At 40.7% G+C, this 288358-nt stretch overlaps 2 protein-coding genes across 11 annotated transcripts; one reads left to right on the top strand and one right to left on the bottom strand.

Moving 5' to 3' along the window:
* Positions 1–48286: 48286 nt before the first annotated feature.
* On the top strand, positions 48287–85932 carry ESR2 (estrogen receptor 2). Of its 4 annotated transcripts, none has more exons than XM_074820962.1 (9): positions 48287–48299; positions 52372–52844; positions 59159–59334; positions 62081–62197; positions 72063–72362; positions 77318–77456; positions 79760–79893; positions 81574–81748; positions 83486–85932. In XM_074820962.1, exons 2-9 carry the CDS (start codon positions 52411–52413, stop codon positions 83673–83675), a joined length of 1665 nt encoding a protein of 554 aa, XP_074677063.1. In that variant the 5' UTR covers positions 48287–48299; positions 52372–52410; the 3' UTR covers positions 83676–85932. The 4 variants fall into 4 exon arrangements, with proteins under 4 accessions (XP_074677063.1, XP_074677061.1, XP_074677064.1 ...); XM_074820960.1 differs by lacking the exon at positions 48287–48299 and adding an exon at positions 48950–49097; XM_074820961.1 differs by lacking the exon at positions 48287–48299 and adding an exon at positions 51030–51140.
* Positions 85933–92251: 6319 nt separating this feature from the next.
* On the bottom strand, positions 92252–287721 carry SYNE2 (spectrin repeat containing nuclear envelope protein 2). Of its 7 annotated transcripts, XM_074820956.1 has the most exons (119): positions 287571–287721; positions 272742–272857; positions 260553–260614; positions 259517–259612; positions 259169–259246; positions 258986–259078; positions 257626–257807; positions 255776–255972; positions 255199–255299; positions 254334–254435; positions 253427–253564; positions 252378–252542; positions 250394–250506; positions 249545–249701; positions 247345–247441; positions 246997–247184; positions 246665–246829; positions 245226–245399; positions 243281–243439; positions 242838–243011; positions 241175–241309; positions 240875–241030; positions 239469–239680; positions 239116–239191; positions 237879–237997; positions 237124–237247; positions 236088–236245; positions 235480–235627; positions 234170–234275; positions 233677–234031; positions 232620–232799; positions 231488–231638; positions 228820–228978; positions 227961–228122; positions 225435–225536; positions 223941–224141; positions 222774–222939; positions 221903–222015; positions 220916–221118; positions 220434–220553; positions 220051–220336; positions 219076–219245; positions 216753–217065; positions 215861–216025; positions 214627–214983; positions 213992–214126; positions 213179–213340; positions 211664–211810; positions 204322–204477; positions 203655–203920; positions 200404–202513; positions 198545–198867; positions 197375–197519; positions 196442–196657; positions 195795–196060; positions 194840–194996; positions 191931–192086; positions 189118–189258; positions 188590–188772; positions 188016–188153; positions 186643–186828; positions 185038–185160; positions 182848–183030; positions 178877–179002; positions 176323–176517; positions 175660–175734; positions 174164–174283; positions 173264–173371; positions 169884–170117; positions 167878–168045; positions 166837–166962; positions 165779–165891; positions 164990–165131; positions 163905–164036; positions 163175–163327; positions 162711–162920; positions 161507–161608; positions 160345–160464; positions 159975–160175; positions 158071–158244; positions 157377–157508; positions 155214–155410; positions 154015–154147; positions 152941–153123; positions 152348–152494; positions 150549–150725; positions 147426–147581; positions 145643–145792; positions 143120–143290; positions 141563–141696; positions 141050–141254; positions 138832–139011; positions 137267–137395; positions 136553–136707; positions 136061–136208; positions 134738–134832; positions 133141–133375; positions 131843–132037; positions 130938–131063; positions 128760–128915; positions 124948–125106; positions 123798–123964; positions 111163–111325; positions 107381–107568; positions 107074–107224; positions 106402–106584; positions 104943–105080; positions 103855–104049; positions 102755–103037; positions 102309–102377; positions 101369–101505; positions 100316–100442; positions 98952–99163; positions 96429–96629; positions 95929–96057; positions 95240–95428; positions 94471–94560; positions 94196–94242; positions 92252–93430 (listed from the first exon to the last, which is right to left on the bottom strand). In XM_074820956.1, the coding sequence occupies exons 2-119, from the start codon at positions 272818–272820 to the stop codon at positions 93205–93207; spliced, it is 20907 nt and encodes a 6968-aa protein (XP_074677057.1). In that variant the 5' UTR covers positions 272821–272857; positions 287571–287721; the 3' UTR covers positions 92252–93204. The 7 variants fall into 7 exon arrangements, 6 of the variants coding, with proteins under 6 accessions (XP_074677057.1, XP_074677054.1, XP_074677055.1 ...); XM_074820953.1 differs by having other exon boundaries at positions 233677–234275; XM_074820954.1 differs by lacking the exon at positions 102309–102377 and having other exon boundaries at positions 233677–234275.
* Positions 287722–288358: the final 637 nt, after the last annotated feature.

Genomic DNA, 288358 nt, shown 5'->3' with positions numbered 1-288358 from the left:
AAAGAATTTCTAAGACAAACAGAATCATGGAAGTGGGGGAGAAATAGGGTAATGTTAGGGACAAACAGAATGGTTTGAAGCCACATGCCTCCTGTTCTCAGAGGTTCATGAGAGACACAGATCATTTCCTTATGATATATAATGTATAGAATGTCTTAATTTTTCTCAACACACACAATCTTTGTGTGCTTCCCCTTTTGCATAGCACCTCCTGGCCATGTGAGTCTGTTGGTTAGTTTTAATGGAAACCGTATTGATACGGTACCTTCACATGCTGTATGAATGATTTTTTCCCTTATTTAATATGTGCATATTTTTTTCTGTCTCTGAAATACAGATATATTTGCCCACTGTGCTTCATTATCTCCCTGTTGGGGTTGTTCATAATTAGACTTTAATTTCTTAGCATCAAAAATAAAAATCCATACTTATCCCCCATTGCACATGTTTAATGACTGCTGTTTGTAATTTGAATGGAACAATAAATAGGAGGAAGATGCCTAACAACTGCTCTAAAAAGCAGACATTTGTGCAATGTGCTGTTCATACGAGCACATGCCCACATATATATGAAACAAAAAGATTTTCCTTTCCTTGAAGGTCTCCTAATCTAACTCTTTGGAGCTGAGTTTCATCTTCTTGTGAGCACAGCTTGAAAGGGGTTAAAAAGTGGTGACCCACAGACTATTCAAGGATCTCATTCTTTTTCACTCTGAACAGTATGAATGTAAGCAAGTTCACTGTAGGCTTGTTCTACACTCATTTAGATCTGTACCTATATACATGTGCGTGTATTTCCCAGTTTATATGCCTTATATTACAAACCTTTGTATCCCAAAAGTTTGTCACTTCTAGTCAAAGCAATCACATTTCTGCCCTTTCCTTTTGCTTAAGAGCTGTGTGATTTGTCTGGTATTGAAAATAAGAACTGCTCCATTTATAAATGAGGCAGAGCCTGGTGGAGGCATCAGATTCAGAGGCACGTTGCTAATGTTTGCCCTGAAGCTGTGGAGTGTATCTGTTCCTGCATGCTCAGCTGCAACAGAGAAGAAAAGCAGTAAATTAACCTTGCAAGTCTGCAGAGCTGTAGTCTCAGTCCTGCACATCTCTGGGAGAAAGATTTCTCAGAAGAATGGCAAGGCTTGCTCATGTCTACTACTGTGAACTCTTTCTGAGCTTTCTGATTCATAAACCAGTTGAGATCTGATTAGAAAGTCTGTGCCATAAAATGGTCCGTCCTTTGCTGCTATCTCCGAGAGCTTTAAATAATCCAGCAGGGCAGTGTAATGTTTTGTCCTGTGGCCTGTGTCAGCTGTAGCTGGCAAAAAGCACATTAAGAGCCCTTCTGGTCCCCTCCAGCCATCCTTTTGAAGCAAAGCATTTTGACATCTCTAGCTTGTGCACCCTGGTGCAGTTGCTGAGGTTGCACATGGAGTAGTTTTGCTTTGGAGCTCTGCTGCTTTGCAGAGCAAACCATGAGCTTATAAACTGGGTCTAGGGAAGAGATGCTTGCCCAGGCCGTGGGAAGATTAAGTGCCTGTAGACTTGGTGTGGAACAGGAATATGGTGAGCTCAGTAGCAGGAAGTCTGCTAGGCCTGTAATTGCTCTTTATGGCCTAGAAGCCTGAAGAAGAAAATGAATAATCCTTCCAAGAGAGGCTGTGCCAAGCTCTGATGCTATTGGTGTCTCTTGTGCCCGCCATAGCAGCGTAGGACTGACAGGCAGATTCTGAAGGAGGCTGAGTCCCCGTACTAGTCATACAGGATCAGCAAAGAAGATACTGCAGCAACAGATCAACAAGACAGACAACAGATTTGGCCCTAAAGCCTTTCCTGCAGTATGACATTGACCCTAGTGTAGGCATTGACCCTGTGGACATATGTGGTGAGATGTCAGTATAGGACAAGATAAGCAGTATGGTCTGAGCTCCTGCCACGGGAACACACTTGGAGCCTGAGTCTTCCTTCCCGTTTTCTTTGAAGATTCAGTAGCACTCCTGGAGCCTTGTGAAAGGATCTGGTGAATGGGTCAAATAATTTTTCCCCTTCGTGGACAGTTTTTTATTCCCAGTCCCTCTTACTTTCTATCATTTTTACCAGTTACAAGATGATGGAAGTTTTGTTGCTACAGGCAGCCCATGTGGCTTTCATCTTTCATGGGAATGCTGAGAAGCTGCTTTCCTGGCTGTCCTAGGATCTGAAGAAGGGTGCCTTGACATTTTAAGCGGGAACATTTTCACACATGCACCATGGCAATTTGGATTTTTTCTTTGAAAAAGTCTGATTTTGAGACAGCACACATGGTGTCCTTCACTCAGGAAGGTGCCCTTCACTCAGGCACCACAAGCATGAGTGCTTATGACAGAGAAGCATTACGGCTTCACATGAGGGGTGATTTCTAAAGCCTGAAGAGTTGTCTTGTGTTCACTGATTGGGAAATAGAGTGACACATAGGCAAATAAATAAGCAAATTTCTTTTTCAAAGAGAAGAGTGTGACTGTTCTGCAGCATTTATATTGATCAGTATTCAACTGTCTTTACCTATTCTAGGGAGAAGAGAGGTTCAGATATCACCAGTTTACACACAGGCAAAGAGGAGGAACAATTGTTTGCTTGGGTTCCTCACCTCGCTTTATGCTTTTGATCTGTTACCGGGTGTTGGTGATCAAAAGAGTCTGAACTCCATGAACCACTCATATATGTATCAATGACAGTATGTATACACACAGACTTGCTCCTGGAACTAGGAGAACCCTGAGTATGAGTATGAAGGAAATAGTTTATGGAAAATCAGTGCTAATTCTTGGTATATTTCAGGGAACACTGTGCCTGTAAAATGAAGTGCTTGATGACATATAAATATGAGCTTGTTCCTAAATTTGCTTATTAACACTTGTGAGAGGACATTTCCTGGTTGAAATACTCAGATTAATGGCAAATTTATGGCAGTTTAATTTGAAATATGATTACTAGGTAGTGTTTCTGTACAGCGGGAATGCACAAAGCATGCTGAGACTTAGGACTCTGAAGAAAATTTCTTTTTCTTTAGCTCAGCCTTGGAAAAAGTTAACATACCAGAAAGCTGCATGCAGCCTGCATCCACAGTGATGCTGAGTGCCCAGAAATGGCTTTGAATTCAAAGGATCAGGCCTTGAGGATGGAGAGAAAGAAAGAAGCCTTTGCTGCTCCACCCATTTGTTGCCCCACCCATTTGTTGCCTGTGGCCCTGCCGTGGGGTGGTTTGGGCCTCCATTTCCCCCTCCGTGTTGTGTGACTGCAGTACTGTTCCATCTCCTGCTTTCCGGGGAGGTACACAGCTCTGCAGGAGGAAGAGGAGTATGCCAGAATGTGTCAGGTGGGACGGGGGTAGTTGTGTTTTTGTTGTTTGTGTAGGAATCCTTTTCTGGTTTGGGACAGCACTTTTTAATATGTTTTTTGACCAAAATCCCTCTCAAGCAATTCTTGCTTAGCTGAATCCAAGTGCTGTTGAAATCAGTGAGGTTTTTTCTATGCCTTTTGGTTCAGGAAATTTGTGTGTCAGGCATGTCTGCATCCCTTTACCAGTGGATTTCTCTTCAGGTGGACATCATTGTTCACCATCACTGACATTAGCAATATTAATGGCATTTTAAGAGTTATCCTATGAAGAGAACCACCATCCTCATCCGGGCTGAGGCCTTAGGTTTTGCTGAAAAAGTATGATGTCAATGGCATTATGAACATAAATATTTCAACTGGTTTTATATAGAGAACCTTTTATTTGCACCAATAACAAAGTTAAGCCTTTTAAACTCAGTGTATGCAACTGCTACTGCTGTACGTCAGGGCTGGCTTACTGGGAGTAAGGGAAAGCTGTCTCTGCGCACCTGGGAGCAGCCTCTCATGTAGCATTGGTGTCTCCCACAGCCGCAACTAAAGAAACATAATGCAAACCAAAAGTGACTCTACGCTAGAATTAAACTGACCAATCTGTCAATAATCTAAGGAGCTAGTAACAGGGGAAAGGATATATTTTGGGTGCTTTAAAATTCTATACTTCCTGTGTCCTTTTCACTTGATCTAAGCTAGATGCCAAGGGACACCTTGCTGAAGCTTTCCCCTTCACATCCAGGCACCATTTTGTAAGAGAGCTTGTCTTTGCCTGGAGGAGAATAACCTGACACAGGTGCTCATGATCCAGTTGTACAAACCAGATCTTTCTTTAGTTTAACACCAACATCTCTCCACAGATAGACCTTCCAGGAAAACTGAAATGAACTAAGATACACGGTTTCTGAAGGTGAAACAGCGGGGTCTGACAAGGTGGACAGGCAGGTGTCATGGCTGCCACTGAGAGGAAGGGAGGTGTGGTGGGCTCTGAGGACAGCCTCTCAGGAGAATGGCTCTTGATGTGGCTGCTGAAATGAAAACCGCCATGTGATAGATAATACAGATTCTTTATCTGCACATGGGGAAGCTGTAGGATGGAACAGCGGTGTGAATCCTGAGAGGTCACAGGTCTGTGTGGTTGCAGGCCTGAGTCTGGGCATGGGGAACTGCACGTACATCTGCATTGCCCTCGGCTTCTATCATCTCAGCAGCTTCAACTCCTTCCCCACCTTACTGCACCCTGTGTCAGACATTTCACAATTACCTTTTAAATGTAACAGCTGATGATGGTAGCTCTTAGTGTAATGTTTATTACATCTTATTTAAGTGGGATTGTTACAAGGGGAAAAACATCCATGTTATTAGCTAAAATTGCTTACAAACACAAACATACACTCACACTTTCCCTTAGTCTCTGTGATTTACCATTTTCAATTGCCCTAGCGCTGCTCAGTGAGCCGGGAAAGCAGTTGGGATATGGAGCTTGGCTTTTGTCCTGGCTGTTTCCCACCAGTACCCTTCTTACAGATTATGCAGGCTTAGACTCAGAAGATTTGTATCATGTTATAACAGAGGGCTTCTATGAAGGAGCCTGGCCAATTTGTCTGCTTGCCATTGGCCATACGACATCCCTTGAAGGCCCTGGGAAGTAGTGGATGGAAGATTCTGGTGGGCGGCTGGTGTCCTGCCAAACCGCACTGCGGGGTAGATGTGGCAGAGCCTGTGCTGAGCATCTGGACGAGCTCAGGCTTTCCTTCTAACTGTCCCAAATTGCTTCTGAGCTTGGACTCATAACCAGGCAGCTTGGCTGCAAGATGAATTTGGGCTTAAAACTGAACAGACCGACTTACTTAGAGTGAGTCAACAGCACTACACAGGTCCACCAAACCTCCCAGCTCATGGTCTTTTGTGTTAATCACTGCAGAGATAGTACACCCAGTCAGGGAAAAGGTGCCTTTTGTGACTCTGTCCATTATTGTACTCTTGGCAGCAAGATTTCCTGCAGAGACACCAACTTTCTACGTTTGTGTAATGGATGCAGTCAAATATATGTATGCAATCTCTAACTGCTGACATCCTCATGGGTGGATCAGTGTTCCCATGGGCAGAGCCAGTGTTAGGCCCATGGGTTCAAAGCATTAGGATGGGGGTCCCTCCTTCCTATCCATGTACATAATCGCACTTCTGTTTAGCTTATTTCACCCCTCCAGAGCTTGAGCTCCAGGTAAATGTGTAAAACTAGCATAACAAATACATTTAAATTTCTTTACAGTCATTTTCAGGTTGGAAGAATAAAAAAGCTGGGGGCAAATGGCCAGTCTTATGTTCAAGCTTTGTTGCATCTTTGGAGCCAAGGAAGTTGTGGCGAGGGAAGAAAGAAGAAAATTCATACAAGGTAGGAGACATTTAGGGAAAGTACTTTCTTCAGTGGCACTTTAAAATGTAACCAAGGGGAAAAAAAGCCATTTTTCCTCAGCTTTTGGGTTGCATTATGCTAGTTCTTGCAAAAGGTGACACTAATGAGGAGGACATGCTCTTCCGTGACTCAGTGATGAGTGTACTCTGGGTTAATGGAGGATGTGAGGACAATTTGCTCTAATAACTGCCACCTTTGGCATTGGGCTTTCTTTAATCTAAAATTTAAAGTGTTCAAAGCCTTGTTAGCTGGAGCATTTTCCAGGTTTTCATGGGAACAGATCTCCCAGCTACCTACTGCTTGCCCCTTCATTAATCAGACAGAATACTCCAGGGTGGAAGGACAAACGTATGAACATGAACCGGTATCCTGTTTCTACAGTGCTCCCTTTACTTGGTACTTTCTAAGAAAGACAGGGTGAACTCTGGAGCACTTCTTATGCAGAGTCGACTGTTACACATTAGGAATTTGATTGCACTGGTGGTCCCTTCAGAAACAGTCTATTCCCAGAAGCATTGGTTGAGAACATCTGAGACATTTCTGTCATAATCTCTCTGTAACAGTTGTTTCTGACCTTATTTTAGCAGGCATTGCTAGTGCCGCCTTCTCAGCCCTGACCTCTGGGTGCAGTTGTTCTGGACCCAGTTGCTCTGCTGCTGTGCCAATAGGTGAGGCTGGAGGGGACCTCTTGAGAACATCTGGTCAAACCATTCTACTCAAGCAGGCTCAGCTAGATCAGTTTTCCCAGGACTGCATCCACTTGGGTTTTGAAAATCTCCAAGGATGCAGAGTCAATAACCTCCCTGGGCAACCTATTCCAGTGTTCAGCCACCCTCACATCTCCCTTATTGTTGCTTTTTCCCCCTTGTCTCAGCTATTGCCTTCTTGAACTACTTCCTTATGCTGGACTGTGCACTCTGTGCTCTATCCATCTTTAACACTTGCACATCTCCCTCCTGAGGCCCACGTCATATTTAGGAAGCAAGGAAGCAGGGAGCCAAACCAGAACAGTTGGTAATACCACCACGGGATGATATTCCTAGAAAGCTTTTCTTCTTGACACCACTTGAATGTGTGCTTGGACTGGTCAAGAAACCATAACTTGTTTTATAAACCAAGAGCTTTGCCTATCAACTGAGAGTAACTTCTGTGCTTTTCATCCACAGGCAATCTTCTCAAATTCTTAAATACTTAAATTGAGTAGGTGCCCTTAATGTCATCAAGGCAAAAAGACACCTGAAGCTCACGAGTCCTTAAACAGAGGAAAGCCTTTCTGAGTCAGCCTTATAGAGATGAATGAGGAGTTTATTAGTACATTAAAAGGCCAGCATAACTTTATATCAGTTGCTTCTTGTAAAACTTCATACTGTTTCAGCACTGTATTTTAAGAAGTCCAGAGCATTCTTCTGTTTTCTTTTGCGGGCTTTGTTGCGGCAAAGTTGCTAACAGTGAGGAAGGAGTCTAAAATCAACCCAGCCTGATTATTTTTTAATCTAGAATTTACTGAAGACTTTATACACTCACGTTAAGTGCCCAGTGAGAGCTAACATTTCTGATGGGAGGAAGAGGGATTTTCCTGAAGATACAGGCACAAAACACTACAGTGCTGAAGTGACAAAATTATGTCCCATGTCCCAGAATTAGTAGATCTCAAATACTTCTTTACGGCAGGATTAAGAAGCAGACAAAAAGAGAGTTGAGTGACATGAAGAGTACCCATACCAAGATCCATACTTGGTCAGACCCATTCAAACTGGGTCTGTCCAAGATAACAGGCTAAGAAGTCCCTCCTTTGGTTTTGGGTGCCGCAGTGCTATGGTACCCCACACAGGGTCCTGGTGTAGTGCTCTTCCTGATGTGGTGTTGTGGTGGTACACACAATGTGAAATCCCAGCCCACTGAATTCAGTGGGATTCTTGCCATTTGTTCTATGTCAGTGACTTCTGTTATCACAGGTGATGCAATATCTGTGGTACCGTGATACAAACGTCACAATACAGGTGCTTGACCCTGTGGCAAAAAAGCAAACAAACAGTAAGAGTAGCAGCCAGCCAAGACAAATAAAGAACTGAATGAAGATAAGTTGCTCAGGATTTTTTTTAACTTTTCCAAAGTGTTCTGGATACACACAGAATTTCTGTTCTTATTGTTAATTAGCTCTGAAGAAGAGTTAGTCAACATTTCTTAAGTAGTGAGAAACATTTTGGCTATAGCAGAAGTCCTAAGTAAATGCTCCCCACACGCAAGAGTAGAAATCAGTGCTTCTTTCCTCAGTGCTGTAGAAATATGAATTTCACAAAGAACTTCTTTAATATTACTCTGTGAAGTCTAGACTGGGTTGTCCGTCAGCTATGTCCATAGGCATGCTGTTCCCTGTGGGCTGAGCCCTCTGAAAGCCAAGGGGCCAGCCAAAAGCAATCATTTCAGATGTGGGTTTAGATTTGCTGAATATGGCCCTGACTCTGCACAAGGTATGGCAGATGCTGCATCCGGTAATGGTGGAGGTGAGCACAAGATGAAAATGTGCACAGAGCGGAAGAGGCATTTTAAGCTGTATGAAATGAATGTCACAAGCTCACTCTCTCGGTGCTTTTCCACAAACCCCCAACAGCTGTATTCAGATAATCCTGGAGGACTGTCATGGTAAAAAGCAGTGCTGTCACTTCCTGTTCTGAGGGAGCAATGGATATGAACTGAACCTTTTCCCTCACCCTCTCATAACAAGCAGCAGTGACAGCACATGCTGAACCTATTCAGACAGTGGCAATGTTCCCAGTGAAGCACATGCTCCCCAGAGCTTCAGGAGTGGAGCTCGCTGGGCCAGACAGCATTTTGCCCAAGGCCTTTCCATGCTCCCAATTCTAGTTGGAGGGAACCAGTTATTTATAGAAAAGCAATGCAAGTTCTTCTATGTCAGTCTCTTCTCTGCAAACCATTGGCTTATCAAGAAATTTTTTGGCAGTGCCATGTCCTGCAAGTGGTAATATAGTCAGAAGTCTCTCTTGGAAGAGTCTAGATATCCTGCAGCTTTGTTGGAGAGTCCTCTGTACCATTCAAAAAAATGGGAAACATATTAGGTTGAATTCAACAGCCTATGAATTAAGCACAGTATTTCTTTAAATATGAAAACATATTTAGTTTTTATTAACTTGAACAAGAACTTTGTGGATCTGTGTATTCTGCAATTTCTCCTAGTACCAAAACTGTTCCTGGAATGAATCTGATAAAATCGAAAATGTTAAAACACAAAGCAGTTCCCCAGTGCCTGGTGTGAGATCAGTAGACTGAGGACAGATAGTAGAGTGATTTTCCTTGCTAAGTGATCTGTCTTTGGTTTTCTTCTCAGAACTCCTCCTACAGTGGTAAAACTGGAATAGGTTACACACATTTCCATCTGAATATTCGGTACTGCATTTTCACTCCAGCATGTGGTAAAAACGCTCTACGGTACGCTGAGTTTAGTGGCCATCTGGCTCTTGCGTGCCAGAATCTGGAAGGCTGGACCCAGCATAGACTAAATTGTGCCACTAAAGCTGTTATTCACACATTTGACACTAAGAGGAGCTCTTGTGAAAGAGAAGAGGAACATGCCGTACATCTTTTATGGACACTGAACAGGAAAAGATGGTGTAAGGCTGCTTGTAGCGTTAGGCTAGTCTTACGGCTTTATTTTGCAAAAGCTAAGTGTATTTATCTCATTTGTTAAAAAAAGAGCGCTTTTTATGCAGGCAGCTAAAGGTCATACAGCTAGTGAAATAATCACACATGCCTGTGTGCTGCCGAGCTCCTGCTTGTCTGGCTGAAGACAAAAGCTTTCTTTTTGTCTTTCTAATCTTTTAGGTTTCAGCTGCAGTTTTACTGGCTACAAATTAGTTCAGTCCCTATGACCCCTTGGTTTGTGCCTAGTCTAAAAAACAGGGTACATGCTTTACCTGGAGGCAAGATCCTCTGCTGTAAGATGATCTCATGCGTATTGCCCCCGTTATTATTAACAAAGGAAACAAAATGCTATCATTTTATTCATTCTTTTCCATTTTCTTATGGGCAGGATAAAGGCAGAACGAAAGTTAAGGCTAGCTTAAATTTTTTTGGGTTGCAAAATAATTGTCAGGGAGCAGTACGGGCTGGTTGCTCCCTAAGGGAAGGTGAGCCAGGAGCCAAGGGTGACCCCAGGCTGGACAGTGCCCTCGCTGACGGATGGCCATGTCCTGTCTGAACATGGTGGGCAGAGCTGGATGGTGGTAACAGGGTTCATCAACAGTCCCAGACCAGGCAAGTGGTGAATCAGATCCAGGGTCCAAACAGGGGGTCAGGAGCAAATGTAGACAGGGCCATAGTCAGGGCTACTGTATGGGTCCAAAGTCCATCCAGGAGCCAGAGACAAAGATAGGCTGGAGACAAGCTACAGCATACATGGCCCCGTGAGGCCCATTGAGAAGGCAGGGCCTGAGACAGGACTGGAGGCAGATTTGGGCAGGGACTGCAGTCCCTGCTGGGTCCAGTCAGGGCCATCAAGGCTCAGTGCACTGACAGCAGCCTCCCCTTACCTTGGGGGGAGCCGTGGGGACAGGGTCCTGCAGTCACTGCAGAACTGCCACCAGTACAGCAGGTAATGAATAGTCAGTCCTGCAGGTGACAACATACTGCCTTCACACTGAGATACAGAAAATAAATATTGTTATGCTGCATCATGGATTATAGATTCTTCAGAGACATGGTGAAGAGGGGAAAAAAATCATCAGTTGGGACTTCTGTAAGTTTAGTTCTAGTCATGATAGTGAAAACTCTGGTTATTAATCACAGCACACCTGGATTTTTGTCATAACAAAGGTTTTTAAAGCACTACAGCCTGCATTGCAGCTTTTCCCTGGCTGCAGCATGAACGGCAGGAATTGTTTCCTCATTTACACCCAAAAGATAACTTGCTTAATACTTCCCATTTGCTTTTAACCTAAACAGCACAATTCATGAGAAACAAACTCATATGCTTTTTGAAAGAGGAGCACTTAGTTCTTTTACAGAAGGCAGTTTATTTTAATTGCACCCTCCCTCCAGCATTTGGAGAAGTTTGTCTGAGCAAGATAATAACTGGTTTACCTCTTGGTATGACAGATCATTTGTTAGTTGCTCAGTTGCTATATATTTACATGATGGGCTGGCTCAAGCTTGAGAAAAAAAAAAAACAACAAAAACTTCTCTTGTTCTGGCTGTCTTTTCTGTCCAAATCTGATAAACAGCCCGGTTTGAATTTTGGCTGCAAACTTACACAATTTCTGTTATCTTTTATATTATGGTACCCCAGTTAGCCCAGTAGTACTTGTCTCTTCTGACTGTCCAGGTTGTTTAGGAAGATGCTGCTCAGTGTAAGGGTATCACCATTTTTGGTATCACCAAAGATTTTTATCTGTGAAAGACAAGTCAGGAGCCTGTAATCAACAACATGTGATGGTTTTTTGTTTAGTTAGTACTGTCTTCATCACAGCTAGGTCTCTGACATTTTCCTTGTGGGTCTTAGAATCGTCACATTTTGTCAGGTGGAACTGTGTGACTGGACAGGTATTGTGGTAGCAGGTAGGGACATAACGGTACCTGCATGAAAACCTGGATAGTTCTGGGAAATAAGAATTTTACCTTTGAATAAAGTTACTTGTGTCCTCCCTGTTTACATGTCCTGCATTTCCAGTAACATACCTCTTGTTTCTGATGCTAAGGCATGATTGCTTACTCCTGTTACATGTATTGCACCTGCCTACTTAGACAGTCAGATACTTCATTTCAGCTTATGATTTTGGCTCTTCTGCAGTCTAGTCATGCTCTTGATAGGTACATAGCTACATTAAGATCAGGTGGACAGTTTCAAGCCCCCAGTCTCGCAGATGAAATTTGTATATCATTGCTTATGTCAGAATTTCACTGGTTTTCTGTCTGGCTAGCTGGTTGGCTCCTCTGTTAGATCAGCTTATTTTAAAAGATCCCACAGAGTAGCAGATTTGGTTTTGAAACGAAGAGCCTTTGTAAGCTAAAGGACCAATATTGCTTTTTGGGCCAAAAAGATCCTGGATCATCTGCAGCTGCTTGCCTTTCCACTAGCAAGTTCTTCCAGAAAGATGTTACCAGACTGGCTAAGGCTAAAGCAACTCAGCCAGACCTGATACAAAAATAGTAATGACTTTAGGATACTTAGTAAATGATGAAAGCTACTCTGTTACAGTATGACACTGGTCAACTTTATCCAAAAAAGCAGCCAGGAAATAACTGGGAGTGACTGTTTGGATTTTGGATTCAGTAGTGTGCTAAAATAGATTAGAATTTCAAAATAATTGCAGTAGTGCTAGCAGATCCATACTACATCTGTTATAAAATAGATATGATAAGAACTGATACTTTGTTACCTGGAGACTGTACTGAGCACAGCAAACATGCACGGATTGAAACTCATTAGCTTTCACTCCAATGATTGCACCAAGAGAATAACAAATAATTGATGGCAAGGAAAACATCTACTAAGGATCATATTTAAAGAAAAGAAGAGGGGGGACACTCATGCCTATACTAATCATGGTTTCTCAAAGGACTCTTTTTTTTAAATGAAACTGTGATTAGTTTAAAGTACCTACTTCTGACACCTGTTTCCATGAGAACAGGAGCAGCAGCTAGGAATCACGTCACTGGAGTTCTTGTTGGTTGCACAGACGTAGGAAACTGCAGATATCGCATGTAGAGGCATTAGGACCAGTCAGCATAGTGTCAGGAGAAGAGGAAGGTTTTGTGGTATTTTAAAATCCCTTAATAAACTTATAGAAACTCTTACAGCTAATATTACTGTTATTTTTTACCAAAAAAAAATTTTTTAAAGCTAATTTTCAATTTAAAGCTAAAATATTAGTAAGAAGAAAATTTTGCTTTGAAAAACTCCATTGCTCAAGCAGCTAATAACATGAGGCTTGAAAAAGAGAAACTAAGTGTAATCACACTAATGTATTATTCTGTGTCTGCAAAACTGCCTGATAAGCAGTTATTTGCCTTATATCACATCCTTTCCTTAATGGTATTCCATTGCATCTAATTTTAATATGTGCTAGCAAAACATCTTTTTATGTGTTGCTGAATCATACATTTACTAGGAGTGCGTTACAAAGAACAGTCTTAGTTTTCTGTGTGATTTGCCTAAATATTTTCTTAGACCAGAAGTGCTTTGCAATGGAAAATTCAGGCATGAATTCCTACTTAGTTGGGCAATACTGTAAAATCTGGAAAGGAACATAACCAGCATGATGGAGTTTTATACTTCTGGGGAAGCTGTCATTCAGACGTCTTTCATGTAAAATGAAGGTGTGTCCATTTGTGCAGTCATTTAAAAAAATCTGTTTCAGTCATGGGCAAAGAAAAACATAAGCCTAAGATGAAGGCAGAACTTCAGTGACTGCAACTACAGGTATAGGTACTGCATCGAACCATCAAAATTCACCTGATTTCAACTTTGATTATGAACTGAAATATCTCTGAGTATTTGCAAAATTATAGATCTGAGCAGCCCTGGACTATGTATGACAGCTTCCTATTTCTTCCACAAATTGACTCTTTCTCATAAGAAATGCAGACCATTCCTTCATCCAGAAAGTGTATTAAAAACCATAATTTAGGATTCATAACACCTATGAATTAATACATAACTTAGAACAACGTTCTATTTTGAGCAATATCTCATTTCTAATACTGGTCAATAATTGATGTCCAGGGAAAAGTATAAGGAAAAACTGATGTATGGAGTTATCCTTCCTTGATATGACCACTCCTGGCAATCAGTAATCTAAGTTTAGTTTTTGTGTGACGGTATAAAAAATCCTTTTTCTATCTGGATACAGCTGCTTAATTATGCAATCTGTTTTCTTAAACTCTTTCTTCACTAAGCTGTTGCATGTTTGACAGTATTTAGTTAATTGTGCTGAGACTATGTAAAGGCAACTTTTTTTCTCAAAGGTAAAACCCACAAGAAAATGAGGAACAAAGCCTGAAGGCTGCAGGTAACTCGTGTGCATGTTGCTTTTGCAGGGAGAGGTTGGACAGCTTGTAATTGATGCAATTTCTTGCAATAACAAAATGTTCCTGACCTTTTGTTGATCACAAAGCAAATGTACTTTTAGTATGTCAAGTAAAATCAAATATCACTCCTATTCCTCTCCTGCTAGTTCTCAAGGCTGGTGTTATTGTGAGAGACAAAGTTATATACTAGGCCGCTTAATAAAAAATTTGAACTAAGTAGATTAGAACAAAATGTTATATTTGAACACCTTAATGGCCAACAAACAGCTACCTCAATTTTTCTATTTCAGTATTTTTCATATTTACAAGCGATTAGAACATATATGTATGTGTGTGAGAGCAAGGGAGCTGTCAGCATGACATTGAAAAACATAACATTTTAATGCAGGGAGATTTTTGCAAAATAAGGACATAGGAAATGGTTCACTGCCTATTCCTGATGTTAACTGCCAGTCAGATCTCACAACAAACACTAACAGCCCCATCAAGAAACAATACTGCCACTACAAGAATTAAGTACTTCATTCTGCTAATTGGCACCTGGGTATTCTAGTTAAGCAAAGCACAGCTTTGCAAGATATAAACCCAGGGACAAAGTCCTCACTTTCAGTAGAAGAGAGCTTGGCAAAGGGCAGAGGTCAGAGGAGCAAGAAGGACATGGTACCTCATGATGGCGGTCATTCCTACTCTGTGCTCCCTTTCCACCTGGGAGATCAACACAATGGTAAGTTTTATCAGACAATCCTGCTTTTCTGCTTTGACTGTGACACGTCTCCTGTGGACTCCTCACACCAAAAGGAGGAGATCGCTGCAAGCAAGCTAAAACAGCTGTATTCCAAACATAAATTCTTTAGCTTGAGCCACAGCCTGGGCAATAATTATGAGGAGAACTAAACAACTGATTAACTTGCATTTACAGTGTGCTCTAAAATAGTTGCTACTTACATTTGGGGATTTGTGGAGTACTACACTAATAGTGCTGTAGTGCTGGAGGGGCACTGAACACCTCAGTTTTGTCTAATTATTTTAGCCACTATAGAAGCTACTCTAAAAGTTACTGAGTTTTGTATCTGTCACATATAATTGGGGTGTAATTTTGCTGCTGTTGTTTCAGTTAGCATCACACAAACATAGCGATATCCAACAGAAGAATTTTATAATTTCTGAGCTGCCTTTTCTTTCCAGACTACAGATACTGTGTGAAGTTGACCATAAGATGGTGGAGCTCAGCATTCTGCAAGAAGGGAACAAGGCAAATAACAGGATCATAGCCCTGCACTTCAGAAGAGCAGATTTTGGCCTACTCAGGGGATTTGCTTGGAAGATTCCCATAGCATATGACCCTGGAAAGAAGAAGGGCCCAGGACAGCTGGCTGATTTTCAAAGATCGCCAGAAATGTTCCATGCACATGTGCAGGGAATCAAGCAAACGTGGCAGGAGGCCAGCATGGATGAACAAGGAGCTCCAGACTAAACTCAAACATGGAAAGGATGCATAAAGAGGTGGAAGCAGGGACAGGTGACTTAGGAGGGATATAGGGACACTGCCAAGTGTACAGAAGTGGGGTTAGGAAACCAAAGCCCACCTGGAATTGAATTTGATCGGGAAAGTGAAAGGCAACTAGAAGGACTTCTGCAGGTGTATCAACAGCAAAGGGCTGACCAACCTGATGATAGCCTTCTATGACGAAATGACAAGCTTGGTGAATAAGGGGAGAGCAGTGCAAGTTGTTTATGTGGACTTTAGCAAGGCTTCTGACACTGTCTCCATAACATCCTCATAGACAAACTGATGAACTACAGGTTAGATAAATAGACTGCAAAGTGCATTGAGGACTGAACTTCTGGTCTCAAAAGTTGTGAACAACGACACAAAGTCCAGCTGGACCAGTGACTACTGGTGTGTTCCAAGGGTCAATACTGGGTCCAGTACTGTGTAACATCTTCGTTAATGACCTGGATGATGGGACAGAGTGCACCCTCAGCAAATTTGCACATGTTAAAAACGGGGAGGTGGTTGTGCCACCACTCAGAGGGACCTCAACAGACTGGAGAAATGAGCAAACAGCAACCTCATGAAGTTCAACAAAGGACAGTGCAAAGTTCCGCACCTGGTGGGGAAAAACCCCATGTACCACTACAATCTGGGGGCTGACTGGCTGCAAAGCAGCTTTGCAGGAAAAGCCCCAGGGGTCCTGGCAGACAGCAAGCTGGCCACGAGCCAGAAATGTGCTTCTGCAGCAAAGAAGGGCAACAGCACTCTGGGCTGCCTTAGGAGAACTACTGCCAACAGGTCAAGGAAGGTGATCCTTCCGCTCTCCTCAGCACTGGTGAGGGAACATCTGGAGTGCTGGGCCAGTGCTGGGCACCCTCGCACAGGAGAGACATGGGCATACTGGAGTGAGTCCACTGACAGAACTGGAGCATCTGCCATATGAGGAAAGGCTGAGAGAGCTAGGATTGTTTAGCACTGTCAAGAAAAGTCTCAAAGGGGATCTTATCAATGTATATAAATACCTGATGGGAGGGTGTAAAGGCAGAGCCAGACTCTTCTCAGTGGTGCCCAGTGAAAAGACAAGAGACGATGGGCACATACTGAAATACAGGAAATTCCAGTTAAACATAAGAAGAATCTTTGTTACTGTGAGGATGGTCAAACACTGGGAAAGGTTGCTCAGAGAGGTGGTGAAATCACCATCCCTGGAGATACGCAAAAACCAACTGGCCATTGCTCTGAGCAACCTGTTCTAGCTGATCTTACTTTCAGCAGGGGAGCTGGATTAGGTGATCTCCAGAGGTCCCTTCCAGCATCAACCATTCTGTGATTCTGTCTGTTGCAAGTACAGGTACTTCTTTTCTATCATTTTGTTTCTGTGGTGTGGCTTCTCCAAAGCCAGCTGGTAACCGAAGAGTCACCTTTGCAAGGAATGAAGTCAGAATTAGGAATCTACAAAAAAAGATCATTCTTGGCAGTCATCTCACATTCAGTCCTTGAAGCTTATCCTTGAAAGCTCATGTCAAGTAGCTGAAAGAAATTGCTGCCTCTGTAACCACTGTAGAGTCACAGTCAAATATCAGTATTTATGTACTCAGTAGGGAGAACTAAGTGAAAGAGTCTGAGAACTGAAAAAGTGTCTGAAGTAGAATTCCAAATCCTTTTCAAAAGTGTCAGTTTTACAGCTATTACAGTTAACAATTTGACTGTAACAGCGGTGACACATGATGCCCTAAATGAAAGGGAACCATGATAGCCTGTCTGGATCCAGCACACCCATGATGTCTCTCTGCCAGGAGTTAGGAGAGAGTTCAGGCATCACTCACGCACATTGCATATGTTATGGGACTGCACAGAGAGGCTAAAGGATGTGCAGGGTGCTGGGATTTGGAGTATTGTTACCCCTGGAGTTACAAGATGTGGATCATCCAGGCTTTTCCAGTGATTACTGGCTTGAATGCCATGAGTAATCATTATAACCAGTGACATTTTCATTCTTTTATGATAGTCAGTGTCACCGTGCCACTAGGCAGGTTTCAGTGGGGTTTCAGAGCAGGTGATGGTGTGTTGGAGAGTCTCTTTCAGTAGGAGTCTGGGGACTTCATTCTGCATTGGAGATTGCACCATGAGGTAAGACTGGGGGCAGTGGAACTCTTCCATTCTCCTTGTGGTACAGAATTCTTTACCTGATCACAACTTCTCTTGCCCCCTTCCTTACTCCTGGAGTGGTGGGTCAACACAAATAATGCTGGTGTCCTCTGAACAGCAGAACTTGTGAAGAGACAGTATGACAAGGTAGTACTGATTAGAGTCAGTCTAAGCCATGGAAGGCAGCACAGGTGGTATACAAGAATATTTTTTCAAATACCCTCAGAGTATGGATACCTCATAATTTTTAGTACTGATTGCTATCATGTGCATTTAAGAAGCATGTTGCTACCAAAATATCAATTTTACTAGTAGCAATGACTGTGAGAACAGTATGTGGACAATGTAATTTACTGCTTCCTCTAAGAAAATACAGTTTGAACAACAATGTTAAAATCTTGACACTAAACTGAAGCTATGTCTTAGTGTGCATTTTCAAATATTTTAATAAAAAAATAACTATTACAGACTGTCATATATAGTCCTGTGTCCAATATATGAGTATTCATTGTCTTTGTGAAAATCTAACTGGAAAGATATTCTAGCCTTCACACATAGGCTATTATGCAGCTTGTTATGAACAAAAGTAACTATTCCTTGAAAAGTTTTCCTAACCTAAACCAGCTTTCTTACTCCTGAGAAGACAAGTGCTCACTCATACTTTATTCTGGATGTATCTAGAAAGTGAAAGAACAGCAACAGCTTAGAGAAGAGTCTGAGAGGCCAGAGACAGGTTATCCTCTTATATGATGTCAATGGCAAGAGGATCTACTGGGATTTCTACTAATAAAGGTGAGAGTGTTCAACTCCCTCTTTATTTGCAGAGATTATGAGGGGAATCATCTCAGTGACTTACTGTGGTACAGTTTTCATGACTAGGCTCCTCCATGCTGCCAAAGGAAAGAATCTTTTGTCTGTTATAAAACTCTTTCCAGAGGGGACACTTGCTTTTGTTGTTGTCTCTGGTCAGATCCACCAGCACTGATTTAATAGGAGAGGGTGAGGAAGCTTTTGAGCCCAGCTCAGAAACTCTGGCACATGTAGAACATATTTTTGTGTCATTGGATGCAATTGACTTTCAGCTGAAATAATAGTCCTCCAGGGTGGCAAAGACTGAGCACACATTCCCTGCTTTGTGGTTATGAAGTCTAGTGGCTTATCTATCAAGGAGGTAAGTTGTGATACCCAACTGTGAGTGACATTCAGGTAAAGTCAGAGGTGAATTTAAAGTTTCATGCTCCAGCTTTGTACTGATGCTCAATAAACATATCCATAGTCAGTAACAGCTGAATGGAAATGTAAAAAGACGCTTCTAATCACTCTCAACTATTAGTACCAACTCCCACCTGAGACCAGTACTTTCTAAAAGTGCAGACGTGGATTTATCTGTGGGCTAGCATACCACATCTTTTTGTACATGCAGTATATCAGCAGGCATGCTGTGTCTGGGACCAAGACCTCAGTGGATGTGATGAGAGTCAGCAGCATATCTAAGAGAAACCAGTAGTATGTCCTCTATAAATATGGAGCAGTTTGTCTCTCTCCATTCCTGCCTGAGGTGAGCTCTAGCTAAAAATGATAGTGATAGAGCAGTGCTGGCAGAGCATCCATGGTACATATTTTTGTGCTGAAAGAAAAGGTTCTAGGGAGATCTGGTGCTCTCTTTGAAGCGTTATGTACTTAGATTCCTCACCAACATGTTCCTATGCAGCAATTTCAAACTGGTGAAATGTCCCTAGAAGAAACATCCTTGCCAGCTGGTCCAGGTCAGAGTAATCAATGGCATCTCAGAGGTGCAAAATAACTCCTTTGTTGACTTGCCATTCACTTGGTATATCCACAAGTCCGTTAAAGGTTTGTGTAACTAATGAAAGGTGTTTGCTGTTGAATGACACTGGTGTTCCCATATTTCATTATATACTGCTCAATATTACTTTAATTCCCTGACTTGAGCCATAAGTAGGACAGCAAAATGTAGCACTTTCTTTGGGCATCTGTCTATATGATTCACAATACCTTGGAAGAACATGGGCTGGGGAAGACCAGCACTGCACTCTTGAAAAGACATTGACTGCTCAGGAAATTAAATTTAAAATTAGTAGGGAAGCTAAAGTGATTTTACTTTGAGAAATACAGTAGCAGCAGCAGCTGGCTTCATTGAACAAGTGGTACCAAGAAAAGGTAGGAAATTCTTCTTATTTACCTCTCCTGATAACTATCAGCTGGCTAGCATCATTGTGAAGAGCTATGTTATTTAGCAGAAAAGGAAAGCAAGATGCCCTTTTTACCTTGTGTAAAAAATAGCATTAATTTATGGTACCTTGAACTGCTGCTACCTGTTGATGCTCAAGGAAGTACTTATCTAGGGCACAGTACTTGCTGTTCTCAGGTTCAACAGTAGGTCACTTTCGCTTGTTGCTGGGCTTTAGTGCTCAGACACTTCCTGGTTAAAAAGTTATGGGGGTACTGGATGATGCAGGAGGGTCCTGAAACTAATTCTGCAGTAAAGAGCACGAAGTGGCACAAGGTGCCATCCTTATCTCAGGCATGAGCAAAGCATTTTGGTTTTGTCCTGTAAAACAAAATATCAAAGGATAGTTAAATATAAAAGGGTTTTTATCCTTTTTGGAGATGTACAACTTGCAAGGAAAGGGAGTACCTTCCTATGAAAGTTGCATTATGGGAATACTGGTGTATTTAGGAGTCATAAAAAGATTTAGCAAAAAATGCAACAAAGTCACAATCTTCCTCAGAAAACAGCAGTAACATACAGCATTTAATAGGCAGGAGAAAATGATTGCCGTTTTTCTGAGTGAAGCTGGTATTAGTTGATTGTGACCATCTTCATAGCCTGGGAAGTAATGCCTTGATGTAATTTGGTACTGTTGACAGAGATGAGGCTGTACTGACCATGAAAAATACTGAAAGGAACAATAATGTTTTGCTAGAGACAGGCAAAATATTTGGCAAGGTCTAATTCCACAAACTTCCACATAAAGAGGAAAAAAATCTACTAAGTTAAAACTCCATTTGCCTCCAGGGACAAGGCTAAAACTACACAGAGCCTACCTCGGTTGGCTGCACTCCTGAGCAACAGCTGCATGACTGATTGAGACAAAAACAGCCAAAAAAGGATATAATAGATCCGTGGCAATGAAGATTCCAGAAATGTGAAAGATGGATCTAATTTAAATTGCCATTTCCGTTAGGATTTATAGTAAGTCCTCAAACATAGAACTTCGTATCTCCCACTTTAATACTGGGTGCATCACTTTTCTGCAATTTTGCGGTATAAATTATTTCAAATAGAATGATTTTAAGTGTTGCAATTACATCATTTGGCAAAGTATGGCATACAGAACCACATGCATTTTTCTAAAAAAGTTTTTGTTTCTGTTTTCTGATTCACTTCAGCATCATGAAAATTGACAAACATTTGGGCAGATTTAGGCTGCTTTTTAGCCCTGTGCTTTTGAGAAAAACTAAAGGGAGGGTTTGAGTAGAATATGTCAGGTTTACTTCAGTGAAGCTTTCTTCCTTTTCAGGCTTCCCTTATACCTGCTAGAGTAGTTCTGTTATGTGCTTTTTCTCCACATGTGAGATTTGGATTGAACATAATGACTTTGCATAGATGTGGCAGACATCCCTGCTGCTTTTCAGCCTGATAAATCTGAAAGCAATATATCCTGCATGATATATGATTGTGTTGAAAAATGCTTAATCTCTAAATGTCTGCCCTGTTAGTTTTTGTAATAAACCACAGTGACAATGGACTAATTATTCTATAGAAACTTCACGAATTATGAAGAAAAGGTGAGATGGATGAATTTTCCCTGAAAGCTTTTGCTAAAATTATTACAGTAAATCAGTGTTACTTAGACGTATACTTTCACTATCTCTATTTTTACAATATCACAAAAAAAACAGACCAATGGAATTTATAGCAAAGTGTTAATTTATAGCCTTTACCATGTATTTTTGTGTAAGTTAGCTGTAAGTATGGGAAGAGGTCTTGTTTTAAAGATGTTCTCTTTTCATTGTTACATACTTCCAGCAGAGAGAGATGTGAGAGTGTTTTTCTGAGCACAAGTGTTTTTGGACTTGTACTGGAAGGAACTCAAACTAGAGAACTATAGAATCCCTTTGTACTGTCTTCCATAACTGAGCCCAAACCCAGCTATGGGTTCACAGAGTCAAATAGTTTGAGCCAGCTGTGTCCATTCTGTTCCTTGCCTCTGATAGCCACACTGTGTTTTGATAGGAGCACGTCACACAAGCCTGTTGTCCCACACAGTGACAGCACCACTTCTTGGCAGGCCCTTCTGCCATGCACACCCTTTGCATGGATAGTCCTTGCAAGCCTCGTAACTCTTCTCTAAATCTGCTGTACAAGCAAACTGCTTTGCCCTGATGGCAAAGACCAGCCTCAGAGGCACTCGTTCCTGGGGGGTGAGGAAGTAGTGGGCTGAAAATTTCCTTAGCCCTTACTCTAGCCTTCTTTCAACGGTACTACAGGTTTTCTGGCTGGAAGGATGCTTACTCTTTTTCCCAGCCTTATGTCACACATGCAATGGGCCTGTTTCCTGAGAAAGAATGGCAATCACTATGGCTGGTGTAGTAGCAAGATACACCACAAACACAAGTAATAATACATGTTTCTTTGCGGTCCCACACATGATCTGAATTTTCTCATTTTGCTCTTTCACAAGAAACCATTTTGTCTTCTTGTGTCTTCCTAGAAATCAGGAAATTTCCTTTCTCCCCCTTCCCACCATCAGTCTTTTCCCTTCTGTTGCTTTCCTGTAGTGTCCTCAAAAAAACCCCTTATTCCCTTCCCTTGTAGTTTTTGGACTAAAAACAGTTTGTGGAATGTGATCACAGGACCAATACAGATACTGTTTGCTTTCAGATAGCATATTCCTTACATAAGGAAAGGGAAAGACATAAGCATGTAATGGAATCACTTTGCTTTAAATTACAAATGTCTTTAAAAAAATATTTCACTTTGTGACTAGAATAATAAAGTTCATAGTTGGTGAAATGTCACTGATTTTATTTTCATTCTATCAGATTGTGAAAAGATCCCTTCATTAATTATACTGTTCCTGAAAGACTTAAATAATGTTTTTCTTAATGATTTTTTTGGAAGTTTTTTCCTCCTCTTCCCCATTGTATTATAAAAGATGACAATGAGTAATTATGTAATATAATTTTGATGAAACTATACTAGAGCTAATAAGACATTTAACAATATTTTTGCCATTTAATCTATTGCATTTACTCTTGTTCTCAAAAATTTCAAATTAAAAACAAACTCATGGCCAGTTTTTGGTGAAATTTTAAAATAAAATTCACTCCTACACAAATTAACATAGCATCTGCTGTCACTTAATTAAAAATAATTATGCACTCTTCAGAATTCACAATGTAAGTTGCTGATAACCAGGAAGATACTGGCAATACTGTTTAATATTGGACATCTAGGCTGAAACATTACAAATGGTTTTGTTTTCCTCATTGTTTGTCTGCATTGCAGATGGCAGCTTCATATCAACCTGCTGGAAGCCAACTAACCACAGCATCAGAGAGGTTAGAACTTCTTGGTAGAGAAATGAAGGCTGTGTGAAGCACCAAGTTGTCACAGTTAGATGCTCCTGGAACTTGCACTTAGTAGAGCTATCTTGACTACAGTACAGGCATATTATTTGATATAGTGATGACTGTTGTGACAGGACCCAGAACAACATGGGTAATTGATTTCCCTGGCTACTGCAGTCCACTACTCCTCAACTTCTTGACTTCTGGAGCTATATAAGAGTACTCTGGATATTCACTTCTTCACACTGCAAATGCAGATTAATAAAGGCAGAGACAGGTCTTTTATGCAGTGTTTTTGCAGGGCAGCATTCTCACTTCGCTGTTAATTGACAGTCTGGATGCAAACAGCTACTGAATTGCCTGATGAAATATGGTCTCAAGTGGGAAATTATTAGTTAACTGGCAAGCATTGCAGTCCCCTGGTCACTGAGCTGTCTAGGTTTGTAAGCAAAAACTGGATGCAGGCACACATGGGCATACCCTTCTGCAGAGCATCCTCTGCACTACCCTGTTGAAACATCATCTGTGGTGGAAAAAAGCTTCCATGGACAGCTCTTGCTGCCCTCCACTCTTCCTGCAAGAATTTGTTTACAGATGATAGTCTGTAAATGCTCTTAGATGTGAACCACCTGAAAGAGAGATGCAATGAAGGAACCAGTGTGTTCATGCAGGAATACAGGGGAAGATTGTCAAGGATGATTTTAAACACGCTCAAGTGGCTTGCAGCTGGGGTGTCAAAAAACACATATATCATACTAATTGTTGTTCAGCTTTGTGTGCTTGACTGCATTTAGATAACATAGGCTTGTGATAGACTCAGAGGCACCTTATCAAACATCCCTGAGATTCCTGCCCTGCTGCAGGAAAGATCAAAGCACAGTGTAAACCTATGTCTGTGAAAACGCCTAATATATACAGGCCAAAGCAGCAGGTTCATGATCTTTTCTTTCTTCTTCTCTTTCTAGATAGCAAGGACTGAGCTCTGGGGTGCCTGTGCCCCTATTTGCATGCCTCTGCCCAGGTGCTGCTGTGGAGATCCCCCTGGTCACGAGGTAATGAGAATAAATTTACTCTTTGCATTTCATCTGTGGTTTTGTGGTTGTTCCTGCATCCTGCCTGTGTTGGCTCACACAGTCCAGTACTAGAGAGAAACTGATGAATTGTAGCAGCCCTCTAGCCACCTTACGCTGAGCCCAGCAAATAGCCAACAAGATGATTAGAGGGATGGAGCAAATGATGCACAAGGAGAAGCCGACTGAGCAGATTTTTTTCAGCCTGAAGAAGAGAAAGGGATGATCTAATTAATCTAGTTCAAATACCTCTATAAACATCAACTAGAAAACACAGCCAGACTCTCCATTCATGTGAACAATGAAAGGGTAAGAAGCAACAGAAACAAATTGCAGCAAGGAAAAATCCAATCTGATACAAGAAAAAAAATTCTTCACTGTGAGTCTGAACCAGCACTGTTACAAGCAGCCCAGAGGGGATCTGGAACCTCAGTCCTTGGAGATACTCAGAATTTGACTGCCCTGAGCAACCTAATGTAACTACAGAGGACCCTGCTTTGAGCAGTGGAGTTGGACAAGATGTCCTAAATGATTTAGCTGTTCTAAAAAAATTCCATCACTAGCCTGCTTACAGGTTTGTTTACAAGTTGAAGACAACTTGTAAAGCCAGAGATGTACTTCAAAAATTTGAAATACTCAGAAAAGAAACCTTGCAGAGGAAAGTTTGCATACAGAGGGAAAAAGATTCAAAAGAAAAAATAGTGGAGCTTGTTAAAGCCACTGTCTAATTCTGGCAATAGCAGCTCTGACATCCCGCTGACTAATTTACCCTGTATTTAGCCTTGATGAGGCCGTGACACTGGGTATAAAGCAGGAGGGGACCAGCTGTTAAGGCACTGGCAACTCTCAAATTTCATAGGGGATTTAAAACACTCAACACTTCCAGGGAGAAGTGGTAGATTTTGACAAGGCAAAAGAAGAACCCAGTGAGCAAATGAACTGGGAACTGTTACACTTTCCTTTCACTATGTTTTTCCTATTAGTGCTTTTTTTCATCATTGTTTGTATCTGTTCTCATTTATCTTGACTATTACTTTCTCTGATGCTTCATCTAATTACATACGTCCATTTCTTCTAGGGTGTTACACATGGGTCTGTGAGAAGGTAAGGAGTAAATACATGTGACACTTCTGTTGATTTTGGGGTCCTCTGCTTGCACTCATCTTCTCTGTTCCCTTTGCTGCTGTGCAGAGTATAAAGGAACATCTGATGATATTCTTTATGCCTAGGTACATATCTTAACTCAATTTAACTGAATATTCAAATAGAATTGAGGTATTTCCATTTCTACTGTGATGCTTTGGGGTTATACAGCACGTGCTGTATAAAATAAATTCTCATAATATGGGTAGGGTTTCCAAAGGGGGGAATTCAATGTGCAGAACAGCAGATAAACAAATACAAGAGGACATTTAAGCAGCCCAAGAAAGATGAAGGGCAACAAAACTTACAATGGTGCTGAGAAACTTCAGGAATAGCTCAGTGAAAGGAAGATGGCAAATCAACAGCTACAGGCTCAATTTACAACCTGAACATTAAATACAGCAATCCTATTTTACTGACCAGAGAGAGGACATTGCTGCAGATTGCTAACACAGTAGCACCACAGCAGACAATTTTTGGGAGCTCTTTTTAAGTCAGATGACTGAGCACAACGTTACCCAAGTTACAGCAGTAAGCAAAAACAATCAGCCAATGCAGTTCTAACATTTTAACCCAAATCTGTATCAGCTGGAACAAGATGTCTCCATTTGGCCATAGGTGCTTCAAGAAAATCAGTAGGTACATCTGTTTCTTCTAGCACATATTTCTCAAATCTAGATAATAAATTGAAGATTTGCCTCACTCTTTTCACTTTAAACTGCTTATTGGATTAATTACACCAAAGATGTGGCTGACAAGGCCACTAGTTTGGGGAATTTATCTCCTTGTTCACAATTTGAATGTTTGAATACAATTTCTGGTTTATTTCTTGTCTTTATGAAATATATTTTGCAGAAAAAATCACAGCAGAACCCTAAATATTTTGGAAGGGTTTTAGAAGACTAGAGGAAAAAGAAGTATCTGGAAAGGTGGTCAGTTTGAAAACAGAACAAGTCTCCACAGACTATGAAATGGAGAAAGACGAAGACAGCATATGCTGGAAGCAGCCACTAATGAGCTGCACTCAGCCAAAAGAGCACTTGAAGAAATAGCAAGATGAAGAAAAAAAAGAGCCAGGTACTTTTTTTTTCTCTGTATTGCTATTAAAGCAAATCATTAATGTCTCTTAAGAGACTCTTTAAAAGCTTATTAAACAGGTTTTGGATGCTCTAGCTAATACAAGTTGACTCTCTGTTCATATGATGGTAGCTTAAAGAGTTTTTAAGAGACTTCTTCAGCAAACTGAAAGACTGATTTTTGTCACAAAGAGAGATACAATACACTGCAGAAGTAAAGTACTGTTTGTAAGAGGAGACACAAGAGCTCTAGTGTTCCTTTACAAGGTAATCAGAAGATGGTTTACCCAGAGTTTTAAAAAATGAACAAAGAACAATTTTAGAGGTTTAATTAAAACTAATCTTGATCTTTTATTAAAAATCATTCTAGTAACAGTCTTATTGCTTTCATATCACTACTATTAGCACACTGCTGTGAAAGTAACCACATTCACTGTTCACTAGAGCTTGCTGGCTTCACAGAATACGTTATGAAGATAATGTGCTTTAATATAAATATAATTGGTTGTATCAGATGTAAACATTAGGTAAATAGAGTAATCGTTGCAGTTACTTAAGGAGGGAATTAGAACTTTCAAACCATTGGGGGTTTTTTAGCGTCAGAGCAACCTGGATATATGATCAGTAGATATGTTCAGTAAAATCAGAATTGGGATAATATGGGCACTAGTTTCAAGGGATCAAAATATGAGACTGGATTCTATATCTGGCTTTGCTCTTATTTGCAATAGACAGATTAGCTCTCTTTCCCATTACTTTTCTATTTATTTGTATTGAGACTGCAGATGTTCAAAATATTGTGGATGTTTTAAGCTTAAAGACAAAACAGGTTCTTTTCCTGTGGAATGTAGAGAGATGAAGACTGACCCCAGATTCAGTAAGTAGCTACACCTTATGAGTAGGATTATTAGGATGTGTCATAATTATGTTAATCTTAAACAACTCTCTTCTCACTGTTCTGCCCCAGTTCAGTCTTTCTTACAATTTTTCTATACCCATTGCTATGACATCTTTCTAACATTCATCCTTCTCACAACATATAGGGGAATTTAAAATATCTTGTGAGCATGGTCAAGAAAGCAAACCTACAAAAAAAATAGTAAAATAAATAGGTAGTTGTGGATCTGGTCAGAGGAAATGTTCTAGGGGATAAAACACAGAGATGGGAATTCAAAACCCAGGAAATGAAGTAATTATGCTTTTTTTTTGCTAAATTTTTCCTTCTGTCTGACTGCTCAGGTCTAATTTTTGAGAGAGAGACCTCAAACTGCAGGTGCCACCAGCAGTGATATTATGGTCCACATCAATGTCTTCTCAAGGTCTACCAGCTTGTTTTAAAATTGCCAGGAAGTTAGTGAGGTTCATTCCTATTGCTGTTGAATCTGAATACCTTACAGAGGTAGAAAAAGGATGTATTCCAGAAGAACAGGTGCCAAACTGGAAAAAAAATCTCTTAAAATCTCTTAAAGTGGTTGATATTATCCCAAATGTTCTCATTGTTTAAAGCTGGTGAAGAATATACATAAGCCCTGAAGAGAGGAATTAACATCAGGAACTCCAAATTCTAATTACATTCCAATTAACTTTCTGACATTATCCTTCACTGACCAGTTGTCTTGTAGAAATCCTAGAATTCTGCTGCACTCCCATCTTAGAGACATATTTTATGTACACTCCATGCTACTTTCAGTTCTGTGGTCTCTGCCTTAAATATTTGGACCAAATTAGGCATTTCTGAGGCCTCAAGAATATGTATCTTTAATATCTGCAATGGTGGTTAACATAAATCATAGTACAGGAGCTATTTGTTAGTTCTTGTGTATTTTTGTGATTGGATTATGTTGATCCAGGGTAGTACAAGCAAGTGAATATCAAATTTCATGAGAGAACATATGTTTGGTAAGCTTTCCATCATATAGCTGTGAAGAACTACATGTATTTTTCTCATGCTTTAAATGTAATGAATGGATAGCCTTTGGACTTCTAGCAGTTCCTGGTAGACTTCAGTCCAGTAGCTCAGTTTAATGTAATGCATTCATTAATAATTGCATTCTTTCCATGTGTGACAAATTAAAAAGTATCTAATTCAAAGCATATTACAAAATCAGAATATTTATTTTCCTTAAGCCATTTAAAGTACAAAATGTGAGAGGAATGGTTGTTTGCTTGATAGCACTTCTAGAATTGCAATGCTAATCTCATCTAGATGTAGATTCAGAGAGTTATTTTGAAATATACTCCTTTTACTTACTTGCTTATTGCATTTGGTCCCCTAATTGAGTTCTTACACTGCCATCCTTCCTTTGGGAGGCTGGATGATAAAAAAGCAAGCGGTATTCAGAAAGAAGCCCTCCTCCTCTTGCCTATTTATCTGCACTTTTTCATGACTCCCACTCCATTGTGTCTGAACAGGAGGTAGAAGGAGAAGGAATTCTTACAAGGGACCAGTTGCTGATGCAAAAACTCGGAGGAACACCTAGGTGAATGTCTTTTGTTCTTGCAGAACTATACTTAGAATTATATATTGAACTATATGTAGAAGCAAGTAAAAAATACATATATGTGTGTATATATATGTGTGTGTGTATACATATATATGTTTAATTTTATGTTTCAAGCAGCCTTATTAAATTGGGTGCATCTTTAGGTGCAGCTGGATAATGATGATTGTAAGAGATGCAAAGTTGTTCCAAGTGTTCAGGAGCAAAATTTTCTTTCTCATTATAAGAAAATGTTCAGTATCTTTCTTATCTCTGCCTCACTGCTCTTCATGATACTTCTGGGAACATGACCTGTTGGATGAAAAACATCCAGTTACTGTTATTGTAAATGTACTAAAGAGCTTCAGATTTATTACTAGGAGAAGAAAGAAAAAACAGGAAATATTAGTCTATGGGCAGGTTCTCACTTATTATTGACAGCTATTATATTCTTATCCACAGGAAAGGCATTTGTATTAAGGAACACGCCTTAGGCTTTTTGTGAAAGAAACCTAGGGATTACAAACTGTAGAATATTTTATGATCACTTATAAGGCAATAAGCAAACACTCACAGTTTAGAAAGTCATTTAAACAAACTTGTATCTAGATTAAGCATCTCGTATTTCAGAACATGGAAAGCACTTACAGTGTGCTTTTCCAATTAAGATTGTATAAATTGTCCTAGCAGACTAATCCACTTTCACAGTATGGGAAATTGGAAGGAACTGTAATGAAGTAAAAATCAAAATGAGTGCAAGTTGGAGTCAGGAGATAATTAGGTGTATTACACGTACGTCTAATACATGTATTTCTTCTTCCTGAAAATGCAACTCAGGAAATAGTAGGCAAGTCCAGTCTTACTGCATGCTATGTCATGGTAAAACAGTCTGTTGCCCCAAAGCTATGAATTGTGACTTCTGGGGAAAAATATTTTTGCTACCTTTGGATCACCTTCAAGATGACATGTTTCTGATTATATGTGTTACTAGGGTATCCCAGCTCTGGAAGACATGTTTGATCAAGGCTGTTTCACTAATGAGAGTGGAGTTTGGGATGACAGTGCTCCACTCTTGAAGTACTCACCCTGTGACATGAGTGGACTTTGGCAAGTGGGTGCAGTCAAGAGAAAGAAAGTTGGCACTGCTGGGGCTGCTCTTAGCAGCCCTCTAGCATTCCAGAGGTGGTTGTAGTTTCCCTGGGGCATGGAAGTAGTCTACAAGCAGCCTTCAAATCAAAACCTCTTAGGGTGATATAAAATCTCATTTGTTTTGGTGAGCTCAGCTAACTGGTTTCAGGACATTTACGTTGTTTGTGCTTGCTCTTTGGTTATTTTTGGCACAGATGCAAATAAAGCCTAGTCAATGAAGTTTTGGGATTATTATGGATTTTGAAAGCTAATTGTCGTGCAGTTTAATCCCATATGGAAGTAGAGATCCTAGCCCTGATGAATTTAATGGCAAGACTTCCACTGACTTCAGCAAGGACAGAACTTCTCAGAGAGATCGTGCCCTTCCACCAGAGACAGTTTCACACAGCTAAGAATTTGGAGACAGGTCACAAAAATATCTAGAAAGGAGGTTCCTTTTGCAGAAAAAAAATCAGTGAAATAGTTTTGAAAATGATTTTCTAACACTAATAAAGAAAATGTAATAGACCATTTTATGCTCCTGTCCTTAGGCTGTGCCTTATACTGTGATCGATATAAAAGAAAATTATATTTCCTTGATTACTCATTCAAGCAGAAAATGAGTTCTGTTACCTGAAAATTTAGAAGTTTCCTGAGTAATTGGATAGCCTTTGTACATCTTCAATTTTTGATGTTATTGGGTAGTTTATGGTATTTACTAAGATGTTTTAGCCTAATCATTTTTTTGACAGGATAAAATATCACTATTACAGTGGGAACATTCTCCTGACAGAGGAAACCATTTAACAAATTAGATGCTCAATTCAATTTGCTGGTCAGCGATGCAGAATATACAATTCATGTGCACGAAATAGTTTAAATATAAACCAGAAACTAACTATGTAAATTACACAAAAGCATCCTTCATTGTGCTGGCTTTCTCTTTCTTCCAAGACTGCAAAAGGCATTGGCAGAAATAATTTGAACGTCGCAAACACGTTGTATAGAAATCTGCCTGCTTCAGAATTACAGGCTCTTCTTTCAGTGCTGAACACACTTTAAAAAAGTCTAGCTTAACATTTGGAGGAGAGCGGATTAACCAGCAGTATTCACTCACTTCCTCCTGATACTTCTACAATAGTCATCAGCCTTGAGGGGTAGCTACCAAAGATAGGTTCATACCTTTCAGAGCATTCATAGGAAAGGTCTGCTGCCTTGACCTGCGAGAGTCTCCCTGAGGCACACTAGCCCTAGTGTGGGTTTTTGTTTGGATTTGTGACTAGTGCATTACCCAGCAACTACAGCAATTCAGCAGGTGCCAAAGAAAGATCTCCTGGTTCTTGCACCTGCTGAAGTTTCAGTAGTGAGTCCAGAGGCAAAACAGAGATGGAATAAAACACTCTTGTATTTGCATCTCAGCAGCTGGCTAAATGCCATGATCTTCCAACAGATACAGTGTTTGCTTTAAGTAGAAATCAGCACAGTAAAGATGCAACATGACACAGACTACTGATACTTCTAGATTTGTGGTCCCAGGAGATGGGTGACTGTCACTTAGTCAGAGATATACAAGTAGCTGCATCTGCTTTTCAGTTCTACAACATGAAACATGTGCTGCAGAGTATTAGAGAGAATAATTTCCCTCCCGCCTCCTTCTCTATAAATCTATTCAGTTGTCCTAAATGCTGTCACTGTTTAAACTTTACAGCTCCCAAGATCTCTGTTTAGCCATTTTGAGCATATGTACTTCCAATAGTTAAGGGACCTAGTGTGTTCAAGTTTAACTTCTCACAAAAACTAATAAGTGCTTGTAAATATTGATCCTAATTCAGCTTTGCTAGATGGTGCCCCTCTAGTGTCATCCTGTGAGAGATGTGATGGGAAACTGAGGTGAAAGATCATGAAATGAAGATCCTTGCATGCCTTTTGCTTCTTGCTGGCAAGATAAAATTTTTCCTTTGCTCTTGTCTCACATGGACCACCCTTGCGAGAACTCGCTGAAGCTTTCTTCTACTTTGTAGTGGGCTCTGCAATTGCATGGAATCATGCTTTGTCAGTGGAGCAAAGAAGTGGGCTGAGCTCTGCAGAAGCTCAAAGGAATTTGCTAATATAAAACAAGCTGGAACTGTATGGTAAATTCTAAATATGTTTGGACAATTAATGGCTGTGGGGCTCTTTTAGGTGTGTTCAGTGCCCACTAGATTGAAATGTGGCCAGAAACAATTTAAAATCCATATATATATATAAAACTAGAGACTTTGGAATAAATTTCAGGATGCTGCAGATAAGGAGGGGGGAGGTGGGAGAAGTAAAGAGAGTTTTGTTCTCTAGTTCATGCACAGAATCACAAAAAAAATGCCACCTGATGAAAATCTGTGCCTTTTATCCCCATATTCCCCCCCCTAATCCATTTCTGATGTTTTACTTTCTTCTTTGGGCAGTGGACTCTGGTATTGTCTTCTTGGCAACTTCTCTGTTAGCCCTAGACTGGATGCATTTTTAGATCTTGTTTCTTTTGACTGTGTCTTCGTATATACACACTTCTGACTTTTTTCTCTAAATCTCTCAAGAGAGATGAGCTAGCCAGATGTCTTTAGTCTGCATGTTACAAAGGTTTCATCTATATGGAATAATTGAATAGAGTCATTATTTTATATGTTAAATTTGTTCAGACATGGGCCTCTATTGAGAGGCCTGTTCTATTCCTTCCTAATTCCTACCTAATACCTATCACTACATCTTCATAATGCTGCCCAGGCAGAGACTGACAAAATGGGAAATTAATTGGTGAAATGTCTCTAATGTTCATGAATTTTTTGGCTATTCAAGATAAAATAGCTTTGAGAGAAAAGTAGGAATGCTGTTTGCACTCAACTAGAGCCACTGTTGCTAGTCTCTAACACCCTCTTTATTACATTCATAACTGGTACAGCAGAAGTAAATGACTGCTGTCTCTGCTGTTTTCAGTGTTCACAATCCTGTGGATTTCGTGAATGTCCTTTTCTATCTTCTTCCTGCCTCCTGGTTTCATTTAAGGATCTCTCAGAGCTCTGTCCTTCATCTTGCAGATGAGTAAACTGACAGAAAGAGATTAAGGTTAAAATGTCAGGTTTCTCTCAATTTTGGGTGCTGATTTTATGTGTCCAGGCTCTGATTCTTTCAAGTGCACTCTGCGTTATTGGACTTTTCGATGGAAGCTGGCCTTTGAAAACTAACCATTGTTGCTTCTTGCTTTTCACATGCTTCAAGGCTGGGTAAAAATCTCCTCGAAGATGATGGGTGTGCTAGTGGCTTTCCATTCTGGCTGAAAGTGGGAACAATGATGTGCCCCTTTGTTTAACAATAATTGGAACATGGGAAGCTACTTCTGAGACCACTCTGAATGCAAGTACAAGCTGGGAAGTTTTGATCTGCTTATGAGTGTGTGTGTTTAAAAGTAAGCAAGGGAAGAGGCAACTAAAAAGACAAGTGCTTCTAGTACAAGCTTGAGAGAAAAACAAAAATTGCGTCGAGCTTTTTGTGCAGAATGTTGGAAGAGTAAAAAGAACTTCTGATTGATTGCTACCCTGACCAGAGAAGCAGTGTTTTTTATGTATTGGGTAAATAAACAATCAAAGAGAAATGACTGCAGACCCAACATAGTATAAAAGCATGGGCTTAGAACAGAGGTTGACCATAAACACTTACAACAAAATTGTTTAATGAGCACTTAGGCTAAAAACATTAGGTACGTGGTAGTTTAGAAGTCCTGCAACTGAGCTCACTAAGATAGTCTTCACTTAGGTGCTGTGTATCTTCGGTATTTAACTTCCTAATGCTGTACCGAGCACATAGTCCTCGCCCTGAACTGTGCTCCAGGATTGAATACAGGAGGACTGCTGAAAGATGCAGTTCCCTTGACTGTCTGGCACCATACCTTACTGAATTAACATGCTAAAGCATACGAAACAGGCTCCTTCTGGGAAAAAAAGGATGAAACAGTTAAGACAAATTACTCTGAAGACTGGATTTTATTCTGCCAATGTATTATGTAGCACTAGGCAATTTTTTAAAATGGAGTCGTCCAGTTGCTTATCTGCTGCTACTCTCTTTCCCCATTGCTCTCACTCTCTAGTAAGGAATCTAAGTCCAGTCCTTCCAGCTTTGAGAAACCAGGCAACAGACAGGGCAGAGTTCAACAGAGCAAGTGTGAAACCACAGCCAGTCACCCAGCTGATTATCCTTGTTGATCCCCTCAACTGGATAGCCAGACTTCTTTGAGATTATATCTTTTTTTTTTTTAATTGAAGGTTTATTTTTTCTACAGTTCAAGCAAATCAGATTCTGTACTTCCCTTTCCCCCATTACGTTTCTTTTAATAATGTAATATGTGAAAAGAACATGTTCTGTGCTAATACGCTGGCAGCAGATTTTCTCTAAACTTCTATTACATTTAAAGCCTATTTGCATTTAAGATGTTGCCTGAATTCCTAGTGATGCTGGATGAAGAGCAAACCTGATTAATCTTGGAATATACTAGGTCCTCTGTCCCTCAAGAGTTATCCTGGTTGAAAATCTGGAGCTGCTTTCCTGAGAGAATGCAGAAGTCATGTCCCCACTGTAGGAATTTAACCCCTTCCAAAATGTTCTGTCTCTGCGTCAGAGAACCTCAGCTCTAAAGTTTCTCAGTAAAACAGCAGTCTACCTAGCTGCTGTTGTTTCATGACTCCACTGAATATGATTTTACGTTTTATTATTACATTTATTATGGAGAACTGTTTTAGGTTAGAGTTCTTCTATTTGTTGGTTTCATTGAGAAAGTGATGGCTTTTTTTGTTTATTGGTTTTGATTTTTTCCCACCACATAAATTTTAATCTGTATCCCTTCTCTGTGCTATGAGGTAATGGGAATAGAAGGAGGAAGGCACTTCTTTTGGGAGGGTGGATGTTGGTTATGAATCAGCTGGCTAGAAAGGTAGGAAGGGATGTGGTTTGGGAAGTGGGAGAAGGCTGATGTAGAGTGTAACTGAAGTGAGCACAGGAGTGTGCTGTGGAAGAACAACACACCAGCACAGTGTGGCAACAGGACCTTCCAAGTGCCAGAGAATAGAATCATAGAATAGTTTGCATTGGAAGGGACATCTAAAGGTCATCCAGTCCAGTCCCCTGGCAATGAATACCTTAACGTTTTTTTGTGACACCTCGCGCTGGCTCCTGCTGCCTGTCAGCCTGCTCTCTTGCTGGACCGTATTTGTAGCTTTGCTTCCCTGGATGGCAAAGGAGGGTTTGCTTGGGGAGCGAGGGGAAGAGGGATACCCAATGGTTCTTAATGAGTTTGGGCAGGGGGCTGACTCCTCCAGAGTTTGGGATGGTGGGGGAAGAGGGGTGCATACAGGACATGTGGCCTGACTTGAATCTGATTTTATCCTCTAATTTTATCCAGTCACTGTCTCAGCTGTATCTAGAAGTCCTCCTTGCAGGAAGAAAGGAACTCGTCTGATCTAACAGTTTGCAGTAAGGCAAAGGAGCAGTTTTTCCTCCCCTACTTGTGTTTGTGCAGCCCTGCCTTTCTCTTGGTTTACCATTTGTCTGACCTCTTGAGGAGTAGATTCATTTTACTAGCCCAGCAGTGAGATGAAAAAAGAAAGGAAGAAAAAGAAAATGCCTCTCTCCCTCCTCCTTTTGCTGGGATAGCTTTCTGTGAAGTTCCCAAGCTGAAGTGACTTCTCTTGGGTCAGTGTTGTGGTTTAACCCCAGTCAGCAACTAAACACCATGCAGCTGCTTGCTCACTCCTCCCCCTCTCAGTGTGATGGGGGGCAGAATTGGAACAAAAGTAAAACTCATGGGTTGAGATAACGGTTTAGTAACTAAACTAAAATATAATAATAACAATAATAAAACATGTAATAATAATAGTAACAAAAAGGTATATAATAACAAAAGAGAGAAATAAAACCCCAGAAAAGACAGGTGATGCACAATTCAATTGCTCACCACCCGCTGACCAATGCCCAAGCAACGATCTGCCCCACAGCCAACTTGCCCCAATTTATATACTAGGCATGATGTTCTATGGTATGGTATGTCCCTTTGGCTAGTTCAGGTCAGCAGTCCTGGCCATGCTTCCTCCCAGTTCTTGTACACCTGTTTGCTGGTGGAGCACAAGAAACTGAAAAATCCGTGACTTGGGATAAGCACCACTTAGCAATAACTAAAACATCAGTGTGTTGTCAACATTATTATCACACTAAACCCAAACCACAGCACTGTACCAGCTACTAGGAAGAAAATTAACTCTATTCCAGCCAAAACCAGTACAGTCAGGTGAGCTCCAGGGCCAGCACAAGGGACAGGGAAGGACCACATTTTCCTGAGAAAGCGAGGGAGAGACACTGCTGCAGGTGATGGCAGTGAGCTGTCAGACAAGAGATGACCCAATTTGATGTCCACCAGTAGCTGCTGCCACTGAATACTGATTATTTTGGAAGGAGAAGTTGAACTAAACTTGCTGCAAAATGAGATCTGATTCAGAAAACTGAATTAAAAAGATACGTGGGAAGAATCACCATTTTTTTTCTATCTGCTTCTTTGTGGTGACATTGAAAAGAGAAACAGGAGTTTTTACCAGTGCAGTGTTTGTAGTGGTTTGATTTCTTTTTAAACAGACTCCTCAAAGGGCAAGTTGTTTTTAAGTATCTGTATTGATCAAAGAATAAAGCTCAGTTACTTCAATTGTAAATACTTTGGGAACCTTTCAGCCACTTCAGGTGGCTTTGTAACTCTCTCTTCTCTTGTTCTTCCGCTGGCATTATCTCCTGCAACTTGAACTTTGCTTTGCTAGTTAGATACAGGTTGTCTGCTGAGGAAAGAAAATATATTTCAGTTTGCTTGAGTATATTAGTTGTATTGTAAGAGAGACTCTGAATTAAGGACAGCTGTTCTTGATGTCTGTTGAAATACTATTGAAGGGCAGTGGGTGTGACCAATTACATTTCATACCCATACCAAAGCCACTTTGTTAGTGATTGGTTTGAGCTAGCAGGCCTTCTCTATCTTGCCCAAATATTCTTTCTCCTTCCATTGCCTACTTTCCCATAAAATCACAGCAAAAAAGGAGGCAGCAATCATTTGCAAGCTTAGGTAGAGTAAATCTAATAAACAGGTGTATGACATCAGTCATGCCCTTCATAGCAGTTGTTGTCATCTGTAATTGCATGGTTCACACTTCATATCACCTGCCCAATATATGTAAGGTAGTTAACGTTCTCTGCTAATTCTTTGTGGCTTTATGGAAAGCAGCCTTCTCTGAGGGCTCCTACACTGTAGTGATTATATGTCTCTTTTTTTTTTTTTTTTTCTGAACTTGCCTAGTATGTAACTAGATTAAATGAAGAGGAATTGCTAAGATCCTCCTGAAAAGAGAGTTGTGTCTAGTGTAACTGTAGGGTAGATGGGAAATTAATTCATTGCCTTTAGCCCTGCAGTGCATAGGGAGGAATTCTTTTAGGGAAAAAGTAGCAGGTTGAGGCCCTGGAGGGCATAGGAGGTAGGTGAAAAGGAGGAGAGGGAAATAGACATTTATTTCCAGGACAGCAAGAAACAAAATCTTCCTCTGTGACCTGACCATGGTTGTGTATTGGTAAAAAAGAGTTCATGCTATGGAAAGGGCTTTGTTTCTGTCATCTCTAGAGATCAATTTCTCTGAAAGCAGAAAGGCTAGAGAAACAAGGTCTAGTTTTGGTTTTGGGAGAGCAGGGTTGCCTCCTTCATAGCATCAATCAGTAAGCTATGATTTCAGAAAGAAATTAATATTTATTTATAATTAATTGCTACTTCAGGACATATGAGTCCTAACAGACATGTCCTACTATAGCAGTATATTCAAGGCCAAGAGGTCCAAGGGAAGATGCTGCAAGACCATGAGACATGGGTGGGAGCTATATCTGGAAAGACTTAAGTGAGGGCAGATGGGAGTTTGAGCTGTGGCAGTAGGGGAAATCCTTTGGACTCAGCAGACCAAACCTCCTATACTGGATGTGTGATACAGAGACTGTTTATTTTTTCATGTATGATTTATATAAGAGTTTTGGATCCATGTTGAGTATCTGGAAACCCAGATTTCCTACATTTAAAAACCAAGTTGAATTCAAAATCACCTATGTTGAACCCGTATCGGATGAGGTAAATTGGAGGAAGAGAGGCTTCTCGCTTGCACAGAATCAAGAAACACAAGTTCCACATGCTCAGCCTGTGACTTTCAGCCTTTAACCTTAGTTGTCTGCTGCCAAGACTGCAACTAACTGAAAAGAGAATAAAATACTACAGCAATTGTGGATCCTAATGTATGTTGCAATAATTTAATATTTAATATTTAAAACTTTAGACTTTTTTTTCTTCTCTCTCTAGAGGATGAACCTATTAGAAAGGGTTTTCTTTAATTCCAGCCTACTAGATAAGAGACCTGGATAAAACCAGAAAGACAGAGATTCCTTGGAATGCAAGCAAGAATGAATCCCTAGCAGTGTGGACTCCGTATGTTTATTGGCCTTTCCCTAAGGCAATGGTAGAGCTGCTTATCACTACAGCTGAGGTTCAAAAGAGTGAACCTTCAGAACCTGCAGCTAGCATTGGATGCAATCTGAATGTATTGCAGCATCCAGACATGTCCCTGCTCACCTTGAAGCTAGGAGCTCTGAACCAGGTGGCTGTATTAAAGACTGGTAATTTTTCACAAAAGCTTTTCTGTATGGAGTGGAAATAAGCCTTGCCTTGTGATACTGATTTTTTCATTTCTTTTGGTAATAGTTAGGGAATGAAGCATATGGTGCCAGGGTAGATGCTGTGGTAACAAAGCGAGGTATTCTCCCACTGGGTACTCACAGGTGATGAGGAGAATATACCTTTGCCCAAGACAGTACAGGGATGGGTAGTTTACTTCAAATTCTTTTAGGCATAATTGTGTTATTTACTTTTGCAAATTTAATATTGCATCCTTCTTTTCCTTAAAGTTTACTTCTTTTTATGGGTATGTGAGATACTGTGATGAAATTGCATAGCTTTTTTTTACAGCTATCAGTGGGTGTCCTTAAGGACATTGCCACAGTGATTTAATAATAGGCATGAAAGAACATGTAACCACTGATGAACATTGTCCAGAAAGATTCCCTCTGCAGTTCTGTTCTGGCCCTTTTTCTTCTCTCCTCCTTCAGTGTGATCCTTTTACTATAACACCTTTAAAACTTGTGGGAGGTGGTAAAAAGGTTCTTTGTTAGGTGAATCCTCAAGTCGAACCACTCTTCAAATTGCTTACATAGCGTGAATTTGCTAGAAAGCCAAGTTGTGACTGTGAGACCTGGGGTGCTAAATATAGTGGGAATGCTGAGAAGAAAGCTTGGTGCTTTATTTGGGGAGCATACAGACAGCACGCACCATATGATTGGCATGATGAATCCTGTGGTCCCAGAACCTGCTCAGCCTTGGATAATTTTAGGTGATAATGATGTAAGTAACTCTTTGTGTCTGGGACAAGGCAAAATTTATCCATTCATCAGTGATGGGCCTGGGTTATGAAGTAGGTAAATTTACCCAATTTATTCACTACAACACCTTTGTCTAAAGGAACTGCTTTTTGAATCATTGGCACTAATGTATTCTCCTTCACGCACTTGTACACACAGGGGAGCCTACCATCCTGAGCTACATCTTATTTGAATTATTTTTGTCTTGTGTATTGTCTCAAGGCTCCTCCTAGCTGCTCCATACGTCTGCTAGAAAGATACTGCTTCAGTTACAAACTGCTGTAGCTCAGATTCTAATCATCCCTTTCTATGCATGGAAACTCCTGTCTTGATGCTTACCGCCCAGAAAAACCTATTAGTAAAATACATTAATTAAAGGCTTTCTCATTTTATATTGTTTTAGGAAACATTAATATATATATAAAAGGAAGAGAAGAGAACTTGACTTATTTTTCTTTGTTTACTGCAAACCTGTTCCTGATCATTTATCTAGTTGTTCTTTATTCCATCTGGTTATCTAACATATAAAATCCTTAATACAATCTTAATTTGTCTTGATTGAAGGTTTTTGTTTATATTACCCAAAACAGCTGTGGCTCCTAACTGAGAGAAGGTCTGAATGTATATTCAACTCACAAGTAACCACTTAATGCTGCTCCTAAGCTTACTTGGTATCCATAGTCCTTGTTCCCCTTTCCCCTTTTAGATCTGCATTTTGTGGACACTTCTGCAGAGGTGCACATGTATTATTCTAATCTTAGTCAGGGCTGTCTGCCAGGCAGAACATGTATGCTAGCTCTTAGATATGCCTGTGGCAACACATCTTGAAGTTATCGAAGGTAGTCAAATACTGAACAGTTTTCTTCTGCAGAAACCTGGTGTGCTGTAATGTGACTGATGACAGGGACTGCTGTAGTTTCTGGCAGATTTACCCAAAAAAAGGCAGGTGTCTGTTTTACTAGTTGACTTTCCATGGATTTCATGGGTAGAAGGCAGTCATAAGGATCTCTTGACCCCACTTGGGTCTTGGCAAGGGTCAGGTATTTAGAGTTAAGCAACTTGCAGAATCAGGGCCTGATGTAGATGGTTTAGGGGCAATGCCAGGACGTGAGGGGAAAGCAGCCCTTGTATGTGCAAGCAAGTAAGGTGCACTTCTGTAGTAGTTAGCAGTAAACCTTTACATTCCTGTCCCATTAGTATTGAGGATGGTAGGGAACATGACCTTACCCTTAAACGGTGTTTAAGAGTTACCACAGGCATAAATAGGATTGAATAGACACAAGTCTGACTCCATATAAGAACTAATCATCAAAAAGTGCTGGCAATAGAGATTTAAATCCTCTGTAGCTTGCAAAAGTCTTTATCTGTTAAAAGGAATTTCAGATTAAATGCAGCTGTGTTTGGACCTGCAAAATAGTAAGGACAAGAGAAGGGGAGGCTCAAGGAAAAGAACATAGAAACAAGGTAGAAAGGCAAATCTGATGCTGAGAAAAATTACATTAGCATGAAGTAATTATGGGAATGGCTGAGTGGATAGTAATACTACATTGGTTTGGTAGAAGAACAAGGGAAGCTGTTGATAGCAAAGGGGGCAGGACTATTTCAGCTGCATGTGTTGACAACAGATGAATCTCTTAACTCAGACAAGACATTTCAGAAGGTTGCGTAGACTTGGAGGTATTTTGGGGTCTAAAATGCAAGAATGGATAATATGAGGCTTTATCTGAGCAAATTTACAAGCATGTCAGCTTCCCCAGAGTAAACCAGGTTAATGCTGTGCAACTAATCAAGCATTTTGAAAGCAATCCCATTGTATAATTGAGAACTGGACTTTGCTGCATGTCTTCAATTTTAATTTTTTTTAATAAATGTTAACTCGGTAAAATAAAGATATTACCTTAAATGGCTCCCAGTTAATTTGCTTTGTTTGAAAAAGAATGTAGTTAAATTAAAAAAAAAAAATAAAAATCCTTCCTTGTCTGTGTTTATGCATCTGGTGTTTAAAAACAATGTCAAAGTATTTTATTAGTTATGTTGCCCAAAATGTCTAAGATGAGTACATTGCTGGTTCAGAGCAAATGTTAATTATGTTTCAGGTTTTCCTGCAACAAAGATATAAAAAGTTTGATTTAGCTTTTTAAAATGTCAGTATTTGCTTCCAGAATCGCTGGTTAGTTAATCATTCATATTTCTGTGCTAAATATGAGAATGCTTGGCTTATAAAATGATTCAGTCATGTAAGAGCTTTAACTGCAGTGAACGACAAATTCAGAAGCTTGTTATGTCAGAAAGGAGGAGGAGGAACTTCTGTTTAGGTCTTGCCTTCACAGGGAAAGGAAACACTGATAGTATCTGTGTAATCTTGCACTGATGAGCGGGCATCATGTTGCTTTGAAAAGATTCATATTTGAGATCTGATGACTAAGTGGTGGTGGGCACAGCTGCTTTAGAATCAGAGATAAAGGAAAGAAGGAAAACAAATCCAGAATTGCTATGTGAAAACCTTGCTGACATGTAATGCTGTCAGAACATTTATAAAGAGCAGAAACCCTATTCAGTGTCAATCAGGTACGTGCTATATTGAATGAAATATTTATTATTTTAAATGTTGCCGAAGCTCTGCAATTGATAGCCTCTGGATTTATGAACAATAACCTCTATAAGTGAAATGGGATAGTGAAATTCTCAAGAGTTTTTGTTTTGGTTCCAGTGCACATTTTTCTTAAAGTTTAACAGTGTATTTAGATTAAATGATCTTTCAACAGGTTTGTGTTTTTAAAATTCTTTGAGGATTGAAAATTGGGGAAGTTTGCTGTATTTTAGGACTTTGGTTTAACAATCTGATTAGAATAGGATTGCTGCACTAAAAGCAGAAGGAGTATTTCTGAGCATACATTAGGTGTTTGTTTTATTAGCAGTTTGTTTATATTAGCAAATGAATATGCTAATAAAAGGTAAAAGCCACTTCTTAGCATCATAGTATTTTTCAGGACCTGATCCAAAGTAAATCAGGATTATCGGAAGTTTCCTCATTGACTTGACTGGGCTTTGGATCAGGCTTTTCAAATTCTAGGTCCCATACTGATAAATGTCTCAGGTTTTGTTCTTACAGTTGCTGTGTCTACCTAAGTAGTTTTCCTATATTAAAGTCGGTGATACAGGTTTACATTCTTTAAATGAGAACTTCAGTTTTGAAAAGGATCTTCCTAACTAGACAAGCCTGTTTCTTAAGTTTGCTTTTGGCAGTGCTAAAAGGTATATTTAACAATAATTAAAGATTGGACAGCACATGCATAAATCTTCAAACCCATCAGAACCTTTCCGTGAGCGCTAGTAAAGAGTTTTGGCTAGCAATGACAAGAATGATCTGATCCTTTTATCTTGGAGGTTTTATAAGTGAGGTTTTATTAGAGAAAATAAATTTCAATCTGGAAAGAGGATGGGATATTCAGCAAATTATGCAGTTTAGACCTTGGAATGGCTGGTAAATGTGCTATTTCTCTTTGGGAAAGGGTTCAGCCTTGTCATATGGAAAATGATGCACATATTACTATTAATGTGCAGAGAAAGTTTTGATATGAGTCGCATGAGAAACCGCTTTTGAACATAAAGTCATTTAGCATTTGATTCTGATGTACTGAGTATTACCAGCAATTTGTTTCCTCATCTGTATCCTTGAAATTCCTTGCTCACCTGTTGTCCCCCTCAAGAGGGGTAGAAATCTAAGAGCGAATGGTGCCTTTACTGAAGCAACAAATACATTTTGTATTTCTAATTTAAAGCTTTAGAACTTTTATTTGCTATTTCAGAACTTTATCAAAATTCCTCTTTATGTTTGTGAGCAAAGTTTAAACATAGAATCACCCCTCTGTTGCTATCCTCCTTTTTGCTTTCCTTTCTTAACTTTCCTGTATCTTTTTAAATAAGATGTAGCTTACATTTTACAGACACAGTGACTGTAACACAGTGTTACAGGAGGACAGCTGTAGTGTCTCCATTCTCAGACTGGTAACTGTGTGAGTGAACAGTTCAGCTTCCTTGGACTTTCAAAGGAGAAATAAGAATAGAAATCTTAGACCTGAAGAGATAGACGAAATCTTTACAGTTGATCTCTTAAGTGCTGTAAATTATGAGAATCAGCTGATGGAACTTCAAGTATTGCTGGAGAAAGTGGAATCACAAAAATTATTTTATATCCCAGTGAATTCAGTTGTTGGTAACCTGATAAACTTAAAATATCACAGGAAGAAAATACCCATAGTTTTAGAGATGATTTTAAAATGTTGCAATTGCAGGATTACCTTCAACAAGGGTCAGTCACTGTGAGTATCTGTGATTATATTCTGAAAAGAAGGGATTAGAATGTATTAATTAAAACCACTATGAAGCCATGTTAATATATGATCTCTTTAAATACACTTAGTTTTAGTTCTGGTTCTTGAATATTGATTTAAAGATGTAAGTAGCAAAGAACTTACAGTGAAAAGGGATGGTGATCCAGGGGGCTGAATAGATTTTTATATCTACTGAGTTATTGTGCTCTTCAGTTATCTGCTTTTGCTAGCAGCAAGAAATATTCACATAGAGTTTGCTGGTCCATTCCTCCAGAAACAGGAAATATGAAGCTCAGAGAACAGAAATCCCAGAATAATTTCTCTGATTTAATTTTAATAAGACTAAAAGAACATTCAAGTTTTTTCTTGATTAATATATTAGACAAATGTCCACCTGTGTGAATCAACAACAAAATTCTAACTCGGCTGAGACAGGATTTTACCCACAGTAAAAGTGAGGTTTTCATGTCCAGGTTAATGATGAGGCAAATCTAGAAAAGATTTTTTTTTTTTTGTTTAAGAGGCTAAAACATATACACAAACTTTTGTTACCTGTGGATGATGTTAAACACATCTGATCTGGGATTTCATGCAGCATTATAACTGTTTCATAGTTTGAAAGGCAAGAACAAGCAATACCTTGGTTTCTGTGTTATTTCAATGAATTAGTGATTATGAGGAAAAAGATATGGCATAATTACTAATTTGTCAGGCAGCTGTAAGTCTTAAGTCATCAAAATTGGGTATCAAATTACTACATTGCAAAACCTTTTTTTTTAAAAAAGAATAAAATTGCAGGGGCAAAAATATTTAGTCATGAATTTTATGTTAATGTGAGGATGCATAGGAAAATGAATACAAGTGAAATAGTATTTTACATAAATTCCACTAAGGAAACAAATTGATTTATAGCTAAAACCAGAAAACCGGCTAAAACTGTACTGCATTTTGTACATATTCATACATAGATTTCATTTCTATCCAATTATAGAAATGATTGTATATTCAAGTTTTATGACTAAAAAGACAAAAGTTTGCTTTGTACAGTAAAAGGTCAGGCAACCATGTATTAGGTAAGGCAGCAACATATTTATGAAGTGTGTTGTCTGGGTGCTGAGTAGAGCAAGATGTAAGCTGGACGCTCCTTGCTGTCACAGCCGCACAGATGAAGCAAGTCTCTCAGTGTCTCCCAAAGCACAGGTCAACTCCACAGCTTTAGTGGCTGCCTGAGTGGCAGTGATGGAAAAGGCATCTTGCATGTGGCATGTTTGTCTTGGACAGACAGAATGGCCTGTCTTGAAAACAATGCTGACAAGCGCTGTTCGTTGAAGAGGCTTTGGGCTTGTTGCTTAATAAAACCACTAGTGAAACAGACTCTTTCACTATGTAAATTAATCCTACAGCATAAATAATTTGCATAGTAAAGAGGCTGGCTGGAAAAAACACAGTAAATAAGATGGTTTTATATGGGGGAGGAGAGAGTGGAATAAGGGATATTGCACATTGTCTGACAGGAAAAAGTCTGCTGCTTTTTCTCCACTCCTCAGGTCACCTAGCACTGAAAAAAGGATTTCCTGACAGTGTGTTTGTAAGGAGGGTTTTCTTATGCCAAAGCCAGCTATGGTTATTACCATTCCTTCTCAGCCTCATAAAGAAGAGGTCATTTGAGGAGCCTGAGGCATGGCATGCTCAAGGAACATCATGTCTGCTTAGCCAGGAGAAATTAAATCCTGCATTCATTGACATACATGCCAAACAGAAATTCCCACCCCGTGTTTTGGAGCTATGGCAGGTCAAATCCTTGGGTGGTATAGCATGTGCTGCAGAAATAAATTAGTTCATGCCATCTGGGGATGTGTCCTGTTTGTCTGCCCACCGATCTAATCTTGTTGCCTATAGATTGCCCAGGGGGTCTAGGTTTTAGGGGCAGTTATGACCTTACTCTATTGTCCATTGGCCAAAGGGCTCTTAATCTCATCTCAGACTTTTATGCCTGGTGATGGACAGCTGCTGCCAGGGCAAATATCTCATCTTTGCTTTCCTCGGAAAGCAAGACAGGCAGTTTCCTGCTCTACTCCTATTGCCTGGTTTACTTGTTTTTCTTCATGTACTGACTTTTTTTCCCTTCCCTTTTCTCTCTTAAATTTCTGTCTGGCATGAGTGCATTGCTGCTGGTACTGCTCTGTGTGTGCCTGCTGTATATCCTCACAGGCTTGTGTGAGGCAACCGCTGTGGGAACAGCGATTAAATGCAGTGGTATTTTCGGTCCCCAATTTATTTATTTCTAATATGGGAGATGCTAAATTGTTATAAGAGTAGACAGAAAGAACTTGAGTCAACAAATCTTAGTCCCTGTGCCAGCTCATGTCTACGCCATGCCAATTACTAAGGGGCAGTTATTCAGTAACCTTCCAAGCTGTGTAAAAGTCCTACTGGGCAAAATGAGGCTATTTATCCATATATATTTGCCCTTTTTGATGTCAGATGATTGAGTGTGGCACTCTGTTTCTCAGCAGAGTAATACAAATTAAAGATGTCCCTCAATACAGGCTTTTCTAATGACTAGAAAGTAATGGGGTGGAGGAAGGTTCCTAGATGCTCGTTCTAGGGCACTGTCATTAAGGGAGAAATGGTGGTTGAAGGAATTAATTCCTCCTGGATCCAAGGAAGTGGTGTATTCCCTGCTGTTGGCACAGAGCTATCAAACCAGGCATTAACTTGTCAGAATTAGCTTCTTATGAATTAGCTTAATTAATTAGTGTGTGCTGAGAGACCCAAGTGTATTTCAGAGATGCTGGATACAGAAGCACATCCCAGCTCCATCAAAATCTGAGTCCTAGGTGTAGGCCAGCCTGTACTGCTCTTCCCTGTCCTTCCTTGCATCAGAGGGAGATGCTTTCTTTTAATAATAATGTTCTTATTGGACAAGGGTGATATGCTCTGTACTAGCTTCTGCCATGATACTGCTGTGGATTGAAGTGTGATTAAAAAAATCTTCTGATAGATCCTTGTAATTGCTACTTGTGTAACAGTTTTAATAGAAGTTTATTTTCTAATGGAACATGCTAAAATTTTCACACTGAAATTCAAATATTCTTTTTGATGGAATATGTACTGAGTGTCCACGCTGTACTTTGAAGTAATGACATGGAGAGTAAAAGAACTGAAGTCTGTGAGTATGCACTTGTATCCTTGAGCAGGACAGTGGCTTTCTTTTTCTGGTCTCTGGATCCTTAAATCTATGAAATGTACGTAAGAAATGCAAATCATAGAAAGCTTAAATCCATTCTGAGGTCTGATAACATTTTAAGGGTCTACAAATTGAAAGGCTGAAAACTACTGTAGTCAATCTTAACTGTAGTTTGAATTGAGATCTGAAAATCTTTTCCAATTGTCTGCATACCTTCTAGTGAACTAATCCCATTGCAGTATATGCAAGACAGCTGTTTTCATGTGCCATGAAATATTAAATGCCGGTTGTCTTTGGACAAGATCTACAGCTCTTACTTTCTTGAACAAAGTTGACAAGGTGGTTAGTGTTCAGGGTAGTTAATGATCCTTTCATAAGCTTCACTCTTTCCAGCACAGGTAAAAGGAAATTTTCTCTGCTATGAATGCCTCCAGTAGTGGATGAACATAGTAATAAAAAATTCTGTTGGGAAGGGATATTTGGAGAGCAACTAATCCAGCATCCTGCTCAAAGTGAGGTCAGGTTGCTCAGGGCCTTTTTCAATCAAGTTTTTTTATATCTCCAAAGATTTAAAAGATTTCATAGCCTTTCTGGGCATCCTGTTCCTGTACTTAATTCTCACTGTGGAGAATTTTTTCGTATGTCCAACTGAAATTTCCCTTGCACTGACTTGTGACTGTAATATCTTGTCCTGACTTGTGCACTTTTTCGACAAACAATCTGGCTTTGTTGTCCTTGTAACTCCACTTCAGGGAGTAGAAGACTGCAGTTAGACCCTCCTGCAGTCTTGTGTTCCTCTGGTGGAACAAACCACGTTCCCTTGGTGCCTCTGTGTATGTCATATGCATTGAACCCTGAAATATATTTATGAATGTTTAGAATAATCTAGAAGTTGTCAGGGTCCTCAGTAACACAAAGGCTAAGATAGGCTAAAGAGAGTGCTCATTTTCCTTAAGTGTTCCACAGTATTCTTGCCTGTGTTCTTTTAATCTGCTATTTTCTTCTGACAAGGTCTTGCTCTCATTGAGAACAGGCGATTAATTTTGCAGGAATGAGTATGACATCTGATCTCTGGACAGATAGCTTTATTTTCATTTTGTTTCCCTATCTGTTCCCTACTTGTTGCATCTAGTCCTTCTCTGGTAATAATAAACTTGTTTACTTATATGCCGTCTGTTGGCAGTATCTGGCACTGCTGTGTTTAATGAGTAATAAGTTTTTCACAAAACTTGAAGCACAAGTGCCATTTTATGCATCAGGAATGACTTTCCTTTAATGGTCTTTGAGAAAATGATTCAGTTCATTGTTGCGGTGAGTTGTGTAAAGTTTAACTTAGCAGAACATTAATAGAACACTTTGCAAGATGACTGAGGGTCTTAGGTTGTAGGGTAGTGGAATGCACGCTTGCTGAATCACCTCTATTAAAACGAAAGGAAGAATGATTGGACTTTAAGCCTAGCAGAGAATAAGGTCATCTTAATTCTCTATTGCAAAATAGTCTTTGCTCAAAATATATGACTTGCCTATAAAATTCTAAGCATGTTGTAGTGTATGTTGATGGAATGGTGCCTGAGAACATCTGTCACGATTGCTTTTTGCAGACTGTTGCATTTTTCTAGGAAAAGCTATTGTATTATGTTTCCAAGCAGGCTCTAAAACATGGCAGCCTGCCTTCTCTACCTATTTTTTATCCCTTTCCAAAAGTAAAAAAAAAAAAAAATAAAAAAAAAAAATTTATTTCATACAAGGCTTTTAAAAAGATATTTGGTATAGGTAATGTGCAATAACTGACTTTTGAGTTTGTTCAAATAGGTCAGATGGCTTAATTATTTACCCATGTATCTGTTTGACTATGACATCTAAACCAGTTCTTGTGCCTGATCTGGTGTGTCTTGCATGGTGACTCTCAAGATACATCGAGTTCAATATGTAGAGCTGTTTAAAGACCAGAAACCTAATTTTTTTTTGTGGAGAACATTGATAATATCACATTTTTGTTCCTACATCCTCATGGATAGCGGTGTCATCCTCTGTGTACTGGAGGCAATGGAACTATTTTCTCTTATATCAGATGTGAACCCTGCCCTTAGTGACTTAGATTTGTGAATGGTAAGTGTTACTCAAGGAATGGGACAAAATAGCTATTTACTTAATAATGGCATTTCAGTTGTTCAGTATCTTGCTGATTTAAGTGGACTGAAACATTTGCAATCTCCCAGAAGACTGTAGTATAAAAATAACAGATACCTGTTTTGTTTCTGTGTCTGGTACAGATCTAGTGCAGTGCTGATAATTAGATCTAAATAATGTACTTTAAAATTGAATCTTGCTTTTATAATCGTTCTTCAGAGAAGGAGGAGATGTTGGAATGGGAGTTCACCTTATGTAGGAGTTAATTTCTGCTTAATGAATGTTGCTTAATATATGAGGACATTATATCAGGATGGAACAGGTATTGGTGTTACTTATTGTAAACCTTGGTTTAAATGTGGTCATGCTTCCTTCTGAGGTGTTGGTGTTAGTGGAGTTTGTTTTCTCTAGCCTTGAATCTTAAGATCTCGTTCCCTGAATCTGCAGTCCTTCTTTAACTTCACAGTCCAGCAGTCAGATTTTTGGACCTTCTGTGTACTAGTGGATAATTTCAGCAGCTTCACTTTATTTGTGAGGCTCTGTGCTTCCCATTCTAAATTCTCTAGCTATAAGAAAACACGAACAACGTGATCTCATGTAGATCCATAGTCTACTGCGGCTAAACTATTTCTATGACCCAAGTTAATTATCTTAAGCCAATGCTGTTATTTTTTCACTATATTGCAGTCTCCTGAAGACCATGAATACATTTAACCTCCTGGAACCTCCTCTTCTAAATAAGTCATGAGCAGTGTGTTTTTGAGGAAGGCTGTACTGACTTTTCATGCTTGCGTAGACTCCTCCCTCTAAAACAAACTTTACTCTTGTTTCTCATAACTTCTGTCTATGTTTCTAAATAGTGTGTTGCAATTTGAAGAGAATATGTCCCTCTGCTAAATAGGCAGTTATCCTGCATACCACTCTACTGGATTACCACTCCAGGAAAACATGACTTAAATTTCAGCTGATTTCAGTTCATGAAATTGTGTAGTACCAGCTCTGTGTTCTCTCTGCTTCTGCAACGTACATGCGTATATTTTCCAAATGTCTGAGGGAAACTACACAACCAGTTGGCTTCTGCAAAAACTCTTCAAGTATCATACCAGACTGTCTCTAGCTGTGAGTAGAACAGAGATGTTGTCATGTCTTTCAGATCCTTCTCTTAGAAGGGCTTGGGGTTACCCTGCACTGTGTGCCCTTTGCAGGGAAGCAGCAGGATGCAGTTTGGGCAGTCAGCTCTTGCTGGACATTCCAGATGCTCCTGCAGATTGTCCACACACACCTGGAATACATGCAGCCTCTGGGATTGCAAATACTGTACGGCTTTACCTACACAGAAACTTTAAATGCATTTTGAACTCAGTGTACTTAATGGACATATTTGCAGTAACCGCTGAAAATAGTCTTAAAATAATTTCTTAGTTCCATTATTTGCTGCTTAAAAATTATTTGGAGTACTCACCCCATAATCTGGGAGTGAAATCGCCTTTGAGATTTTCAGTGCTTTTTGCAGTGAAAATTGAATGATGCTTGGTTTCTCTTAGAGGAGACTGAAGCATCTGGCTGCTGGGGCAAATGAAGTGTGTAGATTGTGTGAGGAGTGAGGTCAGATTCTCCTGCTCTGGCTGCATCGGAGTTCCCGTGCAACAACTGCTGGACATAAACAGCTGCTGAGATATCTCATTTTCCTGTTTCCCACAAAGGAAAAAACAGCAGCTGGGACTGAAGTGCCTGAGATGATTTAAATGAGTTCCTGGTTATTTCTACAGATATCTTCAGTTTCATCAACAGAGTTCAAAGTGAGAAGGAAGGATGGACCCATTTTATTAAAAAAGACTATTTCTTACATTTTTTGTTAATGCTTCTACCCTTAGTCCTGGCCCTAGAGGAGAAAAACGTATCAATGGCCCAAGATGGTATACTAGAAATGCCATCTGGCTGAGAATTTTTGGGACAGGGAGGTTGCTGGTTGCTGTTTGAATCTTCTTCATCTTGCTCTATGGTCACGTGGGGTGAAAAAAGGTAAGAATATTTAGCGTCAAGACTTTGGCCACTTCTGGAATAACAAAGCTTTGGGTGACTTTTTAATTATCCTGTGATTTTTCATGTTAAAATCTTATTACCAGCTGTAAAAGTACACTATAATATCAGTTCTGGGGGCTGGAACTTGCTATTTTGGAAACAGAATTGTTTTGGATTGCAAGCTGTAATGATTGCATGTCTGTCTTCAAAGCTGGAATGAAATCCATGATGAAGAATAAAAAAAAAAAATTTAAATACTACTGTAAAGTAATGCTTTGAGGACAGGGGTTATGTCTCAGGAGGACTTTTTTTTTTTTTCTTTTCAAAAGTTTTTCTCCCTTAAATAATTTGGATATACCTAAATCTGGCAAAGAGTATTTACTACGGGCAAATTAAGGTCTCTGTTTTGATAGTTGATTCAGATAGGAGGAAGGATAGAGAGTACTTGGGATGGAGAGTGGAAGGAAATTATAAAACTTCCAGACCATATGAAATCACTTGAGTTCTGTGTTGTCAGCTTTGGAAATACCTACATTTTGTGACTTCTACTTTTATAATGGCTCTGTTCAGAGGTGCCATATCCAGGGATCTCTCAGTGATGAAGTTGCATTGCTTGCTGACATCCATTAAATGTCTTCCTCCTCTCTGGAGAGGGTTGTGCAGTGGAGTTCTGGTTTTGGAAGGTAAAGGGAATATATATGTGTGTGTGTGTGTGTTCTCAAAATATCTGCTGTTACATGTTTGTGTTGATAAAGGGAAGGCTAAAGTAGTACACTTAGTAGCAAGAGGTGGTGAGTTTTTATAAAGAGAATTGATTTCTCAGGGCACTCACTCCATGGTTGTGGACCGTAGGATAATTTTGCCTCTGACAGAGCAGTTCAACTCTGGTTGTAACGAGTTACTTTTGTTAAGATCCAAGTTGTCACCAGCATCTGTTTTGGACTTCAAGTGATTTTTTTTTTCTTTTTTTTTTTTTTTTGCTTCCATTAGTTTTTAAGGGAGTCAAACATGTGTCTTAGGCTTTATTTTTAAGGAAGTTCTAGAAAGCTTTCTTTTTCTTAAAGCTAGTAAATTTGTACATTGACTGTTTAAGTGCCTTTGATATGTAATCTGTTTTAACAGGATATTTTTATATTTTCCAATTTACTAATTCCTTTTTTCTTTTATAGAAAAGACAATACAGAAATTTCTTACTTTTTAATTCAACTTTTTTTATACTTTATAATTTTAGGATGAATATTTAAACAACAATCTTCAGTCTTGCTTCAAGATGTCCCTGTGTGCATCTTCTCACAAGGACTTTTCTCAGTTGCTCCCACTTCAGGATATTGGATGCAATAAAACAGAAATTAAAAACTCACCTGCTGGTATCATCTCTCCAGTTCCCTACAGCTGTAATCAGTCCACATTGACAGCAGAACACAGTCCAGTATTTATTCCCTCGTCTTACATGGAAAACAGACATGAATATTCTGCAATGGCATTCTGCAGTCCTGCTATGATGAATTACAACATTACCAGTAATTTTGGTGATTCAGAGAGTGCATCTGGGAGGCAAACATCAAGTCCCAATGCATTATGGTCTGCTTCTGGCCATCTCTCCCCTCTGACATTGCACTGCCAGTCATCACTTCTATATGCAGAGCAGCCAAAGAGTCCGTGGTGTGAAGCTAGACCGATGGAGCCAGTGCTACCTGTGTCCAGGTCAGTACTACTCATTTCTTTAAAACTGCTGAAAATTATTTGCAGTTTCTTTAATTCTTTTAAGTCTTTTCTTTTTACATTTGACTTCCATGTGTTGGTCTCTCTGAAAAAAACAAAACCAAATCCAAAAGCCTCCACCAAACACCAAATCAGTCCTGAGTTTTGGTTTTTTTAATGTAACTTCTGCAATAGGATTTCTTTTACAGTAGCACGTTGGAGAACTATACACTGACACAAAGCACTACAAATGCCTTCAATGTGGGAACTGTTTACTGTATAAACAAAACAGAAGTTCAAGACCACTAGGTACTACTTTGTGTAATAAAAATGAATTTTGCTCTGACAAATTATGACCTTTGAGTGAAAGAAGTAAAAGTTTATTCTTTTTTCTTTCTCATACAATGTTGTTTGAATTCCATTTTATCAGGATTTTTTTTTTATTGCATCTAATGGCTGTGAAGGTTTTTCATCAACTTAAAATTCAAGGGAAATGTTATCTTTGTTTTTTGGTTTTAGTATTAACAGTTATACAGCAACATGCATCATGTGTAAAAGGGTGCTGCTACTGAAAAAGTCTGATGTTTCTTGTTGTTGTTCTCAACTGACTTTACGAAGGCGTTGTGAACAGCAGATTCACAAGCTAAATTTTCAGCTGTAAAGAAAGCTGTAAATTTGCAAAACATGTTCCCATTCTGCACATTTACTCATATTACAAACTGTAAGCTGTGTGTAGATCATCAGCTGATGAAATTACCCATTCATGGGCGCAACAGCTGTTGGATGGATAAAAGCTCAGGGTGTTGCAGGTGCTGTTCCTATTTTAGCAGCTGTATGTTTATTCATAGGGCTCCTTATTTAACTTCAGTAGTCATTGTCTGTATGAAAAATAGAAAAGGATTTGTGCTATTTTTGAGACTATCCACGTTTCTTCTGCAATGGGTGCGTCTTATGTTGACTGCACAGGGCTAAGGTGTGAGATCTACATCTACTTCAGACATGTAGGCTGCACAGATCTTCACCCTGGCCGCCTGGCTAGTCTCTATTTGGAGTCAGCAGAGAGTAGCAGGCGATTCTGGAGTGAAAATCTGCTTTAAATGTAGGTGTGTGGATTGGGGGAGGCCATTTGGAAACAGAAGAATTTCCCAAGGAGGTCTAAGGTGAATAGGGCTAACATTGAAACTCTTCCCACTTCAGTTAATATTACAAAACTTTGACAGCCCTGGGAAGGCTGCTCTGGGTTAGTGTTTGAAACTATCCAGATGATGGGACAGCAGCTGGAATAACCCAAGAGCAAGGGCACCCCATCTGATGCTCTGCAGTGTGCTCTGTTACGTTGACGGAAGGGAAACCAAACCTGCCACACTGGAGTTTAAATAAGTCTTCTGCTTGTATAGGTTCATACGGACTATTGCTCTTGTAGCTGATGATGACCTAATTTGAAGAGGAGAAATCAATGAAATCTGGAGTCAAAATTTATGGACATTCTTTATTGTTCAGCAACAAGTAACTATAGTGTTCCTTGGTAGCTGGACCTTCTCAGTGGTTCATTTGTCTCAGTATGATGCATTGTAACATCCCTTTTGTGAACAGAAGTTGTAAAAAAAAAAAAAAAATTAATTTGATGTGGAAACACCAAAAGCAAGAGTTGTAATTCCCTTATTGTGGATATCTGTCCTGAAGTTAGTCTGTAAAGAAAGAAAAAAAAAAAAAAAAAAGCCCTGTGTTTCCTTTTGCTTTATCCTTTGGTGAGGTATTAAATTAATGTCATGAATGTTATATTTATTGCCATGGGAACAATGACTATGACACTACAGATTCGTAGATTATATCTTGAAGGAAGAGTTCTTGGGATTGAAATTTAAAGGAATAGCACTGGGGGAAGGGAGAGACTAATGCTGTAAAGCATAAGTAATTTTAAACAGCATTGTAGTTCAAGAAAAGGAATTTTGTTTCAAGATGAGTAAGAAAGCATTACATATATAATTTTATTTTACCTTTCAAAATAAAGCAAGTCTCACTGTGAGAAGAGTTTATTTTCCCTGGGTGTAAATTTATGTTAACATTAGCTAAACTAATGTGGTCCATTTTGCTAAAGCTGATCACTGTGTAATTTGGATCTCCTTAAAATAAGGAACCTGAATTCTCAGCATTCCCTTTCCTCACAAATAAGCTTATTATATGAATACAGACGAAATTTATTTGACTTCATTATACACAAATGCTATACAGTATAGTGTTACTTTGTACCAATAGTTCAACAAAAATTAATTGTATTCCATGTAAAAATAGCTGTGAATTTTTAGAGTTCCATTTTTTTTGTATGAAATATCAATAATTTGATGAAGAAGACTGCTATACTTACTTGCATTGTAGGTCCTGTATCTAGTGAAGACAATAGAAATAGTCTCATAAATTTTGTTGGTGCAGGATCACTCAATTTATGTTAAAATGACATAAAGATAAAAAGAATGCCACAGTGTAATTATATTTAAAAGTAGTCTGAAATTTATTTCTGTCTTCATCCCCTAAATAAAAGTATTTTAATTAAAGAAACAAAAGGTTTCTATTCCAAATGAACAGGTATATTACTTTCTAAAAAGTATAAGGAAACTTTAATGAAGTTGCCAGAGTGATGTTTCTGGAACTTAATTTGTTCTTCTTTCCTATTATTTTCCTTGTGCTTCTGACTAATTGCAGGTAGAGCTTGTATGTAAAGGGTTTTGGGTACACAGGCTAACAATGATTGCTTAATTAGAAATGATTTAGTAACTTTGTCTTGTTCACTGTGTGCTAATATCATATTTATACATTGCTTAAACTCTGCTCTGAAGCCATAATTATTTGCACTATTCTTCTATCCTTCTTTTATTGTGCTTATTCCGTAGAGCACTTAACTGTATCTGGAAGTCTCTCTGAGGTGATGAGTTGGCATCTCCATTTTATTATGGAATAGTTACAGAGATTAGACAAAAAATATGTCTCTTACTGTTGATATATCTATGACATGATTTTCAGCATATTAGTCAATGTTTGGAATGTAGCAGAACCTGTGCTTTGGAGATATAAATATTGACAGTTGTGTGGTCTTAACAGTTCCAGAAGTTATAGTGGAGGGTTTAGAAAATGAGGAAGATAAAGATTGAAAAGTATTCTTCAGCTGATATTTGCCTATCACCTTGCACACATTCTGGGAGAGAAAGGAAGAGCCGCCTTCATCCTACAGTTTAGGCTTCTATGGGATTGAATTATCTCCAGGCACTGAATAAGTCAGTGGCCTGTGGGAGGGAGGGAAGTGTTATAAGACATTATAAAATCTGGACTATTAATTTTTTATTCAATGCTTTTTTTTTCTCTGTGTTTTTTTTCTCTCTTTCTTTTTATAATGTATAATAGTTTAGGCTTCAAAACAACCTGACAGACAACAAAAGCCATGTGCAAATTTTGCTACTTTCTAGGTCAAATCCTTGCCAGTTGAATTTTAGTCAAGTTTTCTGGGTGTGGCATATGCATCAAACACTTGCTGTGGCAAAGCTAGAGGTAATTAGGAGACACAATAGATACTGAATAACCTAAATAGTCTTGCTAATTCCTTCTCTTTCGGGTAATCATCTTGTCACTGTTGATGACTAGTAGGAAATCACTGACTAGTTACTTTCAAAAAAATCTCAATTCTTTTTATGGAAACATAATATCTCTATATAGAAACCATGATTATAAAATAGGGATGAGTATTAGGAGGTGTAAAGCAATAAATCTTTCTCCGTGTGGTTCCTCAGTAGCAGGCAGGTACATCCCCCATTTTCCTGCATCCTTTGGTGCAGGAGCTTCATGGGCATCCAGCCAGCTCCTGCCAGTTCTTCTGGAGGAGCTGGCCGCTCATTCACCTGCTGAGCATGCTGGTGTGCACCAGTCCCAAGAGCACTGGGAGGTGGTCTCTGACCACGTGCGAGGCTACCCGCTCTGGTTTGCTGTTTGTGTGGATACGCTCTCTGATCACAAGGTCCTCCGTGTGAGGAACGTGCACCTTAAAGCTCTCAACTCTTTCCTAGTTCTGTTGTCCTTAAAGACGACAGTAACAAAATGATTGGGTTTGAACCTCCTGCTGTGCTGCTGCAGCTATCGCAGATGAACAGATTTGATGCCCTTTCAGCTTGCAGGAGGAATTCATTCCAGATTGTTGCTCTGTGCGCAAGCTGTTTGCCAGAGTCTGCAGAAGTCACGCAGCTTGCGTGTGTGCAGGGTGACTGTTGTTAAACTTAAGCAGGAAAAGTGTTTTTTAAAACACTTGTCATGACTGGAAGGTAAAAAACAACACTCCTCAGTGAGATGTTACTGTCTGTGCTTTTTTTTTATTTTAATCCATAACACCTCAGTGCTTTAACAAGGGCAATAAACATCACTCTCTACAGCGTATCAATCAGTCACTGAGATGCTCTCTAGCTGATTTTGATTCTCTTCTGACTCTCACAATTGGATCATGATTCCCAAGTAGAGCTTAAAAAATATACCTCTTCTTCTAATGTGAAGTGCCAAATTATTTTTCTTCCGAATAGGAAGGAATAGCAATGCTTCTTCCTCCTTGCATTAGCAGCATATTGGGACTGTAGCACACACTCTTTTTATTGTAAGGGAGAATTCCCCCACACTGGTCTTTCCAGTGTGGCAGAAGGGGAAATAACTTAGTGATTCAGCAATCCATTAACAGGAGCGTGTGTGTAATCAAAGACTGGCCTTGTTAAACATCTGAACACCCTTATGCCCGGCACTATCTGAATGAATTAACCTTTTTTAAAAGCTTGCAGTAACTTAATTGTACAACAAATACCTATTTTTTCTGTTTTGGAATTTGCTCAGAGAACCACCCTTTTTCCTTTCCAAATTTTCTACTAGGAAACTGGAGCACATTCTCCTCAAATTCTTATAAACTTGATGATTTTTAATTGGCATGTGGATGTGTTTGTCCTTACCTCCTGTCATGAAACCAGCACAAGGTCTAGTTTTAATATGTTAGTTAAAGCCTTTTTGACAGCACTTTCAGCATGTTTCTATACTGTTCTGTTTAAACTTGCTCTTGTTGGTGAAGAGGTTTCTTCTGCCCTGGCAATGTACCCTTATTCTATCCCAACTGATATTTCTTCTTCTCCCTAATCCTGCTGGAAGGTGGGATGAGCATAAGTCTACAGTTTCTAACTTCTCCCTCTGTGCTTAAGTTTATAGGTATAAGTTGACTATACTGCTTTGCTTTAGTCAAACTGCTGCTGAGTTTTCATGACACTATTTTCTATCTAGAAATTGTATTGAATGTGAAGGTAAGACATGCTAAAACCACCAAGAAAATGAGGTCCAGAGAAAAAGTACAGAATGGATATGCTTCCTATACCTAAAAACTGTTTTACTGATAATCTAAGTTCTTTCCTCTTGCTGTTGACAGGATCTTGGTGTCAGGAATTGGCTGTTATTTCATGTTTTTGTCCTGTTCTAATTTTAATCCAGTTGCTAAGAATAGTTCCAGTTAGATACTGGAACTATTGTTGTTGGAACTATTTTCAGTGCTTCAGGAGTGCTTATATCTTACTAATTTACATGGAGCAATAATTTTTTTAAAGTATGAAAGTATTAACTGTGTTTCTCCATTCTTCTTGTATTGAGACTTCCTTCTATTTAGCATTAGGGTGATCAACGTGGGTCATCACCTTGAACAGAAAACTTTGTCTAACATTGTGAGTTCATCTTGTAGGCTGAGATTCACATCTCAAGATACTTGTCTCCAGCATCTCATTGAATGAATAAAGCCTTGTTTAAAAGATTAAACACTTGAGACTAGATGTGTATTGCTCCATCTAGAATTTTGCCTTGCTAACAGTATGAAGCAACTGCAGCTCTGTTTGTGGTAGTGTTTATCATGTCAGTCCGAGCTGTCTGAGTTTGCATTTTCCATGTGAAGCTTCCCAAAGACAAAGTCGACTTGGTTCACAAATTCCTGGACTTGTACATTTCCAAGAATTCTTTAAGATCCACCAGCATTCTATATGATTTTCCCAGAGTTCATGCGAATGACACATCAGTAGTCCAGTTTTATGCCCTCGAGTATTTTAAAACTTTATAGTCTGTTATCACTGAAAGCTCTGGGATTAGATTATATGATTTAAATAACCTTATTAGAAAAAGGCTTAACAGTGTTTCACACTATCCTGTGTTCAGTAATAAGAAGGCTTTGCAGAGAGAGAATAGAAGGCAATGGAAAATAATTCAACTCTTTGCAATGTAGATTAATTTTTTCCTCTTTTATAACAGATGTTTTTCTTTTCTATCAGAGAAATGTTAAAAATAAAAACTAATGGCAATGACTGTACAAGCCCAATTGCAAATAATCCTGGCTCAAAAAGGGATGCCCACTTCTGTGCAGTCTGCAGTGACTATGCTTCAGGATACCACTATGGGGTCTGGTCATGTGAAGGCTGCAAAGCATTCTTTAAAAGAAGTATTCAAGGTAGGAGAATCAGCTTTTGATAATTTTGCTCAAATAAGTTGTTTCATATGATCGGGGCTGCAGCAGCTGATCTAGTAATGAGTTGATCTAAAATTCTGGTGTATGGTGCTGCATGCTGAAAATAGAGCAACACATGATTTGAATGCTCTGTCTTTTGGCTTTTATGTTGTCAAGATCTGGAAACATTATAAAGTGAGCAATTGATTTCTTTAGGGAAGAGGTGGAATACATGACATGGGAAAGCCCTGAAGCAAAGGCCTGGATGGGATGGCACTGCGGACTTGTGAATCTGATTACAGTTTGTGTCCCAAAGTAGAGATATTAATTGTGGGTTTGTTGTAATAGGCACAGTTAGAGTAGGTAATTGTCTGGAGACATTGCTTGCCAGGAACTATTCTTCACAAGTGTATGTTGCCTGAAGCTGAGTCATAGCATATAATTGCTACACATACTTTTATATCCTACATACTGTGTAGATAGTATTAGGTACAAACCTGACTATTGTTATTTCTCAGCCTTCCACCCCCGAGAGTCTACACTGCAGTATTTCTCACTCTGCCAGCTCTCGCTATCTAAGATTTCCACTTCAGTGTTTAAATTCTTAAATATTTGGTAATTAGTTCAAATTTGCTGAGTGGCTGCAGTATGAAGTAAATGTAGGTCTCCATGTTTGTTATCACAGTCTGTGGGCAGTGACTTACACACCAGCTTCAGACCATTTAATTTCTTTAACCTTGGCTGTAGTTTTTATGTTCTTTGGCCTCATCTGGGGCCTCTTGGTGGAAACTTAATTGGCTTGACACTACGTGTGGATGCTAACACAGAAAATCCTGTCTTTTTTTTGGTCTGTAATGTTCCTGTTCTGCACACAAAGCCTTTAGCAATCTTGAGATATTTTATTTTGGCTCAATATGGCAGAGTTAGTGTCACCATTAGAATCAAATTTAAGTCAGAACTTGTTTGCCCTTTCAATTTATTGTGCAAGTTCTGCATGGGCGAATAACAATTTCTATACGCTGGTGCAAATACTTCTGATTTCTAAAATAATTGAAGAGAACTTTGTCTTCAGTTTGTCACAAATGAAGGCTGAATTTGATCTCAAAGTGGTTTCTGTCAGAAAAATTATTTGCCTGTTCTGTGTTGCTTACCTGTGTTTTGGCTGTGAACAAGTTACCCATTGTGGCCTTTTGTACACCTTAATGTACCCTGTCAGGTAACATTTGTTTGTAATTCAAATACATGAAAGTAAGTTCTTGGCATAAAATACTATCAAGCACTCAGTTGCAACTGTTGCTATGAAGAATATTGCTCATAGAAATAAAAAACTTCTGGGCCTACCATAGACCAAAATGTTGGGCTAATGTCTAGTTAAAATTGGGTGGTATGACTGAGCAACTGTGTGTGGTCTCCTCTGCTTGTCCAAGTTTGTAGTGTGGCGTATTCATCCCACATCTCTGAACATCTGCCTGCAAGCTAAATTAGCCCAAGGCCACCCGAGTTTTAAACCGCTTTATACTCCTGTGTGCTTGGGTTATAGTGCAACAGAGAGCTTCCTCCTCCATTCCCCCCATGTTGCATGAAGAGTGATAAACAGTAATCTGGTTTTCAGTCATATCTGCCGGTAGGAAACCGGACAAACTGTAACCTGATCTCTTCTTTTTCAAAATGTCAGTTCAAAAATTCAAGGTTAAAATTATTTTAATTTTGCAAGGAAATAGTCACAATGGTTCAGTTAAATAATTACTCTTGGGGACATGAACTCTTGGACTTGCATCAAGTAAAAAAACTCTAGTAGCTGTATCTTTGCCTGATCTATTCTTAAAGTTTGAAAAAATAACTTAAAAAACAGCCTGAGAGAAAAGATACTAAGAAATGTAAATGAGCAAATATTTTTTGCATCCTTTGCTAAATACTGCAAGAGAGATTTCCAGTATTTGGCAGGAGATTATTTGACTGTATTTACACCAAGAGTATACTAAAGTCCAGTTTACAGTAATAAATCTTTGGACCAGATTATTGATTAATGAAATACAATAATATAAAGGGGTTTGGGTGGAGGTGAGGTGGGAGAACAGGAGAAGACAACAGAAGAAGCTGTAGTGGAAACTGATGAAAATAAGAGAAACGCTTGTCTGCAGTATCTAAAAGTTATACTTTCTGTTTGTGCTTTTCTTCTTACTATACAGTATGCATTATTTTATACTGGTCTTCTTTCTCTCTTGGGCTGCTTTTTTTAATTAGCTTTGGTCCAGGGTCAGTCCTCCGAAGGCGGCTTCTTTCCTGGAATTCACCACATCAGGGAGTTCAGTAAATAGAGCTATAGTTTACTTAAATCTTTGCAGGACTGAAGCTGTGTGCACTGATGTTTTCAACTCTGCTGAGGAAAAAAAACCCTACTATCTGCCATCTGTAGAGTCCCAATATACAGTAAGAAGTTGGAGGTTGGGAACAAATTTCCACAAGAGCCTATGTCCCATTTTCAAAAATGAGTGGGTATTAGGAGGTGCATGGTTGACCGACAGTCATCACTAAAAGGTGATCTATGTTGTCTGGTTGCTATTTGAGGCCACAGATTAATGTTTTCTGTATAGGATAAATATGCATTTTTGGATCAGTTAAATTAATGGAGCTTAGATATATGCATATGAAAATGTTGAGATGCTTAAAATCAAGAAGGTTCTGATTTGGGAAATGACCAAGAGAGACTGTTGGAGATGTTAAATCTTCTCTTCTTACTCTGCTGCAGGACATAACGATTACATCTGCCCAGCTACCAATCAATGCACGATAGACAAAAACAGGCGCAAAAGCTGCCAGGCATGCCGGCTACGGAAATGTTATGAAGTTGGAATGATGAAATGTGGTGAGTTTTGCATGTCTGTGCTGTGTGCTTGGGTTTTGCTGGCTTTATTTCCCCCCTCCCCCAGTCAATTCTATATAGCTTTTTTTTTTTTTCCCCCTTGAAATCCTAAAAAGGCACAACAGGCAATTAGAGCAAGGTCTAAGCTGGTTTTATAAGAAGGAATGTACTGATTCTTAAAGCAGAAGAAGACTTTTCATTTTTAGAAAAAATCTGTGGAAAGGAGTAAGGTATAGGTTAAGCATGTGAAAACCATAGTACCTCTGCAGAGCTCTGTGAAGGCAGTTTTCTTGCATGCCGTGTTCTGCAGAATGGGAACCCAAGACCTGCTGCTGCCTGAGCCTCAAACCAAACTGAAATCCCTTCTAATATGGGGTAAATGAGCCCGTACTGTGCTCTGCTGGTTGAATGTAATGCAAGAACAGCAGTGCCTCGTCAAAGCAGTAGTTAATTAACCCAATATCCTGCCTCCAACCATGGCAGGAGTGAATGCCTCAGGAGGAGTGTAAGAATGAGACTAGCACCTAAGTGCTACTACTGCTGACAACTCCCAGCTTCCAAAAATTAGCAGTAGGGGACTTCTGGTCTAGAAGAGGTTTCTTGTATTTAATAGGTGTTAATATATTAATAGAATGGCAACTTTTCCATTGTCGGTCTTTTTAATCCTGTGAAGTTTTAGCATCTACAACATCCCATAGCAGCTTGACCACCTGCCATGTGAAGAACCAGCTCTCTGGTTTCCAGGCTTTTTTGTGGGGCTTTGATGGGGCAGTAAGGGAGGGCAGCGGGCAGGCTTTTCTTTTTTTGAACAGGCTGTTTCCAGATGATGCCTTGCAGTTCTTCCATCAGAAGAAGTAATGAACAACCACTCTTTGTCACTGCGCCACTCAGAATTACCCAGCTTTTTCTCGTATTCCTATCTTGTACTTACAGTGATGTGACTTCAACATAGTTGTACATTTATAGATGAATTTTTAAAGGTTACTTGTAAGAATAAAATAAATTGAAAGATATTTGAATAGCTAATGTACTTTCATAGTCAAGGTTTGTTGTTTCTTATAGATTTCCCAATGTACATAATAGAAATAGACTGGGAAAACATCCCATAGGAACAGTAGAGTGTAAAGGAGAAGGTCACTGTGCTTGATCCTCTGTGATTTGCAGGCGTGCATCTCATTTCATCTCACTTAATGTAGATACCTATTTCTATTTCAAGGCAAGGCAGTGTTTTCATCCTCCCACTGCTTTGATCTGAAGGCTGTTCGCAGAATATTATTTCTTTCATTAGGAACATTCTTTAGAATTCCAGCCTGCATTTATTGATGGACAATTAGTGCCCATTTGTTCTTGTGGCAGCACTGTCTTGTAGCTTAGAGGCTCCTCTTCTCTTTATTATTGCTGGTCTGGTTGTATTTACGGACTACATCGTATCCCCTCACAACCTTTGTTTTATTATGCTAAATAAAGAAGAAATCTTCTCCTCTTGCAAAATAGGAAAGTAGACAGAATCTGGAAGCCATCAGGGTAGCTTGTCTGTCAATCTGCTCCAGATGGAAATAATCCATTTTGCACTGGGATGACCAGAATCGTGGACAGTATTCCTGTGAACTCTCCTCACAGTAGCAGCATCAATACATATCTGTTTCTGCAGGACCTTTTCTCTGCGTACAACCTGGGATCCTATTTGCCTTTTTCATGGTTGTATCATGCTGGCAGTTCATAATCATTTTATGATCTGTTATGATTGCAGCCTCCCTGTTCATTTCTAGCTGATAAGTCTCACCTTAAAGCTAAAATTTCAATTTTTCCATATATTATTTTTGTACTCCTGAAGTACATTTAATTTCTGTTGCTCAAGTCAGCTAGTTCTTTCTATATGAATCTCCTGTCATCTTCTACACTAATGATGCCTCTCAACAGTGTTGGTGTTTTTCATTAATATGGTCCTAGCTACCTTTGTTGTCTGGCCTCCAGGAATGAAAGCCTTACACTTGCAAATGAGACTCCTTTGGAAACCTTACTTTGTGAATTGTGTCACTGTCTTTTGTTCATCTTTATGACTGAAAATTTTACTCAAAGTTTTTCCAACAGGGCTTTCTATCAAGCCCCAGTTCTGGAGTTGGAGAGTTTTTGTAAAGATTGATTCCAGTATGATATTTAAAGGTGGTCCTCCACAATACTTTCCTTAAATTGATCCTTTTATTCTAATTGTCTAGGAAGTCCTGATTTGTGATTAGACCTCAGAGGCACTATGTTATTATAGGTAATAAATAATAATATGTACTTATATCTTAGCCTGTGTTCCTTTTAATCTTGTCACATATTCATAAACATATTTTCCTACAATAATGAATGTTTATAGGACATTAATGACTGTGCCAGACGAAAACCAACACTTTGAAACTATAGCAGGAAAATAACAGGAATTGTATTTTTAAAAAATCAGGTTATTTAATAGTAGCACTGAAATTTGAGACTTGAGAATCTGCGAGTCTTAACAATTTAATTTCAGAAAAAGGAATATAAAAATTACTCAGAATTGTCTGAGTTGCCTGATGAGTTAAGTGGCACCTGTGAGTAAAGCTGATGCATGGACACATGGTGACAGACATTTAAACCAGACAGATTTTATCACTGTATTTCTTGCATGAAACATAAATGCTATTTCCTGCAGACCAGGGTGATTATCTTTCAAATTCTTTCTTGTTAGAGCTATGCTTTAATACCATTTTTTTTACTGTAGAAAGCCATAAAAGAGTACATTTTCCTTTTAATGAAGGCTTTTCCCCATCTCTGTTCCTTTCCCAGGTCACTTGTGAATGCATTGGTTCACATCTGCTAAAACCCTGGTTAAGACAGAATGGCTTGTAAGTGCATTTTTGCTCAGTGGTGACTTGTTGTCCGGCAGAAGTGATAAAAGATCCTCAATTACCACTTTGTAGTTTATAAAAGATCTTCATAAAAACTCTGCACTGTTCGCATCAAATCTTTAAATCTTCACTTTTCATGTTATCGATAGACACCTTGAGAAAAAATACACATGTGTGTGTATATATAACATACATTTCTGTGTGTAGATGTGATTAGGCAGTACATGCCACCTTTAGAACAGTAGGAGGCAGTAGGAAAGTGTTGCTTTGGAGTTTTCTGGTATGAAATTCTCTTGGATGTCTTCGCATTCATAAATGTTGAGAAGTCAGCCCAACAAGCCACAGGTATTTCAGTGGAGGCGAGCTTGGGGGTGCTTTGTGTTAAGGTGATAATGGATTGTCTTACAAAATATACCATCGTTGCCAAAAGCACATTAAGGGTCTCAGACACCACATCTGCAAATTTCTCCGTGGGAAGTCTGTGTTGCCTACTGTTCCAGTCAAGACAGCTACCGCTAAATTTTGGCACTAGGACTATAGTAGGAAGAAGGAAAACAGAAATACTGCAGTTAACTCTGCCGAGCAAACTTGAATAAAACAGATCCGGGTAAAATTGATCTTCTCTTGGAGCTTTCTGGTGTTTACCTGGGGAGCTGAAATGGGCTGGGCTGTTTGCCAAAGGCAGGAAAGTGGGGAGTTGCTTCATCACTTAACTATAGCCACTCTGGGAGCAGCTATGCTCATGCTTTTCTCTTTTGCTTCCTGAGGCTCAAATAGACATTCTTCCATAAGGAGTTTTCAGTTTCACTGTTGGACTAGACTTACCTTTTATTTCCCCACTCTACCTCGCTCCTGTGTCTCTTTCCCCATGTGCCAGTTCTCAATGTGTTGAAAATGCTCCAAAGAATAAGCTCCTTTCTGCCCCTTCCCCAGCCCAAATGAGGAGGCTGAGGGGCAATACTAAAAAGGGATGGAGAGATGCTGCCCTTGAATACTGGCATCATTTCACAAGTTTGCAGAAAGAAAAATGGACTTCTCTGTGGGCTGATACGGTTCAGACTTTGGCTCTCTTTTTCTCCTGTGTGTGGCTGCTGTGTGCAGTTCCTGGATAGCACTCTGAAATACTGTAAATTACTTTTCACACAGAAAGTAAGTGGGGGAAAAAAATGTTTCATGGCATTCTCTGGACATCAGATGTATTAATTGTATTTTAGCTATTATAGAAACTACTGTAATTTCAGCTCCTGTTCTCATGCCTGTATGGCAGACAGCAGCTTTGTCAGTAGGTCTGCTCTGTGAATACAGACGTACTCACCAGAACATTTGCATTTGCTTTCAAAGGTGACTGGAGAGATAATGATTTACTAATGTATACTTGAGCAGTTTTAAGCTCAAACACTTACAAAAACGGATTATAATATATTCAATCGGCAGTTGCTGCTGAACTGGTTAGTTACAAAAGCAGTTGCCAGGGACCAAAATCAATATTAAGAGCAAGGTGCCATGTAACTGCCCACCCTATCAGGCATCAGAGGCATTTGCGATTTTCAAAGAATTTGTAAAGCAGGAGTTGCTTAAAAATACTGTTTCACTGCCAGAAATACCTGTTGTGGCTTGTTCATGGGTGAGTGAACAACAGGCTCATTTTAATGGCTTTTTTCCAATGTGTCTTATTTCTTATATTCTTGTGATCATTTACCCATGTGGTCTATGGTGCTGTAGCTTGAGGTCTTGCCCTTGGTCCAGCATTCTCAGCTGAATACAGCTATTTTGTTGCGCAAAGAGTAACTCTAAATAAGCAGAGTGCTGTAGGAAGAACGAGGGATTTGATCAGCTTGTGCACTTCTCCAGTTGCCTGAATTACCTTTATATAAATGAACATTAGCTATTAAGCTATATGTGGTAAAGTCATAAATAGTCCCTAATCTGGGAAACTCTAAGCAATTTATTGCTGTGCCTTTACATAGATTGATCCACATCTCTGTGTCCAGTTAAGGCAAACATTAAGCTGCTCTAAAATTATTTACAAAATATAGTTTTATAAGCACTTATACATGCCTGTTGGGTGCCAATAGACGTACAGGTAAAATTTCTCAGTCCTGCCTAAAATTTGGATTTGAATAAAAAGCACAGAAGTTTCTTTACATTGTTGAAATGTTGTTTTAATTGGAAAGGCTGCTACTTTCTGATGTGTCAATTGACTAGCAAGCTTAAATGTTGTGTTCTTAGTTGTGTAATCTTACAATGCACGTATTTCTTTTTTTTTAATACAAGCAGAATAAATTTTAATGTGGAAATAAATAGTATCTCTTTTAATTACTGATGAGCTGTGTTTTACGCACACTGCTCAGTGACTTAGATTTTGCCTGCTTTGGCAATATATGATGATTAAAAAATACAAACAATAAATCAGAATCTGGTTTGACCAGGATTTTTTTTTTACCCCTTTTCTTTGTCACCAAGTATATTTTTTTTAGTAACAAGATTTTTACGCAGAAATGTCATAACGAAGTTTGGCTTTCTGCACTGGAGATGCGATTTTAGAAACTGTTTTTATGTATTAAATGGAGCATTTTTGTTAAATATGTACCGGTTATATATAAAACTTGATTTAGTTAAATAACCTAAAGTAACAAAGGGGCTTGTTATTCCCCAGTAAAAACCCTTCACAATTACTGAGACCTTTAATATGGTCAGTAAGTATCATAACCTGACTGGATTATTTTAAGATGGAGCATGGAGTGCAGCTGCACAGATGAAAATTGTACAAGGTTGTATCAATTAGAACAGGATGCTGGACAACTGTTTTTTAATATATATTTTTTTTAATTTTACTGATTTCTTTGATCTTCATTAAAGTACCTGGTCACCTACCTGTGTATTTATATTTTGGATAGACTACAAAATGTCATTTAAAATCTTTACAACAGTGAATTGGAAAGGATAACTTAGGTCTTGGCACCAAAGCCCTGATATTTTCTGTGCCACAGAGAAGTCTGGGTGACAGTATAACAGAGCTGAGGACAGCTGATCAGAGGATGTGGAGTCCCACAAGAGTGCACTTGGTTCACTTCAGTGCCAGGAGCTGAACTAGGGTCAATAAGCAAGTGCTTGTTTGACCACAGGTTGCTTCTGGCAGATGTGTCCAAACTGCTGTAATTTCTTCTTCATTGTGTCAGGCATCTCCTCCTCTCCCCAGCTCCATCTTAAACTAGTAGTTTTTCTGAGTTTATAATTTTAAATATGGTCCCTAACTGAACAACTTTTCCATGTGTTTAATTAAAACGCTGCTGTTCATGTGTCTTCTTTTGGGGGCATCACAGCTCCACCAGGTACTGAAGAACAAAAGCTATGCATGTCGTGGAGCAGCTGGTATTTTTTGACAGCCCAGGAAAATTTCTCCTCTGCCTTGCATCTCCCTATGACTTTTACTCCTTCAGTGCTCCTTTTCTTTTCCTGTCCTTCCAGATGCCCGCTTTCAATGTGCTTCAGCTTTCTAAATAGTAGAAATAATGTGTGGTGTTGCTTCTTGCTTTAGTTCATATCTCTTGTGGTGCTTATTGTCTCTACCATGCACGTTGATATGAAAATCAGAGCCATGGATCTCTCTGTAGCTAGAGCACCCTGATACCGAGGCACTTCTTCATCTGTCTCCAGTTGTACTTTTGTTCCACTTGCTTAGCTCACCGTCGACCTTTCCTCTTTGTCTTCCCTGATGGAAAATATTTACGTACTTTCTGTGCATGACATGACTTCAGAACAGTCTACAGCCCACTGTGCTATTCTAATGTTTTTCTGGAGCTGACAAGGCACTTTAAGATTTTCCTCTTGACCTTTGTGCATTAGTCCAAAATGAGGCTTAGCACAGAGTTCACTACATCATCCAAGTGTCTGTGTGGAAATTAGTCCATACCTCGCTGTCCTTTGACTCTCTCAGGAAGAATGACAGATGGTTGAAGAAATTGCTCTGTGATTTGTGTAGTTCTGCAGGTAACCTTTTTTGGGTGTAACATCATCAAGTCTGATTTCATGAATCTACCTTATGATAATGTCTCAAGCTTTGTCTCAGCTGGTATGTTATCTTTCTCTAACTGCTTTTCGGCTGCTCTGGCAACTTCTAGCTAAATGTCATTTGGCTAAGCATTTGGTTCTGCAAATCACTGATTGTTTTGCTTCAATCTATTATTTATGCAAATGTCCTGTCAGTACTCAACCCATTACATCCTACCCATATTCCTTTTAAGGATGCAAAACCATTCTTGCCCCAAATGGTGCAGACTTTAAGCTGGACTTCCAGCTGATAATGTTTCCATTTCCAAATGCCTTGTTCCACTTGGATTCCTCCATGCCTGAGGACTGTCCATTGAACCAGCTTTGCCTGTTTGTCTTCTCCAGTCTCTTGAGTTTCCAGGTAAAGGGTTTTCTCCAATATTGAGAACTTCTTTAATGGTCACCCTGTTCTCTTTTACATCTGAGTTGGTTCACTGAACAGACAACAAGTGAGGATGATAGCAATGTGCAGTTGAAAGTTCCACATCCTTAAAGTCCTGGCAGACTTTGTAAGTCCTTATCCAGCCTTTTCAGTGCCTCCAGGTTGTACCTGACTGGCCTTTGCATCTCACCCTTCTCCCGGGTTGACTCCAATGGTGCCTGACAGCTGCTGAAGACAAGACAGGACTATGATCTGAAAAGCCACCTCATCTGAGGAACCTCCACCACTGAGAGTCTGCATTCACCCAGCATTTTATTTAGCAAGAAAAAGCCTTGTCAACAGCATCTGAAATTATTTTTTTTTTGTGCCCCCACTACCTTTGTTTTTAGTTTGGCTTATGTTTGGGCCTTGTTGCTAAATGATACCTGGGGCCAGAATTGCATTGCCTGGTTGGAATTTAGACAAATCATGGTCTATATAACTCTGCTGGATGTGGATGAAGAATGGCAGGAATTCCTCAATCCAGTAACTTGGTGAGGGAAGCTGCTACATTGCCACGTCCTCAGGTCCAGTAGTCAGCCACACAGATCAGCACAGCCAAACTACAGGATTCATGCGAACACCAGAAGTGGAAAATATATGCATTTATGCAATATGGATCCTTCCAGTAGCTGGGATTAGTCAGTCTGTCAAATAGTTGGCCTGTGGATCCCCGTATCTCCCCAGCTGATGGCCTCTTGGTCTGCAGCCTCACCCCAGTTGCTGGTACTCAGCCCTTCTCCTCCACAAATGGTCACAGAAACATACATGTCCTATGGATCCCTCCAGTAACTGGCTTTAGAAAGTCAATGCTATCCAGTAGCTGGCCCTTGGATTCTCTGTTCTTCCAGGTGCCTCGTACACAAACTCTCTTGTGCACACACATACAAACAGGTCTCTGTTAGCTGGTCCAAACCTATCACCCTACCTACCAATAGCTGACACTCAGATCCTCTGGTCTTTCTAGTAGGTGGCTTGGAATTCCTGGTCCCTCCAGGTGAACTGAAAAGCCTTTCCTGTTGACTTATCTGCTGGGTGTCATGCCCAGACCACAGGCTGATCATTCTCCTTTGATAGCCCTGAGAGTAACCTAATCAGTGTGCTTGTTGTCACTGATTAGGTTCTTGGTATTCTTCCATCTTCATCATTCCTTTGCTTCTGTGTCTTCATGCACTTTATGAAGTGTTTAATCACATACCCTAATGAAGAAGAACCAGAGGCTATGACCAGGCCAAGAAGTCTTTAGGCAACACACCAAAAGGACTTCATAAATGTAGAAATGTCAAGATAGTAGTAGAAAGCATGCTTTTGTCAAGTTTATTGTGGGACTGAAACCGAATGAGACAACTTATTACAATTTAAGGCTCCATGGTGTCTATGTATGCAATAATAAATGTTGGTCTGGTGTAGATTTGTGTTAACACAGGTATTTTCATATCTATGAAAATTCAACCTTTGAGTATCATATGTCAGTAAAAGTGTTGATGACCAGCACAAAAAAAAATAACTTCTAAAAGATTTAGAGGACAACTTAGTTGTAATATTAAAAATGTTAAGTACTGGAGGATTCCAATCTAAGGATCTGTTCAGTAACTCAATATTTTTAAACATCCAGATTTTTAACATAGTGCAATCTTGCACATTAGTTACTGCCAAGGATTATTTGTAAATCAGTAAACATAGTCCTTGTTATAGAATACGCTGAAGGGGTGAGGGAAGTAGAAGTCATGGCTAAATGTTTTAGCAAATCCCTATACCATGTTTTTGGAGATGCTTTTAACTCTTTCCATAGCAGCTATGCAAGAACAGGTAACAATGATCCCACCAATAACGCTGACAGAGAATTGGAGAATATTTGGTGTTGTGAGAATGAATAATAAATTAAGTCCGGGAATTTAAAGGACTGCTCTTTGCAACAGAAATAGCGTTCTGCATACAAAATTCCAAACACAGGGCTTGCTCCTTCTAGTTGCAGATATCTGAATTCTCTTTGGGGAAACTCCTGCTGGCTTAATGGGACGTAGGGAAAAAAATGGGTTGCATCTCAGTAAGTCCCTAGGTGAACACCCAGGGACACACCCAGCTGTGCTTCTGGCTGAGGTATTTACTCTGTATCATGGCCCAGACTTTCAGAATTTTTTTCTTCCCCCAGTGTACCTCTAAAACAGAATTTCAGAACAGAATTTACAAACAGCTATCTTTATTTGCATTTAAAGACCTGATTTATCTCTTTTTCATGTCAATGGGAATTTTCCCATGGACTTTTAAAGTGAGTTAACTGAAGTTCAAAAATAAATATTTTTAACGTACTTGTTTTGTTTAGTAAAATAAACAAAAGCCTCAGCAGAAGTCAGTGGAAACAAAGTTAAGTCAATGCTGAATGCTCTAGAAATTTGGAAACTTGATGTTCAATATTAGAACATCCAATATTAAAGGGTTTTCCCCCCTTCTTTCCAAATATGTGGATTTACATAATGCAACACTGAGAGAAAAATACTTCAGTGCAATCATGTGCCTCTTGTGTCAGGCTCAAGAAGAGAACGTTGTGGATATCGGATCCTGCGTCGCCACCGTAATTCAGAAGATCAGGTGCATTTCATTGGCAAAGCTAAGAAATACAATGAGACGGCCACCCGTGTAAAAGAGATCCTGCTCAGCACAGTCAGTCCGGAGCAGTTTGTTTTAACACTACTTGAAGCGGAGCCTCCCAACGTGTTGGTGAGTCGTCCCAGCAAACCATTCACGGAGGCCTCCATGATGATGTCCCTGACAAAACTGGCAGACAAAGAGCTGGTTCACATGATTGGTTGGGCCAAAAAAATTCCTGGTAAGAATTTCAATCTCTTTTTTGTTTATTTTAGTCAATGCTTTTACCATCAATGTATCATTTTCTACACTGAAATAATAGCACAGCACAGTAAATATGCAGTATGAAAGTCTGAAGCTTATTATCCTGGATGTATTTTCATTTAGACAACGATCTAGCCCATAATTTGCTATCTGGTGTTAGTCAAATACTCATTCATTTTGCTAAAAAGCATAGTTGGTGTTGCATGTAATTTCTACCTCATCAACTATCAATACCTGATCAATCTGATTTAGAAGGTTCATTAAAAGGGATATTAATTAGCTTGCTATAAAAAGGAATTTAAGACCAACTTCTTTCTTTGAATCCTGATAGAAGGTTTCAGCTGATGAAAACTGAAGTGTGTCCAAGCACTGAGCATCTGCAACTGTTTCATTTGACGTAGTTGCTTCACAAAAGCATCAGATTGCAAAGTGGTGCATAGTATCAATCTCAGAATTATCGTGCGCTCTCCTTCAAAATAAAAATCAATAAGGATGTTTTTGGTTTTGGCAACACAAAGAACATTCACTGAAGTACAACTACAGGTGTTATTGCCTTGAATGTCTCAAGTGTGACCACAGTATTGTATTTTGACAATGTACCATTTCACTTCTTGCAAACTAGAAATGGTGAGCATTTGCAATTTTTTCTCCATGAAACACCCACGATTAAATCAGTCAGAAGAAAGAATAAAAGCAGCCAGCACACAGAGATGATAGCTGGCAAAGTTGTGCAGAAGAACTTGCTGGCTGACATAGACTAAACTGCAGACTGTGGCCCTTTGGCCAGAGCTAAGGTGACCAACTAATAAAAGCGAGCTGAAAGAAGCATTGAATAATGGATAGACTTACAGCAGCGTGGGGCTTAATCCTTAACTTCAGATACAGTGCTCTGCTAGAAGTGATCCCTACACCTGTGTTTACCTTGCATGGCTAATATATTCTGCAGTGTGTCTAGTAGTCCTAACCCCACGTCCATCAGGACACTATAGCTCCTCTCTTGGATTTAATGCTGAAGGCATCCAGTGTACTGGTGTGTGCCCTGGTCTTGTCACGCTTGTGCACTGTGAACAGCACTTGCTGTCACTTGAATATGCACGCAGGAAGACATGCCAGTAATCCTTACATCTAGGAGTAAACTGAGTGTGTACACAGTACAGGCAACAAGCTTAGTGGAGAATATTTTGTATAATCCTTAAACTAAGAATTTAGAGTAAGGGAAGTGTATTCTATTTCAGATCTATGTGGAGTGGCTGAAGGTGCTGCCAGCTCCAGCTGCTGGACCACATCTAGTTGCAGATCACAGTCTCCATGGCTCAGCCACTGTGTTGGAGGGTTCAGCTGTGATGGTTTTAGGATGTACAAATTCCAGGTCACCTGCTGAGCTGCTGGGGAGGAGATGCTTGCACAGCATGAGCGTCTTAAACCACGCTAGCCATTTGCAAAGTGATAGTGGTTTTGCCATTAACGTGCAATGTTTTAAACTGAGAGCCTGAATCATTAATCTTTATTTTCTTGACTGTAAAGTGAGTAACCGTAAGGGGTTAAGTGGTGTCTTTTACTATAATTTCTTGTCCAATCAGAAAAACTTGATTAAAAGGTACCATTTCAGAGAACTCCATATAGTTATGTTAATCTAGTAGGAAGGGAATTGTGAAGGAAAACCAGAGAAAGTCTTGGAAGATGACCTCATTTTAAGCAATATTTGAATGGGAAAAAAACCCCAAACAACATTTTCCATTTTCTGATTGTTCTTAATTTATTTTTTTCAATAAAAATCCCAAGCACAAACCCAAAACCTCAGCCAGTTGAGATTAATCTTTTAAATTTTTTAAAATATCACTTTTCAAACCAACCCCAATTTTGATAATGATCATTTTTAGTTTATTTTCAACATTTGTCAGAAATAAAACCTTTTTCTTGGCAATAAGAGAACTATATGAAGAAAACCCATTGAAAACCCATCAAACCCCTTCAAAACAGTTCCTGGGAATGTTGACACTTTATCTTGTATGTTTGTTTTTTTTTCTGATCACTCCTGTTACACAGAACAGAAGTAAACACCATTTTAGAACAATGCCAAAAATAGATGTGATGTTTAATATGTACCTAATTATAAGTAATATTGCTATATTACATGGTAGTTAGAGCATTTACTTGAATGTGGATTTATTTTTTTTTTTTCCATTAAAATAACTGTGATGACCAAAGCTTAGGACATAGAATTTCAGTTTTCAAAAATTCTTGCCAGAAGTTAACCATCTAGATCCATGCTCTGCTTCCTGGAGGTAAGGTCTTAGGAAAAAAATACAGAGTTCTTGACTAATGGCCAGTGAACAGTAATTTTACTTTCTGTAAAGCTGAATATTTGCTTTTGTGTGGCTGGGTAAGAAGACCATTTTCACCTCTAAAGTATTATTGGATATTATTTTGACACTCACTGAAAGTGAAAAAAAATCTTCTTATTTTTCCTATAGTTGCTGATGTTAACAGTAACTTTTTGCCTAAATAAGAAAGATAAATGTTTATATTTTATATTTTTAATATTTAATATTTAATAACCTTCTTTCGTTATGACTTTTACTCCCTGTATTTTTTTTCTGTACTTTCAATTTAATGGATTGTATTTTTATCGTTGCTCAATAAAATAGAAGCTGACACGTGGATTTTTTTCCTTCTGAATTCCAAGTATTTTAATTTTAAGTTGTCATATGGCAGAACATAACTTCTATAGTTGCCTTTTACTTTGTTGACCTAGTCTAAGAGAGTTGAATGTGGTTCATAGCTGAACCTGTATTGCTAATCGATAGAATGTTGTCATAATATTGACATTTGGATTGATTATGCAACCTAGTGTGTTGCTGGCCAGAGCAGTGTGTCTTTTGCTAGTTACTACACATACAGCACATGTTTTTTTTTCTTTTGTGTCTCAGTAATTTATAATGAAATTATTTGGTATAGAGCACACAATTTAAAGGACCTGTACTACAGCCATAGAAAAACAAGTAGTTTAATGTACTCTGCAGCAGATGAAATAGGACTTCTGACACTACAATGGAAGCTGTGGTGGTTATCTGCTGTCCTCAGTCTTTAAAGCATAAGATTGTTAGGAATAGGAAAGACATAGTCCTTCTAGTCACTGTACTCAGTGGTCATAAATCATACTGCTGGTGCTGATAATGTGAGCTTAGCAGATGACATACAGGATGAATCTGGATCTTTAAGTATCTATAGATTGAACACTGAGACTTGCGCTGACATCTCACTCAACTGAGATAGGTTGTTTTTTTTTTTTTAAACCAAGTAACTTGTTATTTATGCTAGAGAAATCAGCACATGCCTGTGTAAATGTTTATTTAAATAAATTTGGAAATGTCTTTGGGCTGTTGTTTCCCGGGAAACTGCCACTGTCAGTTTATACTATTCACACTTCCATGATTATTTTTCTAAAAGCACTTTTAAAATTATGAGTGTGTGTCTGGCAGATAATCTGTTGTTGGCTGTGGGTTCTGTAGTAAATTGTGTGACAACAAAATCCAGGAGAGAAGGTACCCCTCATAGTCTCCTGTTTACCCTTCTTACAAAATAAGGAGCAAGGCTATCGATTTTGAAAGGCAGCACTTTTAGCACTGGTAAGAGAGAGTGTGCATTACCCAGTTTATGTCAACCTGGGCTGTCACTGACTGTCTCCCAGCCTAGTAGTTTAATGAGATTAAAATACATGGAGCGTTTATATAAATCACTGACAGAAGATTCTTTGACAGTGCAAACGTACTGTGTGTATTTTAAGACCTCAGACAACTGGCAAAAACTGTGGGAAACCTGTCTCTCATGGCCAGGCGTTAACAATTTTTCACTGTGCAGAGTCGTAGATGCCAGCTTGTTTGAAAATGAATCACCTTTGCTAAGAGACCTGTCTAAAGCAGCTCTGCTTTTGACCACTGGACTGGTCTTCATCGTATCTGTGTTTTTACACCTTAACCGGCCAGTCTGCTTTCCCACTTGTGTTTTCATAATTTACACTTCTGGTCTTTTGGTATGTAAATTTTTCTTCTCTTTATTTGGCTTCTATGCATCTTTTTTTCCCCAGTATTTTTTACAGGGGAAGGGAAAGGGAGGGCAATGACTGTCTCTCCCTTCTGGCTGTGCTGCAGTGCTATCTGACTCCTGGCTGTAAGTTCTGGAGACAACTAAATGCTGCACCAGGTTTATGCACAATCGCATTAATTCTGGTCTTGCTTCTGGGATGCTGTGTATGGAGGCAATGGGGACACTATGACCTTCAGCAACTACCCTTGTCTTTTTTTTTCTGGTTTATTGCAATTTTGGGGAAGGAGGCAGCAGGAAAGGGATAGGATAGGGTCAACACATGTCATTTACAAAGGGGATGATAATACAGAGGCACCAAGATGTGGACTCTTTCATAGTTACCCAAGAAACCCAGAAACATGCCTGTCTTATAAGATTAAAAAACCCCTGCAAATGACAACCATATGGATTCTGGGGAAAGAACAGACTATTTTCTTGGGAGTCCTCTGCAGCAATGCAGTAATCTCCAACAAATGGGAGTTTCCTGAGTGATTCCCTGGTGCCTCTCAGGAGGCTGTGGGACCGTCATCTAAAGAGGTGGCCAAGCATAAGACAGGTCCTCTGCAGTCACTTGAGTTTCACCAGCGGTATGGGAATAATTGCCCTTGAACATCACTCTGCTTTATTTCAGATGTTTTGTGGAAGATTTGACAATGATAATAACAAATATTTATGTTCCTATTTGAGATGGCAGCATGGTCCTTCTGATGTCAGTGCTCCCTTTTCTGGCTTTCTTCACAGCCCGTAATTCTTTCTGTTTCTTTTGTTTCTCATACACTTAGTCTGCTTTATCAAAATAGAGAAATAAACAGATTGATTTATTTTATGCTACTTTCATCATTTTAGGTTTCATTGATCTCAGCCTATATGATCAAGTAAGGCTCTTGGAGAGCTGCTGGATGGAAGTTTTAATGATTGGTTTGATGTGGAGATCAATCGACCATCCTGGGAAACTAATTTTTGCACCAGACCTTGTACTAGACAGGTAAGATTAATAAACTTCTTGAGAACACTTCATATTAGCATGTTTGGAGGTGGGGTGAATGATAAAAGGAAGAGGATTAAGTATGGGAGATGTTATTAATAGTATATCTATTTATCCTTTACTTGTATTTGTAACAATAACGTCTTGAGGTTCCACATCCTGACAGGCTTAAGGAATGCTAAGTGTAAACAGTATTGTTGAACTTGCCAGTTTTTTAATTCCTGTAGCACATGACAATTGAAGTTTCTCTGTATTTTTCACATTTTTCGTTGGTTTTGTTCCTTTTGGTCCAGGTCTCTAGATGCTGAAACAGTAGACACATCAACACAATGCAGCTGATAGATTTTTCTCCCCCCACCCCTCAAAAAAACCAGATGTAGTGTCAGGCCATATTTTATTTTTTTAAAGTAGCTTTTCTACCTGTTTTTCTTCCTGCCCCTAGTGCAGACTTCATAAATAGCTATAATAATGAACATTGCAGCACTAGTCAAAAGGGATTAAAAAACCCCTAGCTTGCTTTTTAATACTGAAAGCATTATTTTCAAGCTAAAGCAGGGTGTTTGCAAGACTAAAAATTATTTCTCTGTAACATCATGTACCAGCAGGGAAGAATACGGATTAGTAAGGGTGTTTTTCTACAGGACCTCAGAGGGTTTGACCTGGGCTTCACACTGGTAAAAAGTCAGGGAAACAATCTGTTCTCTTGGGTAGGTTTAAAATGTCTCTTAACCTTTTCAACCTGTGGAAATTCAGGTCTATACCAGTTCTGTGGCTTGAGCTCAGTAATAATCATTGTAGATACAGAAAACAAAATGGGTTAGTAAGAGAAATAAATTTAATTTATAAAATATATGAAATAAATTACTATTTGCTCATATAAAATTCCATGCAGGACCCGCTGTGTTGTTCAATGCAATGATAAGAAATTGCTGAAAATGTATGATACATTTAGTTCCTCAGGAGCTAATATGTGCTGAATAGAGTGAGCTTATTTGAGGCATTCCTTCATCTCCACAAGACACAGCAGAGTGGGAGATAGCAAGCATCTGGGCACACTGTAATTTTATTTTTCTTTAAGACAAGTGTATATGAAACTGGTCTGTAACTTGATTGTTTTTATCTTAGCTGAACTTCAGATACATTTCCTACATAAGCTTTGTAGACAAGTACTTCTCTGATGCTTGTGTCTTTCTTTTGAAACTGGCAGCTGCCTGTCCTGCTCCAAAGCTTAAAATTCCCCTTTGCTATGAGGAACAGGGGAAACTGGGCAATATTGAGGCAGCTAGCTGTCTGCAGGCAGTACTTGCTGCACCTGGTTAGTGTTACCTGCCTGTGCCTGCCTCGCACCCTGAAGGCTCAGCACCTTCCTCTTGGGATCCGGTAGAGGAGTAAAGTTCTCTAATTCTCCTGCACTGCTGTGCTTAAGTCTGTCTCATCTTAAAAACATTACAGAGAAAAAAAAATATCTCATATCACAGACAGTATAAGAAGCATCCCTTTGCATACTGTGTCATAGAGTTTAATTGCTTTTTTTGGTCCAGTACATGTAAAAGAAACTAACCAAAAATCAGGAACAGTAACTTCAGTGGTTTGAAATCTGCTGCAGCTTAATTTTAAACCCATTGGAATGGTTTAGTGCTGTCTGGGATTTTTTTAGATCAGAAAATGGGGCCGTTTCTAATATCCAAACTGGAGAAAGTTGCATTCAGTAATCACTTGCAAACATAAAAAATAACCAAACCACAAAGCCATGAAGAACCCAAAAATCTATTTACATCTTCACTCTCAAAGAAAAAGGTGCTGGGGAATGGGGGTAGAGATTGTTTTATTCTTTTTAAATGTCTTATTGTTCCAAGAAACTTATTTTAGCGGGTCTTTCTTATTCACCAAGTCCTGAGGCTTGTCAGATACAAATAGTGATGTCACTGGTTGTGGTATTAACTCCTTGTGAAACAAATCTGGAAAATGATTCAAGGTGGTACTGTGCCCTGCACTACAGAGTTTCAAACTGGTTTTCCAGAATTATAGTAGCTGTGAAGTTAAAGCCTCTTACAGAAATATGATCATACTTACTTGTAGTCTATCCTGCATGTGCTTTAAAGAGAAAATCAGTTTCTTAGAGGTGCTGACCTTTTATACCAGTGTAATTTTCAATTTAGTTTTCATGATAGAACCTTTTGAATTCTCCCAAAGATGAGATGGATAGGCCTTTTACAGCCTCCTTTGTGCTTTGACTTTTATCTAGCTGAGTCAGAGTTCCTTAATTCTACTTTTTCAGTACCATTTTAAATGTGTTTCCATAGGGATGAGGGCAAATGTGTAGAGGGAATTTTGGAGATCTTTGATATGCTCCTGGCCATGACCTCGAGGTTCCGAGAGCTGAAACTGCAGCACAAGGAGTATCTGTGTGTCAAGGCAATGATCCTCCTCAATTCCAGTGAGTATGCAGTTGACTCTGACACTCACCAAACTGTACTTTTTATTTCGAGGGTAGCTGGGAAATCAGCCTTTAAAAATGGCAGACATATCAAAGCCATTGAAAGAGAACAATAGGGAAGGACTTCTAACTGTCAGATTGTAAGGATTTTTGCTCAAGAAACTTCTGAGCTGTATCGTTTGCTTGTTATAGGGTTTATGTAAGAACTGCATGAAAGACCCAAAATCTGAAAACTTCTCACAAGGTGGAGCTCAGGGCTCTGGCTGTGGGCATGTCCCCAATGAGAACTTTTGCTCCTATCTCTGTGGATCCTGGTCATGTATAAAGTTGCTGTACAGCTCTACTAACCTGTCCTTAATTCTTAATTCTAGTAGAACTAGTTACTCAACTGAGTTATGATTAATTGGGCTTAAATGTTCCTATTTAATGGTAATTAATTGGTAGAAATGATTGAAAATACTCAATGGTTCTGCAAGATTAATTTCAGGATAGGAGCTTTGCTTTGCAGCCTTTTACACAAGGCAAATAGGAGTGTGTGTTTGCTAGTTTAGGGTAGTCTGCAGTAAAATAATTTTATTCCCCAGGAAATTTTGTAATTAATGTTGTCAAAAAAATCCAACAACAAAATAACAGCTAACTATTTACATCTACTGTTTTCAGCAAGGAACTTCTGCATAATTCTCAGCACAGTTCTGAAGAGGAATAGTCCAACTGTTATCCCACTTGTTTATTGATGGATACCATTATTTCAGCAGACAACAAAAGCTGTTCTTTTTTTTTTTTAAAAAAAAAAAAACCAACTTCACAACAAGCAACCAACCAACCAAAAACCCCAGCAAAAACCCCATGTTCATCAGCCATATTTGCTTCAAAGCCTCACCTCTCAAAAAAATCTCTCACTTCACCTCTCTTTGCACTCCTTTCTTGTTGAAGTTAATCTTTCGCTCCTAATTTTCAAAGTGTTTTGGAGCTCTGTCCTTCCATAAGTATCTTTTGGAGGATTTTATTTTATCTGTCCAGGTCTCTTCTGCTCTATCAGTAATACTACTGTGTGTTTCCAGACCTTCCTAGTGGCGATTTCTTCTCTTCTCTCTCCATACCAGCAATTCCCTTTTTTTATTTTTGCTGACTTTTAAGATTTCTCACTGTAGGCAAGTGCTGTATTATGGCACCCTTAGTGAGCTGTAGGGAGACCATGGCAGGCTGGGTCCATGAGCAGTGTCTCTCACCATGTTCTCCTCCCTCCCTAGGGTATACTCAGGAAAAAAAGATTTTTTTTTTTTCAGCAAGAGGGATTAGAGAAAGCGTAATTCTATATTTCACAATAGTTACTAAACCAGAAGATACAGAGTGATTCAAAGGAAAAAAAAACCAAAACCTTGAGAATGGAGAGCATGTCTGTTCTCTGGGCTGAAGGGTCTACGTTCAACATGTTGTCTTGGGAGGATTTGGGAGAATTACTCAGTTTGCAAATGGTGTGGCCATCAAATTTTTGCAAAGGAATGTAAGTTGAAGCTTAGTGTGGTACATGGAGCATCATTTGTTCTTGTTTGGAGGGGGTGGTGTCAAGAAATGTATCTTCTCTAATCCTGTTGAAATATTACATCAGAAAAAAATCCACAGTCATAGCTTTTTTTCTTCCTCATGAGCAGGGAGTATTTCTCTCTCTTCTCTGGTTAGGCATGTTTCCCTTGTCAACAGAAGAACCTGAAAGCAACAGGAAACGGCATCACCTGCTTAATGTAGTCACAGATGCTTTGGTGTGGGTTATTGCAAAGAGCGGAATCCCCTCGCAGCAACAGACAACTCGTCTGGCCAATTTGTTGATGCTACTCTCTCACGTCAGACACGCAAGGTAAATTTTACAGAATGTGTGTAACACGTAAGGAGTTAGTGTTTGTTTATTATGACAACAAAGCAAGGCTTGAACTCCGGAGCACTCCTGAGGGCATCCTGGTACTGCTCTTCATCTCTGTTCATTGTAAAGCTTTCCTTCCCAGCACAACTAAATAGGCAATATACTCAAGTGCTTGCTGGCACCCAGAATCAGTGTGCTGAAAGCTGTCTTAACTGTATTACATCAAATTGCTCATTATGTATCTGCCTGAAATGTTTAACAATAATAACACAAATTCAGTCTTTCAAAAAACCTCCCACCCAGCCACCAAAACTCTTCTACCCAAAATAAAAGTCTCTTTCAAAACTGATCTGCAGTGCAGGCTTTGGTGAAGCAAAGTGTACTTTGGGTGCCATGTGGGTCCCAGGCCAAATTCATTGTGGGTCCTGGGACCAACTAGCTGTTAGGTCTTTTATTCGGCACCACAACATTTTTGCCAAGCGACTCATGCTACAGCAATGCAGGCTCCTGCTTTCCCCATGGGAAGCAGCTCCTCTGCTCCCTGCCAGTTCCTGGACCTCCGTGAGCTGCTCATCTTTGCTTGCAATGCAGCAGATTCAAAGGCAGGGCCCTACAAACAGATGCTTTAATTCTCAGGCTGTTTGTCATTTTAAATTATTACCAAGAGACCAGCTATTCATAAAGCTGTCTTATGGCTTGGCTGTGGAGTGTGTCCAGGGAAGACAGTCCTGGGACCAGGCTGGAGCACGCAAAGGAGAGAGAGATGGTCATACCTGACTCTGTTTAGGGACACTGGAAGAGGCACAGCCACCTTGGCAACAAGTTTTCTGGAAGAGCGGGTGGCCGCAGCAGGGACCCGACTGTGCCAACAGGCAGCTTTTAACAGCCTGTTTGTGAGCTGGGGGTGAGTGTGAGAGCTGGCCCTGCAGGAGCTGCAGCCAGAGCTGAACCCGACCCACGGCTCTGATGCACTGCTGGCACCTGGGTTGCCCACTGTGGTGTGACACCGCACCACAGCAGCACAGGAGCTCTTGTTCTGGCATGGCATGATTAAACATTGTGAATCTTTGCAAAATTTTTGTATTTTCTTATTAAAACAAGAGTTTTTATGCTGTGCCTGACTTGTAACCAAACTCCTTTACATTGCTTAGCACTGGTCAGTCAATTATAGTTTGTTCTGGAAATAAGTGATGCACTTGGCCTTCATTATCAAATGGAGCAGGATCCTCAAGAGCTGGGTGTAGGAGGCGGGGGCTGCAATTCCTTCTTTGCCAAGATCTGACACTGGACATGCAGAGAGGAAACAAACTGCTTGAAGTTAGCCAGGGTAGTTTAGTCTTCCTACTCAACCAGGCAGGAGAGGTAGGGAGTCACTAGAGCTACACGTTGTAAATTCCCCTTTTGTACAAAGCTGCAGTGTGGGGGCCTCCCACATTTACAGCATCAAAGAGGTTTTCTCTTTGATTTCAGTAGGGTCGATATATCTGCAGTATTTTCTGAAGTTGGTTTGTGCCATGTAAAACAAATCTTGGTTCTCTAAATGGTAGAACACTCAGCTTTAAAGTATTGGGATGTTGTTACTGTTGGTAGTGGTAAGTGATCTCAGGGACTACAGCAGCTAAATCCTTTTAACTCCTAATAAAAAAAAAGGACTTTCTTGAAGCCATGAGCACGTTTTCCTCCTCTGCTTTGTTGGACTCAGATTGCTGACTTATTTGCTGTTCTGCTTCACAGTAACAAGGGAATGGAGCATCTCCTGAGCATGAAGTGTAAAAATGTGGTCCCAGTGTATGACTTGCTGCTGGAGATGCTGAATGCACACACTCTTCGAGGGCAGAGGAAGTCCCCGGTCACACACCCTGAACTTGGCCCGTTAGAACAAATGGAGACTGGAGACAGTCTGCGAAACGGGGCAACCCAGTAATTCTGTCGAGACCCGGAAATGTGAAGCTTGTTCAAAGCTGTGGGAGAAAATAAGACTACTGTGATGGGACTGCTGAAGTGTGGCCCAGTGTGAGTCCTCATCTCTTCTAGGTTTGCACGTTGGTATCTCGGGAAAGGCTTGTGGGACGCACACCTCTGTCTGTGTTTCTGACATTATAATAGCTGCACTTTTATAGTGCCTTTTCTGAGAGTCTTCAAAAGCACCTTATGAAATTAAGCCTCAGAGCAGTACTGCGAGACAGGGGATTACTGCCTCTCCTTTTCAGAGGCAGGAGAACTGAGACAGAGGTAAAGGGCCTGCTTTAAGATGACAGAAGTCTGTGTCAGGGCTAGCAGTGAGCACAGAGGTCTCCATCTCCCAGACCGTGTTTTTTTAAGCGCTGATTAGACAATGTCCTCTTTCAGCAGGAGATTGTATGAAATGTAGAGCAGCATTGTCTGGGACAGATCCACTTCCCTGTGTGTGCTGGTCCCTGGGGAATACCTGCTTTGCAGCTGATCTAGATAAAGTGCTGAGATATGTACAGTGTAAAGGAGTTTCTTCTGTTCTTAAATATGCAATGCCTGCAAGGGCCTTCATTTGAAGGCCATTCGGAATAGCTTCTAGGGCCAGTTCAGAGCCTCTTCAGAAATGTTAAACCAAGCTTAAGTTTATATTTTGTGAGCCTGTTCTTAACACTCACATTATCATCTGTGTATAATTCTTCAGTGCTTTAAACAATGACCAAACTGCCTGGATATTTCAGTCAATGCTGACCTTTGAAATGTGTTTTGTCTGTGAGATTAACATGTTGTTTTATATATTTATTAATGATGTTAAATCTATGATAATATTTAGGTACAAGAGGTTGTTCTGTGAATATTAACGGTTTGTATTTGTATATGATCTGCTAATCAGGGCTTGTGAAATCAGCTAGAAACAAACCATCTCCCCCCTCTTTTGACTCACATGTGGAATTATGCTCCGCCCACCCAAAACCCCTTGCAGGGGGTGAGGCAGTAGACAGGAACCTAAGCTGGGACCTGCTTTTGCCTGCTGCCCCCAGGTTTGCTGCTTGCTTGTTTTCAAAGCGCATGGCACCTTAGCTGTGGTTTTTGTATCTTGTATAGGATCCCTCAAAGAGCCATGGGGATGATGGTTCTGGCACTTGCTTTGCTTTGCAAGTGTGATGGCTTGTTTGAATTTCACTGAAGGTGCGGGTTTAAACGCCTCTGTTCTGATTTTTGCATGCATTTAAGCTGCACTGAGGGAAAAAACCAGAGGGAATAGCCTGGCCAATGACCTCAGCGAAGAGCAGGATGGCATCATTCATTCTGGCAACTGCAATATCACATTTTGATGTGAGCTAGAATTGCAATCACTCTAAATGGATATGTTTAAATATAATACATGCATGTTCTAGGCATTTTGGGTATGGTGAAATTAAATTGGGATCGCACCAAAAGTCTATTTTGAGCCAATAAGTCTTTTGGATTAGGGACTTTGATTAGTATGCCATTTGAATACTTTGAATATTAGTCAAATCTTTGATCTTGGTGTTTTTTTAAAGCCAAGGACAGTATTTTTTATAGGACAGGCATAAAGAGTTTTCAGTGAGTTACACAAATCTATTGTCTTGTTTTGATCTTGTACTATACCAGATGCTCTGATGGTCTAAATTTTTACTAGCTACCTTTCTATTGTTTTTAAGAAACTGTGCCCTTCTAAATAAGTGTAATATTCACTACAAAAAAGGGAAAAACTGTGAGTACAGCCTGGAATTCATTGGTACTTTCATTTTGAGGGAAGTTTTTCTGTGAAACAGATGTATTTCAGTGTTTCTTGGGCTTGCTCATGTTCTGGCCTCAGTGCCTGTTGTATTGTTTTTTCTCTGATTTTCTTTATCTTGTGTAATCTTTTTGTTGAATACAGTTTTTCAAAAAATGTTTAAGTGATTTTTTTTGTTTTGCTTTAGCAGTGCTGAATTTATGTGCAGTCTTGAAACAAACCTCTTAAAAAGAAAATGGGAAGGAGTGGGTATAAATCGTAAAATTAACTTCTAAATGGAAATTTGCTCTAGATTGACTCTGTAAAAGGGTGATCTGCAGATTTGTGCCACGTATTGTGATTCATATATGCTGTTACTACCACTGTGCAAATAGGAAAATGACGTCATTTTAACAGATACTTTTTGTCTTGTTGAACAGAATTTTATTAAAAGTTACTACTAGTGTTTTAAAATGGGCAAAAGCCGGTAGCTGTTGTCTCTCTGGATTAATGTAGCTGGTTCTTATTTGGAGAAGGTGCACGTTTCTAAAACAGCACAGCTTATAAACTGGGAGCTGTGTGGCAAAATGACTGAACAAGTGTGCCTCTGTCTCTTGAGAGAGGTGTTGGGTGCAGCATGGGTCTGCATCCCACAGGCTCGCTCAGATGCTGCATTTCTGGTGTGGAGCACGTCCCTGTCCCTGCGAGCCCTGAGCAGAGCTGCCACGCTCCATTGCAGTTTAGATATCAGGGGGGACTTTTCCAGTTTCAGCATGAATGAACTGAGTGCTGAGGAACTGTGAGGGCTGTGAGGAGGGGAGGGAAGTGGTGCTGGTTTATTGCTTTTCTTCACTGCTCTGCTGGACATCAGCTTCCGCCAAGCTCGGACCTGGCCAGAGGTGGCTGTTTCTACTTGAAATTATGCTGCAGTTGTGGGCTGTTCGAAGAGGTGAGCAAACTTGGTTCTTGCAGGACTGCCAGTTGCCATGGATTTAAGGAAAAAAAAAAAAAAAGAAAGAAAAAAGCCCAAACTTTTCCTTATGCATGCTGTTAAAAACATGCTGGTGTTCCTCTCAAGTCTGGAACTAGAACCAAATGGTAAAACAACCTTGATTTTTTTTTTTTTTTTTTTTTTTAAAGAAATGTGGTAAGTCTTGGAGCATTTCAGGCAGGTAAAATGCTTTGTTTCCAGGATTGTGAGATCTTTTCCACACCTCCATCTTCTTGCAAATTCACCATTTCTAGTGCTGTCATGTTGCCAGTCAGAGAGGAAAATATGGTGAAAAGATGTGTTGAAACATTCTCCCTTGAGATAGTGCCCAACAGGCTGGGTCCTCCTATAAAATGTGTAGCAAACTCAGACAGGTAGCTCTTAAAGTGTTTTGTTTTGTTTTTTCAATAAATATGCATATTTCCATAATAATAAGTTAATTCCTTACTGACTGAATGACAGATCTATACAGGGATCATTGTGATGAAATGAGAGCATCTTCTTAAGTGCTGGAACCTTTTTTTCCCTGATGGCCTGTGGAGTATGGAAGACATTTGCTGTATTTGCATCATTAGAGTGGTTTAACAGAGCCTAAAAATGCAGTGAGCCCCCAGAAAGTTGTCTTTTGGTCTTATTCAAGCTCTCACCAGTGATCAGACTCTTCTGAGGTAAGAATTTTTGTCTTGTTTGGACTTTATTTTAGAATTATAGAATGGTTTGGGTTGGAAGGGACCTTAAAGATGATCTAGTTCCAACCCCCCTGCCCTGGGCAGGGACACCTTCCACTAGCCCAGGTTGCTCAAAGCCCCGTCCAACCTGGCCTTGAACACTGGCAGGGAGGGGGCAGCCACAGCTTCTCTGGGCAACCTGTGCCAGTGTCTCACCACCCTCACAGGGAAGAATTTCTTCCCGATATCTAATCTAAATCTACCCTCTTTCAGTTTAAAGCCATTACTCCTCATCCTATCACTACACTTCGTGATAAAGAGTCCCTCCCCATCTTTCCTGTAGGAGCCCTTTAAGTACTGGAAGGCTCCTATAAGGTCTCCCTGGAGCCTTCTGAGGAACACCACTTGTCTCTTCTCTCCAACCAGACATTGAGCCATTGACCACAACTCTTTGGGTGTGACCATCCAGTCAGTTCCTTATCCACTGAGTGGTCCATCCATCAAATCCGTGTCTCTCCAATTTAGGACAAGGATTTTGTGTGGGACAGTGTCAAATGGTTGGTACAAGTCCAGGTAGATGACGTCAGTTGCTCTTCCCTTATCCACCAACACTGTAACTGCGTGGTTAAAGACCACCAAATTCTTCAGGCACGATTTCCCCTCAGTGAAGCCATGTTGGCTGTCACCAATCACCTCTTGTTAGTTGTAGCCAGGTCTCCCATTTCACTCATCGGGGCAGGTACAGTTTCTTTCATCTTCCTTTGTTGTCCCATGTTCCTGAAGAAACCCTTGTTATTTTTCATGTCAGTAGCGAAGTTCAGCTCCAGCTGTGCCTTGGCTTTCCTGATCCCCTCTCTGCACTCACCATCCATATCCCTGTAATCATCCCAGGATGTATAGCCCTGCCTCCACCGCCTATGCATTTTGGTTTTGTGTAAGAGGTCTTGACACAGGCAAGCTGGTTCTTGCCTCCCCTGCCCAACTTACTGCGCATCAGGATTGAGAGCTCTTGTGCCCTGAGAAAAAAGTCTTTATTTCCCAGCTCTCATTTGCTCCTTTGCCTCTGAGGGCAGTTTCCCAAGGCATCCTGTGCACTAGTGCCCTTATCAGAAAGTTTGCCTTTCTGAGGTTCAGGATCCTCACTCTACTTTTTACCCATCTTTTACCTATCAGGGTTGAGAATGCCACCAGGGCATGATCACTGCGGCCCAGGCTACCTCTGGTTAAGTTCTTCTGCATTAATGAGCAACAGGTCCAGCAGTGTCTCTCCTCTGGTCAGGCTCTCCATCTCCCGTGCTGGGAAGTTGCCCTCAAAACACTCCAGTAGTTGCTGGGCTGCTGGCAGTTCGCTGTGCCATTTTCCCAGCGGATGTCTGGGTGGTTGAGGGCCCCTGTCAGGATCAGGGCCTGCAAATGTAATTTAGAATTGCCTGCAGAAGATTTATACATATGTATAATTATCTACATATTTATATATCTACATTTATACATATTTGTGTGAATTTTATACACATTTGTATGAATTGGCACAAAAGTTTCATGTGGAAGCTCATCCTGAGCATGCCAAGTATCTCGCTGATGGCCATGGTCATGGTGGGGTCTTGAAAGGCCCAACGCTGCTGCTGCCACCTGTTGCTCTGATGGCTTTGGAGCCTAACTATACAGAAAGCAAGCCTGAGCTTTTCCCATTAAGCTGGACCCAAATGTTTTTTAAAAGCTGGCCCAGAGAACCCGCTTTTGTGCATCCAAGGTTGTTCCTTTGTCCAAGTAATAGAAAATAGTTGTGCGCTGATGAAATAGCTGCTCTTTCCGAAGATGTGCTTTAACCCACATATATTAAAAATGTGGTTGTGATTATGGGTTTATTTTGATCTTAGCACAGGGGAAGATAGACAGCACTCCCTCTCTTCTGTGCCCTTCCTCACCAAGATAAGTGCCCATGCGAGACAAGTGGCTCTTACCTTGAGAGCTAAAGTTAAAAACAAAGTATGGCTCTGCATGGCTTTGTCTGAGGTGCCTTACAGTGAGCACAGTCTAAGGGCCTGTCACGGATATTACTGTTTTATGGGGCTGAATACTGATCATATATGTATTCTATATATGTACCAATATATTCCATCTAGTGTTTTGGGTACAGAGTAGTTTATAACCCCTGTTCCTGGCTGCTGTAGGCAAGCACAGTCATGGACAGGCACCACCAGTAGAGCTGCTCTTAGTCCCCCGGCCCAGCTGTAGGCTGCACTGTTTCTTGCAATGGTGCACAGTCCTGTGATCCTTCCCTACTGACAGCTGGAAGTCATGACAATGCTTTGCTATCATCACCATTCATCTCAGAAGAAATCATTTGACATTATTTATGTCATCTGAGAGAATGATTCAGCAAAGCAGTTAAGGATGTGGGTGTCTGTTGTGCTGACCCAGTGCCTAAACCAGTATGAAAGAGGGTGTTGTAAATGGGAATATGAAAAGAAAGTAGATTACTAAAATATAGAATATTATTTACATTCCTTTCTCAGTGTTCTACTCCTGAAGTGTGGTGAGTTAAATGGCACACTGCTTCATAGTCAGGACTTCATTTTATTTATGACCTGGGTGTTCTTTAACTCTTTCCATCTTTACACAGAGGAGTCACCTACACTCCTCATGCATTGTTGAGGGTCAGCAATTTCCATTTAAGTGCATGAAGGAAGGCAGATTGCTACGCTATAAAAATGCCAACTTCTGCCGCTACTGCCTCAAAAGACAAAAACCTTCTTCACTCATCGTAATGTCGCGTACTAAGGAACTGGCATAGCCATTAACAGTGCTGACTGCACAATTCCTATATCCCTTTTCCCCAGAATTTTCTGAGTCCTGTTTTACATGTGGTTTTAGTTTCAACGTTTCACCATCATTGCAAGTTTGTATTGGAAATAGGTTTATGGCTGAAGTTGGTGCCTTTTAAAGTACTTTATATGTGGTATACTAATGCAGAGAACCCCCCACAACTCCTCCCTTTCTCTCAGCTGCTTTTTAGTTCTTTAGTATTTGCCTAGTGATGTGTGTTTCATTCAGTTGTAGATCGTTGTGGCTGAATAAACAGGTACTATGAATCCCAATGTTATGGGTTTTATTTCTTTCCTGTTGCTGAGCTCAGCCTGGTTTCATGAGCACATGAAGTGTGTGATCAGGGTGTCTGTGTCAGTGCCTCGTCCTTACTCTGCACTCATGCCACAAGCTGTAGGTCAATTTACTTTGTCAGGTAACTCGAATCCTTGGGCTATTTCCCAGCACGGAGGTTGTGCCCTGGTGGTTTAGGGACCAGCAAATTTCACTGGGGGGGGGGATGGACAAGTCATAATAAACAAACAGGCCCCTGCATCCTGTGCCAGCAGAGCAGTTGTTGATATTTTGGGGCGGGGGGTAGGTAGAGCTGAAAACAGACTGAGCTCTCATCGCCCTGCCAAAGAAGTAAAACTCAAGACTAGTTTTGGCCTGGTTTCACTCCTACATACAATGTATGTGCAAGAGCGTGCACATGTATGTTTGCTCTATTGCTCTTTCCCTTTTTTTTTTTAAATCTTTTTTTTTTTTTTCTTTCACTAAACAGTAACAACCCCATCCTGAGTGAGAGGACAACACTCAGAAATTGGTGGGTATATATAATGGCTTGTTTGAAGCAGACTTCAGTGTCAGCCTACAGTGCAGTGGTTATAATCAACTGGAAGTAAAACGATTTAAAAAAGGTTTTGGGGAAAAAACATTTAAGTTATTTTCCCAGACTTTTTTGGGGTGACCTTTTGAGATAATTTCATGAAAGCTCCTCATTTTATATATTACATCAGCTCAACAATTTGATATAACTGTACATAATGAAAGGAAATTGCAGGCTATGAAATTTCTTTAGACCTTTTAACATTGTTCAACATTTTTTCCCCGGCATAGGTTCTTTAATGGCAGAAGAACTGAATATCATGTCAGCAACTGACTATTAGTTCTTGGCAGAAAGGTTTGCATGGGCATTTGTGACAACCTGGCAATGAAATAATGGTTAGAGTTGGCTGACTTCTACAGCGGCAGAAACTTAAATGAGCTCCATCTGAAAGTAATTGCTTTCAAAATACAAAATAATGATGGCAGAGGGAGAGAGGAGAGCGTGCGTGTCTGTGTGTGGCGAGGGGTGGGGAGGATCCATCACTTATCTCTGGATGCAGCACTACTGTGAGAGCTGTAGCTGTGAAATTGGTAGCTGGAGCACACGTCTGGCTCCAGACAGAACTATGCAGAGCGGCGTGCTGGCTTCCCAGCTGCGAAAGCTGCCTGCTCGGGACTGAAGTAGAGACACGTCAGTGTGGAGCTGGCGTATCTTGACCCCTGTTTGAGTACACGGCGTGGATGTGAACTACTGCACAGCACCACTACTAAAAAATGCCAAATTGTAAGCTTTGACTTTCCTAAACCATGTTGCTAACTAATTTTGTGAGTGTAATTGCATCACAGTTAAAATACTAGTTTAGTTTAATATCCTGGAAATAAACCACAGTTTTTTGCCACCATGGCTGGGAAGAAGCTGTTGGTTTGCTACAGGCACTCTTTCTCTGAATGCAAGAATGAAAAGCAACCTGCTTCATAAATCCCCCTGCCAGAAGATGGGGAATGAGCAACCACCAGTGGTGAGAAGTGTGGAAAAGGTGGGAGAACTATTTTCTACAGGTAAGCATTACAGACATTGGCTAATTCCTGGGTGTTTTCCACAGCAACTGAACACAAAACTTCTCAGTGTTCAATGAAAGCCCTTAGTACCACTCTGAGCTCTCCTCAGCGTGCGCTTCCCCTCCCCAGCGCTGCTGTAACTCCCTGGTTTAGAAAATCAGTTCCACGGTGGGAAATAGTCCAGCATTTCAAACGAGCAACAAGCATTAGTTGGTTCAACTTTGTATTCTTCCTCCAGGAAATTACAGCCAGCTGCAAAGGAAGGGATCTGTGCCACCGAACACGGGCTCCACTTCTGAATTTTTAATCTCTTGCTCTGACGAGCCAGAGAGTGGTGGTGCTTCTGCTGACACCGTTGTGTCAGCACACAAATACAATGACTTACCCAGGAGGGGCAGGGTCAGCACTGTTGGAGCATTGGGCTGTCTGCCCCCCATGACACACTGACAGTCCCTGCAGACATTGGCAAAATTTTAATGACAGTACTCAAACTGTACAACCGAGAAGCGATGGCAACGCTGACTGTACACAGTGTGTCTCTAGCCATTGCCCAAGATGAAGCTTATAAAAATGCACAATTCTCTCTCAAGATACTGTACACTATTCAGCAGGTTAAAAACTGAAAAAACCTTTCATTAAAAAAAGTCATTACATTATTTGTATACATCAGGGATAGTCTACATAATCATGTTCATCTAGAAAATAATGTGCATTATAAACCATTTCCATGCAATTCAACAATTTCTTATTTCAAAGGTGGTATAAAAAGACAACACAGCAATCCTAACTTCTAGAACACTATATGTAAAACAAAACAAATGTGCATCCTTTTATTGAATGTGTTAGATGAATAAAATACAATAACGAAGATTCAGAAAGGTGTAGATTTTTTTTGTTTCCAGCAAGTGACTATAGTACCAAAAGACACAGTTAAGGTGAAGTGTGGGCAGTCATCATTTCAGGCAAGTTGCCTCTTCAACTGCTTCTTTGTCATGCTATGTTGAAGATTACTGTGATGTGGTTTCTGCATCTAATAACTCAGTATTCAATCACCTTGTGAGCTTAAGAGCACTGCACCTATAAAATAGTGTATCTATTGCATCAAAGTATAAAGTGTGTTGCTTACAGTTTAAAAATCTATAGAAAAAGTTTGTTCTCCATACAAAAATGCTGAAATTTTGTCAAGATATACATTTTGAGATGTGAAATTTAACACATTGCCTGCAACAGCAGCAACCTGCGCAGCGGTGTGTAGGATGCAAGGATGCTGTAGTGGCTGGTTTGGGGAACTAACAGCACAAAAGTTTCTGTATTTAATTACGTGACGTCACTGCTTGGTTGATGCTAGCAGCATGAAAAAAGCACCGCAGAGAGTGTGTTTTGGTATAACTGAAGATTCACGGGCTGCTTTCTAAGTTGGCGGAGGCCCATTGGTGTATCGCAGCATGGGATAGAAAGAACGGGCGAAGTTGTTTGCCTGGGTGCAGCTGTAGTCTTCCTCAGAAGATGGAATCATGCAAGCCAGAAGTAAAAGCAGTAGAAAGAACAACTGAAGAGGTAAAGCTGCTCGTAATACACGGTAAAAGAAGGAGGGAGACCGAGGAATTGCTTGAGTAGGTTGTGGATGGCTTTCACCTCTGAAAAGGAGAAAAAAAGAAAAAAAAAAAAGAAAAAAGGCACTTCAGATTTTGAATTAAACAAGTTATTTTAACTCCCTCTCTAGGGCTCACACTACCCTTCCAAGATGCGGGGCTGCGTATCTACAGAAAATGCACCACACATCAAACACTTTTACTGCAACCTGAAAGCGTGCAAGACTGCTCAGCGGGAAGCCAGCTGCTGGTTTGGGTTTACTGTCCTTACTGCTAAAGAAGAAACATTTATTTGTAATAGCTTAGATCTGTGCTTTCTCCCCCTATTTTCATATGCCACTGCACTCTAAAGACACGCTGAAATATAAAGGAAAGCCAGTACTCAGACTGATTAGGCTCTTCTCTGCCTTGGCATTACTGAGATCTATCCTTTGAAGAGGCCCCGATGTACCAGGGGTGAAGTTCTCCCTTTGTCTTTCATGGTGTGGTTGTAATAAGTGGCTCTAAGCTCCAAGTTTCTTTTTCCAGGTATGCTGGTGGAATTAAAGGAAGATTTAAAAGTAAAATATTCCCCCATTTGGCACAAAAAATATTTTGTCAAGAGTAAAGACAAGCCAAGGCTGCACATCAGTGCAGAGGTCTAGGAGCAGGAGTGCTAAAGAAAACCAGAGGAGACACTGCAGGTAGGCAGAAATCACCTCCACCTGTATGCCAGCCTAGGAGGAAGAGCTGCCCAGTTTCTGCTGGCACTCAGCTCGCCTCTGCTGTCTTCACTATCCTCCAAGAGATCAGGCAAATACAATATAATACCTTGTGCTGCTGCTGCTTCTGCCATCTGAAGTTCTCCTCACGGTGATCTGTTGAGAGAAACAGCTTTTAGTATCCAGAAACTTGTAGTTTCAGAAACTACAAGGAATTTCTCTTTCTCAAAAAAGACAGCTGTAGCCTTTAAAATCCTCTTGTAAATTCTGTAATAAGGTACATGCATCCAAAAGGTAAAATAATTAAACTTGAGGAACTTTTAGGCTAAATATATCAAAATATGCTATATGCTGATAGCAAAATATTAGAAAAAAAATACTTGCCGCCTTCATAGCAGGGCTGGATTTCTCTGTGACTGGATTATAACCTCCTGAGTCCAAGTCATCTGGAACCAGCAGGAATGCGCTGGCATCCTAAAAGGCAACCACACCTTCCTCTTTAAAATGCACGTTCAAAACTCACAACAGATGAAGTGCAAAGAGCCATCTTTCGTTGCTTCTCTGTAGGTGCACAGCCCATTGCCTCTTTAGATGGGCATAACCAGTGGTAAACGGTTCTCCAGCATAAAGAAATGTTTTACTATGCACAACCTGAAGGAATTATGATGGAACAGGTGTGTACAGCTAATAACTTGAAAATATCTCTATCCGACAGCTCTCAGGATAAGGAACATATTGATATGAACTACAACTCCTGTGTGTTCATTACACACTCCCAGACTGATACTTGGTATGGATCATAGGGTAATTCAGGTTGGAAGGGACCTCAGGAAGTTCGTCGAGCCCAACCTCCTGCTCAAAGCAAGGTCAGCTACGAGACCAGACCAAAAGCCTTACTGAAAGCTTTACTCTATCTACTCTTCAAACCCCTCGAGGATGGAGACTACCCAACCTCCCTGGGCCATTTCAATACTGTACTAGCTTCATGATGCTGAAGTTTTTCTTATAGCCAGACTTAATTGATGTTTTTTTAAGCTTATGAAGTTGGAAGTACTTAAGCTTTAAGTCAGTCTTTATTATTACCTTTACTCTTATCAGGTTACAACTTTTCAGTAGGAAAGATCCATGAACAAGTATTTAAACTCTGACTCACCAGATTTCCTTGTATTGTTTTTAAGTCATGTGAAACTTGTTCAATAAGCTGTTTCAGTTTCCTTCCAATTACATGGACCTTCTCATCAGCTTCAATGTAATCACCATCTGATTTAAGCAGCAGGTAAGCAGTGAGTTCTTGAAGTGAGTTTACTATAAGCTGTTGTTCCAGCAGCTCTTTCTCCAGTTGCTTAGAACAAACAAAAAAAACAGTGCAACAGAACGTTACTCTCAACTTTAAGGATGTTCTCATAAAAGGAGGAACTCTGGAAGGCTTTAAAGAACAACTCAACCTGCCTAAGAATCTGCAATACATAGGAATGGCTATTACAGCTACATCTGAAATGAAGTTCTCTTCAAGAGACTGGTTGTACCTGCTTGAACTAACATTTAGAAATAGTTGTAGCAGTAATTAATCCATATGGAAAAGATTAAATCTTGGAAATTGGAAGTCTTACTCCAGCATAAAGACTGTTCATAAGGAACTTAATTATGATGTGTAATTACAGAAAAAATGCCTCTCATAGGCAATCTCGAGTCCATTTCAGAAACCAGCCACATGCTTGAATACAGCAGGGTTGAGGACAGGCTGCAGACATCTTGAGAAATAAACATAGTGCTCTTCATTTTGTGGTGAGAGCTACTGACTCACTGGAAAAGCTGAGGTGCTGTAGTTAAGATTACACTTACCATTAGCTCCTTTAGGCTTTCCAGTACTGTATTGAGGTCAGCATTTGGATCTGTGATTTGTGCTTCATTCCTTCGGCTATCAGCACTTGCTAACCATAGAATTAGTTTTTGACTCTGATCGTGGAAGTCCTAGAGAAACAAAAGGTTTGCACATAAGAGAAAAAACACTTTTGCAGTGCTTTCACCTGGCTTTGCCTACAAAAAAAAATGGCCAGCCCCAAGCAGACAAAACCAACAACAAATTCACGCTTAGTGAGGCTACTGCAACCTAGTTAAACTATTCCACCTACATAATAAAAGGGTATATCCAGTTTAAAGATATTTTTACCACACCCTTTAAACCCAACAGAGTCAAGCTTATGAGAAAATAAAGTGTCTTGGATTCTGAGCAACCGCTCCATTGATGTGCAGGAATTACCCCTCTGCCCTTTCCCCTTATCTACCCCTCAGCAGCACCCTAAAGAGTTGTTTTCCCTCATAAGCTGGCATGTGGTATGCACCTGGCAATGCAGTAGGGCTTGTTGTAAACCTTTCCTCCAGTTGTCCAATGCATGAGTTGCTTTCTCCCAATGCAAGTTCACCTTCCGAAGCCTGTTCTGAAGCTCTTTGAACTCCGTGCTATCTGCTTTCTGGAATTCTTTGCTGCTCAGGTTAACGGAAAGCACCACTGCCTTGTAGTTATCAAATGCTTTAAGCATGTCCTGGTAGAAAAAAAGAGGATTAGGAGCTTCTAGGAATGATGAAAAACATGTTGTTTATTTACAATAAAACTACATGCTCAAAAGCGTCACAGGTATTGGGGAAAACTGTTTGAATCTGCTAAGGAACACAGTAACGTAGGTGGCCTTTTTCTGTTGCGGTTTTGTTTTTTTAAAGCCAAAACCTTCACTTTGAAGAAAAATCTGGCTGGGCTTGTGCTTCTCCCTAAGTCACAGGCATTATTCCACAACTGCCCTTCATTCCTCTGAGCCATCTTTTTTCCCTCCCATTTGGACAGATATTCCCACAGGTCATCACATTTCCTCTTGATTTATTAAGGTTTTACCACCTCAGAATCCTAGAATTGTATCATAAAATAATGTTGAAAGGAACATCTGGAGGTCTGTACTCCATCCTCCTGCTCCAAGTAGGGCCAACTTCAAACTCAGAGCAGTCTGCTCAGAGCTTCATCCAGTCAAATTTTGAGTATCCCACAAGACGGAGATTTCCCATCCCCTCTGGGCCCCTGGTCCCACACCAGGCTACCCCATTGTGAGAAATTCTTTTTCTTCTCTCTAGTCAGAGTTTCTGTCAGGCCATTTCTCTGACTTGTCAAGGTCCCCTCGAATGGCACTCCTGCCTGCTTTCCTCCTCTCCCTTAAAATTGCAGGGGGAAATAATATGGAATTTGTGAATTCATGGCTGTATCGTCTAACCACATTTATGTTAAAGTTGAGACGATATTTCTGAAGGTTTTTTAAAAACATGAATGCCAAACAATACCTTGTATCCTCAAGAAGTTTACAGTTTGAATCAAGTGCACTCAGTCTTTTTCAAGCTGCGGGCTCTTGCAGTAGAAAAGTAAGAGCTGCAGGATGAGTCCTGCAATCAACACAGCTCAGATTGCTTTTCTTAGCAGCCTTTGTAACTAAGAGTGTCAATCTATATATTCTCAAGATCTGCGTCCCACTTGTTGAAAGCCACTGGTCCAAATTACATTTCACCCAACAAAGAACTCTGTCTCCCTCCTTCAAGCAACAAAGTTTCTTTCAATATCAGACAATACAAACAGTCCATCACAGACTTCTAAACATCAATAAGCCAGTCTGCAGCCACAATGGCTTTATCCTTATCCAGGGCAATTGGGATGTACTGGCATCTCATGAAATTCAAGTCTTAGAGCACAGTGGCTCTTTTAGACACCCATAGAAAGCCAAGCTGTCTGAAAAGGGAATTTACAGTCAGCTGGACTCCTCTTAAGAAAATGCAGAAGAGAGAAGGAGAAGTGAAGCTCTGCTCTTGAAGAGGTCAGACATCCAACCCCATCCTGAAGGGAAGCACTTCCCTCTGTCCTGCAGAGTGTCTAGTTTGTGAGCAGCAGCCCAAGTGTGATGCCAAACTAACCAGCAGCCTCAGGATTTGGGTGACTCCATACGAGGCTGCTGGCAGAAGGGTGAGCACACAGGGATTTTGCACTCCCACAAGTGTTAGGAACACTTGTTCTGAGTTCAACCTGAGGCATTTTGTTACCTAAGTCCTAGGGACCTAGCACTTCCATGTACCCTGGTAACCTGCTGGTTCAACCTGCAGACCTGACTTAGTCCTAATTTACGGAAGCTGAGAGTCATAGCAGGCAACATAACATGACCACACATGCTGACAAATATTCAAGTTATTGTCTCTAACTGTTCTATTTCTTGGCTGAAGATTAGCAGAGACTGAATTTATTTTTCTTGTTTTTAACTAATTCATTCTGTTTGATGAGAAATCTGCATTTGCAAAGTGAAAAAATGCAACTGCACATTTTGAAAGGATGTATCCTTCAACTGTTGGACAAAGGTGCTATTTAGAGGTAAGATTTTTTTGCTAAAACACCATATTGCTAAAACCCACAGCTTCAAAGCAGATCCTTCTCAGGCTCCCTGTTGGAGCTACAACCTCAACCCCAACCCACTCCCCACCTTAATTGAATTAAAAAAAAAAAAAAATCAGCCCAGACTTTGTAGCCTGTAGACCCAGATAATTTTCAATCTGTTTTTGGTTTGCATATAGGGGAATGGCACAGAAAAAGTCCAAAATGCTGATACCACTGCTCAGAATACCCAACCCCCCATGACAGGGCCTGATCCTAGGCGTTTGGGGAATCTAGGCCTTCAATATTTAGCTTTTTTCTATGTTTGTTTTCTAAAACAAAAGGCCTAAAAAGAGAAGTCTGGGGCTGAATGTCTTGAGAGAGAATAAACACACTGTTATTAGCATTCATGCTAGGAGCATAAAGAGCATCAACATCTTGAAATCCCACTTTTTGGTATGCCATAGCTTACTTTCAATTTCTTGACCCTTTGTTCCAACGCCTGCATGCTGGCTGGGGGTTTCACTTTTTGCAGCTCTTCCAGCTCTTTCTCAGTTTTATCAAGCCAAGCAGAGATGTCACTGAGATCTGAGTTCAGCTGCTGCCACTGCTGCAATTTCTGTTTCATCCTAAGTTTATTTCTGAGGTCTTGAGCTTGGATGAGCTCCCACCTATCAATAATGCCTACAAATGATAGAACAACAAACGTTTAAATCTTCGGTAAGGTGAAGAGTGCGTAAAACAGATGCAAGGAGTTCTATGAGTAAATTATTCTCCAGTCTACTCAAGGCCAAATAATTGCTACCATGTAGATCCTGCTACCTTGAGATTCTGCAGTCTGTAAGGTTCATATCACTGGTCAAGTTATTCACACAGTAATGCTACACAGGATTTTAATCACAAAAATTGAAGATGTTTTAATTCACTTGGAAGAATAAAGCATGGAATTCAATGAGCCAAGCTGTGATTTGGTAGACACCAAAATTCATCAGGAGACAAAGTATGATCGAGTAGTTAGGACTTGGGTTTATGTTTCATCACTTCAGTGCTAAAAGAGATGGAGGTGCCACTTGTGTGATCACTAATACTTATTTCTGAAAGCACATCTAAGCCCTTCTTACGAGATTTTCCTATTCATCCCATGTAATGGGACTCAACCCTGGTCCATGTGTGAGACCAGAGACCTAAACTAAGTAAGCTGGTGCATATAGCTACAGTCTTCTTTTTATCACTTGATTTGCTTTTGTGATTGCAGTATAGATGTGTTATTACAATCTCAAGCACCTGAAACCAGGAATGAGGTCCTAAAGAGGTTAAGAGAACCAGCTTATTCGCCTATTTCAAAGAAAGGACCACAGTGAAGACAGTGAAGAACAGAATACATTACCAGCTTTGACAAAACATTTCTGTAAATGGGAGCTGTAGCATCTTGTTATATGGAGTACCAATAACTGAGAAAACGAACTACAGCAATCTTATTTTAGACAGAGACACACTTCTTTGGTTTGAAATCTGATTAAAAGTCTCTGATGTATTCAGTATCACACAAAAATGAAATTGTTCCCATTCATTCCAACCAGCAAAGAGATAGAAGTACATTGCAAGTGATAAAAACCTCAATTCTGGCAGAAAATGTAGAAGCTTAGAACAGCAAACACGGGTTGGACAGTACCAGATGAGAAGGCAGCTCAGCAAAATACATTAATTTAGAAAATAGCGGTTTACTTCTATTTTCTCCCAAGGCAAACGTGCTGCCTTCATGCCACCTCTGCTTCGTCTCCCCCAGAGTCACAGGACAAACACCACAGCACCAAAGCCACTCCTAACACTCTGTACCTGACTGCTTCTCTGCGGCTGCTATATTCACAAGCTCTTGGTCATCCTGGGGTTCTTCATCGCTCATGTTAGCAGAGGTAATTTTCTCCTTGACGCTGCTGCTGCTTGCAGAGCTAAGCTGCTTCACCTGGAATGACATTTTGGTGGGTGAGCCGAGCAGGTTAACAAGCAGTCAAAGGTCAAACTTCATTTTGTGTTACTTTAGGGTGGTTGAGCTGCTGCTGAGCTCTTGCATGTCTGACTTAGCACTGGGCTTCTGTCTCTTTGCTTAACAGTTTGTACTGGCTCTCTGGGCCTTCTCAGTAAAGAAACACACACCATAGTGACGCTAATTATTACAAGACTGGACATGGCAAATTAATTGCTTGTGCACTACAGGTACCAGACAATGTTCATTTGCTGATGCTTTTTGTTGGATTCTGGATCTTGGCAATAAGACTCAGACTCTAAGGCTCTAAGACTGGATTAATGATGACAAAAGCAGCCAGATACCAGTACCATTTTGTGCCTGGAAGAGTGCTGGCAACTGGTGCAGATCCACTAAGCCTGGCAAAGCCACAGCTGGCAAACAGCCACCAAGGCTGAGGTACCAACAAACAATAGCCATTTTGGCACATTTTTTAGTGCCCAGAAGCAGATTAAATGGTGGGTTGCATGCTAGAAAAGGACCCTTCAAATTGGTCTGCTTAGGAAAGGGAGATACGTCAGTAAGTATCAAGGAAGGTATTTACAGCCTCTCCTTGGGGATGGTTAAATTCTCCTAGACTTGTCCTATGGCAATAGAGGAAGTAAGTTCCTCCAGACACTGACTCTGAACAGGAGCCTAACAACATTGTTCTGAATTGCTTTAAAGAAGCTTTTCTAGCAAGCAGATAGAGACTCTCACTGGTTACCTGAGGCACCAGAAATGTTCTCTAAGTTTGCATAAAGTGAACATTTCCCCCGTGACTAATCTTTTCCTTGATGCTGGAGGTGGGAAGAGGATGGAGTTACACGGGAACAACAAACAGACTGTGTAGTACAGGTTTAGTGCCCACAGAGCCTCCAACTCACATAGTCTGGCTTATAGGGAGTACTTGTCTCTGGACCAGACAACACATTTCCAACCATCTCTGCCTGGTTGTATCGGTGTTTCCTGCAGACTGGGCTATCTGGAGAACGCCAAGGATGAGTGTCTGAAACAGACTTTCCTGAAACAAATAAAACCAAAACCATATGCCATGAGTGCAAAATCCCATCTCCACAAGGAAGCTGTTGCTTTGTATTAAGTTAGAAAGCGCTCTGAATAAAATGGCATCAAGTTATGGCATAAAAATGACAGTTTTGCAGCTTTCCTTGCAAAGCATGCACATTTGCAAAACATCAACAGTGTTTCAAAGGTAATGAGATGAGAGCCATGCAGTTATGGGACATTCTGTTTTCTTCTGGAAAATGCTTGAATACAGATATGAGTATTCAAAAAATACAAGAAAAGGGCTGCACTGTGGTTTTGGAAAGTTTGTATCCCAACAATACTACCAGACATCTGCAATGCATTCCAGTAGGGACAAGTATAGACATGTCCTGATTTGGAGAACGTTTGTTCTGGATTTAACAGACAGGACACACACGGTTCTGTCATGCACAAAACACAAAAAATACTTGCAGAATTGGAACTACTGCCTTCAGTAATTATGCAATCAAAATTAGAAACAAACAACAAAGTGATACTACCCAGAGCAAACCACCAAGAAAGTACCAAAAGACTTTGGATCAATCCAATGAAATGCACATTAACCACCTCGGCATTTACCAGGCAAAATCTAAATGGTATGTTCTTGACTGCTTTGGAATGTACATGTGAATACTGCAGCGTAAGAACACCATGACGGGATGAGACATGGTGTCCACACAAGGCAGGAAGTCAGACATTACATATGAGAGAGGTTGAGGAATATAGCGTGCAGCACAGGGAGATTGCCATGTTCAGACACATGCATTAGCAGGTGCCTACCAGAAGATGCTTTCAAAGTTTTTGTGGTCATTTTAAGATATGCCTCGGGATTTTCAGTGATTTCTACATCTGAAAAAAGAATAATGTCATTTTCCTCACTATTCAATATTTTCCACACTATTCAGTATTTTCCAACTATTAAAAACAACTGAAACAATGAGGGACAGCAAAGACAAAGGACAAAATAAGTTGTTGGTACTATTTTCATCAAATATTCTTAAAAAGTAAGGTTTCTAAAAACCTTATGTTTCTGAAAAGATAAGCTTGGTTTAGACAATACTATTACCTTCATCAAGATATCTAAGAGATGAGACTCTCCCATCTATTAATAGTACTTGAAAACCAACCAACAGCGTGGGAGCAAGACTTCAATCCCCCTCCCTTCCCTCACAGGGACATCCTGCAGTTGTCCATGTCAAAACAAACAGCTGGCAATTGGTTCTCACCTGACAGAGCACTGTAGTATGTTGCTTCTTCTTCATCTTCGTGAGAGGAAGAACCTCCCACATCACCTGTGTGATCCCACTCGAGCGGGATGGAGTCAACACTGACAGGGGTTTCACAGCCTGATCTTTCATGACCTTGAGTAGGGGGCATAAGATGGCAAAGGGACTGCGTTGAAGAGGGCCCCTCGCCGATGGCCTTCTTATGCCAGGGATCATTCTGGATTTCTCTGGAGTCTTCTGGATCTGTCTCATTTTCAGAGGTCTCTTTTTCGTCATCCAATCCCTAAAAATAAATAACAATTATTGCATATTAGTAAGATTTAAAATAGATCTACTCTGCTTAATGAGCTAATGATTGAGCCACACAGCACTACTAGGGACTGTTTTGAGTCAGCTGCAGCAATCGAAGACCATGTGCCTAAAATTAAGGGAAGCATCACTTCTGTCTCCTTCCTCTTTTGCCAAAACAATCCTCACATCAGCAGCTACCTCCCCCCTCCCTTTCAAGACACTCAACCACCACCATAAGATCTCTCTCTAGTTTGCAGAGAGGGATACTCAGTTCCAAATGGACTGCACAGGTCAGCAATGAACAGCTACTCATAGATGTTCATGTTACTTCCTCTACCTGGCTTTCTAATAGATGTTCTTTCTTTCTGAGCCAAAGCAAACTGAGAATCATCTGAATGTTCCCAGTGAAAAGTAAAGAACATGCTGTTACCCATTCAGGGTTCTCACAAGAAAGTGGACAGATGGAGCCTCACAAACAAATCCATAAAGAGATATTCTAAGCATGTTACTGAAATTAAAGAAACAAAGTGATATTAGAAACACCAAAAAAGCTTTTGAAGCCCTCAGACCACTACTATCTAAGTATCAACCCTGTGAATTACTTCCATGCTATTATCCAGAGTCCCAACAAGAGAGTCATGAGGAGACAAGACTGGCGACAGAGATTTAGCAAAGCTGGCACAACTACTGAGGACCTCCTGACCCCTTTAGCTCAAACCACTCACTCAAGCAGCTAGGGATAAGCAACGAGCGTTGCAGTTTAAACACCAAAATATTTCCAAAGCACAAAACCAACTGTTGCTTCTTACAGGATGCCTTGAAGTCAGTCTTTGATGGAACCGGGCAACTCGCCCAAACACTTCTTGACAGTATCGATGAAGTTCTTCCAATTCATCTTCAATCAGGGTAGCATCCAAAGGCTCACTCTTCTGAATCAATTGCTCCCCAAAAACGATTAATTGATCAATCTTATTGGTGTTTAGTGTTATTTCCTGCTGGAAACCCTATTTGGAACATACAAGAAAAATAATTACTTCTGCAAATGCCCCTTTCTAGCCTAAAGTTTGTCCTTTTCTCGCCTACTGCAGTGAAAGAAAAGCAGCAATTGACATTGTTGTTTAATTTCATTTGGCAAAAATCTTTTTACTCAAGAGGTCCAGAGGTTTGTTTTATTAGCAGGATTACAGTTCCAAATGAAGTGGCGTTTTCCACCCATGTGTACATCAATATGATTGCAGTGTCCTGAGCCTGCAGGGTATCATGATATGAGAGTTCAGCTAATCAGATTTTATTTTTTTGTTGGGTACACACAATCTTTTTCTCAGTAGCAAAGAAGTTTGTTTGGCTGGTTGGGCTTCCAGCCTACAGAACAGTAAATCTACATCCCAAAACAACTGGGAGAAATGAGAAAAGAGCATATGAGCAGGTAGCAAAGAACTAGTATGTTCTTTAGAGTCACAGTACATGCCTGCTGTCTTATTTCTGTCTGAAGGTCCCAGCTACAAACAATGCACTCAAAGGAGAGATCTTACCTTAATGCTAAAAAAAAAAATTCTCACCAGAAAAAAAATGCCTGAAATTAGGACCGTAGCTTTTACTTTTAACCTGCATGTGTTCCTTTCCAGGCCAGATATCACTGTCACTGAAACTCAATGTTAGGAGAAAATGGCAGGATAGAACTGAGCTTGAACACTGAATCGGAGTTTAAACCGTACAGTTTAATCTTGATTCAAAGGACAAGTCTTAACAATTTACTGGTGTCTTAAAAAGAAATAGAGCCCTACAGAAATCTGTTGGCTATTGTGATGTTCCAGAAAAGTAGATGATTCTGTCAAGAGAGGGCAGCCAATAGGATCAGATGGGCTATATTAAACAACTGCTTTATAAGAATACGTACATTTAACTGGCGCATTTTGTCATCAAAGTTACTTTTTGAGAAGTGCTCCACGTTTGTCAGCTGAAGGTCCATTTCTGTGAGCCAAACAAGGATGCTTTCCCTCGTTCCCTCAAACTCATCTCTCCGATTGGTGAAGTGCTGAATAGGAAGAAGTGAGCCAGTGTTAGAAAACTTCAGATACTAAAGAAGATGGTCACAGTAGCCCTCTGAAAACAGTGTTTTGTTTCAAAACTGCTGTTCACATTAAAGCCCTTCAGGGCACAAATGGCAGCATGCCATGTATAAAAACTGTGCTTCCTGCTGTGATACTGGAACAAAGTGTCCTATCTCAGTAGACTATTTGTATGGGAGAGGGCATAAAACTTCAGCAGTGCAAGATGCTTCTATAAAACTATATTCTTGCTTCCACACTGTATGCCTTCTCCCACATCATTATGCCAGTGTAACAGTTATTTGGACTCAGGTTTAACATGTAATTTGTTCTAAATTTAGAAGACAGACAGACAAAGGAAGCCAGTCCCATCTCAAAGTAATTAAAACTGTGACATTAAAATCAGTAAAACAATGGAGAAATTGCATTATGGATGACCTGATCATGCCAGTGTAATTAATGCATCGTTTGACATGGAAGCCAGGAGGAGGTCTCTCTGCTGCCATCTCCCACAGAAACTGCTAACAGACATGCAGCTTGCAGTGCCCCAGTTCTCCTCCGTGGATTTACTGTTCAGGAAGGGGATCATATAACATCCGAAACACAACACCCCCTAACTGCACAGATAAAACCCCATCAGTGCTCTCACAGCCTCATCCATTGACTTTTGGGATCTAATAGTTTTCCCTGTCAGTTGTTTGTAGCGTTGCCAAATTTAAAAATCAGGCAATGACAAGTTTCCCCCAGGGCACAGCACAGAATATCTGCCCAAAGATCAGTTTAACTCAACAAGCAGGACACTTCTTTGAAATATCACAAATACACTCTTTGACGACATTCCTCAGTCAGGTAGAGAGTGCAGCAGGAGCTGGTGACAGCAGCATGCTTCTCCATCACATCTCCATGTTTAAAGTCTTGTAGATGAACCACAACTTGGCATACGGTAGAGCTGCATTGTAAACTCCAAACTGTATCTGCACTGAGGCCCCTTTTTTGTCTCTCTGCCTCTTATTTATGGAAAGGTGCAAGTGCATGAATGCATCCACCTATGACAAGACTGGGTAAGATAAGAGAGTGGGATAGGAGCAGCAAGACCTGCGACACACCTTCCAAAATTTGCACTCATTCTTCCCCTTCTTCAACTACCAAGGACATGTTTATGCCATGTACTTGGTGACCTTTCCAGAGGTGCTTTCCTCTACACTGGTAACTCAGGACACAAACCCAACAGGAGGATGTGCTTTGCCCTTGGGTAATTCCTACAGAAACTTGCAAGTGCTCCTCACTCTCACCCCATGGTGCAATTACCTTGAGTCTCCTCAGAATGGCAGCGACTCGTTTCTGGAGATTATCCCAGCGCTGGTTGCCTTCATGTACCATCTGCTTCAACTTGCTGGCTGAGTCAGTGCGGTTCTCACGGGCCAGTCGCCTGTACTGCTTATTGATCAGCTCCAACTGAGTGAGACGTTCATGAACGTGCCGTTGGAATGCCTGCAAGGCAAATCAAGAAACTCAGTTCCCTTGCCAATAAAAGAAGGGATCCAGATGATACTATCCATCAAGAGAGGTGATGATGCCCTCCCCTTAAAAACAGACCTTCCAGCTGCAAAATTAAATCCAGAGAAGGACCCATATTTTAAATCATCTACTCAGACTTAGCTCATCAGGAAAAGGAAGAAAAAAAAAAAAATCAACCCACAAAGGTCTCTTGCCTATAAAAAGCAAATCTTTTAACTTACAAGCAGGATCTTGTCAGTTCAGAGCATTGGATTCTCCACATTAAAGAAGTTCTGGAGACAAATAAATCAGCTAGATACCTGGCGCCCACATACAGGCCAAATTATTTACGTTCTCTGAACATAAATACTGTCGAACTGATGCTTTTTAGTGATCCAGGCATTTCACACAGACAGTAAGTATTTAGCAGGCTGACCATTCAGCCTGCCGCTGAGCATAAAAAAATGAATTAAAAAAATTCACCTCAAATTTCTTCAGCTCCTCCTTTGCATGTGTGTACAAAACCTCTGAAGAATTAGGCTTAGCTGCTGTACTTTCAGATGATTTTAGCCAATCTTCAAAGCGAGAGTAGTCATCCAAAAACCTCTGCCATAGGCGCCAGGTTTCCTCAATTCTGCAACGGAGATGTAAAAATGGAAAGGTTTTGTCACGAGCTAACTGTTAATTTGGGATTTTTTTCTTTTTCAAAATTCAGCTTGTGGCAAAAGCTACAACGTTTCTTTGAAATGCTGCCACAGGCTTCTTTAGGAGGGGTAAGAAAAAGACTTACTTCATTCGCCTTTCCATAGACATGGCGCAAATGTTTCTCCATCGTCTGTCCAAACTCCTGGTAGTCTGCTGGATGGAGTCACACTCTGTCTCATTAGCACATGCATCTGAATCATGTAGCAGGACTTCGCAAATATTAAACACGGATTCCACCCCTGCAGTGTGTTGCTCTATGTCTCGCTGCAGATCCTGCCATTGACAAAAGAATAGCTTGAGTAGAAGGAAACACGCAAGGCTAGACTTCAGACATACCCTTTCAAAATGCTGCAGAGGATGGGGAAAGAGCACTTTGTGTCAGGAAAAGCTTATTTAGCTTTAGAAAACAGACTTGCAGGATGAGCTGTGCAGATGACAGGCTGACAGGTCAGGACAGAACTGCCATGCACAAAGGGATTGTCCAACTTTGGTTTCTCAATGAAAGCTCAATCTTCCCATTAATAGTCTGGACAATTTTAATGTGCATTCAAAATCCAAATGTTACACATACCATAAACACATACTTATTAATTTTGACAGTACAAGATGACAGTGTCTCATATCGGCTTGCTACACTGTAAGACTTGACAAAGAACTTGTAGCACACTTCATGTACTTTAGTGACTATACGATCACAGGCTGGTATCACAAAACACAGAAACACTGCACACAAGTAGCTGGTGTTACACTACTTTTCTTATTCCCTCTTGCAGAGCTCCCATTTTGACAGACTATTTCGAAGGGTCTAGCAAAGACCCTTTGTCTAATATACCCTACAAGGTCTCTTCTCTAGAGCCTGCATCTTCACATCATAGTCTGACCTCTCATTCTGTACTTCCTAAAGTCAATGGAATTGAGTAACAGAAAAAGAAAGCCTGATCTAAATATTTCTTATTGAAAAGGCAGCTCTGTACGATGCTACCAACTGTAAATATTAAGAAAATGACAATGTCCACTACATTTCCACTTTTTCAACTCATTTCTGACTTTCCTAGTGAAGGATACAGAGACTTTTGCTTGAATAACATGAGAACATCAAAAACAAATTAGTGTTTTACTGACAACAGTGAACAGGAACTCCCATTAAATGGCACTACTGATTTCAGTGAACAGAGGAAGCAGAATTGGTTTTGCTCTAGACTTACAAAACCAGAACAAAATAAAACAAACAACCCCCCTCCAAACAGACACAGCTTCTAGTGAATACAAAAGGAGTTGAAGGAAGATCTTCCTAGAAGTCAACAAGCTGCAAGGGGTCAAGTATCACCCAGTGGCAGTCTTCGGTGTTGTTACATAGGTACCTGAAAGGGCTGAGCCATAAATGGTCAAAATTTGGCTTGTGGGATTTGTGGTAATGTACAGCTTTAAGGAATATAGAAGCCAGAATCTTTACATAGATGAGAGACTGCCAGAAGCAGACCCAACATAATTTTTTGACAGCTTATTAAGCTGTTTTCTGAGCAAGAGGCAGCAGTGTCTTTCTAACACAGGCTCTGTGTCTGAGAGCAGGCTCAACCCCACTACTGGTACCTGGGGTATACCTTCTGAATTCATTAAATGACACTGGATTTACAGCTGTATTAGCGAAAATGAGAATTTGGACCGCAGATTACAAAACCACTCTACTTGCACTGTGGTAACGTTGCTGACACAATCTCATTACTTTTGGTCATGCCTGGATTCACAGAATAACCCTAGGCAGAATCTTTGCTGTTTTCCAAGCTATTATTCCAAATGACCTGACGGTATTAGTGGGACAAACACAACAAAGTAATGGGGCCAGGAACATACACTGAGCCCAAAAAGGTACTTTTCCTTCAACTCTGCACAGTATTGCCCAGAGAGCTTAAACAGACTACATGCTGCTAGACTTCTGCATTAGTGAAACAGCTTTGAAATCTTAAAATTAGTATTATTCATGTTTTAATCTTCATCCTTTAATTGAACAAACATGCCATAAAACATTTATGTGGATGCACAATGCTTTCAAATGTTATTATTCAAGACTGAACAGGTAAAGCTTTTCCAGTCATGGATGTCAAATAAAAGAAGCCTGTAGGGCATATTTCTCACCATCACTCTGCTCTTGCTGAAATAATTGTTCAGATAAAGCCAGGAAAGATCTTTTTACTTGTCGCATTCAGATAAAGGTTTCTCTAATGTGGAGCGGAAGACATTTTGGTTTTGTTTTTGGTTTTTTTTTATTGTCTTTTTAGTCAGCACAGTCTTCTCACACTCAGCCTGACAAAAGGTTACAGCAGAAGGAGTCTAGAGGTGCCCAGAGGTCTGCGTTCCAAACAGAATCCAAACAACAAAGCAGTAAGTAGCTCTGAGCAGGAAATGATGGCTCTTCCAGCAAGCTGAAATTTGAATGCTCGTAATAAAAATAAATTAGTTTGGACACAATTCCTTTGTGCCCCACATTCTTCTCTGCCAGGCAATTTATCACAGCCTTTGAGAATGCAAAAGGTTTGGATGGGGAGAAAATATCTCCTTGTTTATGTGACCACTCACAATGCAGATTAAACCAACGGTGTTTCACCAACTCCTGCAGCGGAGTTGGTGGGAGTCATCTCCACTCCTGTCACAGAGGAGCTGGCCCTTTGCATGATGTCTGGGACATGAATGGATGGAGAGCCATATCAACCAGCAGAGAACACAGCCCTCAGGTCTGGGTCACTTGGGAATCTTTCCTTAGATATGAAAGCAGCAGCCAGAAAGAGAGAAGATGGGAAGGATGAGAAGAACACCCAAAGGTGTTCTTAAAGGCAAATGTAATAAAACTTCCATGCTTGACAGCTTTATTCTCAATCCTCAGTTTTAGAGCAAATATTCTTGTTTAACACAAAGGCCAGATGACAGCCAAGGTCATTCTCAGCCTTCCCAGGGAGGCACTTTGAACCTGGGCAGACATATAGCACAGCCCTGAGCAAAGGCTGACTCCACCAGCAAGTCTGTGCTTTGGAGAAGCTGCTTTTCCTTCCCTGGCTGCTTGAGAGAGAAGTTTACTCCACGACTACCCAACTCATCTTACACTTCCACTTGGCTGGGATAGCTGGCACACTCAGCTGTGCCCAATTTGCCATCTCCAGCACTTAAAACCAGCATAAATTCTTAAGATCCCTCTGATAAGCCACTGTCTTGGATAAATGCCTACACGTACTCAACCAACACCCAAGGGTGCTAGGTTGGTTCACACTTATGCCTCAGCAGGATTCATGCATCATCTCACCCAACCCTGAGGGGATCTTCAGAGCCTGCCTACTGGACCAGGCCTCAGTCAAAGTGTGTTTACACAAGTCCACCCTGCAAAACTCAAACACCTTTCCCTGCCAAGATTGTTCTGCTGTCTGCAAGGAAAGAGAACTGAACTAGTGAGGGCAATACATCAAATCACAGCACTTAAATCTGTCACAGCCAGTTTGCAGGAGACGGCATTCACGCCTTGTCAGCCTAAGTCATCCTCGTGGATTTTGCCCGCTATCTGTGCCCTGCCTAGCTCTTATGAAGTCTGCTGTACTTAACTGAGCAAACTACCAAATGTAAAAATGCTTTTGTTTGTATTCTGCATGTTTTCCTTGGGTAGAGGGGGGAAGGGAGAAGTGGGGGTAAGTCAACACAATATTGAAATTACAGCAAGCAAATAAAAATTTTCCATGTAATGCATCTTGGCAGAAACATGCCGTGAAAAGCAAACAGTTAGAAGGCCTTGCTAAAGAAAAGAAAAGAAACAGGTGATTTTAAACCAGGACCAATTGTAATCAGCAGCATTTTAGCTCATTTACTCTGGCTGCTGTTATTTCCCACCTGCTGTTCTGCCAGTCTCTTCTGGATTTCTTGGTCATCACAGATGTCATAAACAACAGGCTTGGAAAGCTCAGACTCAATCCGGGCCAACCAGGTGCGAAGGTTACTCATGTTTTTGTCCAATAGTTGTATAAAAGCAAATGTTTCCTTCAGTTTCTTCACCCTAAGCAAACCAGGAAGAACATTTTGTTACAAAGATCTGCAATCAGTGGAAATTATGTCAGCAGAAGGCGATGACAGGCATGGCTTTATGAAGCACTTACTGTCGCACCAAGCTGTTGCCTGTAAATCAGAGCCATGTTTTAGTCAAAACCTACCTAAATTGGCTCAGCAGGCCTCTGCTCTACAGCTGCAGGAAGGTCTTGTGTGAATTCTTTAATGAAACTATATGAGCAGAGTGAATTTTTGTAGCCTCATTCATCTGCTAGTGAGCTCTTCAGTCAGTTCTTGGCCATTTGTCTAAGTGGGAGTTTGTACCGTAATATGCCGCAGTTAAACTAAAATGGGTATCTATGGTCTGATTTTCCTGCTGTGAATTACGTTCAATGTCTTCTTCGGCAACCAACAGGCCCATCCTAATCAGCAAGGCACCGCTCCACCAACAGAGGCAGAATTTGCCCAAACCACAGGTCCAACACCTTGGGCAAATGGATGCTGACGGGAGGAAAAGGCCTGAACTTACAGTGCCACGACATTAAAAGCTCTTCTAAACAACACACTGAAATGTGCGGAGACGTGCCAGACTCTCCTGGTGGGTGAAAATGAAAAAAACAGTCCTGAAGAGGGAGAAAATCCAATGGCTAGAGTGAACTGTGCAGCAGACAAGCAAATGAACCATCAAGACCATTTGCTTTTGTTACAGCTGTTTGTAGCACAGCTGTCAAACTGCAGACAAACTTTTCATTATTTCCAGCTTTTACAGCATATTCCCATGTTAAAACCCCTTATCAGCCCCTCGAATTATCCAAGCAGCATGTTTGTACATTTTGGCAAATTTGTCCCCATGTGTTGGAGGAATATCTGTTAAACTACCTCACTGCTCCCAAATCTTTCCATGAAATTCTCATTTATTTCAATTCCCAACAAAAATTACTAAAAAGCCCAACACTGGGGTGACACTTCTCTCTTCTGACTTCAGATTGATATTGGAGCTTGCCATATAGACCTTGGTAGTTAGGGGAGAAAACAAAAAATCTAGATCATGATTTCCATCCAACCTGTCTTAAACATCCAGATCACAAGATGAGATGAACTGTACCAAAAAGAATGTATTTCTCTTCATGAACTGCAATGGTCTACCCTGCTCTACTATAAACATCAACACTGCAGATGCTAAAGTCAGGTGAAATCATTCCCCCCCTGTCCTAGGAAAAACCCACTTCTTAGCCAGCACCACTTCCCTGTGCTGTCCTCCTGGCTGCTGACATCTCTCTGATGTCTAGTTCTGTCCCTGTGCCTTGGAATAGATTTTTAGACCTTGCAGGTGATTTTTAAAATGCAAATTTCTGAACTAAACCCTAAATTACTGCCTGGTCTAGCAACTACCCAGATGAGTCTCATTATCTAGGTCAAGTGCCGTGCAAAAAGTTAAAAGTATACATTGTGAAAAGGCAAAAAACCATTTCCCATTCATCAGCCACCATCACTGGGAACTGTCACCAGCGAAACAAAACCAGCAGCTGGGACTGGAAGAGCAGCTTGTACAAGGGGATCACCACATGGCCCAATATGCAGGAGACTGTTGAGGGGTCTGAGATGAACACTAACATTGTGCAGGCTAGGACTGGGGCAGGGTAGGGAGGATGGGATCTCATTTAGTGCAGGCAGGGACAGATTACACCAAGACAGAAGTGCCCTGACAGGGTACCTGGATGCTGGCTTCATGCAAAGGACCTGCCCCTCCCTGCAAGAGAAATGAGGAGTTTCTTGGCCAACCATCCTGCCTGCTGCCAAACTATCCTAGTAAGTTTTAGAGGAGAGGGGTCCAAACTGCTTGTAAGGGAGTGGCTTTTGTCGTTGTCTGTTGCAGCATATGATACAATGACAGAAGATATGCAGCTAATCCATAATGAATATGCCACTCTGTAAGAAACAACTTATTAGCAGCCTTAAATTAATCAAAGGGGATACATCTGTCAGCTACAGCCTTGATTTAAGATAAAGCACTTACAGAGGAGATGTTGGAAGCGATCCTGCTGGATTTGTTCAGTCCTATTGGTTACTGCAAAGGTACAGAGTAAGGCCAACAAATATGGGGTCTCATATGGATTGGCAGAATGGGAAGCACCTTCCCCTACCTCTTGTCCCAAAGGACCAGGCAGTACTTTTGCTGTTTTACAAGGAGAGCGAGAAGAGAACAGTCCTACACTAGGACTCCTGACAAGTAGTTAGCAACTCTGCACTCTCCAAAATGTAAAATTACTCTTGTCTGGTTGATGCAACCCTGCAAGCCAGCCCGAAGGATCTGGCCCAAGTCCACAGTCCACCTTGTTCCTGCCTTGCACCCACAAAGCCACCAACTGGTGTAAAGTGCAAAGCCCTGCCTCTGCCCCTTTACACTGATGGTGTTTTCTACTGCTGCAGCTGATAGAGAGGAAGCCAGAGGATGACAAAAGCATTTAGCTGCTCTCGCTTTCCTTAACAAGCTCTGTTCAGAGCTCTGCTCTAAGTTCAACCCTGTATGCAGAAGGCATCTGGCTCCCAAGCAAACAGCTCTACATAAATCTTCCTGCTCCTAGTTCTGCTTCTATTAAGTGGTACTCAATGAACAAGTCATACTCTGGTAACGGTACAGCACTTTCTTGTCCCATTATGGGCTGGCAGTAATTTGCCCAGGAGACTTAATTCTTCCTCCACTTTATCCCTGCTTCTGTCCCACCAGTCAATTTGGATCCAGCTGATTATGATGGTCAGCAGGTCCTGTGACTCCCCAGGGCATGTGGTCCACCAAAGATGGGTGATTTGGGAACCCTTCTCCCTGGTGAGATGGGACGATATAAGCTCTGTGTTGAGCACTGGAAGAAAGAACCGCTAGAAGAGCCAGGCCTGAGGAAGAGTCTGAGCCAAACATCTATGCTGCTACACTGTTAACTCTGCGTGACTTCAGGCCAGCTGGGAGGAAAGCAAGGCTTGATGGCTGCACTGTCCCTAACTGTATCCAGCGGCAATTTATTCTCTGCATATTCTGTGATGTTCCCCACTAGTGCTTTGGAAATGTCTCTCCTGCAACTTAAAAGAGATGCACATGTTGGGACCATCTGATGCCACAGCTGACCTGCTGAGACCACAGCTTACTGTGCTGCTCAGTGTCATCTCTGCTTCGCTGGACTCCCTTCTCTGTCTGTATCCACCTGTTTTCCATCCTGAAGTTGCATTACAGAAAAATTCATGGGTTGCAAGACATCTTTCTTCACTGTGCATATTCGATAACAGGTAGGTGAATACAGCCAATTAAGTCCAAAACAAAACCAAGGGGTGTCAGATTATAAATAAATGTCTCTATGACACATTTCAATAAATTTAAGAAGCAAGTTTTAAAATCCAAGTGGGGTTTTTTGCACCAAAAACACCCCGAAGAATATAATTTTTGGCTTAGAATCACCCTAAAATTGAAGTTACAGGTATTACCATAAATATACGGGTCTTTATCTACTAGTGCTATAGAAGCAACAGTCTTGAAGACAGCATCACTGTGGTACTGTGAGCTTGTATTTACTTTCTAGCAATTGCTATTACAGACACACAAATGTAATTAAGTAATTTAATCTGCTACATATTCTGGATAGAATATGGCATTTGTTACTCATTTAACAACCGTTAATGCTCTAGGTCATTAATCTCAAACTTGAGCTAAGCAGCCAGAGAAGAATAAAAACCTAACAGAAGTTCACATTAGTAAATAGGAAGGCAGCGCTGTCCAGATGTTCACATTGGCTGATCTGCTCTTGTTGCAGTCAGCAGACACAGAGCCCCTGGTAAAAGGTAGGGTTCTACACTAAAGCAACAGGCAAAATGATGAAAAATTTAAGCACTCTGCTTGAGCACCCTCAACTTACACAAAAGTCACAGGGAACTGCCATTTGTCTGGCTACAGCTCAAAGAAAACCCTAAACCAGACTAATTACATCCATAAAAGTCTTACATTTGCAACAACCCTTCTCAGATGCATTTCTGCACACTGCAAGTATTCCTGTAAATTACCTGCTCTTTGCATGAAAGAAACCTCATGAACGCTTTTGAGATGCATCCTGAAGGGACTATTTATCCAGAAAGACAGGCCTCCTGGGAGCTGAGTGCAAGCCACCAAGCCTGGGGGCAAAAGCTCCCCCCACGTCCAGGTGACCCGATCACAGCGAATTAACAGCAGTTCAAGTGCAGCAGAGGAAACCAACTCCTCCCAGCTACCCAGAAGGTGGAAGAGGCTGCCACCACTGTTGATTGAATTCTTCCTTTACAAAGTAATTCTCAAGGTTATTTGGTCAAACAGGCAAAGCTTACCGTTTACTGAATAAAGGCCTACCTATCCATAGTTCACTTCACAATGAGAACTCACCTGCCACCATTCAACATGCCCCAGAAGCAAAAAAATAGTAATAATTTTAAAAATCCAACAAGTATCACCACTGATCTAAAAAGCCCCAACAAACTCAAACATCTCTTGTATTTTGCAATGGGTCCAGCATAAAAGATGTCCTGATTCAAAACAGTGCTTAGACACATGCATAAAATGCCTGGGAAAAGCCAAACAAAGCCAGTTTCTAAATGTCTTCATTTTTACACCAAAATAGAAGTGGCAGAAAAAGGACAAAGCTAGTAGATTATAACTAAAAGCTGGCTGCAAAAGTGAACAGAAGGACTAACTGACCTGACTCAGAGATTGGATTTGGGTCTTAATACCCTCGATGAAGTTGCCAGCATTGGGTTACAAGAGCAATGCATTAAACTGTTTCAGGCTGAACCACTAATACACAGAATATTTTGTAGTAACTACTCAGTAGAAGGTATCTCCAGGTTGACTGAAATGTATTCACACAAACATGAAGAATTGCAAAATGCCTGCCAACTGCATTGAATTAGCTGTCAAAATGCTGCAGGAAAAGGCACAGAGAAGCTCAAATAAGGTAATAAGTAACATTCAAATTTTAGTGTCTGAAGGAATGAAAAACATCCTGATATATATTCCAAACTCTCCCTCACAAGCACAAATGTCATCAGAAAAAGATGTTACATACATTTCTTTTTAACCTAAGAGGAGCTGAAATTGCCCTGCCAGCTGATAGGATTGTTTACAACCTGGTAAAGGCAAATGAGATGCACAACCCAGGAAACCTTTGTTCAGTAAGTTGCAGGGCGAGCTTAACCATGTGAGGGACAAAAGACCCGATTTGAAGAGGTGATGTCAAAGGCAAATCTTAGGCCTTGGTAGAAAATGCAAGGACGTTTCTCTGTACATCGCCTGGCCCTGGCACAATGCGAGGAAGCCCCCGCGTTTGGGGGCTGTGTTAGCCCAGGGAGCGGAGCAAACAGCGGGTGTGCCGGAGGAGGCTTTTCTCGCGTTACCCTGCTGGCGAGTCCAAAAGGTTGTAGTCGCAATCCCCACCGTCTTGGGTGTAAAACCCCCAAACACGGCTGATTTTAAGCGAGAGGCCCCTGAGCCCTATTTTTCCTGCTAACGCGTCGCATCTCCCACTCATCCACTTGTCCAAGGCGAATTGCGGGGAGCCACCGGCGCAGCGGTGCCCTGCCCCCCTCCACCGCCCAAGGCCGCCCGGTCCCGCTGCGCCAGCGATGCGGGCTCGAACAAAACCCACCCCGACCAAACCCGCAGCCGCTTACCAACATGGCACTTACGGTTCGCAAGAAAAAACCATTCCTCAGCTTGCAAATCCCAAGCTGCAAGGGGGATCGTCTGTGCAACCACGGCAGGCATGGAAGAGGAAACCCCTCCTCCACAGATGCCCTATTTATTCGCCGCTTTAGCATCCCGTGTGGGGGGGAGGCTCGCCCGTTCTCCTCCCAGACCCCCGGAGCTGGGGAGACACTGTAGCTCTCCCCAGTTTTAACCCCTACGTTTTGGTTGGTATTTTACCTGGCAAACGGCCGCATCCCTCCTCAGAACAAAACCACGAGAGCTTTATTCTGACACAAGAGAATTAGCACGCAAAGAAGCGCACGCAGAGCGGCTGCCTGCGGCTGGCGACAAAAAGGTTGCAGGCTGGAGGCTTCGGCATCCAAAAAGGTAGATGCGGTGTTCATTTCTTGTGCAAAAGAGGGATTGGAGCCTCAGACCCGGATGATTTGCAGCAGCAGAGTCAATTTGAAACGAAACCAAAAAAACGAGAAAACGTACATCCACGCACAGGCACCACGCACCCTGATGTATCCTTATTTCCCCTGCTTTCTTCTTTCTCGCCTTTACCATTATATCCCAGGTATTTAAATACAAATTAAATCCCCCACACACTAACCTGTCCTTTCTTTAACCTTCCAGTGCAGGCAGAAGGCCTTCGGTGCAAGTAGCCTGTTACGCCGGAGGACAAAATAACCCCTAATCTTCATTTATGATATTGTTTGTGGAAAAATACACTGTCATGATTTCTGTGTGTTATTACTGGCAGAGATCACGGGGTGGGAAAAAAAGGCGGAAGTCAGAGAACCTTGGATTAAAAGTCACTCCCCACCCTGCCAATATTGGGAAAAAAATAAAGAAGTTACGATAATCCCACCAAAAATGCAAGGAATGATTTTGAAATCAAAGTTTTTTTCAGTGTTCAGGTAATCTTCTGCAGACCTGTATTGGCTTGCCAATCGCTCACCTTGAATATATGGCAGGATAAAAGGTGCCTGGGAAGACAACGCACACCGAGAGAGAGCTTCAGATATTTGCACAGGTAAATTATGCCCAGTTACCTCGACAGTTTAACCTAATTATGGTCCATGAAGGTTCAAAAATGGTAGGTCTGGGAAAATGGAGAAATAACCCTCCCGGCTTGACAGCCAGACACTGGGAATGGTGACAGGGTGCAGAAGACAAGGACTCCCCTTGCACCACCAGCTCCCCCTGCTCCCGGTACACATTGCATAACCAAAATAAACCCAATCATCCTTCCTGATACAATAATGACTTCTGTCACAGCTTTTGCACTGATGAGAAGCGTAATACCTAAAGGACAGGGAGCCCAGAGAATGCGGAAAGAATGCAGGCACTTTCTGAGTGGTATTTCAACCACTCATTTTTTTTTTTTTTGCACCAAAATAAATACAAGAATGAGATTTTACAGTAGTACTGCCACAAACCAGCATAATTCTGCTGAACGTGGCTGTATTGTTTACTGGGGGGCCTCCCTTGCCATGCAATACTGATCTGCAGCAATTTAAAGAGACCTTTGGACTTGGGAGTGCACCCACACTGACTGTGGGCTGCCCAGCCGCAGCTGCGACAGGGTAAGACAGCACACCAACATGGGGTGCCTGACGATCTGCCCTGCCAAAGGGTAACCAAAATGTGGCGGAAAATAAATAAGAGACCAGCTGAGAGGTGGGATGGATTCACTCGCTCCCCATACCTACCAAGCTGGGGCCCGCTGCCACCAGAGCGGCTATTGGGGCAGCCCAGCTGCAGGAAGGAAAGGGGAAGCACAGACGGCGGCTCACTGGAGCTCCCCAATAAAACCTCTGTGGAGCCCCTGCACAGCACAAGGTGGGGTCACTGGAGAGCTTCAACTCTTTCCCGTTTTACTGCAACCTGAGCAGTTTCAGGCTGTTTGGGAATTTCAGCCAGGCTATGCAGGTAACCGGCTGAAAACACCTTGAATCTCCCAAGTGTGATGTGGGAAGGAAAAGGCTACTTTGGTTGTGGCAGTTTAAGATCCCTGGACCCTGCAATGAGAGCTGGCAGCTTGTAAACTCAAGGAAAAGACCTAGTTGCCAAGGATTCACATTTAAAAGAATGAGAAGGCACATTTGGCCGTACTAACTTCCCTGTGTTTTCATGCTCACATTAAAGGTCACATTCATTTGAACCCATTCCTACTACATACACAAAAAATGTGCCTTTCTCCACAAGGCTGAAAACATGGACCAGACTCACCAAGTAAGAAAACACATCACAGTGTGTCCACAGCCAGAGCAGCTGAGAAATGGCCTCTCCCTTCCACAGCTTAGTGGCAGTAGGAAAAGCTGCAGGATGCCCAGAGGTACAGAAATGCAACACTTGTTACTGTAGAGACTGGTTTGCAGAACCAAAACCGATGGAGGCAGACCCAAAACTGCAGGAGGCAGCCCCTGATGAAGCTGGTGGCTTTAACGAAGCCTCAAGCACCATCCAAAAGCTTTGCACAACCCCAGGCAGCACAGACACCGTCCTGTGACATGTGGTGCCCTTCCAGTCTGCCAGCAGGCACTATGCAAACAGCAGCACTGAAGACAAACACCACCCTGCTGGTCTGAGAAACAAGTGGTGGATGGGCCAGGGAGGGACACTGAGGAACACGGCTGTGCACAACATCTCCTTGGCAATCCTTGCCAGTTAATCCATGGCCAGGGACTTCCAACCCAGGGCATGCCAGGGATGTAAATCCCACTCCATGGGTTTTTGGCTGTCTACTACCCGTGTGCAGCCTGTGCACTCCTCCCACTCTTTCAGGCCTTCACTTGGGTGCATGCACAAGCATGCAGTGGTTTCTTCTGGCAGAGCGCTGCTACAAGGCTGGTGATGAGAGAAAAAAAGTGAGAGATTTTCTGTGTCCATTTTTACAGTCAGCACAATGCTCGCTTTCTGCTTATTAGTATGTTTGTATTCCCCCTCTATCAACAGAGACTTCACCAGGAGAACCTCCCCTAAGTAAGAGTATCTTCTGAGCTGAACAAAAATTCATTTGTTCTCCTTTCCAGGCATGCTAATGTGTTGATGGTTACTTTATCCCATGAGAATTAACATTTTGAGACTTTTCCAAGTTTTCACCAAGCCACCATTCGGCTGCAACGCATCCAAATTTGCACCAAGCCACCGTCCAGCTGCAACGCATGTGGCAAAGCTTTTGTCACCACACAAGCTGAGCACAGGCATATAATGAAAGTGTTAAGTCCTGCAAGTGCAGCCATATGGCAAATCTGAGCTTGTCACTATGAACTAAGAGAATCACTTCAAAGACTAAATGGAGAGCTCACCTAATTTGCCCACCTGTCCCAGGATGTTTATTGGTTTAAAAAGGTGAAAAAAGCTATCAGGAGGAATGCTCTGTATTGATACATTGGCCCGAGGCTGGTTTGGTTTCATGTTGGTATCACACAGCAACACACTGCAGTACAGAAAAGATAAAATGTTACTCAGGTTTCAGGGTCAGCCATGGATACATTAGAAACCACAGAACTGAAATTGGCTATCAATCTCAATTAGACTCCTTTGTGGATACAGGTTATTTTATACTCTTTAAGCACAGAATCATAAAGTGCTTGTTTACTAGAAATATTCAGCGCCCAGAATGGAGGACTGGATTTGAACACACAGCTATTCAACGTACATCTCCTCCTACTCAGTGCGTGGCTGTGAAGTTTACTTACTGCCCAAGTCTTGGCCTATCATAAAGACATTGAGAGATTTGGTCCTTGACCCTGTGACGGACGGCCACTGGGGACCAGGCAAGTGGTGCAGTGGGCTGTGGTGCACCCACAAGTATAAATAAAGGCAGCAGCTGGTTATGTGTTTAACAGAAAGCGCTTGAAGTCATAATACTTGTCAAAAAAAAGCTTCAAGCGGTCACAGATTCAGCACCCAAAAACTCAGAAAATTTTCACTTCAGTTTACTTGCTGCAGTTATTGATCTGAAAAACTAGGAGTAAAACCACCTCCTTATTTCACAGAGGTGCTGTGAAAACAAGTTCCTACAAGTAGTTTTTTCAGGAGCAAGGTATGATTGCCCCTCTGCCACAGTCGAAACTAATCATTTCCCTCCAGGCAGCATTCTCCTACTCCAATTGCCTCAAACCTTCCAAGGCCTAATAGCAGTCCTGCCCTGAAGCATCTCCTCCATCCGTTTTATCTTCGCCAAGAAATGAGGCAGTGCCCAATAAAAAGGGCTTTGCCTGGGTATGCTGCCAGGGCAGCAGCTGTGCAGGGCTGCAGTCTCTCTTCTGCCAGGCAGCAGTGTGTGCACAGCCCCCATACCATGTCCTACAGGCTCCAACCCCCCTGTAGCCAACCCATCCCATCCACTGAACAAAACTAGTGATGGCAGATGTTTGAGACTGTGTGAGGATGTCTGGATCGTGATGGCTTCACGCAACACGGCCAACACGAATTTACCCACCACTCTACTTCCATGTGCTCTTTCAACACAGCTTAAATATGATTATTTTGTTAAAGTTTTTGCAAAGGCAAACTGAAAAGGCAAGAGACAGTCTATCAGCATGGGACATCACAACCCATGCTCACAGGTCATCCATCTCGCCTCCAGCCCAAGGCTCCTTGCTCTGCTCCGCTCCCCCATGAAGAGGCCCAACTTGCAGCACATCTGTGGTCAGTAGAACTGCTGCCTCCTCCCCATTGCCTGAGCTTAAGAGAGGCTACCCAAAAGCACAGGAGGAGCCTCCTCTTGAGTGTCCGAAAGCACACCTGTGAGTGAGGTGGAAATTTCAGTCAACTAAAGTCTCATTTAATTCCTTCAGAATTCAAAATTCAGTGGTAAGCCACCACTATAGCAGCAATCTCAAAACAGAAAGTTGGAAGGTTGTAAACGGTCGTTATTTATGACTGAGCAGCTGAGAACAGCTGAGCTGTGAGCCAAGCCCAAGCAAGACGGATGAAGTGAGGGAGATGTGCTACACCCTTGCTGCAAAATGCTGCAAGATACCAAACCTCCATTAGTATTATGTCCAAGAGGATCAGCAGTGCCCACTGGGCTGCCTGATAACCTTGGACTGCTGAGGGAGCTGCTTAAAACTGTATTTTGTCAAGTCCTTCCAGTTCACTACCCTGGTTCTGAGCACAAAGTTGGAAATCACAATTGGAAAGCTGACATGTTCCAGACCTTTTGGGATTCAGAACATAGGAACAATCAATAAAGCATCACACCAACTCCCCAGAAGCTGCAATATCCACTTAGATATCCAGTACTGGGAGCTACCTTGATGCTCTAGGCAAATCTGCATTCACGTACCTCAAAGCACCACCATACACTTGTCTGAAGGTAAAGGTTTAAGACATCCCAGGTAGACAAACAAGTGCTCTGTTGTCACAGACTACTTGAACAAAGCTGCGAGGTCTCTAACATCCCATCAGTTCTTTAGCATGTTCTCCTAAAGATTACTAGAAATGTGCCATGTTTACCTCAGTTTTAAAATAGTGCATTTTAATCTGCATTTAAAAATTGCTGCAATTCAAAATGAACTTACAGCAGAACACAAATGATCATAAAAGTGCTTTACAAGTGGCATCTTACCATAGGATGAGGACAGAAAAAGTGCTGTTATAAAAATGAAGCTTTCTTTCCGACACCAGATCAAACACAAAGACACCTTGATGCAACCATTGCAAGACTATCTGCAAAGTGTCAGATCTTCAGAAGGCAGCTTCTGCTTAATCATTCACAGCTCATGTGTCACCATTAATTCAGATATCATTCCTGATTAAGATCCAGCACACTTGGCACTACATTGTCACAGCACAACCACCTGCCTTATCGATCCTAAATGTTAACTGAGCAAGAGAGCTTCTGAGGGCACAGAGAGGGATTACAGGTGAAACAAAACCTTGGGAGAGAAGTTTAGACCAATACTAATTTGGTGTTAGCCTTATTATTTCTGGATTACTAATGAAATTGGGCAGGCTGTGAGACCAGCCCAGCATCCTCCTCCCAAGCTGTGGTAGGAACTCAGAGATAATAGTGAAATGGGATCGTCTCAGTAAGGCTAATACTAAAATGATCATGATGTTCTTAACTCTGTCAAGTATAATAAAGATGTTTAATCCTTTAAGAAGAGGTCATTTCCTAGATTATGCAGGATTTTGTTTTAATTTCAACTGATAGTATTTTCCATTTCACCATCATGCAGAAGATTCTGAATTTAAAAAACAAACTCATGGTATGATCTTCCAGTTGTTTTTAGGAAAGAGACTGGGTAAAGAAACAGCACTAATATTAAATGAAATTTCATATGCTTTTGAATGTAAAAAAGGAACATTATAATTATATGAATCTGACTGTCTACAGAGACAGGCCAGAAATCTATTCCCAAATTCTGTGCATTCAGACATTGTGTAAAATAGAGGCTTATATTAAAACAGGAGGCTCTCCTAAAGAGTCCAAATGAACTCTTGCCATACTGCCTTAAAATGAAGTTATAATTCAACACATGAACAGAGAAATCACTTTGACTCTTCCTTTTACATAGCTCCCATGATTAAAGTTATATTTTATACGAATTCTTACAGCGTATCCTCTACTATTAGATAAATTGAGACATTTGGTTTTGTAACACAGCAACAAGTCATAATGAAAAACATTAACTTCAGCTTAATTTGACTCTCAATAATACATTTCAACAAAACTGAAAAGTATGTCAGTCTGTTTCTGATGGTCAAGGACACTAGCCTCTGACTTTTACCTCATATAAAACATTGAAAATAATTTTCTTACCGTGCTCCAATGACATCAAAGAGATGCTGCCAGCGATCATTGATTTTGTTGAGTTTATCATCTATTTCTGCAACTCGGCTCTTGTTGCTAGCCTTGATTAACTGATCACCCATTTGTTTCAAGTGAAGCTTATTTTCACTGAACAGGTTTATTTCTTCCATGCAATCCTGATAAACATAAACAAACATTGCTTAATTCCTGGGCAAAACAAAACAACAAAACCAAACCAAACCTATCTGTTTCTTTTCCCACATGTGGATGTGAAGTCAGGTTTGGCTTGATGGCTGATGTTTCTACATTAGCATGTAGAACTCTTTCACTTAAAACAAAACAAAAAAACCCTCAATGGAAAAGCACTCTCACAATGAAGCCACTATTTAAAAATAAGCAGCTTAAAGACTTTCAAGTGCCAGGAGTAAGTACTCCTAAGAATAGCAGTTTAATGTTCTAATTTTGTCTCTGCTTTCCTGATTTTTCAATCAAGCTACCTCAAAAGAACCCAAATTCAAGGCTAGGATGGCTTTATTTTGCTGGTATTCTTATCTAGAGGAGATCTGGGATTAGATATGGAGACCTTTAAACCATGGGGAGGGACACTGCAGCAAAAATAATGGTCCTGTTTAAAATCAAGCTAATACAAAAGTATTAGAAAGCACTAACTGCATGGACTAGCAAGGAGAAGGGACAGAATTAGGTTTTATTTTTGGTTGTGGTAACTTCTTGTTTGCCTTGCATAAGACCTACCCCGTTCTTCAATCTTTTCTTTGCCCTCTGACTACCAGTTTTGTAACTGCTGACATGGGTGGAGGTGATGAGAGCAGTGAGACGCTCCCAGGACACTGCGGATGCCCAGCAGAGAAAGCTCTGAGCAGTGCTGTATGTGCACGTGTGCCCAACAACCCAGACCCCCCCCACCGCAACTCCCATACATCACACTCCATTGCCTAAATGCAGTCACGTTTTGCATTATGCTCCAAGTCTGAACATCACTAAGATAGGAGCTGAGGCTAGAAAAGCTCATTTTCTCACAAAAGCCTGTATATGCTGGTTTTACATCATGTATCACTTTTGAGAGGCAAAGATGAAATGAGGAATGGTGTCTCTATAACGAGCTATCAAACAATTCAAGAAAAGTGGGGCTACTACTTACCTTCTGCAATTTGTCTATCATGTCCTCAATGCTAACATCTGCAGTCTGCAACACTTTGCTTTCCATCTGTACCAGCCAGGAGCACAGCTCCTTATTCTTTTCATTGAACACAATCCAGGCATTGAGCCTGTCCTCGATCTCCTGCTTACGCAGAGACACCTATGGATAAGCACACACATTAGCTGCTGGCAACATCCTTCTCAGGAAGGAAACCAGCAACTATGAGCCTTCTAATTTCTAGTCTGCATTCGATCATATTTCATTCTGCAGGAGCAGTTATCAAGCATCTCTAGCTTTCTCTTCAAAGCCAGCAAGCAGATTGTTATTACATCTTATTTTGGATAGCAGGGCCAAAAGTTGACTAGCAAACACCAGATTCTCTCCCTCAGAAGAATTAAACTGAGTGACAGCTTTATAAATAATGAGCTTATATAACAATTTAAACATTACTCAGTGAAAACCTGAAAATGCCAAACAAAGAAGGAATATAAAATATATAATTACTATATACTGTTTGGTATGGTCTCATATATAACACAAGAAAAATAACACCTAGGTAAGTTCTTATTTTTCTGCAACTGTAAAAGAAACTTTGCAACTACTGACTGCAATTATTTTATCTCTATAAAAACCTCCATCTTTTCTTTCTACTTGCTCAGCAGTTCTTGGAAAACTTCCAAAAAAAAAATCAGCATCAAGAATCTATCCTTTTTATCGAAAACTATGGGGGTTTTTTCTCAAAATTACATTTGCCAGGACAGATAAACAAATTGTCTAGCCAGAGAAATTAAGGTCTGATGCTGCCTGAACCAGCAAAGCTAGTATCACAGCTCCAGTATCTCAAAAAGAAGCAGGGTCACTCTTTTACTAGTTAATAGTACTTACTTCTAGCCTAGGGAGTCTTAAATATATATATTTGCATTCACTTAACCACTTTGATGGATTCCTGTACTAAGATATATGGCAGAAAGGAAGTAAAAAATGGTACAAGTTCTACTAAAACAAACCAAGACAAACAACCCCTCACCAATAAACTTCGTGTAAAGACTGAGCATAACATTTTTCTTGTCTTGGCTGTGAATGGCGAGTCTAAATATCACCCTATGGCAGGAAACATTCCCTCTTCATGTCTCACATGCACCTTATACAGCATAAGACTCCGCAAAATCCCATTACCGATTCTCCTAATATCTAACACTATTCTGTACCTCAGAGTGAAGTTTAAGTGTGTAGTGTGGAAGCAAGACCAGCTGCATGTAACATCAGGATCAAAACAGGAGGCACCAAGTGATCTCCCATTATATTGCTTTCATCGTTTAAATTCTGAATTTTTTAAGGAGGGGATGGGAAGGTGAAAGTAATTTCTAAATCTTCCATGCTGATCTAAGCAAAGAGATGAGGCCGAAAGCACTGCCTTGGGACACAGGGAAACAATCTCCAAACTTCTTGATGGGAGGAAGTTTTCTGGAGACCCCAGAGACCTCAGAAAGTCTCCCTAAGAGGCCCTCTGCTCTGGGATGCTTCCTCATACCCTCAACCGCAGAAGTATGAAAGGTAAATCCCTCATCCTTCCTCTACCACTTGCAGCATCTCCTCTGTGTGGAGACAAGTTAGCTTGGTCAGTGGAAGAGACTAGCATGTCAGCAAAACCATCATTAAATCCTGAAATGATCCCGACTCCATTTTTGACTCTGTTTTTGCACAGGGCAAGGCAGGGTTTTAAGAGCAGGAAACACCTTTTAGCTGGCTAAGCAATACGGATTGGGGGTAAAACAGGAATGAGCCAAAAAATCCTAGACAAGCTTCTGAGAACATGAGCCCTTCAAGCCACTGCTTTGAGCACTTTCACCTCGGACCAGCTGTCCCGGTACCAGCTCCACTTTGCATCCACAGCGTGATGCAGGAGCCATCTAAGCATTTCCAAGAGAGGCTAAAAGAATATCAAGGTACAGGCCCAACCTGTACACTTGCGCTCATTAGGACAGGATACTCGCTGATAGGAATAGTTAAATCTTTGACCTACATGTACCTTGCAAGGGCAGCTATATAAACGCTAATCCCTTGAGTGCATCTGCTCACTAAGTGTGTTTGTGTCCCTGCCAGTCCGGCACAGGCATCTGGCTGCCCCGCTCCCATGGCCGTGACAGCTGCAGCTGCATCTCGCTCTTAAAGGCTTTCACCTCTCTGCATTTATACTGCAGATTTTTCTTCACACAGTACATCTTGACTCCTCTAATTTGTTAGCCAAAACAAAGCAGTCATGCTAGCAGCAGAACTGATAAAGTCTACTTTCCTACCCCCATGTCCAGCACTAAGCATCAGGGCAGGCTCTCCGGAGGCTCATTAGGGCTGTGTAAACATTTCGGTACATCCCTCTGCTGCATGCCTGGATAGATTCCTCCCACTACAGATTTCTGTGTGCCTAACAGTCACATTAATGTCACCTCTTTCTTCTCTCTAAGATAGACTGAACGAAACGTTGTTCCTTCAGGAAATTAAAATGGAAATTCTGAATAAAATCTGAACTTGAATTACTACAGGAAAGTACTACTTGCATAGGCTGTAGCAGGGTACATACAAAAGATAGCTTAATTTCCAGGGCTGCTCACCACAGTTGAAACAGCAGGCATCAGCAGTTCACCAAAAAAAGAAAAACAACAAAGTTCTCTCATTTATAGGCTTAACTACAGATTTCCATGAGGAAAATGATTCAGGCATTTTGATTTAAAAATAATTTCTCTGGAGGCGGAAGGGTGTCTCAAATTATTTTCAGAGTTCAAAAACAATAACAGAGAAAACACTGGTTGCAGATCAACCATCCAATTTAAGGCAAAGATACTAACTTCTTTCTCATCGCAATGCAAAAAATAAACCCAAATAACTATTTCATCACACCAAAGTTTGTGAAATAAGCATAGCTATTCATTACTCTGGCAATATTCCCACCAAGATTGCTTCACCTTTGCCTGAGTAAGGGTTAGACATGAAATACTACCTCACTTCAATACTACTTTACAAGCTATAAAATAAAAGCTATTGACTTGTGAGTAAAGAGAAGCAAGAGTTTGGCTTGCTGGTATGTAGAGCCATCCAGAGTAATTTAAGACCCCAAAGTATTTTACTTTTTCCAATCCTGTTAACAGGGCAAAGTAAACACACGTTCAAACTGCATAATAACCTAATGAATCAAGTTCATGTGACTTTGCTGGTAAATGCTCCGCAACAATTTTACATGCAGAACTAAATTAAGCATAATATAGCAACAAGCCACAAAGGATGCAAGTGTTTCACAGTATTTTACTGCTACAGAAAAGACAAGTGAGTTCGTAATGTGTTTAAATCCAAGGAGTCACTACTGAAACACATTTAAGTTTTCTTTATCATCTCTCCTGGCATATTTTTTTTACGTCAGATTGCAAAGACCTCCCCTTTCCTTTGCCGGCTTCATGCCCTCAGGCAATTCCTGTGTTTATCACTCTACACCCCCCTCCCCGGCACCCCTTTGGCAGCCCAGAACAAAGCCACCTATTTCAGTAAACAGCTGTATTTGAGCTTTGTGCAATTCAGGCACTCACTAGTTACAAAGGGTTTGCAAAAAAAAAAAAAAAAAAAAAAATCACAGCAGTCTGTGTCGAGGAAACAAAGGGCAAACTTCAACCCGGGTCAGCTGCACCAGGAGAAGCCCCATCCCCACCCAAGACTGCAGAAGCTAGCCAACCCCAAGAGAAAGCCCGTCCGCCAACCCACTCCCCCTTTTCTGCCAGGCCTAGGACTATCCCGCTATAAAACCCCAGGGGAGGTGGAGGACTTACTCGCAAGCAGAGCTCTTCCCACTGCTTGTGCAAATGTTCAACCTGCTCCTTGAGCACCATCATGTCCTCGGTGAGGATGCAGTGAGCCAGCTCCACGTTCATGGCCCGCAGCTCCTTCATGTTGCGGGCCCACTCTGCCAGCGACTGCTCCAGCTCCTGCATGGAAACGCACCACAACAAGCCTTGGCACTAAGCTCCTCTGGTTTCCAAACCTGCTCGTTAATCCCCTGCCCGGCCTGTGGGGGAGGAGAGGAGGGGAATGTGCAGCCGCCTGTGCAGCGCTCCCCGGCTGGGCCGGACGCGGTCCCCGCGGAGGGGGCTCGGGGCTCGGCTCAGGGCCCAGCTCGGGGCCCCGGGTAGCCCCGGTCGCCCCGAGCAGGGCTGGGCCGGCCTCGCTGGGGCAGCCGCAGACTCCCTCGCAGCAGCCCAAAGCGCCCAAATGCTGCCTGAGTCCCCGGAGCTCCCCGTGGCTCCAGGGCAGCGTTTGGGGTTCCACAGCCAGGAAGGAACAGGCCCACTTATTTGGGTTTTCTTTTTTTATTTTTTTTTTTTTTTTGGTGGTTATTATTTTGGCCAAGTTGCTTTCCACCTGCATTTGTTCCAATTTCGGGTTATTTATTTAAATGCTAAAAAAAAAAAAATTTGGTTCCCTTCTCTAATGAATGAGTTCGCAGGCACTTCATCAGATTTGTCAGAAATGTGGAGCTTTTAAGTTGCTCATACGCTGAAATACGCTCTCTCTTCTGCTTTATTCCCCCGACTCCCCTTTCCCTTTATAATAAGGTTATGCATTTTCCTTATCAGTGTTAAAGCTGTCACCTAAAAAGCAGACACATGACTGCATGCAGCTGGGAAACATAACACTATACACAAGGCACTAGGTCCCATTTTGCAAGGCGCTTGCTGGGAAGTGTCACTGGTGCCTCTAATAAAAAAAGCTCTTACAGAGGATCCAATTTGTCTCATTTAAAAGAAAAAAAATTGTGTTTGTATCAGAAGTGTGCTGGGTCCGAGCCCTGTGAGCATTTTCACAGGTCTTTTCATCCTGCCAGTTAATCTAAATCATAAAAAAAAATCTGATCGCCTTCAACATTGGAGTTAAAAAACCAAACAATCCCTAGACTAAAATTTACCTGAGCTCACAACAAATTACTCCCTACAAATGTGAACACATGCATTTATATCTCTTAACAAGGATCAAAGCCCTGCATTAATGGAGCTAACGATGGAATTTCATGGGACTTTGCTAGCCTCATCTAAAGTGCAGGCCGAGAAAAACAGCTTTATTCCATAGAGGAGCGAAATGCAGGGAGAGAAAAGGAGGTCCCTTCTCCCCCATGCCATTTTGGTCCTTTATTTTATTTTACTGTGACACCCAAGAGCAGCAACTGCACTGGCACTGTCTGACCCTGATGTCTCTGTGGCTGAATTTCTCTTACTGGAGTAAGAGGCAGAGCTGTGTGCTGCCATCTCACAAATAATTCAGGGATACAGCAAGACTGCTGCCGTGGGAAAAGCAGCCAGGTCTCACAAAGAGGATTTCAGACCGCTGATAATGAGTTCAAAGCCTTGGCTCATTAATAAGCTTATTTGTTCCCACTACATAGGTCAACAATTCACTTCATAAAAGGATGATGAAAGACTGACCAGTCCAGACAAAATGACTCCTATCCCTTGGAAATGCTTTCCTTGCCATTTCATTTTCATGGTGCACTATGGGCTGCAAGGGCTTTTGCCACTCCCTTACTCTTCATTTTCCTTCTCTTTAATTATTCTCAGATCCTGCAGGTACGCATGATGTTTTTTTTTTACTTACAAGGTCTCTTGCCTGAGGAGCTCCCTGTCCAAAATGGATTGAAAAATAAAAAGGGAGATTCAGCCATTAGGATAGCAGCCAATTGAACTGAGACCAGGGAGATTTTTCCCTTTTGTGTGAGGAACTGCTTATTTTATAAATTCAGACTGTGGAAAGGGAGCAGAAGCAGGAAAAAAAATCCAACTACTACTCTTGTAATCTTCTTGGTCAGCTGGATTTGGCAGATTGTCAGCAATCAGGATGGTACAAAGGAGAGAAATTCAGTGTCACTGAAGAGCAACTAAGAGGAAAAAGTGATTTTACAGGGATCAGGTGTTGTGCAAAGACTACATCTATTTAAATACAATATGGCTGTTTGATACCTTAATGTGCTCCTTGGCTTTGTAGAGCTCTTCATGTTCAACTGGAAGTGGATCTTTTACCTTCTCCTTCAGTTCTCGCAGCGTGCTTTCTAATTCTTTGGTCTGCTTTTCACAGCAGTCCCAACTCTGCTCAGGGAGACCCAAGGAAGTTATAAAAAGTTAAGATACTTTATCATGATGTATCGTACCATATGGATATGTTACAAAATAGCCTCTTCAACCCACTGAAATTAATAATCATGTGCTCTGCTTATTTGGATTTGCTTTTTAAGACACTACCACCCACAAGAATTTGGTGCATAGATTTACAGAACAACTTGCACCCTCTCTTGTATTTAAGGTTTGTCTTACAGAGCATTTCTGCTAATTTTGTTTTGTCCAACCTGAGAGGCTTTTAGCATAGTTTTTGGGCTGGGGATTGTATCCATGACAGTATTCAATTTTAAGACACACCTATGTGCTGTCTAGCCATGAAAGCAAATTTATTGCTCTAAGGAAATAAATATAACCTACCCTTTTGTTCAGAGGTGCAACAACAGGAGGAGCAACAAGTCATGCTACTCCCTGTAAGCTAAATTTTAGCTCAGGCTTCACAGCCTGAATCAGGAGAGAGCTCCAGGCCACAGGGAGCGTGAGAACAATCAAAGCGGGAACATCCATTCTAGCAACAAATGGATGCCAACCTCATTCTCCTTTGGAGAATCAGGGGACCGCAGTTTTAGCTTCTCACAAGCCCTGAGACATGTGACAGGGACTTCCCTCAGAGCTGCTCTGCAGTGAGCAGTAGCTCAACATTTGCCTTGCTGCTACAGAGCCCAGCCCTGGCGACAGTGGGGCAGGGAAGATCTAGAGGCCCAATGCCAGAGAAGCAGGTGCTGCTCCTCCCTGGGGAGGGCATCATCTACCTGTAGGGTGCTGTTGAGCTGCATCTTCTTTTTCTCCAGCTGGACCTGGGTGTCCCCCCAACTCTGCTGTAACTGGCTGAGCTCCTCCTGGAGAACAGCATTGGTCTCAGGATCGGAGACACTGCGCAACTTCTCCCCAACATCGATGATTAAGGAATACATGGCTTGCCACCTCTGAAGAATCACTGCCTTACTCTTTAAAACAAAACAAAAAAAAATTAAGTTTCTAAGCTTTCTTAGCAAGCTTCAGATGCGCACTCCTGGCATTTCACTTGGGAAGAAGTGAAGACTCATAAAGAGAGTTTCAAGGCACTAGTTTGTTCACTTTCATGAAAGAGTAATGAATAGATCTTCTGCTATCTGCTTTTTTTAATTTCAGAAAAATCAGATTCCTTCTGATCTTCTGATCTATAAAACTCTACAATAGCTTTTCACAGACTGAATCTGTAGGGTAAAAGTGCAACAGTTACAAAAAGATGGAAATTCAGTTGTCTGAGTTAGAATGAAGAACCAGTTTAAGTTCTGTTAGCAGCTCTAGCATCAACAACCAAGACAAATTTTTCAGCGATAACAGCTCCGTTAATTATGAAGTAAGCCATCAATAACAATTTGCCTACAACACAAATTTCTCTATAACACAAGCAAATACGATCGTTGTTTCTTTCTGTAAAACAACAGCAGCAGAGAAGGGCAATTTGGGGTAGGAGGGAGAAGACTTTCTGGCTTTTCTCACTAAGGAAAAGCATGAGCGCTAACTTGTAAAATCTACTGAAAATCATCTTTACACAGCAGGTAAAAATAAAGATGAAATAAACAGGGCAAGTGCCAAATGGAATACTGGTAATGTGTTAATCCATCAACATAGCATTTAATAATGTATTTATGAAAGGTTTTAGATTGCCTTAAGCAACCATGAAGTTCACTGCTCGTTTTTACTTTCTTATAAAACAAAGAGGTGCATAATTAAATGGAAAACCAAGATATCCCAAATTAACAAAGGAAAATATTTTTTTCCACTGCATGTGAAATGCAGAACTCACAGCTGTGAATAACTGCTGCCCAGGTCTGTGGAGTGGTGGCTCCAAGGACAGACCCCCTTGCAAGTGCTTTATCCTCTGCTCCTGGCACCTCCTGCCCATCGCTGCCCACACAGGACCCATATGGCCCGTCTTGCCACATATGTGCCTGCTTCCTTCAGGAAAACTGCAAGGCCTGCATTCAGCAGCCATGTCAGTAAGATGCACACAGACCTAAAGGGTACACAGATTTTAAATTTATGAGAAATAAATACACAGTACCTTGAAATCATGAATTAGATTTCTAAGCTGGTAAATGCTATAGCAGTCCTGGCTCTTCACAGCTATGAGGAAGCTGTTCATATCAGCAAGAAATCTGCTGAGACTCCGCAGGGAACTCCTGAAGAGCTGCCATTGGCTCACGAGTCCATCGATATCTTTCTTCCTCTGCTGAACCATCCGGATAACATTCTGCCACTGCTCTTTCAGCAGTGTGAGCTTGGAAATAAACTCTGTTCTGAAAATGACAAGTGTTGAGTGTTAATATATTTTGACCTCAAGGCTGCGTTTTACAATAATTGTGATAGATTTCCATTTGCAACATTGTATTCCAATTACAATACCCAACTATGCAAAGAGCTCTATGCAGCCCTAAGCTCAGCCCTGCTCTCTGTATTCCATCTTTTAAGCAGTCCAAAAAAACCTTTTACGTGATACAAGAATAGATAATGCAAGTTATTGTTGCTATTGTGGTATGGCAACGTAGAGTACAGCAATCACAGAGAGAATATGCACTAAACACTCCTCTGAAGAACAAGAAGGAATAAGGTCAATGCAAGTGTGACAAGGTCTCCGATTATGCTGCAAAACTGATCGGTGCTTTTACCAGGCTGTAAGCGGAAGTTCAACCATCATTGTATCCTACAGCAGTGAGACTTGACAGCAAAGTGAAAAGGTTCTGTGTTGTTATTGAACCCATTCAAGCTGGTTTTTGGCCTCTTCTACAACGTAGTTAGATGATCCAGCAGATCTAGCTGGAGTGATTAAGACAACCCTCATCTGTCAATTCTGCTCTTCTGCAGGAGGCCACGGCCACCAGATTAGCTCTTACACAAACACTTGGGTTTGTGGAGCTAGCTTCAACACAAAAATGTAGCAGATTTGCTTAGTTTAGCCCTGCCTTCCCTGGCAGCTTTAAGCCAAGGTGCGGACTTCATACTGAAGTGGCTGAGGAGAGGAAACACACTGTCCTGCCAACTCTCTGGAAGCAGCAAAATCTGGCAGAGAGGGGTAATGTGTTCACAGAAGAAACACCTGAGGCAGTTGAACGTCTGCTCACAAATATTACTTCCTGCTTCTCACTCTACATTAAGAGACAAGTTTAAGATCATACTGATAAAAAACCAGGTTTAGCTACCATATGTTTTGGGTTGCATGACCAATGACTCAATGCCCTGTCATGTATGCCAGGAGCAAGGTGGATAGTCCACTGCACTTGAAAAAGTAGAGAGGTCTAGGAAGAGAGAAAGGATCCTTCATATGCAGCATCCTCGTTACCCTCTTTAAGAAGGTAGCTTCTCAACCACAGTTACAGTTTCAACAACTGCAGGGTAAAAGTAGACAAGGAAGCCTCCTGTTCAGAAGCAATTATTTTTGTTAGGCAAAACGTGCAGTTACTATCCAAAATGCAGTCTGGCCAGGGCACCTCTTTCTCACTGCACCTTCTCACACTTTTGCAGAATGTGCCAGGAGGTTATTTAAAGAGTGAACCCAGTCATAGGTTTATGTCCTCATGAGAGCAAAGATTCAATACCAACTCCAAGGAAGAGAGCGTATTCACTGAATTTCCAAGATCTTAGGGAGAAAACAAATAGATTACCTTTTCTCTGCTTCTCCAGATTCCAAAGAGAGTAGAACTTTTGCTATGATAGAATTAAATGTCTGCTGATTTATGGAAATCTCAGTTTGCAGCATCTGAAAATACCATAAGAACAACAGTTTTAACTATTCAGTGAACCTCCTTTTCTATGAAAGCTGGTTCTGCTCCTCTAGAGTGACAGCATTTACTTAATTCTAAATGCTGAAAGCTCTATTATTTTCAAGTGCTAGTGTCAAATGCATCCTAAAAGATTCCACACTTTTTGGATACCAGGAGGAATTTGAACATATGCGATAGCAGAACCCACCAGGAGCTGTATGTTAGAGGTAATTTGAAGCCTAAAGTATGCTGGACTCATTAATGAGAAATGCAATCTAGACAAGAAACCTACAGAAAAGGTATAAAAAAAGCTACATACAAGGGTGAATTTACTCTTTATCATAACGAGCAAAAGTTTATTCTAGAAATAATTTCATTGCAATGAATGAATGGATTTGGAGAGGTCTAAGTAAAAGAGAGAAAATAACTTTCTGTGGACTCTAATATTAGAGTATCACTAACACGCAGAGACTTAACACCCCGTGGAATTAGCACAGTACTTTGGGTAGGGTGAAGCTGTGGTCCACTGCTGCAGCACAAAGCTCACCCTAGCAGTTCATGATGTTTAGCATTTACCACATGAAGTTTTCTTCTGTAGTTTTGTTGTTTTTCCATCCTCTTGCCACTAGGACAAAGTCTATAGATAGGACACTTTGCTTAGAAGTGCATCCACATGCTACTGCTAGCATGAAATGTATGTTCTCCCCTGAATGGATACTGTCGTACATATATGAGGCACTATATAACAAATAGCAAGTGCTTGGAAAAATGCCGGGGAAACAGATTTGCACCAAAGTCTAACAACTGGTCAAAACAGAAATATGCTGTGAAAACATTTTGTTTTAAAATGCAGTTCTTTCAGGAACTGTTAAGATTCCTGCCAGATCACCAGCAAACAACTGCCTAGCTAGTTGCCATAGGCTTCAGTGCTCTGGGACAGGCAGACAGACAAGTAACCTCAGGGTTGGAGAAATCCAGGACTTCCGTGACGCAACACTTGAGGATGCACTCCTAAAGGTCTGATCCCTGCAAAAAGGTATCCATCCAGTTTGGAAAAGGATTTTCACATTTCAGAGTTTTCCTCTGAATAAGTAAAAGGACACATTTCAAGAGCGAAATGCTCTGTAAAACTCTGCCCAGATCTAATTTCAAAAGGCATAGCATTTTCTAGTGATTTCCAGCCCCCTTTCAAGAAGATGCTTCAATTTTTAGAGTTAGCTTTACCTCATATACTCTCTGTTGCTCTTGCAGTTCTTCAAACTGTCCTGGAATATTTGTTTTTAAGGACTCTTTCATTTTTTCTAGGAATTTCATCCAGTTTTCACATTTCTGAAAGAATTTCTTTTCATCATTTTGAGTCCCCTCAAGCATGCTGTAAAACAAAAGAAATAATCAGAAATTATTGTATTGGTCGTTGTTTTTCTGGATACATTGGCATATGGTCTAATGTGGTGGTGAGTAATACTAACATAATAGGGTTTTGCTTGGCACTTTCCTATCTTCTTCACCTATGAACATCCAGATTTTTGCTTCAAGTGACTTGGAATACCAATAGCTACTGAATAATCAAATAAATTGAAAGGGCAGGAAGTCAACTTGGAAAGCCCCTGAGAAAGCTGAGAACAGATTATAAGACTTCCCATGCTTTAATTTGGTTTTGATTTTCCTCACAGAAATGGAAATGGTTAATAGTGACTTTTCGTTTGCATTTCGGACCTGCAGCGTTCCAGAGCAGCTGCTGTCTTCTGACTCCACTGCCGAGTCAGGCTCTGCATTTTCTTCAGGGTGAAATCACTGAGTGGCAGCTTAATGCTTGCTTCATTCAAACTCTCTATGCTTGGAGAAAGTGCAGCAAGGTCGAGTGTGTGATTCTGGAATTAAAAAAACAAATTAATTGCAAAAAATACTGCCTTTTTTTCATTTCAAAGAAATACAGAAGCCTCTTCTGTAGAAAGCATCTGCATGTTATGCATCAGAAATGCTAACCCAAAACCCCCCAACATTTCCGTGTTAACTTCAAAGAATATAGGAAACAAAAAAGTCACAATTCCCTTACACAAGGCCCACTTTTCCAATAATACCAAACAGATACTCAAGAGCTGGTACTTGCAGATTTACTTTGTACCCTACATTGAGGCCCACAGGGTAGCTCCAGAGCAAAGCTGGAGAAAAAGATCTCCCATCAACCTCAAATCTATGTGATTTTCCTCCCCTCCATGCAGACATTCGGCCCGCAATGCATATCTAGAGTTTTTACGAACTTAAATCATTGCTTTTTGTGTTTTGGATGAGATTATAGTTACTCTGATGGAAGTGCTATAACTACAATACTTAGGACACAAAAAGTTTCTTGAAGTAAGCAGGAGCTGGTATCGTACAGACACTTAAATCCTGAGCAGAATCTTTTTGCACTTGGGAATCCAAACATACCATGAGCAATTCTAAGTTGTCTGTTTCTCCCTCTAGACAGAGGCTGTCAAAGGCATCTGTGCAATTCTTGACTTGACCTTCCAGTGTTTCAAGGCAGTTCTTGAAATCCTCCAGTTGTGAGAGATTGAACTAGAGTAAATATTGCATATTTATATTAATTCTTATTTAATACACACATTCAGTATACAAAAAGGAGCAATAAGCAGTATTGTCGGGAAAACAAATGGATGTTAAATCCAAATTCAATGTAGTTATAACTCACTGAGCTTCTTCCATTTTTGCACTGGTAAGGGGACAATTTAAGCCAAAGCAGAGGGCAAGAAACTGAATCTCTAAATCCTGAGAGATTCATATGTACCTGGAAGGAATAGGGGCATCTGCAATACCTTTTTGTAGCTTTGGGCTGTTTGATTTATTGTGAAATTGGAAAGCCAAAACTTAGCTTATCAGAGGAAAGAAACTTGTGAAAATGAGCTTCCTTTGAGCTGCACACAAGGCCTGCTCCCATGTGCCTACAGCCAAGGCTGTGCAGCTTACATGAGCTCTGTGGAGAGAACTAACTAGGGCTGGAACTCAACTTTTTTATTCACTAGGTTGGTTTCTTTGAGTCAGGGAGAAGAGCACCAGGAAAGCTCTTTCTTTCTTGCAAGAATTAAGCTCCACATCTCTAAGAACACTGAAACAGCAACATTTTTATAAGGAATGAATGGCAAAAATTGGTGTGGGTAGAGAGACAGTTCTGTGGTAATATTACAGGGTTACACCAGAGAAAATAACTACCCAGAAATTAAATTCTTCATGGAGTGATAAGTATGGGAATATGAGAAATCTGTTATCTTCACAAAGATATCTGGCTTCCAGCCATTGAACTGTGCTGGTAGATGGAGTCATACATAGAGTTGGCTGAAAATTTCTTGATGAATTTGGGTTTACTTTAGAACAGAACAATTCATTGAAACCAGACTTTTTCACAGGAACAGGCTAGTTTTACATCAGTAAATGTACAGCAGTACATTTGCTTGGAAGTTTTGTCAGGAATACCTGTGCTGGGGGAAGTCAATTCCACAGCACTCCTGTGAGCAGAGCATCACACGAGGAAACCTGGATCCAGGTCCCTCCCTACTCTGCCTGAACAGGGATGTGAATCTGGTCTTCAAAATTACATCCAATGACCACAGTTTTCTGTTTGGTTTTAGGTACCTTATGTGCACTCTTATCAAAGCAAATGGACCCCTCAGGTTTTTCCAAGGCAGAGCTGAGAAAGTTTAAAACTTACTTCGAAGTTCATAGAATAAAAATACGTTTCTTAACCATTAATCATCTGAGGGTCCTGTACTGCTTGACTGTAATAGGTCCACTTACAAAGGCTTGTTAGAGCAACACAAGCAGGTAAGAAGAGTGAAACTCTTCCTTCAGCTGTCCCTCTTGCTTCATGTATTATTTCTTTACATAGTTGATCATACTGTTGAGTTTTATTTTATTGAAATTTTATTTCAATAGAACTACAGGGCTCTAGTAAAGAAGTTATCTCACACTGACAGCTAATTTAATATTCAGAAAAATACCTCAAATTCATCTAACTTCCTCTGCAACATCTTTTCCAAATAGGATGCTCTCTGGAGTGGCTGCAGCTTCTCCAACAGAATGGCTTGTGCAGCTGTCCCAGCCTGCTGTTTTATCCTATCAGCCAGCAAAGACATCTGGGTATGGCATCCTGCTATGTTTTGAAGGCCATGCTGTAAATTCTGATGAGAGAAGGGGAAAGAAAAAAAAAAGTCAGCAAATGAATCAGATCGTCATTCATGTGCCACTTTCATTTAGTATCTTTTGTTGCTGTAACTAAGCTCTTTTTGTTGATCTCCTCCGGGAGCCAAATTCAGTTATGGTGAAAGCTTCAGTCTTTTACTCAGAGGATAATGGGAACTGCATCCATTGACTCTACTGCTGGGAAAGGCACAGTTCAAAGTTCAGTGGAACACTGGTGACTTCAGGCAGTGAGATACTACTGCTACAGAGATTAGAGAGAGAAATCAGAATATCCCTCTCTACAGAATGGATTGGTTGGACTGGATGATCTTCAAGGTCTTTTCCAACCTAGACGATTCTGTGATTCTGTGATTTACACTAGCAGATGGAGAAACGGGCCCACGCTGCCAATGAGAAATGCTGTTATGTTACAAACATACCAGTACTTTGGATCCCTTAGTGACTGAGGACTATGATTTTGGTTTTATTTGTTCCCCTTTACTACAGTTATGATGCTATAAAATTAAACTCTAAAGGCAGTACAAGAACAAAGGGAGTCATTTTAACTCGTTGAATGTACTTGATTTTTTTTTTTGACCTGGACAACTGTCATTTACTTTTTGCCATGAAACCCCCTGGAATTTGCCATTGTATAGAGTCTTTTCTGTGGGTAATGAACAGACTTCTGATTGATAGAAAAGAGCAGGCATGTTTCCCTAAAAATCAAAATGGCTCTTAGTTCCTGACCCGTCTTTGGAATGGATCATATTGTAAACTGCCACTTCAGCCATTTAGAAGATAACCCATTTTGATTTCTTACTCTCTGTATAGGATTTTATGTTTATTCATTGTGGTGACAGAGTTCCATAAAACCATAATATTTCCTAATATATACTAGAAGAAAAGATTAGAGAGATTAAAATACAGTTTTCTAATGCACATGTATTTTCAAATACATGTAACTCATATGCCATATCACTGATTCCCATTCTTCTAACTCACCACTTTCAAAAAAACACAACAAATTCCATGTGTCCTACCCACACGTACCAGGACAGGATCTACAGTGCTAATGGCACTCTAGTGGTCATGCCTTGCTCTGTAGGTACAAAACCCTTCCCAAAAATTTTCAGCAAATGTGATGCCTTTTTGCTGACCTACTGATGATTTTATGCACAGCCATTAATAGATCAGAAGAAAGTGAAAATGTTTTGGTCTAATCTTTGCTGCTGTCAATTGTTTCTGACATTGGAAGAAATATATGAGTTCTCATTCCCATAATGTAAAGTTTCTTAATTGGCCACATGCAAAATGGAGTACTTTGGACTTCTTCAAATACATGGCTAGAGATTCATAAAGTGTGATGAATCATTGCTCCGTCCTGAAATAAAGATTATTATATTTCTTTATTGCAGTCTGAAGAAACCAAAACTGTCAGAAACTAGTGAAGGCTTTGCTGCCTGAGAGAGTCAAATATATCCTGTGGTGTCAGCATGAGATCTCATTTGCCTAAAGTCAGAAGCAATTAGGATAATCTAATGAGCTCAGAAATCTGTGAACTTATCAGACCAGGCCAAAAAAAGAACCAAACCCAAATAAACCAATTTGAAGACTGTGGAAGACTTCAGGATGGTCCTCTGTTTTGGAAAATTGGTCTTTTTTCCCCACCTATTGTTCTAGTAGATATTATCTCTCCTCCCAAGCAGTCCCCTATACAGTAAATAGTTTTTGGTTTAACAATTCCTTCCAACACAGGCCTGATTCTTTGTATAGATCAGAAAGGGGCAGAGATGGAATATGATTGCTCTCTTCTGCTCTTTTCTCATCCTATGCTAACTCTAGTTTGGTTTGGTGTCAGGATCTGGTCAAAGTATTTAAAGAAAATACAAAGGTGCCTGTTAATGGAAAAAAACCCATAGATTTTATGTTTTCCACTGACGGGATTTGAGGGTGGAGGGGGCTAGAAGATGTTATTTTGATTTGTTTCTCAAAAATAAATCCTGATTTGTACCAGGCAGCAGAAACATATTCATGTACCTTTATATCCTGTATCCTTTGCTTCAGGGTTTCTATCATGTTATCCTCAGGCATGTGAGCATCCAAGAGCTGAGTGCACTGCTCTTTGTGCTGTTGTAATTTGGCTGCTGCCTCAGTGCATAAAGTATTGAAGGGCTCCCAAAGCTGCAGGGTTGCTTGCGCTGCCCGCAGTTGATCTGTGATGTCTTCATTTACTGAGTTCCACCTGCCAACATATCAAAGGATAAGAGCATTTTCCTAGTAGATTCTCCTCCAGAATATGATTTGGTGTAGGATTCCTGGGGGAGTTTCTTTGCGTTCATACCCATGTTACTGAAAGCCCACTGACACAGCACCATTTTGTGCTCTGTGATCCATCACAAAAAAGGTAGTATCAGCTACTCCTCACACGTACTCTTAGACAGGTGAGTTGTATTAATATAGATTTAAAAATCTGATAGACATTCAAGTCTTGTCTCAGCAACTTTTTTTTTTTTAATACTAATAACTGGGGGGTCTTTTTTGCAAGCTTACCTTGTGCGTGCCTCCGTGCACTTCTGTTCAATAATCTCTGCAAAGGAGGGGGAGCAGTTCTTCTTCAGGTTACTGGCAGCAGCCTGGAGCTTGGCCCAACTTTCTTCACTGTTCTCCGATTCATCTTGAAGAGACTGCAGAATGGATTATTGCAATTAGTTGGGGAGATGAACAACCTAAGTATAGCTTCCCCCATATATTGGTAGGGATAGTGTAGCAATAATGCCACACATTTGCAACACAGATTAAAATGTTTGCGAAAAATCTAACATCTGATACTAAAAATTAGGAAGCTAAAAGAGAGGTGAAATGGTCCAAGTTAAAAAACTATTCAGGAAGCCTATTTTAAACTGAGGTAATTTATGTACTCTTAAAGAAACAGCTCATTTAAAAAACCCACAGCCTTGAACTGATTAAATTAATTCACTAGAAACCTAAAATGTTTTTATTTTAAGCCACCATTTCAGGGAAATTTCTACTGGCAGTAAAATTGGCTTGACAACTCCTGTCCCTGGCTATGTTTTTCCCTCCTGATACAGGCAATTGCAGAACTCTGCAATTCTGAACTGATCCAGTTTACATTTCATATCTGTGAACTGATCCAGATTAAAAATAAAGAGGGTGATGGAAGGAAGGAGGTAAGAAGGTGCCCAGTTCCTTCCAGTAATTATGTGTCTCCAGGTGAGGGTGGAAAGCGCTTATACAGGCTTTACTGCTGAGAGGAAAGAGACTCCAGCTCTCTGAAGGGCAACTGAACAGTTGACTTTGCGCTTGAGCAATTGTAAATCCCAGGCTCAGGGATCCCCCTGCTCTGTCCCAGGCCTGCTGCACCCACGAGCCCAAGGCACAGCTTTTGAGAAGGGGAATCGTGGGTCCTGGACCTTGACTCCAGTGCCGTTTATGTGTGGAAAGATGCTTCAGTGCAAATAATGCTTTAATGCAAAATGTGTCAGTGGTCACTAGCACAGTGGCTGGGACACAGTACCCCAAGGGGAGCGTTCAAATCACAGATCTAGAGATACGGTCCCTTCGCCAATTTTCTCCCAGGTCTCCTTCATTTCTGCACTGAGTCCCAGCATCGATGCACAGGCATCTCCTTCCAGGTTATGCTACAGCCTTATGGCAGGGCATCTTCCTGGGAAGCGCAAGCAAAGGGGCAAATTTCCTTCAACCAATGAGCCAAGAACCAACTTCTTTCACCTGAATGGTGAGTAACCTTAGGCAAACACATACAGCGATGGCATTAGGTTTTCCTTGGAGACTCTGCTAGCCCACAGTAAGGCAAACATGGTAGCAGCTGACTTGTACTCTCTTGAACCTTGGTACCTAAATTGCACTAAAGTTGAACTTATGTGCTAAATAAAGTACAAAGTCTAAAAATAGTCCTGAGTGCCTCTGGAGGTAAAAAAAATATTAATTCCACTGACTTCAATGACACTATAATAAAGAGGAAGTTGCTCAGAGAAATCTTTCTGTCTTTCTGTCTTTTTTTCAGTGGAGATTGTTTGTTTGTTTAAAGGCCCAGAAGTAAAGAAATATGAACTTCAGTAGATTTACCTGGAGAGTTTTGACCTGTTTTTTCAAAGCTTCCAATGACACCACAGAAGGTTTGCACTGTTCTATGCAGTACAAATATCTTGTTGTCGTCAGGCTGACTTCTGCATAAACTTCATCATATACTCTCCACTGCTCCAGTATTGACTGCATTGAGGTCTTTAACTGTGCAACCTGCAAATGAACCATTTTTATTACTATCTCCTGGGTAGTCCTGACATATAAATCACCTTTACATTGACTTAAAAATTTAAGCTTAGTGCTCACGCCATGACAATCCACAAGAATTTCACAAGTTGGAGTATTTTCCTACTTGGTAAGGAATTGTGCAGGCTTCAAACCAAGCAGTAAACAGTATTTAGAGTGAAGTATAAGAATTTGCTGGAAATAAAAATTTAACCAGAGTTCAAGGTAGCACTGTTCTATCAGACACAACTCCAAAAGCCCCCCAAAAATAAAAAATACTGAACTAATGAACTGCTTATTCCTTTCTGCCAAAATCAACCTGAAGTGGGATAAAGTTGAGAGACTTAATCTTCTTAGCAAGCGGATAGTTTGATCCAGAGATCAAGTTCCCTTTTAATGAAAATTTGAACAGAAATTGTTTTGTATGGAATAAGATGCTACTACAATACTCTGGAGAGCTATCATCCTTCTTATGCCATTGTGCTTTAATAATGCAGGCCCACCTGAATCACAGTCTAGGACCTTCATGATTCTCGTATGAAATTAAATGATAGATATCCTTTTTGTTTTCTATGTCTCTTTCATTACTACAGTTGTTTATATTGGGGCAAGAATGGTTTCCATTTGCCACATACTCCTAGACAATGCAAACACAAACCCACAGTCCTTCTTCAGTGTGATGTGTCACTTTTATCCTTCTGTATCAGGTAAGTACATAAGGCATGTCCTGGGTTAGACAAAACATTCATCTAGTTCAATATCTATTTTCAGTCATGCCAGCACCAGATGCTTTGAGAAAAGCCTGAAAATGAGGCAAGCAAACAAGCATGTCTCCAGGGGACCTGGCAAAGCCAGATGCCAGATTTCACTTACAATTATGCATCTACACAGTGGAAGATGAAGACTTTTCTACACCGTAGTGCACGCTAAATAGACTGCATGGATCATTGTATCCTAGTATCCTAGTTCCAGGCATGCAGGAGTAGATGGATTAATCATCCCTATTCTCATTTGAATCATGGTACAGGTGGGAGGAATCTCTAATTACTTTTTGTAGCCTGCAGCTAATTACTGCCCACACAAGGAAGATGGAAAGACCATGCTCGTGAAATGTCTCTGGGCCACAGACTCACTGCCTTAAGATCAACCTATGGACAATACAATCAATGTATCACATCTCCTTAGACCTATATTTGAAATCACAGCCTGGCTCTGCTGAGAGCAGTCGCCCGTGGGAAGAAAACTGCACTTGGTGTTTCATTGCACACGCAGACAACTAGGCTGTAAGAACATTCTGCAGTTTTAAAGTTTGATACTTAAGTCATAAAAATACTAAAATTAACGTGACCCATGGTGACTGTAAGAAGAAAAAAGCACTAGGCTGTCAATCCTGCCAATTTCAATCCCCAGTTCTACAGCAGAAGTAAAAACTTTCATCATGTACACACACAAAAATTTCTCTGCTTTCTTGGTAAGAAACAGCCATATCATTTCTGTTGAAACTTAAAACAAGAAGCAGCAGACTCATCTGGACCGACACCTCAGGGGGAAGAGTTCAAGCAAAAGGGTTCAGGTTTCACAGAGTTTTGGGGAACAAAAGCAAGGTGTTTATCATGGAAAGTGTAAGGGAATCTTAACTATAAACACAATCACTGTATCATATATAATGCTCTGCAGTATATGGATATTTGTTATCACAAATCTAAATCCATAAATGTACTCATCATTCCATCTTCTGTGCCTATCAATTACATCTAGATAAAAAAGATCAGTTCCAAGTATAAAAATAATATAACTATAAATGCAAACTGCTGGGGAGTCAATCTGCATGGGAAACCAATCTGTCAGACTCCTTAAAGCAGTTGGAAACCACACAGGATTTGAAGATAGCGAAAGCCATGAAGGTGTGTGGACTCTTCCATCTGACAGTGAGAATGGGGCAGGTGTAGGCCGCTTCCACCAGTGTACCACAGGGCAGAAAGACCAGGGTATGAAAGAGAAGCAGATCAAGTCAGATAGTTTAAGGTTTCCATTTTCAACTTGACAGAAAAACAGCAGTGCTGTTTATTTTCTTAAACTGCAGATGGGGGGCTGTCCCTCCTCCCCCTGCATTCAAACTACTTTGAGATCAGACTTTTTTTTCCTCTCTCAACCTTGGAAATGTATTAATTTACATTAAGGTAAAGAGTTAAAAGGAAGTTCTTAGGAAGGTTAAGATTAAGAGTAAGGAATACTTTGCATCTTTTTCATACTGGCTTCTGCCATCCCATGAAGAAGATTAATAACACTGGTGGTAAGAATATGTACTGGAGGAAATCTGAAAGCAAACAAAACTTTTACCTGGCTTACAATGCTGTCCACCATTTCACACAGCTCAGCTATCCTGAGGGACAGAGCTTCTGGGGTTTCTTCTGCACCACCATTCAAAGCCAAACTCTGCTTGAGCTCATCAAGAGTTTTGGACTTAGTTGTGAGTTGATTTTCTAGCTCCTAAATGAAAAAAATAAAAAAAAAGGAAAGTAAGATCTTTTGATGAGACCATAGAAAAAACCTTCTGTGTGAGGAGCTTAGATAAACATTCCTTCTTTAAAACCAATTCTGTGCAATTCTTCAGCTACGCAACACCATCACCTTTTCAACTGATACAGAGCAACTGTTTTACAGGAATTCAGAATGACAGTAGCTGCTTTAGACAGTCTTCTGCATGTAGTGCTAGAATCAGTTCGTTTAGTGTCAGCATGAGCACTGGACATCATGCTTGGGAAGGAAATCATCAGGAACTAATTCCTCAGCCACCATGCAGGCCTCTCTGTACCTCTCCAGATGCAAAAAGTTTTATTAATGCAGCTGAACTTTTCCTTGGGCAGATTAGCATTTGAGTCCTCCTCTGCTCCAGCAGACAAAGGTAAGATAAGAACTGACTTTGCAACATGAGGGTCCCTGACATCCTAACAACCTCTGGAAGGTTATTTTCAGCTTGTCCCCTTAGTCAGAGGCTTTCTCCCATGGGAGAAACCCCACTGAAATCAGTGGAGATGCCTGGGAGAATAACTTCTCCACCAACACAATCAGGAAGATTATACATTAGTCTTGACTTGCTGGGGAAAGCTCAGCAGTAAGTTCTTCACAACATGAGTAAATATCCATACACATAATGGGCTGTAACATTTTCCTATAATACTACGCTTAAAGCCATGACCTTTTTCCCCCCTGCTTACTATCCCCAAAAGACTTTCGAATTTGGACCTCATTTTTATTGAGCAAATTAATTTTAATGAAACATTTTAGCCACCTGCATCCTAGCACTGCATCTTGCTGTGAGCAGGTTAGTGTTTTAGTCAAAGATATCCTGTGTCTTTCTTCTGTTCTGCCCCTTGATATGTTTCAGAGTGCTTCAGACAGACAAGTAACTTGGTGTGTAACAGAGCACTCCAGACAATAAAAGCAGCCTACTACAAGAGAGAGACACGTAACCATGGCAATGAAAGAACAAATATTCCATGTTAAAAAATAGAGAGGAAACACTGTACTGAATGAAATCATCAGACTGTCAGAGTAATCAGAGCCAGTTATTAGCTGGCTGCACCTGTACTAATTTTGAAGGAGCTGATGCCTAGAAAAACACAACAAAACCAAAGGACACCCAGATTCTTGAGGGTGGTGCAGGGATACTACTCCAAGGGCAGGAGTAGAGCGAATTGCTATTTTTCCAAATGCAACTCTATAGTTTCCATGACACTTCCACGACACAGCTCTTGAAACTAATGGAATTGATAGCTTTTGCCATGGCTATGCTAAACTGAGAATTATTTATTTTGGAGGCATCTCAGAATAAGATCTACAATATTGCTGCACAACACTCCAAATACCATGGAACAACAGCAGATGCATCTTCAACTGGAGGAAAAAAACCATAAAATAGCAATTCACATTAAAAGTGGATCTGGCTCTTTATCACCTGAACCTAACAAGCTTTAATTAAAATTAGATTGAAGTATTCTTCTAGAAAATGGCAACTTCCTTTAAATTTTTTTCCTGTTAAAATCTGTGCAGTTCTTTAGTCTGGATTCAGCAAAATGCTAAATATGTCCTTTACAATAATATCACATGTATAATGCTTTACCTTGCAATCATCTAATGTGTTCTGTGCAGAGATCAGACTTGCTGGGGTTTGTAAAGATGTCAGTCGATCACTCTGAGCTTCCAGCCAGTTGCGTAGAGTCTGTGCTTTGTTCTCATTTTCAGAAATATCCTCCAAAATGTGTTCCAGGTCTTGTATCTGAAAGTTTCAGAACTATTTTAACTTACTTAAACCTAGAGGTGGGCAGAAACAAGGCTCTCCCTTCCATGACAAAATTTGAGATTACAATATTTACATTGAAAATACTATTTAGAGAAACCATTTTGAAAGGAAAAGCTAAAAAGGTTTACTGGCTCTTTAGGATTTGACCTTTTCCCTGGGAAGAAAACAAGGCAGTGTGGGTTCTGGAGCTGACAGCTTGTGGACCAGACAGGTTGGGGGACCCTGAGCTTCGTGAACACATTCATATAGAGTCTGGAAAACTCATTCTCCCTAAAACCCACCAACAAAGTTACTAATAAGCAAGGGACCTCAAGTCTCCTATCTTCACTCTTGGCTCTGATGAGCCATTAAATCCTAGAATGCACTTTCTTGAAAATGGTTAGAGAAGATAATTTTTTCCCCCCACAAAACTGAAATTTCATCATGGAAATTTTCAGTTGTGCAGGAACTGAATTTTCCACTTGAAAATATTTCTGGAACTTCCTGAGACTTTCAGTCACAAGACTTTCTGAGACAGAAAAATTTGAGAATTTTCTGTTTGATCAGCAGTCTTTGTATCTGGATTCAGGGAAGGCAGTTTCTCCCAAAGCCCTGCGTATGGGTTTTGGTGATGGGGGAGGGTGCTACGGCAGTGGCTCCTGTGAGAAGTTTCTCGAACCTCTCCCGGCTCCAATTAGTGACTGTTCGGCTAGGATCAGGTTAATTTTCACAAGAAGCTGGGAGGGGGCACAGCCAGGACAGCTGACCTGAACTGGCCAAGGGGATATTTGACACCATACTGCCATCATGCTCAGTATATAAGTGGGGGAGCTGGCTGGGGGTCAGGGAGATTGCGATTCAGAAAGGGGCTGAGCGTGGGCTACCAGGTGGTGAGCAATTGCATTGTGCATCACTCACTTTATATATTCTTTTATTAGTGTTGTTGTTAGGTTAATGGTTGGACTAGATGATCTTCAAGGTCTTTTCCAACCTAGATGATTTTGTGATTCTGTTATTACTGTTTTCTTCTCTCCTTGTGCTATTCTACTAAACTGTCCTTATCTCAGAAAAAAAAAGAAAAAAAAGGCAGCCTATGGAGGTCACCGGTGGACGAGATGCCCACCTGCAGCCCGTGGAGGACCCCATGCCAGAGCAAGTGGCTGTGCTCAAGGGAGGCCGGGACTCTGAGGGCAGCCGGTGCTGGAGCAGTCTGTTGCTGGGAGGGCTGCAGCCCACAGCAGGGACCCACACTGGAGCAGTTTGTGAAGACCTGCACCCCATGGGAAGGACCCAGTCAGAGAAGTTCCTGGAGGACTGTCCCCTGTGGGAGAGACCCCATGGTGGAGCAGGGGAAGAGTGTGATGAGTCCTCCCCCTGAGGAGGGAGGAGAGGCAGAGACAACGGGTGATGAACTGACCACAATCCCCATCCCCTGTCCCCCTGCTCTGCTGGGGGGAAGGAGGTAGAGAAATTGGGAGCAAAGCTGAGGCTGGGAAAAAGGGATGGGTGGGGGGAAGGTGTTTTTAAGATGTGGTTATATTTCTCACTGTCCTACTCTGTTTGCTTGGTAAATTAAGTGGTGGTAGTGGTGGTGTTCAATTTAAAACGATGTTCTTTTTCTTTCCCAGTCATGTCTGTCTTTCGCCTGTGACCATAATGGGTGAGTCATCCCTCCCTGTCCTTGCCTGGATCCCCAGGCCTTTTGTTGTATTTTCTCTGCCCCATCACTGAAGGGGAAGGAGTGTGCAAGTGGCTGCATGGTGCTCAGTTGCCCTCTGGGCTTAAACCATGACACCCTGTAAATCTGGGAGAGAAACAGAGATGAAAGAGGAATGTGCTGGTAGAGAGATTTGTTCCTGCAGCCTCATGTTTACATTTTGGGATGCTAACCTTCCCCTGGTGTTTTCCACATAAGTCACACTAGCTTTTCTGGGCACTGGGGCACACAAGCAGCAGCATCTAATTCTGAATGCATGGATTATTTCTAGCCTCACTAGAATAAAGTAATTCTGAGGCACTGCCTGAAACAGATTTTCTAAAGAGAAACACAGAAGATGTGCTGGTATAGCTAGTCTGCATGTAGAATTTGCCTATCAGCTGCTGATCTTCAAAGCACTCCACTGGGAAAGCATATTTAATTACTGCAGAAGGAGGACACAGACACAGAGTGACCCATTTCCAGTGATCCAGGAGGGCTGGAGCAGCACTGGGAACCGATCCCTGCTGTACCTTTCCCAGCAGGGTCATGTGTCCCCATCTGAATATGGCTGTCAACACTACTTACTTAATAATTACTTTTTTGGCAAATCCAACTGCTACAACAGGAAAACAGGTGGTAGCTTAATATATCCCTACTTCTCATTCCCATCATATGGCATGTGGAGGGGTTGTTTGCTTTTTTGGTGCTGTTTGCTGAGCAGGGCCTGGCTGTTTGTACCAAGCAGTGTAGCACCTCTCTTCTCCACAAACCATACAGTGTTTTCTCCCATTGAGTTTTACATGTCCCAACTTTCACAGCACCTCAAAGCTTCAACAGATTTCACTAACAGGTTCCCCTGCAGACACTACCCTGAATTCTTCCTTTTTCATAGTTTTCTCAATATAGGTCTTCTTTGTTGACATGTCACTGTCTGTATTTTCTTCACAAGAGAAAAGTTATTTTTTCACCTAATACAGTCAACTAAGGTAATTCCCAGGCTGTCATGACGTGTAGATTTTGTCTATTTTCCCTCCCCTTGCTGAGGTTTGGATACCCGCCCACCACCTGATAGCTGATGTGCTACGAGACCACTCCATAAGCCACCCATGAGACAGCAGGATGGACAGACAGCAGAGAGCACAGGGAGTTTACTGTGTTCAACAGTGTTTTCAGACTCAGTGATAAAGGCTGCTTGCAAAATACAGAGCACTGGCACAGGCAAGATCAGAGTTGTGAGAGAGAAAGCAATGAGAACTCAATCAAACCTTTATGTTCAGAGACGCCTGCAGCATGTGCCACCGCAGGTTCATCTCTCCAAGACACTCAGCAAATTCTGTCCTTTCATACCGCTTGCTTTCCACATCACAAGTGCTCATCTGCAGGAGTGACTGGTTAACAAAATCTACTATCCACTGTTTAAAGTTCATTTCCATCATATATTCCTGGAGGGGAGAAAAAAAGAAAGAACGTATATGTAAAACACTTAGTTTGGCAGTTTTAATCTGATCAGTTCCAACGATGCTTCAAGGCATAATTATGGGACATTCACAGCTTATTCTGAACAATGGCCTAAAATATTTTCCTGAAAGACACCTGGCTGTGGGAATAATTCTCAATTTTTACTATTCTATATTTGTGTAGCTATTTCCATCCACTGAAACTTTTGCAGATAATCACTATCATTACGTGAGTAGGTCAAGGTAAGAACAGGCCAGTGCCAGACCAGGGAATATTACCTAGGGGTACCAGACCCAATACTTAGTCCCTTGGACAATGCCATCACACTGCCATGGGCCCAGATTAGGCTAAAACCAAGGCCTTCCCACACTTCTGTGACTCACAGACAAGAGCTTCTGCTCCTTTATCAAAATATCCTCTATCAGAATAGAATATCAGAATATCTGGGAGGAAAAAAATGTCCTCCAGCATCAGTGTTCTTGCCCACAGAGATGAGTGAGAAACTACACGCAAAGTATTTCAGAAGGTCTTAGGAGAAGAGGGGAGGAAAAGGCTCCTCATTGTATCTAGTAGTACTCAGAAAAAAGCCTCCAGGGAATACCACAGTAGAAGTACTGAAGCCATAGCTGCTTCCCTGTAGGAATTCATGACCCGCATCCCAGCTTTCTTCTCAGCATACACATCCCCACATTGCTGACAAGTGCAGAAGGGACACATACGAACTGATCTCTAAACATCCAAAGGGTTAAAAACAGCACCTCACCTACATGTTCCAACTTTCAAATCCATCTAATATAAACCAAAATGTTATTTATCTGCTATACTAAGGTACTTTGAAAGAAGTTCTTACGTTGGCACTTGCCTTACATGCAGTACCAAAGTGCCTGAGAACTGCAGCTGTAGACTGAGAACTGTCATCCTGTCCAAGCCCACAGCACCGCTCAGTAGCTCTGTGAGGGCAGAGCAAAATATGGCTCTGTAGGGATTCGTGCCCTGAGGTTGGGCTTCCTGGCATCTATGGAGGTACAAGCATGGCCTGAATCCTTCCTGTGCCATTGCCATTGGTGCTTTAGCATCTGAACAGAGCCAAGAGTTTGCTGCAGCCTCTCTCTCTGCAGGGATGTTCATCTTGTCCCTCTTTCCTAGCAGGTTATCTCTTTTGATGAAACATAATATTCAAAAACCTTGTTCTCTAGTTAAATGGATCCTGGTTATGGAGCTCCATTTCAAGGTATTCCTTGTTGAAAAGACAGACTAAAACACAGCACAAACACAGACTCTCTCTTCCTAAGGAAGCAAAGCTTTCCTGCTCAACACATTTTATAATCTAAATGTGAGAGAGAGAACAAGCAAGACAGATGAGACAGCATGAGAAAGAGGAGATTATAGCACAGCAGGTAGTAGCTGTATTGCAGGCCAGGCAGTGTTTTGTGTGGCATGGAAGCAAAAGGTTTTCATAAAGGAAGATGTTAAGGCACCTTCAAGACTGTTTTGAGGAACCCTCCTGAGAGCAAGGGGAAGGATATGACAGTGCCTGTAGGCTGTTTCCATCCTTTTTACAGCCAAACACCTTGCAGAAGGCCTGCGCTTAGAGCTTCCTATTTACCTTGTACTTCTGAAGGAGGTTTCTGACTTGGGCAGCACTACTTTGTGAATTTATTGGCCCCTCATGTCCCTGCTGTTGTTCCACATGGTCCAGCCAGGTCATTAGCTCAGCAATAGCTTCCCGCGATGAAAGTTTTTCCATCTGAAGCTGGGGATAAAGGATATAATGAATCCTCTACAATCAGCTTGTTAGAAATATAAAGGAAGATGACACCTGTATTTTTAGACAGACTCAGGCACTATAATTGCAATTATCAGGGTATGAACTTGAAGGTGAGCCCTGTGCTCCAGAGGGGCATATGACTTAAATCAAGAAAAGTTCGATAATTCAGAAATTTGAAATAAAATTCTTTCTAACTGTAACAGATTTTCACATAAAACTGTAAAGATGGTAGATATATGCCAAACAGCCCAGGAAGAACACTTCAATAATTAAACTGCAGTGCAATATTGGGGATATTCTGAAACCAAGACAGACAATTAGGAAAGAGATGCTTTAGGGGCCTTATGAAGCAGCCAACTGAATCCCAGCAGTAACATTTTAAAGTAATTATTTAGCTCAAACTGAGAGATGGCAGCAGAGTTTCTCCTCACCTGGTGAAGCTTTTCTTGGATGGCTGGGAGCTGTGTAATCAGTTCTCCCCATTTTTGCTCAAACTTTGCCAAAGATGACCTAAGTGCTGCAGTATCAGCTTGCTTCACGTGAAAGAGCTGGTTAGCAGTGCTCACCACAGATGACTTCAGGGAAGATTTTTCATCAACTTCCTTAGAGAATGTCTGAGGTGCACCGGAGAAATTTAAGAGAGGGTATAAATATTTATGTGTTTATTTAAATAAAGACAAACCAGATTTTTAGTCACAGAATGAACTGCCTCAACAAACAGATTTTAGCAAGTTTGTGAAGTTCATAAAACCTAAACTCAACACGTTCTGGCAGCAGGTAAGGCCTTTTTCTGCCCAGCTCGATACAATGCTCAATGCCACTTTTTGCTCCATAGGGACTGGGAATATCCCAATCCTCATTTCACACAGAGGTCCAGCAAGCAACCCCAGTCCTCGACTCTCTGGCCAGCTCACACCTACCAGCAGTCCAACTTTCATGATGCTTTGCTTTCCCACTGTGCAAGACTCCCTCTGCCAGGCCTAACGTTGGGGCTGAACCTCATGTCTAGTCATACAAGGGGAGCACAGCACCAGAGGGGCAGGCAAAGACATGAAATTAAATTCAGTATGTTTCTCTTCCCTGACTTTGGCTGGCCATCTGAGCCCACACTCCAGATTCAGCTGGTACGTGGCCCATCAGCTTGGCTGAACTGCTGTATCTGGTGTTTGGCATCAGGAGCAAGACAGAAACCATGCTATTAGACTGGAGGTGCATAAGAGATCCTGGCTGGGCTGTGATGTTGCAGTTGGGAGCTCATTACGAGAGGATTCCATTCTGACTCATGCACTCTGGCTGGCCTTGTAATCCGAAGGAAGGTCGTTGGTGGCCTCCCATCCTCATGGTTTCCCACACAGATAATGGGGTGGCTTTGTGGGACACAGCCATTCGGTGCTATATTATGTGGGCAGCTTCTGGGTCATGACAAATACAAAAAACACTCAAAAGGGTAATTTTCACTGGAAGTCGCAATGTCTTATCTAAATGTGGCAGGAAAAATTACTTACAAACAAGCTGTTGATGTTATCCCTGATGGTGGGAAGATCTTGTGACACGTTGAGAGACTGCTCCTTCCAAAAATTCATTCTCTGCTGAGCAGAATCCAGCCATTTCATTAAATCCTCCGAGTCTCTGTTGTAGCTACGAGGAGGAAACAAAACACACAAACATACATCTCCTAGCTGAGTCTGTGATACATTTCTCACCCTCCAAGTTTTCCTCCTCTCTATGAGGAGGCATGTGTTATTCTGGCACCTACGCTGCTACATAACCCTGCAGAAGCATGGCTATGGCATGGATTGATGTGTAACACGGCAGTTCTGCTGGAGGTACACACGAGACTGTTCCTATCAGCTCTTTTCACCTGGTCTGCTCTCCCTGAAAAAATCCTCTTCCTGTATTCACCCAGCAGTTGCCAGGACAAGCTCACATGGAGGTCAAAACCACCAGAGGAGATTATACACACTGCAAGGTATAGTGCAGAATACACAGCAGGGGTAAATACCAACAAAGACTTGCATGCCCTGTCCACACTGTGTGTCCAGCCAGCCTGAGCTCAGAGCAGCCAGACCGGGTGCAGTGAGAGCCGAGCTGGGTACATCAGCTGGTGGACTGGGCTGTAGAGCCCCAGACTGCCTCCACCTCACTGCCAGGACTGCACCCACAGTTGGCTTGGGGCATGTGAAATCATTGAGCGTGCTTGGGTCTTCTCCCTTTGGAGAACTTCAAAACACAAGTTGAGGCAGCATGTCAGCCAGGTCTTGAATGGTTGCAAGGTGGATAGTGTACGTGCACAGACAGGTGCATTATGCCTTTCCACGGGAATCAAGGCTAGCTGGCATTCGCAGCAGGTCAAAATGCTTAGGGCAGCATGATCAGAGCTTCTGTTAATACTTCCAACATAAAAACTGCAGCACGATGCAGCTAACTCTCACCTACATGCACTGACTTGGCAATGGCAGCAATCAAAACACTGTTCCTACAAAAGTAAGCAGGAAGTGAAGCACTTGTCTGCACAGTGAGAACATCAGCTGTGTAATAAAGGGCCACTCTTCTGATCACCACTGCTTTTTTCTTTTTCTCATTTTTAAGTTAAAGGAGCTACATTATTTATTAATTCACTGTCATATCTCAGAAAATACATCTATAGAGGATCAGAAACTAATATCTAACTGGTATCCCGCATTGCTTTCTGAGTTATACCCACCTGACCAAGAGTTTGAGTAATGTCTGAAGTCGCTGTAGTTCATGGCCAACTCTTTTGGTTAAAGACAACCACTGCTCTTCCAGTTTCCCAATCTGGCTTCTTATTTCTGGACAGCTCACAGCAGTCAGCAATTTCTTGCCTTCTTTCACCATCTGGTACAGCCTGGCATGCTTTTCATCAACACTATTTTTGATTTGCTATCAGAGTATGGGAAGTTTGCAAAACAATAATATTTTAAAAACTGAAAACACAGCCAGCAAAACACATATCATTTGTGCTAACTTCTTAATCTCTTAATCTTAATCTTAACATTTAATCTGTCATGTATTTTGTTTTCTGAATTGAAGGAATCTGTACTTTATTACATGCAAAAGGGACACAGGTTATTTTTTTTTTGTTTCCTCTGGATAGATCAAGACAGATCTCAGTATAATTTCATACATTATCAGAATGACTGTATTATGATTTGATGGGCTTTTTTAACACATGTAAACCACAAGCAATGGACAAACTATTATACTAAAGCCAGATGTCTATCAGAGCTGGCTGCGCTGTCCAAACATATGACTGTTCCCAGTAGGAGGTTATTGCCCTCCTGTTCTTAGAGGGCCTTCTGGCTCTATCTATTTAAAAAAATGTTACCAGTGTTTTGAAGGAAGCTGTTGGGATAACTATTGAATAACGGTGGCAGGGAAGAATGAAAAGTGAACAGTGAAGACATAGGAGTGATCTTGTTTGCTTAGACAGCTGAAAAAACCCAAAGCATTTTACCATTGCTACACTTCACTGGAAGGTCAAAACGACAAAAGGGGAAAAAAAGAAAAAAAAAAACAAACCGGAAGTAGATCAGTGCTAGGGAGAAGGCAGAAAATAGCAATTGTGTGATGTGCAAGTATCTCACTTTTCTCCAGACATAAGGGGCTTGCACAATATTATTAATAAAGGATATTTCTCTCACAGGAATTAAGCCCCATGGATTTTTACTCTGCTCTGTCCTTGAAACTGTGAAGTTCCAGTGCTGGCATTCCCCTCAAAAGCATCTTCTAAAGCCTCACTACTTTGTTTCTGATGTCTTTAAAGACATATGCTAAGACTTAAGAGTGAAAAGTTAGTTAAGAACTTAAAAAAACAAAGCAAACCAGGCAACCTCACAGTCAATAGTAATGCAAATATTGCATGTCTCCTGTCTCAGTGTGACAAGCATCAGAAGCACATGAGGGCCACTGTGATTGTAAATATCTACTGTTGATTTATTTCAAAAGCTTTACTCTAGCTCAGAATTTTCTGGGAACATCCAATGATCTCCTTCATGCAGTCAACTAGATTAAATCACAGTAGTCCTTTTTGCCTTAATAGTCTATGAATCTAAATATCAAATTGGACTCAATATAGACCCAAAGACTCATTAATTCAAAAATTTCTAATAGAGTGGGTCCTCTGAAGACCAAGAAAGGTCAAACCTGTGAGGAATGCAGAGCACTCTCTGAAGATACATCACTAAGGTTATTGAACACTATTTCTTTTTAGTTTTATAAAACAACCATAAAGGCTGCTTTTATAACCTTATATCCTTAGTATTTAAAACATCAATAAAATGTTTCCAACTGGACTTGAGGTTCTAAATAAAGGTGTAGCTCTGCCATTAGAGATGCAGCTGGGAACAAGCCAGGAGCCCATCTGCCATTCTATACAAAAGTAATTTTATTCTCTTTGTTATGATAGAAATCAGGGCATCTTATTTAGAATTCTCAGATTTTAAAAGTAGCTGGTAAACTTGTAGACCTTCTGTTGCAAGCAGGGGTTTAGTTACTTGAAGGCACTGGGTTGATTATCCTCCTCCATAGGGTTTACATCATGGTATGAAAATCGTTCCTGAATCACAGAGAAGTGGGTCTGTGTTCACTCCAAGGCTCCCTGCTGTCTTTGGGATCCATATAGTCTGCACACTATGGTCTCTCAAATATTTGCATTTGAAGACCAAGTTCTAAAGTAGCTATAGTCATTACTCCCACTTAAATGAACTTATAGCCCATGGCTGAAATTAGCAGCCCAATCTCCTACTACTTTTAAATGTAAGTCTTCAGCTTGCATCTACACACAGACAAGGACACAAAGCTCTACAGATCCACGAAGAAAACCAGTCAGAGACAGACACTTAAATACCTGTAGAAGTGCAATCCTTTCCATTAATCTTTCTTCTGTTTCTTCAACCAAATTCACAGCAGGCAATGTAGAGGCAAGTGCCTCTAACTCCTTACTGAAAACTAGGCATTCATCATCAAATTCCATCCATTCCTAAAAAATACCTTGCATCATTAACATAGCACACATCTATCTGCATCTTTGCCACACCAGACTGAAGCCTTAATGCTTATTCTAGCATCAGCAGCTCTTACTCATGAAAATAGATTAATAATATGGGAATATTAAAGTTAGACATAATTTCACCACAGAGGAATTGATTAATTCATTCAATTCAATGGATTAATATCTTCAAGGTTTCTTATTTTAAAGTGGTATACTTAATTTCTTATTCTCTAGGGGCGTTTTAAGATCAAGCTTTATTTTAAAGTGGTGCTGGTATTTTTGTGCCTTAAATGGCTCTCTTGTCAGTCCAGGCACTCAAAAATTACTGCAAGAAGTCATAAAGTCCCACCCATGTCCATTTTCAGAGGTTTTCAAGGAAAAAAAGCCAGTTTACTGACACACACAGAACAAGTAATAGACTGTTGCTGTCCAGTGGAGACAGGAAAGGACAACTACTAGCCAAAACGTCACTGGTGTGGAAAGGGTTCCCCTAGACACAACTCCTCTTTTTCCCTCCAGCTTTTACTCTGGGTTTCTTTTGACTCATTACCTTTAACAGGCTCTCTAAATGTATACCATACTGGCAGGCCTTCTGCTCCAGTAGCTTGACTTCATTCACCAGTTCTCTCCAGAATTCCTCTCTCTTTTGTAGGATGGAGGGAGACACTTTCTTGGAAAATGCTTGCATGAAAACCATATGGGTCATGAGGTTGTGGAAAAAGTCCTGAAAAAAACAAGTTTGCTCTTTAAGAGAGATCACACACTCACAGCAGGAGTATGAAGAAGACAGAAGACTCACTGAGAAGAGCAGCCAGTTTCAGGGTCTCTCATAGCTGGAGTCAGGAGCCTTATACCCAAATTCTGCATCTCCCCAAGACTGGCAGTTACTGATCATTTTACAGTTAGTCAAGAACCAGTGATAGAGTAGAGTATAATATTTTCAGTTGGAAGGGACCTACAACAACCATCTAGTCCAACTGCCTGATCACTTCAGGGCTGACCAAAAGTTAAAGCATGTTATTGAGGGCATTGTCCAAATGCCTCTTAATCACTGGCAGGCTTAGGGCACCCACCACCTCTCCAGGAAGCCTGTTCCAGTATTTGACCACCCTCTCAGTAAAGAAACACTTCCTAATGTCCAGCCTAAACTTTCCCTGGTGCAGATGAGTCGCATACACTATTTTCATTTATACATTTCTAAAGAAAAAAGATCTATGCATTTATACCTTCAGCTCATATGAAATACAAAGATGTTGTAGGAAGATGATGGAAGGAAGAGTTTAATTATAAATAAATTCATAGTTTAACGTGAGGTCGTTATCACCAGACAGCCATTATCCAGTTTGTTTCACCTGGATAGGAGGTGACTCCAAACACCAAGGGTATTAGCAGTTCTAAGGGCTAAGTAGTTGGTAGGGCACAATAATCCTTTGGGATAACCGGGTAACAGTTTGATTTAGTTATGGATCAGCTGAGCTCTTGGGAAATGTCCAAATCTCAGCAGAACACTTTTCCCCACAAAGAAAAGCTTTGAGGATTTAAGATCACACTCTTCAATCAAGATCTTCTTCACTAAGAATTAATAACTCGTACAAGAATTTCACTTTAAGGAACCATACCCCAGACTTAGGCTGTGTGAGCATCCTGATAAGTCTTGATAACCAGGGCAGGAAAAAGCAGCTTTTGCAGTTTTCTTTTGCTTTTGTAAATCAATGTTTTCCTTTGTAAATAAATTCCTAACATTTGGCTTTGCTAAGGGCTATTTGGAGTGACAAACACAATTCCTATGACTCTGGAGCAGTGGTTTGCAGTGCTTGGCATCCTGAATCAATTCTTAAGGGAGTTTGAGCTATGTGAGGCAGTTAAATTAAGGCAATGACATGACAGAAACATCTTTGAGTGACTAGCATTGGCCAGGGCTTCTTGCCAAGTGGCAGGACAGTGAGGATGCAGGTGTATTCTCAGCCATCTCCCATCAAGCAGGTAGCAGCTGGATCTAAACTATCCTCCCTTGGAAAAGCTGTTATGGGTTAAGTTTTCTCCATCAGATCATGATGGCACAGAATGATGAAAGCAAAGGCTTAACTCTCAGTTGCTAGACAGCAACTTCAGGAACCTCACTACTGATTTATAAGCAGTAATTAGAAGGACATATGTTTTCCTCACATATCAATATGTTCTGAGGTAAGCCAAAGTAGTATTAGACTGACAAAACTGAAATTCTGATCTTAATTGATCACCAAAACTGCAGTTGCAATAACAACCTCTTTCATATTTTACTGGGTCCCATTTTGGTCTACTGAAAAACTTTGCTTTGTTTTCTGTATGTACTCCAGTCCCTCCCCTATGCTATGAGCTAGTTATTCTTCTCCATAACACTGGAGAGAAACCGGTCACAGAAAATAGTGCTCCTGCTGCGTTGATCTGAGCAGTGCTGTGATAAGCATCTTATACCTTGTGATTTTCCAGGTGAGACTGTAGAGCTGCTCTGCTTTTTGTTAGCTGCTTTGGATCTTGTGCAATTTTCTCTTGTCCAATAGCTACCAGCTCTGCAAATCCATGAAGTAAGTTCTCATACTGAGTCTCACTGATGGAAGGAGAGTTCAGCTCCACATACTTTGCTTTCAGAATGCCCCACATGTCATCCAAAACATCCTACAATGTAAACACAGTTTAGTGATTCATGAAGGACAGAAATGAATTCTACAAACCCACACACGCATTCCCAGAATGCAAAATAACCATCAGCCTTTTGATGCTAAAAATACCTTGCTTAGAAGAATCCAACCTTGCCGAGTAAGTGGAAACTGTACTGTGCTCTTACCTCTAATTTATAAGCTTCCTGGATTAAGGTGACAGGTAACTGAAATCTTTCCCCATGGCCTCTCAATTTTGCTACTTGGTTTTCAAAGTTTTGCAGCTCCAAAGCACAGGCATCAGTTTTCTGAATTAAGGACAAAATAAGCTATTAGGAGAGTTCTGTTCCAGTAACCTTTCTATTATCACTACTAGTACAGCAGATCCAGGGGCTGGATCTCTGCTGCGCTAGTACTGTGTAAGTTCACAATGAGACCCCGAGATCCAACGAGCTTATAAGCTAAATAGACACGACTGTTCATGACACAGCTTACTGGGTTCACGCGGCACAGCCAGGAAGGGAATTCAGGTCTTGTGTCTCAGTTCAGCATTGAAAGGAATCATGGACTCAGAAAATACCATTTTTAATTATGAAGTAGAAAGACTCAGCCAGGGATGGATTGAGGTAGGTTCTCTCTGAAGGAAGGGAAGCTATGTACTTCTGGCATTCCTTTTCCAAGATGGTTACTTGACAATATATCTAAGGCAGCAGTCTCTGCTAGGGGATTCAGCAGTTCTGAGCATAGCTTTCAGCCTGGCAGAAAATTATGCCTGTAAACAAGGTTGTAAGCCTGTAACAAAAAGTTTTGGGACACCCTCTTTGCTTCACCAACAAGTAGGTAGCTGGCTGATGACCATTCTGGGGAGGATATGCAGTCTGTTCATTTTTAATTCTCTGCCAATCCCCATGAAGGTCAAAGAAAATAGCTTAACTGATCAAATGCCATATGACAAAGTGCTCATAAATGCTGAATGAGTAGATATAAATACTGGAGTCCTATTCCCACAAAGAAAAGCTAGTTTTGCATATAAAAAGGCATAATGTGTGAAGTGCTGTATTTTGTGTAGCTCTTTCTCTTCCCTGCCATAGTGTGGGATGTATTTACTCTGACAGGTTGTGGAGAGACTGGTTCCTCCACTGCAACCACTAGAAGTACTGGAATTAGATGACTATGGATTGGGGTGTAGGAAAAAAAAAAAAAAAGGGAGGGTGATGAATACTGAACTCTCTCCTTCCCCCATTTTACAACTCAAACTTCAGAAAATATAAAACTTAATAGATTGCAGAAAACTGGAAATAATAGCTAATGGTGAGAGTGCTTCCTCTCCTTTCCTTCGAATGAGATTACCTGAAACTGTTCAGAAACACTTTGTCCACGTATTGCATTCAAGCATTGTTGCAGAGTAGCTTTTTTCTCAGTTAACTGATCATAGAGCAGCCTGGTTTCATTCTGCAAAAGAAACAAACATCAGAAGTATATCACATATCAGGAAGATAGTAATGACCAGACAAAATTACACAGCAAACAAAATGGTTACTTCTTACGGCAAAAGCACTTTTTTCCTATTTAAAAAAACAAAATAAAGCATGTGCATTATGGGCTTAAAGCAGTAATTTAGAGAGGGAAATTCTGCAGGCTGTGTAGTGTAAGAAAGTAGATTGTCACAATGATCCTCTATGACTGTAAAAATCTGTGAAACTTACAGAGAAACAAATTCTTTCCTTCTGAAAATGAGAAAATGAGCCCATTACTGGTGACTGATGGAGCTCCATGGATTCTGCATAAATAAACACTGCAAGACTAGTCCTGCTACTGTTTGGAGACAACATCCCGGTGTTCTTCAAAGGAACTGTTTTAGTATTCAGCAGTAAAGAGCTAGGCTGACTTGCAGATGATGAGCACACTGGAGTTTTGCTGGACATTGGAAACTGTATTTCAAAGACCAGGCTCTTCTTTCCTTACTTCAGCCTAAATACCTGATCTGATTATTTTCCAGCAATAGCTAGTATATTTAGCCCATCATGAGAATCTGTAGAAAAGTTTCTCATTATTGGCTTTTCCGAAAAAGAACAAAAAATGCAAAATTGCAAAACTATGGCCTCTGCTACTGTGTCACAAAATCTTAAAGGGACAGTAAATACAAAGGGTTAAATCAACCTCCAATACATAGCTAAAAGTAGTCCAGTGCCAGACATGGCACCAAAAGGGAAGAAGCCTGCCTCTCCTGAGTCCACACAGCACTAGAAAGAATATACGAAACCTTCCTTGGCCTAATCCCTACACACAGAAACTTGCTTTAGCGTGCACGGGATCCCAGGTTACTTCCATGCTTTCTGCATGCAAGTTTTCTACTGCGATCAAGGCCTCTAAACACTGTAAACAGCACTGTAAACAGCAAAATTAATTTGTTTCTTGAGAGGCCAAGACAAGTTAGTTTAGTACTAAAAAAACAGAAAGCCCATTATAGATTGCTCATCTATAGCCTAAATGCATTAACACTGACAAGCTAACAGATGCTGTGAAACAAGATGTGCATTTGGCAGTAGAGTACCTGATAATTGCTATTATGATCCAGACCAGCTTTCATTGAGTTGCTCCTTGAAACAGTGGCAGCTTGAGTTTGTTCCAGCCGCGCCTGCAAGTTGTTAAAGCACTTGCAGAACACATCTGTGCTCCCACCAGCACAGCTAATAGACTTTAGAAGATCATCCTTTTTATCACTCAGATCAGCGTGAAGTTTTTGCAACTCTACTGAAAGAGTCTAAAGGGTTGAAAGAAAGATAACATGAGTGAAAATGGTCTGTGCCCAAGGACTCTTGCCTGTAAAAGGCTAAAGGACTCAAGCTGATAATTGTTAAAAGCCATAGGCCCAAATCTGTGCAACACCAAACAGTTTGGTGGTGTTATTCCTGAATAATACCAGCAAAACATAGAGGAAATATCAGGCCATATATATTCTATTGTAACAGAAATCCACTGGGGTTTGTCCTTCCCTGGGTGCGTTAGGACAGTTACCTCATAAAGAGCCTGCTGCACAGCTGCCTCTTCAGTGGAGAGGACTGAGGTGTTTAACATCTCCTCCATGTTATTCAAACATCGGCTGATTGCCAGAAGCAGCTCAAACAATTTTCTGTCCAAATTGGAAGAGACTTCCTCTGCCACATTATCCTGGGTAAAGGCAAGTCAGAAGTTTTCAGTACTTTCATCCAAGGCATGGCTAAGATTTATTCACTCATATAAGGTTAGAGGTTCAGTCAGCTAATAATCAAATGGAATTAATGAAATACTAAGGGACAGACTTGGATGAGACAGTTATATGCATGTAATACTCAAAGCTGTCAAGGCCAAAGCTGAGACAATGACCCTTTATGTATTAGGACTGGCTGCTGTCTTACAGGTCTCTAATGTAAGGAATGAGCACAACACAATTTGTCTTGTCAGCTCCAATACTGCACATTTCCTGAAATCATTCACAGACTCCTTGCTTTATACAGGTTAGGGAGTTTTACCCACAGTAGCAAATCTTTGGATTCAGGTAGCAGAAGTATCACAGCTGAAACTTGAAATGTTTCCTCTCAAAATCCTAAGCTGATTTCTACATTATAGTCCATACCTGATGCAAAAGCTACACTACAGTGAGTGCCATCTGCAATAATATGATTATTGGCTGTTTCCCAATGCCCAAACAGTGTCTTGTATCTAGAATCCCTGGTATTTTTGCAACGCTAGGACATGCCACTGTTACCTGTGCATGCACCACATTTGCTTCTTGGCTTAGGTCTCCCAGCTGGACAGTGTAAGTTTTCAGTTCTTCCACAGTTGGGGTTCCTGCACTAGCAAATGTGCCTCGGGGCAACATGTTCATCTTTGTTGTAATCTAACATTTGGAAAAAGAACATTGTAATTAGGTGAACAGCTCAAATGAAGACAGGACTATGGGCAACTAGATAACACTTCTCTCAAAAAGCATTGAAATGAAAGTTTCAAGGCATTAATATAAGGCACCTGGATAGCAGGGTTCCCTTTTTACTGGCAAAAATTAGTTGGGTAGGCTATGCCCTGATGGGAGATTGACTGATAAAGGAGCCTTGGATTCCCAGCTTTAAGGGCTCCAAGTTGTAGTTTGTGTTAAGGCAGCCCTGCTGCCCACTGCAGTGTTAAGCCTTTCCTGAAAAAGAGCTGATATTCATCCTTTTATATGACTGATATTCTTCCATGAAATGCAGTAATTTCAGAGAACAGGGAATCGAGCCATTCTAATTTAATGTGAACAAAACTGTTAATAACAGAAATTACAGTTTTGTCCAAGCAGTAAAATTCTGCAGTCTGTTCAGAATAAACACACAGTGTGCTCTTGTTGCAGTCCAAACTCCACTTTTGATATGTGAGAAAGAGAGACCACAGTGGTGAAAGACAGAACAAAATTTAAGCCAGAGATATGTTTTGACCAAAATGTTCTCACACTTGCAAGAACTGAGACTTAACCCACATCCACGAAAATCAGCCGGGAGTTTGCTGGCTAACTCGCTTAGTTCTCTTGAAAGAATTAAACAGATAACATCTGGTCTGAACTAACTACAAGGATCCACCTATGTTCTCCCACACTATGCTTAGTAGTCACTACTTCAGAGACATTATTTACCTCAAAGTAAAATTAAAAGACAATCATGAAAACAGTATGCAGTAACTATTTCCTCTGGAGAATGCTTGCACAGGTTTCAGTTATCTGATGAAGAGACATGACACGATGATGCAGGAAGATACACTAATTGCTGTCTTTACCACAACCAACTGCCTGCACAAAGAGTGTTTTACTGAGCTTAAACAGACCTGAGGTTCCACAAGCTGGCAGAGAGGAGAGTTCATCTTTGATGACAGCTCTTGTTGTAAATATTGCCATTTATTACCCATTTGGTCCTTTGGAGCTAAGGTGGGATCAGCCTGCTTGCTCTTTGGATCAGATTCTCCATTGCTGTATTGAGAAAACATTGTTAGAATGGCAAATACTGAAGCAGAATAAGCAAAATTAGATTTGTAAGACTTCTTGTATAAGATTAGTTTCTATTGCTCCTGCCCCAAAACCAGAATGAAACCAAGTGCATGTATGATCTTTAATCCAAACTTTGATACATTTCTTTGGGCTTTTCCCTTCTCATGAACCATGCTAGGAGCCTGCTTGCAGCCTTTATCTCTGAAATGACAATATGGGAAGGATAGTCCTGTAGCAAGTCTTGGTTCCATGCTGGAAGGTGCATGATCCCAATGCTCCCTTTTCAAAGATGCTGCCTTTAAACCTGGTTGGGTATCATCATGCATTTGTACAGCAAAGGCTGTGAACAGAGACATCCAACTTGCCTCCAGATGGGCCTGCTTCAGCTTATGGCAGGTGTCAGTCCTGCCTGATTATCAAGACTGACTCTAAACCCTAGAGTGAGCCCCGCATGAAGGAGGCTGTCACATAAATGAGACTCCATTTGATGGCAGAAATCTCCCAGCTTCTGCAACTGTTCTTCTAAAGGCACACATCCCTGCACCGAACCAGTGGTGCCACTGCAAGTTTCAGCAGGTTTAGACAGTTTTACATCACTGAATCTGGTAACTGATTTTGTTATTTTGTACCTTGATTCTAATTTCTGAGTCACGTTGTCCTCAAACTGTGGCTGCATTTTTTCCACACACGACTCGATGAAGTCAATGAGGCTTTTCTGCTCAGCTGCTTTTACTTTCAGATCCTGTGCACAAAGAATGGCATGAACAGTAAAATCAGTTACGTGCACTGTATTAAACTGAAATGATGATTGTGCTTTTCCAATCACATTTTACGTTAATTCATTTAGCAAAGAAAATAAGAATACATCTATCAGAATAAAATGCAGTTTTAATAATAACTGTTGATAACTGTTTTCTGAAAACTTGTGGTTTTATGGGATATATTTCTGCCTGAGCCAAAGTTTTAAAAGCAAAACCCATCAGTCAGAAACAAATTATGCACATATGGAAATTTAAAGGCCATTGATGGCCATCCTTATACAGAGGAAAAGACAAGGGAAAATGGGAATTTGCTCAAATATGAGGCTGAGTTCCTTTAGCTAAAAAGAGAGTGTCCAGTGAAAAGTGAGCAATTTTAGCAGCTCAGGCTGGATCATCCTTTTTCTCTAACTTTTTTCTAATAGTGTGAAAAGGGCAAAAGCTAATTTTCAGTTAGCAAAACAGAAGTAGTTTACAGAGCACAGAACATCACAGGATTTTTTTTATTGTGTTAACAACAGCCTTAAAGTCATTGTGAGTTAGCCCATGGGAAAATGTTCAGAAAACTTTAGCTTCAAATTCATCTTCAAAAGCAATGTCAATATATAGATTCGAATTTTGTAATACATCAGAGCTTCAAGGATAGGAAATTGGAAGGATGGGTGATGCCATCTGAATCATTATGATACAAGGCAAGTGTCAGGGTAACATCCAGCTTCATAGTATTACTAAACTTTTGGACATGGGATTTTAGGGGTGAGGTCTTTCTCCAACCTGAAAAACTCCTCTAGTCTTGGAGGAGAGGGGTGGCTGAAACCTACCCTTGACAGACTTGATCTCACAGTGAAAATTGCATCAGGTAATAAATACAGCTGTCCCCACATCCACCGGGGATGTGGAGCAGCCTGGATCCTGGACAGCAGAATTACCTGTGGGTGCTGGAAACCATTGTGACAAACAGGCGGCCGTTCAGCGAGGGCAAGCTGGGGCGTGCTGGAGCCGTCTGAGTGTAGGATCTCAAAGGGCTCTGGGTTGACCCTCTCTCTGTTGTGAATCTGTAAAGAGAGATCCATTGTGGGAATGCTTCCAGAATTGACAAGAGGGCAGAATCCGCAAGTGCAGTTTGCGGACTGGCAAAGCGGAGCTGTCTTGGACTTAACCATACATAGAATGAGCAGTGCCTGAAACACAGTTACTACTCTTGCAAAGATTTATGTCCAGTTCCATTTACTGAAAGTTTGATCCATTCTAACCTGCTGCTAAAGTCCTCACATTTCTCTCCCTGAGAGTTACAAGGCTTATTTTGTGTTTCCTGTTAGCAGATTAATTGATGCTAATCCTGCATTCTTATTGTTTGACCAAATTGTAGGGATGCGCAATTTATGCTTATAAATTTGCTCGTGCACCTGGATTTTCTCTCTGTCTGTGCTCACAGAGATATTTCAACAGGAGCCTTTACCAGCACTAATTCTCTCCTGGGCCTTGCAGGCTCTCATTTAGGCTGTGCTCCTTCCAGCATCGTAGGGACTGTGGCTGCTCTTACACAAACACATCAGGTGGGCTTCTCTGGCCCCTTGCACAACAGAGTGGGAATTAGCTCTGCAGCTGGGAGTTACTGTCTCATCCATTGGGAAGCTCAGGAAAGGTGAGCTGGCGGAGTCACTGCCCTTGTCATTTATGCATTCTTCAAAGAGAAAGTTACCACTTAAAGGCCTCTCTGCTGTGATACTGTCACAGACAAATATCATGGCATTTTAAAGGCATTTAAAAAAAAAAAAAGAAAATAAAACCCTTTATATCCTTTTCCTGTACTCCTTGAAAAATCTTGACCTCTGTCACTGAGCACTTAAAGCAGAAAAGATGTTGTTCAGAGACTCATTAAAAATCCACTGCTAGCTGCAATGTACTACAGTACATGAAAGCACCATGACTCTCTCAGTCTTGCTCTGCATAGCATTCATATGCTTTACCTGCTCTTCATCGTATTTGTCTTGAAGCATCATCTGGACTATTTCCAAATTGCATTTTACTTCCTTCAGCTTCCAGGAAAGAGCCTCTACCTCATGCTGGCAGTCTGCACTATCTCCATAATCTTCCAGTAAAGAAAGGACCTTTTGTTCAATCTCTGATAGCTTCACCTAGGAGGGAGAGCAGCCAATTATTCATTCCTAGAAGTACAACACTCCTTTCCTCATAACATTCTGAAGTCAATGCTCACACTTCCCCTGTCTGAGAAGAATAGAAACATACAGGCAAAAAGAGAAATAGCTGCAACGCCCCTAGATTTTCTCCGATATAGTATCTTTTTATTCCGAACAATTAAATTTTATACAGTTAGTCTTAAAACTGTTTCAAATAACAGCCTCTGCAGGAAGTTATATTAACTCAGATATGGAGTAATAAAAGAGGAGAGCAGAAAGAAGACTTCATTTGGATGCAACCAAGAAGACAACGCACCCCAACGGGGGAGAAGGAGGCAGTGCACAGACTGATCACATCACCCTTTGGGAGGAATGATGCTGAATTACCAAAACATAGTAACATTACCATGTGTCAGCCAGGCCATTGCAAACTGTTGGGATCTGTTTTTTGATTCAAGCTGGCGTGAATCAAAGCGCATCTCTGCATTACTTTAAACTCATGTTTTGAAGGTGAGCGTGGAGACAGGTACCATGACTCAACTGCAAAGTAATCAACTGCAATAAATTAACTGCTATACATCAGACATCCATATCTAGAGACTTTCTGTTTTGTACTATGTGTATTTTTCTGTGTAGCTATTGGCTAAGTTAAAAAAACCTCTAGCCCCCTCCCCAAGTTCATGTCTTAAGATTGAGCCAAACTGGTAAAAGCTGACAGGAATTCAGCTATGCTGACAGCTGCCTGAAGCCTTCTTGTTTTTACTGTTTGGAACTACCCTGTTGAAACCTACGCTGACACAAACCCTGAATGGGATCCAGACACAGCCAGCTACTTAAGTGCATTCAGGATCCCACAAAGTTCAGCATCCGAGCACTTAGCTGAATCACAGCCTAAACCCAGAGGCATTTCTTGGCATGGACTCAGTTCCTATTAAAAAAAAACACCCAACAACAACAACAAAACAGTTGGAAATGTCTTCTAATATTTTAAAATAGGGACATTTCGGTACTGGTTCCTTTATGGTGAGTGAAGTTTGTTGCTTTAGGTAGATGCAGTGCTTGAGGAAACTGGTACACCAGACTGGCACTGCAGGGAACTTCAAAGTGGCATGCTTGTAAGCTTTCTTTTAATCTGCACGCTAGAGTAAAAAGCTGCATGTCAGGACTCCCACCCACCCCAGCCTCTCATGCCAGTCCTGTTTTCCTCCACCCATTTTCACCAATGGGTACCACCCACTCTTTTCCTTCTGCTACCACTGGGACTGCCTGAGCACTACGGCAGTAGGTCCAAATATCACCGCTGCTCACACAGGGCAGGGGAAAAGCCCCTGTCTTTCTACCTATGCTGGCAGCTTTTTGCAAAAAGTGCAAAAGAATATACCGGCTTGGAAACTATTTTATACCAGTCTTTTAAACCACTCTGACAAAAATAGAAAGTGAAAATGCAAAAGAAAAAAAAAAAATCCATTTTTTGTAGCTGATTTATCATGATTGAGACCTATGAAAAAGTGTCTTTTAATAGAGGATTCAAACTATACTGAGCCCTGTTTCTGAAAATAATTCAAAGATAAACAAAACTTTAAAAATACTCAAGAATTCTACCTAAATCCCCCAGATGCGTAAAGATCCCAGCTCTAAAAATAGGTATTTTAACTAAGCCCATGGAAAGCTGCATCTGAAACTGAAGCCAAGTGGTTACCTGTTTTCTGCACAGTGTAACGAAGCCGACTAAGAGGGGAGAGGAGAAGCAGTAAGAGTAGCTTTTCTGCAGACCTGCACCCCAGGGAAGGGTGACTTGTTTGGATGGCAGCAGCAAACTGACCGCTCCCTCTTACCTGGTAATCGGCAAGCTGCAGTTCCACCATCTGCTGCGTTTTGGGGCTCTGGGGGTCTGACCTCAGGGAGAGTTTAGTTTTGTCTAGCCATTGTTCCAGCTCAGCAACCTCGGCCTGGCACACCTGGAGGATCGTTTCTGGCTCAGGCCTACCGCCATCCACTGCTTCCTTCGAATCTCCCGCTTTCCCTCGAGAGCCCTGGATGGCGTTGGGGACAGGAGGCGGCTTGTCACTCTGAAGCAAAGCATATGAAAGAAACGTGGTTATCTATCCAGTTTTTTCTTTCTTTCCCCTTCCCTTACTAGTGGGAAATGTTTAACTTTCACACTCACAGAGCTCCGGAACAACTCTGCCACCGTGTTCCCAGATTAAAAAAAAAAAAAAAAAAAAAAAAAGAAGGAAAAAAGAAAAAGAAAGGGAAACTCAGCAGCCAGGCGATCTGGGATCTGGTGTAACAGGTTTCCAGGCAGCGATTTGCATTTGCACAGGTATACCTGAACATACAGGAAGTGGAATGACTCACCATTAACCAGTTCTCCCCTGAGGAGAGATGTTTTTCTGTGGGAGTTAGATGTAAAAGCAATGCAGTTTAAAGCTGCAAAGCAAGCTGTTGGGCAACACTTACAAGCTACTTGCCTGTGTTCAGTTCCAAGAGTCAAATATGCTTTATTCAGGCTCTAGGTCACACAGAAAAAAATGGTGTATTTTTAAGTATGTCTTGTGTAATTCTTTCTTCTTATTTGCCCTCCTTTAAGTAACAATATTGCACACTTCCGTAATAAGGAAAAGTCTAAAGTGCTTGGAGATATCAGCAGTTGCTTGGAAGGCTGTACAGGTCTGTATATACCTCCACACATGCAAATACTGGTACTAAGTAAATCAAGCACACCACCACAAGAACAAACTACCTGTACACTCCCACAGCTCTAGAGCATATCTTCAAGCAACTGAGATGGTCAGTGGTAGTACACAAGCTCCATGTTAAAATGCGATTTGGTAGAAAAACAGAGAGCAAAAATGCATTGTTTCAGCTATCAGTGTCTTACTTTAATCACTACTGGTTTTGTTTGCCTCTGAGATAGTATGGGACAGTGCCATTAAACACAGAAAGTAAATCTGAGTATACAGATCCCAGAGCAGTCTAAATATTTCTGTTGAGATATACATGACATAAGAAATAAAAAAGCACCAGTTTACTTCAACCTCCACCTGAAATTTCCAGCTCTAGTTCTCAGTCTGTCTGTTTTAATTCATTCATTTAAATAACCAAACATTACACATCTATAATACTGTGCATGACACCCTTTCCTCACACAGGTATGTGTCCATAAGCATTTAGTTTACACTTACGGCTTGCTCTGCCCCTCCCTAGCTAGACTTTGTTACCGCAGTGAACCTTATCCCCTTCCTCTACAGGAATAGAAACTCAGAGGTGCCCGAGTCAAATTAGTTGAATGAAACAAACCAGTATTGATATGTCTGTTCGTGCACATGTCATCTGTTTGTGTGCCAAGCCTGAGACCATGGAGTGGACAGTTACCGTGGCTCAACTGACAAAGAAAACAATAGCATCATAGAATCCTAGCATGGTTTGGGTTGGAAAGGACCTTCATCTAGTTCCCCTGCAGTGAGCAGGGACATCTTCAACTAGATCAGGCTGCTCAGAGCCCCGTCCAACCTGACCTTGAATTTTTTCCTCATCCAGTAATGCAAATGTTTTTCTGAATCCTAAATTATGTTTTAGGCTGCTATAACTGAATTTGGAAGCAGGTAGATTTGCATGGGAGGGACAACACGCCAGAGGAGAGGAAATTTAGCAATCACTAAGATAGTAGGAATGATTTAATTTTAGGATGCAGTTAAGCTCTAAATACTGAACATAAATATAATGGATTTAATAAATCTCTACACATACACACATCTCTAAGGAAAACAAATAGATTTACCATGTATAAAAATAAATGTCTTCCTGTCTCCAAATAGTAATTGATCTTGTAAATAAACCATTTAACAAAATAAAATAAAATAAAAAAAAAAATCACTACAGGGAGTTGTGTAGCATATGGAAATGTCACAATGTAGCAAAACACTGAAGTGGAAAAGACGTTGCAACCAAAAAAGCTGTCTGGTATGGTTTGAGGAAAGAAGACCTTCTCTAAAAAACCTGTCTATGGGAGCAAAGGAGGATGCTGGCTCACAGTCTGACAGCACTCTCTCCACAGACCACAGAGTCGCTGTGTCTGGCTCAGGAAAGCGCTCCACTGAACTTTTGTATCACTGGGTCTGACAGGCTGTGAGTGCCCCTGAAGGCAAGCCGCTGACAAAACACAGTGGTGGCACACAGAAGGGCCAGGAGGGCATATGTTCTCTTGTAAGGCTCCTTCCTGGAAACCCAAGATGTTCAGCTGGAGGTTAAGTCTCTTGAATACAGGTGTCTAAATTCCCATTATTCTCAATGCTCAGCTCAGCCTAACACAGACAAGTAGAGCAAGCTCAGCTGAACCACTCGCTGTGCTTGGATACTGCAGTGACTACATCTCCTGTGGCTGCCAAGGGAGCTTAGACGTGACCTGCACATGCAGAGACCAACAGCATCACAGCATAGCAGAGAGAAAAAACAGAGATCCTGAATACAATTATGTCATATAACATCCTCACATGAGGCTATTTCTTATAATACCAATAGAGAATATATTGTGCGGCTGTCTGAGTTTTAATAGTTTGCTATGGGTTTTTAACTATAAATTAAAGGTTAAGCATGATGGATTAAGTCAGGGGGGATGAGAGACAAAGTGACCTGGTGGCCTGCTCCTGCCCCAGGCAATGATGGATTCTTTCTTCTTCCATGCTCTAAAGCCAAGAAGAGCAGAAGCTGCTCTGCTACCAGTCTGCTTCTCCTGGCCTTTCCGGAGCACATGTCTGTCTCCAAGTGCTCTTTTGTATATAACCTATAAGCTGCTGCCCACTCTTCCCTTGGCCTGTGCATGCCTTCCACAAAGCAGCAACATATAGGAGTGTCAATCTCCTTAACTTCTCCTTTAACTGCTACTTAAAAATCCCATAGTTGATGTATGTTTACATCACTTGAACCTCTCCGTTCATGCCTGTATGAATGCCAGCATATTACTTCCTGAAAATACTCCATTTTGTTCCCTAGTAAATTGCATTTTCAAGGAGGAAATCAAAATGTATTTATTATCACCCAAAGCAGCAATATGAAGAGGCCCACAAAGGGTTGTAGGTATCTTGCCATATCATAAACACTGCAACAAACTCAACTAGCATAACCACAACAAAACAGGGCCTCTGTCCACTAGGTAGGTTATACAGCGAGCTCAGAAGGTCACCTTGTTCAGCCTACTTCAGGCCTTCAAACTCACCATAGCCTGACTGCCATCACCCGTGCCAAGGCCTTCAGTACTCTGCAAAGTTTGTGTAGAGGTTTCCTCACCATGTTGATTGTGTGATTCCATTATCTCATCAGCATCCTGGAGAGAGACAGGCAACAGTGGAAGTATGTGTATCATTATTAGTGTAGATGTGTAGTGGTGTAGACGTAGCACTTAGGGACATGGTTTAGTGGTGGACTTGGTAGTGTTAGGTTTACAGTTGGACCTGATGATCTTAAAGGTCTTTTCCAACCTAAATGGATCTATGATTCTACGATTATTGCCTTGTGATGGTAGAGAAGCCTCAAAGGGCAGCAGCCACTCAATCTACAGCGGTTCTGGCCCAAGAGTATTCGCAGAGAGAAGTTCTCTTATGCCTGTAACATCAATATACAGAAACAAATAATTGCAGCATTATCAAGACACCATGAAGAACAGAGCAGAATGCCACCAAAATTGTAGCAGATTGGGTGTCTCAGATGCCGATCTTCTCATGTACAAAGAGAACCTCTTCCACAAATCATCCCACAACAAAATTCACATTTTACAGCCTTTCCAGGAGTTAGTGATACAAATTGCTGCAACCAATGTGCATTTCTATCTTTGGGGTTTTTGTCAAGCTAGAAGAAATGAATATAGAATCAAGGAATCATTTAGGTTGGAAAAGACCCTTAAGGTCATTGAATCCAACCGATGTGCGCAACACGAAAGGAGATTTTAAATGGCAAGAGGTAGTGTGATATGGAGGATGAAGGACCTGAATAAGGCCATCATGTCCTGCATTTCTACAGTTCTCTTGCTTTGAAGACTTCAGCAATACCTAGGACTTGTGCAGGTCTTTTTCACACAGATGAGTTCCCATCCCTGTGGAGATAAGCCTGAGGGCATTACCTGAACGATGCCATCTGACAAGGTACCAGAAGACCAGGAGGTTGCACTGTCTTCCTTGTGCCTTTCATCACCTCTTTCTGAAGGCCAAAAGCTCGCATCTTTCTCTGTGGCTGTAATTCCCTTTTAAAGCAGTAACAGCCCAGCATTAGCTTGTGAACAGGAAGCTCAGATATTCCTTCAGGCAATGTATATTACTGCAAATCTTTAGTAACACTTTGCCTATTTCTGCCTTGTTTATCTTTATTGTGTTTCCCAAATCCCACCTCTTCCCTTGCTCTATAGTTCTGCTGCAAGATGAATGGCAGCTGGATGATACTGATAGTTTTCTCTAGAGACCTCACAGTGTCTTCATTTTTTTCTGCACTATTTAAAAAAAAAAAACAAACAACAAACCCAAGAAACAATCTTTCTCCTGTCCTGTCTCCTAAAAAGTCCTGTATGTAAAGAAAACTGCACCAATGAAGGTGTGGAATCAGAAATCTTGAAACTTAAGTGTTTGGATCAGAGTAGTAAGACACCACCTCTATCCAAGCTGTTTGGACTTCTTTGCACTGTCTAGCCATGGAGTTTCATCCTTGCCTTGCCTAAGGCAACCCCTCCAATATTCCACCACCTCTTTGACACATTTGCTTTTGATTCTTGTGGCCAGGATGTCGCAAAAAGGCTAATTAATATCCATAGTGAGGACATCAGAGAAATTGAGATTCTTCAAAACTTGGTTGAGGCCACAGTCCCTCCCAGGAGATGTAGATGTCAGTAGCTGGTCACTACCAGCCTGGGCAGTCTGTGAACTGCTGTGCAAGTGGGTAGCTGGGCTACAAGCTCACCAGCACTTCTGCACATTCCTGATTTCATTCAAATACATCTCGTTTAGTCCATAGGGTGCAGGAAAATGTGCAGAAGGATTCATGGATTTATTTTTTTTCCCTGTTTCCAAAAGCTGTTAACTTTACCATGAAGCTTTACTCCCAGCTTTGCTCCTCTGCAGTTCACCTGGGCATTTAGATTCAGAGCAACCTGTTGAGCAGTGTCTCCCAGTTTCTCCCATTCTCCCAGAAATCTCTCTTAACTTCATTCGGAGTAGTCTGATCATGCCCTTTTTTTCTTAAGCTCAAACATACAAGTCATTTTAGTTGTTTTTTTTTAAGTTTTAGCACTTCAGTGGCTGTCTAATTCTGTCTGAACCCTACCCCACATATAATATTGGTATTTAGGCCCATATTTTGCCACTAACACTTCCATAAAGGGGGTATTACTGTATGTGCAATCCCACCAAAAGCAGGATCACACATCACAGAATGAGGTGCTGTGTAATATTGGTATTGTAATAGTGGCAGGCTGGCTTGAGTGCAATGTCTTAGTATCCTGGCGTGACAACAGATATTTCAATTTGTTCTGAAGTATTTTGGATTTACACATTTTTCATAATTTCTTCTGCACCAAAATCTTCCATCTTACATATACAGCTGTATATATAAGATATATCCTGAACTCACCTTGCTGTGGAAAGAACAGTCTTCTGATTCTTCATCTAAGGAAGGTAGAAGAGACATCATTCCTCTTTTTTTCGACTACAAAAATACACACAAAGAGACAGACCAATTATTCATGACAAGAACAGTAAAAGCCTCTCCTGCCTGTAAACCAAAAGAAAGTTACCATTTGGGGTCCACTTTTGGAGAAGCACTGAACATCTGCCACCCTACATTAAAGTAATTGAAATCTGCAGGTATTAAGCGCCTCTGAAAATTGGGACTTTTCTCTATGCTGTAATGTTTCAACATTACAGCTATAATTGGGACAAATTTCAGTTTGCTTCATGAAAACAATCTACCAAAAAATCTCAGAAAAACTGATTATCAGCAAAACTATACATCGAGCATTTTGCTGTTGATTGCTTGATGTGAACTTCATGTTGAGTCTGCTCATGCTAAAAAATAACCAGAGGCACACCTCTCTCCCGCCTTCTCCTAGACATGCATCATACTCAGTCTTTCTAGGATCATTTAGAAGTACAATGGGGAGGAGAAGCAGTATTGATTCACAGCTGCAGGGGTGCTCCTCTGTCACATGCCACTCCTCCTGGAGGAAGAAGGGTTATTATTTACCTTCTCTCTTCAGCTCTCAGGTAAGTGATCACAACGTGGTGCTCCACTTACCTGCTGACCAGAAACATCAGTCCCAATCAAATCACTTTGTGCTAATACAGAGGTTGTGGGTTCATCTCCTGATTCGGGCACTTCTTGCTGTAAGCGCTGGTGAAGCTCAGACATTGAATTCTTCATCCCGGTAAGGATATCTTCCTTTCTTTGGCACAGCTTTATGATTTCTTCTTTTACAGCTTCCATTTCTCCCTAAGGAGCAACAACATCTGTAAGCATCCATTTTTCTTACTTAACCAAACAGTAATGTAACAGATGATACCAGTGACGCATCTTACTGGGACTCGGGCTATTTCCCCTTTTTCCTTTTTCTGGGCATTGGGACAGTTCCCCATTGTCACTGCAGGAGATGTCCAGACACATGTAAAACAGTAGCAACAGATTCAGCTCAGGACAGCACTGGTTGCCTGTAATGCAGAAGTTGCTAGTCTGGAAGGAAATGTGAAAGGCTGGATAACTAATTCTAACTAGGTCCTGCATAGCTATGGGATACGAGTTTCCTTCAGGACAGAGGGAATGTGGCTAGGTTACATTACTCTGTGTGTCAGAGAGGGTGATGTTACTTCCAACTACCTTCTCTGGAAACCTGACACAAAATAGCCTTGATGAGGGCAAAGACAGCAATGAAGGTAGCTCAGAGCTGAGTCTTCTTTCCTGAAGCTGGCCTAAAAGAAGGATACACAAACTATTTGGTGGGTTACAGTGACAAAACTATCCCATGTCTTTGAATGTAATATTGGGAACAATGGTCACCAACGAAGTACAAGGAAAATATTTAATGTTCTGAAGGGATTAAACAATAACCCAAGTAACTCTGCACTAACAAAGGGGGAAATAAATCTGTCTTGGTCCCCTCCCTGGCCATGACTCTTGCTCTAGTTGGTGTTCTGCCATTAGAGCTTTCTGCTAGGATCTTTTCTTACCACCCAGGCTTCAGGTGAGCAAAGAAAGGACAACAAATAACAGAGTAAGACAGGGCAAATAACAAAATGCCCCACTCCCTTCATTACTGAAAGTGCTAAAGCTCTTTGAAGCATTGTTGCTTGCTCAGAAAACTGAAATGTGGCTAAATATCCCATTGCACACTGGGCTCAGTCCATCAGAACAAGCTTTGATGTTAGGCTTGAAATCCACACCATGCTCTATCATGGTGTGAATAATGCTATGCAAATAATAATCCAGGACAGATGAAAGCAGTAAGACTGCTGGTTTTGTCTTGACTACAGCTTCTTCAGTTAATAATGCTAGTGTGGCTGCATGACAGGGAAGGTGGAGGCAGGAACCCTAGCACATGGGAACTCTGCTCAGACAAGGATGTTTTTTCCTTTTGTACACTCAAAAACACAAAGTAAAATCTTCCAAAGGTAGAGGAAAGAAAAAGTCATTGGAATGACAGCCATCCATGATAATTTGGCATATTTTTATAAATGTCTACTAAGAATACTAAGAACGGTATTTTTATTTGTTTCATTGCAGGAGGAGACTTTACAGCATACATTTACCAGCTTCTGCTTTGAAAATTTAACTAGCCAAAAACTTTCTCAGAAACCAAATCTTTACTAACATCACTTCTTCATCTGAAGCCCTCAATAAGATGGGCAGTTCCATTGTCCACTTCTATTCAGGAAATGCTACAATTGTGAAGTAAGTTTTCTTCTAAAACAAGAGCCATTAAACAGAAAGTCCTACACTAAAAGGCAAAAACAAGTAAGAATCAGGAAATGAGTCATGCTTAGTACTAGCATCAAGGCTCCAACATCCAACACAGGAGAGCAGCTACATACTTAGGAGCCTACTGAGTGATTATAGTTATTAGGTAAGTACAGTGTATGTGTATTAACTTTATTGTGACTGACTGCAAAAAGCTGAGCATTTCAGAGGCACTTTATAAATAGTTATTACACTTAATTAGTCATTTCCTGACTTCTGCAGTGCTGTCCTTAAAACACGTCTTATTTTTGCATTAAATAATCAATTCATCGATTACAGAAAACAGCCAACTGCAGGGAGAAAAGCAACACATGTTTATCAGTTGATGAAAACACAGTGTGGCAGTGAGGATGAGGAAGGGAGTCTAAAGAATCTAACCCTAACCAGAACCACCAAAAGTACCATTGCACAGTCAATGATCAGAAATGAACTCAGTTCTCTCCTTATGCACTATCCCAACCTGCTACTTCAGCAACATTAGCAGGACACTTAGCACAGGCAAGCTATCAGTGCTGCATATTGTTTCACCAAAACAGCTGTCAGCTCTCATGAAAACAGCACTCTAAATTTTCCCTAGAAGTTGATATAGGCACAAGTGACACATCAAAATAAATAAGGAGTATATTATGAAAGATATACCCAATGTGCAAACTAATATTAATTGCAATATCTCTTGGTATATGTCAACTTACATATGCATAGTCACACTGTGGCATTCAATTGCCTGCTGGACTGTGGTGGGGAGGGGAAGCACACTGCTATTTCTTAGTGCTCTGCATCATCATGAATAGTGTCAGTCAGGACAAGTAACAGACATGACAGAGAAAACAATGAAACCCACCTCTGGACAATGAGTCTTCTGAGCCAGTGGTTGATCTTCATGTGATATTTCAACCAGGTGGTTCTTTAAGAATTGTTTCAAATTTTCAATTTCTTTCTCACATTCTTCCGTTTTGTTTACAGCTTCCTGTAAATAGTAATCCTCATAAATAATTTTGAATTAAGTAGTACAGAAACAAACTAGTCAGTAATGCAACAAACTTGAATGAAGGAGTACTGAAGTCTCCTTTGCATCTGTAGTTACATGTAAAAGAAACTCTGTTTGTTCTGCTAACTTTGCACAACCCTATCCTCACTAAGTTTATTATTCCCTTGCGAAAGACAAACAAACTGCTCTATCTGTAAGTCAAAGTATGGTGGGGTATTCTGCCTAGGAGCACATCTTTGTTTACTCCACAGCAGAGTTATGAATTTGGCTATAAAATGCAAATGGAGCATATTTAATCACATTCACTACAATTTAGAACAAGTTGGAAAAAAAGAAAAAAAAGAGAAATTACAGGGTTTCATATCAAGTTAGAAAGCCTACCTGGTTTTTATTGGTGCTCAGGGCTTTACTGCCAGCAAGTTCTGCACTGAGCAAACATGAACTGTGCTGTACACCAGGCAGACACTGCAGCTCAGAGGATAAGCCAACCACAGTATCTGACAATTTGAATACTTTCTATAAAAATGATAAGTATTTCCACTTTGTATGAGCTTCCTCTTCTTGCATGGCTTATAGGAAAACATATTATAGGTTATGAACGGCCAAATTCACTTTTACTCATTTGACAGTGACAGCAAAATCTCATCAACCCCCATGCTTTACTGTTCATGCAAAAATCAGCAGTCTCCCCACAAACATTGCCCATGTTTGTCAGCCACAGCCTGTCACAATGTCTCAGGTAATTAAGAAATTGTTACATCTACAGATCAGAATATTTTGTGAAAACATCTAATTTGCAGAACATTTGGTGGCTCTGTGTTTTCCAACCTGTGGGCTGAGAACCAAAGAATATCTAAGGACTATTCCTCAGATGTCTGCAAAAGGTAATGAAGAAAATGCAGCCTATTGCCAACAGGCTTGAACTTACTCTGCTGACAGCAGCACCTGAACTGCCTGACAGGTTGAAAAATCTCTCTGCAAAGCGTGCACAGACTCTGCCTTTCAGAGCAGAGTCTCTCCTGCTATGAACACTAACAGTGCTGTTTCTTCAGTCAGTTCACAGTAGCACTCCCTCTCAACAGAATACAAATTAATAACATTCTAAATGATTTTTTTAATTACTTACAAGTTTTAAAAGGAAGAAAAACTATTATCCCCACTTGAAAAGAAAAAAAAAAAAGCCAAACTGGAGAGGAAGATATTTAATTGTGGCCTATAATACTAATGCCATAGCTAAAACATCAGAGGAAGAGGAATCTCCTCCTGCTCAGTTTTAATGAGAAACTAAAACTCCTTCTAAAAGACAGATTCTCTTAACCATACCTTCACTTTCACATGAATAGGACTGTTTAGTAATAGGTAAAAGAATATGGATATTTCATATACAGACTCCAATGTCTTCTGTCACAGGACAGTATGTGAATAGAGCCACTTGCCTGAAGATAACTCATCTGTTCCCTGCCTCCCATTGAGGGGCAAAAAATCTTATTTTATCCTTAATATAACATAAATTATGCCATATATATGGGACTGAATCTCTTCCTGGAAGTGTTGCCTCTCTTTTGAGTTATTTCCTGCTTAACATTTGCTCTTTACTTTTCAAATTGTGGTGATACTAGAAGACCTACCCATGGAAAAGGCCCATGGCCTGTGGTGTACATGCAGGCAGGCATTGTAATTGTTATGGGAGAGCTTACTGAAAATGAGCAGAGTAAATCATGAAATATGCAAATACTGCCACTGTCTTGCACAGAAAACTGGTAGAAGCAGCTGTGGCTTCCAGCTCCTCTTCCTGATGACGTTATTTAGGTAGTGATAGGTGTGGTACTTGACAGGCCATAATAAAAAACAGAAGGCAACATTCAACACAGATCTAAGTCACCTAAAATCCTGCCCCAAAGCATTTACAGTACCTATTACAGGTTTTGTTTCTGTTATACTTTTTCAGGTGTTACACTGCAACTTAATTATATAAAAGTTACTAAGTCAATATCCTATTGCATCACAGATAGCAAGATATGGGCAAACACATCCAAACACTAAAATTTCAAAACTAATCCTCAGGAAAAAAATAACTATGTATGTATTTGTACAGGAAGCTTACCTCCCATTTGCTTTCCTCTCTATTACCTCCCTAATGCAGCACTCAAATTGCCATCCTTTAATGGCTTTACCCTTTGTTATGTCTTAGCTGGTACTGAACTTGTAGTACTGCTGCTTTTAACCCATTCAACTGGACTGGAGAATCTTTTTTGCACAGTTTGATACCCTAGCTGCCAAGAATTGCAATTTTTCCAATCTTTTTTCTCTCAAAGAAATTTCACTCTGCTACAGATTGTTGGATGCCTATAAGATAAAGGAAAATGCTGAGTAAAAAAGGTTACAGCTGTTTCAATAAGGAAAAAAATCTAAACCTTGACCTAATGCTCTACATAAACCAGTTAGAAGTCTCATGATAACACTTCATAATTGCAAAGCACCCTGTTTCTGATGGTTTTAAAGTGTTTTGAAAGTTCTCAAGTATTTAATCTGGTAACTCTCTGAAAAAGGTACATTTTACCACATCCATTTTTCAGACATAAGAAATTGTATGGACTTTAAAAAAAAAAAAAGACAGTAGGGATTATAAGGATCTCACATAGTCATTGCTTTTTTCTGAACTCCAAGCATGCATTAGTCATGTAGCATGTTTGAGTTTTTCTCTTGGTGTGGTGCTCTTAATTTCACAGACTGAAAATCAAAGAATGGAGATTTAACATTTTAGCTTCAGCTTGTGTCTGCCTGGCCTCTGAAATGCCCAGTAAGTTACATCTTCTAAAGCACTCTGCTTTACTCTAATAGGTTTGGAAAACCAAATGAGCAAAAATATTGTATCATTTTTCTAGGTGCTGCTATCATCCTGTGGAGAAATGGATGGGTCACACGAGAATTTTCATACCTCTGCTGATGTGGGAACATGCATAACCAGACTCCAGATTCCCTTCAAATATATTTACCCTGGGCAGTGGAGCATGACACAGATATCCCTGAATTAAAACCTTCCTGAGCTGGTACAACCACATTGCTCAGTGAAGTGCTGCAGAGATACTACTTCAGGTTTGGAGCCAGCACAGCTGTTTCATAACTCATACTGCCCATGAGTTATGATCCTGCTGGCACTGCCCTGTCCTGCAGCCATATGTCACACTAATGCTGTTTCAAAACCTGGTCTGGCCAACAGATCTCCAAGCCCCCTGTCATATCCTTGCATGGGACCTTCTGAAGGCAGGAGTTGGCCTGCCTCAAAACAATGAATTAACCAAGTGACAGTGGTAGAAAATGGTCGTTTTCCTAGCTCACTGATTTGGGAAGATCATCTTTAGTAAAAGACTCTCTGTTATTAATTGTCAGCAGTTTCTATCTAATGGCTGTCAACAAAGAATTTCCACAGTCTAGATAAGTTTAAGGACTTGAACGTTGCAGATGTGAGCACCTACATATAACACTGGACTTCAATCATCAGTTGTGCAAACCTGGGTCATAAGACACTTGTGCCTTTGATTCTTCTAGAACATGCTAAAACACATGGTGTCAGCTGTGACTGAACAGGAAAACTGAAATTAATTTCAAGCCTATCCAGCATGCCTTGTTGTAGTATCAAAGGAAAAAAGTATCAAAGGAAAAGTATCAAAGGAAAAAAGCAGAACGAAAAATTCCCCAAACCATTACATAGAAGACACAGTAAGAGTACTGTATGCCTGTAAAAACAATATTGTCTAGTGATCAAAATTATTATAAAATAAAGGTGGTTTAGGTGACAGTAAAAAAAACCCTCAAACAATTACCTCTAGTAGGTCATTTTGTTCCTTGGTAATTTTTTCTAATTTCTTCAATTCTCTCAAGAGTTGACTTGCTCTTTGGAAGACTGAGAAAGGTTGCATTTTCACCCCTAGTAGCTGAAGTGCTTCTTCATAGGACTGTATATGAACAATGGTCTTCTGCATAGGACCAACATGGTCAAGTATAACCTATTAGGATATAGGATAGATGATGGATGTGATACTGAGTTGGAAAAATTAACACTGAAAATTTATACTACTGTCATGATGTGCAAAAGTTCTCCTTTGTGAGTTTCCCATTTAAGAAGGAAGGATATTTTAATCTTGGAATAAACCCATGAAAATACATGGTGAGGTAATCTAAAGCAAGAGGAAAATATAATTTACATTTACAATTCTTCTTTTTCTGCATATACATAAAATTTGCATGGTGACAAAGAAGGGTCACATTCAGATTAGTTACTATTTTACTAAGTGTGCCATTTCAAAGTAGCACATCTTTGGCAGTGAAGAAGTTAAAAAACTGGTGCAAACCCTTTGATGCCACTCTAGCCAACTCTGGTTTATCGTTTTTGTGCTGCAAACCAGCCATGAAATGTCCTATGTTAAAGCTAGCCATTTTCTGATGGTCCTGTAGACAGTCTTATCAACATAGCTGAGATGATGAACTGGGACAGAAGCGAGGAGAAACCTTTGAAGATGTTTTTCCGGTCAAAGACAGCACGTCATATCACAACACCCCAAGTGGACACACAGTTTACAATCATCTTTATCAATTTTGGATAACTGAAATATGCAGTTTCATACCACAATACATGTTTATGGAAAACTCAGTGATCAACTTAAGAAAGACAGAATGGCAATACCAGCTCACTACTTCTTGATTCTCCTAAAGAAATATGAAATCCTACTGAGACCTCATTCTGCTGGGAACTTCAGAAGAAAAAAAACCAAAACCAAACCACATATGGGCCTTTTAATCACTAATATTTTTGTTAAGTTCCCTCTCAAGAAGATTTCATTGTAAAAGGCCCCATTTGGAGTAGAGATGCTTATTCTCTCATTCATAAGCAGGCTGCATCAGGAATTTTTTGTTATTAGCATAGTATCCAGGCTTCAATTTAAAATAAGGATGTAGGTGAACATCATTTTCCTGAAGAAATATTACTGTAGTTTTCCTATATAATGTAACCATTACAAAATTGTTCTCTGGATAACAAAGCTATGAAAGGTATGATGATATTTTTATCCCTCCCTTGAAACTGAACCCATGCTTTTTTCATTTCAGTCAGCTAACAATGCAGACTGCATGTGGTATAAAAGAAAAGATACCATAATGCTCTGCTTTACTTAAGCACAGAAAGGAGAACCATCTGGACAAGGTATCTTTGCACTGAAGTCCCTGCATGATGAAATGGTTTTATGATAAGTCACTCCAGCCTACATTTCCAGAAGCATCTGCTAAATTTTGGCTCCATTTTTAGAAAAATAGGGCCTGATTTTCAGACTTTCAGATTACTTACTGCTTGATGCTAAGTGATGTGCAGAAAGTGTCTCTGAAAATCAGGCCATAAATTTTCCAAAACTGGAGACACTCAAATATGGCAGGTATGTCTGACAACACATGCATAAGTTACATAATCAAGTTCTCTATGGGCATGTTCTCAATAGCGCTTTAATTTCAAATGTTTTAGTTCAGACAAGGACTGCGCTTCTGGAAGAGATGTCCCAACAGTCTCACTTTAGGGTTTACATTGTGCAATTGTCTCGGAGTGTACAAACTGGATTCCTTTCAAATGAAACTAAAGCAGAAGATACTCTCCAGAAGTGCCTCTGAAGAAACCCAGACACTAATGGATGTCCATTCTGCAGAACCAGTTCAAAGTTCCCAAGACACATACAACACAGACATCAGGTCCTCTGCACCAACTGTTTTGCCCTACCAATGTGCTCCTCTTGGATTGCACTACTTGCTACTTTTGAAAGTAGCTGAAAATCATGGCTGAAGTAATATTTTCAATCTTTGGCCTGTGAGTTAGAATTTGTATGATACTAATATTTTGAAGTCATACACTAAAAATTTGTTCACAGTAGTTTGCAGTCACAGAACAGCCTTATGCTTGTGAAAGCATATTTATACTGATTTATGCATAAATAGATAGGAAAAAATCCCTATATATAAAAGTTTTCACAGACCTGTCCATGTTTAAGTTGGTCTTTGGGAGAAAATTCTAACAGATCCTCTGATGACAGGATTGTCTTCATTTTGGCAATATCCTTCTCAAACACTTTCACATGAGATTCAATGGCATCCAATTCCTAGATTTTGGGAACAAAGAGAGTATTTGTAGATAGCACAGTTTAGAAACTCCCTCCAAAAACCAAAACCAGCTTGCATTTCTGCCTTTCACTTAAATTTAAAAAGAAATACTGAAAAACAAGTGCTGCATATGCAGGTCATGTTAATGGATGCTGCCAATCAAAAGGCTACTTATTACACATTATGTATCATCATAACTTCTGGAGGTCACCTGGTCTGTTTCAAACCCTGAATACAGAACTGAAATACCCTTGAAAATCACATTATAAATTTCCAGTAGTGACAAGACTGTGGTGATATTTATTAGCACAGGAAACTGATTAATTACACTGTTGGAACTTCCTTTATGTAGAGTCTTACGTCAGATGGAAAATGGATCCACAGAGAGTACAGCTGCTTGTGAACTCTCATGGAGACAGAGTCACAGAATAAATTAGGTTGGAAGGGATGTCGGGAGGTCTCTGGTTCCCCTCAGAGAAGGTCGTTTGGGGCCTGATCCTGCTGAGATCTGAGTGTCTCCTGGGATAGGGATTTCACCTGCCCTTTGGGCTCCTGATCTAAGGTTTAACCAATCTTACTGCAAAAAAAAATCCTTCCTTATATGTAGATAGAATTTCCTTTGTTATAATTTGAGTCTGTTTCTGCTCATTTTTTTTCTGCACATCCCAAGAAGAGTCTGGCTCTATCTTGTCTATCATCTCCCATTATGTAGCAGTAGACAGCCATAATATCGCACTTGCCCAGAGCTGTCTTCTCCAGGCTGAACTGACTCAGCTCTTCCAGCCTCTCCTCCTGCATCCTGTGCTACAGCCCCCCAGTCACCTTGATGTCCCTTCCTTGACTTGCTCCTCTATGTCTTTCTTACACAGGGAAACCTAAAACTGGGGACAGTACCCAGATGTGATCTCACAGGTGTCAAAAAGAAGGATCTCTTCCATGGACGTCTGGGCTGCACTCTTGCTCAGGAAGCCCATGATACTGTTAGGCTTCTTGATGGAAGACCATGCTGCTGTGTCATGGACAACTTGACCACCAGGACTATTGGCCCTTTTAGCAAACCTGCTTTCCAGCTGGGTGGCCCCCAGCCTATACTGGTATTTGGACATGTTCTCTCCCGGGTGCAGGACTTCGCATCTGCCTCTGTTGAATTTCATGAGGTTTCTGTCAGCCCATTTCTCCAGCCTGTTCAGGTGCCTCTGAATAGGAACCCTACCCTCCAGCAAGATAAGCCCTTTTAATTTGCCAGTCAGCAAGCCCTGCATTTCTCCTCCTAAACAAGGAGTTTCATCAATACTTCTAAACTTTACAACTTAATTAGATACCAAACACCTTCTGATGGTTTGTTTCCAAACAATTAATTTACTCACTTGGCACACCTACTAAAACCAGTACACTTTTTTTCTATACACACAATATAAGCTGCATTTCATAACATATGATGAAGTTCTGACAAAAGGCACTTATAGGTTGCCCAAACTTACATCAGCCACATGCTGGATCTGTGGAAGAATCTCTGCTATCTCATTTTGTAAAGCTGCTACTTGATCATCTATGTCATTTAGCTGTTGCATTACACTGTCTGTTTCAACGACTGGTGTTAGCTCCTCCAGCTCCAAGTAAACACTGTGTAGAAGATTTTGCTTTTGCTCTGAGTCTTCCAAAGCCATCTGGAGACAAAGTAAGAGCTTAGTTTGATCCATCAATGGTGAACATGAAAGCTTCACAGAGGTTAGGACCGGGAGGAATCCGATAAAATTTCCTGTACGTTATTGACCATTGCATATATTCCCAAAAGCTTAGTTCAGACTAAAATACTTCACTCCTAAGGGAACCGAACTGCTGCATCCTGCAGGCAGAAAACTGAGAGACTGATACCATGATTTTAAGGGAATCAGTTAGAATAAGTCTACATGAGCATGACAAAAGGTATGAAGAGGAAGATTTCAAACTCAGAGAGAGGTCCCATCCCATAAAAAGAAAAGCATGAGATCCTGGAAGATTCTTCTCCAGCTCCTGTGCCATGGTGAGGCTGATCCCAAATGCATGAACAAGACATGTCAGCCAGACACCTGAGAAGGGTTTTCTGCACACCAGCCTGCAGACAGCAGATGTAACAAAATGCTCCAGAAAATATCTGGCCAGTTGTGCATGATGGGAAGATTCTTCCCATCTCCTGCAGCTAACTGGATGAGCTTTTGCATTAATGACAGCAAGTGTCTTCATGAAGAACAGTATGGGTTGCAAGAAATGCATGTGATCCCTTGTCTCTGTGGCATATGAAGCACCAACTTTCTTGGCCTAAGCCAAGGAGTGGATGTATAGAAAACTCGAATTTCAAATACAAAATTGCCAAAAACCCTCTTGGCACTTGCCTGGTCCTGATCTTCCCTGTAATATTACAAACATTTGACTCTTGAAATTACCAATCAGAATTGCCTTCAAGATACAGTGAGAACTGCCTTCCAAATCACAATTCACATCAAAGTTTCCATATAAAACACATACATCAAAATACCACTTTACCCTTTTTGGATCACATACAGAGGATACAGAAAGAACCATATATATTCAGGCAGTAAAAACTGATTATAGCCACACAGTACAGTAACAGAAGACAATCACACATTTTTGGAGGATACATTTACTATAGTTCACCACTTTCACAAGATAGATACACTGTTCAACACTGAAAAGTATCTATCTATATTTCATGAGTGTCAACTATAACCATTTTTCACTTAGAGGATTTACTGAAACGGTAAATTATTTATGTCAGTAAGACTTAAGAATGCAAAATCACATCTGCACAGAGCAACCAGTTCTAACAAGACCATATATCTGCATTAACACTTACCTGAAGGTCATCAGTATGTTTACGTAAGCTTTTTGCAGAGTCATTTTGAGCATCTGCTCTTAGCAAGCGGTTGGTGTTTTCTATCCAAACTTTCACATTCTTCAAGAGTTCATCATATTCTTCCATCTTGTTGGCAGCCTAGGAAATGACAAGATTTTACAAAGAGGCACAAATGCATTTCTATTCACTATACAGGATAAACACATCTGTAAGCAAGATTAAAAGAAAAAGTGATGCATTTTCATCAAGGTCAGTTAAATTAGCATGGTGAAACAAAGACCATAATTTTTCTGAAAGTTTCATGATTTCAGGCTATCTCCTCCAATCAGAGGTAATTTTGGTGTTTATGTGCTTATGGGGGCATTGTTGCAATTTATATGGCAGTTACTTTAATAGACAGCCCATTAGCAGAGTTGTAGAGAACCATCTCCTCATCCATCTGGGGGCATCAATTCCCCATGCTACCCCATCAACCTATTCATTTGAGAGCCTTTAATGATGTCTTATGCAAAGCCTTTATTTTGTTTTTTATAAAATGTGATTTTTCTTTTTAAACTTTTACATTTGCATCTACCTTGTTTAAAATGGCAGTTTGGCGCTCGGCAAGTTGCGAGACCTGTTGGTACTGCTGAAGGGGGGTCACTAAGATATCCATCAACTCCTGTGCGTGGCAGGAATCCTGCTCTACTATATCATGCACTTCTGCATCCAGTTCATTGAGTTTGTAATGCCAAAGGTCCAACATATCCCAGATTTGCTGCATGTGGAGAGAGGGGAAATGAAATGTAAGGTCAGGCTCAAAGATAACAGCAGATTATTTGTTCTTCATGTGGGCTGTGTGGAATTGCAAAGATTTTGGAACTGATATGACAAGAACAGAACACTCTGCATCTACTGATGTGATTGAAAACAGTTGAAAAAAACATGTATTTTCCTGTGAGAAAGAATTAGTAAAATATTCACCAGCTAAATGCTTGTGTGTACTTCTCCTTTTACAGACATAAAATGAACGGAAGGCCACTTTATGCTCCTGCTAAACCAGGCTCTGTAGAAACAACCAAAAAATCTTTTAACACCCACAAAATTTTTTTGGCAACTTTACCTTCTGAACTTCTTTGGCTTTTGTAATGTTTTCACTCTTCTGTTGTAACATCTTTTCAATAGCTTGAAGACCATTATTAATAGTTTCTGCTTTTCTTTTCAGCACATACTGAGGAGAGCTCTGCAAGATTTCAAAGCTAACCTGTCAGAGTAAAGAGAAAACGATAGGAGAGATTACAAAGACCTGCTTGTTTCTGTGCACCACCTCACCAAAAATACTCAAATTCTTTTTATGTTTCTCTTGACAAGTCACTCAAAAGCACAGGAATGGAATTACATTTTCAGGGAGAAGCATTACTGTGAACAGGTTCAACGTTTATGTGTTGTTCAATAATTTTCTTTCACTTAAAAATGACTGATCAAGAAAGGCAATCCCTGAAGAAACAAACAATAAGACACTGCAACCCCCTGGGTGCTTTCAGTTGCCCCTGTTCTAATCTGTAACAGGGGCTAATCATGCTGCGTTGTGGAAAGGGTCACATTTAGATTCATGCTGTAAAAAACCTAGAATGACACACACCTTTACATCTCAGCTGACAGCTATTACTTCCATGTAAGAGATAAGGGAATATGGAAGTGCATCAATATATATATAGTGAATTTCTAAATATAGATGTAGATTTATTACCAAAATAAAAGGCTTTGAGCCCCATAAAGTATGTAGAACTTAATTTTGCTCTGCAGAACTCCACAGAAATGAAACACTGGTACACTGGAGGGCCTGATTTTCTATGTAAAGAGAAAAACTCTCAAGTAAGATGAAGTTGAGTAATTGCCTGAGCACAGAACTGAACAACACAGTAAGGCACCAAGTTACTATGGACTACATGAAGAGCAGGGAGTGAGAAAGTTCTTGCTCTTAGCCCAAAGTGACGTCTTTTCTCACTATACCCGGCTAGCTGTTAGGGTCAGCCAAGCACCAGGAAATTGTTAAATCATGGTAAATTCTTTGTGTGCTTCAGCCCTAGGATTTGTGGGGCATATGCACATTGCACAGCTTTATGCTGCACTGATGCAAAAGATTTCTAGTTTAGTAGTTATTCTGATTTGAAGTTCCTTATACTGAAATACTTTATACTTTTTGTGGGAAGAGGAATTAAGATCATTATTTAGTTAATAAATTATTTATCCATTTTTATTTCTTCATTTTATTAACATTATTTCTTATTTACAGATTCCAAATTGTAGCATCAGACCAATATAATAATACCCATAGTAAGGTACTATATTGATAAAATTGCATTAATCAAAATAAATATATAGTAAAAAGAATGACAGTGCTCCTCTCAAATACTCAGACAAAAACCCTATGAAGTCCAGTCTGTATTTAGTGTCTAAGACTCCTTGGAAGAAGGAACTCAGACTGTAATCACTAAACACTTGACCATTACTGCTAACCTGGAGTATACCAAACATGAAAAATTATTGATGTTTGTAGTGCTAGTTTCCACAATAGAAGAGAATAATGTATGAATGTTGCGACACAGCTGGAAATGAGAAAGAAGTACAATTTATTTTCATTTTTAGGTTAGCAGATCTAGAAGAAAGCAGAATGCCATTAAAATATTACAAGTTAATTCAGTTTAACACATGTTGGTATCTCCTAGTACGTAACTAAACTGATCTCCAGTTCAACTAGGATTTATTTTGTTTCCTAAATGCATTTTAAAAAATTCCAAGTACATTGTTTTCCACTACCTAATATGAAAAGCAAGTGTTATCTAGTTTCCAGGACCGGTTCTTTCACTCCAACACATAATGTATGCATTGGGATAATATTTTACCTCAGTAAATGAAACATTAAACAACAACAACAAAATCCCAAAACATAAATACTGCTTTACTTCCCTTCTCCTTCTCTCTTCTACCCAGTTGTTGGTTCTAAAATGTTCAATTTTGAAACAAAAACTACAAAATTAACCAAATTAAAACTAATAAGCTGTAATGAATATGTCTCTAAATATTTCATGCTGCATTAAATGAATGAACAATCTGATAGACACTAACAAGAAACTGGATTTCAAAATAGTTTTATTAAACTTTCAAGTTTTATCAAATTAACTGAGATTTAGCCTTTAAAATTAGCACTAAACCTTATTATTTCTGAAATAAGAGAACTGAAAGATTTTTTTCTTTTTAAAAGTAACACAAATGAATAAATAACAATGACAATAGTTATATCAGGCTAAAATCTGACCCTAAATTTACAGTATTACTCCATTTTCCTTTAATTTTGCTTTCAGTTAACTGTTTATACCCACTGTAGATAGAAAACATTGCAAAAAGCCAAGGCAATGTTATTTAGGTTTTTAAATACCGTACCTGCTTTTAAAGGAATGCAACCATGTCCAAGGGGTGGTATAAAGAACCATGCTGTGATACCCTACCATGTATGGAAATTAGATTTTAAAAAATCCAGTCTCAGAGTCTTCTTTAACTCAGTTTTGAAAATATCTTCTCAGTAAAGCTATACAAACTTCCTAATCAACTTTGACTACTAGTTTAGTTTAAGAATCAGACTGGATAGAGGACAGGATCCATATCATATCCGAGACTTTATTGCTAGTGGTTCTGCCATGTCCTCTTTTAACAGAAAAGAAAAATATTATATTCACACTGCTTACTGTAAGGTTATTCTAAAAGGAGAAGTTAACACGAGGACTCTTTCCTCATGCATACAATTTCACCGAGGAAAATGCAAATGAAAATAACCATTGTTTCAAGTTGAAATTTATAGCTACAACATTCATCAAATATTGCTGTACTTACTTATACATTACAAAAAGGTAAACATGAAATTACACCAACAGTTACCTTGTCTTCTAGGTCTTGCAATACTTTCTTGCAGTCCTCCAACTGCGTTTCAATCTCTGCAGGAACTATTGTATACATTTCAGAATACTTGATCCGGAGTTTCTCCATGATATCCTTTAGAGTTTGACTTTTTTCACCAATCACACTCTGAACCTCCTACAAAATTAAGAATAACTTCAGCAGTTTTACCCAGTTTTTACTGAGTGCACGTGCATGTGTGTATACATACATATGTATATATATACATACATACATATTGTGGTTTATATTTCCTACCAAGATTATGATTTGGTAAAGTTGTTTTTGTGATATCAAACCTAATTTGACTACCTCTGCAATCAGATTAACTTTGAGAAATACTCACTCATTTAATCAAATGATGCTTTTCAATCTGTAAGAATTAATTAAACTTGATACTACTCCATGTCAGGCAACTGACGCACTGATATTTATTGACAGGTACAGCAATGTAATCATTTGAAGTGCTCCTATGATTAAATGTTAACCTTTGTGCTCCCCCTTTAGTGAAAAGTGCATTTTCTCTTTGAAAGATGTTTAATAGCCAACGTTCATTCCTTCATTATTATAAACAACACAAAGGCCACAAAAAGCAACAGGTTTCAAGCTGAAGTGTCTGCTTTCAGGCAATTACGCAGAGCAGGACAGCAGGCTTCTTTCAAAACAGTAGTTTCCAGTTCTGCATGAAGAATGTAGGTTTTATGAGGTAAAAGAAACTTGAACAACTGTCTACAGCCCGTGGCCTAGAAATAAAATCCGATCTAAGTCCTCTTACAGAAAGAATGAAGAAACTCATTTGTTTTGAAGGTTTTCTAGAATTTCAAGTTGGAAAGTTCTGTTTGTTTGCTTTATGGTTCCTTTTCCCAATGCTCAGCTGTTTGTGAAACTCAAATGTTAATTCAAGTTATTGGGGAAAATGATCTAAACCTCCTACCAGGCAATGAAAGACATTAAGGTTAACATCCTTTTCTTTTTCAATCATGTGTAATGGTAATCCATTAACTCCTGTCTTCACTTGGGATTTTCCCTCACACAAATACAGTGCCCAGAAGAAATATATAAGAGTCTGAGACTGATTTGTTTCCTGTCATCCCACAACAAGTCAGTCTGATATTAAAAAACTCAAAACCATGAAACAGCTGTGTGCCTCATTCTACCGTAGAGAAGGCTGTTGTTGTTGAATGGCCCAATTAAGATTGTGCCAACATTTATGGAAGTTTATAAATTCCCTGACTTGAATTTGCAAGAATTACTTACAACATTAGCCTCCAAAACAAAGCATGTCTCTGCAAACTGGTTTCTGTATATAAATGCATGTTCACATTTCACAAATTATTTAGCTGGAAAGCAGATTGTCAAAACTGCCCCAATTTTTTTCCTAAGAGACTAGATGATGTCACTTCCCCTTCGGATATTCATCTATGTTGATGAGTTAAAACTTTGCCTCCCGAATAACCTAGATTTGTCACCTGGAAGTGAAATAGGCATTTCCATTCAATAAATGCAATGGAGGCCTGAATAATGCTATAGATTTTATAGAAACTAGGTTTTTTTTGGAAGTAGGGGTGAAATTGCCCTGCAGATTTTGGCTTCCTGGTGTTTACATTAGGTAAAATTAAGGAATTTTTAGTCCTTTCAGGTGAATCTTCTCAAAAGGAACAGGCCTGCTGTGACATACTGCTACAAGGAAATAATTTCATGGGATTGCTGCTAACATTTGCTTGTCCCGATTGCTGTCAGGAACAGGAACGAGGTCTAAACTCACTTTTGGGTGAGTTTAAGTGCTCAGAGTTTGGATGTGAGGGAAAAGAGCAGGCATCAAGCACCTGCAGTGGTAACATTTCCTCCGGGACACAAAGAACTCAGAAAAAGAGCAGACCCAACTCTAAATTCTACTTCTAAGTAATTTTAAATAGAAAACCATTCCTTTCAGACAAATCCACAAGGTTTCACCACAGTAATGTTGGCTCATAGGTTTTCAGAACTTCCTCAAGATGTAGTTAACGTTTCTCTCTCATGCTAACCCCTATGAAAATATTCATATCTGTCACCATGGTCTTTGATTTCTGTACTTTTCCTAACCGCTTGCCAGCTTCAAGCATCCATCTTCTAAAGAAAATATGTGGTGGGGACCCCCAAATAGTTTTTATACAAGACTCAGCAGAGAGCCCAAATTTGTAATAGACCTTAGTAGGCTAGAATAAACAGATTATAAAGTTCTACATTTAAAAAATAACTCGATTAAATATAATTAAAAATAAATTTTTGATCAAGATTTTGAAATTTAGTACTATAAAGAACAATAAGACTAAATTGAAACAAATATAATTAAAATAATAAATAAACCCACTTTCAGGAAGTGGTAGGAATAATACCATTTCATAAAGTCAAGAATTCAAAGAAGGATAACACAAATATACTGAAATTATAGAAATGTATACACCAGGTTGTTGCAGAGCACTGGTGGCTGCTGGTGGAGACTGTGGTCTTGATCACAATTTAATTTCTAAAAGGCATTTGCCAGATTAACCCCCTGATGTGGGACATCAAATCTAGAGCACCGGAAGCTGCCCTGGCTAGGTACGCAGAGGGGGAAGAGGTGCAGGACGTACACCAAGCAGCCCTTCCTAAAAGGCATGCAACTTGCTGTGAATCTCTCTGCAATCTGGAAAGACTTCTAGGGCTGCTAACTGGACTACATAGAGGGAGAGGAAGGCAAACCAAGGGCATGGCAGGGCCAGTCATATTCTGCTGAGCTAGATTCATTCTCTTTAAGTCAATATGCATACGCATATACTTTGCCACTAATTTTATTTGGAGCAAGTTCAAACCCCAGCATAAAAGAGAACATATTCCGAATGTCCCCATACGATAACAGAGCCTTTACCAACCTCCAGTTGTCCTGCTTTTCTTGTTGTATCTTGTAATAACACAGATGCAGCGTTCTGTAATGCATTTTTCACAGCACTTATTTCTTCAGTGATCTTGTTCCTCTCCTGAATCTCAGCTTGTACAGAATCCTTATGGTCTTGAGACTTTTCATACAACCTGTGAAAGGTTTCCAGCAAGAATATATTAAGTGTTAGACTCTACACTAAGAAAGAGTAATCAATGAGCATGCTTAATACAGATATTTTTAAAATATATATGCAGAACCACATTTGTCTGTATTTTAATATTATTTTCTGTAACTAAATTTCTGAGTTTCTGTCATTTATTGTCTCAGTTTCTTCAAAAATGAGTCTTCAGATATTGCTAAACAAAGTATGTTTGGTAGACCAAATCAGATAGCGTGAATATTTAAACAGCAAACAGAGCTCAGGTTCTCAGAGTCTGAAAATGCTGGCAGAGCAAATGACGTTCACAAAGATTTCCAAGTCAAAAAGCAGGCGTGGAGAAGGGCGAGTACAATCAAAGATTTGCAAAAAATATTTGAGGCAAATTTTAAACAGAGGCACTCACTTAGTAAGGCAAAAGTTGCATTGTTGCAAAAAGCACAAGGTCTGATTTTCCTAAGAGTGGAAGACCCACATATCTCATTCAAGTTCACAAGAGCTTGGAGGCTCCAAAATCAACTGTCATCCCTTCTGATTCCTTCTACATTTGAACACAAATTGCAGCCCACACACGATGTGGCCAGGCTCAGGTCTTCTCCCAACTACTACCTCTCAATGCCCATGCTGAAGACAGCAGGTGGGTTAGATGGAGCATTGGTCTGCCCCAGTAGGGCATTCACTATCATTTTAAGTGCATTACAGCTTTCATATACTCTTTAATACCCAATAAAACACTGTGCTTATAAGTAGTCCTATGTTCTATCTTCAACAGAAATTTCACACCACTTACTTTTTACAGCGATCCTGCATGGCCTTTATCTCACATAAGGCAGGAAGGGCAGCTTCTGCCTCTGTATTTTCAGATATATTCAGGATGTTTCTTATTCGGTGAAGCAGTAAGAGTAAGAGGAGCTGTTGCTGGTTGATGTTTTCCTCAAATGAGTTCACAAAATCTAGTAATTCTACCAGTTCCTCTCTGGTGGCCTTTTCTTTCTCTTTAAGACTTTCTGGCTGTTCTTCCTGGAGCTTATCGAGAATTATTGTTTCTCGTTCCAGCTAAGTAAACAGCATGTCAAAGCATGAGATAAAGTGCTTTTTTATTCCATCACCTTCAGTTACATTATTCATTTACTCATATGCATGACTAAGTACTGGGAATTACATAGCCAGAGAACTTGAACTTCTGAAGTGTGCCAAAATGTTCATGTTTGCTCTAACAAAGCACATAACCACACACAGAGTTGTTCCGTGTTCAGAGAATTTGTATTATAAATATCCTCATAATTTTTGACTCCAGGTTCAAGAAAAGCTGGGGATAACTGGCTGATCAGTGGGTGGGAAACGATGTTCTGCACTGATGTCAGCCCCTTACATGCCATTTTACTGAGGGCCCCATCCCTACATTCCCCAAAACTTACAGTTTGTTGAGCAACTCACCTCTTCATTGATGAATTTCCACTCCTGCTTTAGTTCTTCACAGTTAATTTCCAGCCCTTTCGCTGCCTCAAGCAAACCCAGCCAATTTTCCCACAGCACTGTTACAGTCCTGACCAGTGCCCTGTCACTTCTCCTGCACAATCTCATCAGCTCTCCAGAGACCTGCCTCAGCTTCACAAGATCATCTTCAGCCGAGTCAATGTTGGAGACTAAAATCTTACAGGAAAAATAAACAAGTAAATAAATAAAACAATACAGTCCAAAGTGTTAATGAAGCATTCAGTAACACGATTTAGAAGATCCTCTAATAAAATGGCAATCACTCCACTGAGCTGGTTGAATACAATTGCAATGAGAGAGTTCTGTTGGCTAAGACTGTGGAGAAAAACAAAACAGAAGAACATTGTGCCCAGGCAACTAGGTTGTTCTTACTTCTTTCTGGTTATTTGGAAGGGAAGAGAAATGAGCAGGAGTTACAGATATATGAAATGACAAGCCTGTAATATGGTGAGTACTAAAAGAGATGACAGCAAGGAGGTTGATTATAGCAGAGGTCTGGCGGGGAGACAACAAGAGAGTCCTGGGTGGGGAAACTGGAAATTCTCTGATTTTCACTTCTGAGGGAAAATAACAGCAATGTTAGAAATCTGATCAGTCCTGGTCCTGCAAAGAAGCAACGAGGAATCTGAAGAGAAATGCAATGCTATCTTAAGCACAGATAATGTTTGATTTCTACAGCAATAAGATGTACTCATTTTACACAGTCTAGTATAATCCGGTCTTTTTATAGGTACATAAATATATTCTGTGGTTTTATACATACATAAACACAGGATAAAGTATTTCACTTCTTTCTGCTATGATATCATATGGTGTGCATAGCTGCACCACAGTTTTGCATGAGCTTTTCAAGTTCTTCAGAGCCTCTCTTACCTTGCTTTCTTCTAAGTGCTCCAAAGCTTCTTTATAAGACATTGGTATTTGAGACAAAGACTGTCTAAGCATCTTTTCCAGTTTGTTAAGATGATTACACACCTTATCTTTGGTTTTCGTGTAGCTTTTGTATTTTTCAAAATACCTGTAAAAAACAATCAATAGACCAATTAAAATTTGTTGTTGTTGCTCCTCTCTCCAACCATAATGCCCACTAGAATATAAAAAAAATAATCTTCTGAACTAGTAATGCTCACTATTTTGCGAGTTATCTTCAGTTAGCATTTGTTACACACTTCAGTCAGCATTTGTTACACACTTCAGTCTGATACCCGAGATACTTTAGAGATGCCCCAGAGGTAAAGAAATATAGGTATGTATGTCCATATATTAACCGTGGAGCTGCTCAAAAGAATTGCATGTCTTGATCTAGGTCTCCATTCTCCTCAGACTTTCCCAAAAATTAGTTCCCAGTTTGTAACATGCATTCTATCTGTCCCTACAATGTGTGGTCTGTACAATTCTAATTTCTTATTTCTATATCTTATCATCTCTTTTCTATTACCAAAGTCTTTAAAGTAATATGTTTCTTTGATTATAAAAGCAGATTTTAAGGTTAGGCTCAATAGAACCAGAAGCACTGGATCATGAGCAAGTTATTTAAAAATCCTTTATCTCCCACTCTTTCTGTACCTGAAACAGAAGAAGTATCTGTATCTGTAGGCCCTTCAGGTCTCTTCCACACCTATATTCAAAGGAAAGACGCTATGGCCTGCATCTTGTTTGGTCTTTACTTTCTCAAGACATCAGAATAGCCTATGGAAGTCACGCATTAGGGCCCCTCTGAAAACTATTCTAACTTGCACCAGCACTGAACTAGAGACTGTGGAAATGTGCTTTCTTCTGATTCGGGCACACTATGACCCTCAGTCAAGTCCCATACATACTTTCTGAAATATACTAAAAATTATTGCATTGTAAAGTGTCAGCAATATGTTTATTGTATGGTAATTTTCCTTCCATTACAGTTACATCTGGGAACAACAGAAATGCTTACATTTCTTTCTGCTGAATTAACTGGCTCTGTCAGAGCAGAAACAACACTGCATTTATCATCAGTCAAATTTCTCATAATAAGGAACATGATCTAGGAAGATCTCTTAAACCTACCTCTGCTCATCAGCTTCCTTTCTTTGAGCCTTCTCCCTTAATGTCAAACTTCTATTGACTACTTCTGTTAAAGTATTTTCCAGACATATTTTGTCTTCTGGTTTCACTAGGTTTTTGAGTTTGGAATACAGGTTTTCCATTTTAGCCTTTGCAGAGTTGAACTCTTCTTGTTTCCATTGTGGGGTTTGACAGACCCCCTCTGGGCTACCAAGCTCTGCTGCAGCAGATTGGACTTGAGCTTCATAGTCCTCGAGGAAGCTGGCAGCCTCCTGAACAGCCTTGGTATAAAGCTCACCAGTCTTACATGCTTCCTCCAGAGCACTCTGAAAGTGTTAGAAAGACAAATGAACAATCAAGAAAGACTGTTGTGCTCCTCTGGATCACCACATGGTCTTTTCAGAATTTCACACTTGGCTGTCTTTGAGACCAACACTCCCAGAATTGGCCCGGGAGGTGAGGGAGGACACATAGCAAATGCACTCTGCTACCTAGGTAGTGACAGAGCTGTGCTGTAACCTATGGATTGATTGCCTTCAAGCATAGGAACTGGGGTTATGAGGGAACAGCCAATACTGAAGAAGTCCAGAGAGAAGGATGGCAGGACACAAGAGCCATAAGATCCGTTAGGGACATGGAAGTATACGTCGTGCTCAGACAAGGAGAGCCCACACATTGATGCTTTATTTGGCTCCAGGGAATACCTCCACTACGACTTGCCAAACTTCTTCTCGCTAAACCCTCTTCTTATATGTATTTATACACAGAATGATGTGTGACTTTGCCAGCTCTTGGATTCCCACAGGGCAGAGGAACTTTGGCACTGTGCTTCCCACACAATACTGAAACAGTGAAGGTGAAGCACAGCAAACCAGGAAACCTGGCAGCAGGACCATAAGTCCATCAGGGATGCTGAGTCCCTCCCTCTGTTATTAGCTACTACCTCATATTTCCTCATTTGTATCCACTGATCTCTTGGGCAGTCAGGGCACAGGTCTTCTTGACCAGGACACAGTTCCAGAACCTCTCTGCTATGAAGGTTACCACTCTTTTGGTTTCCAGCAAATTTATTCGCTAACTCTTTCTCCTTGTATTAACACTGCCCTTTAGCTTCAGCAGTCTCTTTCCATCCATTAAGTCTACCTCCAGCCTAATTACATTTCTTAGTTAGATTTCCCACTTGTCCTCAGTTTACCAGGTTGAGTAAATACAGTTTTATTAACTGCCCTCAACATTCCTCACCCCTCTAACAGCATCTGTTCCAGTTTGAGTGGACCTTTCCTGACAAAGCCATCAAGAACTGGGTCCGTACTCCAGCAATGCCTTAGCAATGCCTCATATACTTGTGTTAAAGCCTTGGATGCCGGTTGCCTTTCCTTTGCTCACCTTCCTGAGGCCTGATCACATTGGTTTGACCTGTGCTTTACTCTCCTTGATCATTCCCAACTGGTAAACTTTTTCTTTACTGTAGAAACAAGGAACTTCTGTTTTTTTCATCATCGTCACTATTGAAAGTGTTATATAAAATCAGTCCCAATAATAATCCCAGGACAATTGCACCCAGCCTCTCTTCAGCTCAATATTTCAAGAAAACCTTTTCCTTCCTCCCCTTTACCCTTATTTTCTTGTGCTAATCCCCACTGCTTGATTATAATCAAACTGAATACAACTGATTTCTTTGTATCCTTAGTTTCTTATCATGATTCCCACCACCAATGCAGAGACGATGGTGGGCCAATTCAGTTATTAGAATAAAAGGAGGATATAAGTCATGAAAATATAAATGCTACAGTCACAGACACCTAATCTAATTATAGGGAAAAGACATATGGCCATACCTTACTCTTATTAAATATACTTACAACACGGGCAGCAATGTCTGTCTTCAGTTGTTTCTCATGATCTCGCAGTGTCTCTAATTTTGCTTCTATACCAGCAGCAAGAGATTTTTCTTCCTGGTTTTCACCCTCTTTTTCCATTATACATTTAAGAGCAGAAAACTTTGCTTGCATCATATTCTGAATTGCTTCCCATCGTATCTTTTCATACTGCATTACTTTTATGTCTATCAGAAGTGGCTGCTGGAGCTCTAATTGAATACGCTTTATGATGTGGAATATATGCTCTACTTCACTCTGGATATCTTCCTTGTTTACACACTGGAGACCAGAGACCAAGTTTTGAAGAAACTGATTCAATTTCTCAACATCTTTCTCCAGGCTCTTTATTTCTTTCCTCTTAGATTCTTTGAATGGTGTATCAAAGACCTCATTTTTGTTTATTTGATTTGCTACCTCCTGGGTTAAGTACAAGATTTGTTGAACTGTCTGAAACTGAATCTGTGCAGATATAAGATTCTCAGCAGGAGAAGAGCTAGAGCTATCATTTAGGATGTTAGCTTCTTTTTTTACAGTGGATGTCAGAGTCTGGATTTCATTTAGCAATGCCTGAATCTTATCACATTCCCTAACAACATTATCAAAGCGTATTATCTTCCCTTTAATTTTATTTTTAATTTTAAGAAATTTAGTTTGCAATTCATCCAGCTGCGATGAGTCCCATCTTAGACCTACACATTCAAAGATTTCTTTGTACTTCATTATTTGTGACAAATTGGACTGAAAAGCTAATACTTTTTCTTTAAGTGCTTTGCATTTATCCTTCACTTCCTGCTTGGCTCCTAATAATTCATCTTCTTTCAGATTCATTTCACCATACTGTACATCATTAAGATCTTGCTGCAATGAAGTTATTCCTTCAGTAAACTCTCTGTAGACAGCTATCTTTTTTTCTACTTCATGAAGTTTACTCTGAATTTGTCTCTGTGTCTTCCTTGCTCTATTCTTCAGACTTCTTAACTGATCAATCAAAAATAGTTGTTCAGACAGGCTCAGTTCCCCAGCTGTGACCTGAGTCTCTTTACAGTGGGATGAGATAAGCCCTTCTATTTCTTGTATGTCCTTTAAAATCTCCTTTAAAATGGCTTGTTGATTGATTAATTCTGACCATGTGCTGGTTTGGTTCGTGTCAGGCCTCGCAAGCATCTCAGCATTTTGAAGCTGACAGTGAACTTTTTCTACTTCTGCAATAAGTCTTTGCCTCTCCTCCAGCTGGAGCTCTAGGTGCTGTAATCTTTGAGCTGATTTTAAAACAAGAGCCTTGTATGAATTCTGCAATGCTTGCAAAAGGAAAGTCATATCAGAGATCTCCTCTGGCTTCAAGCTGGGAATGATGTGCTGGAGCCCATAATCCAGTGATACAATCACAGGCTCTCTGTTTAGAACTTCTGTGTTCATAAGCTGACAACTTCTGATCTGTGATTTAACATCACTGGGGAAAAGTGCTGCTTTCTGATCAAGAGCGGACAGTGAATCTTTGACCCATGCAATATTTTCTTTCAGCCTCTTAACCATTTCATGTTTCATCACAGCAGGACCAGTGATCTGAACATCCTCTCGAGGAGCTTGTTGTGCTGATAATGCTTCCAATTTACTCTGCAAATCGTGTATAGAGTTCTCCAAAGCTACCTTCTCTTGATCACTCCAAATTCTTTTCATCTGCAGTTCAATCCTTCTTTTTAATAGAGAAAGACCGTGTTTAATGTCCTGTAGCTCTGTGGTCCAAAGCACAGGGTATCTGACTTTTCCTGCAGCTGAGGAATAGAACTCTGCTTGTAAATACTGTTCTTGTATAAGTCTCTGAATATCCTGTGCTTTATTCATAAGCAGGTTAAATTCATCAATTTCTGCCACAACTTGATCATGTTTCTTTTGTACTGTTTGTTCCATGTGTTGCCACCATTGCTCCAGTTGCCTCATTTGGCTTTCGGTTAACACTTTATCCATGCATGTTAAATGCTGAGATAAACTTTCTTGCTGAGTTTTCAACTGGTTTAAGACATCTCTTTCTTTTCGTAAGGACTCTATGCATGCCTTAATTTTCTCCAGAAGAACCGTGTTGTTCATAGGACCCCTGCCAAAAAGATGAGTAGCGTTTAAAAAAACCCTAAATTTCTCCTAAACATGGGCACGTTTTTAAAAAAGAATTTCACTGTTTAGAAAATGATTCCCTCATTTTATTCACTTAATCACATGTATCTCTCAGTGTTCTCTCACAATTTTCCTAACCACTGTTGCAGTATCATTATTCTTGCTTATCTGTACAGCATTCATTATTTCTAGATATCTCTGCAGGAAAGGTATATTCTAATGTATATTCTCTAAAATTGGAGTATATATAATATAGAATGTGTCATTTCTTAAAGGAATGTGGCCTCCATTTAAAGTTACAATAAGTAAAATTTTAAAAATCAACAATAGTGTTATCTCTAAGTGATTTAACAACACTGTGTGACAATTTCTGATTTACAGTGTAGATAAAACCTAGTTATAAGAAAAATTTCAAAATTTCTCATTCATTCAAGGTTAATTTCGAGGAATTGATCTACTAATTTTTTCTTTCCAGGCATATTTTGAAATTCCCATCTAAAATACACTTAGCAGTTAGATTTTTATTCAACTTTTTTTTAAATCTCTTTGCTGTAAATTAACAATGTTATAAATTATTTTAAAGATTTTCAAATTATTGTGATACATTATTGTGACCGATAGGTTAGTTCCATGTTTTGAAAGCTAATCCATAAAAGGTACTAAATATTTTGTGTGCATTGGTTACTTCTGAATTGGTACTGTATTTATTCATTGCCATATAATTCTTCCTACCAAATAAGGTTAATTTTCAGAGTAATGAGATATCTCCCTCAGAAAAAAAATTAGAACTGATGAGTCCTTTAAAAAAAGTTAATATTTCACATCTGCCATATTTTTGTAAAAATATTTTAATATGGCTTTTACATACTTTTTTAGCACAGCAACCATTTCTTTGTTTGCCTAAAAAGCAAAAAGAGTAGATGTTGCTGAAGAATAGCAGAGAACTACCAGAAATGCTTCTGTTTAAACTTACAAACCTATGAGACTTCTCTTGCTACCTAACATTAATGAGATGGATAAAACACCGTATTCTTGTCTGAGCATTACTGAAGTATGGCACAAAGTTCAGTCCAGGACCATATTTGTTCTGCAACCTATTAACAGAAACCCTGAACTATACTTACATTTTTATGTTGTCTTTTTCTGTTGACAAATTTTTCATTGAGGACTGCGCAGCAGAAAGATTTTTCTGGTACTCATTAATTAAACAGCACTGTTGTTGCTTCACTGCCTTAACAGCATCTAGTTCTTGAAGCAGCCTGTCCCAGCAGGGCACCGCAGGCTCTGTGGTTTGCAGCTCTGCTCTGTTTGATACTGTTGTATTGGGAAAGGCTTCTTGACTATGACACAAAGATTTTGCTTTCCATGTTTCCAGTTCACTTTGTAAATTCTACAATCAAGCCCACCACAGAGAGGGGATTAAAAGAGGATCTGAAACACTTGCAGCTTTCAACACAAAATACAGTTAAGTACTGATACATCTACAAACACATGCTTGCTCATTCACATGCAAATGAACACGCATGCCTGTGCACCTCATGGAAGCACAGGCTCAATCATAGGTGTATCCACTACTGCACTCCAGAAGAGCAGTACAAAAAATGGTATTTACATGGACATACTTGCATTAAGTCACAGTGCTTGTAGATTACCTGGTAGACAAATTGACTAATCATGCAGTCAAACATCACGTAAGACTATATGCAATAATTTTGTTCTACCCAAGTGAATAATAATTTTGTAAGTGTCTCACTACATTAACAATGAGGAATGGCTTTGCAATTTCCATACCTCCAGCTCTTTTAGTTGTTCATTTATAAGCACAATATCCAGTTCAGACACTTCTTTTTTCAGCTCATTGACCTTTTGTTCCTCTTCAAGATATTCAGTGTTTACTTGCACTCCAGGAAATAGTTCCTTCTGGAAAAACACTTCTGCACCTGTGTCCTACAACACAAAACAGGATTCTTATTTCTAAAGGTCCTACACCAAGTTTTCTGACTGCAACACTTTGCTTCACATGTTTAAGCCATGCCTAAATCCTGCTGTGGCTTCCCCCATAGTCTCTGTGGGTCAATCAGGACCCAGGGGCTGGAACCTCCATCACTATCCCCCACCTCTGCAGTCACCCCAGCTTGACAGCACTGCTCAGACAGCTATGAAATCTCTGCCTGTCATTTTAAGTTTGAAACTCTGATATTCCCACCTTCAAACAACATCTTTCCTGCACCCACCTCTGCTACTGATAAATTCACAGGTCTATCCTGTCTTCTCCCCCTCTGCCTTACACATTCATGGACGTTTCATCTCTCCTCACACTCCCATTCCTTCTGCTCAGCACCTGCCTCCATATACTGCTGTGTCCTTCACCAGGACCATGTCTTTAACTGTTCTTCACAGGGCCACTCATGCATGAAGGAGCTTTGTTGTGACACAAAGACATGGCTGCTACTGCCACAAGTGCTATCCAAAATCAGGGGTAAGGTGAGAGCGTTAGGGAGCCATGTCTCAATGGGGGTGGGGAGGAAGGGAACGGGGGGGGGCTCCAGAGCCAGTCCCTGGCACTGCCATTGATTCCCACAATGACAGAAGGACAAGTCACTTGGAGCATGGCCAGGTTTAACATCAGCTGAGCCGAGGTTATTGCCCAAGTGGATGCTCTTAGCCAGCTCCAGTTCAGATGTAAAACATAATCCTCTATATCATGCAGACAACAACACAAATGAAATGTCACAGGCTTATTGGGTCACATGGCAATACCTTAAAAATCTCTCTGCATTTCCCTTTGCCCAGTACCTGTCTATATCTGGTGTAAACTGTGATCTGTTCCACGTATAGACTTCATGTGAGTGAATGCATACAAATATACAGATATGACAACACTGTGAGCTTCTCCAGGGTACCAACGTATAGAATCAGCAACGATAAAAAATTCTTGTTTGATAAACTTACAATTTTACAAGGAAGCAGCCAGCTATCCCTGCAGCCATATCACTTGTAAGCTGTTCCTGTCATCTGCCTCTCTGTGGGTCATGAGCTATCCAAAATGTACCTGCTTCCAAGTGTGGGAAACTTGTAGCACATTGTAGACATTGTTGGAAAAGAATAATTCCATTTATTTGAACTCTTTTCATTATTTTCAGTCAAAACTGAAGGGGACCACTCATGAAATAGTCAGTCAGGGAACTTTTCAATTTCTTTGTGTACACATCCATAATGGCTGTCTGTATCAATTCAGACATAAGGTTTCATCTTAGGTGACTTTGGAGTGCCACAGAAATGAAGTAAGGAGAAAAACTCAGCTAAGCTATCACAGAATGAGGAGAAAAATCCACTTTACCAGATTGAAATATAAACGCATCAAAACACACAGAAAAGTAAGTGTCCTGGCACTAAGAAAAACCTCAGGATTGCTGTGCATGTTTTGCTTGTTTGTATGATCTTCTCAATGTACACTGTCACACTGCCTCCCCAGATACACAGACACATAGATAGAGTGAATCTCCCCAGACCATAGTTATAATGTTTCCCACAGTTTTTCAGTCCATCAGATGGTTGGAGAGGAAGGAAAATATGAGAACAGAAATGGGCATTGCTGACCAGCTACTGTCCTTCAGGTACAAAGCCAGAGCTGCCCTGCTGGCTCTTCACAGTGCAGGCCTGTGGGAAACCGCCAAACAGGACTCTGGCTTCAGGCTAGGGCATAGCCCACAGTCTAGATCCTTTCTTATCCAACACCTCCTCAGGCATTCAGCAGAAGCTACTTCCCCTTCCCTTTGCTAGCTTCAAATAGATTGAATACAAACACTTAAAGATCACGTTTAGAAGTGAAAATCAGTCAATTTAGAATAGAATAGAATAGAAAATAGAATAGAAAATAGAATAGAAAATAGAATAGAAAATAGAATAGAAAATAGAATAGAAAATAGAATAGAAAATAGAATAGAAAATAGAATAGACTAGAATACTTTTGGTTGGAAGAGACATACAGCAATCATCTAGTCCAACTGCCTGACCATTTCAGGGCTGACCAAAAGTTAAAGCATGTTATTAAGGGCATTGTCCAAAGGCATCTTAAACACTGGCAGGCTTGGGGCATCAACCACCTCTCTAGGAAGCCTGTTTCAGTGTTTGACTTGCCCCTCAGTGAAGAAACGCTTCCTAATGTCCAGTCTAAACCTTCCCTGACACAGCTTTGAACCATTCCCATGTGTCCTGTCACTGGATACCAGGAAAAAGAGATCAGCACCTCCCTCTCCACTTCCCCTCCTCAGGAAGCTGTAGAGAGCAATGCGTTCACCCTTCAGCCTTCTTTTCTCCAAACTAGAGAAGCCCAAAATCCTAAGCCACTCCTCACAGGACATGCCTTCCAGCCTTTTCACCAGCTTTGCTGCTCTCCTCTGGACACATTCAAGGACCTTCACAGCTTTCTTAAATTGTGGGGACCAGAACTGCACACGATATTCAAGGTGAGGCTGCATCAACACTAAATACAGTGGAATAACCACCTGTTTTGACTGACTGTGTTTAATGCCCCCAGAATGCAGTTTGCTCTCTTGGCTGCCAGGGCACGCTGCTGACTCATATTGAGTCCGCTGTCAACCAGCATCCTCAGATCCCTGTCTGCAGGGCTGCTCTCCAGCCGCTCCTCTCCCAGTTTATACATGTGCTCAGTGTTAGCCATCCCAGGTGCAGAATTGGTCATTTGGACTTCATAGAATCATAGAAACGTTTGGGTTGGAAGGGACCTTAAAGATCATCTAGTCCCAACCCCCCTGCCATGGTTAGGGACACCTTCCACTAGCCGAGGTTGCTCAAAGACCCAACCTGGCCTTGAACACTGCCAGGGAAGGGGCAGCCACAGCTTCTCTGGACAATCTGTTCCAGTGCTTCACTAACGTCACAGTAAAGAATTTCTTCCCTATATCTAATCTAAATCTACCCTCTTTCAGCTTAAAACCATTACCCCTCATCCTATCACTACACTCCCTGATAAAGAGTCCCTCTCCATCTTTCCTGTAGCCCCCTTTAGGTACTGGAAGGCTGCTACAAGGTCTCCCCAGAGCCTTCTCTTCTCCAGGCTGAACAACCCCAACTCTCTCAGCCTGTCCTCATAAGAGAGGTGCTCCAGCCCCCTGATCATCTTCGTGGCTGCCTCTGCACCCGCTCGAGCAGGTCCATGTCCTTCTTATGTTGGTGGCCTCACAGCTGAACACAGGACTCCAGGTGGGGTCTCACAAGAGCTCAGTAGAGGAGGAGAATCCCCTCCCTCGACCTGCTGGCCACACTTCTCTTGATGCAGCCCAGGACACGCTTGGCTTTCTGGGCTGCTAGCACACATTGCTGGCTCATAGTCGGTTTTCCATCCACTAATTATCCCCAAGTCCTTCTCCGCAGGGCTGCTCTCAATCCAGTCCATCCAGCCTGTATTTGTGCTTGGGATTGCCCTGACCCATGTGTAGGACCTTGCACTTGGCCTTGTTGAACTTCATGAGGTTTGCACCAGCTTCCCCCTCTCCAGCCTGTCCAGGTCCCTCTGGATGGCACATCCCTTTCCTCCAGTGTGTCGACCGCACCACACAGCTTGGTGTCGTCAGCGAACTTGCTGAGGGTGCCTCGATCCCACTGTCCATGTTCCCAACAGAGATGTTAAACAGCACCGGTCCCAGCACTGACCCCTGAGGAATGCCACTTGTCTCTGCTCTCCACTTGGACATGGAGCCGTTGACTCTTGAGTGTGACCATCCAGCCAATTCCTTATCCACCGAGTGGTCCATCCATCAAATCCATGTCTCTCCAATTTAGAGACAAGGATGTCATGCAGGACAGTGCCCAATGCTTTGCACAAGTCCAGGTAGATGACGTCCCTTACCCACCAACGCTGTAACCATGTGGTAGAAGGCCACCAAATTTGTCAGGCACAATTTGCCCTCAGTGAAGCCATGTTGGCTGTCACCAATCACCTCCTCATTTTCCATGTGCCCTAGCATAGTTTCCAGGAGGATCATCTCCATGATCTTGCCAGGCAAGAGGTGAGACTGACCAGCCTGTAGTACCTCAGGTACTTTTTTTTCCTCTTTTTAAAAAGGGGGGTTATGTTTCCCCTTTTCCAGTCAGTGGGAAGCTGAATGCCATAACTTCTCAAATATGATGGATAGTGGCTTAGCCCCTTCATCCATCAGTTCCCTCAGGACCCACAGATGCATCTCACCAGGTCCCACGGACTTGAGCACCTTCAGGTTCCTTAGATGGTCTCGAGCCTGATTTTCTCCTACAGTGTGCGGTTCTTCATTCTCCCGGTCCCTGCCTTTGGCTTCTGAGACTTGGGCGGTGTGGCTGGAGCACTTGCCAGTGAAGACTGAGGCAAAAAAGTTGTTGAGTACCTCAGCCTTCTTCATATCCTGGGTAACCAGTTCTCCCGTTTCCTTCAGAAGAGGGCCCACATTCTCCCTACTCTTCCTTTTATCACTGATGTACCTATAGAAGCTGTTCTTGTGGGCCTTGATGTCCCTGGCCAGATTTAATTCTATCAGGGCTTTAGCTTTCCTAACCCGATCCCTGGCTGCTCAGACAATTTCTCTGTATTCCTCCCAGGCTACCTGTCCTTGCTTCCACCCTCTGTAGGCTTCCCTTTTTCATTTGAGTTTGTCCAGGAGCAATTTGTTCATCCAGGCAGGCCTCCTGGCATTCTTACTTGTCTTCCTCTTTGTTGGAATGCATCGCTCCTGAGCTTGGAGGAGGTGATCCTTGAATATTAACCAGCTTTATTAACCTGTGGTACTCTACCAAGCAGGTTCCTGAAGAGGCCAAAGTCTGCTCTCCTGAAGCCCAGAGTACCAAGCTTGCTGCGTGCCCTCCTTGCTGCCCTAAGGATCTTGAACTCCACCCATTAATCATTGCACAATGCTCCAATCTATCTAGATCCCATGTCAAGGCATCTTGTCCCTCAAAAAAGTCAACAGCACCTCCCAGTTTGGTATCATCAGCAAAACTGCTAATGGTGCATTCAACTCCTGCATCTAGATCATTGATAAATATACTGAACAGAACTGGCCCTAGAATCGAACCCTGAGGAACACCACTGGTGACTGGTCACCAGTCAGATGGAGCCCCATTCACTACAACCCTTTGAGCTCTGCCCTTCAGCCAGTTCTTCACCCAGCACACCATGAACCTGCTCATCCCACAGTTGGACAAGTTGTCCAGAAGGATGCTGTGAGGAATAGTATCAAAAGCCTTACTAAAATCCAGAAAAACTACATCTGCCACCTTTCCCTCATCCACTAGACAGGTGACCTTATCATAGAAGGATATCAAATTAGTTAAACAGGACTTTCCCTTTGTGAACCCGTGTGGACCGTGTCTGATCTGTGTCAGCTCTGTTTAATATCTTTATCAATGATCTGATGAGGGGATCAAGTGCACCTTCAGTAAATTTGCAGACAACACCAAGCTGGGCAAGACTGTTCATCTGCTTGAGGGTAGGCAGGCTCTACAGAGGGGTCTGGACAGGCTGGATTGATGGGCAGAGGCCAGCCGTAGGCAATTCAACAAAGCTAAGTGCCAGGTCTTGCACTTGGGTCACAACAACCAACCCCATGCAATGCTACAGGCTTGGGGCAGAGTGGCTGGAAAGCTGCCCGGCGGAAAAGGACCTGGGGGTGTTGGTTGACAGCCGGCTGAATAGGAGCCAGCAGTGTGCCCAGGTGGCCAAGAAGGCCAAGAGCATCCTGACTTGTATCAGAAATAGTGTGGCCAGAACTAGGGAAGTGATTGTCCCCCTGTAATCGGCACTGCTGAGGCCACACCTCGAATACTGTGTTCAGTTTTGGGCCCCTCACTACAAGAAAGACATTGAGGTGCTGGAGCATGTCCAAAGGACAGTGAAGCTGATGAAGGGTCTGGAGCACAAGTCTTGTGAGGACCAGCTGAGGGAACTGGGGGTGTTTAGCCTGGAGAAAAGGAGGCTCAGGGGACCTGAAAGGATCTTGTAGCAAGGTGGGTGTTGGTCTCTTCTCCCAGATAACAATCTATAGGACAAGAGGAAACGGCCTCAAGTTGCACTGGGGGAGGTTTAAATTGGATATTAGGAAAAATTTCTTCACCAAAAGGACTGCCAAGCATTGGGACAGGCTGCCCAGGGAAGTGGTTGAGTCACCATCCCTAGAGGCATTTAGAAGATGTGTAGATGTGGCACTGAAGGACATGATTTAGTGGTGGACTTGGTAATCTTAGGCTTATGGTTGGACTCGGTGCTCTTAAAGGTCCTTTTCAACCTAAATGATTCTATGATGATTCCATGATTCTTTAAATGCTTTTCAATAGTACGCAGGATGACGTTCTCCATAATTTTTCCAGGAACTATGGTTAGACTAACAGGTCTGTAGTTTCCTGGGTCTTCCCTCACCTGCTTCTTGTAAATTGGAATAACATTAGCTAGCTTCCAGTCAGCAGACCTTTGGGAGATTTTTGGGGGGGTTCCAGTTAGAGCAGATGTGCAAGTCCCAGGTAAGACCTGTCAATGGACAGGCCAGCTGTGGACCTGCCTATAGATTTAACTGTGAAGATTAGATCTGGCCCTACCTTCAATCTAAGGATGGGGTAACCAAGGATCAGCAGTCATGGGGCACTTGTGATGTAACACCCTTGCTCTTAAAGAAGAATAGACTTAGTAAAGGCATTTAGTAATGCACCTTGTTATTCATTCAGCTTGAATTCTTTCTCCTTTATTTTATTTAATTTATTTTCTTATGTTGAATCACCCTTGGACTTCAGTTTTCTAATCTCCCTTCCTCATGATGGCAAAGAATATCACAGCTAACTATAACATGGAAAGAGTTGTATTAATTAACAATTGAAAGAGAAACTCTAAATATCATAAAGACTGATTATGATTGCTCTGAAAACCAAAATTGCTCTTTTGAATAGATTCACTGAAAGATGTGATGTGACTAGCACTTTCAATAAAGTTCAAAACTATCGTGGACATAAAGTATTAGTATACACAATGGTCTTGATTATGATATGACAGTAATTGCCTCTTCTTCTATAACACCTTCAGCTGAAGCCCATGTGGAAACAAAAATTCAATTACTGTGACAAATGCAGCTTGAAATAAGAGAATGTGGGTTACCTCATGTGCAGAAACTGGGGGATTAGATTCCAGACCATCTTTCTCAGTTTCTGAAGATTTCAGGACTTGACTCTTCTGGCACACCCTTTGCTGAATCTGCTCCACATCTTCTCTATATGACTGATTCTTGGTATCACCAGATTTCTCCTTTTAGTGTAAGAAAAATAAAAGAAACAAGTAACCAAAAAGCCCCAATTAAACCTGCTGAGTAGTAATTACAGTGCTCGAGATGACAAAGTCACAAAGCCCATAATTATAGGTAGATGAGGAAAACCACAATTTCATCTCATAATTTATTGTGGGCAAGGTTATGGCAAAGGAATCTATGTAGCAGAAGCAGTGCTGTAATTTTGCTATAAATTTTTAGAGAAATTGCAGATTGCAAGTGTTCTTCCTCTGACCTACACTGTTCTTTATTCTAAGCATGGACCTTGAACTGTGTACCCCTAGATGCATTTTTTAAAAGGTTTAGCTTTTTCCTGAGGCTCCAATCCTGTACTTGTACTGTAGACAGAGAGTCTGTGGTTAGACACCCAGCCAATTACCAGGCAGGATATTCCTGTGGGCAGCCCGGGGATTTGCTGTATGCACATGCTGAGGTATTTGCTGACTGTAAGTTCTGCCTGAGTTTGTTTATCATCTGGGGACAGATGAAATAAAACAGCCACCTACACAAAATAAAGAATGGCAAATCCTTACAGCATGACCATGGTGGAGAGCACAGCACAGACCTACGCATGCTGCATGGATATCTGAGCTAGTGGCTGCAAGTCAGATAGGCTATGTACTCAAAGTAGCCCATCTGCAACCCAGAATGAACAAACCTACCCCAATTCTCAGCAAGCTCATGAATGCACACTGTGCTCCATCTTGTCACAACAACACTGCTTTCGTCATCTCACAGTTTGCTAAAACTCAAAGTCTGAGAAGGTTCTGGCTGTCTTCTCTATAACACCCCTTCAGGGAGGGGATGACAGCAATGAGACCCCTTTTAGCCTTTTTATCTTCAACAGGAACTTAAGTCTCTTCCCAATCACTATGGCTCCAGCTCCTAAACACTGCTCTAGTTTGTCCAAAATCCCCTTGTACCAGGGTGCACCAAACATGTACCAGGGTGCACCAAACAGGACATAGCATTTCAAATGCAGCCTCATACGTGCAAAGTAAAGACATAAATAAGAAATCTAAATAAATGAGACTCAAGCAAAATAACAGTATTCAAGCAAAATGGTAAGAAGACTTCACAATATGTCCAGGTGCAGGTGACTTGGAATGTAATATCCTCAGCAAACCACTTTGTGGCAGCCCATGGTAATCCCTCCATACTAATTTTAAATGTACAGGAAAGGTTCAGACAGTTAACACATACTAAGTATACAGCACATCAGGCAAAAATACCTCAGTGTAATGAGGTTTTTATAAATTTTTTATTAGTAATATCATCCCCACTGCAACTAAACTGTATACATATACTCTCAAATTCAATCACTCTTGTGTATTCTCATGTCCAATTACCTCTGCTGGATGGGTCTCCTTTCTTGTTTCATCACCTTCAACACCAACACCATCCTGATTTCTCTCCAGTTCTGCTTCACCACCCTGAACCGCATTATCCAGAATGTCCTCCTGGACCCTATCATGTTTGTCCATACCTGGGATTTCTTTATCAGCCTCCCCCTGATTTGAAAAATACAAAACGTTTACAACCAGTAGAAGTCACAGTCCAAAATCTAAGTTTACTAAGGAACACCACACTCCACAAGCTGTCTACTCCATCTTCAGTTTAGCTTAATGAATGAAGAAAAAGGCTGAGGTAACCCAAACCTAGAGTCTCTTGGAAACGCCTGCTCAGATCAGTTTGCTGTATCAGGATCTTAATCACTATGAAACACAAACCAAGCAGGAGTGAGTGCTCACATGATTTTTAATACTGTCATAGAAGTTTCTGCTTTGATACACTTGGCAACTCTAACTATTGATCTTGCTCCTTCTCCAGAAATCCCAGCACGGATGGTTTCCACTCTGATATTTTGATTGTCATCTCTCCCAGCTACTGTTACCACTCAATGGTCAGGTCAATGAGGGAGTTCTCCAAATTGTTGCCCTGGGGACTTGTAGAGATCATCAAATTGATCTCTTGCACACTTTAGATGTGCAAAGCTGAGGGGATGATTTGTAGAACATAATTTATCAATCGTTTAATCAGGTAAGGAAAATACATCCCTGTAAGACTACAGATTTTAAGGAATTACATTTGCATTTCTAGCGAACAGACACACACACACACACACATATACTGTCATGTATTAGAACATATTTGTCAGGCACCTGGATGGTCTGCCCCAATCTGTCCTTGCTTTGACGGATACCCTGTAATGGGCTGTCTGACAATACACTGCTTGCCTTCAAAAGCAGATCATTTTGCTTGTCTGTCTCGGACATATTTCCATTTACATCTTGACCCTAAGAGAAATGATATAAAAGAAAACCTGCTTGTATGACTGTAAACATTGTATTTTAACATTAAATCTCTGAATGGCAAAAACCATTATCTACAAAATCAAACAGGACAAATATTGTGCTGCAGATCTAAACAAGTCTTACTGGTTTAACAGAAGCTCTCGAAGTTCTTTGGCAGAGGTGCATCTGCAATTTTCTCAACCATACACCTTCTCCCTTTGTGTCCTCACCAAGGATACCTGCTCTAATTATGTGCAAGAGAAAGCTATACACAAGTTGTGTTTAAACAGAAAACTGCAGTTTTGAATAGACATTATTGGCCTGTTACAGACTTGTTAAAACAAGTTAAGGGAGCTCTTGTTCACATCTTTGATTTATACATATATATTTACGGAAGGCTTATTTTCAATGAAATTAAGGATGCAATATACAAAAGTCATTTGAGAGACAGATGCCTCTTTAACCAGTCTTCCTCTGCAATTACTGTCAACAAATATACTCACATCATGCATTTCCAAAGGCTCCTTTAACTCCACTGCTGTGTGGCTCTCTTCTGCAGCAACAGGAGTATCAGAAGTGATCTGTATCTCTCTCTTCAGCATTGTATCTGCCTTATCTTCCCTTTGTATTTCATTACCAAACTCATCTTTTAACTCAAGGGCTTCACTGAAAATATTTTTCTCCTTTTCCTTGACATTTTCAAGTCTTTCTTCCAGACTCCTGTGTTCGATCTGAAGTGTTTCAATCTCATCCTTAATAAACTTCTGTCCTGGTGAAGAGGTGTTTTGTTTAACAGTTTCTGCTAAAACCAAAATCTTCTTTAATGTGTCTTCGCATCGACTAAGAGGTCCTTGTTGTTCCTTTAAACACAAAGAAAACATTTTATTGAAAAGTACCTTCACTCAATATTCTTAATGCTAAGATCTGAAGTCAATCACTAAAATCATAAATATTTGTTGTGAACAATAAACTGTGCTGAAAAGTACATGCAGACCTATTTGCTGCAGGAAGTCAAATACTAAAACAGTAATTTTAGTCAGCCATTTTTATGAACAGAGAACACCTGAAGCTATGAGCATTACGGCAGTGATAACATAATCAGATAGTATGCTGTGAGGTGCATGGTGATATTTCCAAGTTCTGAACAGATAAACCTCTCCCTCTCCTATTCATTTTTACTTTTTAGAGGTATAGCAAATTCTGGCAGAAGGGGAATTACAGTGATCCATATCTGTGCTACGGTTTCAGCTTTCAGTAGCTCTTTATGCTCACAGCTACAAGACTGTTACCCATTCTGCCAAAGAGCAAAAGAATGTCTACTTATGCATGAAGGACACTTCTCAAATTGAATTTGGCTCACAGACATTTTCCTAAGCTTTCCGCTCTGGCTAATTTAAAGACACCTACTAACACCAAATTTTATGATCTCTTTCCTCATTATGCCCAGAGAGGGAAAAAAACTCCCAACCAACCAAATTAGAAGAAGCCTGTGTGCTTGAGCTAGGACAATTGTACTGTCAGTTCAGCTGACAGTAAAGGTCCACTCTGTGCATTAAGAGTGGCTTTAGGCCTACAATTATCTTAATAAAGGAACACCACATATACTTTATATTTTAGAAAGGTTTCTTAGTTTTTCAGTTTGACACCATTAGCAGTTCTCTTTTATAAATGTGATGGTTTCTACAAGCCCCTAGGGCATGGACCCGCTTTCTCCATGATGTAAAACCTGCAACATACCTGTGATTTCAACTGGCTTTGCTCAGCTGATGGTTGTTCCATTGCTGAACCTTCATGATCAGCAAGCTTCTCAGAGACGGTTTTCAGCTCAGTGCTCAGGCCTGTTACCATATCCTGAAACTGCTGGTGCTCTTGAACATGACTTTCCAACGTTTGCACTACTGCCTAGAAACCAAGGAGTTTCTAGGATTAGTTCACCATTAGTTCAAACAAATATAACTCATCCGCAGACTGTCACAGCTTTTCCAGGACTTCAGCAGCACAAAAAACTTACTTGTTTGCTGTAAAATATCCAGCTAACCACAGGTGCACGAAAAATATCTTACCCTCTTCCCAGCCCATCATGGACTCCACCATGAACTTCTAAATAGGGATGTTTATACTTCTAAAGGGGATGTTTTCCATTCAAAACTGATAAGAGATTAGATGTGAATGCCACATAGGGTGCAAATGCAATTTGTGCTAAACTGGGTGGAACCAGTAACAAACAAGATGCAGAAAAAGCCATTCAACCATCCTTCCAAAAGAAAAAAAACCCTACAATGTCTTGGAGATCATAGGAACAAATGCTTCATATTATAGCTATCTGAATCTGTTTATACAGGTACAAAATGTTCTTCATGCTTACCTTGGTCTCATTTGTTTAAACATTTATCCCTCTACAAAGCAGAAGGTGGTGAAAAATATGAGCTTCTAGTGCTCTTTTTCCCACAGTAAGAGAGAGAGAGAGAGAGAGAGAGAGAGAGAGGAATTCCCTGCCCTTCTACAGAGGAACTTCCACCACTCCAGTTTTACCCATAAACTTGCCAGCTGAATTCTACAGGCAAACAGTGAGAACTGCAATCAACAAGCATACCAATAATCTCATAAGGAAAGAGAGTGAGGTTCCAACCTGTAGCTGGCTGAGCAGATTTGCATGTTGCTGCTTTAATTCCAACCATTCCACCTTTGTGAAGCAGGGATCCCCAGTGTGACCCTGTAGGTGATCTTCCTGGCTTTCCAATTCATTAAATCGGGAAGTTAAGTCTTCTACTTTCTGCAGGAGGTTGGCATAGATTGTCAGCTGAGCTTGCTTCTCTTGCAAACCAGGCTGAAGGGCAAAACCAATCTCCTGTTGCTGTTTCTCCAGTTCAGTTAGAGCCAGCCTCAGATCTTCTTTGCTTTGCTCATATTGCTCCCTGTTGAACTGAAGTTGCTCTCGAGGGCTAAGAAAAAATACTGTGTTTAATAGCATTAATTTTTCTTTTATTCATTAGTTAGAAAATGTCAAATTGTGGACAAGTCAACCAATAAAAAGAATGTGAGCATACTGAATACTTTTCTTCAGGTTTTAAGTTACTGATAAGCTTTAGACTGGAATTTTCAAGGTGATGAAAATGAAAAACACTGAAGTTACTGCCGCTGAACTGGACTTAAATGCAGGACAAGTGACTAACCCTCTTAAACCTACACACCCACAGTTTCTGGCATCTGAGATGTGATGCTCATGCTCTGTATTTTTCTGCTTTTCATTACAGCAGAAGTTCTGTTTAAAAACTACAATATGGCTATGAATCTGTTTTCCTTGACAACTTCTTATGACAGTCTCCTGAAAAGGAATGCTCTACAGAAGATGGTTGAGATGGGGGTGGGGGAATGTTCTACAGATGCAGACAACAAAACCAGCATATGCAGAATGGGTCATGTTAGCACAATCCAGTGCCTTCTTTCCTGACCTCGCCACTGGATTTTGATTTGTGTGCTTTATAAGCATGAACACTGATCTGCTGCAGGTGAACACATCGCATTTGTCCACAGGAAATACGCAGCTACGATCAGTGAGACAAAAGTAACATTTGTATGTTCACATTTGGCGATGAAGCACAGATATTTTCCAGATGGAACTTAAATGCCAATATTTGAAAATATGATCCCACACAAACACATCCAAATAAACAAAGTCTGGTTATAATTCTGTAAAGTACAGCAGGATAAATGAGGACAAAAACAAAGCTTAAGTGTTTTGTTTTTTGTCCCTCAAGATTCGTATTTTTTGTCAAATGACAAATAAAGCATAGCCTCACATACATTAGGTACTCTTGCTTCTTAAGTTCCCTACTCCAGCTTCACACTGCTGTTGTTACCATGTCACATCTGTTATTCACAGGCCTGATCCTGCAAGGTCCTGAGCATCTCTTCAGACATGCTGAGCACCTCAACTCCTGTCTTCAACATACTGTGAAGAGGGTGCTCTGCATTCTGTTGTGTTGGATCTTATATAGCCAATGTTCTACCTTCCTGAATGCCACTTGTATTGCTTGTACTGAGTGCTCAGTAATAAGAAAAGACAACTGAATATTCTCAAAAACACTTATTTTTAATAATTAATTCCTGGGACATTTTTTAAAAAGTATACGGTAGGCCTACTCTAGCTTCCATTGATCTCAATGGCAGTTACCAGTGATTTTATTGAAAGTTCAGGGACATTACAGCAGACAAATATCTTGAAAGCATCTGCACGTGTATAATCAGAACTTCAGTTTATGTTTCACAACACACCTGGAATCATCTGGCATGTTTTAAAGGATCAGTTTGGCTCTCAGACAGTTGCCACAGTGCCAGTGACACTAAAGTGCCTTTGCTGACTTAACAATATCAGCTGCCACAGCCAAGAAAGACTCTCATAGAGCCAGAATAGACCAGGCTTTAAAAACTCTACTTTAAAAATTCCAGCCTCTTGGATTTACCTTAAACTGTCTTATGAAGCAGTAGGAATCTTTTCAAAGGTAGATCCCACCTCTGCTGGGGGATCATGCCTGGGGTACAGAGCCCAGATCACATTGCAGGGAAGGGCCACCACAGTGGTTAAATCAGTGTGCCCTCACTGCACAGTCTAAGGAAACAAGGAGCATTAGGTGCACATATTTTTTCTTTTTTTTTTTTTTACAAGAGTGGCTGAACTACTTCAGTAACAAAAGGGAATCTGAGGCAAGGTGGGCAGACCCTACCAGCTGTCCTGCCACCCTCCTTACACCTCCTGGCTACACCCCCCACTTGATCATTCAACCCAAACTGTGACATGCCCCTCCACAATACTGCAGAAATACAAGTATTTTTGTAAGTATCTTGTTCTGCCCCAAAGAACACAAATTCAATGGAGCTGGTGCAGGAAGAAGAGAAGAAAGTCAATATAGCAGTAAGTGATCTGTACTGCTTCTTGGCAAATTTCACATTACCTTCCACATTCAGTGGCTAGCCGACAGGCGTTTTCCCACTTGTTCTGGAGCTCAGAAATAGTCTGCTGAACCAATGTCTTCTTATTTTTCTCATTTCTCATTAAAGTTTCTCCCAGAGCTACCATGTTCTGTATTTTGGCCTCTCCTGCATCTTTGAGAGCTGTGATTTCCTGTATTAAACAAGAAGCAGAAGCAGTACCTAAACAACTATTTTTGGTTACAAAATAAAAGGTATTACCAATGATTTTTTTTCATACTTTGTACACTGCTGTTCAAGACAAAATAATTCTCCTTCCAGTATATCACATAACTGATACATAAACAGATAGATCATCTAGCTTCAGAAAGGCTGGGATACTGAGGCTGATTTATTAATTATTCTCTACATAACAAAACCAATATTGTTCTGACAAACAAAAAAATGCTCCAAATCTTAGGGAGAGATATTTATCACAATACTACCCCTTCCACGGAACAAAACATGTAAATCCCAGCATCCTCATTTCTGGCTACTCTGGTAGGCAGCCTCCTAAGTAGTAAGAGACAGAAGACACCAAAGAGGACACTGGAACCTGAGAGGCCCACCGAGGCAGTGGAGCAGCCCAGCACAGTGTCACTGCAGGACACTTGAGAAGTCACGCACTTTGCAGAGGCTCTCCAGATGCCCCAGCTACGTTCCTGACCTCCCTCTCCACCTTTGGAATAGGCTATAATGGGAAGGTGCACGGCCACCAGCACCTTATGAGTTCAGTGCTGCTCTACCCAGAGATGCAGCAGAGAATATCACCTTACGTGTGTAATAAACTATGCAAAACCCCCCAAGAAAAACCCAAACACCCCCCTGTCCCCAAATAAGCCACAAACCCACAGGCAATCAGTAGCGACAGTATCTTTTAGGAGGTACTGACTCATCAAGCATTCCTCCATTATTAGCATGACCTGTGAAGTGGAAAAGGAATACATTTAACACAATACCTTTATCTGATTAATCCTTTCATCTGATGGCAGCTCATTTTCCTGTGAACTCAGGTTATTAACAGCCTCCTCGAGTTTTTTGATCCAGCAAGAAACATCCTGGGCAAGTTCTTCAAAATTTTGTCCTTCCACTGGAAGTCTCTCAGTATTCCCTGCCATTTCACTTACATGTGCTATCAGTGTCTGGTACCTACTAATAAGATCACTCGCTTCTGCAATGGTTTCATCTGTCAGCCCAGCCTCCCTCAAGGAATTTGTTAGCTGAGCCATGGAGTCAAATGGTTTTCTGAAAAACACAAAGAATTAATAAACATCTATCTGTTGTAACAACATGGAGCAATCTTCTTTAGGAGACAGTTCTTAGAGACCAAAGAAAACAATACCTCTGTATTAACAATGTTTTATAGAAGTTTTCAACTTTTGTCTCATCTTTTTTGGTCTCTTCTAGTTTTAATTCCTGAGCAGTTAGCCATTCTTCCAAGACTGTGCTGCTTTCTTCAAGGCTAAAGAGAGTATAAATACAGACACAGGTCAAAATGAGAGGCATTACATGACTAAACCCTGCTGACAGCAGTGTTTTGCTGAAAAAGTAACATAAATATCATGCACCTGATCAAGCAAAGTTTTAAGAACAAGATTAGTTTACGTCACTGAAACTATCCATGAGCACATACTCCCATATGACACTGAGTCTGCTACAAAGCAAAAAAACACATGAAGCATACAACAAAACACTCACTACCCTTTATTAAAATACCATCTTTAATAAAAAGCAGAGTTGTTTGCCATTCACTATGGCTCTTTAATAATGAATCATTTTATATCACTTGTGATTAAAATGTCATAAACTACATTAGTTCCCCACCTACTGAGCTGATGGAGAGAAGCACCAAGTTCCTTTTCCCGTTTCTGACATTTGGAGATCAATCTTTGTAGTTCTGCTTCTTGATCTCTCACACGGCTGTTAAGGTGGTTAACGCTCGCTTTGGGCAAGTAATGCTTCACTTTATTCAATAAAGTTTTAACCTCTTGGATTTCTCTGTCTTTGCCTTCAGATGTTAGGAAGTGCTGAATAAGAGCACAAACATGAGATGCATTTGTCAAATTTGCTGTTGTATAATAGTTATTTATGTTACATGAGTTTTTCAACTCCTGTTATCTCCACCAATATTTTCTACAGCAATTCCAGTTCCTGAAAAGGAATATACGTTAATTCACAGTTTGCTGACTATTCCACTTGTAAATGGAAAAGTTATTGGTTTTAAAATAAGGAGAAAGTGAAGCAGACAACTTGGATTTTCTTCTCTAAAGTACAAATACACACAGAAGAAATAGGCAAGCAGCGTTCAAATCTAACACTGGCATCACTGTGTCTTCCTCCTGCCACTTAACTGTGACTGATTGCTTCTTGCAGATATTGTGGCTTTTCCATCTCCTTTAAGTTGATTCTGTCTGACTTAAGAGTGAAAATCTGGCTACAAAGAAGTGAATGCAAATTTTTCCACATTTGAGTGCAATGGGGGTTGGAATTTCATTTTACTTTCTACACAGTTGACATTCTACATCTTTGCACAGTGAAGTACTTGGTCAAGGTCCACTGATTTTCACTAACTACTGTCTGTCTCTCACTTGCCCAACAATGTCTGAACTTGAACACCGATACTCCATTTTAACAAAGTTTTATTTTCATTCCACTTATTGTCCTAATGCTTTAAGTTACATAAAATGTTCTTTGAGCCTCAAGTTACAAAACCACTGTAGGTGAATTCACTCCCAAGAATAGTCTCCTGTGTAAAAAAGTAAAACTTCAAGAACAATCAGCTTTAGAAATTAGAACATTTTAATACTTTACCTTTAGCCTCTGCAGTCTTTCTTCCAGTATCGGTTTTGTTTCTGAGGGGTCAAAGCAGTCCTTCAAAGACAGCTGAGTGCTGCTGAACCAGTCATTAAAATTCTTGCATTGACCTGAAAAAAGATAAATTCCAATTTTCTTCATTAATTTTATTCTGTAAAAGAAAATCCTATTTAACATTAAGATTTCAGACCATTCGTAATTACATTTATCAGTGCTACTGTCAAAGGTTGCTTTTGACTACAGATCATGTGACAGAGAATGCTGCAGTTCATACTTTATTTTTATCCAGTATTAATTGACAATAAACATACCTGTTCACTTAGCACAGTCTGCTATACATACCGCTTTTAGTAAACAAGACCTAGATTAGCCTATGGGCAAATTTCTCATTTCCACACAAATAAATATTACTCAAAAACTATCTGAAGATGAGACTACCTTTGGGCCTAATTCTACACCTGCACAATTCCATATCTGCATAAAACAAAAAGTGACTAATATTTCTATTCATTCTCACAACTAGGATTAAATAAAAAATGACTGGAAAAAATGAAAACATTTGATTGCTGTATTTTTAAATAAAATGTTCTGATATTTGTTCCTTGTCATCATTCTTTGTACTTCTTTTACCTATTTTTTAAAATGGAAAAATAAGAAACAAATCCTTTGATTCAGACTGAGTGGTTTGTTGGACTCAAAAGCCATTTTTACACAAATCTTTATCTTGTTCAGAACTCTGAAGCAGTTTGAGATATCGAAGCAGTTTCAGACACCAAACCAAAAATAAATTAATTGCATAATCTTTAAGTGATTATGACAGTCAATACAAACCTATAAATGTACATAAATGTATAATGTGTTCGCTTACGGTTCAGAACACCAATAAAGTGGTCTTGAAACACATGCTTCTTCTTGTTAAATAAATCAGTGACACATTTAAGCTGCTTATTTAATTCATCCACATCAGGACAATCCGTCTCTTCTTGGAGTAATGTCACATGATGTTCTTGCTGCAGAATTTTCTGGTGTATCTCCTAAAGTCAAAAAAAAGGACACCTGTTAATAAGAAAATTCTTAAGTGCAAGCAGGAGTTCACTGTACAGAGCTGCTTTAGTACAAACTAGAGTTTTGCAAAAGGGTTTGGTCCTGCCTACATGTCAAAATAATTTCTTAAAGTATATTGGCATTAACAAGGCAATCAGTAGGTAGATATAAGCACTAAACTCTCCTTGAGCAGTGTGTATACATCTGTAGGCATACATAATCACACATACTCACTCATGCACATTTTGGTATCACACAGAATGGATATGTAAAGTGCAAAGTAATATATTATGTTCCAGAGCATATAATACTTAGAAGCTACAATGCCTTAGCTGCCATAGGCACTATTCCACCCCTAAATCCCTTATCTATATGTCAAGTCCCTGTGGCTTGAAAGATAACTTAGAGGGAGCTGGGAGAATTAATTAAAAGCTATATCTTTCTTCCAATACCTGTGATTTCACTACCCCAGATACTAGTGATCTGACAGCCAGAATGTGCATAATCCACTCACTGCTCAACAGGAGGTTGAAATCTTGCCTGCCTTGAACCTCCAAGAAGGAAGCAGCTCTTTCTTCAACTCTCTCCCTGGTGCAAAGAGAATGATAAGTTGGCTGAAATTGCCTGCTGGGAGCTCCCCTTGCAGGAAGGCTCAAGTGGCACAAAGGCAACCTCTGTATATTACCCAGTCTTGGAAAAGATATAACCCAGTACCCCCAACTACTGCTTCAACATATCTTGGGTGGTATACTGTTGGTGTGCCTATCACTAACCATTTCCAATAGCTGCAATGGTTAACTAACTACATCTGATAACATTCAGTGAAAACAGGCTTTTATTTCATGTTTCTGGCAGCTTAAGGAAATATTCAAGCCAGGCTCTTCACTTGAGTTATTCTACAACTTACACAGGAGAAACACTTATGAAGACTTCCCTGGGAGAAAAAATAATGAATGAAGTTATAAAAGATGTGTAATTTGTGGCACAGTACCTCTAATTTAGTAAAGATCTCTAAGGTGTCAGAAGGAGATAAAGCTTTTAAAAGTGATTCAGTCATTCCAATCTGTGTCTTGGCCAGATCAAGATCTCCTTTTAGTTCTGCTGTATTCACGCTGAGTTCACTGGTCCTCTGCTTTGTTGACAAGAGCTCTTTTATTAGCTCCATTTTTTGCACAACAGATGATCTGATGACCTTAAAATTGGAAACAAACATATGTAAGATTTCCTAGAATATTACAGAACTCCATTACAGACATAAAAAGCAACGAAATGAAGTCCAGACGTTTCAATCACAGTTTGTTCCAGTTTCTTTCCCTTCCACTCCTCAAACTGAAAAATAATAGTATTTAAGCCCAGCTTTTCTGAGGAGGAGTGATCTCAGTTCATTTTTATTAGTGATGCATTTACCGGTGCTGCTTTACTAACAAATTTATTTGTCATCTGCTCCCAGCTGGATAAAGGCCTTACATGCGCTACAGCTACCATGAAAAAGAGGGTGCCAGCTCTCTCTGTACACACCTCCCTGCAGTGATCCCATCGGGGCAAATTCCCCACACTGATCCAAAAAACAGGCAAGGACAGCAGAGCACTGGGGAGCTCTGACTCGAGACTAGTCACTAAGGAGCAAGAGTTCTTTAACCTTATCCTTAAGGCAGATGAGACAGTAACTCAACGGGATCATGGCCACGTGCTGAAACATGACCTCAGGGGGCTCAGGGCATCTGGTGCTCCCCAGGAGCAGAGTGACACAGTACAAGGTTGCTGAGACCTTTCCTAAGCTCCTTAGATCACTTCACCCAGTGAAACTTCTCTGCGTTCACTGCCTGCTGAGGACAAACACACAAATAGCCAAACCAGGTCAAGCTCAAGGTGCATCTCACAGACACTGGGAGCAGATGCTTAGGGAACTGGTATAGGATCAAGGTAGGTTAACATGGTCTCAAACACTGCAGGAGGATTTGTTCTTTGTTGTGTAAAATTAACATGAAAAGAATAAGATTTCCTTGTGATATCCCAAAGGAAAACATCACAGTAAACACCACTCTATGCAAATAGCTACAAACTAACAAGCTACATTAAGCCATATCCAGGTAAAGGTACAGTTTAAAATAGACAGTCAGCATGTTGAGTTGCTGGGATCCCCAAAGGGATGACGAAGCCCATTGTGCCTTGTTCATGGCCAACAGCTAAAAGGCAGATATCACTGGCACTGGCCTCTTTCAGTAGGCCTACAAAACAGTTGGGTCAGGTCCAAGTCCCTAAAAGGCACAGGACTGAGAGAGACCTTTGTGTTTAAAATGACAGGTTTGTTCTAACAACTTGAGAAAGACAAGTGAAATGTCACTGCTAATAGTCAACAAAATGCCTTCAATTCTCTTTGGGTAGATTTAAGTCAAACCAAGAAATGATTGTGTCAAAGATGGTAGGAAGAAGCAGGAATGCAGTAATGAGTACTGGCGTATCAGCTGTAAAAGCTTCTTTGTACCTGTAGCTCCAGTGGAGGTTCATTACTATTCAGAAGTTCTTCTATCTCAGCCACTGTGTTGTCAAATTTCTGAAGTTTTTGCTCTTGGACTCGTAAACATGCCTAAAGGTGGAAAAAACACATTAACTGTGTTTCCCCCCAAATCAAATTTCCATGTGTCTGTTAGAAAATTTTATTACTAATATTCTGATTCTGCATTTTGGCATATAGAGCTCCCATAACTAGTCCATTTGCTGATTTTCATTTTAGTAATTTAGACTTTTTTTTGTATTAGAGTCATAAACACTCTATGTTTCTCAGCAAAAGCAGTTGTTAATGCAAATCTAACATAAATTCAATGTTAGTTGTTTTACTTCTATATTAACCTAAGTAAATTTGCAGGAAAACAATCTTAACTTTGTATTTATTTCTTGCTGATTCTAATAAAAAGGGATATTCTCAGACGTTATGGACTTAAAGTCAAGAATTGTCATCCTGATGGTGCACTTTGGTAGGGATGTAATAAAACACAACACATGCTGTAAACACTTTTTTTAATGTAAAACCTTTGTATATGAAAACACCTCTACTCATTTGAATGGATTTTAGAACAAGCCAGTAATATGAAAGTAAAATACCAGCTTCAACTTATGAAGCAGGATATATCCAAAATAGTCCTATTGTCTCATATTCCCATATTGATCTTTCAATCTCCCCCAGGACAAAGTATTCCTTTGCAGTCTCTGTACAAGCAATCATCAAAACCCATTCACATGCTACTGCCCTTGAAAGAGTTCCCATTTGCATACTGGCTACAGGGGAAAGCAGAACTTTTCTCACATTATTTATACTGAAATTATCTTTAAATATACAGTCAATCATTACTCTGTTCTTTTGTGACAGGCTTCTTGAAAGCACATGCACCAGTGCTTTGCTGGGCAGTCACAAAGGACCCTAGGTTTCAACCCTATGTAACATGATACACATTGCAACAGTTGGGTTTTTTTTGTAATTAACATTAATGTAGAGATGTTTTAGGATCAACAACAAGCAAAATAATAATAAATAGATAAATGATCCTGACACCCTCTGCACTTTAAATTGTTTTACAAAACTCAGTGCATTGAGTTCAGTTTTCTCTCCTTCTATTCTGCTTTTATAGTAGCTCACAGGAAATATGGCTTCTCTCTCCCTTGCCCTCTCCTCCCCTCTCTTTTAAGAGTTACTCTCTCACATGGGAGCAGCAGAATAACCTTAGCGTAGCCACCTCCAGCACAGTCCTTCCTAAGCACCAGTAGAGGCATGTCAGGGGCATGGTAACACCAGCCAGGCTTGAGCAGTTTTCAGGTAACAAAATGGCTCTTAAGATGCAGTTGCCAGCTGGTCTATTTTTACTGGAGCCCTCAGGGACTTGAACTACTCCAGGTACATTCTAATAATACAACGCTAAAGGTACTAATAATGTGACAAAATATCCACCTCTGCATACTATGTATACTCCTGTTTCACTGGGAAGATCTATATACAAAGAACACCTTGGCTTTTTACTGCTCTACAAATTAAAACAAATGAGCAGCACTAAAAGTAGAAGTAATGCTGCAAATAAGCACAATAAAAAACAGGGCATTTGTAGCATGTAAACACTGAGAAAAAACTGCCTGCATATTTTCAAAACAAGCGGATATAGGATATATTTATGTCTCAGCCTCACTCAAGCAGGAAATTATTTTTGTTTGCTAGATACTGGCTATAACTACAACAAAGCAGCGCAGCTGGTTGATTATGCCCTTAAAGTCAGAAATTAAAATATTTACCCCTGTATGTGAGGCTCTTCAATGGCATAGAGCTAGTGCATGTGTTTTTACACCCAACTGCACTCCGATAGCAAGAGTTAATGCTATAATCTGTGTGAAAGGGGCACAGGCAGCCTGGCTCTGCTGATGTCTGCCTGTATGCAGCTGCTGGAGACCCTTAGCAGCCAGCTCCTATTAAGGCTGCATTAAGTTACACTGGGGAGCACACCAGGACAAGGATCGCAGGAGCAAATAAGCCACCTCTGCAACCTCTCCTTGAACTGTGCATTGCCCAGCCATTTCTGAAGCTCCAGTATCTTCACTAATAGGCAACTTCTAACCGGAAAACTAATTACTAGCCTATACACACTCTCTTCCCTTTCTTGTCTAGGCACAAGGAAATATGTGCACCACTGTATTCTAGACTACAAGCTTTCCAGGCCTTCTCTTTGCTGTATGTTTGTACAACACAAAGGCATGAGAGAGCTTTTGTAGTCTAAAGCAGCATTTGCTTACATTAATTTAAAACCATTTAGTATACATACACGCTATCTATTTATTAGCTTCCAAGACCTGTATGCCCAATACATTATGAAATATCTTCAGTGAAACTATTCATGCAGATACAATTGCAAATGTTACAACTTCCTCTGCTTTTGCAGCGCTGGTATTTCTATGCGATGTGCATGTTTATATTCCAAAGTCCATATCAGTGCAGTATAAGTTAAGGGTAAAAAATTTCCATTCAAATTACCTTCAACTGCGTAAGGTCCTCTTCGGTCAGACAATGGTCTTCTGCGTTCTTAAGTTCTGCATTTGCCCAAGCGTCAATTGTGCCAGATAAACTAAGAAGTTTGTCCCACAAAGCTTGAGCTCTTCCCAAATTATCACAGTAGTTTTCAGTCTTTTCATTGATCTACCATGAGATTCATATACAGAAAACACACACAGATTTCAAAAATGTTGAGTTATAGTCTAAAAGCAAATGCAGTATAATAAAATCTGAGAAAGATGAAATCACCCATAAAAACAAGTGCAGCAAGGAAAAAAAAAAAATCTCATGTGTCTTCACAGTGAACTGGTCATGGAGAAGATATTTAAATCCCTGCCACACATTGCCAAACATACCAATCACAACAGCAGCTTGCCAGTTTTAAGGCAGGTTTAGGAAGGAGCCTTGCTCATTAATGTTTATCTACTCTCAGTAAATACCATCTAATCTCAGTATTGATGCAGTGCTTAGATCAACAGTGGCAAACATTTCTCACCAAAAGCACCAGCACTGTAATTCTCCAGATTGTCTCCAAAGTCTAAATCCACAGAAGTTGTTACAGAAGCTTACAGATTCATGCGGAAAGCACAAATATTACCTTTCTTCATTTCTTAGAATTATTTAATGTCAAGGAGTGCCCATGATATAAACTACCTGAGAGATCAGAAACATTATGCCAATAGACACTCCGCAAGCTCTGCTCTGGTAAACACTTGAATTTATCTCTTAAGAATCTTTGCCATATTGTACTTAATTTATTCCGAATATTACACATGCGTCAGAATCAATTACTATAATGCATAACAGATAAGACCACCCTGATAATTTACTTTTTACATACATCCAGCCATCTGTCCACAATAATGTTAGCCTCATTCTCGAACGGAGGCTCCTCAAAGCTTCTCATTTTATTGAGCTGGAATTGAAGGTTTTTGCAGATCTGATTTATTCTGTCTACATCTTCAGAGTGATCATTAAATTCCTCTTTTGCCTCTTCAATCTGTGAAAAAGACCAAATGGATATTTACAACCATGTTTACTTATGACTGTTTATTCAGCAAAACATTTTTAACTGATGTGCTGCTCTTTTTAGTTTAGAAAAGCACCAGCATTATACAAAATAGTTTATTTTATATAATATGATGAGACTGGGAATTTACCCTAAGTTCTTATATCCCTGTCATGCTGATAGGAACATTTTGTTGTTAGAAATCCATAACATTTTGTTATTGTCTGCAATACAGCAATACAGCTGAGTGGGTACTATGGATGATATATTTCTAAGAAAGTCAAAACCACAGTTTGCTTTAAAAGTCATAATTGCAAGATCCAAGGGGACTGTACATCCATACACAGAACCTCAGTTACAGAAATAAACAATGCACTACCTAATAATCATCTGAGATACTATTACAACTCTGAAAAATATAAACCTGGCATTCTGATCTCCAGGTTTTGAACTACTTTTTAAAAAAAGCTTAAATCCCGTTTAAACATAGCCATTGTCAAATATGCCATTGCCAGAAACTGAAATGTCCCTTTTTTCTACTTACTATTTAAATACTAGACTGCTCCTTTGTGGTTAATTGTACTGTCAGTGTTTACAAACAACATGGAAGCTCGCTGGAAAAGAAACACTGACCTCTAGTGTTAGGCAATTTGATATTAAAAGCTCTCCTTGTTTCCCAGAGACAAGAATTACACCTTCTCATATAGATACTGTCAGCCACTGAGATAAGGCAAGGGACGGCAGAGCAGCACTCACAAACCAGAACAAGGCAGAGAACTTTCTTTGCTACTATTTTATATAACTACAAATAACAAATCATCAGCACTCAAGGACATGCCTGTACTGTGCCACAGCTATTGCAGACCACAAGTGTGAGAGTGGGAATTGCAAAACTTAGGGTGAGGAGGAAGGGTTGTTACCAGCGAGAGGGGTCTCAAGCAAGGGCCAGGGTACACAGGTGATCTCCCTCTCTCCTGGAGCAGGACCTGAGTGATATGAGGTGCCAGAGGTCTCACTGGTGAAACCAAGAAAAGTCCCTGCCTTAAAGGGGGTGGGGGGCACACAGACAACATCCCGCTGCCTGAGGGAAGAAACCACTTACGTTCCTTCTTAAATTTAACCATGCCAGGCACCACCTGAGAGCAAAGGTTCCTGAATGATATGGGTGATGCCTCATCAGGAAGCCTAAAAATGGGATCTGAACAACCAGGTTTATAACCCAGTCAGGAAATATGAAACCTGTACAGTAAAATGGTCATGATGGACATGCTGCTGTTTGCTAATCCATTATCCATGGACAGCTATGTCCAGTGGTTGCATTCATTTAGCCGAGAAGAATGTAGCCAGCTATCAAAATTTGTCTGAAAATGTGATAAACTTTAAACTAAATGAGGGGGTGTCCAGCAATACCTGCTCATTCAGTCTGATCAGCTAATGTAAAAGCTACTGCAAATGTTTAACTGTTATCAAAGACAGCATGGAACAAATGTTGATTACAGAGGCCAAGGTTCTTATACAGAAGGTCTGTCTTCTAAGTAGGTTTGTAACATAGGAGAAGTGAGAGAAGAAATACCAAACTATGTTGTTATGGCTTCTAACTGCCATAACTCAGCAAACTCAGTGTGAGGGCAGAGATTCTTGCAGCAAACGTAACCAGCTCAATAAAATACTGTTCCATCAGCCCAGTCAAAACCATTTTGGCCTCCAGAAGTCCACACCCCAAGGCAGCACATGCTGGCAATCCCCAGGCTGTCTGTGAGTCAGGTGGCAATGACATACAGTGAGGTACACAAGCTCCAGCCCAAGAAGCAGGATAGATCCGTCATGGCCCAGTCTCTGAGCAGATGTGCCACGCTGACACAGCCTTACGGCTCCTGTTCCTGATCCTCCTTGCTGAGGGCTAGCTGAAGGCCTCGGCACAGCACTTGCACGGTGTAGACAAACCCCGCAGCCCTGCCTGGGACCCAGTGACACAAGCAAGGAGAGCATACAGATCTAAACTCTTGGCTATAACCCACAGCAACAGCAGAGAAACAAGCAGCCCCAAAGAGTTGCATTACCTACTATTTTTAAGTGGTACAACATTTTAAAGTATCTTCTTAGCAACAAATGAATTTGCTATTTTTGTGTATTTACAAACTGCCCACTGTAAGTTTTTTAACTTGGTAGAAAATATAGAAATATTCTAAAGGGTATGGATGAATATGCCTGATTTCAAAATGTCTTTCTGGTTAAGACAGGATTTCATCTTACTTTCACACTAGATCATAGTTTTTCTATGTTTTTGTTTTTTTAAATCCCTCCTCTTTAACAAGACCTTGATTCACTGAGCAAAGCTTGAAACAAAACCAGGGTATGGTCCCTAAATGTATTTTGGAAGTCAAAGTGAAAGCAAGGTCTTAATATTTGCCCTGAAGACTGAGTGTACAAGGGCAACCCTACACCTGAACGCTCCCAAGAAAGGCTTTTCCTTCCTCTCCAGTAAGTTCTTGTTACTCACCTTTGCTATTAGTCTGTTCAAATTCTCCTTCCCCATGTAAGAAGTTTGCTGTGAAAGCACAATCTCCTGTTTCTGGATGATGCTGGTCAGATTAGTTTTGCAGCTTTGATATTGCTTCAGGAGTTCCAGAGCCCTTGCACACTGCTCCTGGCTATTAAAAAGAGATGCATTATTTATGGCCTAAGCATAAAGCAGTCGCCTCAACCTCTTGTCTGCTTCCTTCTCCTATATTCAAACATGTGGGGAGTTTGACTACTATGTTTGGAAGAGAGAAAAGGGGGGATAAACTGTACCAGTCATAAACCCTCAATACTGTGTGACACCTGGTGTGGTATTTGGATGGGTTTTGGAATCAGAAATGCCCTTCACCATCATATGCCTCTGATTCACATGTAGCTGTGATGTGACCTGAGCAGTTCTGTTTATATGATACTCTCCACCTGAAAGGTGAGCTCAGACACCAGTAAACTGAAATATAATGTGCAGCAGATATCACAACAGCTTGGGTGGTGGACAGTGGGAAATCCCACCTCACGCCAGCCTTCAGTGGGATATGAAAACAGATTACTCCCACTGACACCTGTGCAAGACATGAGGATTAACCAGAGCTGTGCCAGTCCGTGCAAAGCCTCTAGGCATCTTTACAAACTGTAAGAGAAGGACAGATGCCCTGGATGATCAATCACAGCCTTTCACAGTCCCCACTCTCAAACCAAGCTCCTTTAATCTTTTTCTGCATGAGACTGTTTTCCCAGCTGTCCTCTTCCATTTGTTTCAGTTTGACTTTTCTTTTTGAATGTTCTGGCATGAAATTCACAGCAAATATAGAAGCCACATCATTCCCAGCAGCGTCCAGGTTTTTCTTTTGGATACCTATTAAGTCCAACCCATCACTGAGTAGCTGCTGAATTATGGATGGATGTCTTAAAAATATATAAAATCAATGAGCTCTGGCTGCAAACTTCTATGTGCAATTCTTGGCTTTATGACAGTTTACAGCATCCTAATAGTAACATTTGCTACCACATCAGTATTTCATTTAAAGTATGGTCTAAGGCTTTTTTGCCATTTCATTTTACAAGGAAACTTCTTACGTGTACAATACTACTTTAAAATCAGCTTTTCTCCTTACCATTCAGCAAGTAAGAGTTTTGTATCCTCCCATAGCCTCTCTATAACTCTGCACTGTTCATTTGCTTCCTCTGCTTTTTCCTCTTTGATCTGTGGGAGCTTATTAGCAATTTCTCGCATAGGTTTCATTTCAACAGCAGCACAATCCAATTCCTTTTCCAATTCCATTAACGATTTTATCCTTTATTAGAAAAAATGAAATACAGCATTATATTAAAGTCTTTGATTTTTTTCCCTGATGTAATTAGCAAGTTCACTAGAAATTCATCCTGAGCTGCACATATTGACTATATTAAATGACATCATAAAAAGTCTAACTGGATCTTCAGTTCATGTAATTTGACACAGTCCTTCAGATAAGTTATGGACCTAAGCCCTTTGAGAAAGCAATCCAAAATCCTAAAGGCCAATAGGGTCTGTATGAACATAGTGAATGATTTTTTACTAAAAGGTAAGTGCATTCTGGCTATCCTAAAATATGGTCTAAGACAAGAAGCTGTGCCATAGCGTGGGATTTCACAACTTAAAAAATGGCCACAGTTTATAAGCTCCTCTCCCCTCCCTTTTTCCCTCCACATAAACCGTAGTGAATTGTTTATTCATCCTTTGCGAGGCTGCAGAGAGCTCCTCTGAAACAGTACTGGAGACATACAAATCATGTTAGCAGGTTTCTTGGGGTGTGGTAAAATAACACACGACTTCTATGCTGCAGAGTTTCAGACCACATGCATCAGTGCTCAGCAAGAAGACCCATCTCCCTGTTTGACAATTTTCTTACTGAAAACTAGGATCATAACAATCAACCTCCTTTTATTTTTTCTTCATCAATGCTGCTTCAAACACACACATACATAGGACTTGAAAAGAAAAGACAAAATGGAGAGGGCTTCCTTATTTAGGCTGCGATAGAACGAATAAAATCTAAGTTCACAGCTTCTTTCAGTGCTCCACAGATACTTCGGGACACATTTAGGTTTCAGTGCTCTACTGTGAAGGGGCCACAGGTCCTCTGAGTTCACTGAAATTATGAAATCAAAAGAGCTTAAAAAAGAATTCACCTTTGTTGAATAGCTGGAATTGTTGGATCCTTCAAGCCTATTTTGTTAATTCTGTCACGTAGATCCTGAATGTTTTTAAGAAGTTCACTATTTTTTGTGGAAAAAATCTTGTATAAGTCTCTTTCCTCTGTAAGCATCTGTTCACTTAAGGGATCATAAGTCGCATTTAGCTCTTCAGATAAAGTGAGAACAAGGTTTTCACAGCAAGTCTTTCTTCCACATTCAGCATCTTCCAAACAGATATCAACTGTTTTCAAGCGTTCATCCAAACATTTAGCCTCTTCTGTCATGTGAGAAACTTCCTGTGCAGCCTCTCTCAATGCTTTTCCCTGTACTTCATGTTGACCTGGGGAATCTGTAAGACATTTGATGGAAGACTGAATCTTCCTCAATGAGGCCATAAAAGCTTCAAGATCTTTAAGGACCGTCTCGCGGATCTGCATTTTATGGCTCATTTCTTCAAGCTGGTTTTGATAGTAAATCATAATTTTACTTGCAGCTTGCAGATCTATTGGATTAAATTCATCTCTTGCTGAACAATCTAGGTGTTCCAATTGTTTGCACACTTCAATCTGATTTAATATGGATCTCTGTAGCTCCTGAAATTGAGAGAACGACCAACAATGTTAGCAAGTGAAAGAAAACCTGTATCCTGCGTTCAAGCTGAATCTATGACTGAAAAACAAATTATATTAGCTATAAAATAAATATGCTAAACAGGGTGGTTAAGAACATAAACCTCTTTTTTCCTACTCTGAACTTTGGTAGAGGGAAGGAAAAAGAAGAAAAATCAAATAAAATGGTATTCCACACACAGGGAACTTAGTCAGCACCATAGAAAACCCAAGCCTCTTTCCAGCAATCAGACAAAAAGGAGAGAAAGATGATGAGAGTCCTGGGACTGAAACTGGCAGGCTCTCTCAGTGGGAGATCACTCAGAGCACAGGCGAGCACACAGATGTTTGTTAGTCTGCCATCTTTTAAGTCCTTTATGCTATACTTTTGGAGGAGACTTACACACTTTTAAAAATCTCTTGGTGAAGTCTGCATGCTATCTGGTTACAGCCCTCAGACAAACACCAGTGTGTCAGCATTGTGAAACTCCAAATGGGCAGAGAACTGAAGAAAAATTCGGGGTCCTTCCAGCCAAAGAGAGTCATCTCTGTCAGACAGAGTGCACATGCCCTCTGCCCGACAGCCTGAGAGACCTAAACCGTACTTCGCTCAAGAGCCAAGGGCAGACAAATGCAAACTTTCAGTTCTGCGTAGCTGTCAGTGTGCTCAGCTCGGAGTGTATGTCAAGAACAAAACAATATTCACCCTGCCTAATAGACAGACCCGAGGCATAAGAAAATGATACCAGATGACCACGTTATTGCATACATGCAGAGCTTCCAAACCCATTCTGAGGTGTGCTTAGCTAGATACCTCAGCAGATGTGACACAGGCAGCTTAGCTTAGCCTAGCTCACAAATTAACACCACATTATGTATATGACTCTACAAAGTGATATAAAGCCAGGTGGGAACACTGTAAACCCGGATCAAAGGAAAGTCCTAACCTAAGATGAAATGTTCACGACCATGCTTTTTACATTAGAGCCTACTGAGGGTCCCTGGCTGGCTCTACGGGAACAATGATATTTAAAGCAAAGGGAGTAAAATGCTGCTATAGACTTTAGAAGGTTTGGGAAGTCTTGTGAGCTGTCCCAAACTCCTGAGTGAAAATCCCATTAAGTCCTCTAGTTCCTAGACATGATAAAAACTATTCTGGCTAGGGTGTGGTCCCTGCATTTTCCCTTACCTTTAGTTCCCTATAAGCAAGATCACTATTCATCAGATTAAACTGCTGGATGTCCTTTTTCTTAAGTCGCTGATCTAATTCACATAGAAGAATGGATTCATTTTCTATTGGCAAAACAATTTCCAATGCAGTCCTTAAAGAGTTTGTTCTACGAAAAAGGTAACAAAACATGAACTGGGAAAGCAAGCAAGAAAAGACACTTAATATTTTACAGCACAAAATGCCACAAAGATAATGTAATTGATTGTCTAACAGATCTAATCCTCCTCCTCCTGAGGTCAAAGGAGTTTTTGCATTGATTAATAAGAAAAGCAGTATGAATCCCAGTGAATTTAACCAAAAGGTTGAAGGAAATAACAATAAACTTGGGAACACTGCACAGTGATGTTACAAAGATCTGGCTCTGTGCTTCTTGGAGAGATTCACACTATCTGCAATGTGTATACGAACCAAGTATAATTAAGCAAAGCTTAATTTTATGCCATTTAAAAAAAACCCCATTAAAAACATGCAGATATTTTCTGCAATGCACACTATTCCCTTCACAATACACACATTAGTTAGAATGAACTATTCCTTAGCTAATATCACGAAGTGTTATTTTATACCTGGTACTTATAATATCCTGAAGCTCTTTCCATTCTCCTTTTAGTTTGCTTCTTGTCTCAGAGATAGCAGTCTGCTGTACTTCATCCACAAGATCTTCTAAGGTAGATGAGATGTTATCCAATTGTGTCCAACCAGAATTGGTTTCAGTCTCTATCACCTAAAAGATAGGCAGCATTAATTGCATTAATATGAATCTGTATTTCTCAATGGACTTAACAGCTCATAAAAATACAGTCACAAGAGTCTTTACAGAAAAATTGAAAACATCACCTGAAAGTAAAAGTATTTATTGCTTTCTTTTTCTTTAAGACTCCATTTTTAGCTGCATGCAAATCTCTACCAACCTTTTATGATGAAAATTTCCATGTCAGATATATGCCTTGGCTACATTTTATAAAAGGTTCAGCCATTTTTACTACAAGAATGAATGGAAAATATCTCAACTTAGCTATGATCAAAAGAACAAAAACCAAACTGAACCAAGTTCTGAGATGCTTAGATAAGCTTTGTACTTCTTTCAAGCAAGGACTTGAAAAATTGCGGTAATAAATTCTCCAACATCAATTATGTGCCTTTTATCATCCCCTTAAGGTTCTCACAAACCTAATCAAGTTATAAGTCCTGGAACAGTTTCATTCTGCACTTACACCACTGTCATTGATGGTTCAACTCTGACAACTCCTCCAGCCCTGACCATGGTCCATTACTTACCACTCCTGCTGACAAAAGCAAAAAAAGCTCCAGCAAAAAAAGCTGCTTTCCATAGTTATTTTTTTCATTAGACCTATTTCAGCCTGCAGATCACAAACTGAAAGCCACCAACTTCTTTCAGCAACACTTGCAAAACTTCACTGCTAAGCAGGAATGCAGTTCTGCTGAATGCTAAACCCTTGATTTCCCCTCTACTTCTAATAAACCTGGTTGTAAGGATGCTCCTTTTCCCCTGGCAATACAGATAACACAGAGAGGTGAGAGCTCTACATGAGAAAATAACAATTTAGGCACCAAGTATATTTTTAAAAGATGAATGCTTACCTGTAGTTCAAGCAGTTTATTCTGAAAGCATGAAGTGCCTTTTATTTCCTCAGTAAAGCCAGATGCTACTTTATCTCTGCTGATTTGTAAAAGTTCCTCCAGGTTACTTCTTTGTGTGTTATAGCTAAAAAAAGATGCAATCACTTTCAGAGAGAATATTACTTCTAATTTAATGGAACATGGCAGGGTTTGGGACTTGCTGACCAATAGATTACCATATAAAATAAGCACAGTCAATTGCACATGCATATTTCTACCTAAGTCCCAAATGAATGGGCATAAATGAGCAACATAAAAGAGCTGAGAAATTGCTCACCTGGCTAATTTTCAAGTATGAATGCCTGCCTGCATTCTCCAGATTCAGTTTTATGAACATAAAAATGTCAGTTCTTTAAAAACTTGACACATTTTTTTTTTGATTTTGCAATATTTGAAGTTATTGCTAAGGCAGATACAGCTTTTTCTGGCCCAAGAAAAGAGCAGAAGAAAAAGTTTTATAGCTTATAGTTATATATAACTATAAACTTATAGTTTTATATAAGTGTTCTTGCTACAAAATCCTAATGTTTGAAGCATTTAGCTACTATAGTGCTTCCTTATCAATTGTAGAGCAATATTGAGTAAACTCTAGTAGAACAGGAACAGAGTTCTGCATAGCAAAAGTGCACCCTATGTTTGATACATTCAATTAATTTACAAATGTCTAGCATAGTATCATCTCTTAATATACATGCATTTTATCCTTTAAAAATTACCTCTCTAATAAAGCTGGTATGGGCAAATCATTGTCTTCCTCTAATTTCTTTGCACAGCTTTCTCCATTGTGATGTTTCACATCTGGTTCCAAAACTATATCTGCAGCAGATCTTGAGGTCTGAGTAAAAATAAAAAAGGTAACAGTGACCTCTACGTCATGCTGTGTTGATACATAGTGAAGACAACAGACATCTGTGAACTCCTGAAAGAAACAATTGCTTCATGTGTCCCAAAGGAAATGAGAGATGCCATTCATGAATACAAGATGTGTTTAAACTCAATCATGAACCAAAAGTGCAAATTTTTGAACACTTGCAGCCAGGTCATTCATTTCTTCCACAGATACTGGGTCTTTGGCAAGCACAATCCACTTGTGCAAATTTTTGCTGCAGCTCCATGGATGTCCTTGGGCAACCACAAGCACTGTCTTCTGCAGCTTTTGTCAGGCTGCTCATACCAGACGCCTTTGTATGTCTCTTGCCCTTGATTCCAGGATATACTCTACTCCTCAGTTTGCAGCTGGCTGACGTTAGTTATGCAATTCATACTTGGATTATTCATGAGAGAACAGATTTCATCATTGTATCAGGGACTGTATTAGTAGCCTTACAAGAGATCTCCCTTGATAACAGACAACTCTTACGTATCTTCATACTTTATGTAAATGCAGTGGGTCTCTTCCTATAAGCCACCAGTCTGGAGGCTGGCTGATGAGCTGTCTGCAGCCTTACTTGCATGAATGTTTATCCTAAACGAGACATCTTCTGCAGCATATAAATGATGAACTGTAGTATCTTATCTCTCTGAAATGATTTCTAAGAAGTTATATGGGTTCTGGTTTTCCCTGTATTTTTCTAAAGCAAATGCCTCCAAGTCTTCACTATTTTGGCTCTCTGTGTCCTCTGAAACTTGTTCAAATTATTGGGACACTATGGGGGATTGCACCTGAACACAGCTTCACACATGAGTCCTCCAGCTGAAAACCACTCTTTAGAAAAATATAATGCAAGGTTGGAGACTCACATCTCCTCGGGATGCCTAGTGCTGTTCCTTGCATGTTACTTATTAATATTTACTTAGTCTACATTCCCAAGCACAATGGGGTTTTGATGTTTGACCAGAGGCCTGAGGTCCTACCACAATAAGAATAGTAACAGAAATAATCAGTTTTCCCTTTTGCCATTGATCTCCCCTAGACAGAGCACTGTTTTCTAACAGTAAGTATGGGCTTCTTACCTCCTGTACTGAAAGGATATCAAGTTGTTGAGAAGAACCAGGCTTTTCTCCATTCTCAGAAGCAACAATGGAGTTTCTACGGTTTAAAAGACATTTCAGCTTAAGAACAAAATATGAAATACAAAGAGAAAAAAAAAATCCTGGCTAATGATTAAAAACAGTGCAGCTGTGATGAAGGGTGATAAAACACTGCACTTGCTAGTTTATGAAACTTAATACTAAATGTTTAAATGTACAGTTGCCCATAGTAATGTACATAGTAACATACTTGGTAGTACATTTACAATATAAAAAAATTTATTCATGTATCTGATTTCTAAGAAGCTACAACACATCATGCACCAGTCACCCACTCTTTCTTAGATGACTGTCCTTCTCCAGCATGAGACAGCAGGGCCGTGTAAGTATCTGCCACGATTTGTTGAATCTTTTCAAGCTTTTTTTCACAGTCTGCAATCAGTGTCTGTATGTCTGGGACAGTTTCTTCTGATAGTCTTCCCAATATTTTAAGGTCTTCTAATGACTTGCTAAGTTCCCTCAGGCTGCCTTCGTGTGAAAAAAAGGCCTAAACAAAGAAAAACAATATAATAAACTCATGTTAAGTCATAAGGATATGCAATTATTCTCATACATTTTTTTTCTATTTCTGTTGTCTTCTCAGATGAGTGCACTTAAAGCATAAGCTGCCAAACCGGGAGAGAAACATTTATTTTCCCTTGATTCTTTTATGCATAGAGACAGGAAAGAAATAAGGATTTCTGGCAACATGTTCCCCAGCTGCATTCATAAGACTATACTGACTCTTGCTTGATTTTGAGATTCATTACATTACTGCAATTTTAGTTACTTTGGTACCAAGTTCTCTTCACACTGACATCAGATATACATGTCCCATTGACTACAGAAAAGCAGAATTGGAAAATGTATTTAAAATATTCCTCATCCATAATTATACTTTCTAGGGTGAAATCATGATGTACTAAAAATCTAACAAAAATATGAGCAGAAGGAATACACCTGAGAATGGTTATTTCTCTTTACTCTTGCATATGTAATATTTGCTGAACATGAACCCGTGAGAAGCAAACACTAAAACTCCACTGAATTCAGTGAAGACCAGAATTTCATCAGGAGAGAAATTTCCTACTCTTATAAATGGTAAACTGGCCACATCAATGCATCTCAAAGAGGAGGATGAAGGAAAATACCAGAAGCAATGAAGTGTAAAACCCATTGCTTATGGAATACGTATGATTCACCATGACTCACCCTGGCAAGTAAAACATGAACATCTCACGGCTAACTCTGCTGTTAATTTATATACAGCACAAACACAGAGGTAAAGTGTGGCTATTTCACTGTGAGAAGATACTCTCACCTGAAGGCACCTAACACCATCTATGCAACTTTAACAAATCAAGGGAGTCACAGAACACACAATCATTTCTCATTTTTACACTTTGCACAGCTAAATCTGTTTTAATGCTTCAAGGCTATCTTAAAAAAAAAAAGGAAAAAAGATACCATCCACATAACACGGAGGTAATTCTAAAAGTCTGCAAGGAGGCTAATATCCACAGTCAAAAAAGGTAAAGAAATAATTTGGGTGGCGTCTTTGTTCTATGTTTACATAACACGGAGCACAAGGGTCCTGTTCCACAAACACAGGCTGCAATAATGTACCTAAAAAGGAGAAAGAATGACAGACAATGCATTCACAAAGAGAGGTAGGTGAGCAGAAAAGGAGTGTGGCAGGTACCTCATGTTCCTTGATGAGCCCTTTGGTTTTGTCCATACTTAGGAATTTCTTCTCTTTGCCTAACTGCTTATTGATTTTTTTTAAAGTTGTGTTAAAGTTCTTTTTTTCCCTTTCTACTATGAGCTGGACACAGGATATAATTTCATGATGAACTGCCTGCAAAATTCAAAATACATTATCCCTGTGAGATGGTATTACAAAGCAAATAAAAACCTCAGAACATATTGTGACAAAAAAAATGTTTTTCAAAAATGCAAGGCCTAATGAGGACAGTGGATTCTCCTTCCTATATTACCTTACCTCCCATCTTTTACGAACATCTTCACTCTTTTCTTCCACTACCAGCTTTTCGCAATCAGATGAAATATTTTTCAGTTGTTCAGCTGCTTTCAAAAATTTGTTGAGAACTTTATTGTCCAGAGCATTAAAAGCTTCCTGCAAGAAAAGCATTATAATGAAAAATAAACAGAACTGAATGTAGCTTATTTACCTAATAAAATTACATCAGTAGCATACAAAAATCACTCATGAAACACGTATACATTGTATGTATGGGCTGCAATGGCCCTTGCATTGGTATGAGGGCATTCTCCACCCTTGCATATCTGCAAAGTGGTTGCAGACAATATCGGTGTACATTTTTTGGAGAAAAGCAGATGTTGTTCTTGTAACCCCTCTTTTAGGGGCAAATTTGGTACCAAAGAAGAAAGATTAAGGTCCCTGAACTTTACACCATTTCTAGGGAATATACGTGGCCATGTCCCATGTGTGTCAGAAAGGTCTGCATCAGTCCGATGGGACCCTATGAGATGGCCTGGAGCGAGGCTCTGCACTGCTCCCAGAACATGGCCGCCCAGGAGCTGCTGTGCAAGATACAGCAACACAGATTTGGGGCACTTCCATTTTTGATACCTCACTAAGGACCCCTTTAAGAGGTCCAGATTTTGAGATCGCACACTTTCTTTACCAGTGTCGTGGTTTAACCCCAGCCAGCAACTAAGCACCACGCAGCTGCTCGCTCACTCCTACCCACTCCTGGTGGGATGGGGAGGGGAATTGGAAAAAAAGTAAAAGCTGTGGGCTGAGATAAGAACAGTTTAATAACTAAAATATAACAAAATATAATAACAATAATTAAATAATAATATTATAGTAATAATAGTAATGAAAAGGAATATAATAGAGAGAAATAAAACTCCAGAAAAAACAAGTGATACCCAATGCTCTTGCTCACCACCCGCTGACCGATGCCCAAGCAGTGATCTGCCCCTCCCAGTAACTCCCCCCAGTTTCTATACTGAGCATGACACCCTACGGTATGGTACGTCCCTTTGGCTAGTTCAGGTCATCTGTCCTGGCCATGCTTCCTCCCAGCTTCTTGTGCCCCTCCTCTCTGGCAGAGCACGAGAAACTGAAAAATCCTTAACTTAGGATAAGCACTACTTAGCAACAACTAAAACATCAGTGTGTTATCAACATTATTCTCACACTGAATCTAAAACATAGCACTGCATCAGCTACTAGGAAGAAAATTAACTCTATCCCAGTCAAAACCAGGAAAACCAGATAGCCCCTAGGAAAAAGAGGTGATTCAGTATTTATAATCACACTTGAAAAACCTGTCCAAGAATTCACCCATGTGATTCTTGGTGGGACTCTTAATTATTAATCAGGCAAAAAAAATGGCTGCAGTTCAGAACATGATGACGTCTGATGGGATGATGGAGTAATGTAAGGTAAGACAGGGCAGTGAATAAACTGCTATACAGATTCACATTTCTTCATTCAAGTTGTCTGCTGAGTTAATATACGCTAACAGTGCTAAATCAAAATGCTGAGAAACATATTAATAGCTACCAAAAAATACCAAAAAATATTTTTGTCGCTGTGGTACCTTAGTCTCTTAGATAATAACTACCACTAAAAAACATTCAAATTCAGCTGGCTCAGAAAACGAACCCACCTCATATTTTGAAATACAATCTTCAGGACTTAATTTTTGACTGACAAGTTGCACAGCCTTTGAAATGGAGGCCTCAAGTTCTTTCTGTGATTCTTCAAAATTGAGCAAAGCTTCCTTCTCTGCAGGTCTCTTCTCAGATTTGGACAAGATGTTGTTCATGTCACCCATGACAGCCTTGGAAAAAAGACAGTCTTCAGAACATGCTTGAGTGTCAGTAATCACATAAAGCTATTGCTTCATAACATCACTCAAGTTTTTTGGGTTGGGATATTGATCTTTGAAATGTTCTAGTTTTTGCCGTGGCATAAGTCTGTGAAACTGATTCCAAAAGTATAAATGTTTTTTTTATTTTACATGAATTAAAAGGAATCATCTTAATCACATAATGTGAAAATTAGAGATTTCTGTGTGTATAAGGTATAATAACAGTAAAAAAGGAGTACCTCTATTTTGACTCTGGCTTCTTTAATTCGTGCGTGCAGCCCAGTGGTCTGAGAATGCTGTTGGGACACCTGACTTGAAACATTTTGCGTCAGGGATTGCAATATATCTTCTGCTGCCACAACTTGTTCTTGAAATGAGGTTCCCTTTGCAGCCAAGCTCTGGTTGAACAAAAAGCATTAGAGGCCTGTACAGTATTTATGTCTTTTTGTTTAAAGGAACTGAATGAAAAAGCCAGCCTTGATCATGGATGGTCAATATCTAGTCAAGAAAAATCTTATATTCCAATTATGGTCAGTGTATTGCACTGCAAAATCTCTGTGTACAGAGAAAGAAGTCTGCCGCCATCCACAGGGGATTCTGGTTGCTGAAACAACCTTTCTGTCAATGTGATACCTCTCATGTCTTTGCCTCAGAGCCAATTAGAAGTCTTTTTTAAACATGCTTTCCCATCCAAACAGCTTTCCAAATGAATGTACAAACCACACATTTGGATATGCATTGTCTGATCATGAAGTCATCTGAAAGTTAGCACATATCAAGGCTCAGATTTTCTTGTGGTGTTCAGTACTAAAAGGCAGGCAGCAGCTGGGTATTTTGCATGCAAAAGTAGTGTGCCATATTTGAATATTTATCAAGAAATGTCGTTATTAGAGCTGTTATCGTCTATGAATATTCAACACGTTTTCCCGTTTGAAGTTGTCAATTAGCATTCTTCTAATGATAATTAGTGCTTTCTGGATCCCAACCTATTGTACTGCAGGTAATAAGTGACCTGATCTCTTCTGCTCACAGACACGGATGGAGTACAATACCAGTCACATTTTTAGAGGCTGTATTTCAGGGTGTGTTTTGTTACTTTGTTGTTTTTAACAAACTAGTGTCACACTGCAAAATAAGGCTTATTTTATAAACATATGCCCACAATCACAAAAAGATGAATAGATTCTTTTCATAGTCTCACATTCCTAATTCTGTCAACTAAACATGGTGCAAGAAGGCACAAATCAAAAGTAAACTAACACTAATTCTGGTTCACAGTTATTGTAGGTGGATTTAATGTACCAAAAAAGATCTCTGTTTAATTTTAGCACTTAGACAGAGGAGCTCTGATGAAACCTCCTTCTGGTGGTCACCTCCCTACCATTACATTGTACTGGCCCTGTTGCAGAAATAGCAAAAGGCAACCAAAGACAGTGCTTCAGCTTCTCCAGTGCAAAGCCTGGCATCTTTGTTCAGTCTCACCTTCACTGGCAGGTGAAGAAAATAAATCAGACTTTGTACTGAAGCTGCTGAGTTATATATACATAATTCCACCTGCCATCTGCTGGGCAACAGCAATCCCTGGCAGAGAGACATGGGAAACAATACAGACTAGTGGAAGTAACAAGAAACTCATCAGTGACCACTGTGGATGTTTAGAGCAACTGCCTATAAGCTGAGATGCACGAATTACCCAGCATGCTGCTGAAAATACTTCAAGTATTCCAGTTTTTGACAGGTAAGCCTTGAATGCAGCCAAGTTGTCCCAAACCTCTTCCCTGCACTGGGGGGTAGATGATAGAAAGCACTGTATGGCCAGGGGAAAATCTCAACTTGGCACCTTGCAAAGTTTTAGTCTGCTGTGAATGCTGTGCTGGACAGGGAGTAATTAGTATCACTCAAGAGCAAGCTGCTGATCCGTGGCACCAACAGCACTTAATTGGCACCCGCTTGTCATCTGTCACACTGATGTTGGAAGATTCATTTATAGCTCAGCTGGGAGTGATCCCGGGAAATAACACCAAAACATTAGCATTGCCTTCACTTTTTACCAGTATTACAGTACAAAATACACATTCATTTCTGCTTCACTGATGATGGCTCACTTTACCCCAGCCATGAATCCATGCTGAAAGATAAGAATCTGATGAACAAGTATTTTAAGCAGCGTATTTCCATTTTCACCTGCAAATGTTCCTCCATTTCAGGTTCCATCGGCCCCTCATGACCGATCTCGCTAAGCAGGCGTTCGCTCTCTGCTGCCCAGCTCTCCACCCCTCCAAGGAGCTCTTCGGTTTTCTCCAGGCTTCCCAGAAGCTCCCTGGTCTTTTCAGCAGCATTTGTGCTCTCTTCACCAAGCTATAAACAAAGAGCAGGGTAAGACGTTTATTCTTGTCATCGGTTCATGGGTCTCTCTGCTACCCTCCTGCAACACACAGTCACAACTTAGGTTACTTTCCAGCTTTTGCACCCAACAGGGATCAAAGGAGAAATAAATGCCAAACATACTGGTAAATAAACCATGTGAGGCTCAGTTCTTCAACCCTGAGGGCAGGTGGGGCAGCACAACCTGTGCCCATATGGCCCACCCCTCCCTATAAGCATGCAGCCACAGCCATGCTACTACAAAGAGTAACTCCTGGGCTGCAGCATCCCCCAGGCTATGCCAGGGAATTGTCCAAGAGAATGATAGCTGGTGTTGGTCAAATCCAGACCAGGGAGCGTACTAACAGTTATAGTTAGTTACTCTGCCTGGTACAGGCCAGAGCTCAAGCATTTATATTATAGCCATAATGTCCATTGCAATACCAGAAAAATATCTCCTGAAGCCCTTAAGCCCTTGTAAGGCTGCAAGAGGTCTCTTTATCTCTGCTTTCTGAACGTATTTCCTAAAAGCATCTCTTACTAAGGGTTTTTCTAGGAAACTCTGGATCTCCCTCACCCTTGGGAACATGTTTCCTTTGATCTTCTTGCATTCTCACTAAGCTCATCTCCTACAAAAATGTAAATTTTTGCCACCATTTATTGTCACAACAGTACATTTAATAAATGTCAATGAAAGGCTCAGTTTAGAAAATTAAGAGCTCTAATATTCCCAGGCAGAGTGGAAATGTCATTCTTGTGAAAGCATTCTAGGAAATGTAAAATATGTAACATTAAGCAGGTTGTATAGGCATTTATAGCAGCCTAAAAACCTGTCAAGTGAACTAGGGTAAAGTTGCAGAACCCTAGAAATATCTATGCAGCAATGATTACTTTCTACTAGCTGAGGCAGAGATCATACAATTTAGCAAAGGCTCACAAGCTCTTAACAAATTGATTACTTCCATCTCTAGAACTGAATAAAGAGCTTTATTCTGTAATAAGAGTTCCTTTTATAAGTGGTTTTAAAATTTCCATTTAAAAAATTGAACATTTTCTATTGTGTCATAAAAAGCATTTAACTGAGTCACAAAGACTTAAGAATGGGATGCCTCTGTGTATTTTCTGTTCCTCCTGGTTTAAAACTGGCAATATTGATTGACTGAAAGGTTTATTAACATCTAATAAGCAAGCTGATAAGTCTAGAAAATATGGCTTTAAAGGCTGCATGGCAAAAGAGTCATATGAAAATAGTAACTCACAAAGTGTGTCCTCTTGATGAACTTAGCCCATCTCCTGTTCAGTTTCTTCAGCTCTTTGGCAATATTTGATCCAACTTGCTCTTTGCTGACTTCAATGAGATAGTTTCCAGCTTCATTTAAGGAACCATGAACCGAATTCCACTTTGCCAGGATCTCAGCAGGGATCTAGACAGAGGCATTGAAATAATTTAAAGCAGAACCCTACCAAAAGTTTATTTACAAAATGAGGAATAGAAAAGCAACAACAACCACTGTCATGTATGATGCTTTTCTTCCAGGAGGCTTCCAAGGATCTCTCTCTTGTGATTACAAAGAGAAATCCAGCCACATACCTCTTTCGGATGCTCATTTCGTTTTTCTTCCAGCCACGTCTTTAGTAAGTGCATGTTTTCTGTATAATTACTCCAGGAAGACAGAACTTTCTGTAGAGTGGTATTTACATTGGAAATATAGTCTCTGCACATAGAAATCTTTGACTCCACTGTCTTAAAAAGTTTGCTAATTTCTTGAGGATCTTCAGCTAGGACATCAAATAGGGAATACCATTATACATTTGGAAACAGAGAGGTTAATTACACAGAAGCAGTATTTTACACAAAACACAAGTGGGAGTTAAAACTGGTGACAGCACATCAGTTCAAAATAGAGGTCTTCATATCAGTTTCTGTGCATGAACTTACCTAAGTCAGGATTGCTTATGTTTTTGTTTTTCAAATCTTCACAGATGTGAGTAGCAGTTTCTAGTTGCGTTTCAAGTCTCTTTTCTTCAATGAAATTCTGCCCAAAGTGAAAAGTAATTGGCATGGGTAACACTAACCCACATAAAACTAGGTAGGAAATGCAGCTTGGGATACATTTTATTCAATATGATCCTATAACCTGCAGGTTAAACAAACTGAGCAAAGCCAATCCAGCAACTCATCTGCACCCTTTAGTCTGAAATAGTTCTGTTCTTTTTTCTGCTTGTGCAGAGAGTAACTTCAATGGGAATATTAACTCCTGAATGCCATTGCCTGAGTCACAGCCCTGCATGAGTCAGGACTGTTTATTTCAAAAAGTTAGGGCCCTAGGGCTACGTTGAGAAAAGGCATCTAGAACAAGTCAGGCAGAATTTAGTCACATAAGTCAAAAAAGTGATGAAAGTGAAAGGTGGGTTTCCCTGCATGCACAGAAATCCCGACATGCCTAGTTCCGGCCACAGATCAAGTAAGATCCAAACTGGGGATAGAAAGGCTGAGAGATCAAAAAATGGGAGCAGAGGAGGAGACTGGTGCTTTAAATATTCACACGGGGAATGAGACGGTTGATCCTCAGCCCCTCTCTGTCTGAGCTGCATCTCACCCCAGAGCTCCCCACTCCTTCAAATGTTCTATCTAGCATACTACAAAACAACCTCTCCTGTGGCCATGACAAATCTGGGCCACCATGCCACCACTCAGCCAGGACTGCACATCATGGGACCAGAAAGAGAGCCAGCAACAAGCCTTAAACTCCTAGGGAAAGCTCTATATTCTATCAGCTTGAGAAAGACCATGAACCACAACTGTAGAAATAACAAGATAGTAAGTATTTATGAAACCAAATGAATCAAGAAACTCAGTACAGATTAGCTCTCTACTCCCATCGCACCACAGGGTAAGGGAATACTGCTGAGGAAAACTGCTGTTTTATACACTCTCTTGTTGCCTCCTTCCACAGTTGTGATGCTGGTGAAATTCCCACTAATTTAACGAGGAGTGGCTAAAGGAACTGGGGTTGTTTAGTCTGGAGAAGAGGAGGCTGAGGGGAGACCTCATCGCCCTCTACAACTACCTGAAAGGAGGTTGCAGAGAACTGGGGATGAGTCTCTTTAACCAAGTAATAAGCGATAGGACAACAGGTAATGGCCTCAAGTTGTGCCAGGGAAGGTTTAGACTGGATATTAGGAAGTATTTCTTTACAGAACGGGTAGTCAGGCGTTGGAATAGGCTGCCCAGGGAGGTGGTGGAGTCCCCATCCCTGGAGGTGTTTAAGAGTCGGGTTGACATAGTGCTGAGGGATATGGTGTAGTTGAGAACTGTCAATGTTAGGTTAATGGTTGGACTAGATGATCTTCAAGGTCTTTTCCAACCTAGACAATTCTGTGTGATTCTGTGTGAACTAGGAATTTGCCAGTCTGAAAAGCTTCTGAGAAACTCTTTAGAAACTTCACTAAGATGGAATTCAGGAGGAGTCCCATTAACTGGACATGGGGCAAAATTGATGGCATCAGCATTTTTATCTCTGCCTCTATTCTTGATGCATCTTTGACAGTATTTGGGGTAGGGTAATCCATCCCCTCCCACAGGCCTGCACATGGCATCATTTTAATAATCTGAGCCCAGAAGCTCAGCTAAGCACAAAATACAACAAAACAAGACAATTCCTATTCACCACAAAGCGTAAGAAGGTAAGGAAGCTGGAAAAGGAAGAGGCAACAGCAGAAGGCGGTATTAGCCAGCACTGTGGGTAGTGGCTGTTTTTGAAGACAGCAATTGCTGAGCTGCCCCAGAGAGGTCTGAGTTAGGGAAGGGCTGCTACTACTGGCCCTATAAATAGTCTAGAAAGAAAGAAATCTTCCAATAAAGAATAAAAAAGGGCAGAGAGAAAATTACAAACAGTCACAGCTCACTATTTCTCCAAACCGAAGAAGGAACTCTGGTTCAGAGTAAAATGGGAACACATGGAGAAAGCTATGAAGTCTACCTGTCCTTCTTTGCATAAATCCCAGATCTCACAAGCCTACCAGGCTTCTACCAACTATTGTAGTATCTTCAGATGAGGACAGGCACAAGCTTGAAGCAAAGAGAGGTGGGGAAGAAGAATTATTGTCGGGGTGTGATAGATATATTTTAAACTTACATTCCAATTTTCCAGCAGTGACTCCACGGACTCTTTTGTCCCATATTTCATGTCCCAGATATTTAGCTTTAACATCACCTCATTGGCAATAGCCGAGCACAGTCCATAGTGGTATTCAAGAAAGGTGTTGGAGTTTGTGAAACAAATAGTGCTGAATCTGCAAACAGTGAAAGGTTCCAAAAGTTGACTCAAAATCATCGAGTATAGAAGGCATTAACGTAAAGGTTTTTAGCCTAAAAACTCAGAATTACATGTATGTAAACATTATTTTATTAGCACAGGAGTAAAATTTTATGATAACAACAGTTCATTTTTTTTAAGTAGCAACAATGTTGAGTCAATATTGACTGATCAACTTACGAAAAACTTTAAATGCCCAGAAAAGGGGTATCTGCCATCTGTCTATCAAAGGGGCTCAGGTTACAGACACAATTCACCAGTCATTTTTTAAAAATATCCTCCAACAGCTATATGGAGTTGCACAACCTGTAGATCTCAGTGATTTTAAAAGGTGGAAATTAAAAGTTAGAGAATCCACACCCCCAGAGAAATTTTTACATTCAAAATATTCACGTTCCCTACCCCTGGTGGGTGTTTCCTATCCACACCAGCAAAGGGCATCTGAAAAGTTCCTGTTAATGAGCTCTGCTTTCTACACATAATTCAACATTCATTGGACCAATGAGTGAACCTGCCTGCTCCACATGAAAACTAATCTACTTAAGAAGAAAAGGCTCCTTTTCTGCAAGGCATGGATAAATTATGTGCTTTGTTCAGAATAGCCGAGCAAGCCAGTAACAGAGCTAGAATACAATATAGTCAAAGTAGAGGGAATTTAAGGATCACAACCTTCTTTCCATTTCCTCTAACTTTTCAGGCAAGACAACTGGCATACTCTTCTCATCTTCATTCTTAAATGATTGAAGCGCGTCCAAGTGAGAATCAAAACAATCCATCAAGCCCTGGGGAGAAAAAGACAGTAAGCCATTCATTTTAATTCTAGAGTATTTCATCTGGGAATCTGCAAGTCACCTGCCATTAGGGTGAGAGCTATTAAGAACTAGTCAGCACAAGACAATCTTCCAGTGTCTTTACTCGTTAAAGTGCAATGAAAGTATTTATCTCATCAGCTTCTAAAGCGCATATTTAGTGCGGTACTACCTGATTTCTCTTATCACTGTGCATCTAGTTAAATATAAGGAACACGAATCTACACTACCCATGCTATCAGTTTTTTCTGCACTTTCATTATCATCTTTAGGACAAAAAAGTGTCATTGTAACAGTTTCAGGATATTAAGTTGTTCTTTGCCATGTGTTAGCAAAGACTGAAGGCAAAACCCAATGAATAAACCTATTATGTCAAACATGCTTAATACTTCATTTGACTGCTCAATAAATTTCCATCTAACACCATGCTGATAGCATATCACATTAACCCTCTGATGGCTGGTATCACACGATTGGGGAATATTTTATGACATGTGTCTCAGCACCAAATTCTCTATGCTAAAATAAAATATAAAATGCATTGAACAGAATTAAGCATATTCATAAGCAGCATATAAATAAATATGCTAAAAGTTTATTTCTACGTAATAAGAACTGCCACAAAGCATGTTAACAGAAATGGCTAAATCCTGGGGCAGCCCTCAAACCTGAAAATAGTGCACAGGTTTTAAATACTTGATTTTGTAGTCTTGACACTATTCGAGTCACACAGTTATGAGCATTGGTGGGTAATTTTGCAGATCTTAAGAGAAAGTAAAATTTCCATTATAAGGCACCACCTTGGCAACAAGATCCCTGCACAAGACATGCTAAAAGGACTGACTAGAGGAAGGAGGGGGAAAAAATTCTCAGCAGAATGTCTTCCCATCAGGAAAAGTGGATCTGACAGAAATTAAGTATCCTGGGCTGCTTCTTCTTAAGGAACTTAATGATTTTTATCTACATGTTCAATGGGAAAAAAGAAACCCCTAAGCCAATGACATCTCTGTCTCATTCTTAGAAATGAGTCTGAACAGCAAAAATCATAGATGAAATGGCTAAAGTCTAGCAAAGCTGTTATCAGTTAAAAAGCCATCTCTCGTATCAGGAACTGACTAGCAACAGTACGAAAAAGCGGTGTTACAAGCCACTCACAAGCACCTCTATTTCCCATTCTTTCAAATTCTCTTTAAGGACATGTCACAAAAACATTCAAGTTCCCCCTTGTTCATAAAAAAAACCAAGTACAGCATTATGATGATCAACCAGGCATCAACACATGTAGTCCTTCCAAAGTTTTCAAACTCAAAAGGACATTTAAACTATTATCAGTGTAAAGATTTCAAGATCAGAATAAATAACCTGCATGGTATGGAGGTATCAAAATACCTCCCATTGCTTTGAATGGAATTAGAGTGATTCAGCAAATACTTAACTTTAAACACACAGACTTCATGAATTCACTGGAATGCGGCCCTGAGCCCAAGTGCTTCTCGGAATAGGTATGCATTAAGCGTAGATTTAAAGATAAGGATGCAATTACCCTCTGTTATTACTTAACAAACAAACAAGTTGCAGGAACCACATAAAAAAGAACACCATAATTTACTCATTCAGATAGCACTCAAATTTAATCTCACCCCAGTGAAGTCAGAAACCTTCCTTATAGACCCATGCAGTTATTTAATTAAACTCATCACTGTTCAAAGGTATGTTCAAAAGAGCTTTTCATCTTCAAAAGATAAACATATCCACACCACTTCCCAAAATGTCGAATAGCAATTCCGTAACAAGTGCTTTGCTAGGTCAGACTGAAGTAGAATGTTTCTTTGTGATCAGCATACCTTAAATATTACAATTATTTCTCTGAAGACAAACATTGCTTTAAACGGGTCCTGCAAATCAGGCAAATCTTCTGCCTGCAGATGTTCTACCTCCTGAAGCCAAGCCTCAATGCTATTCAGAGGGGAGGGCAACATCTGGTCCAGCTTCACTTTCCATTCGTTAATCTTAAAAGGGAAAACAAGTGATTAAATTTCTCACTATTATTTTCTTTCCCATCCCCAAGATACTGATATAAGCTCCATAAGCTGATGCTCTAGACATCCCAGAAAAAAAAACCCACGCCTGTGACCATGCAGAAAAGGAGTTTCCAGTGAAGTCAGCTGCAGATCAGCTATGTTGACCTGACACCCAGGTTTGCTCCCCAGTCTGTAATCTCTGTAACACTGCAGAGAATTTTGCAGTTACTGTCCTTGGCTGGTGACCATCTCAAAGCCCAGCAACTGGGAAATTCATAGTAAATTAGTTGCAAAATAGAGGGGAAACAGGGATGCTCTGGACACCTTTCCATCATGGGGCTGACAGGGGAACACCTCTTCCACAAAGAGGAATTGCCAGCAAGGCCCAATACCTTCCCCCTTGCAGCAGAGGGAGACGACACAGACAACCTCACTGCAAAGCACTGACCAACCAGACCTCACTATATCACTATCCATGCCGTAGGAAAGAATATATTAAAACACTTTTCCCAGCTACATCATTATCTGAGCCATAATTATGTCCCAGAAGAACCTTTTAAGCATAAATATGCCAAAAACTTTGATCAGAAGAGTGCTCAAAGATAATCAGATGCAGGCCATTTTTCACGGACGTCTCACAGTCCCGAGGCTCAGGAGGCAGAAGGGTAATAGAGAGTCACCTTTTGTCTCCTCTTGGGCATGTACACCAATCACTTTGTCTGGACTTCAGGTTCAGGGTCAATACCTCTTTTATCAATCCAAATAAAGTATCACCTGCCCATTTTTCCCTGTGGAAGTTCCTGGGGTAGACTTAAGCTTCTTCATCAAACACGCTCATGCTTGTAACGCAGTGAGCTAGAAATGACTCTGACCTGAGCGTTCAGTTTATCCCACTCTTCTCTCATCTGCCGCCAGCCTTCGCTTAGCTCAACTTCACCTCTTTTTGATGACAACACAGGCAGAAAGGGTTTTTTTTCTTGGTTAAATGCTTCCATAAATGACAGCATTTCCTAGGGATAAAAAGGAAGAGTAATTCATAGAAGAAGGCTTCAGATGGAAGCTCATGGAGCCAAGAACTGCCTTTGAACACATTGGTATGACTTCCATTAACTTCAAAGGGTGTGATGCATGGAAAGGCAAGATAGCAGGAAAGAGGCACACTTGTCTCCAGGCAGTATTTGGGTCTGAAATTATAGGTGCCATTCACTAGCAAAATCTGTATTTAATATAAAGTCAGTGCAGCCAGGACATGGTTCTCCCCTCCCACCAAGGAAAAGGGAAAATTCCACCCCTCACAGTCCCCCATGAATCATTTTATTACAAACTCTGGCTACAGTATAAACCAAAGCAAGTTTTACTTCAGCACAACCTATAGCCAACACTTCAACTACTCCTCTGTAACATCAGATGGGTTAAACCTACTGTTATTACTATCTCAGAAATGGTGAAGGTAATGCTTTAAAGGGCCTATGTGCTTGAATATTGTCCAAGTCTTCAACTACACCAGTTAATTAAGACACTACTCTACTCTCTCCAGAAAAAAACTTGCTCTGCTCAGAAACCAAGCAGCATCTATCTTTTTCCCAATAAAAAGAATTTTATCCTACCCTTCCCTCAACCATATGAGAGCATTTATCAAAGTCATTGTCAGATTTACAACTCTTGTTTAAAAGTTTATTTAATGCTTCAGTTCAGGCAACGAAGATGAAAAAAATTACAAATATTCCCAGAAACATAGCTTCTTTTCACAGAAGCGGTTAAATATGAAATGCAACTTACTTTATACTTCTGATAATATGTTTCATTCTCTGTGTCGATCAGTAACTTTGCTAACTTCTTCTCCTGTGCAGCCAACCAGCTCATAGCCTCACTTACTTTTTCCTGGTAATTAGAGCAGAAAATTTCGTTTCTTCATTTTGCAAGCCTTGTTTTTAATATATACTGTGCCATAAAACAACACACATTGAGCACATGATAAAGCCCGTTCAAAGTTGTTGAAAAACAAATAATAATTCCTGGGGACTCTAATGAATTTTGGGTCAGGCACTGTTATAGAGCAAGGCCAAAGTTTTAAACCTGGCACCTGGATATGAAGGCATCTTAAAAGAAGAGTCTGACTGCAGTCCTACTGCAAGGAGATTATCGGTATGGAGATATGTGAATAACCAATCAATACATAAACTCTCATAGGAGAATATACGGAACAGAAAACTTGGTTTTCCAACCAGTGTGATCTGTGTATGACAACTTCTGTCCACTTTACATGTGAGTTATTAAATTTAGAGCTGGTTGTTCTGCACATTTGCAAATCGGTCTGCCTGTACCCCAATATTTACATTCAGACTTCGGAGCACACATGAAGACAACCACGCTTGAAAATGTCCTCTGTAATAGTTAGATGAAAAAACAAGACAACCTGCATAGCAATTGCACCTATATCATCAAAAATCTGTCACACTGACTCTTGACTACCACACAGGAGCATCAGAAGGTTCACGCCAATTCATTCCTGTCAGTACTGAATCAGAGGATCTCCTACCAAACAGAGACAGGTTATAAACTGGGCAAAGAAAGTAGGGATATTCTTGGCGTCCATGATGTACATTCATTTAAAAATGCCTCAATGATAAACCACATGACATACCTGCATGTCTTCTTCAGACTCACGCAAATTCCTGGAGTATTGCAAAAACTGAGCCACGTAAGTCATGATTGATTTTTCATCTGGATTTATAATGTCAACATCTACAAAAGCCAATACACCATTTACATAATTATGCAGCCTTCTAGGCCTGATCACATAATTACAGGCTATACTGCAGTTATTAAAACACATTACCATAAACATGTTTATTTTGCAGCAGCTCAGTTAACATACCATTGACAGAAATTAATATGTAATGAACATTTTTTTCCTTGGGAATATTTTAATATAACATGACTAACTAATTAAAAAGTTTCTCCCAGGAACGGGAAAGTTTCATATCCTTTCTTCTGCACATTGCTCCTACATTTGTTGCCAATTCCAAAATCCTACAAATCCTAAGTACAGTCGATGTTATAAAATAAAGAACCTCAGGTTTGAGCATTACAGTAAAGATCAGTGTTCCATTTCAAACTTAAGCACAGTCTTCCTTTCTTCTGTATTACAAGTCACCATATATAGGATTATATTACTCTCACTCCTGATAACAAAGATTAAAAAAAAGCAGATCATTTACCTTCAGGTTCAAGAAGCCGTGGAATATTGAGCTCCAGTTCTGCAATTCTGAAAGCCTCTTTCAGGTTTTCTTTATTGCTTCTAGCTTTTGCCTTCTCCAAGTCAACTAGACCTGGTTGTAAGGTTTGGATGATGGCTAAAAAAGGCAATCCGCTTCGCCAGCTTGACTTGAAATCAGTCACATTGATAGAGCCGTGCCTATTCCAAATATGATTAGAAACAGAATGTTATAGCCTAATGTCCTAAGTACAAATTTAGAAATAGAATATAAATTCAGTAAACTGGAGTATGAACCAAATCCAAGGAGTTATAGAGAACCTTGCCACTGAACTTCTGCAGAAGCTGGGTCAGACAACAATACAATCAGTACTACCAATCACTACAATTAAACATTTCTGTACTATTTTTGCAAAATGGCTCCATGTTTTTGTCTTATGTTGCATTTTGAAGATAAAGCCTTGCTGATCCAATACCCCTTCCCAACATCACTTTTGTGCTCAATATCTATGCATCCTATGGGATGGAAAAACAACAACCAAAGCATTGAAGAACATGTAGGTATTTCTCTGTAAGGATACTGAATATTAGAAACACCTCTGGCATTTTAGAAAATCCAGACCTTAAGAATGATCTATTACTGATGGAAAAATATTTCTTTTTCTCCTTTTTAGCTTAGTGTCTTTAAAACATCTTCTATTAAGCAGTGCCTGGACAGTGATGTAAGGTGCCCAGCTCTGCAAGCCACACCAAATTATGGGACAACTTTCCAGAAACAGCCTGTATATTAGGAGTTTGCAATAGCATGGAAAAGATGTAGGGTTTCAGGTGATCAAATTTAGTTACAAAGCAATGGGCCATGACTTAGAAGATTAGTTCTTTTACCAAAAACTATAGGATTCACTGATAACAAAATCATTCAATGTAATCACAGTTCAGAAAGGAAGCTACAAAACAGAGAGCAATATTGCTGAAAAAGAAAAACAAGCAAAAGAAAGAGGAAGATTAAATGGACAGAGAGCTGGTTTTTACATGCCAATCAATCTTGTCCTGATAAAACACAGCTAAAAGGGAAACTTCACTGCCTGAAAACATTTTCCCAGCAGAAAGTGTCTGATGTGGTGATGAAGGTCTTTATCTTCACTAACAACATGGAATATTAGTAGGCTGTTATTAGAACATAAAGCAACCAAATAGCTGGAGAGCAAGGGCTGACATTATCGTAAAACATATTTGAAATGTCCTGGAGTGAAGCACTAGCCCTTGAAGAAAATGTAAAGCCTGTCCCTTGCAAGAAATATCTGTATACGCTCTAGAGTGTGCACTGTGAATACTCTCACTGAAATCAACATCAAGCATAAGGAAACACCTTGTTAGAACTGGGGACTAGGACCTCTAGGGCTAGGGTCCTTCTTGGGGATCATGCAGTGTTTTGACAGAAAAACACGACACGTGGCAATCCTAGAAATCCTACATTTTCCATTTAAAAATAAACTAATTATTCAAACTTTGTTAACCAGTGCCAACCAGGAGGATAAAAACTAGCAAATCATGTAAACATTCCACTAGACTTATTGCACGAAAGTCCCTAAAAGAGAAAAGCCAAAGAATTCAATTTACATTGTGGTGTTTGATTAGTAGGATTAGCTTCACATTATTATATTTAAAGGGTTCATGTCAAAACATTTAGAGTTTGATGCTAAAAGTACTTGTAACAACATCTGAAATCTAAAGGTTTTTCTGCTAAGCTGTCACTAAGTAATGTTAAAAAAACGGGAAAATATCACCACATTTAGAGGAAAGCAGTAAACACAACATGTAACATACTATTTACAAGTCTCAGATGGAACTTACAGTGAACATTGTTCTTTTGCCCACAACAAAAGAGCCTTTGTAGCAGACATCTTCCACCGTTCCTTAATTTTAGCACTTCTTTTAGCTGATCGGCTTGGCTTTGGAGAGGAGTCAACAGCACTCGAACAATCAAGTGAAGGCTGATTGTAAGTACAAGCAAGTGTCCTGACAAGTTCTTCAATCTATCAGAGATGATGGGAGAGTTAATCAGGCTTGAGTGAAAAATTACCAAGACATCAATGGCAGAAAACCAGAGAATTATAAAGGACTCAATCACAGCTGTAATAGTAATTCCCTGTCCCCAAAGATCAGATCAGGTTTTTTTTATCTGTTCAACCTGAACTATTTCATGCTGAATTTCCATCTTTAGGTGTTTTCTTGGCAGGAAATATTCACCCAAAGACTTCCATGTTATACTATGGGTACCAGTAATGGCATCAAGGGACCTTCTCACTCAGTGTGCTCTTCTACTCCTACCAGTGAAAGCAGCCCATGGCAGATGTGTTTTCTGTTGTCAGCAATGTCATATATTAGGCATGCTCAGAGTTTGCCTGCTCACTCAGGGTGCAGGAAAACTTACTCGATAGACCTCAGAGATCTACATTTGGTTGCACAGGTTATGTGCAGCACAAGAATCTTGAGCACCAAAGTACCTTTACCATGAAAAATGTGGGCTAAAATAATGTTAAATAACTTTGCTTCTTAGTGCTCTCCTGAGCCCCAGCCACCAGTTCAACCCCAGTGCACCTAGGTTAATTCACTGCTGGCTCCATCATCCTCTACAGTCCTACAACATGATTAAAGCAAGGCCCTGTGCTTTCAAACCTCCCCATAACCTCACGCCACACAAGATGCATGCTCAGTATCTTATCTAAGAAACATCACTATGACAGCCTTCATGTTACTTCAGGCACCTGGCACTGAAAAAAATAATAGCAAGAATTACACATTGTGAGCACAGCCAACACTGAAGAGGGGGGCTGCCTCCGAGGGAGATGGATGTCAGTCACTTTGCAGTATGTGCTCTATTTGGAGCTTAATCATTACAGGCCTTAGACAGATAGGCGAAGTTTAGCCTATTTTTTAACTGATTACTTTAATAAAATCTCAGTACCTTTCATTTCTACCATTTTCAGCTAGATACTGTTCATCAGGCTGCAATGCCATCATTGCATTGGTGAAGCAGCTCAGACACAGGAAAGATGCACTGGTGCATCTCCTCCCTGAGCTGTCACTTCCAGATGTCAGAAAATAATCTTTTGCTTTGTACCAATTCATCTAGTTTGGCATCCATGTAAGTCAACACATTTTTGTGCTTTTCCCCTCTACTAAAACTCTCTTACATTGCTGAAATACTTACATGAAAATGAAATATAATTGTCCAAATTAGGCCAAGCACAATGGAAGGTTTTCCTTCAATAATGTCAGCAACATGAATATTTATGAGCTTGAGCTAGGGAAAAAAAAAAGGATCATTGTTAACAAAGAAAATGTTCCACCAGCTCAACTGGCTTTAGCTGTGAATTTCAAAGTTAATACTCACTGATCTGCTCTTTAAAAATGTCAAAGCATTTTCTATGTTACTTCTGCACTGGAAGGTATTAAATCCTTTTTCCCGTGGCTGTGAAGCAAAAAAGAACAGGTTACATACTCAGTTGTAAAAAATAATTTGATTTTATATTTTGATAAGGAAAGTCCTGCAAAGATTCACAAATTACTTTGGATCAACTTATTTCAGTGTGTTTCAGTGTCAGTGGTGTAAGAATAAGTTACTTGCAAATAGCTCTATGACTCCAGAGGGATCATTCTTATGGTTACAATTAAGCATATACATAAATCTTTGCTGGATTTGATGAAGGACTGAAGTAATAGTTTTATTACTCTGTCTTACCAGATGTTGACCTGAAAGTACTTCCAACAGATCCAAAAGCAAATGTCCTTGCTGTATGTCTGTATACAGGTCTGAGACAACAGAAGGAGGTGTATGCTGCAAAATAAATTTCAATGCTTGTCACACCATCTTTTGTCATTTTGAATTCAACACACTACAAAACATCACAGATTACTGTTGTTTAAAAAATGTTTAGCATCCTTTTTCAATAAGCTGAAAAACAAATCCTGCATCTAATCAACCATATCCTGCTTCTTCTAACCCATTATTACGTTTGCCTCTGTTTTATAGGGGTCATTTTAGGCCTCATTTTCAAGTATTTATACTTTTCGAGGAGATATGTGGCAAAAGACCCCAAAACGTTGAAAAAGGGAATGTTAAGAAAACAATTAATTCATATTTTGACTTCTTAATCGAACGTGACCCAAGTATAAATTTGACTATAGAGCTGAATAACTAAAGCCTCACTCTTTTCACCCACTTGTGGACAACACAAACCTACCATGAGCTCAGCAGCTTCTGCTCAAAGAGGGACCAAAACAGGATTCTTCTTTTACGTGAGCAAGTCAGAGCCCCAGCACATGCTGCATGAGCTGTTTTGCGAAAGCTTAATGAGCACCTACACTACTACGTGTTTTCTCTTAATGCTCACCAGTCACTCAGGTCATCCCATTAAACTCATGTTCTTGGATTGCATAATAGAATAATATTTACCTAAACACAGTAAAACTAATAATAAATACAGAACCTCATAAAACCCTGAGACATGCGCTACAATCCAGCGCAAGTATGTTTTACCACATCAGCAACAAAGATTCTGTCATCTACTTACAAATGATCTCTTAAAAATGTCCTTGGACAATCACCAATACAACGCTGTTTCACCTATTAAATGCTTTCCAGGGGCTACTTTTTCTAGCCAGTGTCTACAAATCTTATATTAATTTTGTTTATTCTGAAAAATTTTAATCTCCATACAGCAAGTCCGAATCAAAAAGGCAAAAGGCATGTCTTTCCTAAAAAGTCCCCTTCCTACCTTTGCCAATATTGAATTTATCCAGCTAGTGAACGCTTTCTTCTGTGTAAACTCTCGCTGCACTGGGGAAAAAAAAAAAAAAGAAAAAAGGTTAATGGAAAAAACGATCTAGTTTTATTTCTCTTTCTCAGAAATATACATGGCAACCATCTCAAACCTAAGGTCCATTCTTCCAGATATTAAGTTACTATTTAATATTAGTTTTTCTCAACTCTTATTTTAGAGCTGATATTTTCTTGCTTGCAGAGATGATACTGCAAGGACCTCTACAACCCTCAAGCATACTTCTACTGGATGCAGCAAAGAGCAACTAATGAAGGTTTCCTCAAAAGCTCAGCAGATGCAAACAGCAGTGTGAACACATCATTCTACAGAGCAATATGTCCAGAATAACTCCATCCATTCCTCAGTGTTCCTTGAAAGACTCAGGCCATCATCAGTACAAGATCCATCTTGAAATTCAGGAAAAGCCATGCATGGAGTTGGGTGATGAGACCGAGATGGAGGCTGGGGTTAGGTGATAAATGTAAATCTGTAGGTGAAGCCACACAATGGTGAGAGACTGAAAGAGTTAATGCCTCAAATATTGTGGCTGCACAGTGGTGAGCTGCAGGTGAGAGGGGGGCACAGGCAGCAGGTGGGCAGCTCACAGCCTTGTGCCCTGCCGGAAGGCACACAGTTCCACATTGCTGGGCAAAACAACTCATAGACTTTATGTGGGAAAGGGGCTTTGCAACCCCCCCAGTGGAGCCTGTGCAGATCGGGAGTTACATAAGGTGAACAGGTGTTCAGGAGCCATATAAGTCCTCAAGGGGTGTGACTGCGCATACAAGTAATTAGCACACCAAGCAAGACTAGAGGTGGGAACAAGCACCTGAACCCTGCCCCCCTCACCTCACATGTAAATAAGCCCAGGAAAGCCCACCCCCTTCCTCACCTTGCATGTAAATGAAGACAAGAGGATCTGCCCCCTCCCACCTCGCATGGAAATGAGCCAACATATTTAAGGAGCGGTGAGTTGTATCTGGGTGTGCACGCACCACCATTGCTGACAAGACCAGGAACTGGACCAGAGACATCTCTGGAACCCAGGGTAGTGATCTGGTTCTCTCCTCTACCTCTACCTTTCTATCTTCCTCTCTCTCCCTCTTTCTTTTATGTTACACACCATTCAGCCCTTTTTAAAATAACAGGGTTTACTAGCCACTGTTGAAAACTGTTTACATAGCTTTAATGGGATTTAATTAGCTTTAAAAGTTTAACTGGCTTCTGTTAAAATATAGCTTCTGCCATTAATAAATTTTTCAATCAACCGTTTGGTGTTATGTCACCTTAATTTAGCCCAAGGGTATCTCGAACATCAAATATTGAAGTGGGTTGGCCAGGACAGCCCTCTCTGGTGATAACTATTAAGAGATAAGTCCAGCTGCCCCTAGCCCCCCTAATCTTTGAGGACCAAGTAGAACACAAGGGGATTCATCTCTTACCAAATTAATTTGTCACCCTGAATGCAACAGGCTGTCATCAGGGAACAGCACCCTTTCCAGTGCTGGGCCCTCCCAGCTATAATGGGCTATGCAGACCATTAATCCAGCCAAAAAGGGGCACATGGGGTCTTAAAATAGGAGGGAGGAAGTGCTTGAACTTGTACCCCAGTAAAAAACAGTGAAATGGGACTCAAAGCAAAGCCCAGTTATACAGAGATCCAGCTCTCTACCCAGGTCCTTCGCACTGGTACACAGTGAAAAACTACCACCAGTTGTGAAGGGAGACAGGAAGTTGGTTAAGCCCATGTATCAAAAATCAGAATATTTAAACTGTTTCTCACACCAGAGTAGAGATCAAGAGAGGGGAAAGCCTTTCTCCATGACTTGTGGGTAGCAGAGATGAAGTCTAGTTCCCCCCAAAGGCAAAGCAGAGTGTGAGCAGCAGACGCAGACCAGACCAGCTCCCCAGCCCTGTCCCTGATCATGGCCAGTGGATCACACAGCTCCCCAGTCCACGCTCCCTCCCAAAAATCCACCCCATTCCCAAGACACACCAACACCAAACCCATACAGCCCTGCCAGACCTCTGTATAGAGGCCTGAGGCAACAGCAGGAGGTGTTGGCCCCTGAGGTTACGGCCTTTCAGGCCTCAGTGCTGTGCAGGCGCTGCCACCAGCAGCCATCCCAACAGCTCGTGGGAGCGGGTGTGAACACAAACTCCTTTTTCTCTCCCTTTCCACATCAGCTTTGACTGCAAGGGTTGGGGTTGGCTTCCGAAAAAACAGGCCAAAAAGCAGTACCACCCCCGCAAAGGGCCTACCTGGAGCTGCAGAAAGGTGGTCATTCCCTCCTTCCTCCCCATTTGAATAAAACCCCAAAAGGCTGCACTGATTTTTAATAGCCCAGACATTACAAAACAGGCCAAATAGACTATTAACTGAGGGAGGGCAAGATTATACAGTTAGGAGAGCTGATGTTTTGGTCGCCCAAACCATGATCTTTGGCCTGTGCCAGCTGCACGGCTCCCCCAGGCCTTCCCTCTGAGGGCTGAGGCGGACGCTAGCCCCTCCACGTGCGGCTAGGGGCAGGTGGGCCTGCAACGTTCCTGCCTGCCATTGCAGGCAGCAGAGGAGCAGAGCCTGAGAGGCGGGAGAGGTGCAAAGAGGAGAGAAAGAGCAAGCTCCTCTCCCTGATGTGCCGAGCGGCAGGAGGGGCTGTGTCAGGCAGCCCAGAGCAGAGGACAGGGCTTTGGGTCATGGTGACACAGAGGCTCGGAGCTCCTGCGTACGGGGAGGCAGATGGGCTGAGGGATGCCGGCCCACCGCCCTGCTGGGAGGACAGGAGAGGACGGTGCATGTCCTGCACCATGGCCCCAGTGCAGCTCCCTGAGGAGAGGCGGGTGGCAGGGCACTGTGCATGGCCCAGGCCTGGAGGCAGATGGTGGGCAAGGCGGCTGCTTCCACACTCGCTGCCCATTTCCCAGCTAGGGTAAATCCTCCCGCCGCACGGGAGAAGTACTGGAAGACCCTGAGCAGGCCATCAGCTTGCAAGAAACAACAAATCTGGGAGATAGTGTGGGAGCAGACATGCTCGTCTGCCTCTGAAAGCATGCTCTTGCACAAAAGATTAATGTGAAGGCATGTTTCACATCATAAGGCAAGTGCAAGACTACTCAGCAATAGATATTTATGTTTTTATAGGCTGGGCAGGATGAAAGATACCAAAAATATCAAGACCTTCAGGGAAAAAAAAAAATCCTGACTGCTCTGGCCATGAAAATGAAAATGCCACTCAGAGGAAAATGTCCCACACTTTATTATGCTCTGGGAATTTGGCAAACACAAACCCCAGTTCTGGGTGGCTTTTCATCATCCAAGACAGCCTGAAGGGCTTGCCACGCACAGCTTCATCAGCTCACGAAGCAGAGCAAGCTGCTTAAGGATAATGCAGCCTCCTGCTCCTAACCCCACCATCTGACCCACAGACCTCCTTCTGCTTCACCAGGCGGGTGAGCGGCAAGAAAAATATTCATGCATTATGTGCGTCAAGGGCTGTTTTGCATCCTGTAACTGACAGATCTTTCAACAGTCCTCTATCTGCAATACTATGATCCTGTCGGAGCATGAAACAATCGATTTCCCCTGCTTGCTGGATTGTTTTCTGCTTCTTTTTAAATATCAGACATTGTGATGAACAGTAAGATAACAGCAGTCTTAAAGACACGGGCGAAAATGCAATCTCAAAATTCTGTTTTGTTTGGAAAACAGAAAATAAGTGCAAACATGCCACACAGACCAATCAACATCGCAATGCTCACAGGGAGGACATAAATAGCATGGGATATTGGCTTCATGTTAGCACAGGACCCAACCACACCCTTTGGTTGAATACCCGCGTGGGAGCCATTCCAGTTACCTAGTGAGCAATTATTGAGTAGCTGTGCTCAATTTTATCAGGCAGTCAAGGCTGGTATTGCTGGCACTTGAAAAGGGACAGAAAGCAAATATTAACTACTCTGCCTGATGCCAGCGATTCTTCCAGCTGTAGCTCTTGCCAAACACACGCTACTGCTACTGATTTGGAGAACTTGCTTTTGGGGTTGGTTACAGAAAGATGGTTAGGATGAGGGCATTTGGTCTTGTTTTGGTTGAATCTCTCCATATTAATGTGCAGAAGCATTATGCAACGTGGGCCAGATACTGCAAATGTTGATTCACATCAGCTCTCAGGCAAATGTCTCACCTGGCAAAAGTACAAGGCGGTTATTTCACTGCACACACCTAAGCACACCTTACACCCTCCCCGAGCTACAACCACTGCCTAGTGCAACCCACTGGGCTGCCTTCTAATCAGTCACAGCCTCAACTGCAATGTGGCTTATTTTCCTACCCAAATAAATAATAATAATAATAATTTTTTAAAAAAAATCTCCTTGTGAATCAATAACAAAACTCCATGCCCCAGACTGTAGTGCAGCAGTGACTGCTTCCATCCAGGCCCCACAACGCACAGCTCAGTACAGCTGTTTTTCTGGCACTGTGGCAGGCAGTTGTATTTCAATTTTCAGGCTGAGTGTGTTTTCTCTCCTGGCTCCTCCCCTACTCTACTGCTCAGAGGCGCTAATGATTTAATCAAGCTCTCAAATTCTTATCTCTACCACGTGGTTAATTAATACGGATTTTTATTTTTATGAGGATGAATGGATTCTTTGTTAGGCCTTTTTATAGGACTCTTCAGTGACCTTGGTTTTCTCTTGCCCTAGTTTTTAAAATGTCACTGACCCAGAATAAAAAAGCTATCAGAAAAAAATGATCATTTTCTTTACTTTGGGCCAAAACTCACTGAGCCAAAAAGTGGATCTAGGAGAACAAAATAAGAACATGCTAATCTGAAAACACCCAAAATCTATCACATTTCATCCTGTGTTTTAAAGCTAATCTTCAGAACAACTCTTCAGGGAGGAATAACGCATAGAAGCAGTATGTCATGTAGGCTAGCTGAAAATCAATACGCACTGCTGGACAATGACTGTTTTATCCAGTAATGAGCTACCAACAAGTGCTACAAACCAGACTAATCATTGAGGGCTGGAGCATGGGGACACGGCAGGGACCACAGTGGTGCCGAACTCTCCCAGGAGGAAGAGGAGGGGAGGGCAGGAGCAGCACCAGCCACAGTTTTACTCTCAGCCATCCTTTAACGATGATACAGAAAAGCCAGACATAAAATTAGTGTCCTTGCTCCTGTTGCCTTTCGTGCCTTCCCTGCCAAGGTCGAAAACAGCAGCTCACACGAAAGCACTATCTCCTCCCTCGGCAGGGAGCTGGGGGAAGCAAACAGCAGGAGAGCAGGTGTACCCTGTCTGTCCACGCTCGTCAAACAATGTCACCAAACAGCAAAGAGGTTTCCCTTTATCGCAAGGACCAGTGCATCACTGCCAGTGAACCATTTACAACTGTGTGTTTTTTTTCTTAAAAAAAAAAAAAAAAAATTAAACAATTATTTGAAACTAATTAGTACAAGCCTGTCTGTCATCTTCCCGTCTCTGTTTCACCAGAAGGACTTACGTCTTGTGTATGATATTTTTATACCTTCCTTCCACCATTCAGGTCAGCTGAGGCTACATCTACCATAACAAGCAGTGAGGCTCAACTCAAACAGATCAGCAGATCAAAACAGCTGGTGTTCAGGACGTAGTGTAACCATCATGTGTGTAGGGAAAAAAGGTTGTGTTGGACTAGCTCTAGCCTGAATGCCCACAGACAACCATGGCACCTCCTTGGAGCATTCATTTCAGTTTAATTCAAAATAACCATTTCCACACTCCCTGATGGCTCAGCAAAATGAACCAAAGCATGGTCAGCAGGGATAACTGGGAGAGCTCCTTCAAGACAGCACCGCTGGTATGAACTAAAACACCAAGCAAGTACATACTGTAAATGATAGGAACTATTAGAAGAACCATTAAGTACTTGCCAATCTAGTGAGAGGGTGAGCAATTCACCCCTGAGCCCTTTATATAATCCCTTCCTTTCCACCCAGTAACAGAGTTTCATTTTCTGCAGGCAGGAAAGCGGGGAAAACAGTTATTTCCAGCATTTATATTCACCAACATGGTGTTAAGCAATTAAAAACAAACACAGTATTTTTTGTCAAGATTAAGAAGTTTATCCAAAGCCCAATGAAGGTGATAAAAATATTTCTACAGGAATGGGTCTTTTCAAATCCAAATATTTTATAAATATTAACTAATTAACTACCACCATGTCTGTGTGGCAAGTGGGAACTTTCCTTTCTACACTATTCCTTTCAACCTCCTTTTCCTTTTGAAAGCAAATTATCCAATTTACCAGAAGTGCTGCTAACTCAGGAAGCCTGTTCACACTGAGGTTTGCCCTCCTGGCTTTCTTAAATAATTTTGCTCTTCTCATTGCCAGGATCCTGGAGCAGCTCTAAATCACCACTGTCTTTACTGCCACAACAGCCCATTAAGTGAGGTACTGCAGTACTTGGGGGCATAGACAGAGTTGCAGGTTAAATATTTAAAGGTACTAAGTCACATCATTTCGATTTCAACATACTTTTAAAGATAAGAGCTTAAGTGGCTTTTCTACCATTAAAAAAAAAAAAAAAAAAAACACAACCAAACAAGGTGAAGCAGGGATTTGAACATAAGTGGCCTTCAGTGCCCTATTCAGGTGCCTCAAAAGACATCCACACCTTAAGCATTTTAATGCCAGTTTATAACCAGTTATGCACCTTACAATTCCTTCAACAAATTGAAATTTATCTAGCAGGGAACACATTTATACAACTACACAATCTATTTCTTTCATTAGGCATGTGAAACAGACAAAAATACCCATGACTGATTTTTTTTTAGGCAGTCTCATGTATCAGTTTCCTCTCCAGTACCATCAGCCCCGTCACATGCCACAAAGCTGAGCAGTTAGGGGAACTGTAGACCAACTCCTCACCCAGGACGCATAAACAGGGCATAAATTTCAATGCAGTTCCTATGGGAGCTTTTTGATTTGTAAAAGTCATCCCTGAAAAATCATAGTAAACATTTAATGGACTTTTTTGATCATTCTGGTTAAAGAAAAAACAAGTGTAGCTGTAATAACATACTGGCCCCAACAGATGAGGCATACAGCTAGAACAAAAAAAAAAATCCTGGGTAAGAATTAGTAGTCTACTTGATCTCTAGATGAATGAAGCAGGTCTCAGAGGGATATCCCCCTTTATTCTGAGATGAGTGCAATCTACTACAAGATGCACACCAAAACCTATCCATACCTAGCACCGTATTCTCAATTTAATTTGAAGATAATTTATTGGATGAGGAAAGGGCTGTGGATTGGACTAGATGATCTTCAAGGTCCTTCCCAACCTAGACAATTCTGTGATTCTGTGAATTCATAAAGGATTAGACATAACTGCATGAAAATAACATAATTCATTTATATCATTGAATACTCTTCAAAAACAGTTTTAGTATCCACATTCTTATATGATCATCCTTTAGGTTACAGTAATAAACAGTAATATAAACACAGATTCTATACCTATACGGTAGCTATAGCTTCTGTACGTATGTCCATGATAAAAGGAAGACTAGGGAAAATGTGGACCCTCTCCTGAAGGAAACGGGAGACCTGGTTACCCAGGATATGGAGAAGGCTGAGGTATTCAACAACTTTTTTGCCTCACTCTCCATCGGCAAGTGCTCCAGCCACACCGCCCAAGTCTCAGAAGGCAAAGGTGAGGACTGGGAGAATGAAGAACCACCCACAATAGGAGAAGATCAGGCTTAAGACCATCTAAGGAACCTGAAGGTGCTCAAGTCCATGGGACCTGATGAGATGCATTCACAGGTCCTGAAGGAACAGATGGATGAAGTGGCTAAGCCACTACCCATCATATTTGAAAAGTTGTGGCATCCAGTGAGATGCTGGAACAGGTTGCCCAGCAAAGCTGTGGCTGCCCTCTCCCTGGAAGTGTTCAAGGCCAGGTTGGACAGGGCTTTCAGCAACCTGGTCTAGTGGAAGGTGTCCCTGCCCATGGCAGGGGATTGGAACTAGATCATCTTTAAGGTCCCTTCCAACCCAAACCATTGTATGATTCTATGATTAATAAGCAGAGCCAAAATTTAGGACCCCTGTAGTTGATTAAACAGTGAAAGAGTAAGTATGTGCCCAAAACTCAGAGATAAAACACAGTCTCTTGTGTCTGAATTAGCTCAGCAAGCATGGAAAGAAAAGGGAAAACATTGTTCTGCACAGGCTTGGTGGGAAGTGCCACCCATAGTGTCTGTTTGCCGTCCTAAGGAACAAAGGGGAAGGATTTGTGCATGGGAAGCAAAGTGGAGGTTGGATCCTCCCACAGGTAAAGAGATTTACAACCTGAAAGCAAAAAATTTTCCCACTCCAGAGTACTACAAACCCTGTTCAGTTTCTGCTGTAGCCACCCATCTGCAAGCGGCTGCACATTCCCCTTGCTGCCATCCTGCACTCCTCCTCATCAGTAAAGAGTAGTCCTATCTCCAACAGTTCTCAAAACATTGTCATGAAGCCCTTCTCTTACCAAAAGAGGGAACATGTCTCCACATTTCAGGTAGCTGAAAACACGTTTAGGCCCCAACTGTGCCTCTTCCAGTTACAGAAGGCTGAGCGCCAGGCTGGACCCCTCTATGGGGCCAGCCCATAACACAATGCTGGGAGGGAAGCTGTGGGAAGAGGAGACATAGGACAGGGATCCTGCGCTATTCCTCCTGTGTTCATTGCCATCCAAGCCCTGAGCTCCTGCCTGCTCCTTCCACAGCTGCAGAAAAAGAGACTTCAGGTTTCAAAGATGGTCCACACACCACAACAAAGCATCTCCCTGACAAGCATCCTCTGTTCACCAAAAACGTCTGCAGCCTGTCTGGCAGGAGAAACCCTTCCCTTAAATATTTCCCCACAGGATATATCTGTAATAGGTCCAACTCCAGGCTTTTTACCTGCACTTTTAGGTGGCTGTGCAAGGACACAAAACAGCTTTGTAGCTGCTTTAAGTTGTGCTGCATCAGAAAAACTGGGAGAAAGCAGAGAGGTGCTGGAGGAAAGGGCAAATATAATGTTGATCTTAATCTGATTTAATTTTATTATAACATCTAGGACAGAAGGAAGGAAAAAAGAAGAGAAGGAGTCCAAGTCCTGACATAATGCAATTCCATAGTAATTTCAATTTCTTGGCAGGAGGGGGGGTGGGAACTATTACCATCTTGTTTGTGGAGATCAGCTTGAAAACTGGAAAAGGTTAAACAGGAATATACAAATCTGAAATGATACATATATGAGGGTTCATATTCTGCAGTTTTTTACTTCACAGCCTCATAATTCTGTGACTAGCTTCATCACTTGAAAATGTCTGGAGATGGAAACATTCGAAACCGTATTGCTTTCATTTCTTTACCTATTTTCTTCATGTTTTACAAGCTCCATTAAATGTCCTTAAAATATTTAGCTGAAAAGAAAGACACACTGATACAAAGTTACGTTTTTACCCATTTTCCAGGGTCTTTCTTTACTGCATCTTCTAGGCCAAACACTATTAAGGAAAGCAAACGTTCATCCTTGAACACTCTTCTAACTAAGAAACCATTAACAGAAATTCCGCTAAAGGTTTTTACAATATTAAGGCACTGGCATTAATTTAATAGGATTTCTATAATAATTAGAGCTACTAAGTAGCAATCTCTTCACTAATTATTTTAAGGAGGTTCTTCTTCCCCTCTTTCCTTCTTTTTCTTCCCAAAAGCACCATCCTCCTCACAGAAGATTGTAGCTTAAATCACACTCAAACATACCTAAAATGAGTGTTTGGTTTTACACATGGTAGGGAAGAAAAAAAAGCTAACCATTTTGTTCACAAAGTTATATGACCAAACCAATTGGCACATTAAGTTGATCTTGTCCTAATTAATCAGACTAGACAAGTGCTCTATCACCACTGGATGCCTTTCAGGAATAATAGAAGATTGGATCACAAAGAATTTAAATGTAGATTAAAATATGAGCAATTCAAACTAGATCTCACACCTACTTTTTTCTTCTGTGCCAACTATTTATGCGTATCTCCTGTGATGCTGTGTATTATACAATGCTGGACATACTCTTTGAATCTATATCTTAACAATTTAAGAAGCAGATCATAACCAGTTTTACATCCATCTTTAGTCACCCAAAAGTAAGCTGCTTTTCTGATAGTTATAAGCAGCTTTTTCTGAATCTGAGATTTCTCTAAAACTTCTCCAGGTGAACCTGAAGTTTTAAAGTAATCAAAGTCTCTGTCTGCTTTGCAAATCTCGTCCCAAGATTCCTATTAATGGAAAAACCCATTTCCTTGAGTGACCCCATTATTCTTATTTGACCTTTGCTACCACAGATCTGCAGGTAGAGTTACTAATGGTTTCTCTATGTCATGTCAGGGAATGTGTCTTTGGTGCTTCATCGCAGCTGTGTTGCCATTTGGTTTTTTGACCCAAAGCAGATGCTGCAGTGTCACAGCTCCTTACACAGGACATGTCTCTACCATTTGTTGCATCTTTAATCATTAAAAAAAATTGCTTATGTCACTTCTAAGGGATATCTCCAGATGTTTTACAACAGTCAGGCACTTACAGCTTGGCTCCAGATTTGCAGTGTGTTCATTTCAGCATAATCTAGGAGCTCAGATTATTACAGCAGAGAAATATAATTTAGACATTTGAATTTCATTAAGCAGGGCTCTTTCACTGAGATATTGACCAAAACCCCCTAGTGTTATTCGACACATAAACACCAATCTGACTTTTCACAAAACAGCACGAATATTATTTCAAAATAAAACCCTATTCTAAAATTGCATGTAACTTTAATTCAGCACCCTCTGCCTTAAAGCTAGTGTTTTCCAAACCCATTTCATGACAACAGCCACCTCAGTCTTTCTACCAAAGGCTGAGTTTGACTGGCACAACAAATGTGTGTCTGACAAGCTGTGCTTGGTGCAACAGTCAAACTAGATCCTGTCTGCTAGGACTTTTTGCTTGCTCTCCTGAAAATGTAATACTGAAGCAAAACGGAAGAAAATTCACTGTTAAAGACATTTGGCTTTAGACCACTGTTAACACTCACTCATCAAAACACATGGCTTCAATGACAATATTAGTGCAAATATGGATTGTAAAAGTGTCTTGGCAGAATATTCTTTTGCACCATCTGTTTTAAACATATTTTCTCTCAACTAAGCGCCATAGAAATTTCATTGCAAGTGAACTAAAAGGAAATAGCTCTGTAGAAACATGACTTAGACCATCCATCCTTGAATAACCAGGCTCTAAACACATCACAAATGGGCTTTCCAGCAGTGCTAGTCCTGCTGTCTGGACTAAGCCTCCTTGATAGCCGCCATGAGGACGTTCAGAGGAAAATCAGTCTTCCCAGGAAATTCTTATAGAAGGAAATTCAACATGTGATTAAGGAAAACCCAGAAAGTCTATCTGAGAGGCCAGCTCTGATGCACCCATTATCACTTAACTGTCCAGGTAGCTGTCATTAATTTGGAACAATTAAAAATCAGCCAGTGAGTGCTTCCTTAACAAGTTATAACCCACTGCAAGTAAGGATGAAAGGCTCTGGTCTGTAAGAAATTTGTTTAGGAGCCACAAAATTTTTCTACTTGTTTTGGCCACAAGCTATCTTTCTACGCTTGCAGGGGATATAGGTAAGAATAGAAAAACAAATAAAATAAAACAGTACTGAGGTTTATAGCCTCATTAAGACAGCTTAATGCAATCACCTAATTGTCAGTAAATTGAAAACAAGGAAGCTAATGAAATGACATAACTGCTTTCATGATGGCAGTTCCCTTGAAAACAGTTTACAGTAACATGTATTCTGAGTAACAAAACATAAGAACCAGTGAGCACATCTGTACCAAAAAAGGCAACAGATCTGAAAATACCACGAGAAAGTATGAGAGTTGTTATCTTTCATTTCACTGCAGAAGTGCCTCTCATGAAACACAGAAACATCTGCAAAGAAGCACAGACACAAACTAACTACACTGATCATAGCACTAGTTTCAACAGGTTTCTCAGAAGTCCCTTCAACTTGTACACAGTCACAGATTTTTGTCAAAAGTCTACATTAAAAAGGCGCAGAAAACTACATTAACTTACCTTGCAGTGCTAGACAGAGATCATCTATTTCAGAGGAAGCCTGCTCCTCTGTTGAAGGAGATGACTGCTTTGATGCCATATTGAAATCTATGGAGATTCTTCAATCAATTTCCAGACTGAAATTATTAAAAAAAAAAAATAAAATCAGTACAGTTTTACATGAAAATTGATGATGCTCAAGAGTGTGGCACTGAGACATGCGCTTTGGTTTGGGTTTTCTTCCCTTGGTAGACCGTTTCCTTAGCTTACACAGAATAAAGCAACTGTTCCTACTGCATGCATCCAAGCTTTGGTTCTTTAACTCTTTTCTAACAGCGGCCAGCAGTACTCCAAAACACAAACCATGGATCCCAGTGTGTCTTGCCATGAAAACAAAAGCACTAGGATTAGGAAAATTCAAACACAGTTGTCTTCTTTGTGAAAGCCAGGGTGACAAATTCTTACAGTGCTTTCTGCTGAGCTGTTTTTGCCAAACCTTTTTTTTTTTTTTAAATTTTTGTACTTTTCAGATGTCTCTTCCTGTCCGGATAATTGTTGCAGAATGGAAACAAGTTAGGCAGAATCTGCAAAGATTAAGGTGAAATGAAAAAGCAGCGGTTATCATATGAAAATAATCACAACTGCCGTCTCTGTCTGGTACCTTTGTTACTCCTCAATCCCCATGAAAGAGTTTCTTTTTCCAACTTCTCCATTTTCCTCTCCCTGGATACCTCCCCTATCTCTAATGCAACTTTAGTAAACAATATGCTGTATCTTTGTTAAAAGTGTAAAATGGTTTCTGTTACTGCAGTAGCTATATTGTTCAATTTGCCACTATAGGAAAAACTGGATACTGAGATACTCAATTTTATCAAGAACTTAAGAGTTAAACAAATTCAAAAAGAAATAAAGCTAAACATTAAATAAGGGCTCACCTTAAACAAGCTTCATTACCTAAATAACTGTAACCTTTTCATCAGAAGTGCTAGGAGTTACACACCATATATTAATAACTCATCCACCAAGTATATGTCAAAATAAAGGGCGTGAATAGATCAGTGAGGAAATATGTTAAAGAATGCCAGAGAAATTTTTACATTCAGTCACTTGTTCGTATGAATCATGAGGCAACCTTTGTTTACTATATACTTTTTTTCCTCACTACCTGCCTCCCTCACTGCACAGAAAGCACAACACACCTTTAACGAGGAGCTATGCAATATTTTGTTTTCCTCATCCTGAACAATGTGTATCCTTGTGCTTTACCCAAGAGCTGCTCTGATGACAGGATTATTAAGTCCTCACCAGATTTTCTATTTCACTCATCACTCTGGAATCTGAACGCTTCACAGACATCAATCAATGCACATCTAGAGAGTCTATGCAAGACCAGGGGTCTACCTACATTTAGAATCACAGAACGGTTTGGGTTGGGACGGACATTTAAAGATCATTTAGTTCAACCCCCCTGTCATGGGACATCGTTTTACTGGTGACAAGCAAAGGCAGAGAGAACAATGGGGTAAAAAAAAAATGTTAATATGACTCTGGTTTTCCAGATAAATAGAAATTAACTCATATGGCCAAAGCACTGATTCCACCTGCTACAGTGAGCATTTCTGCAAGTCCCCAACAACTTACAACTGTAACTCAAAGCACCAGATACAAGACAGGGGAGTTCTAGCGGGGCAGGTAAAGATGAGACCTATCTAGATAATCAGAGAAAAGGAAAAAATGTTTTATAAGAGTTTGGCTTACTTAGCCTAGCAAAAAGCGGAGGAAGAGGAGTATCTGATCTTTGTCAAGCACACGAACAAGATGATATAAATAAGCCATGCCTTGAGGTTAGGATGGAAATCTTCTGATTTCTAAATACTGTGTTCTAACAAAGCCTCCCAATACAGGCAACTGTCACAAAGGCTTCATGTTATTTTAAGATTGGAATTGTTCAGAAATAGGCAACATAAAGTGGTTGCCTTTATTAAAGGGACACTTGGACTTCCAACCTTGGAGAGCTCTCAGAAGTCTTCTGTTCTCAAGCTAGAAGTATGAGTCTTAAGTCAGACAACCAAAAAATAACCACACAGTTAGCCGCCACTGATAAAAATTGACGTTTAAGTGCCAGGACTAGCATCTCACAGGAACTGGGTGAGGGCATGGGCTGAGCAAGGATCCGGTTCTCCCAGCAGAGCTGCCTATGCCTGCGGCGATGCAATCTTTCCTGGGTGTTGGTGGTTTAAACCCAACTGGCAGCCAAATACCACACAGCTGCTCACTCACCCTCCCCCACCCCGGGAAATGGGGGAAAGAGCTGGAATGGGTAAGGGTAAGGAGACTCATAGGTTGAGGTAAAAACAATTTAATAATTAAAATAAAATAAAATAAAATACAATAATGATAATAATAGTAGTAATAACAGAAAATACAAAAGAGTAATGCACAATGTGATTGCTCACCACTCACTGACCGATGCCCAGCCCATTCCCAGCTAGTGATCCCAGAGAAGAGAGAATCCTGAAACCACAATCCCGGAAGGCAGAGAGAGCTTCCCTATCAACCCTTATCTATATACTGAGTATGACATTAGATGAAATGGAATATTTCATTGGCCAGTTTGAGTCCATTGCTCTGGCTGTGCTCCCTCCCAGCTTCTTGTGTACCTGCACACTAGCAGGACATGGGAAGTTGAAAAGTCCTTGATTTCTTAGCAACAACTAAAAACACCAGTACGTTATCAACATTCTTCTCCTACCAAATCCCATACTGAATCCAAAACACAGCACTGTTCTAGCTACTAAGAAGAGAAAAAAATTTAACTCTACCCCAGCTAAAACCAGGACACTGGGAAACTCCTTCCTTTTTCTCTCAAGATCAAGAGATACAAAACCAAAGTCTAAAAATGCAAAATATCAGGTGGCCTTAATGATCTTTTGGGTATCACTGTATGTCTTGAATTTGATTTTGTGATCAACACCTTGAAGGCTACTAACTAAGCAGCAAGACCCAAACTGGCAGGTATGTAAGCAAAATCCAAACTACGTCATCAGATCTGTTGCTTTTTGCTCCCAGGACAGAGGGAGAGTTAACTGCATTCCCTCCACCCTGAATTTTCCAGCGGTCAACTGAAGACCTTCAGAGATATTTAAGAAATAGTAAATACAGGGCAACAATGAATCCACAGCTGAAATCAATGAGCCTGCCTGAATTTGGACCTAGGGTTATAATTCAAATTGGGTGCCCATGGAAAGGAAGAGGGATAGGACTAGAAGTACACACGTAGCCACCCACCATTGCCACATCAGCATAACTTATGAGCAAGACATCCCCAAAACTATATACGTATGTACGTTCCTGTGTTTCTGGGACGTGCACTCAACATCAGAGGCAATGCATGCTCTTTTTCTCTTTAACATAAGTTTATTCTCATTTTTTTCATTTCATTTTAAACTAAACACAGTTTAAGGATTTTCTTTTAAAGGCACAAAAGCAGCACAAAAGCTCCAAACAGTGAAAACAAACATATCTATCTGACTTCAATGCATCCAGATTTGCAATGGTGATATAGGCAAAGTCAAGTCATGTTCAGTTAATTTGCACGATGCTAAAGTCATTGGGAGCATAGTCCAGAGAAATAGAACAGGATTTGGCATTAAAATTCCTCCGTAATAACAGGAAAATATGCAAGAGCCACGAAAAGCATTAATGGAAGTTTCATAAACAAAACAAAATGCATTTTCAACCTTCCAGTGACTGCTCCTTCTCTGTCCCCATCCGTTGGCAGCTACAGCAACCACACAGTACATAGTGTCTCCTGCTGTGTGCTTGTACTGTGCTTCATGTGATGGGACCCCAGTCTCAGTTCAGATCTCTAAGCATGAAAGTAGTTAATGAAAGTTAATAAAACTTTCAGGATTTTAATGCAGAAAGTATGATAAGCTTTAGAGCATTAATTAACTTTAAGTTACTTACTAATTAATTAAATTATGGCCCATGATCATAGAACATGTATAAAAGAAAAAAGCATACGTTCTTATTTTCTTTTAAGGTCAAATTCAGGCCTCCTTCCCAAAAGGATGGGATTTTTAATTTATTTTTTTCAAAATGCAAAAACCACTCAAAAAATCCACAGTGCAGGTTATAAAAATACACAGCTAACACAAGGTAAATTTATGCTAAAGCTTTCATGTCCCTGAAACCTGCCATACACAATCAAACACAACACATACATTTTGCCCTGCCTCTGATTCCTGCTCTGCCCCAACAGAAGACTCCACAGCTGCTTTGAAAGGGACACACACACACACACACACACACACTCTTGGAGGACATACCTGCAAGGATTAGTATTCTTTAAAAGGTACAAGGTACAGATTGTCTGAGAAGGGATTATACAGGGACAATATGCTAGTCCCTTTGCCCTCCCTCTCATGAATTTCATTCAAATAAGGCGTATTAAGTGTACCTATATCATATCAATCTCTGAAGAGCCCAAAACCATCAAGCTATTGGTAAGATTGCTTAGCAATGCTTTTCAAAGGTGGTAGGAATTATATCATCTTTTCTACTTTGTGATTAAGTCAATTACTTTGTTTCATAACATCTCAATAAACTGCAGAGCTAAACCAAATGCTTAATTTCCATTAAATGCTGGACACCTAGGAAATATATACCTATAGTGCTGAAAATAAATCAAATGCTTTCAAATGACACCGTAGCTTTTCAGTGGGAATAAAACTTAAGGTGAAGAGAATGACCTTGTCTTTCCCTCATTCTGGAGAGTCTAGCATTAATACAGGAAAGCATTAACCGCTTACACCTTGGGATAACCTGTGAAGTATCACAGAGCCAAAGAGACAGTTCCAGGAATGCTGGGACCTTGTTTCCAATGAATTTGTTTCCTGTAGATTAACTTATGTGAATTGCACCAGAGCTACTGTGTGAGTTCATCTTTTCTTCAGCATGGAAGAAGTCACACAAGAAAGGTGAATTATGAATGTCCTACTCCAGAGAAAAGCTTTCCCTGGTGTCATGGCTTGAGCCCAGAGGGCAACCAAGCGCCACGCAGCCTCTCCCTCACTCCTTTCCCCTCAAGGATGGGGAGGAGAAAATGAAACAAAAGGCTCAGGGATCCAGGCAAGGACAGGGAGGGATGACTTACCAACTATGGTCACAAACAAAAGACACACTTGGTTGGGAAAGAAAAAGAACACCAATTCAATTTGAACACCACCACCACTAATTTACCAATTAAACAGAGTAGGACAGTGAGAAATACAACCACAACTTAAAAACACCTTCCCCCCACCCATCCCTTCTTCCCAGCCTCAGCTTTGCTCCCAATTTCTCTACCTCCTTCCCCCCAGCAGAGCAGGGGGACAGGGGATGGGGATTACAGTCAGTTCATCACCCGTTGTCTCTGCCTCTCCTCCCTCCTCAGGGGGAGGACTCATCACACTCTTCCCCTGCTCCACCATGGGGTCTCTCCCACAGGGGACAGTCCTCCAGGAACTTCTCTGACTGGGTCCTTCCCATGGGGTGCAGGTCTTCACGAACTGCTCCAGTGTGGGTCCCTGCTGTGGGCTGCAGCCCTCCCAGCAACAGACTGCTCCAGCGCCGGCCGCCCTGCGTCCTGGCTTTCTTCAGGCACAACCTCCTGCTCCAGTGTGGGGTCCTCCACGGGCTGCAGGGGGGCATCTGCTCCACCAGTGACCTCCATGGGTGCAGGGGCACAGCCTGCCCTCTCCCCACGGGCTGCAGGGGGGTCTCTGCTCTGGTGCACCTCCCCTTCCTCCTTTCTTCAGCTGACCTCCGTGTTTGCAGAGATATTTCTCTCACAGCTCCAACTCCTCCTCCCAGGTTCCCCTTCTTAATATACATGCAGGGGTTGTGTGGTGGGGTTTTGGCAGCAGGGCATGGGGCTACAGTGGTGGCTCCTATGAGAAGCTTCTCAAAAGCTTCCTCAGCTCCAAGTCGGACCCACCTCTGGCCAAGGACAAGCGACAGTGGCTGTGCCTTTGCGACAGTGTATTTAAGATGGGGAACTTGTGAGGGGGTGGAGACTCATGAGGAGGAGTCATGAGGAGGACACCTATGCGAACACCAAGGTCAGTGGAAAGAAGGAAAAGAGAGATGCACTGGAGCAGAGAGCGCCTCTGCATCCTGTGAAGGTCCACGGCGGAGCAGAGATTTGCCTGTGGAGGAACCCACAATGTAACAGGCAGCAGCGCCCAAAGAAGGCTGGGACTCTGGCAGGAGGAGAAGCACCACTGTCATAGTCTGGCACTGGGAGGACAGCAACATGCTGGGGTGACCCACACTGGAGTAGCCTGGGAACGGCTGCGGCCCGTGGGAAGAACTCATGCTGGAGAAAGTTCATGGAGGACTGTCTCCTGTGAGAGGAGAGCCACATGGAGCATGGGGAAGAATACAGAAGAATGTTTCCCTTCTCCTTGGAAGAAGAAAACTGTGAACTGACTGCACCACCCATTCCCTGTCCCTGCCCAGATATCAGGAACAAAACAGCCCAGGATGAAGGGAGGGGTGGGAGGAGGTGTTTTTAAGATGTGGTAATGCTTCTCACTGTCCCATTCTGGCTGTTAAGTGTTGTTGCTAGTATTTTGAATTAAAGTGATGTTCTTTTTTTCCTTCCCCTAACGAGTCTGTCTCTTGCCCATGACCATAATGGGTGAGCCACCCCTCCCTGTCTTTATCTGGATTCCTGAGCCTTTTGATTCATTTTCTCCTTCCCAGCCTGAGGGGGAAGGGCTGAATGAATGGCTGGGTTGGTGCTCAGTTGCCTTCTGGGCTCAAACCTTGGCAATATGTTATCACAGAGGCACAGCCACCTACGCTAATTGGCTCAGCCTTGGCCAGAGGTGGGTCTGACTTGGAGTCAGGGGAGCTTTGAGAAGCTTCTCACAGGGGCCACCTCTGTAGCCTCCTACCCCGCTACCAAAACCCCACCACACACAAACCCAACACACATGGTGTTCTCCAAAGGAGTAAGTTCTTGACTACCTGGGCTCAACCTGCACCTCAAATGGCTCAACCATCAACAGAAGCTTTTCCCATGATACGGGCACTCATAAGACTCAAACCCAGACTTTCCTCTAGGAGGTATTGCTAGAGTACTTCTTCCCTTAACTCTCCAGCTGTTCCCACAATACGCACCTAAAAACATAGGTGGAAATTAAGTCAGCACAGTCATATCATGTAATTTCAAATTAACTTCCTTGGAATCTCTCTTCGTTTCCCAAATTCGGTTGAAATTAGCCAGCAGATTAAAAAAATATACTGGGTATTGACACACAGATATAGGCACATTGACAGAGAGAAACCTAATAGCAGGTAGTGGACTAGAAATCTCAAGGAACTAACCTGAAAATAATCATTCCAGAGATTTTATCATGAGACAACACTGATTTAAATATCATGTTTCCAGAGAGTCCCAATGAGACCTAAGAAATGTTGTTCTTAAGCAGGGTACTTTATAAGGACATTCTTGTCTCAGAAGAAAGGGGGGAAAAAAGTTTCATATGGATTTGGAAGATTCATTAGCAAGGATTTCATGGCCTTAACATTACAGTTGAATCAGGGTGGTTTGCAAATCTTGTCTTTCAGTGTTCCAAGTACTGAGCATAAGATTTCATTGTATGAAAAAAATAGCAGTTATACAGTACGCTCCTCTATGGTGAAACCACTGCCATTTCCAAAACAATATATGTAACTACAGTTAAAATATAAAATGTGTATTTCATTAATTAAGTTTACTTCTACAAAACAGCTCTGCACAGTAATTAGGGAGCAAGGTAAACTAGTTGGCGTGATTTTCATACTGTCCCAGGTAAGACCGTTTGCAGCCCCTGAGTTTACAGCTAACTCCTGCGTGTGCCTGCGCCATGTCACAGCTTGCTGCACAGATGTAACCTCAGACCCCTCCCCATGAGCCAATCTTGAAAAATCATATGGCATGAAATTAGCTCAGATGTGCACTCCTTAAAGCCGAAAGCAGCAGATACCTTGCAAACAACCCAGCTAGAGGTAGCTGAATATTACAACCCACTGTTAGTAAATCCCTGCTTCACTGGTTTTGCCTTTGTAGACACATGCCCCATATTTTCACAATTATGTTGGCTACATGCTTTCCACTGGTGTTGCAATAGGAGTTGCAGACATCTTTGCACGGCATCTCCAACTGCTTGTTTTTACTTTTCATCCTTTGAAGTGCCACTGATTATTTATGACCCACTCAGGGACTCAAAAGACTTTCCCTCCATTGAGGCCTCTCTCTACATGTAAACTGAAGTCTGTTCCTAGCAACAGATTATTATTACTCATGTATTCAGTCGAGCCAACACCATGAACAGAAATGGCAGATTTTTATCTTTGGTGAACTAGTCCAGAGGAAGTAGAGCTCCACAATGCAGACCGACTAAAGACCCTTTTTCCTTTTTGGTTATTAACAAAGATCTCCGTTTATTTTACATTCAGAGAGAAGCAGTAACATTCAGATGTGCAAGTCTTGAGCCTTGCAAAGTACTGCTGAGCCACCTTCTTTCGGTAAACTATTTTTCTGTAAGTCTGTCACAGCCTCCCTAAAGGCAAATTGTTGGGATCCAAATCATGATAACATGACCTAAAGAATTATCACAGAAAATCCCTTACATGAAGCTGCTTTGGGTTTTTGCTTTTTTACAGTATTTTCTTTCCCCCTCACTTCCGATGTACTCACACCCCTGTTAAGTCAGAGTTCACACAGCACTCAAGTTTGATGGTCATGCTTTCTCCTCAACACTTCATTTACAAGTGTTTCACCATTTTTTCACCCAGCATCAGGGGTGGGGAGGAAGGTCTGTTTTAAGCACGCATTTTCCAAGATCTTTGCACTAAAACACTCTTTTCTTAAGGTCCTACTGCGGACTGAATTTCATCCCTTCCACGTTTAAAATGCTTGCCAATATTGCTCTTGTGGGTGATCTCAGATTGTAGACATGTCCACAGCTGGAATAGGATCACACAGCAAACATATTGATCCCCTTCCCTTCAAAGCCAGATCCGCAGGTAGCAAAAATCAGGACAGCACCACTGATAGATCTACCCTGACCTCCCCACCTCCCTCTCAGGCAGAAAGAAGTATTTGTGATCATCCAGTAAGCAATGATGGTACTTTCTCCGCCATTTCATGGAGGAAGAAAAGGGCTTCCGTTAGGTTTCCATCACTTTGAAGGTGATAGGGAAAAGAGGCTATAGCCTCCTGATCCTACATAATACCTTACAGCAATCAGATGGGTACCAGCCAGTGCTTTAATAAGTGGTATTAGAGCACATGGCATTAGAGAGACTCTGCACTGCCTGGGATAATGCTGAAACAAGTCTGGCCTTGGGTTTTCCTAAGCTATCAGTAGCTGCAGATGAAGGAATTGAAAAGGGAAAAGCTTGGAAAAGGCTGAACAACTCTGCTCAGAAAGAACCAAGCCCTGAGAGCATTAGTTCTGCAAGAAATACAGAGATGGACACAAAGTTATACCCCATTGCCACAGAAATAGTCTTGCCTCCTGTGAACTGACACACTGCAACTATATGCACAAGTAAGGACTCCTCCGAAGAATAAGAGCTGCAAGACCAAGACATTTCTTATTAGTTTATTTATGACAACCAGCAGCAGTACATTTTTGTTATCCAGGGACTTCCCAGTGATCTATTTATAATTCTGAAAACGTGCCAGGACAAGCATATGAGTATACAAAAGCCACACCGCTTTTTAAGGCCAGCAAATGTTGCTGGTTTGTCTTTGATTTACACATCAGTAATACTTCCTGTTACAGAAGCACAATGGATCTTCTCATTACATTAATTAATTTAAAAACGTGGTTAGGAAAGTGTCTTTCTTGACCTTTTCTTTTTCTGGGGGGGTGGTAATATATCAGTCATCCTGGTACAATTACACAGTTTGAAAACTGCACTAACTCCACGTTGTTGTAAACACACACACAAAAATGCTTTTATTAACAGAGCTAAGCCTTGTTTGCACACTCACAAAAGCTGGACCGTGGAGGTGCTTGCCCTCAGAAGAAGAGCCTATCTCACATTTATCTATTCCCAAGTCGAAGTGCAGCGTCAAAGCATACTTACTAAGCTGGAAAAAACATTCAGTTTTCAACTGTTTACCAAATTTTCCCACATCATTAATAAAAACAAGAACTGCTCAGAACTCAAAATCACAGTTGTTAACATAAAAAGGGAGAGTGATGAATGCCTGGCCGCTCAGAAAGCTGATGCCATGCCCCTCGATCTCCCCAGCACACACTGCTATGCAGGAAACCAAGAATACTATGGCGACTTCATGGCTCCATTGAAGTCAAGGGTTGAGACAGCAATTCAATTTCCAAAACACACAGCCCATAAGCACATCCCAGCCCAACTCTACCTGTGAAATGCCCGGAAGCCTCCAATTATGTGCAAAAAGCCATGTCGTTTATACGGTGTGTTGCCACAAGGCCAGAATGGAGGAGTTTTTCCAAAGCAGGGGTCGTTCGCATGCTTCCCTGCCACCCGGCACGCCAGCAGCCCAGGGCTGCTTCCCACAGATAGCAGAGCTGCAGGGAATGGTTATCATAAAAACAACATGAGAAACACAGGCTGGCTCTAGAGCTGTGCTGTATCTGGGAAGTACGTTCAGTGCATAAGCATGGCCTCTTCCTACCCACTCAGTTGATTGGGAAGCATGCAACCAAGATGACAATAGCTGTCATTTCACTCCTACAAGCCCTTCTCCATTTTCACACAAAAGCTGCCTGTATCCCACCCCCTTTGCCCCGGCTACCTGGGCTCAGGCGAAGCCAGTAGCCAGGCACAGTGCTGTGTAGCCATGCTCTGCCTGGCCTCCTTTTGGCAAGGGGTAAGCGTGCAGCGTGGCCATAGCAGTCCCAGCGCCGCAGGGCGCAGACAGACCTCTGACCTTTAGGCGTGCAGTTCCCATCACAAAAGCAAAGGGCTGCCCGCAGCTCATCATACCCCTTCCTCGCAGCTCATCGTACCCCCTCCTCAGTGCTTCCTAGCCCAGAGTCAGTTTTTACAATAGGGAAGGGAAGGGGGAGGGAACCGCCTGCAATCAGAGCAAGTTTAACTCTCACGCAGGGGACTGTCTGATCAGAACAAACTGGACAACGCTGCCTGCTTTAATCAAGCAAGAAGTATTGCAAGAAGTTCTTTTTTTTTTTTTTTTCTACAAATGTTTCTTTCTTTCCCCTGGGTTACAACTGAAATTCTTTGGTTACTGTTTTAATAAAGACTCACAGCCAGCTTCCCATTAACACTGGAACCACTTTACATGGTGTAAAATGTATTTAAAATAACACTCTATAATAACTACACCTGCTTTGTACTAATGACATGATATTAATGAGAATCAGGCTCCCAGTAATATTCTGCCTTTGAAGGAATACAAAGGTTTCCTTTTCACTGCCTTCCTAATTCTCTTTTTCCCCAAATAAAGGAAACAGTCAGATGGTTAACAAACAGATTATTCTGTTGACCGAAGCTTGCCTAAGCAATAGAAGGCCTGGAGTTTCTCAATTAAATCATAAAGCTGTTCCTGTTCAGAAAGTTCTTCCCGAAGAGCAGTAAACTGTTCTTTCAGAAAATTAAGAGAAAGGTGGGGATAGTGGCAATCTAAACGCAGGAGTTTTCACTGAAGCGAGGAGTTGTTCTTACTGAGCAAAATCACTGGAAGTGGCAGTGCAATGTTTGCATAACAGACATCTGCAGACAGAGCCATTGATGGTGTCAGGAAAGGGGAGGAAAGTGAAACACAATGTGTATTTGGGAGCCGAAAGAGAAAGGGCACGTCTCATGCTAAACCTATCTGCTTTGGCAGTATTCCTGTAAAGATCACGAACTTGTTTTGATCACTAAATATAGCAGAGAAAAGGATTCTACTGCAAGTAGCTCTCTCCGGCAGCACTTGCTGTTTTACGCAGGCAGAAGGAGGACATAAAAGCAAGATTTGTCAAGCAAATGGCAAATGAAGCTTGCCAAATTTGAAGGGCAAATTACAATTTAAATGCTAGGTCCTAGCCTGGCAGCTGTGAATTCATCAGCTTCTCTCTCAAGCATGTCCAACTGAGGCTACAGCAATGCAAACTACCACTCTTCCCCTAGCACACCGCTGCTCTGACCCGGAGGGGCCACATCTCCAAAGAGCAAGTTTTTCACGTCCATGTAATTCTTCCAGCTGAAAATTCCCCCCAAAGTGCTAGTCAGGGTCTTGTTTGTTTGTTTTTACACCTTCTGTCCCAGGTGCTTCAAGGTTTGTGGGCAAAACAGCCTTTCCACAAGTGCAGCCTGCACGTTCGCATGTCTGTGCTGGTTTTGCACACATGAAAAGGGCCTTTCGACAGTGTTGTCTCCCACGCTGACTGTGCAGGACCCTCTGCTGCGAGAGAAAACCAGTGCTTCGCTCGGACAACTCAGCAGAGCCTCTGCACTGCTCCGCTAAGTAAAGCACTTTCATTTACTGCTTAAGACAAATTAAAGGTCTCTTGCTTTGCTTTCAAAGAATTAGTTGCTTTAGGGAAAAATATCCAAAACAAAACACACAAACCTAAATCTCTGATTTATAGCATAGTTTCAAGCCTGTAGAATATTTCTGTGTGCAGTGCAAACCAGGCCAAACACTGTTATTCTTACCAGTATTGTTGCCAGAGAGGACCAAACAGCCAAACTGCACATAGACAACCCAAGAGAAAGAACATGGTGCTGCGCAGTAACCTGCTAGAATAAACTGTTCTCACTATACAAAATAAATAAAAAAAAAAAATACAGTTGCCATTGCAAATACAGTTGCAATTGCAAAGCCAAGGATTCCAAATCAGAAGTAGTCCAGACTAAAGGGTGCCTAACTTATTTCACACGTTCCCCTTCTGCACATGCAGAACGGCAGAGTCTCCTCATCAGTGTCTGAATCACAGAGCCGTCCCGGCTGCTTTCATTTGAGAATCAGGATTTCTCACAATGGAGACAAAAACGGACGAATGCCCGTGAGCACCGTGAATCTCCCTCGCTGAAAGGCAGCAATATTAGTAACACAAAAGTTACTTATAGACAAGTTCAGTCAAGCAGCGGAGAACACATGTTGTGTAAGCAGAGCTGCCGTACCATCCTCTCCTGGGCCGGGCCGCCGCAGCAAGGCCACGGCCAAGCAGGTGAGGTAAGCCACAAGCCACATCTGGCCGCCCGAGCCAACTCCAGCCCACTGAGGCATGTTTCTGTACAGCTTGCAGACACACGCTTCTCAGAGTCACGGTCCAGGACAAAACTCCAGCAAGGAGATGGCGTGTGACCACTGGAGATGGTGTGTGACTGCTAACACCAGTCCTGGGAACAGGATATGCTCCAATTTCCTTACAATCCATGCACTGGCTTTCAGTACAGTGAACTCCTGGACTGGCTTTTCAGAGAATCTTTGCAAGAAGAAACATGTTCAGTCACCTCCAAGCTTTTCAAAGGTGAAGCCTTCCCTCGCAAACATTATCTGTAAAGCCATTCCAAGTCTACCTACAGCACTGGTAAGGCACAACTGCTCCTCAAGAACTATGTTTGCGCACACCGACATTGCACAAGTATCTGCTTCCTCCCCCTTAGGAACTGCTGAGGTGCCCTGGGCACATAACTGGGAGGAAAAATCAGATTTTTTACACCCGCTAAACAAAGACAGCTCTGCTGTTACTTCCCTCTTACAATAACAAGCTCTGCTTTCTCCATCCCAGGGGTATTTCATCACCAACATCCCACCCAGTTCTGCGTAAGAAACAACACTGCAGACAATCTATCAGACACTTTTTTTCTTTAAAAAAGAAAAAAACGACAAAACCCAACCCTAAACCTGTCAGTCTGCTAACTGTGAAACCGCTTGTTACAGTCCAAGTGGTTGATGAAGCAGGATGACAATACCAGGAAATACCTGGAATTGATCTTCAATGTTTATTTTTGGAGACTGGCTTTTCTCCCAGCTCTTATTTAATAGTTTGCTCTTTCCCTCCTCTCCCCAGTTGTTCTCTCTGGGATCAAATTGCAATTTGTTTCACCTCTTGGGAGTTCACCCACAGACCCCCTAAGCAGAACTTTCAGAATTGAATCCTGGCTCAGACAACATGTTCCTTCTATTTCACAGCTATCATATTATTTCTCATGCAACAAAAAGGATAGGAGAATGCTCTGGTATTTGTCTGAAATCAGAAGTGCACAGGATCCATTTAACAGTCAGTTCTTGCCTGTACTTCATATCTCTGCTATACAAGCAAATTCCTTCAACAAGGAGTGTCCCCTAGACAGCTCATTTAGCAAAGGAAGTCTTTCTGCTGTAAACTCCTTCTCCCCACAGGGGAAGTTTTATCCCTATCATACCTGGTTTACCTGTGCAGATAAGTTAGGCTTTTTCCAGAAGAGCTAGTGATGATTTTTTTTTTTCCAGGCTACTAAATAACACAGCAGTGGCAGCAACACTTCAGAGACCAGGTCACAGCTCTCTGAGCTTTGCATTTAGATATGCATTGCAAGGTTTAGATACGTCCATTTAAAGAGTTTCTGCGCATTATCTGAACGCCACTGAATAATCACACATGCTGTCTTAGGCCACTGCAAGCCTGGACTGTAGCACATTCACTCCAAAATTTAGCCATTTGTGATTGATAGCACGCATACAGTCACCCACACCAGCCCAGTGGATACACCATAATTCAACTATGTGCTTGAACTATGGATTTTTGGAAGAGAAAGGACAGGGAAAGGAGGATGAGTAACAGCCTATCTAATTTTGAAAAAAATTTTCACAAAAAGGAAACAAGTACCTACCAGGTGCCGTCACCCACCAAGCGCCAGGCAGGCGGTCTCACCCCCAGGAGAGCAGCGGATTGCGAGGCAGCTGCGAGGAGCACGGGCAGGGGAAGAAACACACCCCTGGGAGCCTGCAGTCATCCTCATTGCTTCCACCTCTGCCACTAACCTGATGTGCGACCTTGAAAAAGCCACTCTGCAAATCCCCCTTCGGCCTCTTATTTATAGCAGAAGATTGTCTGGCGCTGTGGGTCCAGCCTGAAGCTTTTCTGAATCCAATGACTGACCAGGGGAGGAGGAAAGCTTTAAACTGGACATTGCTGTCAGCTCTCCAGTGTCGGGTAAAGCCCTCCAGGCACACCACCTTACACTGCACAACCCACACGGACGCCAAGTCTGGTAGAAATGAGGACACTAGGAGCCCTCCTAGGATCTCTGCTGGGATATGAGACACTTTGGCCAGGATTCAGCTCCCCTGACACTAAACAGCTACAAAGAGAGATGCCTCCACGCGCATTCATTGTTTGAACTCTGCAGGAACAATGGAGAGAAACGGGCACTTTTAGGGCAGTTTGTCCAATGTATTTTTAGATGTCAAATACAGTGTGTATGAATCATGGCCCAAAAGTGTTTGCTCCTCTCTAGTGACTATGAAAGGAGTCTGAAGAACTGTCTCTCATGCAGATAGCTGTAGTTTGGCAAGATGAAACTCACCCTTTTAAGTCAGGGGAAAAGAAGTAAGCAAAGAAGCACCCCCCTTGGTTTACACTTAAGTGAGAAAGGGTGTCTCAACCAGAGACACATTG

The sequence above is a fragment of the Strix aluco genome, chromosome 4 (genome assembly GCF_031877795.1).
Source record: "Strix aluco isolate bStrAlu1 chromosome 4, bStrAlu1.hap1, whole genome shotgun sequence".
Classification (NCBI taxonomy): Eukaryota; Metazoa; Chordata; class Aves; order Strigiformes; family Strigidae; genus Strix; species Strix aluco.
Note: the sequence above shows the minus strand (reverse complement) of the source record. Positions and strands in the feature narration are given on the sequence as shown.

Excerpts from the sequence above, each read along its gene's own strand:
- ESR2 (XM_074820960.1), top strand. Across the intron at positions 59,335-62,080 it reads CTTTAAAAGAAGTATTCAAG|GACATAACGATTACATCTGC; the intron begins GTAGGAGAATCA and ends ACTCTGCTGCAG. Across the intron at positions 81,749-83,485 it reads TCTCACGTCAGACACGCAAG|TAACAAGGGAATGGAGCATC; the intron begins GTAAATTTTACA and ends TCTGCTTCACAG.
- SYNE2 (XM_074820953.1), bottom strand. The coding sequence starts at position 272,820 with ATGGCATCAAAGCAGTCATCTCCTTCAACAGAGGAGCAGGCTTCCTCT. Across the intron at positions 102,378-102,754 it reads ATACTACAGTGCTCTGTCAG|ATGTAGAAATCACTGAAAAT; the intron begins GTGAGAACCAAT and ends TTCTTTTTTCAG. Across the intron at positions 101,506-102,308 it reads AACTTTGAAAGCATCTTCTG|GAAAGTCTGTTTCAGACACT; the intron begins GTAGGCACCTGC and ends TATTTGTTTCAG.